Genomic DNA, 288,358 nt, shown 5'->3' on the forward strand with positions numbered 1-288,358 from the left:
TTATGCTAATATTACAACTATACTTTTATTTTTGTGGGGGTTGAAACGGAGATATAACCCCCCCCCCCAATAAACATATATATATATATATATATATATATCCCCCATCCCTGGTTTCGCCCCTGATATAATGCAGTAGGCCTATAGTATGTCAAAACGTATGGGCGGGAGGCAAAAGTAATACATTTCGTGCAATAAATCACCGCTTAAGTAGAAACATGGCTTATACGGGATATCTCTATTCCGACTTTCAAACATTTTTAGTTTATATATGTTTATCATCTGGAATGCTATTTATTCCGTCAACGAGGATTCTGCAGGCATGTCCTCATCTCCACATACCAAGTCTTTAAGCGACGTAGTGTTTTCATCTCCACATTACAGACCTATGAGCGATGGTGTCATCACTTCCACACATGCCAGGCATATTGACGATGGTGTCATCATTTCCACATTCCAGACCTATGAGCGATGGTGTCATCACTTCCACACATTCCAGGCCTATGAGCGATGGTGTCATAATCTCCACGCTACCAGGTCTTTAAGCGATGGTGTCATCTTCTCGACACTACCAGGTCTTTAAGCGATGGTGTCATCACTTACACAACAGGCCTATGAGCGATGGTGTCATCATCTCCACACTACCAGGTCCTTAAGCGATGGTGTCATCATTTCCACATTCCAGGCCTATGAGCGATGGTGTCATCATTTCAACATTCCAGGCCTAAGAGCGATGGTGTCATCATTTCCACATTCCAGGCCTATAAGCGATGGTGTCGTCAGCTCCACACTACCAGGTGTTTAATCGATGGTGTCATTTATCTCTTAATTCCAGACCAAGTAAAGGAGTTTTGTTTTTAGATCCGTCGTCAGTTTCCTGAAATTTTAGCAAACCCTCCAACTATTACGCACAATCAGCGGTACATTTATAGTGCCATAATAAGTACCGATTTTGTCCAATTACACTTTACGTAAAATTATCACTTAACCCTACAAAACAAATTATCATTCACCAAGAGTACTACGTAGTTCATGTGTACTTCGTCGCATTTTATAACTCCTTTACGTATAGATAATTAACCCCCCCCCCCAACCCACTCCCCCCCCACACCTCTCCCCGTAATACTGCCTACAGTTCATATACCAAAAATCAGTCCACTGTGTCTTTGCGTCCCGCTTTCCACACATATATGCTGAGCAATCTGTAGGATTTCATTCCAGTTATGTCTAAGTTTTAAATGAATAATTCATATTTAATATCAAATTAAATTCGCTGATGTAGTGTGACGTCATTAAAATAGCCGTTTACCTCATTAGCACATTGATCTGTATATCTGCTGCTACAAAAATAAGTTATCTGATTCCGGAGTAATGGAGATTCACACACCGCCTCCCCCTCCCCCCTCCCCAGCCCACACACGTGCACCACCACGTCCCGCACCTTTTCACCCTCTTCTCCCCCTTTTCCCTATGATCGGTATATAGAGATGCTATACTTTGTGGACCATGCATGCTTGCTTATACTTACATTTTTTTCATAGGTTTGGAGAAAAGAAAAAAAGGAAAAGTACCTAGTAAGAACAACAATATTCATGGCGCGCTTTCCGATTACTTTGCCAATCACGCTCTAATAGCTTAATCACAAATTCTTTTACACATTTCAGATTATAAAGAAATAGAGCAAGATATAAAAAAAACGATCTCGAGCCTTTGATGATTTGATCAACTATCCAGAAGGAACATAATTTATATAGCCTTGAACTTAATCATTTTCATCTGAACAACATCTCTTCGTTTGTTTTATTCTTAGAGAAATGAACGGTGCGTATGTAACAAGTTTGTAACAACATTACAGTCAGTGGTAAATAATACTCGTTATTTACCATAAAGTACGGAAGCCGATAGGTTCGATCGCTTGCCATGTCATTGTGTGCTTGCCACAAGCATCGATTGTGGCAAACTCGGTGCTTGTGGCAAACACACAGCTTACGGCACACCCATTGCGTGTGGCTAACCCATAACTGTGTGGCAAACGACTGAAACTCTCGGCTTCCGTACTAAAGGTATTCGTTTTGGACAAAAACAATTTGTTTTCGCGATAAATTGGTTCTCCGACACTACTAGTTTGACAATTTGATATGTAGTTGGCCATCATCTACGTGTTTATGCAAAAACAACTACAGTACTTGATAATAACTAAATATGCTTGTTCGTTGGCGTTTATCACTTTGGGTCGGTAAATGTGTGTTTGAGCGATATTTTAAGAACGATCACAGCGTTAGGAGAAATAAACTTTTCCGACATCAGGCTGGTTTCAGATCCCAAAAGTCAACTTTACATCCCATTTTGAAAATTACAGAAATTATCAAACTCGGCTTCCAAAACAAACATCACATGGCAGCTCTATTTCTTGATCGTGCTAAAGCTTTCGACAAACCCCGGTCACAGTGGTCTCCGTTACAAACTACTCAACTATAATCTCCCCAAACATACTGTAAGCTTCTCTCCTCCATATACATCCTCGGCCGCTCAACAATGGTCTAAGTTCCAATCCCTTTGAGCTCAAATTAGGCTGGTATTACCCAAGGCTCGGTTCTAAGTTCCCTTTCATACAGTATTGACATTAATGACCTCCCTTGCAATAACCGTACCGCATCAGCACCTAATGTAATCAGTGCATGTTAACATTAACCCCGATTAATCCAACTTTGTAATCTTTAAAGATCCTTTCGCAAAACACTTGACTGACAACTACAACATTAACATTTCTTAAAATAACATTCCCCCAGTATAATAAAGAGGCTGTTGTCCAAGGAACCACCCTAAACCATAAACTTCACATTAAAAAAAAAACTATATCAGTACGTATTACTACCGGAAGAGTGTGGAGGTTTCTAAATAGTAAATACCCTTTTAAAGCCTAAATAATCTTAAATGTCTCCCTCTTCATATCCTCATTCAATTCTATAAAACTCAAATTAAACCTATCGTCACCCTACGGCAGTATCTGTTCAAGTAATCAAATATCCAAATTAAATCTATTATTCACAATACTATACCGTTAGAATTTGTCCTAACAGGTATATTTCTACTAGAAAGCTGTTTAAAGCGGCAAACACTTTACCCCACTTTTCAAGTTGATCAACTAATTGCATCCAACGAAAAATATTGAAAAAACACCCTTCTCCTCAACCTTCTTATTAAGAACCTCCTCCTCAAGTACCTTGTTAATAATTTTTCTGCAAACGCTTCCAATTTGAAACTATTTGATTGTCTTCTTTCCCCCTTACTCTGTTTTTACATGACTATAGTCTACTTGTTCCTAATCCCCCCCCCCCCTCGACACACACAGGGGACGTACATTACTACTATTCACCTCTCATATCTCATATTTAAAAGAACTGGCAAAACTTGTGTGATTCCATGCATGTAGTAACAAACCACGCAGCTCAGTGGATAGCCTTCGTGAAAGCGTATCGGCCAATTTGTCTTTGTCGATCCACGCTATGAGCGATACGGTCCTGTGATTGCGCCGGCCTTTGAAGCGTTTGTAGAAAGGGGAAAATATGATAGCCGTAGCATTTTCCTATATTTATGTAGAGAGACTCATTCGCGTCCGCTGAGCAGACCAGTGGCGGCGGAACCGGGGGGCTTGGGGGGGGCTCAGCCCCCCAATGAAAAAGTTGAGGGGCAAATGCATGATAAGCCCCCCCCCCCCCCAATATTTACCAAGGCTCCGAAACGTGCATCTGCCCATTTTTCAATGCATACTTGTCAATCTGTCCGATGCGTCCGATGAGTACACGCAAGGCGTGGAACATGGCTCTATGTTTAAACGCAATCAATTATTAAACGAACACAAACACAATATTAGCATTTCACCTGTACTGTATAGGGTACATGCATTCGTGACAGTGCTTGGTTCATGGAAATTTGTTGGCAACTGCACATGGTTTTGGAATTACCCATTTGTTGACATTAAGAAATGCTTTCTGTTTTTTCTTATGACTTTTATTTAATTATTGCATTTAATTGCAAGTAGTAATTAACTACACTCAAAAAACGTCTTTGCGAGTACACTACGAGTAATGGCTACTCTCTTAAAACACCATCGAATATACAAATTACAATGTTTTTACAGATTTTTACGTGCAATCTGAGAAATTGCAGGCTCGAGACCCATATTTTAGGGCAAGGTATTCGCAGCATAAAACACTCGGGAAGTGCCGTTTCCGGCCATCTGGGGGTTTGAAAAACCCAAAATTTTATTGTGCGCTCCGCGCCAACCGATGATGGCGCTCCGCTTAGATAGTCTCCACACATTAGCCCCCCAATAATTTTCCCGTTCCGCCGCGCCTGGAGCAGACTCAGCAGAGTCTAGTCAGTGGATCGCGGCAGGGTGCATGAGGAGGCGGGCGGAGTAATTTGTTTTTCCCCCAGGAGAGTTCGGTGTAGGTAATATAAAGGGCATGTCTACTGCAAAACATCGTAGTACCCTAGAGTGTACTCAGTCGCGTAGCCAAGGGGGCGAAGGCCCCCCCCCCCTCCTTGAGCAGTGGCGGAGCTAGGGGTATTGGTCAGGGTGGCGAGAATGGTCTGTAGGGGCGCTTTCGACACTATCTAAGCGGAGCGCCACCACAGGTTGGCGTGGAGCGTACAGAAATTTTTTGAGTAAAGATACTCCCTAGATCGACGGAAATGTTCCTTTCCGGGCCACGAATTTTTTTTTTCCCAAACAGGTTTACCTATGAGCGTAAAATCCTGCCTCCTGATTGGTTCAGAGGTATACGCATCATGAATATTCATGAGCTGAGCTCACAGCACTGTGGCCTTGCTAATTTGCAGATAAACGAAGAATAAATAGGTATCATCGCCATTTGTGACAACTCGGAAGTTTATATGGGTGCTGAAAGTACATGCGCTTCATCACAATCCCTGTGGTAACTTTGTGAGAGTCATGTTTTCGTAGCCATGACACAATGCCTGTTGTACCTATTAGGTATTATGAACCTGTAAATGCCAAGAATACCACATCTGGGGGACGACATTTTGCCAACACCTACATTGGCAGAAATATGTCATATTATGATATTATGATACCTAAAATATATAGTTCTTAGAAATAGTTTCGTACAACGGAAGTGCCGATAAATTAAAGATTGCCGTTAGAGCATTTTGTCAGAAAATTACACCAACAAAATGTGACAAATGTCAATAGGTAGATGAGAGCGCAATAATAAAGTCAATAATCGCGAAATAAGTAAAAAGTGGTAAATAGCTGAAAAGGGCGCCAGCAGTCCATTTGAGCCCGTTACTGCCACCGCCACCGCCACTGCCTTGAGCATATTTTGTTTTTTGTGTATGTAGTGATATCGCAAGTAATTTCAAAATAGAAAATGTTTAGATGCAACTAACAAGGCCTGGGAGAGTGCCATTCCCAGCGATCTGGGAGGCATTTTCGGCCAATATTTTCTTGTACGCTTCGCGCCATTATGGTGGCGCTACGCTTAGATGCCGTATCTATGGCTCTGATAGTTTGCCTACAGGTTCGCCCCTCCCGTGGCAAATTCCTCCGCCTCGCTACGCGCCAGAGTGTACTTAACTTTTTTCGGCGGCAAGATTTGACGCAGCATGCATAAGCATTGTTTTGTAGTGTGTACACAAACATGTTTATAGTGTGTAAAACCATCGTGCGCGTATCTTTATGCATGCCATGGTAAAACACTAGGTTTAGGTACCTATATAATATTAAACAGTGTTACTGAAATGTCGGAAAGGGAGACCGAGGAAAGCCTTTTCGATGCAATACTGACTGCAACTTAAACGAGAGACGGGGTAGATGTAGCGATAAAGTGCACTACAGGGTCGTGGAAGAGTGTGTTCTCCAGTGTTGGATATACGAGCTTGGCATCTACAGTCGAGAAAACTAAACCAGGGAGAAAATGTAAGGGGTTGTTTTCTACAAATGGTAATTGTTCACGTCCAGCTGCGAAAAGCTTGGGGTGGGGCAGTCTGATGGCTTATAGCTCCCAGTAATATATTCAATCTGCCCAGGAGAAAACTAACTGGTACAAGTTGAAACTAGTCACCAATTTCCAGTTACTTGACTGGAATTTTTCCTCGGGTGTACGGACAGGTATAGCCATCATATATTGGGGTTCAAATGAATCGCAACCCCCTCCCCCTTCCTTCACCCGATATTTAAAACTAGAATTTTCAATTTGGCAATAACTGCAACATGCATAACAGCTAGCGACTTCATAGGAAAGTTATTAATCAAGTTCTTATTTTCATTCCAATACTTATTTTAATTCTGTAATATTTCAACAACATTGTCATATCAGTTCTAAGGAGTGGAGGGGGAGGGACATAGGCGTAGGAGGCAGGGGGCTGCAGCCCCCCCCCCCAACCAAAATTTTTGGTGAAAATTCGGGCAATATGCTGAGAATTTCTCGGGCACCTACTGAAAGCAGAATAATTTGCAATGTGTTTTTCAATTGTTCTTGGTGAAAATTCGGGCAATATGCTGAGAATTTTTCGAGCACCTACTGAAAAAAAAAAATCTGCAGTGTGTTTTTCAATTTTTTGGGGTGAAAGTTCGGGCAATATGCTGAGAATTTTTCGGGCACCTACTGAAAGAAGAATAATTTGCAATGTGTTTTTCAATGGTTAAGCTAATATTATTATTATCGTTATTATTGTAACGACTTCCCAATAATTATAACCAGTATGGAAGGGTAATAACACGGAAAATATAAAAAAAGAAAAGGTTCGCGCGTTCCGCGCGCGTTCCATATCGCATTGTGCATATCATATAGGCATTTATCATTGCATTTGCATGTGATGTAATAACAGATGAATGCCTATATGATATGCACATTAAGATGTTGAGCGCGCGTTATATTTGGTTATATTTTTCGGGCAAGTCGTTACAGCCCCCCCCCCCCCCCCAATCAAATTAGGCTCCTACGCCTATGAGGAGGGAAGTGAGTATGCGGATGAGCTGTACACTAAACAAAATATAATACAGCATTTGACCTTTTACCCCTTAAGCTTTGAATTCAATTGACATTGACAGTATGTAGTTTGATAATGTTTAACATGTGATGGTCACTGTTTCATCTTTTGAAGTGGTTAAGCAGACGTTTACAAATATAGTCAATATAATATAATTGATGTTTCTTTCTTATGTCAGTTACCGTGGTAACCACACTAGTACTTGACACACCAATTATACTTGTGAATGTTTCAAGTAAATTTAATGTTGGCCTTCGGAGTAACCTCCCCCCCCCCCCTTCCCCAAAGATTAAACACTATTTCCTTAATTATATCATACATACTAGTAACTACAATGGGGATGTGCTATTGTACTCCACCTACGATTTGTGCAAAGATGGTACCAAAATTGATGTCAAGCTCACAATCCCTTGGGGCAGTGAACTGAAACTTGGTGGGTTATATCATGTATATAGAAGGAATGCATGAATTTTACAACTTTTTTTTTTCATTTTACAAGAGAAACAATAGTCCGAACATTAAATCATTACGAACACATTTGGTAAAACAACTGGGTCCTACTGGGGTGGGGTGGGGTGGGGGTGCTTGATAATCTACGAGGACTGGCATACTTCACAAAATCTTCTGACATCAAGTTAAAAGTGCATTTTCCTTCACTGAGTACAATCAGCGTAGCTCATCTGCAATTACTAACACTTGCACGAAACGGTATGAGATACGCCCTCAATTATATCGTTTCTACAGTGTGTACATATACTGCTACTTCTATCAACCACAGAACAGAAAGACCACCACCATGGGTGACCGTGAAGATCCAAATGCGGCGGATACCAGGCGTTTGAATACCACTAAACAGTCCATTGAAGATGCTTATGCCGCACCAGCAAATTTTTTGGAAATAGATATTGCGAATCCAGAGACACATGGTATCGCAAAAAAGAGATATACAGACTACGAAGTCCGAATGAAGGTGATACTGTTCACGTACCACCCCTTCTGTTAGGCAGTGACAAAAATCCTTGTTGGAAGTACATATACTGTCGTAACACTAGGCTTCCTGTAAATCACATTTCACGCACTAACACTACCGTTGTAACTCAATAAGCCCACTGTTGTACACTTAACAGACTGAATCCAGTTTCTAGTCACGCCGTTAATGCCAGGCTTGTATCGGGCCCTTGATTGTAGATGTATTTTAGATTGAGGCTATAGTCTAAGGTGTAGTTTAGTGCAATAAGTTAGCCAGAGGCAGGTACCCTAGCCCAAGTACTACTAGCCTAGTAAATTATACTGTGATCTTCCTTAAATTCCCTGACAGATGCTGAAATGTTAGTGTGTACGAATACCAAAATGAACCATTTCAAACTCTATATAAGTCTACACAGCCATAACACAACAGTTAATTGTTATATTAATTAAACAAGGAAACAACAAAATGCAGTTGTCATTTGTATGTCTGCTCCCACTCCTGTGGTATGGTCAGTCACATATAACTAAGTCAATGTAGGAAATCATTGGTCACAAGAGAGACTCTGGCACCTGTCACTCGCCCATAGATGTCAGTCACTTTCTTGTCTCCTGGGTGAAGCTTCACCCAGCTATACTCATTACTGTTGGGAACGTCGTGTGCCCCAATTAATTTGGCAATGAACCCTAATAGGTTGTAGCTACAGTATGCTGTAAGTATTGCTGTTGAATTTCCCATTGAGACATTCAGCTTTCTTTTGTTTGTATGCATGGAGGTGGGTCTTATTATGCATCAATATACTGTACATGCATATTGTTGGTCAATTTCGTGTCTCACATGTGGGTCAGAATAGAAATTCTTTGACTGACATCAATGTAGGTGCAGTGACTGACCATACTGCAGGTATTGTATTGGGGTTGAGTCGTACCAAACTACCATAGTATTAGATTTGTAGGTTGAATCACATTGATGATTTATTTAGTTACTCAGTTTACTGGTATTACACAGTAACTTAATCCTATGTGTGCATGATTTTGGGGACATTTCTCTTTGCATAGTACAGTATATATTGAATAAAGTCTTTTACAAACTATTTGGGTAAATCTGAGTCCTGCTAGAATCTATCAAACCATTGATTTAATCATGTTTTTGAAGGATACAAGTAAATCAACAGAGCAATATCAAAGAGATTGTCTTTATACCCTTATTTGTAAGAGGAGAACTACACACTATCATAAGTCGGAAGAGTCAACGTCAATGTTAATTTTAGGTTGCCCGCACCTAATGGCCTGAGTATTCCACAGGTCACTTGTTTATCCTGCCAGGAACTTACAAGTGAAGTGGAACTCGGTTTCAATTCCACACATTATGAAAAGAGTTAAAGGATGAGTCAATCCGTCTAATGGAAATTAGGGCAAATCATATATGAACTGATCCAAAAGTTACAGCCTCTGTGAAGGAAGCACCAGTAAAAAAATTATGTACCAATGTTCACTCAGGTGTCAAAAAATCTTAAAGGAATCACAAAACCTACCATCTTTATTGATCTGTGTGATAGAAATAAATGTCATGAACAATTTTTCGAAGCAGCTAAGAATAAATTTATTCCATTTGGGGGATAATGCAGATTTTATGTTCCTTCAAACACAAAGAGTTCAGCAATGGGAGAAAGATTACAGTAAATATATGATTGTTTTGCAATGTAAACTGTTCCCCCACATCCATTATCATTCGAGGGGTAACATTCAGTTAAGGACTTTTTGCAAAATCCAAGAGAATCTACAGGATTAGCACAACCTTACATTTAGACCTAATTATAAACCTAAATTAGAATGCACCCTTTCACCTACAAACTGTAAAATTATATTCCCAAATGTCAACGATGAACGATCCCGCAAGAACATCCCTCATTCTTAAAAATGTGTAATCTACCTTCAGCCCATCCGTAAAGGTTCATGCCCATGCCTACTATCAGTTGGGGAAAAAAGTTAGTGTTTGCCTCCCTCCCCCCCTCACTCCCCTCACTCCCACCACCTTTGAAGTCCTGTGCACATCACTGTGTCTAGACATTGCAAACCGTTGTTGTATACAATAAGTCATTTCTAACTTGTTTTTCTTATTTTGTGCTTTTTCTTCATTTTCAGACAAATTTACCAGTTTTTAAATTAAAAGAATCATCGGTCAGGAGAAGATACAGCGACTTTGAATGGCTACGATCAGAATTAGAAAGAGACAGCAAGGTTTGTTTACTTTCATAAATTCTTATTAATATTTATCAATATTTAAAGAAAGATTCAGAGCTGGATAACTTACTTCCAATGACGTGGTGTGCTTGGTACATACCTACTGTACTGTAATGCAATTTACATTTGTAACAGACAGCATTGTAGTCCTTCAGCATATTTCAGAAAAAAATTAGAATATATATATGTTTGAATATTTAGTCACCCTATAAAACTTTACATTAAATGAATTCATTCTATAATGTGTAGTCCAAATATTTTATTTTTTCAAATTAGGGGGGGGGGGGGGGGAGATTGATAACTAATTCTACCAGGTTGTTCCTCTAACAGCCTTCACTGAGAGAGGACATGCCAAACAGTTCAGCTATGTCAAGGCTACTGTATCTTTTAAGCCTAGAAAACCATACACTTGCATATATTCCGATATGAGAATCTGAAAATTTGCTTGTAAAAAATTGTGCTGTACATTGACCAAGTGTAAATAAACATCTTTCCAAACTTCTCAAATTGGGATCCGTTGTGCTTCATACATCACATTTTTTGCAGAAATACTGTCAGAGCATAATTGCTGTTCAACACTTCTAGAGACTTGTTCTTCTGATCCCCCCAAGAAAATCTTCCATTTTCCATGTTAAAAACAAAGCATAACAATGTTTCAGGCAAAATGGCAAATTCATCATGAAATGTGGACTTGATGCTTACCATAGCAGCTCTTAGTTGGCCCTTGTGTTATCAATTGATCATTTGAGCTTCTCAGTTGAGCTTCTACTGTACGGCACGTTGACACTGGGGCATCTCTCAGTCTTCATACTAAGCCATCTGTCTGTTTATTACTGCAAAGTGCAAACACTGCAGTATTCAGCCTATGGGGCACAACACAGAGTTTATATGTTTACTCTACAGAGCACTATGGTGGCCTTTGCTGTAGCATGTCTACAGTACAGGGCTGCTGAGGTGGCCCCTTGCCTTTTTTTTCCACCAGGGCTAATTTTCAGGGAAGTTTTCAGGGAAATTTTCAGGGTAGTTTGTCAAGCCTGGATTTGCTCCTTGAAAATATTACTAGTGCTTGAAGTGTAAAGAACAACAGAACTTCTAGAACACAACAAAGACATTAAAATTGGATCAAATGTTACATTTAATATTCTAGTCTGTTCATTATAGAACCTCCCCCCCCCCCAAAAAAAAAAATACATACCATTTATATCATATACAGAAAACTGCAGAAAATACCAGATATTAATTGGCTGTGAAGCAAATGTCAAGTAACTGTTGGTTACTTCTCTCTCTCTGCTTTGCCTCAGCAAATGTTTATGCTTGAAAGTCAGGCAAATTACATCGCACCTGTGTGATACGCATTATTTTAGCATTTTTATCATAAACCACAACGTGGCCCACTCACACACTAATTAATCTCAATGGACCCATGTACTCACACATTCACATCCAAGTTAAACAAAGATACTACTACACATTTGATAACAACATCCCAACCAAATAATACCCCAAAAATAACAGACTACAATAAGTGAATAACATTTCAAGTTTTATTTTCAATAAATCACATTTCTCATTTTCTCTGACAAGTTTCTTAGCATCCATGTACTCTGAACCCCGCTGTCGAAAATTTCCCGCCAAAACTCAACTCACTGCAATGTTTGATTCTTCCCCCTGTAAAGAAAATAGACTCTTCCGGTTCACTGATATAGTTATGTGCTTCAAGTCATCACTGTGTATGTGTAGTTAAAAGATGCTAAGATGTGGCATGTTTACATGATTTATAAACACACACAATACATACATACACTGTAGCCTGTGGAAGCAAACATGTCTATAATCTCTCAGATACAGACATCGAGGGGGATTCCATATAAACCCACAGTGAAATATCGTGAATATTTTCGGTTGGAAAGTTTTGAAGTTGTCATAGTTACAATTTGGTAGTTTGTTTTCATATTTTGGTAGACTAATTTTTGGCGCGTAAAATACTCGCCCAGTCGCTTATGACATTTTACATCCGCTGGAAATTCTTGCGCCCTGGACGCAGAATACTGCTTTCATAACAATCCTGTCGACTGCAGTATTTGCTGTTTCCACATGTAGTTAGGCTGTGTCTGTCACTTCCATCTTGACAAACATTTGGCTTCACCATCGGCTACGATAATTTATCTTGATCGCTCTTGGTTAATACACACCTAATGTTATTCAAGGCAAGAATCATGAAATTCCAAATAGTTACTGTAGGACTTCTCAAATTTTATACCTTTAAAGCGTGATTCTTGAAACACGATGTAAATTCTCTCTTCACCGTGTCTTTAATTTACAGATCGTAGTTCCCCCTCTGCCGGGGAAAGCTTTTAAGCGTCAGCTTCCTTTCAGAGGAGACGACGGCATATTCGAAGACGAGTTCATTGAGGAAAGAAGGCAGGGATTGGAGGCTTTCCTTAACAGGTAACACTTTCCTTCCTTTACCTTTACAAGCATCGGTCCTGGCAAACCTATAAGTATAAGTACTAACATTTCCAAATGAATTTTCAAACTGGTGGCACTGTTTCTCTTTGGATCTGTGGGTTCTACTTTAACCATCAGCTTTAGTAGTTGCATCATTCTTGAACACATCATACTTGTGTGAATTTCATAATGAGTAGACAAGTTGTTTTGTAGTTCTAGTAAGTCAACACTCCCTCCCCCCTCCCTTCCCAACCCTTCTCCCCCTGCTGGCCAACGCTTCTTGTATGTATGTATTTTAGATCCTGCTGCAAGCAGGAACTCAAGAAGAAGCCTCATTGGCTATCAAAGCGGCAAGCTGACCGAAGTCAGTCTCTTAGATTCGTATTTAACATCCATGATTATGAATTGTCAATTTTCAACAATTCTGTAACTGGACGACATACATTACCCTTGGAGTGACTCGAACTGGGAACCTTATGATTGGATGGCACCGGCTTTAAACACTGAGCTAACACTCCTTGTGATAGCTTTACATGCTTTACGCATGCCACTAGATAATAGACTCACTCAGTCTCTTGTAGTCCACATGTTACACATTGGAGGTACTGTGCATGTGCATAGTGTTGGCCACAGGCAACATACAGAGGGCGCTGTCATATTTGGTCCTAACAGTGCCATAGGTACAGATCTGGGTAATGGTGAGTGTGATCTATCCTGTTTACAGATCACCAAAGATTTTGTGTGGTGTTGTAAATAAATCTCAATCTATGTGCAAGTCTTGGGAATATGCTTAAATAGATTTCCTTACCAGGTATAAGTGGATCACTACCATTTCAGAGGCTTTGGCACAATTTAACTGAAGCTCAAACTCAGTTTTGCTGACATAATTGAAAAAATCTCAAAAAATTGGTTGACAACCAGAAGTGTGTAAAGTTTCCAAACAAATTGTGGGCAACATGTATTTGTGTATGTATGGGTGTATGTATGTATGTATTTTAGATCCTGCAAGCAGGAACTCGCGAAGAAGCCTCATTGGCTTATCAAAGCTGCAAGCTGACCGAAGTTAGTCTCTTACATGCATATTTAATGTCCATGGTTATGAATTGTCAATTGTTGCTAAACTGTGTTAGTTAAGAGTTGAAAGCATGTGTTACAGTAGTATGAATGTGTCACACTGTGTGTGAATTAAGGAATGTGCAGGTACCCAGAAGTGTCTGTCAGAGATTCCTGAATTCCTTGTCAAGTTTTCGCAACAGAGGACCGATATGACAGTTCTCTCCGTTGATCCCCATTAGAGCTTTCTACCTTCTGTTTGCCATATAATGTAATATTTTCATTTTTGCCAAGGCAGTACAGTAGGTACGTCATCAATTCTTCTGGCTTGCAGATTGGGTTCAAATTTACACTGTGTCCCACGAAATCATTATTGCACCCACCCCACGCCTTAGAGTATGAGAAATGGATATCATAGGTCTTACCATTCTAGTGGGCACTGTTGTAGCCTGTAGGCATGATCATTTATCTGGTATTGGATATAACACAGTGCTATGCATTATGGGAAAATTACACTTAAAGGCATTGAAGACTCTGAAAAAGTTAACTTTCAGTTGCTTGCAAGGGAAGTTTTTGCTACAAAATGCAGACAGTAATGAAACTTGATACCTTGTTATCTTTAGCTGGACCTGAGATGTCCATCGCTGTATCGTTGGTACACTGTGCTGTGGGTATTAACCGCAGCTGTATGTACTGACTGTACACTAGTGTCTAATAACCGACGGTAGCAAGCTGTGTGCGTATTTTGTGGGATCGATGGTGGTGTCTAACACTTCTGTTACACCTCATTCGAAACTAGGTCAGATTACCGGTATAAGACATTTCTTTTTGCGGGAGTCTTCAATGCCTTTAAATGAAGTATAAAAACAGTAGAGTGAACACACAACCACAGTATTTCAATATCACAATAATTTTTCAATAAACCCATAAAATCAATAATACTACGCTCAAAATAAAGCATGAACGTGCTAAAAAAAAGGGGGGGGGTAATTGACACAATAGTAACCACAACTTGTCTGCGTAAAGAGTTATAAGTTCCTTCCTAAGTTTGAGACCGGAACGCTGTGATGGATGTCTCTTTCTCATTTATCTCTCCAGAATCGCTGGTCACCCTCTGGCACAGAACGAACGCTGCCTGCACATGTTCCTCCAGGAGCAGGATATAGACAAGAATTACACACCCGGCAAGATTCGGAATACATGAGAGCTCATCCACGACGACGGGTGAACTAAACAAGAAACCATCAAAAAAATGTATCATTGTCAAAAAGTATGTGTATAGTGGATATTTTTTACTTACTGCAATCAAATTACACTTACAACTTTCCTTTCTCCATGTTTTTCCATCATCCAATCCCCCCCTACCCCACCACACACCCCCTGTTTCCCCTAGTTCTAGGAAAAGCCCATCATCTGTTGGTTTCCTTCCTTGGCAACACATGGAGAGGAGTTCAGAGTTACGGTCACACGTTAGTTCTCCATTCGGGAACGAGTGGTCTATGAAAGCAAGAAGAGTTTGTCGACAGAGACAATTCTTGTACATGATCTCTGCGAATTTCAGACTCACTTAACTGCAGCTCCCATTTTATCAGATTCCATATGATATGCTCTAAAATGGATAGGAGAAAAGTTTTGCTGTGGCATATCAGAAGAGATTCGATATTGTTGACGGGTCAGAGTTGTGAACAAAACTACACGGGGCATTGCATTTACAAACTTTGAAGTGATATTGTCACATTCTGACGCTATGTCGAAACTTAGTACTTTCCTGTACATACAGCCTATCTCTCTGCAAGAGATGTTTTTTGAGCCTCCCTTCCTTCTGTGTCGTCGTTGACATCCTATTACGGCTTGGAGCGACTCGGTTCTTCCCAACTCATATTTGGATTTTTCAAAGAAAAAATGTTTGTATACTGTTTTAGATTCTATCAGCATATATATTTTTGTTTCAAAGCTCGATTAGTTTCACTGAGGGATTGAACTATCCATAAACAGATTTAATATAAATGTAACAGTGAGCAGCCACTCTGCCTGCATGACCATTTTATAATCTGTAAACAACGATGAAACACGTATACTCTTTTGCATATGAGTGCCGCCGGTCTTGTAACAATGCAGGAATGAAATAACTCTCTCTCTTTCTGTGAAATACCATAGCCTATCAAATTTACTGCCGGCTAAATAGAAAAAAGAGAGAAAAATAAACAGTCCTGCCACCAAGATTTCATTCATAACCATGATATTACATACAGTGTAACAATTTCTGTAACAAAATTCAAGTGTTGCCCTTGGAGGGGAGAGGAGGGGTGTGGAGAGGGTTGGGCAGGGGTTATGGGGGAGTGGGTTAGGATAACAGTTCAATCAGATGGGGTCAAGTGTCTTTGTAACAAAATGTGGTATTATTGTTGCTATCTTGCTGTACCTTGTTTCTTAAGGTGCAAGAAATGCCTCTTTTTTCCATTTTAATTATTGCCAGTCATTGCAGATTGCTTGTCGTCAAAATCCTGTTTTTTTCTCTCTGAAATTCACACATGTACACACTGCTGTGTAAATTGCTGTACAGTGCGTTATCAAAATCACACTTTATTCATGCATTCGGTTAAGTATGTAGGAGTACTAAGCTGGTTAATAAGTTGGTTATTAAATAAAACTTATTGTACGTAAGCAGAGGTGGTCGGGGGGGGGGGGGAAGGTGGGGGTTAAGAGGGCAGAAATCAGGAAGACAAGAAGTTTGCTTGGGAATTCCTGGTTTTCCCCTCTCCTTGTACCATTGCATTGCCCAGTTGGATTCTCTGTTTCACTACAAAACAGTTGTAATACTCTGTTTATCCCTGTTAATTCCCAGCTTTTCAGATTCTTGGGCTTGTGCTGTTTTGGCTGTTTTCCCTCCTCTGTACTGTGTAACTTGTGTTCTTGAAAGCTGACGATGTTTATAGTACGTTTGCAATTTTTGGCGGCCACCCTCACACTTGTACATACAGCACCCTTAAATCCGTGGCACAATTTGTTTCATGCCTTTGTACATAAATGTGTAACCACTGTAGGTATTAAATCGGTACTGTCGCTAGTACTGTGTGTTATAGTCATTTAAGAACCCTCAAGGCTCAATTTTGTTGTCTCTTTAATCGTGGAGGGATTTGGAGGGCTACTTTGATGACCAATTACTAAGAGTGAATTGAACTTGAAATATTTCAGTGGTTGTAGGTGAAATGAGTAATGAAGAAATGTTAAAATGTGCATAAACAGTGTTCTCACAACAAGAAGGTCATTATGGGATTAAAGAAGTGTTTCGCTATGTTTTCTACTAAGCCAAGATACATTTAAAATGAAAGAAAATCAAGCTTCATGGGGCTGAGGTATGGGCTAGGGGGGGGGGTGGTGGGAGGAATAACGTGCAACCTTGGTTCAATTCTGTACATAAATTACCTCAATTAGGAAGATGTGTAATTACCTATTGAGAAGCATTACATTACATTTGCTCATAAAATTAATCCAGATAGACCTCTAGCTGGATTTGTACTTGTACTCAAGAAACATCGTTTTTTTTTGTCTTTTCCTTTCTCTTTTTGCATTCATATCTATCATGTAATCAGTTCATAATCAGTTCTCCTGGTATCACAATTCATTTGGTGCATTGGAATCGCTAATTAATTTCACCATCAACGAGAAAGTCGTTGAACTTGGGGTTAATAAGTATCTCGGAATGAAGTCAATCATAAAACTGATCCATGTACTTGAGGGTCACTTACATTTTGATCGCTGTTAAAAGACCAGAGTACCGAAGTACAGAACCAGTCGCCATAGAGATCAGCTTGACAGTATTTGAGTTATTGGATTACCTATTACAAAATGTTTTGGAAAAGCAAAAATAGTTAAGAAATATGACTTTCACATTTGAAAAATTTATTGATTATGTCAGTTGATTAAATACACAGAGTGTTATTTATTCTTCCACCTGCAACTCCCCTATCTTTGCATATGTAATACTGCAGAGGTACAGCTGTTTAAGGACTCAATGAATGTCACTGGAGATTAATAATCAATTAGTGAGTAACCTAGAATGATGGATGGCACAATGCTTTCTATGAAAAGAAGTCATCATTTGACTAGTGTTAACAGAAAGAAATGTTGAAATATTTCCTCTGGCAAACCAAACATTAATTTTTTGTTTTTAGAGGGCATATTATCTATCTACCCTTGGTCTATAGTAGTTAGGTAGATCAGCGTAAGTGGTAGAATTGTGTTGAATTCCTCATTCACCAGTGTCATCGACTTGCTGTAACTCGATCCACACCATAATGAAAGACAGACAGTCGGACCCACACACGTCCTCAATTTTAATTACTCTACTAATTTGGTTAAAATGCAAGGAATTCTTTTTTCTATCTTTCTGGTATTTTTTTTTTTTTTTTTAACGAACGAAGGGTAGAATAGTATGTGACTGCCATAGGTTGTTTTAGAAACATAAATATCAGGGTGGATTATGTCTGTAGTAGGTCATACAATTATTGTCGGGTTAAATCGCCAAGGAAAACAAACATCTTCTTCATTGATGTAAATTAAGGACATATTTCATAATGAAAATGTTTCAATTAAATATATTGGGAAGATTAATTGTTGACGTTATTTGTTTGTCGTTTCTGTTTTCGCTACTTTGTTATTTGTAACATAAGGTGAAAAAGTCGTGAATACTGGACCCAATGATAGCAGTGACTTGGCGCACTTACTGAACCACTGCAATACTACATAATCTGCTTTATTGGCTCCAATTATAGCACGCTATAGGAAAGATTTGTGATTTAGTAATCGACCTGCCACGGTCGTAAATCAACATCAGGCTGTACAATTAGCCTGCATAGCTTCTTAACACCATTAGGCTCTTTGTTTAAACACTGTGGAAATATGGTCACATCTACAGCTTAGTTAATCATACAGCTTTCACACAAAGCCCCTCGTACAGGAAAAAATATGTGGCGGGCATTGCAGATTAATTGTAAAAAGAGGTCATTTTACGACCAAGGCAGGTCAATTATGTAATCTTGAGAAACTTTTCCATGTTAGCAAAGATAGTCGGGGTCTGTACAGCAGACCTTTTTAAGGTACCTCTGATGAATTGCTCCACCCCCCCCAAAAAAAAAAGACCACTAAGGTTCACTTTCAAGTGATTAATGTTTCTTCTTGCAAAAGGATGAAGACTTGATCAAGTCTAAATATGACATCATTGAGCAACGTGTGCTTCTATTTTGGTTTTCTTTTTATTACGATGATTTTCTGTTTGCTTTGGTTTTCTTTTATTACGATAATTATTTTCTGGGATTTTGCAAAGATTGAATCTAAAATTATTGAATGTTCTTAACATGACCCAATGATTGTGTTATTTTCAGTGTTGACACTGTTAACATTACACCTAAAAAATATGCAAAAGAAAGACAGAGAACTTAACGATCGTATCAACAAGTCCCTTTACAGACACCAATAACAAAAGACAAAATCATAAAAATATGTTTAACAACTCTGTTTATGAAATCTTTAAATATCTGTAAATTCAAGGTGACAATGTTTCAAGGCAATTGACAGTATGTACATAAAATACTGGAGTATATACATTTCTGATTAAACTTAGTACAGAGGTTTCTCTATCACAAGCTATTATTATAAATATTAGGAATAAAAGAACAATAGTCATTAAACAATAGGGATACCTGATGAAATACTCCAAGTAAAGAACAATGGTCATTTAACAATAGTAGTACCTGATGAAATACTCCCAAGTAAAGAACAATGCTCATTAAACAATAGTGGTACCTGATGAAAAACTACAAGTAAAGAACAATGGTCATTAAACCATAGGGGTACCTGTTGTCAAATACTCCAAGTAAGTACTGGAGTCATATACTCCAAGTAAAGAACAATGGTCATTAAACAATAGGGGTACCTGATGAAATACTCTGAGTAAAGAACTGGTCAATAAACAATAGGGGTACCAGATGATATACTACAAGTAAAGAACAATGGTCATTAAACAATAGGGGTACCTGTTGTCAAATACTCCAAGTAAGTACTGGAGTCATATACTCCAAGTAAAGAACAATGGTCATTAAACAATAGGTAAACCAGATGAAATACTTCAAGTAAGGAACAATGGTCATTAAACAAAGGTACTTTACTATACTGTGGAGATGGTCAAATTACCATACACAAACTATGGTAATACAACCATCTAGACAGAATAGTATAGTACATTTGATATGTTGAGTTGTACATAATACAATGTACATCTCAACATGCTATGCCTTCGGTAATTGATAAAAGTCATAATGCAAAGGTCTCTATTGCATCCACTACCATGGAATCATAAAACATCCCAATAAAATGTAATTTTCTACAACAGGCTATGGAGGAGAAACCTAACTGTTTACAATTACTATCCTTTGTTATTAAAGGGTTCTTTTAATAAATTTCATCGACATGAAAGAAATGAATAAATACAACAAACTGTGATAGCAGGTGAACACCACAAACATGGAAAATAGCCTTGAGTCCTATGCAAGGGTTTCTCACATTGACTAGCCGCATAACTCTGGAGAACATTGCCACTGATGAACAAGATGATACACCATCTTAAGGATATGCTACTGTAATACCTTAGGCTTAAAGATCTGCTTTATTGGCTCCAATTATAGCAAGCTATAGCTTGGAAAGTGTTGTGATTACGTAATCGACCTGCCGCGGTTGTAAATCGACCTCAGGCTCTACAAGTAGCCTGCATAGCTTCTTAACATCGTTAGGCTCTTTGTGTAAACACTGTGTGGAAATATGTTCATGTCTACAGTGAAGTTAATCATACAGCGTTCACACAAAGACCCTCATACAGGAAAAAATATGTGGCAGGCATTGCAGACTAATCGGTAAAAAGAGGTCATTTTACGACCAAGGCAAGTCAATTACATATTCTCAAGAAACTTTTCCATGATAGCCTGCTAGAGTTGGTGTCTGTACAGCAGAACTTTAAGTACCTTTTGGGACATTTCATCAAGCACTGTGCTATTCTATAATTCTGTACCTCACATCAGCAACAGAGATCGTCCCCCATTAATCATGTCAGTTATTCACTAGCATATTCAATCCAATCAACAAAAAGGAAAAATTTTCACCAAAACCAGAACCACTGAAATGATCAAATCTAAACTGACAACAAGAATCCAACAAAGTAGAGAGACCTGGGAAACATAAAATCCTGTTGTCGAGTAAAGAAATTGAAATGTTTGGAAATGTAGGTCTGTCTCCCAAACCCAGTTTGCCCTGATTCAGGTAATAATCCCTCAAAATGGAAGTTTGCACAAAGTGAAGTACCGCCACCAAACATGCCAAATTTTGGTGGGTGAACTATAAAAAAAAAAAGTTAAGACAGAATACATAGGCCTACTACTATATAATCATATGACTATATAATCAATCAAAATTGATTACTAAGGGACTGTCATCAACTTTAATATCTGGAGAAAAACCTTAATTACAAGAGTGCAAGATTACGTGTTCCCATGGTTACTGGTTTGTATCCAATTCGAATCAATAAATATCTTTATTGAATTTCTGCATTTTTATAATTTGGTTAAATTCCCCGATAGATTTCCAGTTATTAATTTAAGTCTAGGATAAACCTCACAAAGCACTAATAGACAATTTTTGAAGTTTCCTTCAAAAATATGCCCTGTTATATAATGGAGAGAGAAATCTAATACCTGGTCCTGTCAATCCTAAGCCATCTGTTTTTAGTACTAATAGATTAGACTAGATTACACTGTTGAATCATGATATCCGCCTGGAAGGAACTGCCAGTAATTTTACGACGCTAAGCAGTCGCATGTGCATGTAAGGCAAAACTGAATGGCTTTATTACTGACATTTATGGTTGGGTGGCTATCCAATTTACAGTGTTAGCTTTAAAAACCAAAAAAATTATGGATTTTTTTTATCACAATTTGTGTGGAACTTTTACCCACATGTTATTCTTTACTGCTCATCAACAGCCACATAAATCTGAAACAACCATGACCAACTATATGAATATTTCTTCAAAGTTAAATTTTTCAATGTCATTGTGTTTCCTTCAATGGTCTCTCGTTATGAAAATATAATATTGGAATAATTACTATGATGATATCGTTATGATATTGTAAAGCCCAATTAGTCCTTGAGATATGAACCGGGACTGCAGTCTGTTTACAAGAATGGATGGTATATACAAAGATCACCGATAGTGAGCTCAAAATGTTCTTCGAAACAAATGGATCTTCAACATGTCAGCAGATTGAAGCAATAATTTTAACCAGCCTCAAAATAGTAATCTTTTAAAGAAGTTTGAAGGGAACGATAAAAATACAAATTTAACCTGTCCAGTATATTTTCATTACCTATTTTTATCAAAGAAAAATGTGGGATTTTTCCCCCAGAATGCAACACACTAAACAAAGTGTTTATCAAATTCGTGTTTTGTTCTTTGAAGTGCTTCAATATTTAAGGAAAAAGGTCATCGGGGGTGGTAAAAGTTGGCTCATGGTGTGAAAATTCCACAGTCCACTATCTTACAGTCAGTCTTTGGTCTTTCGTTGTATGTTACCTGGCTCTCCAGAACCTTCAGTACGTTTGTGCCTTCCACGACTCTCCTGTAGTAAAAGTAAAGAAGAGATTAAAGCCGAGCAGAGTGAAGGCCTGGATGTGATAAGACAGTGAAGAGAGGGAGAATATAAACATTGGAACACAATCAGCTTCTCTGCATGATGCATTTCACTCCTATAACATCTGTGTTAAAACATTATTTTTTTTTCATACCAAAAAGCAGACTGCATCAGCATGTGGGAAGGAAACACAACATCCTAAAACCACTGAAAGGGAGGCTCGAGAAATCAGTATACTTGTTAGAAGGAAACACAGCATCCTTTAAACCACTGAAAACAGGGCTCGAGATAGTGTTAATAATTTATCATTGATTCTGAGGCCTATTGAGAAGCTTTCGGTATCTGCAATTTTTGGTTAAAAATTCTTCCTTGTAAACGGTTTGAAGTTTTAATACTCGGACAAAAAAGGCTCATAGTGAAGTCAGTTTATACTTTCAGGTTCCAGTTTCTATCGACATTTTGACAAATCACAACGGCTTACTGAACATCGATGGCTAACATAATAGAATAATTGCAAATTAATTTTTGGCTTGTGAAAATAATTAAAATGAGAAATTTTGCAACGAATGAAACATTTTTATTTGAATTGAAAAGTCTTGTTGTCAAGGTACATTTTTATATTAATTATTACTAGAAAATTCTGGACAGTTTATCCATTATTTGATTTATGACACTTGACAAGTTATGCTGTCAATAAGTTATGGTATTCTCGTATGTCACTAGTATACATTATTTTAAACCAACACTGTTGTAGGTACTTTCAATATACAATGTCTACAAGTCAATAGCACTACGATAATTAAACTTAGGAAAACAAAGAATAAGGTTTCTTCTAATACTGTGTTCCTTTAAAAAATGTATATCACTGCCAGTAATTAAAAAAGAATTGCACTGTCTATGTGAAATAGTTTGGTCTCATACCCACTGGTTACTTATCTGAGCCTCTGAAACAGAGCATTCCAACATTTCCTATAAAATTTGATCGCTTTCCATCAATGCACTTTTAAAATACACCCCATTAAGTCATAATTTCACTTCCCATTTAACACATTATCTTCATCTGCTTCTTCAATTTATGAACTCACCCAAAGGCAACGTATTGAGTGTCCATCCAGGGTGCTGGTTGGAATGTAATATAAAACTGAGAACCGTTTGTGTGTCTTCCTTTGTTCGCCATGCCAAGGATTCCTCTTCTGTCATGCTTAATGCAAAAGTTCTCATCTACATTCAGAAAAAATAAGGAACAAGTTTAAAGTTCATCAGTATCATGAAAAGAAACAATTCCCAGACACTAACAGTAGTTACATTAATAAATGATTTCAATATTTCTTCATTAAGAAAATTATTGAACATGTTTAAAGTTCATGGGTATCATTATAAAAAAAAAATTAAAAAATTAAATTACATTTGTAGGATTTTCAGATCCTCAATAACAATTCCCAGACACTGACAGTAGTTCAATTAAACGATTTTAATAATTCTACGTTAAGAAAAAAGAAACACAAGCAGACAAACGGACAGACAGACCATCACCTGCACATAGCTCCTCTTGCTGTTTGGTCGTAGAATTTGAAACAAAGAGGTAACTAAACAATTAAAATGGATATGCCTTTCTCACCTTCAAAGACTGTAGCATATATCGATTCTCCGCCGTCTCCTTTACCATACAGTATATCTGTGAGAGTAGAAAAATAATAAAAAAGTAAAGACTTTTGCAGCCATTTTTTGAACTGGATTGTTGAAATATGAACTCCTAATAGTCCTGACTTCAGCAGGTTTCCTGCAAGCAACAGCAAAAATTAACCTTGTTCATACAGGATATATCATAAAAAAAAATATGTATGAAATCACTTTAAAGGTCCGGCATACCTTTGTAAAGACTTTTACGCTCTTACTCAGCCTTATTCCTGGCCTGACAAGGTTGCAGAAACCATGTACTACTAGCTACCAAGGGCCTGCTAAATACAGTCATACAAACAAATGACGTAAATATAATACAAAATTCAATGTTATGTCATTATGCAATGTCACCTATTTTATCCTAATGTAATGTATTGACCTAGTGTATCCTAATGTAATGTCACCTATTCTATCCTAATGTAATGTATTGACCTAGTGTATCCTAATGTAATGTATTGACCTAGTGTATCCTAATGTAATGTATTGACCTAGTGTATTTAATGTAATGTATTGACCTAGTGTATCCTAATGTAATGTATTGACCTAGTGTATCCTAATGTAATGTATTGACCTAGTGTATCCTAATATAATGTATTGACCTAGTGTATCCTAATGTAATGTATTGACCTAGTGTATCCTAATGTAATGTATTGACCTAGTGTATCCTAATGTAATGTATTGACCTAGTGTATCATAATGTAATGTATTGACATAGTGTATCCTAATGTAATGTCACCTATTGTATCCTAATGTAATGTATTGACCTATAGTGTATCCTAATGTAATGTATTGACCTATAGTGTATCCTAATGTAATGTATTGACCTAGTGTATCCTAATGTAATGTCACCTATTGTATCCTAATGTAATGTATTGACCTATAGTGTATCCTAATGTAATGTATTGACCTAGTGTATCCTAATGTAATGTATTGACCTAGTGTATCCTAACATAATGCTTATGTCATATTATACGTAACCTAGTGTATATCCTAACATAATGTTACATAATGTAGCAAACTGTAATTCAAAGTACTGTACATTAATGTTATGTAACATTACATAATACAACTTAACAGTGTGCAATTATGTAACCCATTAAGTATAAACCTCATGTTATGCAATGTTCAATCTTATGTATTCCTAATGTTATATAAAGTGACTATAACCACAAAATCCTCTCTCCCTTTAAAATTTCAAACTATACTATCCAAAGGTGTTTTCTTATGTGTAATTTCTAAAAGCTCCATTTTCCTTTGTGTTATACTAAACTAAGATATGTAACACTCACACATCACTATGTATCCCCAAATCTGACTTATTAGAGATCAAAAAGTACCTGCATATGTTCAGTCAAAAATTTAAAGTCAATCTTTACATATATATATTCGCATTTGTAAATCTTATCAATCCTGGTTTGAATTTGGTGGACTTTAGTACCTTAGAAGTTGTCAGGTATCTAATTATCTTTCCTTTAACTGCTTGAGAAGCATATAAACAGATCGTGGCAAACTTTTAACTTCCAAAAATGGGCAGTTTCAATAGATTATGACGGCATTATCCTCATTTCATATCTGAATAAAAGCCCACCCCTAATTAGTCTTTTCACAGTCTAGTCGTGATGTTTTCTTGATGATATTTACCGACGTTTTTTTAAAGGATAAAAGCCCGATTCTCAAGGATCCCAAAGCTTTTAAGATCACCCACGTCCTCTAAGTACAACCATCAGGACAATAAAATCTCATAAACTTGATCAATAATTGCGATTCACGGAGAGGAAAAGATTATGAGTGACGTTACCTTGAAGCAGTCATCGAGCCATTTACTACTGGCAGATACTCAATCACTTTAATGGTCTTAATAATGTTTGATAATGTGGCTCATCATGATTCCATGAACACTGCCCTTTGGCAATTTTAATACACATTGACTTGATTTTAGTGTCATGCTGAAGGTTGTAAGGAGGAGATATATATATTAATGTGAGTTTAACTAACTTCCTCTCACACAAAGTAAAGGTTGTCTATCCAATCTGATCGGGGACACAGCCATCATGATCGATGAGATACGATGTGTGTCTATTATCAGGTAAGAAAAGCAACACAATCCACTCAGACTGAAAGCCACAAAATTCTAAGTAGATACAAATAATTGTGTCCTGTAATTGTGAAGTTATGGTACACATGAGGATGGCTTAGATGGGGGAGAGGGGCACAGTGGGCTGCACTGGTGTGGGGGAGGAGTATGTCCCACCCCCCAACCCCCCCCCAATACTCCAACCTAGTTGCAGCCAGCCCTGAATATACTTTTGAAGTCTGTCCACTCTTCTTGGGTTGTTGGAAAAGTTAACGATCAGCAAACTTATACCTCCACCAATAGAAAATCCAAGAAGTCAAAACTCTGGTACCCTTCCGGTGAGACTAAACACCACATAATTTTTTGGAGGCAAGAGCCCCAGTTACTGTGTTGAACACAGCCATACCTACTAACCCTCCTCCCACCCCCCCCCTCTTGCTTATCATTCCAGAGAATTCATACAATAACTTAACAGCCCCCTCCCATTCCCCACTCCTCCACACGCACAAGCATATCATCTCTAGAAGACTTAACAGGCTCTGGTAGTTACTACTACCGTAACACCCCTCCCCTTTTGCTATTGGGTACCACTCTGTGGGAAGAACCATTCATAAAGTAGATTTAATATAGGGATTTTCCACTTACCACCTCCCTGTATCCACCCATTGGGTACCACACTGTGGGAAGAACCGCTCATAAAGTAGATTTAATATAGGTATTTTCAAACTTACCACCTCCCTGTATCCACCCATTGGGTACCATTCTGTGGGAAGAACCGCTCATAAAGTAGATTTAATATAGGTATTTTCCACTTACCACCTCCCTGTATCCACCCATTGGGTACCACACTGTGGGAAGAACCGCTCATAAAGTAGATTTAATATAGGTATTTTCAAACTTACCACCTCCCTGTATCCACCCATTGGGTACCATTCTGTGGGAAGAACCGCTCATAAAGTAGATTTAATATAGGTATTTTCCACTTACCACCTCCCTGTATCCACCCATTGGGTACCACACTGTGGGAAGAACCGTTCATACAGTAGATTTATCATAGGTATTTTCCACTTACCACCTCCCTGTATCCACCCATTGGGTACCACACTGTGGGAAGAACCGTTCATACAGTAGATTTATCATAGGTATTTTCCACTTACCACCTCCCTGTATCCACCCATTGGGTACCACACTGTGGGAAGAACCGTTCATACAGTAGATTTATCATAGGTATTCTCCACTTACCACCTCCCTGTATCCACCCATTGGGTACCATTCTGTGGGGAGAACCGTTCATACAGTATATTTAATACAGGGATTTTCCACTTACCACCTCCCTGTATCCACCCATTGGGTACCACACTGTGGGAAGAACCGTTCATACAGTAGATTTATCATAGGTATTTTCCACTTACCACCTCCCTGTATCCACCCATTGGGTACCACACTGTGGGAAGAACCGTTCATACAGTAGATTTATCATAGGTATTTTCAAACTTACCACCTCCCTGTATCCACCCATTGGGTACCATCCTATGGGAAGTACCATTCATAAAGTAGATTTAATATAGGGATTTTCCACTTACCACCTCCCTGTATCCACCCATTGGGTACCATCCTATGGGAAGTACCATTCATACAGTATATTTAATATAGGGATTTTCCACTTACCACCTCCCTGTATCCACCCATTGGGTACCATCCTATGGGAAGTACCATTCATACAGTATATTTAATATAGGGATTTTCCACTTACCACCTCCCTGTATCCACCCATTGGGTACCACACTGTGGGAAGAACCGTTCATACAGTAGGTTTATCATAGGTATTCTCCACTTACCACCTCCCTGTATCCACCCATTGGGTACCATTCTGTGGGGAGAACCATTCATACAGTATATTTAATACAGGGATTTTCCACTTACCACCTCCCTGTATCCACCCATTGGGTACCATCCTATGGGAAGAACCGTTCATACAGTAGATTTATCATAGGTTTTTCCACTTACCACCTCCCTGTATCCACCCATTGGGTACCACACTGTGGGAAGAACCGTTCATACAGTAGATTTATCATAGGTATTTTCCACTTACCACCTCCCTGTATCCACCCATTGGGTACCACACTGTGGGAAGAACCGTTCATACAGTAGATTTATCATAGGTATTTTCAAACTTACCACCTCCCTGTATCCACCCATTGGGTACCATCCTATGGGAAGTACCATTCATAAAGTAGATTTAATATAGGGATTTTCCACTTACCACCTCCCTGTATCCACCCATTGGGTACCATCCTATGGGAAGTACCATTCATACAGTATATTTAATATAGGGATTTTCCACTTACCACCTCCCTGTATCCACCCATTGGGTACCACACTGTGGGAAGAACCGTTCATACAGTAGATTTATCATAGGGATTTTCCACTTACCACCTCCCTGTATCCACCCATTGGGTACCACACTGTGGGAAGAACCGTTCATACAGTAGATTTATCATAGGGATTTTCCACTTACCACCTCCCTGTATCCACCCATTGGGTACCATCCTATGGGAAGTACCATTCATACAGTATATTTAATATAGGGATTTTCCACTTACCACCTCCCTGTATCCACCCATTGGGTACCACACTGTGGGAAGAACCGCTCATACAGTAGATTTATCATAGGTATTTTCAAACTTACCACCTCCCTGTATCCACCCATTGGGTACCACACTGTGGGAAGAACCGTTCATACAGTAGATTTATCATAGGTATTTTCCACTTACCACCTCCCTGTATCCACCCATTGGGTACCATCCTATGGGAAGAACCGTTCATACAGTAGATTTATCATAGGTATTTTCCACTTACCACCTCCCTGTATCACCCATTGGGTACCACACTGTGGGAAGAACCGTTCATACAGTAGATTTATCATAGGTATTTTCAAACTTACCACCTCCCTGTATCCACCCATTGGGTACCAGTCTGTAGGGAGAACCGTTCATACAGTATATTTAATATAGGTATTTTCCACTTACCACCTCCCTGTATCCACCCATTGGGTACCACTCTGTGGGGAGAACCATTCATACAGTATATTTAACATAGGTATTTTCCACTTACCACCTCCCTGTATCCACCCATTGGGTACCATCCTATGGGAAGTACCATTCATACAGTAGATTTATCATAGGTATTTTCCACTTACCACCTCCCTGTATCCACCCATTGGGTACCATCCTATGGGAAGTACCATTCATACAGTAGATTTATCATAGGTATTTTCCACTTACCACCTCCCTGTATCCACCCATTGGGTACCACACTGTGGGAAGAACCGTTCATACAGTAGATTTATCATAGGTATTTTCCACTTACCACCTCCCTGTATCCACCCATTGGGTACCACACTGTGGGAAGAACCGTTCATACAGTAGATTTAATATAGGTATTTTCAAACTTACCACCTCCCTGTATCCACCCATTGGGTACCACACTGTGGGAAGAACCGCTCATACAGTAGATTTATCATAGGTATTTTCCACTTACCACCTCCCTGTATCCACCCATTGGGTACCACACTGTGGGAAGAACCGTTCATACAGTAGATTTATCATAGGTATTTTCAAACTTACCACCTCCCTGTATCCACCCATTGGGTACCATCCTATGGGAAGTACCATTCATACAGTATATTTAATATAGGTATTTTCCACTTACCACCTCCCTGTATCCACCCATTGGGTACCACACTGTGGGAAGAACCGCTCATAAAGTAGATTTATCATAGGTATTTTCAAACTTACCACCTCCCTGTATCCACCCATTGGGTACCACACTGTGGGAAGAACCGTTCATACAGTAGATTTATCATAGGTATTTTCAAACTTACCACCTCCCTGTATCCACCCATTGGGTACCACACTGTGGGAAGAACCGTTCATACAGTAGATTTATCATAGGTATTTTCAAACTTACCACCTCCCTGTATCCACCCATTGGGTACCACACTGTGGGAAGAACCGCTCATACAGTAGATTTATCATAGGTATTTTCCACTTACCACCTCCCTGTATCCACCCATTGGGTACCAGTCTGTAGGGAGAACCATTCATACAGTAGATTTAATATAGGTATTTTCCACTTACCACCTCCCTGTATCCACCCATTGGGTACCACACTGTGGGAAGAACCGCTCATACAGTAGATTTATCATAGGTATTTTCAAACTTACCACCTCCCTGTATCCACCCATTGGGTACCATTCTGTGGAAGAGAGTATCTTTGTAATGGTATGTCATAAGATGTTCGTCTTTCTTGATGCCTTTCTCTCCCGTGCAAAGTGCTCGAAAGTTTTCACAGGTCTTTGGACATTTCTTTGCAAAAAGCTAGACGAAAGAGTTATAAAAACCATAAGAATTGTTAATATTCACATTAGTTGCATTTATAAGGATGTTTTTCTTTTAATGAAACCCAAATTTACCAATTCATACTCAGAGCTAGTCATATTTAAATTGACTGTAGCTAGTGAGGATATGGTGAAAAACTAACTGTTAATCTTGCAATATTAGTTTATGAACAACTGCTGAATATGTAGCATGAAACCTACAAATAACAACATGGATTTTTTGAGATGAGATTAAAAAAATTAATATAGAAACAGCTAGTCACCATTGACAACAACATTTAACAAGTATATACTCCAGAAACTGTTAGATAAATTTGCTACTTTATTGACGCACTCAAAACACATAGCACATAGCCTGATTGCATCTGCACTTCTCACCAGCTCCAAATTACATAATAAATTTTAAGCAACATTCCGTATGATCTTTATATGATGTCCCGGAATTAATTCTTTTCATCAAACCTGTACAACTAGTGGAAGGGTTAGTGTAGTCTAAACAGTTAATGGAAATTGATATTAGAAATTGCCAGCTGTCAATTCAAATATATGCAAACTTCTGTTGTATTTGAGGGTTTTTGGAAGATCTATTTAACATGACTTCAGAATGGTAGCATCTGAGGGAAAATTTTGGGCAGTTCCCCTCGAAATGGGTCAATTGGGGAGGAGGTGGAGGGGGCACAGTGCTAAAATGTTACTTATCAATATCTGTTAGTTAGATAAATCAGAGTGCTTTGTATCTCAATGAGACAGGTAAGGAAGGATTGAAATAACCGTTTCTGTTCTGTTCAACTACATCACACGGTGGGAGAAATAAAGTTGAGAACCCGGCTGGGCACTTTTAACTAGATCTGCCGACCTTCATAGAAAATGTGTCAAAGACTACCTTAATTTGCATATTAAATATGGGCTGAAATTGTTACCAGTTGTGACTAAGTTGATAACACAATGCCTGGTGAGCAGAAATGCACCAGAGTACCAACGGTACCAACAACAGACTAGCTACATTTAAGAGATAAACAGGTGGCTCCAGTGGAAATTGCACTAAAGGTTATAAAATGAGGTACTCAATGGGTTATAAACTGAAGTACTCAATGGATTATATAATGAAGTACTCAATGGGTAATGAAATACTCAATGGGTTATATATAATGAAGGACTCAATGGGTTAATATAATGAAGTACTCAATGGGTTATATAATGAAGTACTCAATGGGATATATATAATGAAGTACTCGATGGATTATATAATGAAATACTCAATGGGTTATATATATAATGAAGTACTAAATGGGTAACATATATATAATGAAGTACTCAATGGGTTATATATAATGAAGTACTCAATGGGTTATATTATGAAGTACTCAATGGGTAATATATAATGAAGTACTCAATGGGTTATATAATGAAGTACTCAATGGGATATAATGAAGTACTCAATGGGTTATATAATGAAGTACTCACTGGGTTGTATAATGACATACTCAAGGGTTTATATAATGAAGTACTCAATGGGTTATGTAATGAAGTACTCAATGGGTTATATAATGAAGTACTCAATGGATTATATAATGAAATACTCAATGGGTTATATAATGAAGTACTCAATGGGTTATATAATGAAGTGCTCAATGGGTTATATAATGAAGTACCCAATGTGTTATATAATGAAGTACTCAATGGGTTATATAATGAAGTACTCAATGGGTGGTTATATAATGAAGTACTCAATGGGTTATATAATGAAGTTCTCAATGGGTTATATAATGAAGTACTCGGTGAGTTATATAATGAAGTACTCAATGGGTTATAATGAAGTACTCAATGGGTTATATAATGAAGTTCTCAATGGGTTATATAATGAAGTACTCAATGGGTTATATAATGAAGTTCTCAATGGGTTATATAATGGAGTACTCAAAGGGTTATATAATGAAGTGCTCAATGGGTTATATAATGAAGTACCCAATGTGTTATATAATGAAGTACTCAATGGGTTATATAATGAAGTACTCAATGGGTGGTTATATAATGAAGTACTCAATGGGTTATATAATGAAGTTCTCAATGGGTTATATAATGAAGTACTCAGTGAGTTATATAATGAAGTACTCAATGGGTTATAATGAAGTACTCAATGGGTTATATAATGAAGTACTCAATGGGTTATATAATGAAGTACTCAATGGGTTATATAATGAAGTACTCAATGGGTTATATAATGGAGTACTCAAAAGGTTATATAATGAAGTACTCAATGGGTTATATAATGAAGTACTCAATGGGTTATATAATGGACTTACTCAATGTTATATAATGGAGTACTCAAAGGGTTATATAATGAAGTACTCAATGGGTTATATATAATGAAGTACTCAATGGGTTATATAATGAAGTACTCAATGGGTTATATAATGAAGTACTCAATGGGTTATATAATGGAGTACTCAAAGGGTTATATAATGAAGTACTCAATGGGTTATATAATGAAGTACTCAATGGGTTATATAATGGACTTACTCAATGTTATATAATGGAGTACTCAAAGGGTTATATAATGAAGTACTCAATGGGTTATATATAATGAAGTACTCAATGGGTTATATAATGAAGTACTCAATGAGTTATATAATGAAGTACTCGATGGTTTATATAATGAAGTACTCAATGGGTTATATATATAATGAAGTACTCAATGGGTTATATAATGCAGTTCTCAATGGGTTATATAATGAAGTACTCAATGGGTTACATAATGAAGTTCTCAATGGGTTATATAATGAAGTATGGTTTATATAATATTATATAATGAAATATTTGGTTATATAATAAAGTTATCCATTATATAATGAATTATTTTGGTTATAGATATGAAGTAATCACACCAAAAGAGCTGCCTTTAGAGGAATATCTTCTACTAGGTCAGCTCTTTCAAATGATTGAGTCAGTCTACCAAACCTTTTCTAAAAATGACCGGTTGCACCAATTAACAAATTAGAGCCAAGCTGTATTAGTACTCAGTTGATTACAAACACTCACCTGCATGAGTAGACGTCCCACGCTCTCTGCGCCCACTGACACATCAAAGTAGACATATGTATCCTAAAGAGACAATTCAGAAATCAAAATTTGCATCTAGCTTGTCGGTTACAAGTTAGATTACATGAAAAAGAAAAGGGCCCAAGGAGCTAACTGGTTTTTTTTGATGAAAATTAAAAGATGCCAGCAATTACCGAACTGTTTCGAAACGCAAAGACTGACATGAGGGCTGTGATAGTTTTTATATATTCTGGCCAAAGTGTTCCCTTAGACTCACTCTTTGTTACAGAGCTGTATATTACCAAAATCTATGCTTGTAATGTCCTTGTAAGGCCTCATTGATTGATTAATTCATTGATCAATTGAAGGATTGATTTGTTTCTAACTTTGAGTATTGTCAGGAACTGCTTGGAAGAGTGTCTTAAAGCAAAGTATTGGTCACCGCAAGCGTCCAGGTAAAGCAAGCTGAGGAATTAATTATAATTAAAAGTGAACAAATCATGACAGATCTGTAAATGTCGCTGAATGTTTCAACGATCATTTTGGTAACATCGGACAGGATTTAGCCTGGTAGTATTTTCGACGAGTAATTCTACCTTCGGCACTTTCCTTAAAGTACCTTTTTTCAAAATCCAGGAGTTTTTTTCCTCCCAAACAGGTACTGAAATTTCTCTCATTTACTAATAACCTAAAAGCCTGTTTGACAAAGTGAACGGAATGTAATTAATTTGGTTAAACGACTTCATTCTTACGGTATTGTTTCATGTCGAATAAGAGTGGGCAGAATCACTTTAATTTTCAAAGCTGGTGATAATTCTATGTAGCTAGACCAATTTCTGTTCTTCCCACTGCTGCTAAAATTCTTGACAAAGTGATGTAATTTAAGAGACTACTAGACTTCTTAGAAGAACAACAAAAAAAAATGGGAATTTCTCTCATTGTGTCATTTTGGCTTTCACAAGAATCTGTCAACCTACACGTGACGGCTGCTGACATCATGCGTTACATTTCAAACAATTTTGAGGATTACAAAGTGACTAGGACTGCCGTTTTCCTAGACCTTTCAAAAGCTATCGACACTTTATACAATGATACCTTACTTAAGAAGCTTGATCACTACAGAATCTGTGGTATTGGTTATAATTGGTTTGAAGTTATCTTTGTGAGAGAAGTCGAGTTGTTTGCATAAAAGTATAATAGTCTGTGAAGTATCACAGGGTTCTTTTCTTGAGCCATTACTATTCCTTATATACTGTAAATCAATGACCGATGGTGTTTAACTTTGATCTTTTTTGCCTAGTGACACCAGTGTTCTCTGCAAGCATAGAAAATATCCATCCTATATCCTTCCTACATTATGCTATTAATTATTTTGCTGTGTTAAACATATCATGAGCCCAATGTACTTTTAAGTTTTGATGATTGCCTGATAAGTGTTAGAATACTTTAGGTCCCCATAATACAGGGAGTGTAAGAAATGTTATCACAGTTCGTATTATTCATTCAGAACTTGGCTTCTCTCCACTCGGTTTAAAGCCTCTGTTATCGCTAAATGCAACCAAAATTGAATTTTTTACAATTTTTCGCCCCATTCAACATTCAAAGTTCTGTAACTTTTTACATGTATGCCAAATAGTGAAATTTAAATAAATTTCTCCATATTCTACATAGTGCACATATCTGTGACATAAAGTAGGACTCGACATCCTGAGGCACCCTGAATGACTACTCCGAAATACAGATCTCTTATTCACAGGTTCAACATGCTTTTGGTTACTAAGAACGTTTTCTTACAGTGCTTTCTTCAGACTGTGTACATTTGTGCTGAATTTGGTTTAAATCAGTCTGATGACATCTGCTGCCATGTATGAAAGTTCTGTAAACATGATTAGCGAACAATCTGAGCAGATTGCTCTATTTATTCTAAAATATAATTGGTAATGACAACTTGATCAGTTAACCATGTAAGATATCTAATAGACATCTATTCTTTAATTAATAAAAGTTTCTAGTATTACAATTCACCTGTGTATTTCAGTACATGATGACATAATTTTCATTTCCATGGAGTAATGTAAAACACATCCGTATAAGTTTTCCCCGAGATTCAAAATCCCTTCTTTTTTGGGGAATTAAACGGACTATGATCCTCTGAGGTTTGTATGGAGACACTGACAGGGGAATGTGTGGGTGGGGTTGATGAAGTAATACACTTAGTCTGAGATTGTCAACACAGGGTCACGTTTGATCATAGAGTAACCTACTTTTTTTATAATTTAATTTATTACGATACATTTGGGAAAACCATGTTTTCCACTTTTCAAAAAGCCAAATGGAAAAATAATTAGTATTGGTCATGGGTAATTTCAATAAAAGCTTGTTTGTTAACAATAACAATGAATATATTCTTGCAGTGTTAATTGACAGCGTTCATAGAACATCAGTCAAAGTAGTTAAATTACATACAACAATATCAGCGTACTGTACACTAAAATATGCCGAAAGTTACTGTAGTTTATGTTGTTTGTCTCATTTACTAGCCTAATCAATCACTTGCTATTAACAGACATATTTTCAATCCAGAGCTTTTTGTAATAGAAATAAAGCTAGGCCTTAAGTTAGAATGCTTTGTATGTGTTGTAAGCATGAATGAGTTTTTGAAATATGATAAGGTTTTTTTTCAAGGTGCTATATAAACATTTGCGGTGACAAACTAACGAATAGGAGATGTGTTTATCTTGTAAATTAAGGATGAGAGAATACCTTTATGTTGCAATCAAAACCTGAGCTCTGCTTACAACTGAAACAATGTATACATGTCCCTTAAGAGACATTCCACGTAAAACAAATAAGAACAGCGAAGTTCAGAGGCAATTCATGTCCGAAACAGGTATCTGAATTTGATCAATTAAATTGTCAGGAAGTTTTCACACTTTATTATTAGGAGTCCTCAATTTCAATTTTTGTTATGAAACCAAAGAAGAGATATTTTGATAGAGCAAAGACCAGACAGTATGAAAAACTCACTATACTTAGATTACCAATTAATGAAAAGGACTTTCGTATCTTGCTGTAAAAGAGAATTGAATCAATTACCACTTAAGTATAAAAAAAAAAAATAAGTCTGTATGCTCTTATGAACATCTTATTAAAACTGCTTCTTACATGTAATTTGATATTCTATTTTTTATAGGAGTCTTAACTTAATATTAATGTTTATCTTATTGTTAAATTTGTTTGTTCATCTTGTTATTTCTCTTAATTGTTTGAAATTAAATTCTTATATTATCCTTTTGTTTTGTAAGTTTCTGTTAGAGGCCCTCTTGGGGAGATGAGCAATTTGCTATTAAACCGAGTCTTTTAACTCTCTTAAAAGATTGTTGCAATTATGATAACCATAATAATAATAGAGCAATGTGCAGGGTTGGCCGGTGTAATGTGTAAATGTGCTCACGCTTTGTGTTGTTTCAGTGTAATGTTACATAGTGTGCGTCATGTAAAGTTGTAGTGCTACTGTTAGTACTGTACATGTGCATTTTTATGAGAGTGTGTGTGCGTAGGTGAGTGTGTGTTTTAAATTTGTTGTTTTCGTTGGTTCTGTCTTTGTCACATATGAGTTTGGTCGATATGAAGAACCTGTGCAAGCAAGAAGTGTTTTCCCCTGTCAAGGCAAAGATTTTATGTAAGTTGTGTATTTATTAATATAATGTTGTATAAACATTGATTGTTAAATACATGATTAATTATTCTGTATGATTTGGATGTGTTTATTTAATAATTCACTTCATTCATTGATTTCCCTGGTTGTTTAATTATAAACTTATGTTTTGTTTTCAATAATTTGTTTAGTTACCAGATTATATCAGATCGCAGCAGAATATATGCATCGACCCATTAAATATCTGCATTGAATATTCTTTGGAATACTGAGTTTAAGAAATCTTCATAAAGATGAACATAGTGCTCAAGCCTTAGGGGTTCCACATAGCTGATTAGTGCAAGATTACAGGCCATTTTCTTGGGGAGCCAGATTGAAATCTTTTGCAGGCCCAATTTTAGCTGAGGGCCAACTGTTAAGAACTGCTGCCTCTAATGGTATGATATGATGCTTAAAGACCAATGATATTTTCCAAAATTAGTTGCAAACAGACCTGCTACAATTTGTACAAGTTCTTTCCTGAAAAAAATCCAGTTCACTGTATTTATTCGCAAAAGTTGAGCATTTATGGTTGGCATAGTTATACAGTTCAATTTGATGACAAATTTGCTGAGAGTGGTACAAAACTAACGTTGAAGCCTGTTAGAACAGTGACCATGTTTAGTGACAAACTTGTTGTCGATACAAATAAACTGCATTGATGTTCCCTGATAAAACACAATAGTAGGTTTGTATTAACTCACCCCAGTGCTCAACAAACAGTAAAACAAGTACATTAATTTTACACAATATCAGGTTTGTATTTTCTCACCCCAGTGCTCTCTAGATGTTCTTGATAGGCCTCTTCTGCCATGGCGATGTACAAGTCCTCCGGTTTATATTCAACGTAAGTGTCTGCTGCCCATTTCAATAGCTCTTTGGGGCCACCTAAATAATACAAAGGATTTGCAGAACATTGAACAATTAATATATATATCAACATGATTGAAAACAAAATTAGAAGAAAAGAATGCACAGGCAACTTCTAAAAATAGCAATATTTTAGCATGTTTCATCATATATAAACTAAGATATTATCACCGGTTACACGGTTAGCAAGGTATCAAGGCATCTGAATGGCACCCCTAGGTAGTGAATGTATGTATTTTAGATCCTCCTGCAAGCAGGAACTCGCGAAGAAGCCATCATTGGCTTATCAAATCAAGTCAGTCTCTTAGATTCATATTTTAAGGTCCATGATTCTGAATTGTCAATTGTCAACAACTCTGTAACTGGATGACGTACATTAATCTTGGAGTGACTCGAACTCGGGACCTTATGATTGAAAGGCACCGGCATTAACACTGGCTAACACTGGTTAACACTTGGCTAACTCTCCAATGGTTACATATGGCTCACCATCAACAATCGGCTAAATACAGCACTTTAATAGCTCAGTTGGTAGAGTACAGGACTTGCACACTCTGAGTTAGCTGGTTTTAATCCCATTCTAGGCAACAACAAAACAGTCTTTGTACTTCCAAAAACTCATTTAATACTGTATGATAAGGGCAGGGCTTCTACAAAACATGATTGGATATTTCCTGTCTGGTGAATCAAACCTTACCTAACAATTCCCCGTCCACAAAGACCATTGCCTGCTCAGTAAACGCCCATGTCTCTCCTCTTAACGCTTTTTTCTGTTCTTCACAAAACAGATTCCAGTCAAATTCCAGAAGACCTTGAACCTGTGGTTCGCAAAACCTCTTGGAATCCGTTTTATACAGACCCTTTCGAAGGAGAAAAGAGAAAGCGGAATGTAAACAAACTGTTTAGAACCTGAAGATCTCGACTGAAATTTTTTTCTCCAAAAATGTTCCCACTGAAGAGACAATTTCCATTGTCACTTAAATGTCATCAGTAACAGCTCCAACTTTTCACACACTAAACGTTTCTTATTCTTATCCATTTATTCCCTGGATACTCTGTACTCTGACCCGCCAAGCTAGACACAAAAGTTTTAGGAGAGTTAAGTTAGACAGATGAATCACTCGTTGAGAGGAAATGTTTTGAGGATGGCAGTAAACTGTGGTAAACATTAAGCATGAGTGACTAGGGGAGGCAGTTTTTCAGATTGCACTAAGAAAACCAAAACTTGTACGGTACTATACAAATGTCACAAAAATCAGCCAACATTTCTCCCCCCCCCCCACTCCCAAACAATTGAATTCTCAACTAAAATTCCAAACACTGCTTGTTTAAGAAAAAAACATTATTTGTTTGACCAAGAAGGACCAAATTATACGGTCTAAAACCTGCAAAAAAGGACATGCTTCGACTGTGGCAGTTTTGGCCAATTATATTACAGCTTTGTAGATTAAACTCACGATTGAAAAAGTGGTTATAGTTTGACTTGCTTAATACAAAGATGGCAACTACAGTGACTATCAGTGCCGCTACATATGAAACATGGTACACCGTGGCTATTTTTACAACCAGCCAACCAGGAGTAACAATTATTTATTAAAAATTTCCTAACTCCTTACATGTACGGATGCCTTTTAAGAACAACACACTATTGATATGGAAATGCTTCGTACATGCGGGACTTTCAGTATTTGAAATACGTGATGGTATATGGGGAAACGTTTTTAAATCGATTCCTAGTACTCCCAGGGTGGATGCGCAGACGCGGAGTCAAAATAAAATATGTGATGGTATATGGGGAAACGTTTCTAAGTCCATTCCTAGTACTCCCGGGGTGGATACGCGGATGCGGAGTCAAAATTAAATACGTGATGGAATTTTAGAGGGCGTCATGCATGTACGGACATGTACAGACACACACCGCGCATCCGGATGGTGGGAAGAGTTAATGAATGGCCCTGAATGGACCAAATTGTGGGATTCAAACGAATCAAATTCAGCTCCCTCTCAAACCTCCGACAACTTGGCCATGTCTGCACACCATTTATGTACAAGGTTGTCACTAAAGCATGTAGTCTCATAATTCATAAACACATGGAAAACACATGACACCATGGAAGTACAAAATAAAGTAAAGTAAATAAAGCAACTGCGCATGTGTAACCGGAAATTCGCCAATGTCATAAGAATAGTTTATATATAATTGTTACTCTGGTCGTAAAAATAGCCACGGTGAACATGGTAGGCTTAGGCTAAACACAATTTTGAAGTTTCAGGAAATGTTACCAGTATGGTATTTCTTGTGTCATCACAAGAATAAGAGAGCCTTTTATTCTCACCTTCTATTGTTAAGAAAGTCTGACACGACCTCTCTGAACTGTTAGTAAAATAGCCTTACATTTGCCTACTCTACTTAGGAAACAGGACAAGTCTAGGCTTGATAATCTGCCTAGGCCTAGGCCTGCCCAAGGGCCTAACGAACACAATATTTCCTGATGGGAAGGTTTTATCCATTACATGCATGCAACATAGGTTACAAGTAAAAATTTGGTTAATCGTAAGAAACTTTGAGAATTTAAAGACCCTTGAAATAAGCTAGTTTAGAATGGTTGCCATTTCTTCGCGTTTTGTTTTGACTTCGCGGAACCCATACTGTAGCCCCATTGAGTTGGACACCGCCTGACGTTGATCATAAAAGCTACTCTAACACGAGCAATGATGATACGTTTTAAGAAAATTTGTGCCACAGGCTTTGGAAAATATAGTCTAATATACATAATAATTACATGAGCACAACATTTCGCTGTATGAAAACTTGGATCACGGAGAAGTCCGACGATCGACACTTGTGTAGCTGTCGCCATGTTGTTGCTATGGTCTTGACATTAGACTCGGAACCCAGTCGTTGTATGGCGAATACAAGTATATATCGTTTGCGCTTTGATGTTTGAACTGTTTCCGTGCATCAACGCACGGAATATGGGCTTAATGTGCCAATAACCGAATCAAAGTTAACCCGCCCAGAGAAGTCCCGTGATATACTTAGTTAAGTATGGATGTCGAACAGAGGTTGGCCAGGTTTTTGGTGTTGGGGGCAAAAGTCAAATTTCTGTCCCCATTTTCAGGAACAAAGCGGTTTGCTTGCCGTCCTGGGCGAGGGGTATAACGGGGGTGTTTCTCGTAAAGGTTTAGACCCAACATGGTGCTATCATATCCATTCGTGTACTACAATTTTCCTTTTTTGGTGAAAAACCTTCACCAATCTTGTGGAAATATCACGAAAAAATAATGCGCGCCCCTGTGCGTTCGAAAGCCATCCGGTCATATCACATATTGAAAAAAGTATATGTAATACAAATATATGGCCTCTCAGAGAGACACTACAACCACGGTGACCGTTCATTACATTCTATTTCGTGGTTGACCCCTCTCCGCACGTAGCGCACATATTCTTGAGGTGACTTTTCATTACATTCAATTTAGTAGAACCCCCCCCCCCCATCGTCGGCCCCATCCCCAAGGTTCAAGTACATTTAGATTTTTTTTGCTCCCTTTGATTTTTTACCGTCGCCCATCTCGACCCCAAACATTTCTCTGCCCACACCCCCCCCCCCTCCCAGCTAGCTACGCCACTGATGTGGAAAACATTCTGACATGCTGATCACGCCGTGCTACATCAAGTAGTATGTCCAGGATCACATCACGTTTTATTTATTTTTATTTTCTGCCTTGTATTTTTACCGTTCCCGATTTGTCCCTGGAAATGCCTGTGTGTGTGTGTTGGGGGGGGGGGGGGGGTCGTCGTATCTCAAAAGCAGTAAAACTCTATATTTCTCATATGATGGTGTGAGGGATATTCTCTCCTTTTTTACAACCTCTCGCAAAAATTAAAAAGTAGTTATAAGCACGGTGTAAATCAATATAGATTTCTTTAATCCGTATTCCTGTAATCCAAAGATTATTCAACGCAGAAGAAATGTTGAGTCGATTCGTGGTTTATTAGCTTTGATATCTGGTAACTATCTGTTAATCTGTTAATCTGCTAATCTGTTAATCTGTCAGTCTGTCAATCTGGTAACTAAATAAATAAAAACGAAACATACGTTTGTAATTAAACAATCAGGAAATCGATTAATGAATAAGTCAATTATTGAAGAATAAATACATAAATCCAAATCATACAGAATAAATAATCATGTATGCAACAAATATACAACGTTATATCAATAAAAACACAACTTACATAAAATCTTTGGTTTAACACTGGAAAATAATTCTTGCTTCAATACGTTCTTGATATCGACTGAACTCAAATTACGGTAAATGAACGTAAAGACAGAACCAACGAAAACAACAAATTTCAAACATACTCACGCACGCACGCACACTCGCACAAACACGCACACACGCAGTAGCACTGCAACTTTACATGACGCACACTTCGTAACAATACACAAACAACACATCGTGTGAGCGCGTTTACACTCCCCCTGTTAAATCATATGGATTTCACACACATTTACAACCAATCAAACAATTTAGTACACTGAGACAAAGTAATATATATATTCAAAGAAAAAATCAACAATGAGACTAATCAGACATTCTCTTTACAATACACAATTTCGTAATCGGTCTTTTGAGTATTTTATTGCGAACCTTAACCTCAACGCTTCTTACTTTCCCATCGCTACTCTTGAAAACTGTAATGACTCTAGCTAAAGGCCATTTTCCGCGTGGAATTGTTTCGTCGGTGAGGAGAACTATGTCCCCAATGACAACATTTTCTTTCGGAAAATTCCACTTATGGCGTTTTTGGAGGAGAGGCAGATATTCTTTCCGCCATCTACTCCAAAACAAAGAAGCAAGGTACTGTACTTGAAGCCACCTTTTACGGCCGTAAGAGACTCCTGCGTCGACTGGGTTGTCAGGCCCATGTCTCATCAAAAGTAGGTGGTTCGGAGTAAGAGGCTCCTCATCTTTTGGATCTGAGGAGAAGTCAGTGAGAGGTCTTGAGTTGAGAATAGATTCAACCTCAGCAAGTACAGTAGTAAGAACCTCATCAGTGACCGTTTGCTGCCTCAGGACGCCTCTTAGAATCCTTCTAACCGACCTGATAAGCCTTTCCCATGCTCCTCCGAAATGGCTGGCTGTAGGAGGGTTAAAGTGCCACTCACAACCTTTACTATGAAAAAAGGCTTCTACATCATCTTTATTCATAGCTTTAAAGGCATTTCTCAACTCTTTCTCGCCAGCTTGGAAATTAGAGCCGTTGTCGCTAAAAATCTTAACTGGCTGACCTCTTCTTGCTACAAAACGTCTGAAAGCATTAAGGAAGGAATCAGCATCCAGAGATTCACAAACTTCCAAATGAACAGCTCTGGAGGAAAAGCAAGTAAAAATGCAACCGAACCTCTTTACGGTTGAGCGACCTCTTTTCGCTTCGAATGGCCCAAAATAGTCCACGCCGACAAAACTAAAAAGAGGTTTGTCAGAGGAGACTCTCTCCGAAGGCAATGCGGCCATTATCTGACAAGAAGGCCTTGCAAGGATCTTACGACAAATAACGCACTTACTTACTACACTCTTCACTGCTGTTCGACCATTCAGTAGCCAAAACTTTTGCCGAATGGCACTTAACGTCATGGCCAAACCACCATGACCTACCGACTCATGATAATATCTAATAATGAGTGTGACTACTGCTCCCCTAGGGGGCAAGATAATTGGGTGCTTAACGTCATTTCCCAAATCAGCATGGTCGAGACGACCCCCCGCTTTAAGTACATTTCCAAGAAGAATGGGTTTGAGTTTAAATAATCGCTGGTCACGCTGCCAGGATTTAAACGCCGATTTTTGGACCCATGAAATTATGGTAGTTTCACTCGCTTCGATTTCTGATACAGACAGATTTATGCCACTTGCTGCCAGTGAACCTCTACACTTATTAACAAAGCGAAAGACCCAAGCTAACACCTTGACTAACTTGGTCCACGATGAAAACCTGGAGATTAACTGCTCAGAAAAATTATCATTAACTAAAGTAGTTACATTAAGAACAACAGACTTTCCTATTTCTGTGTCTCCAGACAAATCAATATCATCATGTTTCAGTGAAGGCCATGCGCTTTCTTTCTTCGAAAGGAAACTTGGGCCGGAGAGCCACGTTTCTAAATCATACGTACCCCTCGAGCCATCATCGGCTGGGTTTTCTTTGGAGCCTACATGTCTCCATTGATTTGGAGAGGACAAATCATGAATCTTGGACACTCGGTTCGCAACGAAGGTTTTAAACCGCTTATCCTCGTTGCGAATGTACCCAAGGACAATCATTGAGTCCGTCCAAAATATAACATCATCGAGATCAAACCTAATCTCTTGTTTGATCGACGTGTACAACGTCACTGCAAGAACCGCGCCCATTAACTCGAGCCTAGGAATAGACACGGGCTTCATTGGGCTGACTTTGGCCTTTCCTTGAATGAATGAGCAGCTTGCTTCACTGTCAGCACCTATCACGCGGAGATATGCCACTGCAGCATATCCTCTCTGAGATGCGTCACAAAACACGTGAAGCTGGACGCGCTGTGCGTTATCTAACTGTAGCCAACGAGGGATCTGTATAGATGAAAGAAGAGGAACATTTTGAAGCCACTTCTTCCATGTCACAAGTTCTTCGTCCGTCAAGGGTTTGTCCCAATCAGACCCTTTGCGACAAATATCTTGTAAGAGGCACCGAGCAATGACAACAAAGGGAGCAGCAAAACCCAATGGGTCAAAGATCGAGCTTGATATTGACAATAACCCTCGTCTTGTAAAGGGTTTGTCGGGCAACGACACGTTGAATAGAAAATTGTCATTTTCGGCATTCCAACTCACTCCCAGTGTTCGCTCAGTTGGAAGAGTCTCCAGGCTATTACGTAAATTTGGAGCTCTTTCGGACTCTGGGATGCTTTGGAGAACGGCACGATCGTTACTAACCCACTTCGTGAGTCTAAAGCCGCCCTTACTTAAAATACTTCTAATGCGTTCCACAACTTCTATTGCAACAGTTGGATCATCGACTGAAGCCAGAAGATCGTCTACATAGAAGTTGTTCCTTATGAACTGAATGGCTTTCTTACCTACAATGTCCTGATTATGTAACTCGTTGTCCCTGGCCGTGCGCTGTAACGCATAGCCGGCGCAAGCTGGACTTGACGTGGCACCAAAGAGATGTACCGTCATTCTATATTCATGCGGTTCACTTTCTAGATTACCGCCAGGCCACCACAAGAACCTGAAGACATCGCGGTCTTCGCTTATCACCTGCACTTGGTGAAACATTGCCTCTACGTCAGCAACTAGTGCAATTCGCTGCTGCCTAAATCTGTGGAGAACACCCACGAGACTGTTTATCGTGTCTGGGCCTTTCAATAAACACGAGTTTAATGAAGTAACCCTCCACTTCGCTGCACAATCATAGACTACTCTGACCTTGTCTTTGTAGGGATGAACAACTGGATGGTGAGGCAGATACCAAACATTACCAGCCTTACCTTCACCTTGAACCCGTTCGGCATAACCTTTCGCAATGTAACCTTCTACGGTTTCTGTATACTTTTGACGCATTACATTGTCTCTTAATAGCTTACGTTTTATGTTTCTTAGACGTGATTCAGCTAACGGTTTATTGGAAGGCAAGAAATGGTAATCGTCCTTCCACAGAAGTCCTATCTGGTAGTGACCTTCACTAGTAAGTGAGGCAGTAGATTCTAATATACCTCTGGCTCTCTTGTCTTGGACAGAATCACCTTCACCAATACTCGCATCGTCTACAGACCAAGAACTTTTAAGTAAACTTAAGATCTCTCCATTCGAGCAACAAGATATACGATGGATGTTCTTTCTATCGCTACGACCACTGAAACCTGTAGGACCCATAACAGACCAACCAAGGGGTGTCTTTACTCCATACGGATCCCCCGTTCCACCACGCCTCTCATCCATAACCCAAAATGCTTCGGGAACATCCGCCCCTATTAGTAGCTCAAGGTTGTAACTTGAGATATCCCCCCAGGGAATAAGTTTCAAATGTTGCCACCGGTTGAGGTCACGAGCAGAGGGGACACTATCATCACTATTGGGTAGTTTTGGAACAGAAAGAGCAGTTATTGACAAATCGTTACTTTCATTCTCCCCTTTGACGCTAATATCAAATGTTGAACCGATCTTAGGTTCGACTCCGTTAACCGTCGAAGACGTGTAAGACGTCGGTTTTCCCTTTACACCCAACTTCTTCCTAAGGGATTCTGAACACAGAGTAGTGTCTGACCCACTGTCCAAAATAGCCAGGGTATGCACTCGATTACCATTGTTACCGGTCACTGTAACCGGCAGAATTCTCAAGAAAACGTTACTACCACAAACAGCAGTGTTTGACATAACAGAGATATTCTCTTGATTGGGTGGAGGATGAAGTAGATCATTGTGTTTGTTAGACTGACAAAAAGTGCAAACGGTATCCCTTCTACATTTAGCCACCGAATGACCAGGAAATAGACACCTAAAACACAACCTCTTTGTCCTAACAATGTCTAGCCTCTGGTTGTAACTCATGTTGCAGAACGACTCACAGTCAAAAATCCTATGATCATCATCACAGGCAAAACACTTAAGAGATCTACCTTTCATAAAATTAGATTTCACGCGAGGTTTCTCGTCACTCACTACGCTACTCGACTTGCCTATATTCCTACCAAACATGTTAGACGAAATTTCAGCTTGACCTGTCAGATACGATAGAAGGTCATTAAATTCTGGTTCTCTACTCTCATGTATCTTTTGGGCGACATTTGCCCACCCAGTTTGAAGATAAACAGGTAACAAACTGTGAATCTTAAGAAGGTTACTTGTTGAATTTAGGTCATTTACATACCCCATCTGAGTTAAGGTAACGTAACACCTCTGCATTTCGGATATGAGCTTCCACAAGCTTTCTCCGTCATTAGCCTTAATCGATTTGCGACTAACCAATTTACTCATCAAAGAATTCAGAATCAGATGCGGTTGACCAAATTGACGTTTCAAAATTGCCTTCGCGCTTTCGTAACCTTCGGCACCTAGAAGCGCGCAACTTTCGATGCAGAAACGCGCTTTACCTTTACATAGCTGCAGCAAATACTGCAAACGCGCGGCATCACCGCTCAATTTACTTGCCACGTTAACTTCGAAATTGGTTATGAAGTACCAATAATCTGCGGGGTCTCCATTAAACTCAAATACCTCAGCCTTCGGTAACTCTAATGCCAATTTGAGTTCGTTAAACCCGAATACATAGTTGGAATCACAACTAGAACTAAACCTACTTGAACTTAAATGTGGAAGACCTTCACCATTCTTCATGTCTACGTTACTATTACTACCATCGGTAATATCATTAACTTCCTTAGAGCTAACACAATGACTAACGTTACTATTCTTAGTAAAAATACCGTTATCATCATTGTCGGTTAACCTCTTTTCCTCGTCGCCTTCAGGAGCTTCTGAGATCCTCTCGGGCCATTTTCTGCTGAGGTCTACATACCTCTCGACTTCGATCTTTATGGCGATGAACTTGCTGACTACGTCCGCCATCCATTCTTCTTCCAAAATAAACTTATCTTCTTCCAAAAGCTTTTCAATCACAGCTTGATGGGCCTCTTCTATTGCTTCTAAAATTTTATTCGCTTTCTCTAAGAGTTCCTTCACAGAGTCTATTCCTGCGTCCTCTCTAATGAGAGTAGAAATAGAATTAATCGCTCTAGTCAAGGTCCCCTTCTTATTCCTACGCCGTATTAACAGCGTCTTCATCGTAAGGGCCTCGTCCGTTGACATCTTCAATTATAGATTTTATTTACTGTAAATCAATATAGATTTCTTTAATCCGTATTCCTGTAATCCAAAGATTATTCAACGCAGAAGAAATGTTGAGTCGATTCGTGGTTTATTAGCTTTGATATCTGGTAACTATCTGTTAATCTGCTAATCTGTTAATCTGTCAGTCTGTCAATCTGGTAACTAAATAAATAAAAACGAAACATACGTTTGTAATTAAACAATCAGGAAATCGATTAATGAATAAGTCAATTATTGAAGAATAAATACATAAATCCAAACCATACAGAATAAATAATCATGTATGCAACAAATATACAACGTTATATCAATAAAAACACAACTTACATAAAATCTTTGGTTTAACACTGGAAAATAATTCTTGCTTCAATACGTTCTTGATATCGACTGAACTCAAATTACGGTAAATGAACGTAAAGACAGAACCAACGAAAACAACAAATTTCAAACATACTCACGCACGCACGCACACTCGCACAAACACGCACACACGCAGTAGCACTGCAACTTTACATGACGCACACTTCGTAACAATACACAAACAACACATCGTGTGAGCGCGTTTACACACGGCATTGAACTTAGTTATAGTAACTTACACATGATTTCAAAGGTGGGGGACAAAATTCTTAATTTTCCCTGAATAATTAGGTAGGGTTATGAAACCATTAACTTTTGTGCCCATCGACGTGGTCTAATTCTTCCCCAATTGAATGTGAACGAAACTTCGACTAAACATTTCCCCGTCTGGAGCACGCCACTACGTTTAGTCCTAATAATGTATACCTAATTTATAGTTAAATATGCCTAAGAATGCACAATTGTTTCACATCTGAAATGGTACTTTTCTCTAAGTGAGGAGCCCCTCCCCCCCCCCTCCCCCATGAATTTCATTTTGTCATCCAGAAAATACAATTTGTGGAGGGGTATGTGAGGGGTGTGCAGGCGGAAGTCTTTGCCCATCTTTTAAGTAGGCTGCAAAGCTTCCCCTTTATATATATGCTTGAAATGTTGTAAAGTGCACATTAAATTCAGATGCAAGAACGGCAGTCATTAAAGTGACTTTACAGAATTCCGGTTGGCCCAGCAATCAACCCCTCTGGGATCTGACAGTTTGTCCTATATGTGTTATGTTAACCCTTGGTACACTAATGCAGGGCTCATTGAGTGGCGTAGGAAGTTATCAGATATGAGGGGGAGTAGAGATCCTGTGGGGTTTGTGAGGTCTTCATCAGTGTATTTGTTTTGAAGATGCTACGGTGGCCCAAAAAGGACAATGAAATTTTTACTATTTTATGGCCAAAAGTTAAACATTTGGTAAACTGTACGATACAAAATAGTCGAAAGGATCCAAGTGGATAGTTAATAAAGTGGGCTGGGGGAGGGGGGAGGGGTAGGGCAGAAACATACTCACTTTTCAAAGTGCTGGGTTGGGGTTAGGGTACCTTTAATTATTTGACCCTGAAAGGTTATATTTTCAACAGTTACCGGGGTATATGTTACATCCGTTGTCATATTAGCTCAAAACTAATGCAATCAAATGACAAGAAATGCTTCAAACTGAAAATCGTTTTCTCAAAGCAATTCCACAGTGTGCTTTGTAGAAAAATTATTGGTATACTTTTGATTGGGTCAGCTTACGCCGCTTAAAATCTTAACATAGAATTTCGTATTAGTTGGGTGATATAACTGTTTTGGCAATAACACAGTTAGACATCCCGTTGGGAGGTGAAGACTAAAAGATTTGACCCCGTCTCCCTATAACCTCCACCACACCATGGGCCCATCCTCTCCCCCCACCCCCTCCTAAATTTGCGTAGAAGACTGTTATTTGAATAAGGACATATCGGTTGGATGCCTACACTGCCTATACGCGACAGTGAATTCGAAAATGTCTAGAATGTATGAAATCCCAAGATTCACTTGTGGTTCGCACATCTCGTCACACCCCCTCCCACCCACCCCCTCCCCAAACCCTAGCGTACGCGCCTGCTCTTCCATCTCACAGTGGAATACAAAAACCACAATATTAATTACAAGTCTGATCTATATTGTAAGATGGAGTTTATGAAGGCATTCTACGTCTTCTTCTGTATTTTCTTTTAAAAATAGATGTAGCTGTAAATGACTTTTTTCTGATCGCTTCAGAGAGAATATTTTTTTTCTTAATATCCTTCACATAATATCAAAGGTACCCTTCTTGTTTTTCAACTTGAAGAATACACTATATCGTTCCTGCAGGTTTGGAGCCTGGATTGCGAACAAACAGATTGACCTACTTAAAACAGACAGCGAGCGAAGTGGGGAGTAAAACACAGAAAGAGAAAAAGAGAGGTGGAGAGAGACAGACTGAGAGCGCGAAAAAATAGAAAATAAATGAAAACTGGACCAATTATCCCATTGAAAAGGAATGAAGCCATCCCGATGGAATCACATGACAAGCCTGCTTGAGGAGCTATAGCAAAAGTAGGTTTGTAGGTAAAGTCGCCGGATCTCTTTGCAAATACTGGAGTTGGTGTATGCGTTATGTATGATATATTACAAGCTCATTCTGCACGTTTTTCGCATTCTTCATGATCAATCTCCGAGTTACATGACTCCTTTGGTGAAACGCTACACTCCAGCTAGGGCTTTACGGTCCCAAAGTCATCTTTCTCTAGTCATTCCTCGTACTAACAAAGTCACATATGGAGATAGTTCGTTCAGTGCAGCAGGTCCTAAACTCTGGAATTCTCTTCCTTATCACTTGAGAAATGTCACATCTATTGACACTTTTAAAAAGCATTTGAGAACTTGTCTTTTTGGGCTTGAGTATGGGCATTAATCTTATTCGTTGTTTTATTCACATTACTGTGCCTATTTTTATGTATATTTATATTTTTATGTTCTTTATTGGGGTTTATAACCCTGTCTTATATCATTTTTTACTTTTATTGCTGTTGTTATTACTTTTAGGTTTTCTAAAGTTTGGTAATTTTATATTTTTATACTGCAGTAAGCTATAGCCGGTATATATACAGAAGATGTATGATGTCAGTAACATAATAACCAACAGATCAAATCAATGGATTGAATATATCCATGTATAATCACATAGTACGTTAGACTCAGTGGCGTAGCTACGGGGGGGCCTGGGGGGGCCGGGGCCCCCCCATGAAATCGGCGGGCCCCCCACTGGCCCCCCCACTGGGAATGGGGTAAAAAAAATGTAAAAAAAAAAATTGTAAAAAAAAAAAAAAAAAATGTAAAAAAAAAGAAAAAAAAGTCATCAGTGGGATTCACTAATATTTTTTGTTCAATAATTTGGGAAATAGAGTTACACAATTTTCTCGTCTGCATCTGGCAGAATAAGAATAATACCATATCTGTAGTAATCATGAGAATGGTCATACAGCATGGCATGGCAATGGTCGATGCGACGGTTGCGACCATACACCACGAACCTTGTGCATGTGCTACGCGATATCGATATCTACCAATACATGTTATCGGTCATCGATTGGCACAAAAACCCAGATTCTGATGACAGCTGCCTCAAGAAACCCAATAAATGGCCTAATTAGCACCGAGCCTCCAATGTGGACCATTACCGAAACATCGATGCGTGTTAGTCTTCCATCCCCTTCCTCTAATGCTATTTAAGTCCACATGTGGGCATTTCCTGCAAACCTACCGGTAGCCCACAGGGGTTTGAGTTGGGAGAAAGGCCTTGACACCTTGAAACAACAAATGATGCCAACCATAGGCGTACGAGGCGGGGGGTGCAGGGGGGCAGACTGCCCCCTAAATTTCCAGAGGACAAGAAATTCGGGCAAAAGTCCTGAAAAATTCGGGCAGCCTAAGAGGAGAAAAATATATTTTTTTCTCCTCTTATGCTGCCCGAATTTTTCAGGACTTTTGCCCGAATTTCTTGTCCTCTGGAAATATATATATATATATATATATATGTATATATATATATATATATATATATATATATATATGCAGTAGCTTGCCCGAATCTTTTTCAAATTTTTGCCCGACAATTCCATGATTTTCTTTATTTAGCATCATGATGCCCGAATATTTCCGTGTAACACCACCGTAAGCGCAGTTCATCTGGGCTACCACGCTTTTTGCACGATCAATTTTTTTTCTTCTAACTAGTCAATTGTATACCTGGACCAAGGGCGGCGGAACCGGGGGAAAAAGGGGGGCACGTGCCCCTCCCCCACTTTTCCTCAGGTTAGAAATGTGCCTTTTTTCTACATAAAAATTGAGGTGCCTCAAGTTAGCAAGAGGCCAGGGAACCAGAATGAACACTCGGGAAGGGCCGTTTCCGGCCATCTGAGGGGTTTGTAAAACCAAAAATTTTTTAAAAGTACGCTCCGCGCCAACCGATGGTGGCGCTCCGCTCAGACAGCCGTGCATACAACTTTGCAAATCCTGGCTAAGCCCGTGACTTTTTACGAATTTCTGTGAGTCAAACTCAAAGCATTTTCGAATGGAAAAAATTTGTTAAGATATTAACAAGAAAAAAACTCTAATTCGGAAGACTCCTACATTAGCAACTAGCATGATTTCACCTCATTTTGTCTCAAAAGAAAACTTGTTCCTTGTTTCCCAATTTGCGCATTGGATATTGCAGTGCTAGTATGCATATTTTCCTTGAGGGGGGGGGGGGGACGTTGATGGAGTGATGTGTATACACAAATAAGATAATACAATAAGAGTTATAAAGGGTACTGAATATAACGCTGCATCATTCCAATCGAATTTCTGCAAAGAGCCCTTTGATGTCGGTTCCCCCCCCCCCCCAGATTAAAAGTGCTTCCGCCGCCCTTGACCTGGATATCCCCGACATGAGTGTATAAAAGAAACATTTTCTTTTTCATGGATGGTGGGGGGGGGGAGTGTCTACAAGCCTAGAAGTACATGTTTATCATATTCTTTGTTATATTTTATACTTTTTTGTGAGAAAAATTGCAGTCTCACCCGACACAGCGACATTATCCCGCCTACGTGTCGATTAACAATGTTTTTCTGGGGGTAGCTGAGTACTGTGTTAAAATAATAAATAAGGTAACTAAATATAGCAGCTTAAAAAATATACTGTCCCATTTTTCCCCTTCAAAGTGATGTTACCATTTTTTCTTCTTCTAATTTACCAAATTTTTGGGGAACTGTAAATTTCTAAAACGTGAGATTATAAAATAAAGAATGTTTAGATGCAACTTGCAAGGCCTCAGAAGTGCCGTTTCCGGCAATCTGAGAGGCATTGTGTGCCAAAAATTTTCTTGTTCGCTACGCGCCAACCGATGGTGGCGCTCCGCTTAGATAGTGTCACGGGAACTTTCGGGCACAAAAAGTTCTGCCCCCCCCCCAAACTGAAATGGTCCCGTACGCCTTTGATGTCAACTTCACTCAAGTTAAAAGTCTGGCTGAGTTGGCAAGGCCAGTCAGCATGAAAGAGAAAAAAAATTTTTTGCATTTCTGTCACCAAAGTTGCACATCTTTTTGGTTGCTATTTTGCCTCACAGGTGCCATCTCCTGCGATCTGGGGGGTGCTGAAATCTCAAATTTTCTCTGTACGCTCTGCGCCAACCAAGGTGGCGCTCCGCTCAGATAGTAACCCGGCCCCCCCACAAGAAAGAGCAGCCCCCCCATGGCCCCCCCACTCAAAAAATCCTAGCTACGCCACTGGTTAGACTCGTTCATGTGAACACCTTAACCATAACGTCACATTCGGCAACATTAAATTGAATATATGTCACACATTTCTTTTATTTCCGCGTTTTGTGTTTTGTCCTTCAGATTGTCAAATTACCATTTTCACCGGAAAACAGCCGGCAGATTTGTTTTAAGTGAATATCACTTTCAATCTAAGAGATAAATTGTTCTCATTATTGTAGATTCATGTTGTGGCAATCTTGTGCATAATGAACATATACATCTGAATGATGTGTAGCAATGATGCAACCATGTTTATTTTTGTATCATATAGTTAAATATTATCGAATATCTTTTTTAACACATATTTCGTATGTAAAGGGGAAGGGGTAGGGGAAGGTGGCTTACTGTGTATTGTGGTGAGGCCTTATGAGCCAAATTTCAAAGCGAGCGTAGTCAGTCGAACAGGAAGCGATCAACTTAAAACTCGAATATTTTGAGAGTTTTGAAGTTACTGCATAATATAAATTGTCTTTGATCCCTGCCTAATTCGTTATCGAACTGGGAATTGAAATATGAAGTCTTGCACGGTCTATCAACTTATCTAAGGTACGTCAGAATAGATGTATAAAATCACAGAAAGTGTCGCTGCTTCTCAAAACACACATCAAAGACAACACTCACATAGCCTATATATACCTGTCACACTGTCACAACCGCTTTAATTTCATTGTTACCCTCTCTGTTTATGTTAACTATCGACTTAATGTGCCTTATTCTGGATGAAAGAAAAACTGAACAGCATCCGTATACACGACATCTTTCAAATAACCCGAGTGTATCTGTCTGTTTGTATGTCTGTCTGTCTGTCTGTGTAGCCAATGGCAAGAAAGGGAAAAGTGGTGATAATGGAATGACCAACAGCAGTATATATTATTCTTCATTTAATTCGTATCCATCATTCCGAGATAGAGGGAAACCAAAATTAAATCAAAAGCATAAGAAAGAACCAATAAACAATTTGTTGAACGATTTCTGTCAAGTTTTAGTGACATCTTATATTTGACGTAATCTATCATAATAGATTTGACGTAATTTATAGCGATAGATTTGACCGATCGCCCTGATTGTCAAGATTGTATCGTTGTTAGATCATGAGAATTTAGTTATGCACACAATCAGACCGATTTGATATCATTTTGGGGTATTTTTCTTATGAAAACGTACGTGTGGTCAACGTGTTACTGGCTGCTGATGGTATTGATTTACCGGGCGGTAGGGCGGGGTCTGGGGGGTTGAGTAGGTCTGCATATCGTACTGGGCTGCACACTGTCGACAACTGGTACTTCGCGAAAACGTGTTTCTAGCTATCAGATCATTTCAACCGATTTTGAGGACATGTCGTGTCAACTCGTACACTTGCTTCACATTTCTAAAAGTACTATCATTTAAGTCAGGGTTTCCCTTACTTTATCCCCCCCCCACCCCACGATACCCCTGTGGATGTCAGAGTTGCCCACGAACCCCCAACTTTTCGAGACACGATCTGAGTCATTATTATACTATAATACGCATAACAGCCTGTGTCTTTTTCATTATTCAGTTATTTATCCCATGCACGGTACGTTACGCGTATGGAACGCGAAAACAGTTTGTCGATAGGTACGACTTTTGTACATTAATAAATTAGTTCGACAAAAAGTACTCTAGTTTTGACTTCCAGAAACGTCTCACGAACCCCCTTGGAAGGACTCACGCACCCCCTGGGGGTTCGTGCACCCCAGTTAGGGAACCCCTGATTTACGTTCTGATTCTCAAAATTTAATCCAGGATATTGGAAAAGTTCAAAGAAACAATTGGATGTCACCGTGACAGGCGAGTGGTGTTTACAGCAAATTGCTTAATTAACTTTGAGCATGGGTGACCATTAATATGACTTCCTAGCATATTGGGAAGCAATACTGATTATTTCTCATGCGTGTGTACGCCACTTTTTTTTTCGCTGCTGTGCAGAGACTGCATGTACCTGTTTTGTATAGAAAAGTCACCTAAGATCGATCTTCGGCATGAAAACTGCCCCATTCCTCTATACATCAAGACTTTAACCGTTAATGGCGATGTTACGTCAAGGGATTATCTCTGCCCCCAGTCCCTTTGACTCCCTTATAATACATCGAGACCTTAACCGTACGGTCATTAAGATGTTACGTCAAGGGATTATCTCTGACCCAGTACCCTATAATACATCGAGACTTTAACCATACGGTAATGGCGATGTAACGTCAAGGGATTATCTCGAGTCTCTTGTAGAGAGACTAGAGGTAGCCTGAGCGTCCATTATCTCACTTCAAATATAATTACAACAGAGACCTCGGTTCACAATCACTGTTTGGGACGCCAGGCTTCTAGCTTCCATCGGAGTAAGTTTAACATAATGTTGAAGTTACGAACGAAAACCCCTTTCTGACATCGGCTATCCGAAATTGCTTTGCTTGTGCATCTTGTAACGCGACTCCCTGGTTGAGCCAGACTCAAACTAACGGTGAACTGTTGATATCGACATTCAGTTTGGTATTCTCTTCCGAAAAGTCACCCAGGAAAGAAACTGGGCATGAAAAACCAAATAACGAACCGACTGATCGGCTCTCAACCCCAGTCCCCTTGCATAGGGACTGTGACCGTATTATCATCGTCAAATTTGGCATAGATATTGATACTGATTGAAGTGTAGGACAGTTTGGACGTCGAACTCTCTGCCTTAAGAGGTACAAAAGGTGTTAGGGGTGTAAGCCCAGGGTGAAAACCGACTGGTGCGCGGGCTCAATTGTGTTTCACTTATTTCAAACGAGCGTCCTCCCATTTTTAAGTTTTCGACACGGTGATAGTCCTTGACTACACTCCAATAATGACAATTCCACGAAAAGTTCCTCTTTTTTTATGATAATACGCGTCAAATCGAATTGGGTTTATCTGCCATTTCAAACTCTATAAAGAATCCTCGACGAGATATTGGATGACGTTATCTCATGCCCGGACTTCCCCTCTAAATTGTTGCAAAGCTCGGTCGCTATTAGAAAAGTTACTTGTTATTCTCTGTTCTAGCGTCTCAACATTGTCACATTTTCTGGACTTCTTAAACTGTAGTCCCAAAGCTCCTAAAATTAAAGTTACAGATTGGCCAGTATGTATTGTTACATGACTTAACATTTTAGATAGCTCAGCAACATTTAACCTGATCATGTGTAGTAAGTATATCTATTCCCTGTCCAAGGAACTCGTGATACTACCATGACCTAACATCGTCAGGATCATACGGGAAGCTTGAATGTTAGTGGATCGATTTCTTTTTGACATTGGGGGGGGGGGGGGGGTGGGGGATTCAGGGTATGCACAAACTCTGAGGTGAGGGATGGCAAACCAAGCGCAAAGTGCGTGCGCAATCGCCGTGGAAGGGGTTTGGGGGAGGGATGCTCCGTCCTCTTAAGAAATTTTGACAATCGAGTTATTTAATAATGCAAAAAAAATGCTACTTGGAGATGAGTTTTTGCCCTTTTCCTCACATGACACAAAATTTTCATATTTGAGATGTGAAAATGAAAATATCCAACTTCCATCGGAAAGAATTTGTAACAATTCAACAATTAGCCTCAACAACTTAGCCTCTTCAGTTAATGCTTCAATGAGAAAACAAAAGGTTTCTGTTATGGCCATATAATTTATCAAATTTATTGTTTCCAATCGGTATCTTGAAGTATTTCTACAGCGTTTTGATCGAACATTAATTATGAGACGGGAGAAAAATCATCTTGAAATCAACAGAACCTCTCTTCGTTTCTTTGAGTGGAGGTTCTTAAGCAATGGAGCTAAGCTTCCGTTCACATCCAAGCAAGTAATATTACCCCCAATGGCAGCGATAGTACCAACTCTACCGAGCTACAGACACAGTCATAGCGACATAGCCACGTACATTACATTATTTACGGTAATTAGCTACCTAACGAACTAAAGTTTGTTAGGTCTATATATAACATTGAGGAGATGATTACATGGGCCCTCCCCCAGTCAAATGTTGGGGAATACATCCCCATTTCCCCGATCTTGTAACTTTGTTTTACAAATTGAAAACCATTTTTGATGAACACTTTTCTATTTAATCATTTTTCATGTGAGAAAAAATATATACTTTCTGGCACGCGCATATCAATAAATGGGGTAGGATGATGACATGGCCCCTAGTCAAATGTTGGGGGATACACCCCCCCCTTCCCGATCTTCCTGAATGCTCAAAGAGGACTGGGGTTGTGCCCAGGATATATATACCTTGGGGGTCTTTCCTTTAAAAGAACATTGACCGGACTCACAGGCTTGTCAATTGAGCGACTCTGGTATAATGACCACGTGATCATGACTGTGTTACGTCATGTGAAGAGGGTTGGGAATATATACATTATTCAAATGATCTCGGTCAAAGGTTGATGAGCGATCTGCTCTGTGTATCTTGTATCTGTAAAGAACATCCACTACATTATGTTTACAGTTTTAATGTCAAGGAAAATGGGAGTTTAGCTCCAGTTGTTTAGTAGATTTCGTGTCCAGGCTCTATCTTGAGTGATTTCTTTCTTGCAATGCTAACCTTGTGCAGAATAGCGAACTATTATCATATGGCTATAGCCTATATAGAGAACCACAATAGTTGTTGTTTCGATGTAACCGCAGCATGGATTTCCTTGGCTGAACGGGGTAATATATGCCGAATAAAGGACTGACTTGTGCAGAATTAAAGAATTGAGGCATACGGCTTCTTTCTATACCTATTATAAATTACCAACTAATGATAGGCTATAACCTATATTAAATGTCTGGATTGTTCCTGTGAGGAATAATGTGATGATGACGTCATCTTCTATCTCCAGTTCTATTAGTTGTCCACTGTCAAATACGATCAAACGACCCTCTAAAATTGTTTTCTTGGCATCGTGATACAATCAGACACACAAATATGCAGCCCAACATATTTATTCTTCTAAAGGTATTGCGAATTATTGTTATGGCAACGTGTTGTATTTTGTGATGGAGATGTTTTTCTCTTGACCATGCTTGATAGAGGTGCTGACCTATTGTGCCATTCCATCGTGTCGTTATGCTATCGGGTCAGTGTGATAGGGGGAGCCGTAACATTGGACCATTCCGATAACGTAATGTATAGGATTTACAATGTAATGGAGAAGCTTGTGATAACAACTCTCTAAAACAGGTAAGAACAAAAATATAAGGCAGGGACTTGAGCATGTCTAAATGTGACGTATTTCGAGTCGCTTGTGCTGGATGTTAAATCTTCCTTCCCTTTTTTTCTTTTTTTTTTACTTGAAGCATTTTTCAATTCCCATGATCGATTATTTATTCAAGTTTTAAGTATCACCTAATATTGGCGATGTTTTCGACAACACTGGCGATGTTTACGTTCTTTTTGATAATATAAAAAAGAATCGAACACAGCCATTTCAACATAACGGCGCAGCCTCTTTTGAGGCAAAAAACTCTAAGTGGGACGCGACAAAATAGTTTTAAGTAAATGTATGAATCTCGCTATGACGAGCAAAAAGTAGCGTAGGATAACACAAGATATGAAATGTTGCCACAAGCAATGCGGCGAGCCGCTGTAGAATATATTTTCCGCTCCGTGAATCTTTGCGCATTTCTGGAACCTCATTTCGGTTTGATTATATCCTTTACAATAGAAACATCGGTGCAGAAAGATCTTATTTCATCAAAATCCGAGTTTAAAAGTCAAATCAGCCATACTTAAGACCTGAATTGAAAAGTGGAAAAAGCCGCTTTTTTTCCTGATAGCTGTCCCAGAGTACTTATTAAGATAATTCGGTTAATTGACTATATAGACCCATAATTATCATTCATCACCTTAGACGACTTCTAAAGTTACATCACATGTCGGTGAAGATTCTTTGACCAGGTTTACTACGAAGTGGGTCGAGAGGTTGTATGATCTTCAAAGTTCACGTTTCTGCTTGAATATAGGCTACTTCATTACCTTGCACATTATAATGGCTTCGGGTTTTCGTCAAAGCGTGCATAGCATATGTCTCATCGAGAAGCTTCGAGAGTTAAGTGTTGATTTCATAAAATGTTATTCACTCATTAGCTCTACTTGTCACGTTTCATCTCCAGTTTAATGACGATGACAATTTTCTATTTGACAAATGACTTACATGAATGTGCTTCGGGCGATATGAATATTTAATAGTCGAATCGTATTCACTTAAAGGTCGTTAGTCATACAAACATCTTTCAAAGTAAACCTTGCTGGTGGTTTCATCTCTCCGAATGAGTGGAATGACTGAGAGAAATCGAGGCGGATTCTTTTGGACATTTAAGGATGATAATTAGATTGGAAAACTATTTGATGTGACTGATTTGCATCCAATTCCTACATAGCTTTTATGGAAATATTGAAAATTGAGATTATCAGTTTCTCACATAAGGGCACAATCGTTTTACATGTCTCAATGAGGTAAGAATGTTTTGAGAAAGTGGCAGTTAATTCAATGCTTGTTGGAATCTGAGCATCACTGGTGACCATTGTATGGTTTACTAGTATATCTGAGGTCAATACTGATGTTCACTTACTGTCACCAATTTAGAAAGTTGACATAGTTTGAAATGATGGAAATTTTAAAATTTGCCTGACGGGATTGGGGGAGATCGCTAGAAAACAGCTTTAAAGCCATTTGTTTTCTTGGTGATTCAGAGTTTGCAAAAATTAGCATCGCTTCATCATGTCCATGTAAACTTAATACCGGTACATACCGTTCGTAGAGTGCCTTCTAGCATTCATTGAACAGGTAAATAAAACTACCTACCCACACACGGATTTGTACAAGCTGGAATGGTGGTTTTGTTCTTCTACAAACGTGCGACGACATAATAGAGCACACGAATTGGTACTTTCATGTGAGAGGGGGGGGGGGGGGGGGGGCGTGGATACAGACTGGGAGATGTGTGTTTGTGTTTTTTTTGGGGGGGGGGGTTTGTTTGGTAGGGGGGTGGGGTTGAGATGAGGAATTATGACTTCCTGTATTATTTTCTTTTGGAGAGAGGTGGCCAGCAACTGATGAGAAGAAATAGCTACACCGCTCAGTGTTACAGCTGACGCGAGCATCAACTTAAAGGAATGTTTGTCAACGAGATATGCACATTATTTTAAGACCAAACCTTACATACACTCAATATTTTGCTGCAGCTGTATTTTTAATACGTCATAGGGGACTGACCTGGGACGTGCCCCAGAGGCACCTGTATACGAAGATGGAATCAAAAGAATTGACGGAAATTGTTACCATCTGTTACGGACAGACAACAGGTGGGTGGAATGGGGATTTTATTTAATTGACAAATGTTAACAATTATATATTTGATCAAGTTTGTACGTTTAGATCTAAAATTTAATTTTGATTTTAACCAATACATTGTGCTCTCCCCCTCCTTCCTGTTGGAGTTGGGGCATGGGGAGGGGGAGAGGTAGGGATTGTTCCTCCAGATATTCCTATGGTGCAGGTGTCTTTGAGGATGTGTGTCATTCCATTAACGTTGACTACCAAGGTGCACTGCAGATATATCCCAGGTTACTTAAATTAAGGATGCACCTCCTTTGGAGGGTGTGGTCGTGGAACGGTTAACAGATGGTGATAAATATTCAATTGATTACTTTTCATTTCTGAGTTTTCTTCTTTCTTTTTTGTCGATGAAAGGGTGGACTTGGCTGCAAGTCTACTATTGGACAAGGCCCAGTGTGGAGATTGATAGGAGGCATACCAATATAGTTAGCTAACATACTCTCATTCATGTGATGTATCTGTTACTAGGGAAAGGAAGATAGGTTTGCCTATTTCTGTCCCCTGTCCTTCTTCCTTCCCCCATGCCCCTTCCTTACCCTATCCCATGTCCCCACCCCTCCCATCCCCTGATGGGTTATTGATATACTAGTGCATAACCAGTGAAAAGCAGTTAAGGAGATGAGTGGTGCTAGATGTACATATGGCCCTCAGTAGCACTGTACCAGCAAAGCATAATTAGCAATATCTCATTAATATGGTCACAAAAGATCACATTCAAATCCTGTTCAGTAAGCAGGGACAACACACCAAAAATACCACAGGTTTGTCATATTTGATGAAACTAAGTCTACCAGAGTTAAAGCTGAGCTGTTATTTCAGTAGAGTGAACAATATAAAGTAATCATAATCATAAAATTAAGTGCATTTTTTTCCCACGAAACTGCACAATGCATGTCACCAACTGTGTTATATATGCAGAAAGGATGTTATTTTAATAGCGGTACGTTTGGGTTAATTCGAGGTCGTTAAGAGATGAAATCGACAAGTTTTTTATTTCACTTTTGATATGTCAGAGATTAAAAAAAAAAAAAAAAAAGTATTAGAATGGTTAAGAGTAATGCAAAAAAAAAGAAAAAAAAGGTACAGGCCAGCAAAAAAATTAAACTGCAAAGTGTTTTGATTTTTCTTTCGGACAAACAGCATGTTTAAAATTCACAACGTCACACCTGGTTGAATTATTAATAACTACCACTTTGAGAGAGAATTAAACTGAATGGATTACATGAAGAAACAAAGATAAAGAAAAACAAAAAGGAAAAACTCCAAGATGGATGTCAATAGAAAAACATTACAAAATTATGAATTAAAACGTGATGCAAAAAAAAAGTCTGATGAAAACAAGGCTGCAACGACTGTTATCAATGCATAGTTAGATTTAGATCTCGCTGCTGTGTGTGACATGGGGGGTAAGAGTTAACGGATAAAAATACAAAAACAATGCATAGCGGTAACAAAAGATGTCGTTAGTTAGGCAGTTAAAATAATGATATCACAAATCAACAGGATATTTTCCATGTATAGCAAAATTAACATAAAAATCTACATTCTATAGCAAATACTATCTGTATTAGTATAACATTTTGATAAGAAATATTAAACAGATGATGATATTAACCAGAATTGTTAGAATTTATATTAAGTCTTGGGTTTGTGGAAAACCGAAAAAAAAAACAAAAAAAAAAACAGCAAACACAAATTTTTGCAGTCTTGTCAGAGGGAACTATTGACATTGAAAGTAAGATTCCTCACTTAAATTAGAAGACTCCCTCTCCCAAAAGTTTCATAAGTCTTTGCCAAATCCATGCCACGCCCCCTCTCACCCCTGGGGGTGGGGTGTCTTCACCACCCTTTATCCAAACAGATTCTTTCAGTCATCCTGCCTTACCACTGCTAAGAGCGACAGACTACCGTTATACAAAAAAACAAATTTTAAAAAAACTTGCCATTATGCAACATTTTAATCCCTGTCATCAAAACCTACTTCTAGTCAAATTCTTACTGTCAAAAAAAATTCTCTCAACGTCTTTTCAAACGCACCAATCAAGTCATTGAACCTATTATCTAGCTCTAGTGATTAAAATCAAATTCCTTTGAGCTAGACCTTAGGTACTACATAACAACTTCAGAGTCTTTTTTTTTTTTAAAGGAGTAGTCCCTGATGTACGAGAGTGAATAAATGTTTTGGGGGATTGGCCTACAAAAGTTCACTTTTTTTTTTCTCCAAGAGGAAGAAACATTTAGATTGGTATCGGTTGGCGGTCGAGAAAAAATGTTCGCCAAACTGAAACGACACATTTAGCTAGACAATGTGGACACCATACCACCTACACAGAAATCGGTCTTTAAAAGTTGTCATCACAATTTTGTTTTTTTTACATAGTTGAATTTTTAGGCCTTCACACCACGGAACTACTCCTTTTTAATCTAAATATAAAAGATTGCAAAGACTCGTCAAATTTTATGTAGCGACGAGCAAAAAGTGAGCTTCCATATTACATTTGCCGTTTTTTTTAATTAATTAACAATATGATCTGTTACATAAGTGGTAAAAAAAAAATGAAAAAGAAGAAAATTATTCACATCTGTGACGGAAAGATTCATAGTCGTTAGTATATAGGTATGAGCCAGGATTATAATAGTATTAATAACACTGAAGGCACTTGATGGAATACGCTAGAATATTCAGGCACATGTCGGTTTGTTAAACGAGGATGTTATCTTGCATATCGGTGAACAGAGGTTTGAAACATCATACACAGCAGTAAGAAGATATCCTTAGTGATGACGAGAATAGCCACAAATGGTTTTGTAAAACAAAATGAACTAAGATGTCTTCTCTAAAGCTCGGCATACAAAAATAAAACAAAGAAAAAAAGCAATGAAATAGAAAATACTAAAGCTACTTATCTCTATGACAAAAAGATTACCAAAAAAAAAAAAAAAATTAATGAATGAATGAAAAAATTGGAACAAGAAATTTGTTTATTTACAGGAAAAAAAAATTCCCATATCCATTTTTTTTATAATGGGAATTTAAGCTTCTCTTCTTGTTTTAAATTTTACAAGAATTTTAACATCCATCGTAAAATTTTTGTCAACAGAACCTACATTTTGATGTAATTTCATGCTATAACTGTCAACAGTGACAACTATTTTGAACAAAGCTTTTTACAGCTGAAATTTTTGATTTGTTCCAAAACATTAACAGGCAAACAAATGACAGAAATATGTTGTTTAAATAATGCCTCAAAAAGTTTTCTCAACTTGCAAAGGAGTAATAGAGTTTAAGTTTGAACTATGTTTCTTTTCTTGACACCCCCCCCCCCCCTTGTGGTTGATTCATAGCTTTCCTTTGTCTAAGAAATGTTTAGAACCACAAAAATGTTCTTTCTGTATTTCTCTCGGATCCCTCCATAGATTTCCAAGCTAAACTAAAACGTCTAATTAAAGTTCCATATGAAGTTTGATCAAATTTATTTAAATTTATTCAAATTCTATTCCTTTCCCAAGCAACAATCTCTTTAGTCCCCCCCCCCCCTCCACAAAAAAAAATATATCGATACTGGAACCAAATTACTTAATTGAAATGAAACCTTAGGGTGATGAATTATGGCAGATGATTTACGACCCCTGGTGGGTTGCCTCCGCCTCCTCCCAGTATAGGCATGCTTAACTCCCTCATGAAATCTCAGCTTAAATCAAACCATCAGCCACATTAGCCATCCAATTCAGCATGTCAACTATTGTAATTGCTTAGGACATTTAACTAGAGGCTAAATGAATATAAAACACAGGATTTAAATTGGAAATGCAATCAGTCTGGACATTAACATAATTCAAGAGGAATATTTTGGAGATCTCTACCAACCCCCGCTCTCCTCCGACCCACAATCTCTATTCCACACCCACTCTTTATCCCACTTAATAACATCTCCGTTACATCCAAACAATTATTCAGCAGAAATGTCCACAACACAGATCGGTAGTATAACCAGGGAGCTGCTACTCTAACTACGTTCCTTACGGCACTAGAATTAACTTGAGAGCCTAAAATAACTTGAAACCCGGCCCTTCTGGGGGGGATCCTTCACTGTTGGTCTTACCAGAGAGAAATGCGAGAGACCAGAGCTGAAGAGCAATCCTTGTTGTAACAGTACAGTAGTAAGATCTTTTAGGTTGGGAAGGTCAAATTTAAAACTCCCCCCAAGCTGTGGGACGATGTTATTATTTTTTAGTTCTTCCCCGTGGATTTGTACTAGGCACAGCACCTGTCTAAGCATGTCACATTTAATCCCTAAGGACAGGAGGCCATATGGATATTAACTTGAAATGCTAAACCCCATCTTGCTGACATTCATCAACCACATATTATTTATACCAGTTTATATTTGGCCCTCTGCAGGGTTAGATCCCACTGTGCATCAATTTTCAATTAGGGTCCCCTATAAATATATTATTTTAGAGGAGCCTCTACCTAAAACTGAATTTTCCAATAATTCCACCAGCTAGTTTCAGTATGCGTGAGTGAATACCAAAAAAAAAAAAAAAAAAATTGGAAAGATAAAGTTGTTGTTAGTGTGTGGAGTGAAATTTTTTTAATAAAGGTACAGTAAGATCATGGACTTAAAATAAACTTCTGTTAATATTAAGTGTGATATGGGCTTCACTGCTGATGAGAAGCTGGTTAAACTGAGAAAAATGTATGAACCAAACATTCCATAAATATTTTGTGAAACAAGTTAGTAAAAAAAAAAATTATTATTTTTCGTTGTATTAAAGAATGATAAAGAATGATACGTAGTTAGGTTAGACTATTAACATCCCTTGAATATAACTTCATTCTAAATATCTCAAAGCAGAAACGGCAACTCATTAAATGTTAAGACAAAGGCCATTGTCATTGTGACATAAGCTAGTTAACAAAAGGTTAGTTGATTAAGAATAGCATGTAAACAGTCCAGAATCTACCTACTGGGAAGGACAGTGTGTATGTGTATATGAGTTTGTGTGTCTGAGCATGCGTGGGATGTATTGATGACAACTCCCCCTCCTCCTTCATCCCCCCCCCCCCCCGGATGTAGCAATTTCCTCCAGCGGACGGAAAAAACAAATTTCAACACTGGATGGAACCATCTTCAGATCAAAGCTTATGTCATGGCTTGCAATGGTTAAATTTTGTATCAAATGTTTATTTTTGTCAACCGGATAGAAAAAAAAGAACTGAAGTCTTAATAATGTGAAATAATTACTTAATACAAATGTTTTAATCTGTTTGGATTTTGGACTCCAAAACAAAATATAGAGAGAAAAAAAAAATGCATATAAAAATACTGTTGATGACCCTGTACAAAAATAAATAAGCACTTTGGTGGTTCCAGTTAGATGTTAGTTTAACCTCTTCTATGTCCCTTAACCCCCCACCCCTTTCTTCCCCCATGGGCCATAACAAAATTGTGACCTAGAGTTTGTAAGGCACTTCATAAACAGTAGCAAATGGAAAGTTATGCACCAGTAATATGGAACAGTAGAAGAACTTGAAACCTGAGGTCAAAATACGCCTTTAATATTATTCATCTTCTCTTTGACACAATTTTAAGTACATGCCTATCTTTAACTTGTTCTCACTATTTTCCTTATTTTGAATCTTTATATGTTAGGTTCAACTATTTTGCCTGACATCCTAAATTAATATTTTATGCAAAATTTTCATGAAAAAAAATTGGAAACTTTTTCCCCCTTACTTTTCCTTGCTAGTATTACTGTTGCATTCTAGAAAAGGAAAAAAATTGATACAACTTGATATCTCGTCAGAAGAAAATTTTCTCAAGAATAACAAAAATTGACGTAAAAGTCAGTCTCAAATCTTGTCATTAAGTACATAAGCCTGATCAACTTTCAATCAACTAAGAAAAAGGAAAAAAACTCGGATAAATCACTGCTCAAAATTTGTGCGTCTAAACATGAAAAAAAAAATTTAACAAAGGAATTTTATCTTGCATATCCTGTACCAGTAAAGCCTCTGATGTAAATTTTAATTATCCCTCCCCCAACCCCTCCCCTTCGCAAATACATTTTTCAAACGTTTGAAGAATTTTAACCACACACAATGCTATCTTGGTAGTACATTAATTCTATTTTGGTTTTTCTGGTAGTATTCTAATTCAATGTTGAATTAGAGGGCGCTATCATTTCACTTCCTCTTTGTTTAATCAATCAACTAATGCGGCTCTGTATCCAACACACTTTGCCTCGGGAGTTTGTCGATCGGAGTACAAAGACGACAATTTGTCAGACAGAGACTTCTTCTTTTTTCTCACTTACTCTTCCCTAATATTAAACAATAAATTTATCTCTCTTTTTGAGTTTTTCTATATTGCTTTAAGAATCTTCTTTTTCTGGACGTATCTCGTTTTTACTTAAATCAGCTTTCGACCCTGCTTTCCTATCCCCCTCTTCCACTATGCTACAACTAGGAATTAACTACATACATTGAATCCCATTCCTCTGATAGCCCTTCACTCATGGGCCAATTTGAAACCACCTTTACCCTAACCCTAGCGATAATGGACTGTTCCTATTAAAACAAGATAATATCAGTCTAATTTCACATAACCGACTTTCCCAAAATATCAAGACCTTTCACTTTTCAAATCTAACATCTTTTGTCACTTCCACTCTCCCCACAAAGAAAAATACCCAAATCTGTTCATGTTTATTGTTCTGTTTCACCTGTAGGGCAAATTGTTTTCTAACCACAAGCCAACACCATTTTCCAAGAATCCCAGCAAATGGGGGTTGATCTTAACTTTTCCCAACATTGTTATGTATGGTACATCACATATAAATTGTTTCCTTTGCAAGAGTCTAAAACGTTCTCATCCAAAAATGCTTCCATAACACCATATTCTTTGACTATGATGTGTTTTGTTTGATAATATCCTTAGGAAGGGGATCAGTTTTCCTACATCTACCAGTAACTTGAATCCAACATTCTCCAAATTGACCATCAGAAGACATTATTCCTCCAAAGAAGTTTGCCCCCCCCCCTCACCCATCCCTGTTACCAGCCAGTCTCCAATCCCCACCCCCCACAACACTACTAGTCTCACTTTACAAGCTAATCAAATACATTAATATATTGGCATTTATAAAAGAGAGAGAAAAGAATGGCAGTTTCTGCAACAAAATTTACAAGAAAAATGATATTTACCTATAAGGATGCCACTTTAGAGATGTACCTTACTTTAAACTATTTTTAAACACACACACAAATGTTCCTTTTTTTCTTTCTTTTTGGTTGTCATCTTTTGCTCCCTAGCTATCCAAAATCTATTTTATCTTTTTAAATTTTTTTTCTTCTTTTTTGGAAGGAGCAAAACTAACTATATACACACTGATAATAGGCAACCCTTTTTTTAAATTTTGATTAATACTATTTAATAAAAAGAAATATAAGAAGAAGAAATAGAATAAGAAGAGGAAATATTCAAGAAGCAAAAATGTAACAACATAGAAAAGAAAAAAAAACGTCTCTATACTAACTTTTTGGACGTCAAATAAGGACAAGAAAAAAAAAAGACCCTAAAAATAACGGAAATTATCAAAAATCTTAAACTAGCACTTAAACGGTTCAGCCTCTTTATAATCATTTGTATCTGTTAATAAACCCTCATAACCTAAAAAACAAAGAGGAATTAATGACACCTCCTTGTAAAAGCTTCTAACACCCAAGTACACTCTTTTTCGAGCAGCGGGGAGGGTCGTAACATTTACACTGACAAATGCTCCCTGAGTTTTTTTTTTTTATTAGATAAAATGTACGACTATCAAACTCTGGACTCGAAGGAAATGTTTACCAAATGTATCAAATCTTTCCCGCATATAATTCTGACCCGACTTTGCGTATATTCTTTATACTTTTACGTGTTTATAACATGTCCGGTGTCGTCTAAACATCTCCGATCGACCTAAACTAAAGAAGAATGTGGACCTTTTTTCTTGTCACCGAATAAAGTTTTAGACTTTTGTAATAATATGAAGAAGTTTAATTCTTCTAGTAAGGAAGATCCAAAGTTGTTTACCTAACCGTGGCAAATATCTCCCCCTCCCATTATTGACAACATTATTCACCCCTCCCCTGCTTATACATATATCCTACAGTACAGGTTGCATATCAAACTTTTTGCATAACACAACTCCAGTCTTATTGCTATATTAATCTCCTGCCGGGCGATCGGCCCGATACGGCGCTGATCAAATTGTTTACGAATATATATATAAGGCAGTGTTGGTGTATGCCAATTGGAAGCCCTTCATATAGGAAGCTACACTTGGTGCATCTCATGTGCAAGAAATGGTTCCGCTTCCCAATTTGCATAGTTGAAAAAAAAAGAAGGAAATAAAAAAAACCTTAAAAATAATGAAATAATTCTATATAATCTAAAGAATTATGTAGAAATGCCTGATCCATGAAAATGTTGTACATCCTCTGCATAGAAGGAGCATGATTTAACTCTCTGTGATGAAGGATGAACATACCCTATTCATCTGCAACTCCTCCCCTACCCCTGTCCTCAAGCAAAACCCATCAACCTGTCCACATCCCCACCTGTATGCACAATACATATACATCCACACAACAGCTGTTACAACACTACTGTACAGACATATCGCCAGTGACAAACACCTACAGAAGCCTCTAATCACCATGTTAATGAATATGAGCACACCGTGTTTTCTTGGCAGTTAACATTGCCGAGTTGGAAAAAAACTGCTAGTCAATAAACCCAGCTTATCAGCCTCAGAATGAATTTTCCATTTCCCAGCTTACATCTACAAATATACAGCAACCAAAAGCATATGACTGTAAGGTTACACAGTTAACGTTACATTGAACCTAATACTAGCAATGTGAAATGAATAAGTTGTTACAGATTTTTTTTGTATCATGAGGTCAAAGGTCACAATGGCCACTGTTTAAGTATGCAACATTATACACAGGGAATATTACTCAATCAATGTGCATTGACAATGTGCCACATATCATAATTTTACGCTTTGTGGTATGTTTTTATTTTATTTTTACACTCAATCGGTGCCATTGTTTGCATGTGACCTTTGACTCTAACCATGAGACAACAACACAATTATTCAGAAAGAAAATGTTCTTTGATATGGTAAGTACAAAATGCAAGAGTTCATACTCATAATGTTCCATTCCATACATATATATATATATATATGTATATATACACATGTAAGTATGAAAAAACAGGAATATTAATTCTTTAAGAAAACATGCTGACCATTTGGGTGCAGGAGTTATTCAGCATTACAATTTTGATCTTAGTAATGTGAAGTTCACAAGACCGGTGCATCCCGTTAGATTGGCCGCAACTACAGCGTTTGAGCAAGGGACTATTTTTTTCACATGCTCCCGAGGTCAAAATATGATTGGACTGGGAAAACGTGGTTAATAGTTAAAAGTGGTTAATAGCCACTGTTCGGCGATTCAGATCAGATCGACGTAGTGGATTCGAACAGCCCATGTCAGCTGCGGATATTAATATCACCCTTAACCACCAAAGTCATTGATGCCGTTTGCGGACATATTCTTGGGCCCTAACCCCTGATGATGATGATGAGTAGCAGGGAGCCATTTCTCACTGGATGCATCCGTCTAACATTACAATATTATCAGATTAAAAGCAGTGCATGAATTCTCTAAATATGATTCTTCCTGGGGTTAGGAGTCAAACAAATGAGGTTTAAAATCAACCGGTTAGCAATTTCGATTGATTTTTTGATAGAATTGATTAACGCTGCCAACATTGAAATGTTGGCAGCTCGGCTGATATTTATATGGTCTCGGGCCTTTTGTAACCAACTTTCTATGGCTCAAAAACTGTTGCAACACAGGATATACCATACACGATGTTTGTTTGTCAGACAAAATCGGTCCATCGTATATTCCTAAAATTAATGACACCAGCCGGATAACATAATCCAAACTGAGGTCATGTTTTGTTGTTGTTGGGAGGTTCTTCAAACTCCTAACCCCAGTAGTATCTACAACATATCTCCCTTTCATGTTTAATGTGTGGTCTTGTATTAAAACACTCATGGTTAATAGCATCCACATTGCTAGTATAAAGCTATAAACAAACACTCTACAGGGTAAATCTGTTCCAGTAATATTCACCTTTTTAATTTTTTATTAGTCAAGGTTAAATTTTCCAACCAATCCCAACTTGCTTTATAGTCCATGTTCACAGGCCTGACTGAATATATCTTTTTTATATAGGGGTAAGGGATGGGGGGGGGGGGGGAGAGAAGGGCATAATAATAACTGCTTACCCTATGAAACACCCCGTAGATGTTTCACTGGGTAAGCAAAAACACTTTGGTTAGATACCACTATCTCTATTTGCCATTTCTTAGCCAATGGTCAAGTTTTCCCCCAACAAGGGATGGAGAGGGGGCGTGGGATGGTTAGTACCGTACAATGTTTACCAGTTATCAAAGAACATTCAAACCACAGAAGCAAGTTGGGAAACGTTAGTGTGATCAGGTGACTACATCTACGTAGGCCATCTGAAAAGTCATGAATATAAAAGCCATATCGAGACAAGTTATGTGATTCTTCGATAAGATATACATATAAATATATATATATTAAGGAGAACTATGGAATGAGAAATAAACAGAAGATGAGTTGGCACTCACGCCACAAGAGTGTTTGTGCGAGGGCTCGAACCGAGCAACAACTCAAGAACGCATGAAAATGCTAGCGGAAGATTCAGGCCAGGTCAAAGGTCAATGTTCGGGAGGTCACGGTGGAACAGTACTTGATGTGCAGTGGATGAGGCAGTTGGTTAGTTGGGCTACGGCTAATTGGTTGCGGCTGAGTTAATGGTTTCAAATAAAAAAAGAAAAAATCGGGGGAAGAAAACAGAAAAAGAAAACGGTGTTAGTTTTCTCACAGACTGATGGTTTTCCGAATAATTAGATTTCGAAAAGGGAAAAAAAAAATGAAAAAAAGATGAATGAAAAACTGTTTAATACAAAAAATTATTTCATCCTTTTTCCACCATGAGGGGAAAAGTGTTTTTTTTTTTTTTTTTTGGCATGCACATATGGTGAGAAGCATTTGACAAAAATGATGAGGAGAAAATTCTAGATTGAAAGAAAACAAAATACACGAGCACAGCAGTACACATATTATGAATGTGGGAGAAAAAATAAGAAAACCCAGATTATATTAAGGGCTGTTATTAGCACCTTTCTACCAGAGTTTTGAAGATTTTACTGTTTTCGAAGCATATCAATGATTTTCTATCAAAACAGTAAGCCAGGTTATGTTATTTGTATATATTCCACTTTCAAAAGAAATTTTTATTTCTCCATATTTTGAGGAGGGGGGAGGGGGGGAGGGTATTTTCTCTTCCTTCCACCAAATTCAAAGCAATCCTCTACTATAAGTATCATACAGAAAAATGAATTAAATTGAAAGATAATGGTGACAATTTTAAACAGAGAAGAATAATTATTGCTATTAAGTTGCAAAAGAAACAAATGGGAGCTCCCATTATTAATAATTAAAATGTATAATCTAAAACAAAAGGTGTATTAAGACTAGGGTGTTGCCCAATAAAAAATTCTTTTTTTTTTTTTAATTCATGAAAGTTAAAATATCAGTAGGAAAAAAAGGTATTAAAACTCCATCAACAAATGCAAAAAATCATAATAATCAGATTCAGAATAATAAAAACAAAAATGGGATTTGCAGCGTAAATTGTGCACAAGCTACAGTAAGCAATGGTGGATTAGAAAAAAAAATGGTAATTGTTAACAGAATCATTCAGGAGACGGGAGTGTCGTAAAGTTGTGACTCTTTAAACGCTAAACTACACCCTTTCCATCCCGGCGATACTCTTCTTTTAAAACCCCTCTTCACACACCCCTTCCCCACATCCCCCTCACTACTTGTGGTACCTTTCTCTTGCTCATCAGTCCCCCACTTTCCTTCTTTCAAATATGAAGATATGAGCCGGTTACCCACAAAAACGGATTAATGGTCAAAAAAAGAAAACAAAAAAAAGTTGATGTGTATGCCTCACGTATTTCCTTGTCTTCGCACTTGTGAGGTCTTTTACGGACAACGTCCTTCTACCTCTACTGGAAGTAACCCAATTGTGCGTTTTCTACTGGCAGTTAAACAGAACGGCATGGAGTAAATATAGACTGTGCATCAGGCAACATAGCTTAGGTGGGGAAGAGAGGACATAACTTCATCTAATCTAAAATGTCTGTCTTTCTGTCCATGGTGCCGTTTATCAGTCCTCATTCACCATCTCCAATAGTGAGGGATCTTACTCCAGTTGGAAATGGGATCGGGTGACCGTGACGGTATGATGTTAGTGACCAATGGCAGATCGTTGAATATTTTTTCGTACATATTAATTATTGACACCTTACTACGGCCATCACGGTTTCATACAGCTACGGAATGTCTTAATTAGTCCGCTATGTCAGAGGCGGTTTTCTACCGCGGAACGAATCATGCAAGAGGACATTGGATGATGGATATTTGTCAAGAAGCTTGGTTTCAAGTAGACGGCATGCTGTGAAGTCAAAGACTACCCTACTCATGAGAACAGACATCCACACATCCCCCAAGATTTACCCAATAAGGACAAATTCGTTATCTTCCGATCCTTGGTTCCTCTCTTTCCAGATCGAGAAGCCAAAGAGGAGATTTTAAACCAAACTGCCATGGAAGCTCCTCATCCCTCGTTTGAGGGGGAGGATGGGAGATCTGTTATGCCCCTTAGAAAACAAGGGATTAGTATCACAGAACCTCACAATCCATGTATTAGTTAACCTCATACTCAAACAAGAAAAGACACAGTCTACAAGCAACTTCCATTCTTAAAACTTCCACCACTTTAAATCAAGTCAGGCTCATCATTTGGAAGGTTCCATTTTTTCCTTTTTTTCTCTTCGGAACGGTTACAGAGATGATGGAATACATGGACGGCTTTGTACTTTTTTGTGATCCAAATTTTTTATTTGAGATGTATAAATCAAATAGACATTCCACGTACAACATACCATATATATTTACTTATGCATTTCTTACTTGTACAGTACAGTCACAGACGATGCTGTTTCTTCCACTCTCTTTTATATTCATCTTCATATTACAGTACTATTAACAGTTCACCAACAGTAATGGATTTAAGATACACCATATACGATATATAGATTCGCCCCCATAACCCGTAAACCATATTGATTATATTCATACCACTGCCCACATGCACACGACCTTTGACCGAAGGAAAAGAATTTCAAACATTTTTTTACTCGTTTCTATTCGTGGCTTCCTCGCCACTGTCAGACTCCTCTTTGGCAGCAAAGCAGAAAGAGTGAAACAAATATAAAAATTTAAACACATAAAAATTAAAATTGGAAAAAAAATATACAAATTTTTAAAGAACTATAACATTGCTAGGCACATAATACTTGTAGACTAACGAAGAAGAAGGAAAAAAAAGAAAAGAGATAAAAATTGTCGTAAAGAAAACAAAGGGGAAGAGTTTACTACATTATGTACATTGGCAAATCACCATTACACGGATCTATACAAAACTGCAAAAATATACATCTATTCTGACCAAAAAGAAAGAGTAAGCAGAAAGGTATTCACTACTACGAAAAATTAAGAAATGGCAAAAAGTAATAATAAAAAATAAAAAAAAATAAAAAAATTGCAAAGTCATAGCACAATTTGGGGGACTTTTTTTTCTCTTCAAGTTAACCCTCTTTGGTCCAAAATGTAAGGTCGTGGACGAAATTTCTCACAAAAACACACAAATGTCAAAAAATGGCTTTTATTCCCAAAATGAACTATAAGGGTTCTTAAACAGGGTATCAAAAAAAGCAATTTCCAAAATAACGGGGAACTCGCTGCATGAAAACGAAATTATATTTTCTTTCTCTGCAATGTCACAGAGTAGTCTTTTGATAACATTCATGCAGGACAAAATCAAAATCCTTTTATGTAACAAGGATTCCTTTTCTTGCAGAATGGCAGTAACAATTTTCATAACCTTACAAAAGTTTCCCATATTCCCTTTGTCTAATGAAAAGCAATGTTTCTTGAATCGTTTTCAAAATTTGACTTGGTGGCAGAAAACAATCAGACTCCATGAAAACAGTGATTTTTAAAGTACCCTTTCCTCATTTGGTAAAATTCAGGACGGCAGCATTTTTGTAGCAAAATTGCTCAAAGAAAAAGTACGAATAAAATATGCACATTGCTCACTTCCACTCTTAGCAAAACTGAAAGAACGAGGTGTAATCACAAGAGATCAAAAAAATAAAATAAGGTGAAGCGACGAAGGGCTTCACAAATTTTGACAAAACTGACATCAGAATGAAATAACTTGGGTAGCTCCAATAAGAACTAAAATAAAGAAAGTTTTAAATTTGCAGGACTAACTTATAGTCTATAGCACTTTTTGCTTAAAGCTTTGTAAACAGACACATATGGTATCTGGCAACAGTATTCTGCAGATTTATTGAATAATTGTTGTAAAAATATATTGTTCTGACTTATACTTGAAAATAGCACACATGATTGTGGTAATAGCATGTCACCTCTTCTACGATGTATACTGCTACAAACACCATATGTTACCTGCTAACATTTAAATGTCATTGTAAGAGGCCATAGCAAATCATCCACCAACTAGCACAGAAAATTCTCTGTAGCACACTGTAAAATCGTACATCTTACATACACCAATCTCTTAATACAAAACTTGCAAAAATGTGTTTGTCACCTTTAAAATGAATTTTTTTAATAAACCTTCTTGTTTAATCATTTGCTTAAATACAAAATGCCCTTCAGGGTTCTTCTATCACATTTGTGACATCAATTTCCTGGATTGTGGATATAACAACCATTTCATGTAATATTTTTTCCTTTGAGGAAAGTTTTGTATCCACATGTGACTTGAGTTTCTCTTTGATACAATACGTTTCCCTATTTTATTAACTGATCAAAACCCAAAACAAACAAAAACAACAACAAAATAAAAAGAAAAAAAAAGAAAACCCCATAACAAAAAACAAAGGTACTTCAGTCTTTATAGAAAGGGCGAGATTTGTTCCAAACTTTGTGTCAAACTAGTGTCAGAAGTGGGATGATGACCAGTTTGAAATTGCACATTGTAATTGAAGACCAATCGACTTAAAAGTCAAATTGTAGAGGTCCTAGTACTTTGCTGTCACCCAAGAAAAATTGGCAGTGACATTATTATTACCTTACCGTAGTACGGTCCCCATAGCAACCAAAATGGCAGACCAGCTGCCTGAGAGGCTAACAGCACATTGTAACCTCTAAGCAAAAGCTGAGCAAAAAATGTTGAAAACATAATTATTAAACAGGGAACAACTGATATAAATACTAACCTCTTGGGTCAAGCATCGCCCTTTGATAGGGATGCTCCCTGATCTGAGCACGACGCAATTTTGCGGCCGGACCTGGGTGTCATGTGAGAAGCAAAAAGTTGGGTTAGTGCAATGAAAAGAGAGATCTCATGTGGCCGACAACGTGACATTAAAATGAAGACGATGGTTGGTGCATGCAAATCATTATTTATCGGCATAAATTAATGATAGTAAAATTAATAACAACGATAACCAAAACTAAAAGGGGGAAGGAGATTACACATTTCATTCGGTGTTTAGAATGCTTCACAGAAATCTTAATAGGTTAGTTCACCTCATGCAAAGACATACTTTTCCCCCTCCCCCCTTTTTTTTTTTTTCTTTCTCTCTCTCTCTGGTGGTGACAAGCAATTTCATCGAAAGGTTGGTGAAGCATATATGAAAGCGGTGAACGGAAATCAGGTAAAATGGATCAGGGTGAAGAAATAAAATTTTGAAGAAGAATGTTGGACCAGTCCAATCATTGCACATATTTTGATATGAAAATGAGTACTAAATTTACTTTCGTTAAAATTATAGTTTTGAATTTCGCTTTTAAAAAAAAAAGGGGGAGAAAAAAAGGGGGCAATATTTTCTTCATAAAAAGCCAAAGCAAAAATAACCGGCATGTGATAGAAAGCATTCATGCACAATTGAAATCAAGCTCAGGTTCCTCATCTCTGCAAATTCACTCGGCGAGACATGATTTAACTGTTAAGTACTGTCTGTTCAGAAATAACAATATTGTTTGTGCTATAAATTTCAGGGTTTCAAAAAAATTCACAAGCGGTTCGTTTTTTATTCGCGGATGAAATGCCCTATGCATTTTTCCTGCTGCACCAGCTCATACTTAATAACCAACTGAAAAGTACCCATAAAAAATAATTGTCAGTAATTATTGCTTTTGATTTTAATATCAAATTATGAGTTCCAACTTTGACATTTCAAGACGCAGATACAGGGCTGTTAATTCATTAGATCTTTAAACGTTTCCACATTTCCACAGACTCCTACCAATTTAATATGACATTAATTCAATCACTCAGACTCTCTCTCTCTCTACTGTGTACACAGAAATTTATTCAGATAAGCATTCCTTGTTTTGATTTCATAAATCCGGCACCAATTTGACATGGAAAGGCTTCTTAAGGAGTTCTGCATGACTTGAGGGCCCTTAACACTAAAACGAGAACAGCGTATGAAACTTTGAAAAATTATGCAGATTTCATCTCCATTTTTACTTTGCATAATTCAAATTGATTTTAGGGAGGCATACAGACGGTCTTGTAGTTGATTTAAAAAAAAGGAAAGGCTAAATTCTGTGCATATTGTTTAGTTCCGTTGATGACAACTTCTGTTCTTAAAAACACAGAAAAAAAATCTAAAATAAAATAAAAACAGAAGACAAAGAAGGCTAGAATAAAACAGGCTCCTGGGGCATCATTTAGCTGTACCTAGGACGTATGGCTAACAAACATACTATTCCGGAATGTGACCTTCACTGCGCAAGCAGTACAATATCTACCCATATTAATTTTCATCAAAACCTGGTTGACAGGTTCATAATTCATTCCCTGCAATTTCAGAGACATCTCATAGCTATGACGCATGACCTCCTTAAAGTATCCAAATTGAATTACCTAAGATTACTAATTAGAAAACTTCTAGCTACTGCGATAGAAAAAGATATGCTCGGGGTCAAGCCTGTCAAACACCTCCCTATGTGTCCAGTGCCGGACGGACGGGGTATGGACGGCAGCCGCAGCAGAGACTTTTGTGTCCTCTCGAGAAGATGTTAATCTATTCCAGGGAGCAGCAGTTGGAAAAGATGAAGATACCAAGCAAAAACCACGGGTAAAAGAAGAAAGCTAAGGCCTGACCTACTCCCCAAATAATATCACAAATGGCGATCCGTGCTAAATAAGATGAAGAGACGACGTTATTACCCGAGTGCCAGTCGATTGACCGTGCTGATCTCGGGGGGATTCCACTCTGGCATCTCAGAAATGCACGGCCGTCATACCAAACCCCTCTAATTATCAGTTTGGGAGGCCTAGAAATTTCTTTTTGTGTCAAATAGACGAGGGCCAACGTAAACTAATTTTATGACCGATCGACGGCATGAGGTTAAAAACTCATGCTTTGGAACGTCTATCTGACACGGTTTAACGGTCATTAGCAACAACGACAAAGTTAGATCTACTTATCACTCGATCAAAATTTCGCAGTCGATACGAAAGGATTGATACTACCGTTTCATCCCAGAGAGAAGAGAAACATTTGTCAAAGGACAGGGCAACATTGTCCTTTACTTTTTTTAATTAATTTCATGGCAACAGTAATTTAATTCTACAATTTGTTTTTACATGCTATAATACATGATTTTGTTTTCTAGGTTAAGTGTTATGTACATTCCATGATATAGCTATGACTTTGCAGTTAGAATATTAAAAGCCCTATAAAATCAGACATTAAACAGTATTTGTGGGGTTTTGTTGTTTCACAATATCACAATCCATGCTCTGGAGACTATTAACTGAGAACTCTTGCCCGAAACAACCCAGTGCTTTCATAATAACCACAAACATTTGGAACTATGACAGGTCAAATCACAAATAGTTTCCCTTCAAACTATTATAAGGAAGGTTCTCTTGTCGTTGTTGTAGCCAAGAGCAATTATCCTTGGTCTCTAATTTTGGAGACGATCAACATGACTCTGATTCAGTACGTGATCTACCAAGCTACCAATCTACCTTTGATATCAAATTTTCATGATGAGTTTGTTTTTTGCCGCCATCCATTGCAATCATGAATTTTGTGTGAAAACAGAAATTGAACGAGAAATTTGGCATTAGTTTTTGTCAATACATATTGAGTTACAGTCAAAAACTGACACAGTTATTTTGTTTCCACAATTATTTTTTTCCACAATTGTACACCTATTAACGGTAAGATTCTTTCCCATGAACTACTAACACCAATGACTGCGTACAGTAAATACAGTGTCTCTTGCTTTCAGGTTTATAAAGACCAGGTACGAAGTTTTGTTTTTGTCCTTGCGCTTATAGTAACGAATGACCAAAGATCAGATCTCACCACAAGAATGGACATCTAATCGGAAGAGCTTAAATGGGGTACTTCTTTTCATTATTATTATTTTTGTTTTTAAATTTTGCAATTTTTCTTTTTAAAGTTCAATCCAAAATTGCAAAATGAAACAGGCACGAAGAGTTTAACATCACACCAACAGCTTTTCCTGCTATCAGTCAATCTTTCCCCGTCAATATGACTTTCCAAAATCCCCCCCCCCCCAACATATTAGTTAATGCCCACATGCCTGTAAAGCCACCACAAGAATGTTTTACTTTCCTATTTTCTTCATAGTTCATATTTTCATAGTGACTCACCAATTATAGGCATATACTAATATGATGATGATGATGATCACACAAAGAACTGAGTCAATGGACAGACATTGCAAACATTGTAGTTTTAGAGCTATTTGCTTTATAGACCATTTGACCTCCCTGTATTTCCTGCTATTAAACTGCATTCTAAATGTCGACATGACAACTTGTTTAACCTTGTCTTTCGGCAAGATATCAGAAATAGGTTCCTCTTTAACCGGTAAAATGCCGTCCCTGAAGAAACAGTGTCAGAGCCTGATAGACTATAAAGCAACTCAGTTTTACAACAGAAATACACAAAAAATCAAAGGCCGCCAAAAATTGTGATGTTAAAGACTAGAGACATGTACTGACATCAATTTATTTTTTCCCTTAAAATGGCATTTGGGGTGGGAGGGAGGGAGGTGTGATTATTCTAACTTTTTTTCCATTTCCTAATATCAAATTCCAATTTCATGCATTTCAAGTAACAAATAATAAATGCCTTTAAGAACAAAACCGATATAGCACATCTTATCATTTTTTCATGTAGCCCCTTTAAGTATCCAAATAACTTCAGGAGAAAATTTGACTTTAAGATAAATCGTCATCGATGCTAACTTATCGTTCCCTAGTGTAGGAAGCAGGAAATGCTTTTTCGTAACATGAGAAAATCACTAAGCAGTTGCCTTGTTGGATTGAATTACGGGTCTGAAAATGTCATACAATTGATATAAACAGAGCAAAATAGAACAAAATCCCGCATCAGCTTTCAAATGATTAGAATTTCCTGATCAGTTCCTAAGTTTATCATGGTCCCCCTGCATGGCTCTCCCCCTCCCCCTCCCATTATGGCAGATTCGTAAACACTGTCATTCAGATTTGAAAATCTCCATCAACGCCGCTAATTACTGGGGATGTGCTTTCAGCAGCATCTCCTGAATCACATGGTATGGGAATTTACAATTTATGGCAATCTCTGCAATTTATGGTAAATGCTGGTGGTGTCTGTCTCAATTTATCCCTACTGTGATTCTAACCATAAATTTAATGCCTAATGCAATTATGCCCTGATGGCTCCCCGCAAACTCCGGCTGCAGTGTTTACGTACGATGCAAAATATGTCTCTTCCCTTATGGAATGCTATTTATGCAACTATTTCGTGGAGACCTTCATCACCATGGAAACTCTGATTGCTGGAAATCTTTTGTTATTGTCTGATTGTCGCAAAAAAAGACTGAATTCGACCGATTAGCAAAGACACTGCAACTACACAGTTGTACCTAAGCATTGGTCTCTTCCTCCACCCCCTTCCCAACCCCCCTCCCCCTCCATTGTCTCCCATCTATCACATACAAGTTTTCAACCTAAGGTTACAAAAAGACTCCACATTATTTAACGATATCATGGAAATTATTCGGTCCAATTCAGGTTTTATATAAACTAAAATCGAAAGTTCTATTATAATTAGATGTCCCTGCTCTATTAAATGGACAAACACAAAATAACCTATTCCTACTAACTTTTGAACTCCTGAAAAAGTATCTGGCTGGTATTTCTCCCTGTTATCCCTTTATCATACATAGCGATGCAAATGATGATCTTGTTAATACTAATAAGCATCTAACATTAGTAGTTATGAAATAACGGTAGTTTTTAGAAATGTTAACATTGATCAATTATCCTTTGCAGATTATATCTTCCGAAAACAGGAGTGCAGATTATGATGTAAGAGGATATATTAGATTTGGAGGGGTTCCTTTAAGTCTGATTTTTTTTCCATGCGATCAAATACCATGCATCTGAAACTCTTTCAAATACCATGCATCTTCGAAACTACTTAAAGCAGCTCGCTTGTGTTATGTCTTACAAAGTCTATACAGTTTGCAATGTGAAGCTCAAATTCCCATAACCATGCAGTTGCATAGCTTCACTAGTCAAGTTTTTTTTTTCCATTTCAAATATTTCCAAAAGAGTTGACATATTTTCACACACTTAAGAATGCCGTTTTTAATTGGACAGTTTCTCTCCTCATGCCGCAGACATCAAATATGAAGCACAGAGTACCGGGGGGGGGGGGGCGGGGGGTGGATCTATTTCTGTCTCTCTATCAACAGTTTGGTTGCTAGCATGCGATACTAAAAATCAAATTTTCTGTCTTAAAGGCAAATCAACTAATGCCTTTTTTTTCTTCTTGTTTTTTGGGCAAATAAATCTGTAAAAACTCAAGAAATTCATCTACAAAATGCAAAAAGCTTGATTTCTTTTTAAGGTTCCATTTAACTGTCATCATGGACATCTGTAATAATATGTCAACCCTTTTAAAGTCTGACCCATCAGGGAATGTGCCAAGAAGGTTTTTTTTTTTTTTATTAGTTCTGGAACAGTCTATCTTCATGACCAGGAGACAATGTTTAGAGAGATATATTTTTTCCCGGAGCTTTTCATCAGACCTAATTTTGGTCACAACATCAAGACTTCAAATTGATAGTGCTGCTCCAAATACCATCAGTGATGTTGTTCCTATCCTTTTTATAATTAAACCTTACTGTGCAATGGTATTTCAATACAAAACATATGGGTCCAATAAGTTGTTGTAGTAAGTAGGCCACCTTTAATGAGGTCAAACGGCAGATTAAAGATACTTTGCAGAATCACTACTCCTGACCGTCGGTCACCTCCCTCCACGGAAGGAGACTAGATGCTAGCAGAGGTATGACCTCTGACATTACATATAGATTCAGCTAAGTTCACACTGAACACTGACCTCGCCTACTGCACTAATGGCAGGGTTATATCCGTTACACAATATCGTTATACACTGAGAGAGGGCGGTCAATGACATGTGGAATCAACAGCCACATACATAGCAACTGGCCAGGAAGCTGTTATTATTCCAGTGGAGCTCACTTGCTATCACAGGCGCTCAGATCGCATGGTCAAAGGTCGCAAGATACATTATGAGACAAGGACGCCACTTAGGTACCAGTATGTGTGAGAATCAAGTTCAATCCCCTCCCTACCTCTTTGCTGTTGGAGGTGACACACAACAACAAGAACTTCATCAGCAGATGTTTAAACATACATAAACGCCCAATTGGTCTGACCATTGAAACCATTGTATGTCCACTGCTTATCCTGAACCCAATGAATATCCATGAACCATTTTTGGTACTAGTCATCTGACATTGTTGCCATGTAAACATCCAAAACACCACCCCCTCCCCCTCCCCCTCTTCCCATCCTATTCCTCATTTTTGTAGCATGAAATTTCCAATCATTCCATCAATAATGAAATTTGATCATCACAAATATAGCTTCATTTTTTTCTTTTATTACTAGTCAATTTTTCCCCCCCTTCGTCCACTTAGCATCATCAAATTTTATGCGATCCACCTTAAATCAAGGCGAATATTAACTTTGGCTTCACTTTTCGTCACATTTTTGTCTCCATTTCTGTTTTGTCTCCCTTCAAAATTTTGCTAATGTGATACCAAAAATAGCAGTACTTAAGAGATGCTGTAAATTTTAATTGTTTGAAGCTAGGCCATAAGACGAAAAGAATCTGGCGTTGGACTGCAAGCTGTTTAAATGAAATCACTGCAAAATTCCTTAAGTGCTAAAACAGTCGTCTCGGAACTTGTTATTGCGAATGTCGATGAGCAGAATATTCTCTTGAAATGTGCCTTTCAATAATAGCCATGATATGCTGACCTATTTAAGGGTGCACATTTTTTGGTCTTTTTATCTCCCTATTCCCTTCATTAAATGTTTATGTTTGCATCATTAACAGTTTCTGTTATATCATATGGGGGATACTACTGCCAGTGAGTTTTTCCAATGTCTGGTTTTTAAATACAGGTTATATATATTTCTTGGAATATTAATCTATGCCACATCGATCTATGCCACATATCTTGTCTTGCTTTTATACCACGTAGAGGAGGTCTCTCACCAGCAATCAAAAAAAAATCTGCTTTGCCAGCAAGGTCATTACAGAGTAGTATTAGCCATTAAAATGAAATCATTGTACCTGTCTATCGAGACAATCTTTTACCACACAAGAGCTCTTCCTCTTTACCATTCACCTTATAGCAGCAGCCACAATATTAGTCCAATCATGAAGCCCAACATACCACTTTGCCAGACACAATGAATTGGCTTTCAATATCATATAGTGCCTGGCTAATATCTCGACCTTTGACCCTGACACCACCTGTTAACTGAAAAAAATGGGATTAACAGATGGTGCCCCGATTTCCTTCGGTTTCCTCCAAAACACACACACACTGTAACGTAAGGGTTGGAAAATCTAAGGCTGAGTTTGCAATATCACAGACTTTCAAGACAGTTGTTAAAGTCATCAACCAACTACTTTACTGCCTGTGTCTGTCTGAACTCTTCTTCTTCTGGTCAAGCCACCTTTTACCAAACAGGAATATCATCAGGCAGCAGAAACTAGAACTATGGGGATGGTTTAAAAACATTCTTCTCAGCAGTTTGAAATAACAAAGAGGCCCCCCCCCCCTCCTTTTACCCTCATTGTTTTCTTTATTTTCCCAGTTTCTATCTAATCAATGGTTGGGGAAGAATTAACAATGATAATCTGATTTTTTTTGCCTCATCTGGTAGATAATTGTTGTGAAATGTTTCAAATTTTGACAACAGCCTAAAACCTATTGAGGCCTCCACTAAATCAACCCATTAAATAGTTTTAATTTCGGTCCAAGGTTTCTCTGGAGCTATTTGGTTTCATCGAGATATTGAGGGATGCGCAAACATAGATGATTGCATTGATTGAAGATATCACTGACGATGATTAATCAATCCTTATTCTGTTAGAACGGTCGGCCAATATTCCAACAATAACGAGTTTCTATCTCAATTAAGTTTATCGTTAAGTACTAACGATGTCTTCGATGCTGTGGGCAATAAGTGATTTGAGTGAATTAAGAACTAAACAAGATGTTTTAAAAAAAAAAAAATCATTAAAATAGTTTGCTTTTGAGAAAACCTGGTGAAGGACTTAATTTTAATGAATGGTGCAGGTTGGTGCTAGATTATGATAAACCAATACAATTAGTGTTTAAAAAACAGCAGCTTTAATGGTGCTACTGGGTGTAAATTCATTCACAGACAATTACTTCATACAGCATGTAAAGATTATATGCTATTTGGTGCCGGAGTATGAAAACCCTGGAATATGAGTTCAAACTATTCACATAGGTACAATGAGTGAAGGAAAACAATATCCTTTGGTGGTTTTTGTTTTTTTTAAAAATCCTATTTGGTAAACAGCCTTTTACTAAAGGGCTTGCCATTAAAAAATGAAATAACTTTTGTCATTTCACGATTGAAATTTGCACACAATTTTTTTTTTTTAAATGGCTAAATTAGTTTCATCACACAAACACAGAGTGAGAGATACCATTCCATTTCTATCATTTTAGAAAATAGTTTAATAAACACTGAAAACTATTTAAAAACAAAATATATATAATTTGTTAAAGAGATGTCAAACTGCCATTATCTTTTCTTAAGTCTTTTCCCAAATTTTGTGCACTTTTCCACACAAATACAAACATCTCTAGCTGAGAGCATCAACCTACCCCAAGACTTATTAAGTGGTGACAATGCTAGCAATGTATCAATGATAATACCATGCAAAAGCCCATCACATATCAGCTGCTTTTAAAAAAAAAACAGTTATCTTACTCTGGATGATTCTCAACCATAACAATTGAGTTGCATCAAAACAGAGATGGAGTTTTTTTTTTGTTTTTTTGTTCACTAATGGACAGCCATTGACATACCAATAGCACCATCATGGGCTCCCGGTGTACCTTGGTGGTAATCCAGTAAGGCAGGTGCGAGTCCCAGCTGGTAGGGGTCGACGTGGTAGATTATGCTCCCGGAGGCATCGTGTGCAGGGAGCATGGTGGGCGCCATGGCGTGGTGGCTGAGACCGTTGAGACCGTTGAGGCCGTTAAGACCGTTGAGGCCGCTGGCAAGGATGGACTGACTGGAGACTCTTGGCAGGAAGGGTGTGGCCATGAGGTGCGCCTGGGCCGCTGGAGTGGGTGACCTCAGAGGTTGTGGTACCATGGCTGGTCCTGGTGGAGGCACTGTACGTGGTGACACTTTATAGAAGGGAAGAGACGAGCACAAACAAAAAAATACATTAAACTCACAATAAAAACATTCTTAATATTTATATTTATATTTAATATTTATATTTAATATTTCTGGTTCTTCACGGTTGAGAGTGGCATTTCAGCTGTTCGAATCACGGTCAGAAAATTAACACCTGCATCCACATCGACTAGTTTCAAAAAAAGGAAAAAGTTACTTTATACGAACTGTACAAAGTGTGGTAATATATGTGTGTATGCATGTATGTATATACAGGAAGCAAAGTAAAATACATAAAACAACTGACATTATGAAGAAAAAAAATCAAAAGAAAAATCCACGCGATACACTTCAGTACACCTGTATCATGCTTGAATAAATAGTCCAGAGTGCTTTCTTTTTTTTAGCAAGAAGAATAACATTTTGACAAGCATTGCTCCCTTCATTGATCCAGTTGAGGATATGACTTAAGCTGTATATTGTGCTGATTTTGCTATGATATAGTGTCATTAATTATTATACTCCCTCATGAAAGGAAAGAGTAAGGCCAAATAATGTTATCTTATAATTTTTTCTTTTAAAAAATCCCTCATCATGTCATCAGAACTGATAAGATTACACACACAAACATACAAATCAAAATTAAAATACCTCAATATTTGTGGAGTACGAAATTCCCCGCATTAACTTGCATTAACTTTTGGTCTGCTCTCGACAAGGGTGCATGTATTTAACTCATAACAACAAATGCAATCGTTAGTTTGAATATGCCATGTTTGGTTCAAGAAACAGTTTTGTCTATGATTAAGGATGGTAAAGTGTCTGCATGTCAGAAATGTTTACAAGATGAGACTGATCACTGTTTGCTCAACAATTAGCAAAGTAACATTTACATAGCGAACAAAATGTCAAACGATTCTTAGTTTGATAGATTGAATTAACACCTCTATGGATTTAAGACGTAAATTGGTTAGGTTTGACTGCTAAAATTGGCAACAAAAAAAACCCCTGCAAAAACCCATGAACAGATACATTACCCAAGTTACAGTTCTTGATTTTTTTTTTAAGATTTTCAGTTTGTCATCTACAGACCTTTCATAGCCTTTGACCTCCACTAGCAATAGCATCCTTGTACTCATTCAACAGATTAACATAATCCACTTGTCACATACAATGTATCTTGCAACATGACCCTTCTTGAGATATTCACAAGCTAGCTACTGCAACACACAAAAGGTACACACACACATACAGGCACGAACACATGCCCGATTTGATTGTATAGGTTTGCTTGCCTACCTGTGGCACGCAACAAATGACGACAACGAAAATAACAACAACTTTTACATGCAGTAAATATCATTTAACACCTGTTGCCATGCAAACTCAGAACCGTAGCATATATAATGTTGCTGCCTGTTCAGGATATGTTACACCAAACTCGAACAGCACTCTCAGAGCCATATATATATCACTATGTGGCAGCCCCCAAACTAAACCTATTAGCCTATACTTCAGGTGGCAGTATAAGAAGGGCAATCTGTATATAACTTACAGTAGCTACATACTGCCAAGATACAACAGCTATATATACACATTTATTATATTTAAGTTGTGTGGTATTAAGGGCCACTCAGTGGTGTCGCCAGACATTTCAATCTTGGGGGGGAAAACAGCACTTAATTAGGGAGCACAATGTTTATTTGTGTATACCATCCTGGGAGAGGGGTCTAAGGGGTGGGGAAATTTTTTATTAATAAAGGGTCCTTAGATGGAATCTGGTGCTATATTTTGCAACTTGAAGTAACTTCATGTTCAAGAATTTATGGGCTTAGTCTGACCGATATTTCTGTTTTAAATTGAGGCAGATAAAGTTTTTGATTTAGTATTTTTTTTAACACTACAAATCGAATATGGGGGGGGGTGGAAACCTGGAGGGGCACAATTTTTTGGATTGAGGCACATGTGCCCCCCCCCAGGCCACCACCTGGCGATGCCACTGGGGCCACTGTACCATTGTTGTATTCAGAGACACCTGGTGTTTGAGCAGCAAGCAGCAGTAAGGTATTAGTCATGGGAATCGGGTAATGAACCAATTGTTCTGCAATATAACTTGTAATTGGAAGTTTTTATATTCATAATTGACTACCATCTAGGGAATACTTTGTTTTCTAACTCCAAAAACTTCATCTGGGTCACATGTTGGCTATCTTTTAATTGTTTACTATCCATCTTCCACTGAAAGCTAAACTGAGAATCAATCCATCCATCAATCAATCAATCTGAAGAAGTAGCAGACACACCAGAGAACCAGACCCAATTCTGAAACACATCACTACCGAAACTTCCATGACAAGATTCCAACATACTTCTTTAATGCTAATGGTTGCCATTTACCAGAGAGTGCCCAGTTCAATTTTTTTCCCCCGAGCCTTGTTTTCGTCACTGTGACATGTCGGACAGATCCTTTCAAACAGTTTTAAAAATTATTCACAAAGCAAGTCTATTTTGGTTGCGTCCATTTGTACCATCGATAGAAAATATAAAGAAACTTGCAAGAACACTTTGGCTCTGCCTTCGATCGCTATCCTCTCTTCTAAAATATGTCAAAAGGCCATGGTGCGATATGTTAAAGCAAAAACAAAGGTTGCTAAGGGATCAAAATTAAAATTGCCAGATGCATAAAAATGCTTCACCATGTTTAATTATTCTTGGGAAGAAATAAATAAATTCATTCATTCGTTAAATTAAATTAAATCAATTCACTGGTTCCAAAGGAAATTCTGTTGATCTAATGAGCGTAATCCAATGTGTCATCCTCCAGATATTTGGTTTATTAAATGATGGCTTTGATAGAAATGATTAAATGAAAAACTGATGAGCACTTGGCGAGCCATTTGTGAACTTGCAGACGGCTTAAGATAATTGAACGAGTTCCCCGGAGATGATTGTTATCTCAGATGACTGTTGAATATTCATGTTATGTATGATAAATTCCACCTCATTATCACAATTAGGATTAATTGTTAAGGAGAGATATCCCACATAAAGCACATTTCCATGAACGCAATTACTTCGCATATATACCGTTCATCACAAAGAGAACATTTCCTATGGATATAAGCTAACTGAATAATTTGGTGGAAGAATGATGAGTTTATTGTTTATTCATAAACATTTTGTTTTGAAAATTATCTTTGAATATTCATATTAAGTGTATAACAATTGGATTTCATTGGCTCATTTTGAACAAATCAAGAAAATTTGCATATAGTTAAATTAATACCAGTTGTTGAATACTCAAGAGGTTTATTCTGGTGGCGCCAAGACATCAATTTTTGTTTAACTGTATATCCAAGTTCAAAGTGGACTTATAGTGTACAGCAATCTACAGAACTGATGCTGGAAACTACAAAATCTGAATGACGTTACTAAAAACAAGAAAAAAACATTTTCGCTGGTAAGCTAATGTACCAAGCTTATATTGTGTACTACATTGCCATGCCAACATTACTTTTAGTTGACATTCTCCATAACTTTTTAAGTGATCTCTGCCAATAAATTTGCAAGAAAATGTCTGGTATTTGTCAAGATAAATTATACATTTTGCAGGTGCCTTCCAACTGTATTCAATTTGAATACAGAAGATTTAGTCTAACCACTTGAGGAATCTATTAATGTTTCCTCCCATTTTTGTCAAACTACTTGATAACTTGAACAAGTTGGTGGTGGTGCATGGTTTCAGAACAAACATGCTCTTCCACACCATGTATACCACACAGCGGGGTTGAGTAGTGTCATTTTACTGTGTCGGATATCATTTATCCTCAAGGATCTATCCTAATCCTAATCTATTCATATCTGTAGGAGGAGCATGATGACATAGAAGATGTAGCATCTTGCAACCAAAACAACACTTGAATAGCTAATTCAGAGCGCTATTAGGAAGGAAGTCGTGAAACACTCAGGATGTAGTCCTGTCCCCATAATAATCCCAACTGGCACACCGATTACCACAACTCTTTATATTTAGGTCGCATCTACCGAAAAGGGGCTCGGTCAAAATCGTCACAGCGGATTACGTCATTTTTTTCCGCAGTTTAATGCAATTTGCAGGTGAAAACGACACGTTCGTCAATAGATTTTGTCTGGAAATTTGGTAATGGCCTCTCTTACCACCTGCCACATCTCCTCAAGTTTCCCCTTGTTTTCAGACCAGCAAACAGACAACAAAAAACCACGTCAATTTTAACAATTCTTTCAAACACTACTTGGGTTTGACTTGACCCTTGCATTCATTGCCATTCACCTGATCAAAATGAACAGATGTTAAATAATGTATATTCTGTGATCTCACAGGTTGATGACCCTCCCCTAATATCAATGTCTCCCCCCCCCCCCGCCACTCCTCCCTGACACACGTTTCACTTTTTTTCTGCAAGATCAACCAAGTGTTTCAAACCTATCACGCTGGACTTTCCTATAACAGAAACAAACGGCCATCCCTACTGGACCGTGTCGGTCTGGAATTGCTCTCAATCAAGCAAATATGCGTAAACCATTTTGACAACATTTCACACTTTTTATTTGCAACTTGTGTGATAGTATTCAAGGCTGGGTTTACATCTTTTTTTTTCTCTCTCTCTCCACCTAGCAGCAAAATGTCTGACATCACAAAGCCACTGTGAGTCATCTCTATATACTGTATATTTTAAGATCTGGGCAAATTTCATCTTCCTCAAAGTCCTTTCCTAAATAGCAAGCATACGCTCAATGTAAAATTTCAGTATATGTTATTTCCCTTCCCTCACAATTTATTCAGCCATTTTGACTTGCTCAATTTTTTTGGCAAAAAGTTGCCTACAGTAAAATGTATAATTCAAGAACATTGCTTACATTTCTTCCTGTGTATAAAGTCAACCCCATCACGCAAACCACACGTATGAGAGAACCAGGTGGCCTTTCTCGTGGATAATGAATTATGGAGGGGAATTCATCTATATTTATTGATTTTACCAATTAATTACCAGCTCAGCGACATTTTCCTTGGCAATATTTGGGGTTCCCACTTTGAAACTGAGAATTTTCAAAATATGATAAAACTGGCTCTGAAAACTTGAACATCCTCCAAACCTATACAGGCAAAGTTTATCAAAACTGTTTAGCTTCGAAGACTGGGAAACACCTCAAGTTCAATGTCTGATTACATTCTCATAGCATTATGAACCTGAATAACTTAGCAAGACTTGGATTACAGGTCGGGTGATACCCACCTCGGGTGTTCGAACACTGGAGTGTGATCTGGGCTTTTCTTAAAATGATCTGCAATTTTGGACTACAGACATTGGGAGGGGGGGGGGGGGGAAATTGGCAACAAATGTATCTGCTATTTGTTTTATTCTTTTGTTTGTTTCTTGTTGCTATCCGCACCTCAAGACCTCTACACCGTATGAAAAATCGCAAACAAGTCATGGCAAAAGAAAGGAACAAATTAGACCACCCTAAAACCCAAATCAATTTGGCTGCAGTCTCCTTGGTAAATTGACTAATTATATCTATGTCGGAAAGAAAATGATGACATAAATCACACAGTTAAACCCTCTGATATAACAACACAATTTCCAACAACTGTGATCAATGGATGGTTTGTACTTCTTTATATGCAGGGAGGCTAACACAGCAATGGATGGTTTGTACTTCTTCATATGCAAGGAGAAGGCCAACACAGCAATGGATGGTTTGTACGTCTTCATATGCAGGGAGGTGGCCAACACAGCAATGGATGGTTTGTACTCCTTCATATGCAGGAAGGCGGGCCAACACAGCAATGGATGGTTTGTACTTCTTCATATGCAGGAAGGCGGGCCAACACAGCAATGGATGGTTTGTACTTCTTTATATGCAGGAAGGCAGGCCAACACAGCAATGGATGGTTTGTACGTCTTCATATGCAGGGAGGTGGCCAACACGGCAATGGATGGTTTGTACTCCTTCATATGCAGGAAGGCGGGCCAACACAGCAATGGATGGTTTGTACTTCTTCATATGCAGGAAGGCGGGCCAACACAGCAATGGATGGTTTGTACTTCTTTACATGCAGGAAGGCAGGCCAACACAGCAATGGATGGTTTTTACTTATTTATATGCAGGAAGGCAGGCCAACACAGCAGGAAAAATTCTCCAAAGTCGACTGCCAGTTTCAACTTTCCGAAGTTATGGTAAACAAGATGGCATTCGACTGTTCATTTTTGCAATTATCAACTTGTGAAGCAAATTTCCTCCTAGTAACACAGCAAGGAGTGCCAAAGAGGGACCTTGAAGCAATTATAATTCAGGTGAGCTAAATTTTGACAATCATATCTAAGTATGTGGACTCAGTATCGTAGAATATCACATACTTGTGTTGTAAGGACTGCCATTTTTCATTGAAGTCTTGATAGAGGGGCAAATGCTGCTGGAAAGTGTACGGAAAGTAGCGGGAATGACAGAGTGGCCTGGCAGACTCATAGGCAGAGTGGTGAAAACAGTCGTGCAGTATGACCAACTGACAGCTTTATCTGTAGGACAGAATGGTGTTCCTTTGGATGGATGCCATAGACATAAATGGAGGGCCGGAGAAACCCATGGAGACACGAGGGGGGCTCAAGAGACCAGTGCAGAAATGATATTTAGCTACCCGGTCGAAGATGGTACGGATATTAATGAGGGTAAATGCAGACCAATGCTTGATGGGTACAGGAGATAGAGGGATGGCGTTCATATAATGGTAGCGTGGTGGATCAAAGGTTCTTAGAAATCATGGTGTTGTTGTAATTAGACCCATGGTATTGACATAATGAGGGTGGTTCAGTTGACGTTCAACTACAGGAAAGAAAGAACTTTCCTAGCCTGCTAGACCCATGATCACCTGGTAAAGAGATGTCGTATAAATCAAGGTAGCCATGTTTGATTTGTGTGTGGCATTATGGTTAAGTTAACTTGCTTTGGGAATTAATGATGATAAAAATACGATAAAAAGACAGGAAACTTTTCTCCAGAATGACAAATGTTACCGTAAGTTCAAATCATGTACAGAATATCATCTTCACGCAAACAAGGTGAGAGTTGAGAGCTGTCATTTATCATCTCAATTATTAGTATCTTAATGAATACCAATCTGTAAATGTTGTCTTGGATTGGCACATCCATGCATGAAACCCTCAATTAAGTAATATGGCTCGGGGGGCCTTTGTGGAGGCCACATGATCTGCTACTGCGTCAGAGATGATTTTCGTCGCTGACGTCAAATCTGTGTCATCTTGCACCGAATAAAGTCAACCACTCGGTTCATCTCCAAGCTCTTGAAAACTTCCAAAGACCGAATCGCAAACCCTCCACTCGTCTACGGCGATCCTTAAGGGACACATCTTCAACTTTCGTGATGTACTCAAGATCGTCCAATTGAATATGGTACCCCAGCAGGAAGAGGGAGTAGGGAGGGGGGGGTAGTATATGAATCGCTGAGTTAAGATATCTCATGACTCACAGCTCAGGTAAAGGTTCTGGCAAATTTATCTTGTTACTGCACGCTTTTTGGTTTGTGAGCATCTAGTACTTCTGCGTGCTGAAACTGAATTTGCGTTAGAACTTGCAGAAACCAATGGCGAGATTCCAAAAATGATAACCTCAATAATCTATACAACCTTTGGTGTACAAGACATGATTTCTCGACATCCTCTTCCAACAAAATCATGCTTTTCTTATTTTTTAATATTTTTATCAGGGCTTGTCGTCACAAGCTTTGTTGGTACTTTGAAGACTCCATCTCTTTTGTCAGCCAAAGAATGTCACTCTCGACGAATAAAGCTTTCTTATCGATGTAACCATTTCCAGCGAATCGTCTTCTCTCCTTTCCCGCCCCCCCCCCCCCAAACTGATTGAGAGCATGCTTACACAGCAGTTACTACCGCATAAATCCACATTTTAACTGCACAATGGCGAGCGGGAGAAATAAAGTACAGGCCATTCACTAGCAGGTCTCTCTCTCTCAATAGCTTTAATGCATGGCAACTTTCAACTCTTCTTTTTTTTTCTCCTCCTAATTGACATAACGTTCCTTCTCAATCACTGCCAGATGTAAGACCAAAGCATCACATGAACCGGGAAAACGAGAGAGTTTTGCCACATTTTGCATGATCACAGAGTACGAAGATTGCAGAAGAACCAACATAAAAGGTAATGTAAACATGACAAATGGCTAATCACAGGAACAAACAATTCCGAGGGCCCTGAAGATGTGTTTTACATGGGCTGATGAGTGAAAACTACACACACAACTTCAACGATGGAGTACTGATGTACAGATCATGGGGAGGTTTTCAAGCCATACTTTGTGTGTAAAGTTGTATCAAACAGTACCATACCAAAAGTACCAAGAGTAAAGATCAGCTCACTGTATGTATTAATTGATAATTTATTTGCCTTTAAAAGAATTGCGCATTAACACTGTTGTTATGGTTGCTGGTTTATATAGGAAAATCATGGACAACTGTAAAAAGAATTAACAAATACAGGAAAGGAAACATCCACTTCCTGTATTATATGTGATCAACATTTGTGACAATTTTAGTTTTCTAGGTCATTCCGTGTCAAATCACGGATGGCTGTTGCTGCACCCTCTCCAAAAATTCCCAACTTTATTTGTATGACTGGAACATCATGAAATATGTATATTCTGAAAATTTCAGTTACATTGCTTCACAATTGGCCCGATTTATCACACTTTGAAATTCTGCAATTTGTCGCCACCGTGGCATTTTCTTGACTTTTGAGGTCTCATTTCTCAGCAATTAAACATCCTACTACCTTTCTATTACAGATGCCGATAGAGTCTATCCCATAGAACAGATATATTAAAAATTAGGCTACAATAATATTGTATTGTGGAGTGAGGTCAACTTAAAAGTGTCTCTGTTTCCTGCAATACTGAAGACGTCACACCAAGAGGGGGGGGTGAAAGGAAAAGGAATTGGAGGTACACACATGTTGCACTGTCTTGCAACTAAAATGAACAAAAAACAGTTAAAAAAAAAAAAACAACAATTGCATGTATTACATAAAACACTTCAATCCAGGAAACGTTGTAGTATCCATGTTGGCTCTACATGTGGACACAGGCCTGTGTATGACACGGAGGCCTTCAGATATTGTTCCTGCACTCTATCAAATTGTTCTGTACTTGCTATAAATATTTTCCACAACATGTTAAGGAGCCCAACGTTGTTGTTCATGAAGACTATGCAAACTCAGTATGCAGAACATGTTACAAGTGTTTTTCATGATACACACAGTAACCATCATCATTTCAAACGTCACTCACAGTGTGGATACTTACCCAGCCAAATGTATCAATTAATTAGAAAGTAACAAGTCAAGGAGAGTCCTAATTACCAAAAACAAAATTCAAACCACTGCATGAAAGAAAATATCCATTTCCCCTGCCCCCCTTTGTTACTACAATCGTGTGACACCACTTACCAGTAACATCACCTTAAGGTAAGGTGTACTAACCACCACCCTCTTACCGTTTTGTAAACTATTTTTTAATTCACTTCTAAGTGACATTTGAAGTGATAGGTAAAGGATGTAATATTTGTACTTGCTCCTTTTTAAACTTGTCAGACCCTTTTAAGGTTCGACAGCAGTACAAACAAAATCTCGAACGGAAAACACCTAGCAACAATAGCTGCGAGATTGATGGAGACATATATATATTAACGTCAACAATGAAGGGGGACACACAAAAACGTGAAAGAAATTATCAAAAACATAGAGAAAGTCTTGTAACAGCTCACAAAAACGTTCAAATCTAGATATCAGAATGATGAACAAATAAAAAACCATTTACTATATGATGCAAGCAGGATACAATAATTTTTATGGCAAAGGAGTAATTTTTAGATTAAAGGTAAAGAGATACCCAACACCTGAAAGGCTAAAGTTCTAATTAAGGCACCGAAAATCCATGCAACCACAACAAGAACCACAACAAGAAAACCACATGTAAAAAAATCATATAGGAAATTATGTTGGTCATAATAACACTGCTCTTCATTTCCCCCCCCCCCCCCGCCCCCCTAGCCCTATATATTTGAAAAAATAAACCATCACACCTTCCCTAATCTTATCCTCTGAAAATTCTCCATAGCAACCTGGCAAACAAAATTCTGTCTGTATTTATAAGAAAGGTATATATTCACATTATATATGAGGGGTGGGAGGCCAACACTGTATATATCCTACAGTACTACATGAATATTATTTACTATGTGTGTCATGTAGACCTACTTAGTATGTCTCACATATATCTATGATTGACTATATGTTTATACAATCTCTTTGGTTATCAAAACAGCAAAATAACAGGCAAAGTGCTCCACTAGCTTATTGGCAACCATAGCTGTGCAGATGGAGTCCACGTAGCCAGTAAGATGGGCAGGGGGACCATGATGATGTTTGATTCTCCCAAAAGTTTTTGTTTTTCATTTTTAGAATTCATAACATGCTAGATAGATATCTACCCCTATTAATTATACATATATACATAAACATAAATGCCATATATATATCCATATGAATAATCTATATCCATATTTTATCTGTACATATCTATATACATTCAAGTTATTAATAAATCAGACAAAGATTATCACCTGAAATCTCAAGACTGCTCCGAGTAATGAACTGCGTCCGATTCGCATAGCAATTTTGATATTTTGATTTTATATATTTTTTTATATTTTTATATATTTGATATTTTATGATATTTTATGTACTTTATGTTTTAATTGCACGATGATGAAAAATAATACTTTTGGTACCGGAATGAAAAATGGCTTGATTACAACTTTGCAATCGTGTAGCAACTAGGTGACTATAATGCAAATAGTTTGATATGATATACCTGATACATTATACCCTGGCACAGGGTGGGGGGAGGGGGGGAAGAAGCAAAATGTTGTCATTCTGCAAACATCTTTAATAACCTTATTGTGCTTAAAGTAGTACTACTGTTGCCAACTGTTTTGTAGTCCCCATCCACCTGGGCTCCATCTCGCCCCCCCCCCTTCCCTGCAGTTTATTTCCCGAGTCACCCCAAACACACACTGCAAGTGGCCCACCACTAACTACATAGTGAGCATTCTTTATTGCTTGTCACCAACAAAAATTATGCTTTTCAATCAAAAACTTTCCATTCAAGAGAATTTCAGCATGAGATGGAAAAAAAAAAAGAGGTGTCTTTCGAAAGTGCAAATGTGACTCTATAATGGTAAATAACAAAGATGGATACAAAATGAATGAAAACTGTTTGATTGATAAACAGGGAAAAGGACAGATAGAGGGAAAAGTGATGTTGGCAAAGAATTCTGATGAAGGATAGATGCATACCACGTTTTCCAGAAAATGAAAAAGAAAAGGGAAGTTTAAAAAAAAAAATGAACAGGAAATGGTTGCGGAGGGGGGAAAAATGGCCCCAAAAACTTGGAATAAAAACAGAATGTGACAATGAAGATGAAGTAAAACCGATAACTGTTGCAAAAAAAAAAAAAAAAAACTACAATAATTGGCGAAAAAATGCAGGAAGCTTGCTACATCCACCACAATGCACAGCCCGACACCAGCACAGAAAAGTACAGATAGAGGGCGATTCCAACTCTACATGACTGAATAGAAAGAGCAACTTTGCGTGGTATATAAACTTGTTGTCTCTTTTTTTTTTCTGTTCTGTCATTTTTTTTTATTTTTTATCTCTTACCCAATGGTGAAGGGGTAGTACTGCATGGGGGCTGGCTGGGGGCCGCTATCTGTCTTACACCTTGTGTGTTGGCTGTGGAGTGGAAATTTAAGGGATCAAGGAGATGTTAGTTCTTGTTAATATTAGCAATTAAAATAAAAAAAATTCAAAATTCTGATTCAGTAGAGAGATTGGTTTTGATTTACTTAAAAAGAAAAAAAGAAAAATAAAGAATGTGATTAATTAACTTTGGACATGATGGAGTCTTTCTAAGTCTGTGCACACACTTTGATTATAAATGTCCAAATTTAGATCAATTGACGATCTCACCAAATTTGTAATTCAAATATGATACATACATGGCAATGGTACAATATTCGACTAATATTTATATTAATTATAACTAAGAAAGAACTTCATATCAGGAACACTCAATAGGAAGGGAAGGAGGGGGAGGGAGGGAAAGAATAAACTGAACAGAATGAGAAAAGGTCCTCTATAATACAAAATAGTGTAATAGTTTTAGGGGCGCCATGAGGAATTAGAACGGGCAATGGTCACTGTCGTGAGTTCGGACATCCCTCGATGGGGTCACCTAAATTTGGACAGTGATAACTCCACTTGTTACACACTACTCTTATATCAGTAACTATATATGATCAAAAAGGGAGAAAAATCCACAGGAAAAAAAAAAGGTCAAAATGGAAACTTGTGAAATTCTTCAGAAACATTGGTTCCAATCATGTCTTCAGTTCTCTTTTCTTGTAAAAAGCAAAGCTTTAATTCTGCAATTTTTAGTCATAATTTAGTAAATTTATGTAGATTTGTGAGCTCTGATAACAGTTAGACATATCATTGGATGATACAAGAGTCGTTCTATGTAGAAAGAAACCTTTTCCTTTGCAAATTGCTTTGCAATCTGAGACAGACGATGAAATTTGACGGAGACTGTTAAGTTGTCAAAAGAATGAGATATGTTTACAAAATCCCAAGGGGAATGAAGTAGATTATTACTAAATTATTACAATTTTTGTCTATTTCTTTCCTGCTTCTGCCGGTAATATTTCTACCTCAGGTGTAATTCAAATTTAATATGGAGCCTAGACACAATTACAAAAATCTACATTTATTCAGATTATAGCGCTGACGAAAGAGATCTCGTCTTTCTAGACTCTCCCATCAACAACTTGGATGTTTGGCGAGATTGTACGGGCTGGGAAAGAAGTTGATATGTAAGGTGTTTACATGTGCGTTTCTTCTTTAGTAACATCCGTGTTGTTTCAGTGTTTATCACATCATGTACAATGGCAAGCTATTTATATGTGACTATACACTGGGTTTACTCATATGTAAAACAACCCACTATGCAATTGCCACAACATTAATGAGTTGTTCAATTGGGTAATTCAGTAAAAAAGTCAGTTGAACATTATTGCCGATACTTATAGTATGAATATTAAAATAGCTCAGTGAATGCGGAAAAATGAATTTCTACTTAAAATCCCTTTCAACACAGGACGCCCTGTACGTAAATATAAGTACTGAGAAAACCACATTCAAAATATAACAAAATAAAAAAAATGTTAAACCTTAAAAAATATAAAAATAAAAATAAAAGGAGAAGGAGAGGGTTGAAAAGAAGGGAAACTAGGTGGAAGAGTGTTATGCAATTCACAAATTATTCTAGGTGCAATGAGATCAAACTTCAGTAGATTGTAGATTTCAATCATTTGATACATGTATCTAGATGGTATCAATCGAAATAACAGGGTTGGAAGTAAATTAGAGAGGATTTCAGTAGTTGTGAATTCTAGCAATCAAACTAGTTCCATGGGAATGCAATCAAACAAACTAGTTCAAGATAAATGCAATAAAACAAACTAGTTCCATGGGGAATGCAATCAAACAAGTTCAATGTTGATGCAATCAAGCAAACTACTGCTTCTTCATGCGATAGAGCAAACTAGCTGCATTTGAATGCGATCAAACTAGTTCCACATGAAGACAATCAAGGACGCTGGTTCCACATGGAAGCAATCAATGAAACTACTTCCATGTGAATGCAACCAAATAAATTCAGTTTCAAAATGAATGCAATCAAAGAAACTATATCCAGAACAATTTTCAATCAAGTAAACTAGATCCATATGAATGCAATCAAGAATTTCTCTTCACCCAAACTGGCACAATCAGTTGGTTATTATTGGAAGAACATATCAACTTATCATATCAACCAATCATATCAATCATATCAACCAAGACATTTCAGGGTGGCATCTTTGATCAAAGTTAGGTTTTTCTATTAAAGAGTTCATATGTTTGGAACATTGTTCTTGGACGAGAGGGTGAGGGGAAGGCAAGGAGGAAGAGATGAGTGAAGGGGGTGATAAATCCAAATTTATTATCAAAACAGTCCCACAAATTTGCAACTCAAATCTTGTCCACATTGTGAAGGAACAAAATCAAAGCTTACAGTTTCTAGGCAAACAAACTAATTTGTGAAATGCTCCCATCATCACAAATTGTCCACCATAGGGAGGACATGGTGTTTATACCAGATGGTGTTTATACCAGATGCTATTCCACACTGCTTTCAGGATTTTGATTTCCATCGCATGAAACAGATGTTCTAATTAATTGACCACATCCACTGGTTTATGGACCACATCCCACATCCCTACCTAAAGACAAACGTTTCTGTTTAGCTACTAACTTCCTCTCATTTTAACAGACCCTAAACCGAACTATTACTCAAAGTAAACACTGCAAAATTGATAAACCTTTTGACAATCCTGTAGCCTAACCTTAAACACTGTAAATTGATAAACCTTTGACAATCCTGTAGCCCCTAACCTTAAACACTGTAAAATTGATAAACCTTTTGACAATCCTGTAGCCTAGCCTTCCCTACCACACAGAGAATGCCAATAAGTGAGTACTGTTAACAGTGATCAATTATTAAAAATAGAGAAATAAACCAAGGTCATAGTCCACACTCTTTCCTCATACACGACACCTAAAGAGCCGATTAAGAGATGAGAATATGTTCTCAATATTCCTACGTTCTTTGGAAAGATTTGAAATATATCTAGTCACGCTCACTTTGCTATGGGATTATGGTTGCTCATCATTTCAAAAACTTATTCAAAACTGAGGTTAACTCCTACTGCTTTAAAATAAACACATTGGCTGTCTTTCCGCCTGTCTGTGTCACTGGAAGTTTTCGGACAAAGCTCCTCGTAAGCCTGTGTCGCGAAAGCTCGGAAATTGGAGGTTTACAGACCCGTGCACTATTTAATAAGCCTAGGACTAGAATCTTCCTTTAGCTCTCTCCATCTCTCTCTCTCTGCCTCTCACACAGCTTCTTCATAACACCTGGGAGGAGATCCTCAAAATGTGTAGGCTTATCAAAGCCAAAAGCTTATCAAAGCCAAGCGACTATCACCAGCAACACTAAGTAGCGTGATGAGATCGATACCGAATGCAATTTTTAAGAGTACATCGCGTATCATACACTCGTTCAACAGCCAAGATTAGCTTACCTCAATCCTCCTAGGATTTTCGTCGAGTATTTTTTTTTATAATTTTTTTTCTGTGCCATTTCTCGAAACCCAGGCGAAAGAATCTTTCTCTGAGTATGTAACACTATCAGTCAGAAACAGTGATATTCATATTGCTTTACGCATTTCAAGTCCAATTGTTATAATGTCTCCTGCATGCGTGGTCGATTCCAATTTCTTTCATACATGTTCAAATACTATTCCAAGAGGTGTGTGTGGGTTAAGAATACTTTTGACAAACTATAACATTTGAATCCAAAACATGTTGCTTAAAGCAACATTTTGTATAATATTATATAATTTCCTGCTAGGATCGAAACGTCAGGCCAACTTACTTTTACACATTCTATAATTTTATATAATTTATATATGTTAAAAGTTATGTGTGCTGTCTAAAATGATCTCAATTTCTCTTACAAAATTTATCATCAAGTCAAAACTGAATATGTACTGAGAGGAAATTTAGAAATTCGCTAAAATATCAATTGCTCCAAAGTTACAAACTCCCTTAAAGCAGGATTGCCATGACACACAAATTTGGAATCCAAAATATTGACAGATTTTCCCCTAAGAACTGATTTCAATTTTAAAATATATCTTGTCTGGGGGTGGTGATGGAGTGAGGTGGAGTAGGATGGGATGCCAGGGGTGGCTGGGAGAGGAGGTAGAGTAAAATTGCAACAACACATATCTGCATGGATACCCACCTAATGGTGAAGCCGTGTAAGCTGTTTGTGCTTTGGTTGCGTTAGAATTATCCCTGTAAGTTCCGTTGAGTATTGCTAACTCCATCAGTTGCTTCTTCTTCAGTTCATCTTCACCATCAGCCTGTAAATGTAAAGCAAACATGAAAAGTGCGGAATAAAACACCCGTAGTGTAAAATGTGACGGTTGCTAACTAAATAAAAGTATGCAGTTGGGAAAACGACACAGAGAAACCATTGATGACCATACTTCCAATGCAGACCAAGAAAGTGGACAGGCCAAAAGTGATCTCTTGCTACATATCACGTACATTCAATATGAGATTGAACATAATGCTGTCATGTCTCGGCAACACAGGACAAAATAGGGCTGTAAATCTCTTCACTAAACATGCAACCCTTACAGCAAGAGTGCCAATGTTCTGCAGAGAATGGTGAGGAATTAAAGAAGTAAATATCGCTCCCGCTCCCACCTTTCACTTCATGGGTTATAGATTTTTCTCCCACCAGTTTGACTCAAAAGCCCTCTAAACGGGGGTTCCTAAACAAAGTAAATTTCTCTTCCGGGGAACAGCCCAGCCACCTGATTTTTTTCTTTTTTTCTTAGCTTAGTTCTCCTCCAAGGAGGTTGTTATTGCTAGGTCTGGGGGCAGCCTCCCAGTATTGCAATGTATGTTTGAATGTGATAAAGAGAGCTCAAACCGTAAGTGTGCTAGTAGGGAAACTTCGTTTGAGTGCCTCTTAAGAACAGAAGGCATCTGCTACTGAAAGAAAACCACAATGCTACAGACCTTGAAACCATGAGTTAGGGTAGTACCCACATACATATCACTATTCACTACTGCCAGTGGACATGTGGCAAAAATAAAGGACTAAATAAGTACATCAAAATTATCTTTTTTCATTCTTTATTTTGTCTTCTTCTCCATGCTGTAAGTCTCTCTTTAATTATCTGTCTCTTGTTTTGCCTTTTTTGTCACCCTCTGTTTTTTGAGAAAGTTAATTTGCAGATGAGTACAGCAACCCCAAGGGTGAGATTGTAAAGTACAAATTATGGTCACCAGGCGGCTGACACAAAACCAACAAATGTGGAAAAAGTATTTGCACATGGTTGGTTTTTGATGGGATGTACCAAAATCAACTGGAAATCATGATGAATTGAAAGGCTGGCCACTCAAGGTGAAATGGCAAGCAACGAGACTTTAACGTGATGATGATTATTCAACCAGAGCCCTCCTCGACAAATATTATTGTTATAATTAGAACGGGCACTCTGAATTATTCGTATCCTAATCAGGCGGGAGGGAGGGATGGCTCGACCTCATACGAGCGAGCAAAAGGTGTCTCCGGGAAGGACAAAAACATGTGTTTGATTATTCCACATTTATAAAACAAAAGAAAATAGCAGGAATTGCTTTCCATTTTTCTTGTTTTCATTTTTTTATCCTGATTGAAATTGTTCAGCTTTAATATTATGTTAATGCTTGTAAGATGAAGGAAAGAAAATAAATTAACTTAATCCACGTATTGATCACCTAGTCAACGATTTATTCAACAACTAACATTCAGTTATGTACTAACTGTGCTTGGTTCACAAAATTCATGCAATATTCACAAAAATTACAACAAAATGAGACAGATTATAAGCAAGGAACTTTTTAAAACTATTTCAGACAATTCAGAAAGAGACTTTTACATTTGAAACATTCGTGAGAGATTTCAACATTTACGACAAATGAAGACATTAAAACTTTGAGTTGAAGGGAAACTGACATTTCTTGAAAGTGGTGAAATTTTCTGCTGTGTAACATGTATTGCGAAGGCAGTTTCTTGACTCAATTTTGATTTTAGTAACTTAATGCTCATTAAGAAACTAAATTCCTATCGAACTGTAGTTCATGAGATTGGCTTGTGAAGTTTATTACAAATAACGAAGCAAAAGTCAAAGGTAAAAAAAAAAAAAAATTAGAGTCTTCTAAAGTTACTTTTGAAGAACATGCATGTTACTTTTTATGGTACGAAAATGACAAAAGTGTCAAAATTAAATAAAGGAACACATTCAATAATCACTGACTTGCTGTTCACCTTTAAATTGGTAGCAAAAATCTTGCAAGAAATACCTTAAATTTGATGATCAATTGAAATATTTGTTTGAGTGATACTTGGGTAAATTTTGTAACAATTGTTGACGAAACACAATCTGCTTGCTGTGCATTCCTAGCTTTTCTCACATGTTGCACATAGTGTGCAGATTACTTAATTATTATCCTTGCCAGACATAGTGTGTAGATTACTATATATTATCCTTGCCAGACACTCCGGTATATCTTATCACCAGCTAGACTTTTCTACACAGTTGTATATTATCACAGTGCTCGGTCATCAACCATGTGTCATGTATGTAGACTGTCTATATAGCCTTGTATTCCTCAACTATGCATTTTGCGGAAGTGTATTAATTTCATGGCTTATCTTAAAGGGCTTTTTTCTTTAACACACATAGTGTATGTATCCTCTACACCAGGGACTACAGTGTGTACTGGGTGTCATGTCTGTCCCAACAATTGCTTTAGCAATTATACCACATATATATATAACAATGTTTCATACAACACACTATAATCCTGAGCACTGTAAGTTCTAAATTCCCTTCTGACTTGCACATAAATCTATGACCCACGTGGCTCTGGTAGAGTATAAGGCCCAGTCACTGGATTATCAGTTGGTTCACCATTTCTACAGTCTACTGCGAAATGGTTAGATCTAACAATACGACCCCTTTTAATATGACCCTGGATTCAAGTCACAGCCTTTGGGCAGCTTTGGCTTATAGAGAAGTACCCCCTTTCACAGCAAGGAGACACCACAGGCTTTTCCTTTCACAGAAGAACCACAAGCTAAATGCATTTACATTAGAAATTTCTTTAACTCTTTAAGAGATCTAGCCTTCTTGTTAATCCCCCAAAAGTCTACTGGCATTGATTTCTATTGGAGGGGTAGGCACCGATCAATACTAAGACCCAAGGATAGGCCTTGGTTACAATACAATAGGACAAATCTGAGCCAACGGACAAGAGGGTGGCTTATAATCTTCTTGACAGGACAATTGTCTGCCTTCAACAGAGAGTATCTATGTTCAAATCTCTCTACAATTAATACATGTGTACTATTGATCTTGTTTACAAGTTTCAACCCTCTGCATATACATGCATGTGTTTGTGCATATGTATAACTTTTAAACTAAACGGCTACATTCGCCCATCTCCATAGTCAATTTTGGCTTCTGAGATCTCTATGGAGATCTTTACCTTTTTGTTTTTGGCAATTGCCCTAGATGTAGTACAATAGATTTACAGAGATAACACTATGTTTGGTACACAAATAACACTCATTATTTACTACGGTAGTGGCCCAGCTGATAAGAATCTAGATGCTGTGCTGACTTCTGTGGGGAACATAGCAACAGTGTTACTAGGGCATTGTTTGCTATCATTCAGAACTTCACACCAACGCTTTTTTTGTAAAAAAGATCTTTTTTGGTTTTGGGGAGGGGCTGCCATGTTTCCAATGTGTCAATTCATAGGAGATGACATCTTTCACTTTTGTTTTTCTTTTCATATTTTCAAGGTGCCTGTTAACAGCACTCTTTGTTTACAAAACCAATACCCATGTACCCAAGCAGATCAAGTGTCAACCCCTCACAGCTGGCCCCTCCAAGCCGACCCCTCCAAGCCGACCCCTCCAAGCGGACCTCTCCAAGCCCACCCCTCACAGCCGACCCTTCCAAGCTGACCCTTCCAAGTGGTTACTTGACGTAAGAGGGAAATACTGTTCTGAAAGAAGGAACTAGCACAGTATATATAGTAATCCATTACAGATGGTTCTGTCACATCTACAGTATAGGCCAATGACGATAGCTGGGTTTGCAATGAGATGTACAACAACAATATAGTGTAACGAGACAGTCTGTGACTTCCCAGATGAAGGTTGTCACCACATACTTGCACATACACAGCGTACCATTTAACCTAAGTCATAAGCATCCATATACTTTATTACACTGCTGTGATTTTCCTACTAGAACTTTCCATTCTATATTGTAACAATAGTGAGCCTGAATTTATGCTATAAATAGCATGAAATGCAAGTAAACAACATTTCTAGCAAGACTGGTGAAATTGTCTAACTGTGGGTTTTAACATTGCCCAGACCCAACATAGCTAAAAGTCGATTGGATAAACTCTTGTTATTATTAGGTAACACAGTACTGTCTATGGAGTAACGGTATTTACACCTCCACAAAATTTCTGAGATTTTTTCTTTTCTGTAGCAAATCTTTCCAAGGCCTCCACAGCATGATACGGTTGATTTATTCTATCTGAAGAGGAGACAGACCGAACACTTAGACATATCTAAGGACAATGAAAAATGCATGCAAAAGAAACCCAGCAAATAACGTGATATGTAACAGGGCAAAAAAAAAGTAGTTCACAAACAAGACGCTCGGATGCAAAATTTATGTGTGTGTGTGGGTGTAATATGGGTCAAGAACTAAGAAACAACAGACAATCTGGGTCCTACACTGTAGCAACCTGAATTTTCTCTTGAACATAATGTGTAATAAAATTACTTTTAATAGCATCATTATAGTTCCACTTACTGAAAAATATATGTTGACCAATAAGAAAAAAAACCAAAAAAATTCAATTATGGACTTATTGAGGTTTATTTTTCTTGGGAGTGGGTAAAGGATATAGGTGGGCATTTAAACCTGTCATCAAATTTCTAACTGTAGCATATGAATTTCTCGAGCAATATAGAGACACCCAGGCAGTTAAAGTAAAAAGACTAAGCTTTGGTCAAATGTCCAACTATACAGTACATTTATGTCTAAAAAGGAGATCATTTGGACATACATAGTGTTAACCATCTCTGGACAGAAATTTGAATTCCTTGCCAATCATATATATATTTTTTTGTCTGTGGTAGAGTTTTTCCATAAGGACTTCTGGCTGTCATCTAAATTTTAATTTACGATTCTTTCATCTAATGGAGAAAAATGTAGCAAGAGTAATTTGGTAAAATCCTGTCGGGGAAAATCCCGATTCCGTGAAAACAGTGTGCTAATGGACATTTAATTTCCTGGCTATGCCAATTTGAATAAAAGCAATTGAAGATGACATGCAGGTGGTTTATTATTTGGGTTTTCCAGCCATTCCTCTCTCTTTCTCGCTTTTCGGCAAGATACTAATAAAACATTTAGTGTGATAGCTGGTGGGGAACCTCCAGATCCTGTAATATTGAACAATTCTTGCCGAGGGCCTAAGGATAGTCTATACTGAATAGATGATGATACCAGAGATCACCACAATATGGGAGAGGCAGGGTTTAAGGGAACCAATAAGAGAGGTGGGACGACTTAAGGGGTCCCATCTAGGGATGATTATCCTGACATGCATTAGAACGAAGACACTGAAAATTATTAATCTTATAAACTATTTAAAAGGTCCTAAAAATTAACTAGGTCTGTAGACGATAATCTTTTTTCACTTGGACATTGAACGTGTGTTGGAGTAAGGGAATAATAATTATCACGGTTGCATCTTGGGGTATCCCCCACCCGCCCCAACCCCATCCCACCTCCTGCACTCACCATCCACCACCCACCCATCTGTACCGACACACTGTATTTCTTTCGAATTATTTCCCTTTGAAGTAAAAACAGGAACAGCATAAAATCACAAATAATTGACACTTTAGCCAAATTGAAACATTGCTATATTTATAACAGATTGAAGAATCTTCAGAGTAAGGTTAATAGAAAGCCTGTAAATTCCTTGAAGCAAAAAGGGCGAAGGAAGAGAGCAACAACTGAAAACACATCAAGTGAAAACAACCTTCTTTGGGATTTGGTCCCTATTTCCAAACATCCAATGACATATAGCATTAAATACAGGTTTTTTCCCTTTCCTAGAATATCTGTAGCCTATAATATCACAATCCTCAATTTACAACAAGACTATAAAAATCTTTTGTCCTGTAGAAAGAATAAGAACAATAATTGACCTTTCAAAGTTGTACAGTAGGATTACTTTATTTTTCTTGCAACTAAATCTGAACTTTCACTTTTAGCACAACCATTCCTTAATATCACTTACAATGTTTATGTTGCATTTTACAATTTGCTTCAAACGTAACTTTGTTCCTATCAAAGAAATAAGGGACGACTTCTGGTAAAATACACACAACCATGGACAAAATTGAGGCCAGACAGACATGGATAGTGGAATTTCACTGTACCCAAACCCTATACTCTTGTGTGCTTGAGGCAGTCACAGTAACATAAAACCCCGTTCAGTGTGTACAGTACACGGATTCAAAACAAGACTCTGCAACCCTGCAAGAGACCAGAAAACAAAAAACATGCCGACTCGCTCTCTCAAGAGCACGGCGTGAAAAAAAACATTGTTTTCCCAACTTCTCAAAGCTCCTCGGGCAACTCTTGAAGCGATATGGGTAAATAAAAATAGAATTCAAGGACGGGAGCCTTCGTGAACGCTTCAAAATTGAAGAAACTGCTCTGGAGGACTGCCTCTCTGGATGTGAAGAGCGTGAAGATGAGAGGCATTGATTACGGGCAGAGCTGGAGGGCTAGGCGTGAGACGAACTGTGAAACATCCAGACACCACTTCATTTCCTACAAAACCCAGCGCACGCAAAAACAAAATTTAGGCCTGCGGCGTGAACAGAGGATATGTTTCTGATTTAATTAATGAAGGCAGAAGTATGCATAATTATCCGAGGAACAAATAAATTTTGGGGAGAGACATGTGGCATTGAGAGCCTCACCAAAAACATGAGGTTTTCAGAGAAATCAGGGTCAACATGGCAGAATGTGTTATACTTAAATTTATAACCTGGCAAGATTTTGATAAATATCGCAGGACTACTGTATCGTATATATACTGAAATAAGCTCAAGTAGATTGGACCAGCTCTATCTCCACACACACACCCTTCCCCCCCCCCCCCCCCGCCCATGACCAGAAATCAACATCTGTCTATCCACTTTGAAGATCTTTCCATCAGCATTTCATTGTCAATCAAGATATCCACTGCAAACCTATCTATCTTGTACTCTATCTTGAATTTATTTTTTCTTGAATATTTAATACACACAAATTATTCATAGTATTTTAAACTACTGGAGGGACGGGAGGGGTACAGTATGGCAAGTTTTGCAACCAGTACGAGCCAGCATAACTCAGATAATGCATTTCTTATGGATCCAATTCCCAATAGTTTTACTGTAGTCTGCCCTTACCATCCATCAACTCATCCCCTACCTGATCCCCTACCCCCCTCCCACCACCATGTACAAATTGGCATTAAAGCATACATGTATGAAGGTTTCATTTGAACTGCAGCTAGGCCATAAAACAGGCAAGCTTCCAACAGCTTCACAATCTGGCTGAATGACAATGCCATCACTATTGACCACAAACAAACTAGACAGTTCAATTATGGTCACCCATGCTCAACTTTCAACAGGCATGTTACTGCCAGTCTTGTTTATTATTATTGATGATCTAGAATGCCTGGCAATTTCTTTTCCAGAATCAGAGCCTCTTGGGAAGTGCTTTTGTAAACTTTCTAGCAATTTTCATATGCTAAAATTTGGAGATAATAAAACTGCTGACTTTTAACTTTCCGGTGTACACCCACCCGCATCATTTATGCTCTAAAATGATCTCAGTTGTTCCAATTCCACAGCAAACAATGACAATGTTTTGTAATGTGTTTTGAACATTTCTGTCATCAGGTTATGACTCACTTAATTGAAAAACTGCTCCAAAAAGGTTTTTGGTAAGAAAGTAACTGCTACAGGTATGTCGAGAAGTGTGAGTAGGATCGGAAGGGGTTGTGTGGATGGGAGGGGGGTTGTGTGGATGGGAGTGGAGGCTAGGGGACAGGAGCAAGAGAGGGCCAGAATTTTTAGTGGGAGGAGTCACTCGAACGGGGGTAATTTCATATTCCATTAGAGAGAAACTAACGGGAGATCCTAACATGCAAATTCAGCCAACCTCAAACTAGAGAAAACTTGAGATTCAGGTAACATAGCTTTTTGGCAATTAGATAATAAAAAAAATTCAGCGATTGCTCTTCTTTATAAATTAATCCAAAAACAAGTAGTCATGTCGTAACAGTGAGTCTAATTGACACTTAAACAGCTTTTTGAGCTGATTTGATAAATCTTCCAGATGTCAATCTGTTGTTACTTGTTTCAGCTCCATACAAAACTTCCCATCAAATATCCAGTTCACCAGCACGACTAGCGTAAAGAAAACGTTTCAGATAGAGACGTGAAGGTAACAAAACCTAGATTTCCTTGTGAGCGTGCAAATGACTAAATATTAACTAACCATTAAGTGTCCCGGGTGACAAATTCTTGCATAAAATACTATATTTTTTTACTCTAAATAGCACTGTAAATTTGATATTATTTTTTACGCTAAATACAACTGTAATTTTTTTTTATTTCTACTACTCTCCAGAATTAACTTTCAAGTTTGCTATGAAATCTCTGGGTGTTCTACATGTGGTCTGAAAATGGAATCCTCCTCTCCTTTTCGTAAAATACACTGGTCATAATGGGCTTGGAAGAGTTTGCTGACCAAACGGAGGAGAAAGAGTGACTCCTAATGGAAGAAGCTTTGGTACCCCACGTGGTTCCCCCTACTCTTCTCCTCTACAAGATGATAATTCTGACCATATGATTTTTAATTCTGACAAAATAACGCTCCTAGCAAACCACCTCCTGTGAAGATGTATCTAATTATGCCCGCAGAGAATATCAAAGACAGAGATCAACGGTGGTATGTATTTGCAGGACTTGTGATCTATCAATAAGCTCGCGATGAGACTACGTAAAAACAACAAAAGTTAAAAAAAGCAGCAGTAAGAACCCTGCAAAACGCCTCTAGGTAACGTAAGAGCAAGGTAGTCCCCTTGCTCCTTTTATTTATATCTTTTGTTAGCTTTCTTATTTTTTCTTCCCTTCTTCTTGTTTTTCGGTGTGTGCAAAAGTGTCCGTCCCTGGTCGTTGAACTGAAACAAAAGCCGTTTACTTGTGAGGAGGGTTTGTTATTGCATCTAGTATTTCAAAGACAAACATTCCTTGAGTGGGTCTACTTCTCGAGGGTCAAAAAGAAACTGACGGTGAGCCAGCGAGCAGCAGCGTCTGTCGACTGTGATGACCCGATATGTAAATTTACAATCACTTTTAGAGATGTCTAGAGTCTCCAAGTTACATCCATCTACACGGTCTTGTGATTGATAGCTGATACATTCCTAGATGCATACCTGGCCAGCTCACCTAACGCCATCATCCTCTGCGCTCTTCTGTAATTTTCCAAGGAGTCCTAAAAGGTGGCCGGGGTAATTTTCATTCGAGGGCAAAGAAAGAGGTTATTCCAGGAGGTATTTTTTTTTTTCTAATTCCCTTTCTTGTAAGAACTTCCCCTGAAAGCAGTTCACCTTGATAATTTCCTAAACCAAAATCCCATGACAATGCAAGACTCTTTCATTAAGCTGGACAAAATCAAAAATTTATTTTCGTATCAACCGATGGGAGCAAAAATCGAACGTTTTTTAAACTTATTAAATTTATCATTGATTATTAACTACTAGCTCATTTCCCTTCACTAGGAAAGGAGGGAAAAATTCTGGGGGGCTTCCTCTGTTTGATGAAGTCTGCAAAACATTTCCAGTCATATAGTTTAGGTGCACGGGACAACTGGTGATCGGTGACAACCAGACGAGAGACGGAAAAAGCAAAATTCAATTTCATTTTGAGTAAATACACCCCAAAAGTTACTGGTTTTATGATAATTACTGTACTTGTCTCCCCCTCACAAACACACCACGTAAAACAACTGGTAACATCTTAGCACACATTTGATCATTTATGTGCTATATTATAAGCTACAGTTTTGACCTCTGCATCGCATTTATACTGTTCTCGTTAATAGACCTTCGGAATAACGATAGCTTGCATTTGTCATCAATTTACTCAACAAAATAGAGAAATGTAGACCCTAAAGTTCCACATCTATTGGGCTTTCATAAAATACATAAAAAATACATAGAATGATCAATATTAAAGGCATTTGTCACCTCCTCACAGTCCAAGCATTTATTTGTTGGTGTTAATCCATTGTTCTGTCACTTTGTATTAGTCTGCCAAGACATTTTACTTAAGAACTCTTTTATCCTCTGAACCAAAGTACACCCACGATATGTATGAACCAAAGCATTAGTTATCCTGGACAGTACTTGTTTAACCAGATGGGGCAATTCCCTTATTCCTCTCTTAACTGTCATCCTCCCATATTATGCTGCAAAGTCACTCGTTTTGACGGTACAAACACAGTTCCTTACCTATATCTGATAGAAACATGATATTCATACTACACATACTGACACTACCAGTGCTCTGAAGCGGGAAACGACAGTACAGTATTACATATAGAAAAATTTGTCCCAACTGGTTGACTTGTCTGTTTAACATTGTCTTGTTTAACATTGTCTTGTCTGTTTAACAAATCTGTTGAACATTTTCCAATTTTATGCTTTGGCTTGCGAGTTTCTGATCCACATGTTGTGTGACAAGTCACTTTACTGAGGAGGTTCTTATTTTGAAAGGTTAATATCTGATACACTAAAAGTGATAACAAAATGTTTTTGATTATTATGTAATAAAAGACAACTATCATTTAGTTCTGACTATTTCAACTAGGTGGTAGTAGTCCCACAGTGTCTGTAGAGTGTGTACTGACTAGCAAACTTAACAGCGATATTTCCCACTTTCACAATTCTGCGTGTTTGTTACTATCTCTTTAGTTATTGTGACAGACCTGTGATTAATTTATTTGCTTATTATGTATGCAAGTATCTCTGAGCAGATGCCGACATTTTTGAGATGCTGCATCCTACGGTTTAAAATTCTACCTTGGTGAGAAAACCATAGAGACGTGATCAAAATGGCTGCTTTCTCCATGGAAACGGTTTTGAGCATACATGTACATGCAATCATACCATTATACAGCATATTCGCTGGTGTCTACTCTCCCCCCCCCCCCCCCAATAAAACAAAACAAGATATAATTACTGAACTGTTAACACCAATGATGCCTCTTACTTATATTGCTTAAAACCAGTTATTAAAGTAATAGATCAAATCCCAAAGATCTTTTTGACAATTTTTATTAACCTTTTCTATTTTGATCATAAATCTTCTACCAAATGATCAGCAATTCATGCTCCCCATCGTATCAGTCTCATCAATGTTAAATGTCAGATAATGAACGAAAAATTAAACAAGAACCGGCTTGCAAATAGCAAATTATGATGTAATATCACAGAACACATCAAAGTTACTAGTGGGGGAGGGGGGGGGGTTAGTCCAATCTATCATTGTATACAGAGGCCCCAGAGAATCAATGCAAACATCAAACTTTGGGGCATAAAAAACAAAACAGGCAAAAGACCAAGAAGGAAAATTGGTCTTCCACACAATATAAACATTTGAAATGTGTTTTACGTTCCACAGGATTAAAGTGCTGACATTTTAAGTTTTGACCTACAAGTCATCCATTTATATATATGCCATTACTACGTATTCTGCCGTTCAGGCAGCAGACTTCGCATGCCACGGTCTAAGCATAACAGATTCAGGTTTTCGTTTTTACCCAATTCTGTTTCTCTTTTCAACCTGAGGGTTGTTAGATAGGTTTCTTTTGTTTTATAGTCTTGTTTGTTTGTTTTTGTTATATTTAGTGTATATTTTTCTCACATGTATGGATATTGTTGCTGTTGATATTTTTACCTTTTCATTCAACTTCTCTGTGTTTTGTTTTCACTAATATTTAACTGTATTCTGTATGTAACTTTAAAACTTTGATTTTTTTTTGTGTTTTGCTACAGGGCGACAAATTTCCATATCTTATGGACGAAATAAATCTCTATCTATATATCTATCTATCTATCTATACTAAAATCTATGTGACAAGGGAACAACGAGTATACAAATTGGTGATGTCCACGCAAGATCTTCATCTATGTCATAATTAGAGTCGTGAATGTCTCACATATGAACCATTTTAAAACAAACTTTTGCTTTAGTATTTATGCGATAATAAGTTCAGTGACTAGTGGTGATGGTAACTGCTTATTTAATCCCTTGTTGACGCTGTCTAAAACTAAACTAGAACCAGCTTGCGAATAGCAAACATGATGTAATATCACAGAACACATCTTTACTAGTGGGGAGGGGGGGGGACCCGGGGGGTGCTAAAACCAGGTTTGGATGATCACCAATGACAAGCTTACCTGTCTCATCACAACCTCAGAATTCTCTCTCTATCCTACCTAGAGTGAATTGGTGACATTTTCAACAATATAAACCAGGTGCAACCGGTAAGTATCGGGTCAATAACCCTTGCACCGCATTCTCAACATGATCCAACTTTTGACATTTTCTTTGATACTACGGTGTTCTGTACGTGGCTGTTAAGAGAGCTCTTCAGAGCTGCCTTATAGGATAATTATTCACTTAACACCATCGGCTATATTTACATCAACAGAACAACCTTACCACCCACTCCCCCCCCCCCCCCCCTCTTGATGATTCAAACAAAACAATGATTTAAGTTTTGATCTAGCAAGGAGAAATCTCATCATCCGTGACGTTTCCATATTTACATAAATCAAAGATGTTTGACCTCGGCAATCATGCAAACCGCTTGAACAAGTCTAGAGATTCATACTTGACTGGCCAGTACATAGCTGATCGACCAAGCATCCACTTTACACACTTAAGAGGTATTCATGTATTCTAATGTAATCACTACAGTATCATTTTAGCTGTCATACTAGTCACACGGTAGCATCATTAAAACCTATCTTCTTGTCATCCAAACATCAACTTGTCATATAATTTCATGATACTTGAATCCTTAATTCAGCACATATCCACCATAAACTAACTATGCCAGGTAGATTAGATCCAATACCCATCACATAATGATACTATTCCACATGCTCAGGGCAAATTCACTCCATCACAAGTACAGTAGCTAAACATTCCAAAAAGTCTCTGAATTATGTGGAGAAAGTGAGTTAAATTTGTCCAAGAATTAAGTGAGATTTTCAGCTCTTATTTTTAGCACTTCATTGTGGGCATAAACCATGTAATTCACTGGTAAAGATTTTACAGTAAAGAATTTTTTTTGTACATGAAGTTCAACAAAGATTAACTTTTTGAGTTATCAAGTTTCAAAAGTTTTCTGACTTTGACCTCTGTTGAAACCAAACGACAACTGAACATCAGATGAAAGAATAGGGATTCTTGTACTCGATACGACGACTCCACATACCAAGTATAAAGTTAATCCACCATGAGTTACCCCATTTACAGGCAAGTGTCACATACATACAAACACACACACACAGGCAAACATACCATCACCATCGTCGCATAGATTCCTTCTGCCTCTGGCAAGGAATTCAAAAATGATTAGATAAGTTCAACGACCCTGTGCATGCACATACACCACCAGGACGGATAATAAGCAGCACATGAAGAAGAGTAACTTGTTGTAGAGAGCAGCACTTCTCAAACTACCAACAACAACAACAACACACAGTTAAACAACACCTGAGAAACACAAGGGACAAATGCACATACAGCAGCAACATGAACTTAAGTCATGTCCTTTGGCTATATGACGGCTTTGACAGTGCAGGGTATAAATAATTTAGCGTTCAAACTTTCTGTAGCAGCTGTTGAAGACTGGATAAATTTTGTCTCCTATAAAAACATACTCTTGGGGTTCTGTTGTTCGAAATTTTTGCCGTAGATCTTTGCATTTGTTTAGCAATTTTCCTAGTTTTGTTTTGCATAGCTTTCTGCAGATATATTATTCCCCGTAGAGCAAAGGGGGGAGATTACTGAATGGAAGAGGTCTTACCGTGGGGACCAATAATTTCTTGATTTCTTCAGCTGCTCTGGCTAGTTTGAGGTTGGCCCTTTCTTCTGTATCTTCCACTGATATCAGGACATGAAGCTCTTCCTTGAGATGTTCCCAACTTGAGTTGGCTTTTAATCTGTTTTGTTCTTCCTATTTAGAAAGAAAAAAAAGAAAAGGGTATATTTTAATTTTTATTTTATTTTCACTTTCTGTCCTGCAAATTGGTGGTTGTAAAGGTATATTCAGAAATCCATAAACAAGTATTACTAGGGCAGCTATATAAGGGCAGCTATATACTTGCATGGTCTCCCTTTTAACTGTGACTAATATAACCACCCCCCCCCCCCACCTCCAAAAAAAAATTGAGTATTTTGTGGAATAATAATTAGATTCTATTCCTCTCTTAAATCAAAAATGGAGTTTCTTCTGAATGATAAATTATTGCCTTTCAAATTTCCCCAGACAACAGATATCGCCTTAAAGGGAAATTCCTAAGGCAGCCTAATGTTATCTTTTTGTCAGTTCATACTTCAAATGTGATACGTTCCTATGGAAAGTTTGCTTAGCTGTCAATGTTCTAGAATGCTAAAATTGCATAAAAAAAATGCAAATTTCTTGTACTAATATTTTTCTTTGAACAAGTGAGTTATATATTATGATGAATGACCAGAACACTTTTTTGCAGACTTGCCATAATACTGTTGCCAGATGCAATTTACAATATAATTATAAAATTTGTAATGTATCATATCTCTGCCTGGATACAAAATGCTATGAGGATGTGATTGTATGACCTAAAGATACAGAAAAATTTCCAGTTTATGTTATAAAGCAGGGTTGTCCAACCTTTTGCAGAGGAGGGCCACATGGAATGATTATGATGAAGGAGGGGGCCGCATGAACCCTACGCTCGATTTGTCGATTTTTTGCCCGAAGCCCAAGGCAACGAAATGTGAGCACTGCGCGCAGAGCGCACTGATTTATTTTCCTTCCTGATAAAAAAGATGAATAAAGTCCAGCCGCCCACCCCCCCCCCCCCCTCCGCTGAGAGTGTCACACAAAATGACCTGTATGCAGTTTTTTGGACCCAGAAGGTTCGAATGATTGATTATATAGCTTCAAATTGTTATCAATAAATCTGCTCACTAAAATTTTGCACCGTACAGCATCTCTGGCGGGCCGGACGCAACCCTGCGACAGGCCGGACTGTGGCCCGCGGGCCGTAGGTTGGACAACCCTGTTATAAAGCAATCGACTCCATCAATTGGTTTATCTCCCCATAACATCATATGAGATGTCTCTGTCTCTCTTAGGACATATACAATAATAAATATTGTCCATTTATAACTGCATTTGCAAATGTTGAAGCAATCCCTACTTTCTTTTTCAAAAGTTATAAAACTGTGACTGAAACTGAAATGTATCCTTCAGTGCAACAGTCATTGTTTGTTATATAAATATTCTATCAAACTGTTCCAATTTCTAATGTTATTTCAAATTCATCGCTACAAAACCAGCTAACACGTCATCAGTCAACTGACTATCCTGTCTTTGATCAATAAAATCCTTCTACTTCTCCTTTATGAATATTCAGGATGGGTCCTGTCTTTGATCAATCAAACCCTTCTTCTTTTCCTTTATGAATATTCAGGAAGTATCCTGTATTTGATCAATCAAATCCTTCTACTACTCCTTTATGAATATTCAGGATGGGTCCTGTCTTTGATCAATCTAACCCTTCTTCTTTTCCTTTATGAATATTCAGGTCCACTATCCTGTCTTTGATCAATCAAATCCTTCTACACCTCCTTTATGAATATTCAGGTATTTACCTAAATCTTTTCCAAAAAGTCAAATTTCTGATTTCCAGAAAGGATTTAACCGTACCAGTCGATACAGTAAACAAGTTCCCTGAAATCCCCAACAAACAGAGTTTGTCTCCATTTGTTAACAGTTTCTTGACACCATATGACAAGAAACCCGGCAGGTATTCAATGCTTCACTTGGTCAAAATGTTAAAGAGAGGAGGAAGGACTTCCTTCTGGGTATCAAAGATGCTACATCATAAACAACTCTGGTATAGCGGTTTCCTATTTCCTGGTAAGTCGATCTCTCTCTGATCCCCGATCATATTAACTTAATCTTCAAACGGCAACGTATACTTAACAGGGATTACATTGTAATCCGTACCACTCGTAACTTAAATTCTGAACTGTCAACAGTAATTCTGTTTGTGATCCTTTCGAGGGGTTACCTTAAAACGAAAGCATGAATTCCGTTTGGGCACTACTGTCTGAACTAAGTCTGATGAGCAACTCTACCTGACACAACGAGGCAGGGGATTACAAGTACAAGTAGTTTCCCTACTTTCGGGAGGGAAACTGTTTGTATAACGCTAATTCTAATATCGTCTTTCTGATCACCGATAGAGCTGGTTTACAGGGAATTGCTTTATTCAATTATTTAAGGTCATCATCATCAGTGTTGTACCCAAGTGTAGCATCCAAAAATTTACCAAAATATTTTCAAAATGTTTGGTTTCCAGGTTTTCGAGTCTCCATCTTATTTCTCAGACATCGGAGATGTGTTCGGGTTTAGATGTGCCACTGAGGCAATATGCTTTACTTACAGCTGTTTAAATGATTGTTGAAAGCCGAGCAACTGAGACCATTGTACGACTTTCTAGCATATTTAGGGGTCAACACTAATGACCTGTAAGTTACAACTCCCATAAACAGTGCATATTATTAGATGCCTAAATTTGTAAACATCGTTAATGCCTATAAATTTACTATTATATAATTCACGCACATTAATGTGTTATAATTAATAAAGAACTGAAGTGACCAGGTTGCAGTGAATCAATCATTTGGCACAGAGATCTTGGGAAAGTTGGAAAATCCCTGCTCATGAAATAAACGGTGAGTGTTCAGAAACTGATGTACAAGACTAGGCTATAGAGTACTAACAGGTCTTCTATGTGTGTAAAGACTACAGTATGTTTATTACTGTAGATACTTCAATATTATAAGATATACTATGAAAGATAATGACATTTTTGTTATTAGTTTGTCAAGCCCAATAATCATAATAATCACATACACCTGAATCAACACCTAGGGAAAATTTGTAATGGTATAGTCCAGTAGTTCGAGATTACCGAATCGTTGTTCGGACTGCAACCAAAATCAGTTGTGAAGATGGTTCGGCTGACGACAAGTTAACTTCAAATTGGCATTATAACTGAATACGCCCAGATGGGTAAAAATAATCAATTGCTATCACCTCTCCTCCCCCCCCCCCTGCCCTCCAAGACCCCAAGCTAACTAGTGTTCTATTCACCAAACCTACACATGGTCTCTCCTACAATGTACATCCTACTGTGACATACAGGTTATTGCTTTTTTGCTAAAGTTTTTACTTTAACAACCAAATTTTCTGTTTGGACAACCAGGCCTCGACAGTACAAACACAAGACAAGAAGCCCAACCCCCCCCCGCCCCCTTTTCTTATTGTTGACTACATTAGACAGCTATGATGTTTGTGCAACTTCCCTTCTTCTCATCTGCTCCCAACTGTCAGATGGAATCATGTCTTGGGAATTTTTTAATCAGTCTCCTTCCATATATTTTCCTCATATATATATGAATGTTCAATATATACATGTTAGTCCGTTGCCTCGTTTGATATGTGCCGAACGTAACCCGTCGCACTTTTGGGGAGGACAATTTTTTTTTTTCCAATCGATGAGACAAAAGCGAATTGGACATGCATGTATGATACACAGCGGTATCCTAATCAACTCCAAACCTAATTTTCTCAGTCAGGTGGTTCGTCCACCAGACGAAGCCATTCAGCCAAATATAAGCTTCCTTTTAAATGCATTCTCTCAAATTAGGATTAAAAAGAGAAGAAGCTGCCCGGCTAAATGGTTTCGTCTCACCTTAAGCCACTCCCAAGGGCAACTTCGGCTGATGAATTATACATGGCCTTCCCTGCATGACAGATTACGACCCGAGATAGGGATAGGGAGAGGCAAACGATGACAGCACATCCAAAACCATGTCAACGACGGGAACCGAAGAGTAAAACGCCCGATTTACTGTATACTGAACTGAACAGAATGATGTTATGCTTTCAATATTCTTCAGGGATACAGAATGTCTCCCAAAATTTCCGCCGACGGAGAATTTTGGCATCTTGTTAAAAAAATTACCTCCGGAGAAAAAATTATCTCTACTAACATATAGGCTTTTCTACTGTCGTCCAGGGAGGATCATTTTCTTCACAGTTAATAATACGTGGAGAGCACAATGTAATCTGGTATGTGAAGTTACAGGCTTAAATATGTTTTCTCATATGTTTGAGCCGAGCATTGTTAAGTCCAACACATGTTTCAGAGTTCAACATTTACTGATATAGAATGATGAAAGTACGAGCAGCTATTGGCTCCCGATCTACGGTCAAAGCAAAAGAAAAATGCATGTTTTTGCAGTAGATGTGGTTGAACAAACTGATTTGCTTAGATTTCTTCTTGAATATGAAAGCTGCCTGAATCAGCCGTTCACCTTGCAGATATATTGTTCACAATATGAACTTATAGGCGAAATATGAGAAAAGTTCAAATTATTTCCTTCCTGTGTTCTGAAAAGTTGGCTGTAATTTCTGCAGGGAATCATAGTGTCGTATTCAAATTTTTGTGTAACATTTTTGAAAGTTCTCAACTTTGCGAGTCTCTCATAAAATACTGTACAGTCTGTACTATGGTGTCTGTGTACAAACTACATCTTTGCACCTGGTAGAGAGCAGATTTCGCCCATTTTGCATTTATACTGCATGGTTTGCGATGCGATATGAGATGAGAATATGCCCTGCACTTGTCGATCATGACGATAGAAATAAAAATTGTTTGGGAAACTCAAGATCTTCATGTATCTTCATGTATCCCAGATGATATAATATTAAGGACATATGCTGTCATTAGGGGAACTTGAACAAGTTCAGAAATTAGACAAAAAAGGTTCTTCTTTGACGGTCTAGTTTCTTGCAGCATATTTGGATGGTGATTCTCAAACGACCTTTGACATATTATTCAATATCATTTCATTAACCGAGTTCATGCGAGACAAACTTAATGATCCAAAGGAAATAAGGTAATTAAAGTAATTGTGAACGTTTCCTCTCTCATTGATGGTAGAGATCAATAAACCATGTGTGTGTGTTGAACAGCTCTATGGACTCTTATAATTGTTTATCCAGGTTAACGCATGAGAAGTGGGAAGGAACATTAACACTTCCAGTACTAGTACAGTTAACACATAACCAGGAGTATATATTACAAGATAACACACTAACTCGGCCAACAGAAGAAAATTCATAGTTTCTTTCAAACTTTGACAATTCCAGTAAAATCATTAGAGAAGGATAGGGGGGAGGCACAGAGAAAGGAAATAATAAAAAAAAAATTCTTGGTACAGGGGCAATTATGTAAACTCATGAAATTTGCGTAAAGAAATATTTCCCTAGAACAAAATTTTCCATTCAGATTTCGTCACTTGGTACAGTTATACAGATCAAGGTTATCTGGGTGATCAAGTTAACCTACTTAAATTGTGTATAAACTGTCCTGTCATCTTTTTATGGTAGCAGGTTAACATAACATCCATGTAGAACTAAACTGAACCTGGTCACATTTTCATCAACGTGCCCAGTTACAGAGAGTTTCCCCAGTACAGCCAATGTTGAAGAGTTATAGTAAGTAGAAGAGCTGTAAAGCGTGATAGACCATACTAAACCCAACTTTTACAAGAAATTCTCAATTTTTTTCCCTGATATGTTAACACTGTATTTTACAGTAGCTAATTGAGCTGCTCTCAATTTAAGTTTAGTATTGAAATTTCAGAAATGTTAGCCTTCTTGTCTTTTTTCTCTTTTTCCCATAAAAAGGTAAACTTGTGATGAAAAAGCAAAATTTATCTCTTACATAATGTACACAAACCAATAAATCGATGTAGCACTTCAAGTTGTCGATTTTCTAGACCCTTTGAGGCTTGAGAGTGAAAAAGCAGCCCTGCATAACTCCTTGAGTAGGGCAAAGTTTCGCTATTACGTGACGCAGCAGTGTCGAAATTGGTTAGTGTGAATTAATGAATTGTCTCCTTCCATACGACTACTGTGCCATCTTTAAAAACCTGTCTTCCATAGGACACAAATCTTAACACCTCTGTGCTTCATTGCACATCAGACAAGAGGCAACAAGAAGGGGAAGTGGGAAATTACTAGCCAAAAGGTCACAAGCATGCATATATATATATATATATATATATATATATATATATATTACTACAATTTCAATTAAATACATATACATATATATATATATATACATGTAAATAGACACTGTTTTTAATTAAGATTATCTAACATTATTGAATCTGCCTTGGGGGTTAACACCCTGAGTAAAGAGGGATTTCACCTGCACACTTTTCCAAAAGATGACAGAAATCATAGAATTTGGACACTATTCATTCAAACCACAACTTACACAGGCTACCCTGTTGTTTAGCGTGTATTAGTTAGGTCTAGACCCATGTCACTACTTTACACTTAAGTACAACAATGCAGATGATTTTCAGGAATTATCAACGTTTTATCAACGTGACTATTCCTTTAACCCTCACAAAACATGGTTTCCATGCTGGTAAGTGGTAAATATGTTTAGGTTTAGGTTTAGACAACAACAAACTTAGTTTAGACAGCGAAATAAGTTTGCCCTTTTCGCGTTCATAGGGGTGATCCACAATCACCATCACATGGATAGGGTTTCAAAGACACATATGTTGGCATTCTGCCCCCTTGAGAAATACTATTAAACTCAACTGGACTTGTACAATGACAAGTTAATCTGACAGTCAGACTTGGATGAATGTTAATTATACTGCATTACAGCAAGTACAACTCTCGTATTTAGACCAGAAATCCAAAAGGTTAAGTAGCTGATTCCCTTGCCCATAGGGAAACATCTTTAAAACTACTGTGGTTTCAAATTGACATGATGACATTTTCATCCTGAAGTTACTGTGTTTACACTTAGGTACAGAATGTTTTAAGATCCATGGGCATTGACTAACATTTTTGTAAAAACATGAATCACAGCATGAGTCATCAAAAGTTCTACCTCTCTGAGATATCATGTTTTGTAAGGCTTTCACAGTTTGACCTCTGATCTCCACCAGTTTTAATAGGGTTGTTGTACTCACCACAGGTCTTTATTAACACTTTAATCATAAATAGCAGATCAAACTGGATTGATGTCATAAAATCAGCTTCTTGCATTCAATTTTGGATATGACATGCCCAGATATAAGATCCAGACATGTTTCCCTGCTTGAGATATATCTGTTCACAAGGTTTCAGTTCCACCTCTGGTGATCCCACTGACATTTGACACCCATCAAAAACAATAGGGTTCTCATACTCAATACAGGGGGGGGGGGGTATCCAAATGCCAAGTATAAGATCCCTCAAGGTTACCCTTCTTGATATATCATGTTCACAAGTGGTGTCTCATACACAGGCATCCACATATCACATAGATTCAGACCACTCTTTTATTTTCTCCTGGTCATCTTCATTTAGCTGACATAAACTATTTACACAATAGGGTATGTCCTTCCTGTTTATCTGGTCTTGGGGGTAGCGTTCAGGTTCAGCTGGTGAGAATCACTACTTTAGCTTTTTCCCACTGGTGCTTCTTTTGTGTGGTCAGGGATTTATCTTAAGCTTTGTTTGCTGGAGAATAGAAATTGATGCAAGTAAGCTTTCTCCACAGAGTTACTCCAGCTTCCTCTTCATAATATACTTGCTTTACATTTTACTCTTATACTGTACTTTACTTCATTACTTTGCATTTTACATTATTACATAGTACTTTACTGTTATCCCTCTATTCAGAATACATTATACTAGTGTTGGATCTCTAAACAATATAATATTTCAGGAAATCTTACTCTACTTTGTGTTGTGTTTATTTATGCATCCCCTGTTATACGCACACCATCACAATCTTATAGATTCCATCTGCCTCCCGCAAGGTCTCCAAAAGGGAGAGGAATATCGGTAGCAATAGATGGTAAAACTTTGTACTTTTAATCCACATCCAGTAGAGTATATTTTAGGGACAGTAAAACCCCTCACCAGATCAGTCTTTCCTAATATGATTTATTCCATAAGTACATCATGCGACATGGACAGTAATAACATTATTCTAAATTACATAACAGCTGCGGAGCTTGTAGAGTTTGACAAACTTTAATTAGCTGTCCTACTGCAAGACTTCATGGTATTTATTTTTTTTCCCCCGTCTTTTTCCGTTTTAATTCCGTCAATAACCAAAAGGAATGTTTTGGACACCCTAAAAGAAAACGTGGCAAAGATTTCACTCTCTGTAGACAAACGGCTTTGCCGAGGAACAAATAACTTTATTAAAATCCATTTTCATATTCATATGCCCGTAGGGTAAAAACCTGTGCAATGATGAAACTAGTCAAAATCTTTTAAACCAGTTACATCGACCGAACAGTCTAAATGAGAAACGTTCGGTGTGAAAGCACTGTACATGTACGAGAGCGGGCTCGGGCTTATACTCCCCCATAAAGAGATCCATCACACTGGGCAGAAACAAACATCCCAGGGAGGTGTTTATCGGTGAAAACAAACATCAATAGAGCATTTTTATTTGCACATTAAGGATCAATTGATGTGGAAAAACGTCACTCTGCCGAGGATCTATAAAACTACACAAAAGACAGAGCTTGGAACTTGATTAGTTTGTGCAATTCATTTTCTAGGCACTTAGGGGGCCATTGTACTTTTTGAAGATATCAGTCTATAAATGTTTATCATTTCAAAATGCCAGAGAAAAAAAAAGAGCAAAGGAAAAGGAATAAACTCCACAATGAGATCTTAAAGACATTCTGCTATTTGGATTTTTGGGGGGGGCGATGACACAGGGGAAGGATGGAGGGGGGAATGGGGGAACTGGCTGTAAAGGGAAAAAAATCTCTTCCCAAAGATAGAGGTTCCTGAATACTACTGTAATGTGGTTTTTATTGATGACTGTATTAAATACCAATCTAAGGTTAAAAGAAAGTCCAGAGGAAAATGTATTTTTGACGAGCAATGAAAGAGGACCATAATCCAAGCATGCTAGTGAAAATTGGCAGTCAATTCCGACCTACCATTCTCGAGATGACAGCAATTGAAGTTGACAAGTTGAAGCAAACAGGTGTGATGTCATAACAGAATAACGACAAATTAGTATTTGATGTTATTCTTGAATTTCTCATTGAAAACAGCTATCACAGTTTGGTACCTTGTTAATTTCACATTCCGCCCCCCTTCTCCCCCCCATAGGTAACATTGTAACCCTATCCAATTCAAGGTCAAAACAATGAAGTGAAAAATAATAGAAAAAATTAACACTATGCTGCCAGTGTGCAACTGTGACATCACACCTGTTTGCACACAAGTTCACTCGAGTGCTAAAATCTGTGACAACTTCAATTATTTGATAAATTCCTTGATAACGTCATGTAAAAATGGAATGCAAATTTCACCACGAGGCTGAGAATGCGTTTCTCTCTCATTTAGTCATTGAAATTTACCTTTTTCTCTGGAATATACTGTTAAATACATAGCTCTCGCAAATACAAATTTTCTATTTTACATTCGAAGAAGCTAGATTAGATAATGTCAGAGAGAGAGAGAGAGAGGCCAGTATCGTGAGAATGATGTCATCGATTTTATAAAGCTCCACTTATAAGAGTCTAACCAGGTTAATCGTCCGAAGAGTCAAATTAACATAATTTGATTACCGATCAAATTTCTCAGAGCTCTGCTTGCTGACAAGTCGGTGACGATAACTGGGCTATCGGCTCGACGTAACAGAATCAAGTTCAAAAGAGATGAAAAGGTGAAAAGGCAAATTATCGGACCGTGGAGATGAAATCTAACATGACTGCCTCAGATTGAAAGTACTTTGCAGCAGGAGCTAAATTGTAGACAATGCAATGCAAAGCAATACAATACAACACAACAACAAAACATACAGTACATTTTCTTTTGTGATCTTTGATCACTTTTTTTAATTTTTAATTTTTAAAATTTTTTTTAATTTTTAAAATTTTTTTTAATTTTTAAAATTTTTTAAATTTTTGTTGTTGTAATCTTTGATCATTAACTGAGAAAAGAAATGCCTGTGCGAGAAGTGCTTACCTTTAATTTGTCCCTCATTGAGCCTTTACCTCTAACCATGATTTTGCATCCTGTTTCCTTTTCTAATTGCTTGGCTGTCATTCCCCTAGGACCAAGTATTCTTCCAACAAAGTTGAACTGTTTAAGAAAATCGTGAGAAGACGAAACATTAATATGTGTAAAATTTACATAATATCCCGCCTTGCACACTCTTTCATCATCACCAAGTAACAGTTTTGCAGGGCACGTGAAAGGTTCACTCCCCTGTATGATGTTATCTCATTAAAGCAGCTCAATAAGTTTAAAGCTCAACGTCTGCAAATGTTTTATTTTATCGTTTCCTCTTGGGTTTGCAATATTTTGCAATTAAAAGGGGCAAAAAAATACTCTAGGGGCAAAGAAAATGACGCTGTTAATTATTCACTCACTAATTAGCAATTCTTGTGCGAAAAAATGTCAACCTGATCAACTGGTATCCTATTTCGAACAATCAACCTTGGTACATTTTAGTAATATACTTCTGCTAATTATAAATGATCAGACGCAAGACGATTGAGCAATACAATTAACGCAAATGTGCGACTTTTATAACATGAGCTTACTACTGAGGAGAGTATCTAGTGATGCTTGCACATGAAATAACTAGACACTATGACCCCCTTCTCTCCCTTCCCTTCCCCTCACCATAATTCCTCCCCCCCCCTCCCACCTTCCCTACTGACCCTCAAATGCATTCCAATCAGTTCTACCAACTTATCACACCATGTAGTCTTAAAAATTGTTTATCCACATTTTCATTTTTAACTATTGTGAAATATTTATGAAAACCTTGACCATTTTTCAAACTTTACTTCAAATTTCTAATGTTTAACCATACATAATAGACCCCACCCATTCTAGGTTTTCAACATTTGCACAGACTATATTTAAAGCATAGAGAGGTACATGGGGGAAAGAGATTAATAAAGAAGAAAGAAAGAAATAAGTTCTGCACAATTCTATAAATGAAGCGTAAGAAATTTGTAGATAGAAGGAAAACTGGAAACAGTAAAAAGAAAATCAAAAGAAACATGTATGTTTTTACTAAATGTTTACTGACAGATTTTTGGACATCTCAAGGTCTATGAATTTATAAGAAATGTTGCCATTTTTTCTCTCCTTTCTTTGCTTTTGGCTGTACTCTATTTTATTAGTAAGAAGTCCTCAAGATTTTAGTCTTTGAAAGACGTCATTCAATCGGTCCTTGAGCTGTAGGCGGAGCAATTATCGTTCTACCACAATTAAATAGGGAGAAACCTATCAAAAGGACAGACTTCAAAGAAGTTCTGATATTAAAATTTTGACTTTTGAATGAGCGCATAAATAAAATATTACCATTCCGACTTGAAATTTGAACAAATGATGCAAAGAGTTCCTCGGAAGAGCTTTACTCAATCATTAGGAGGTCACGATTGTGCATACATAATGAGCGTTAATTCTTTTCTTTTCTGTTTATTTGCCATTTCCAGTCATTAACCGTTGTATTTAAGTATTGTTTTTAATAGCTATATGCCGTGCTAGGAATATATCTTCTTTTGCTCAAGGTGACAGTATCAATAACAAACCAATGCAATCTTTCCCATAACAGTTGTGTGAAATTGTTAGTTATTCAAGCAGCCAACTGATCTCTTATTGGTATCAAATTAATTCGGTGGATGAGATCTGTTTTCAAGGTTTGTATGATTTCAACCTAAAACGTGACCAAAAATTCCATAATTTGCCAGGTTTTGAATATTAACAAGCCCCCGAGCTTACCTGTCTCCTCACAACCTCCACACTCAACCGTGTCTAGAGTGGCTGTTAATCTTTTGAGCATTGTGCGCCCTCTATGACCAGACCCAGCTGGTCAATGACCTCCCTTGGCATTCTACCACCCAAAAGTGTTAAGAATGTTTCATTTTGTCTTGGATTTTCATCGATTCGATTCTTACGGAAAGTATGACCAAAACAAAGGGGGAGTACTCCAAAACAGTATCCTCACAGCAGCCAAAACAAGTCCAGGATGTGGAATTGTAATACAGTACATCAATTTTATTTTCCCTCTCTTGGGCTAAATATAATATAAAACAGAATATATTCCCAGCTTGATACTGTCACTGACTCACTACATTGTGTTCATGAATGTATACCTCTGAGCAATGTATTTTTCAGGGCCAGGGTCAAATCAGGGTCAAATCATGTTCGCGCTTTCGGTAGTACAACACACACCCGCAGTACTACAGTCAGTGTTTTAAAAGTAAAGAAGATATTCCACTGCGACAACTGTAACTAAAATTCCAAGGCAATATTCCATTTCAAGTGAGGATCCCAAATTTTTATCTTCTGGGCACATCTTGGGATCACTCAATATTATGTGACAGAGGGCAGCACTCAAGTAGCTCCTGATTAAGTGTGATCCCGTAACTACTTGAGATGTTTTTTGTCTGCCCAGGAGGATGTTATCCACAGTGGACATGGTCTGTTGCCTAAATCCTATACAAGAGGAATCTGGGACCTCTTTGAAATGTTTTACAATTCTTCCCCTCTCTTGATTTACTTGCTAACTGACCAATGACACAAAGATTTGATAAATGGTACAGAAAAGATCTCCTTAGCAGACAGGAATGTGAAGGGAAGCGTAAGAACGTGAATAGGGAACAGTGAATAAAGGAAGGGGAATATTGGGGGGGTGGTGGAGAATGTTGATGCATCGTTATATGTATGTCATTAAGTCTGACCACTACCCATACCATACAGTAAAATGCTAGATGTTAGAATAGGTTAAGTTGTGCAAAAGTGCAATGATGTTTTGACATAGCATTTTCTTTACACAAAATTATGGTATCTTTATAAGAGACCAAATTCAGAGTCTTCAAATTTGCTATGCAAAATCTGAACACTTAATAATCAGTCCCTGTGTTTACGTGCACCATCATGGGCACATTCATCAATGATGAAGTACCGGTGGGTCGGAAGTTATCAAAATAAAAAGAATGTACACATTCATAGTTTATCGCGGCGAAGTGATTACGAAGGAATGTCACATAATCTAGTACTTACGTCTGGATACGCTTTCACTGGGACGAAAATTTTCTCTTGTTTTTGAATTTTTGGACCTCTTTCTTCTGGAAGTTGTAATGGCTTTTTCTGTATGTCAAGACTATATAAAGATTTTCTTACTCTGCTTATTTCTGTAAATGAGAAAAGAGAGAGAAAAAAAAAAGATTGTTTTAATTTTTCTCATTCTTACAGGTCTGTGCATTAAAACGAAAAAAATCAGAGGAATGCTTAAAAAGTTGTATTTGAAATGAGAAACTTAGCAAGTTGACTTAAAGTTATAACTACAGTTTTCTATGATTTTAATTTTGAATAGTATCAAAATTCAAAAAAGGTCAACCAAGAAAAAAAATGCATTGAAAGTAATGGAGAAATATTGTGAGCATTCAAAATTTTGAAAACTCTTGTGGAGTTTTTCCACTTTCCAGTTGCAGTTTGTAGTATGACAAGGTACTGCCCAACCAACCCCACATCCAATGTCTGGGAAAAACAAAGCTTCAATTAAAACAATGTCACATGAGGTTATCATTCTGACTGCAATGTATCGCAACTACGCACTGCATCTGAACTGTCAAGTTGATCCGAGGAAGCCTTTAATATGCAAAAGTGAATGAGGTTCCCTAAAGCCTGCGCTCTGTATATTTCCGAGAGAAACGTAAAACAAGAAAGAAAACGAGGTAAAGTCTCAACTAGTCGTTAACCATCGCAGATATGCAAATTCAAGTTTATTCTCCCTCCATGGTACACCAGAAATGAGATACTTTGAGACCCGAGAAGTCGAAAGGAAGCTGTAGATCAGGTGACACTCTCACTGGCCAATCGCTGGGAGGAAGAAATTGGGTTATTCTTATTAAATGGGATGGTTTCAGCTTCCACTTTTTGGGAATTTGAAACGTTGACTCGCAACTTTGAGGAATCATGCAAATTCCGCAGGGGGGTCCTCTTCCGTGGGAGGGGGGATTGGTTCCAATTTACAATACTCTGGTAATAGTAGGTGGCGGTAGGCCTATAGTGATCATACAGATAGAAAATCATGGTTGCAGGGCAGGCGTGTTTAACGCTATAATTGTGCCATTGCGCCATTTAATATATAAATTGACAAAATTGGAGAATAAATATGTTAATTAGTAATGTCACTATCCAGGGTAGGTCTAACCATAGCTCCATGGTCTAACTGATATTCAGTCCGTAGACATGCCCCCAAGGTACTGTACTGAACTTTCAAGTGTCCTTCAATACTGTACATACACAAGTGTATAGTATGCACATGGAATTTCAGTCTGGTCAGTCCACTTTAAAGGGGGGGGGATAGCATTACAAATAGCACAGGGGTTAAAGACAGACGACCATTTCATAACTGCATCACGACTGACATTGAATTAACCGAGATGGTTGATAACTATAGCATACTTAAAAAGACTGATCTACCCAGCTTATATTCAGAATAAGTAGATCGGTTAAATATTCACCATGTTTACAACTTTCCAAGTCTATAACATTAATTTTGTTATTAATCGCAATGTTTATTAAATTCTGCAGTTTTAATATCCGCAGAATTATTAAAATTCTGCGATTTTAATCGCAGAATTAAATTGCAATTAAAATGGGAATTGCGAATCGCAATTAAATTGCAAATTAAATCACAGAATGTGATCCTGAATCTATGTATACAGTATAGAAGCTCTCGACGAGACAGGCCTAATTATGGAATTGGCTTCCGTGTCAACAACATTGACACACTTCACCTTGAATTTGTAAAGATTTACAAGAAATACAAAGAGAAAGTTACAGGTTTCAGAACATAAAGGGAATCCGTGGCACTATGATATCACAGATAAATAAAATGACAGCCCTTGGACATGACAATTTAACAAGGATATCTCCAAAACAGAGCAGGATTTATCTCCATTATTCAGGAGGGGGAAGAAGGGGAGGGGTAAATTGTCTTCGCAAAGATCTCTATCATAGCTAAAGATGAAGGTTTGGTTTGTCTCCTTTAAGATTATTGTGACGAGCACATGTGTTGATCATTCACACACACCCCTTTAACATTCCCAGTGCATTCCAAACAGGAAGCATGCTGTGATTTCCTTGGTGTAACCACACAAATTCCTTCGAGGAAGTAGTCAAATACCTTATCAGCTACCATACAAGCATGAGAAATGATTAATTTATCAAACCATCACCTCAGGAATCCAGAAATCGTGCTCAACAAGGCCAAGAAGCATTTACACACATCTAATACACATTTACACCGAGCTGGAAATTACCAGGCAAAAATCGGGTGGCAACTTTTTAATAGCTACTCCTAGCAGCAGCCAAGACAAATGGATCGGGGACTTGTCCCAATGCTAGGACAGTAATTGCCTTGAGTGCTCGGCATCTATCAATACAGTCCAGAGCCAATCATTGCTGTTTAATGTACCTGCAGTTAATGAAAGAAGCTTTTTGGCTCCAATTTTGGTTTCAACTTTTGAGAGAGTTTGTGACACTACTGTAAGTGTGACTGAAATCCAATAACAGATTTCTCTACTTAGCTTGATTTGTGGTGGTTTCTTTCAATAAACAACAGGGAAAGACCCAGAAATTAACCCTTGTCTTTGGAATTGTTGCAGGGCCTTGGATAGTCATAAAATATACATTTACGAAAGTTGCTGTTCGACAAAACGTTCTATGTGGATGTCTAAGCGTGATCTATTGCACACTCCCTAGGTTTGGCAAATTTTTTTGTCTACAGACACAATTTAACTTGCCATTTAACAAAGGTATATAAAATATTCTGGAGTGAATCAACAGCTTTGTTCACAACATGATTGTAGTTGACGATGTTTTACCTGTTAACTTAATCCGTCTGTTTTTATTTGAGACAACATCCTCTTAGCAAAGGACAGAAACCCGGCATCTCCTACGTTGTCGATGTTATGTTCAGCATCACACTAATTAGAATAGACACTAGGCCATTGTTCTTCATTTTCCACAAAGCAGAATTGTTCTTAGTGATAGAAATACAGTCACTGAAAGTGTTCTCACCTCCACTGGCTAGGAAATTATCCATGAGGACACCGTGGTAAACAGGTTCACTTCTGAGAAATTTATCCACTTTATACAGGAGGAACTGGAAAGGTAGAAAACTTGGATCGCACTGTTACCCTTAGTTTGTCGGAGGGAAGGGGGTTGGTGGGGGGGGTTGGTGGGAATGTGTATACATATACACTCTGAATGGAACCTTGCTCTTTGTTTGACAGCAAGACAGTCACTTTAACGAGTCATCCTTTTAACGGTCGGTAAAACATCTTCAAACGACATTTGGATGGCAATAAATGCCTCCTGATTACAACTTTCTCTCGGCACTGGAGGAGAGTGACAGTCGCCAGGCTAGAGTTTTTTGCTCGAACGAGGAAGACCATAAAAAAACGGCACATTCAGCAGGACAGCCTTTGAAGTAAATCGAGAATGGCGAGGAAACGTTCAGGATGTTAACGATTGCTATCAAAGAGTTTAAAAGAATCATATTTACCGAGCGGATCGGGCAAATAACCTAAACTGCCAAATTGACTGCAAAATTTTGCAAGTTGTAAATCGTGAAATAAGGAATTCACCGCAATAAACACTGATTTTCTTAACGCCTTTGGTTGGGAGATAACAGTATGTGTATTTTGAAATGAGAAGGCAAGGGGAGGGGGAGGAGAGGGGGAGAAAAGGAATACCATGAGATTGGTTTAGGTTGGCAGTGGCTTCAATAGTACAAGTGAAAACTGTTAGACTAGATTGTAGAGTCCAGTTACTCCTGCAGGCTTTAAAAGTTGACCAGTGCAGCTAATGTGTAACACCCACGTATAAAATTCATCTTAAAATCCTTCCAAATTCATGTTCCTTTGGCTAGACCTTAACACATGAACCAATTCTTTCTATATTTGATTTGCAGGGTTTAATTAGTATATAGAAGCATAAATGCAGAGAAATTAGATTTTAAAGTAACTAGAGTGATTCACAGCCGAACCATGCAGTCTGAAAAACAAAGCTAGATTAGATGGATTTGGCATTGTAGGTATAGTCTTCTGTGCAATTTTCCCCAGGCTTTTCGCTCATCCCATGGGTCGCATCAACTTTATTGGAGCAAGTAACTACAAAACAAACATCACCCAAGCTCTTATCCCCGTTAAATCAGCTAACAGTGGAGATTTGTATCACAGAGTAATTTAAGCCAATTTCAGTGGATGTTACCTTAAAGCAGCATGTTGTGGTTAACCCATCTTTGTTACCGCAACACCTCTTTGTTTGTGATTTTAGGGGGGTTAATTTTAATATTTATCATATTTTTCCTCCATCATATTTCTCCTCCATTCTTGTATGTCAGCACATTAATATTTGATGCAGTTTTGAGACAACAAACAAAAAACTTTAATATCCCTAACGATCTGGCACTGTTGAATCGGAAGTGAGTTTGGAATTGAACAGTACTTGAGACTTGGTCATGTTTACTACGCATTTGAGTCATATTAACACCTTGTGAATATTCATAGCATGTCCCAATATTCAGATGTATATATACACTACTTTTTGAATTTTGTTTGACAAAGTTACTTTGCCCGAGGCATTCCCTTCTCTTTTCTTTCATGCAAATGGAGCATGTTCAAGCAGTCGTGCACAGCTTTCACTGAGTGACTGGATTCTATCTCAAAATTAATGAATCTACACCTTGCCACAATTCTGTAAATTACCCATTTCCACTTAAGAAAAAAAACCTTTCAAAAAATCCTAAATTGCTATATAGATTTTGATCTTCAATGACATCACAGATAACTAGACTATTTCGAATAAATTGCGATATAATCGAGTAATGGAGCATTCATGTAGCTTTATGGTTGAACCAATTGAGTTACCCTTTCACCATCTCTACATGTTTAGCAAAGTTCTGTATTTTTTTACATTTTTTTTTCATTAAGTACATCAGAAGGGTGTTCATTAAGTACATCAGTAGGTATGAGGTTAAAGGACAGACTCAATAAGCTGGGGTACAAATGGAGTCCAAACTGTCTTGATCTTTCATCCTTCACAATTATCCCATTAAATCATCCTTAACTTAGAATCTTTTGTATTCTTCTACAATCTATCTTAAACCTCTACCCACCAATCACACATGATGATTCAGTCCCTGCCATACACCACTATACAACAATAGCAAACAACAAGCCATTGTTCACTGGTGAATTCTCTGAACTGTGTTACCACATTCCAATGCTTCATCAAAAGTGGTCAAACTAACTACTCATTAGAGTTTGACCAGACTATTCTTATCTTATCTACAAAGCTATTTAAGTGGTTTTCTGTCAATAATCACCCCATTTTGAACCGTTTCTGTTGGCTTTTTACTCATGAGTGTGTGTATGTGTGAGGGTGTGTGTGTATGTGTATATACATGCAAGGATACATATTTATTCAATTACTTCCAGGTAAATAATTCATAATTACCACAAAACAAGACCAAGGATAAATGTAAACACCACTAAGCTAACTACCGTCTGATAAAACAAACAGTGTTCTACTACTCTCATGTACAGGTTTCAGCTCTTTGAACAAAATGAAGAAGAAGAAATGTCTAAATCAGGACAGGTCTGTATAGAATACCACTTTCTCAAACTAAAGAACATCATGGAATAACTTGGGGTGTTCACATCATTTTCTGAAGCGATACAGATCTTAATGTATTTTTTAGCACTGTTAATTGGATAATTTTTGCAATCACTTTATTGCTCCTCAACACTCTTTTGCCCCTAGTTCGTAATTTAGTGCGATTCTTTCCTTCATTTTTGGGCAAAAGTTCTCCCTCGTTCACACCTGAATAACGAGGAAGCGAGGAGACGATCAAATATACGGGACAGCTTGACAGGCAGGAGGAGAGAGGAGGAAGACGACGAAGTAGGAATCTTGATCTCACACTGACTGATATATCAGACAGATGGTAGATATATCTTAAAACACACAGGCTCCTTTGAGTTACTATGCGTGCGTATCATACTGTAAATCCTAAAATATTAGCAAAATTGGATTGCAGCACATCGGAGAGATTGGCAAGAAAGAGTCAAGAGATTCAATTTAAACGACATAATTTAGTAGATAACTGCTACATGTTGATAAGTTTCCACCATTAGATGATTCAGCGACTGAGCACTCAGTGTCACACTACCTGTACCTCGGGGGAAATATCTGTGCAAATAAAATATGCAGAATCCGAGGCTCCGATGAAAATAGATGGAAGACGGGATTTTTTTTTTCTTGTTTCAAAAATATCCTGAGAGATTGTTACAACACCCAGCCCTGATTTAAATGGATAATAAATCCGGGTGACGACTCTTGTGTGGGGCTTCAGAATCGTAGATTTGGATGAGGGGTTTCATTGGGGGATGGGGGGGGGGAGGAAATGAGAGAATGATTCCAGTTTATTGGCTTATTGGTTTATTGACTGAATTGGGTATGCATGGGGGAGACAGGTAAGCGAGGAATGAAGTAACATATTATGCTTCCAATATGCTAGATCCTAAAAATGGTCACTCTTATTAAAACTTTCAATGACAAGGACTTCACAACTACAGTACTTTTCAAGTTGATATTTGTCCCGTGAAATTATACTTGATGCCTGGAAATAACTTGAAGGGTCATAAAAGATCGAGCAGACCGAGTAGACAGCATTCAACAAGTGCGGCAATACACGGTGGAAACGTCAATCTGTCCACAGACGATCAAATCTAAGATATATATTTCTTCCATCTCTCTGCCCATGTCTCCTACCATATGTTGAGACAAAACTACTTTCACAATTTGAGAAATACAGTAAAGGTAAAATTATCAACTCTTTTACACACCTACAGAGCAATCTGATAAGCTTCCCTTTATCTGTAACCCTCTCCATAAGAACTCTGGTACAGAGACAGGACTGCGCTATTAAGTTCATGGGGAAGAAATGAAAGGCAAAATCCTGAACGAATATATGCCTGGGCCCCATATAGAAATTTCAAATTTCAATCCCATTTTTATTTTTATTCCTACCTCAACCTATATTACACTTCAAGTGCACTAGAGCAGAGAGCCTTAGGAAAGCCTATTTCTTTGGCATTTATATTTTTCAATTTTCCCATTTGGTGATACTAGGGGGCCCTCCGATTTCCTCGTTAATATACGATTCATTCTGATATTCCAACAACCAACAACACAATGTAGAAATTGGAATGATTTTAACACTGTTTGTGGCATTTTCCACAAAAAAAAATTTTATTTGATATTTTTTTAATTTGATTTATTTGCACAACAAGAAAAACAATGTAAAAATATACATGATGAATGTGAACAAAAACAAAACGCAGCCCTGATGACACAGAAAAGTTTGACAAGCAGACTTATTTCTACTGTGGTCCCTAAATAATATTTCTTTTTATATGCTCTTCTTCTTTTTTTACTCTGAATTCCTTTACTTAGATACTACATGCACTTTATCTTCATCAATTAAAGAAATAATTTGACAATTTTCTACTATTCAGGAACAATAAAATTCTGAAAACTATGCAAAGGAAAAGTAAAAAGTTAGGAAAAATCGTTTGCATCGTTTCAATGTGAGTGCCTACGACTTAATTTTTTTTTTCATTCCCATACCCATAATACTGAATAAAAAACTCAATAAGACATTCCATGCAAATTATAAGTTAACAAGCTAAAAGCGGTCACACATTCTCTTAGGCAGCGAGTGAATGAGTCGACAAACGGCCCCCTAATCTTTACGTAGTTTATGGAGAAAGCTTGTTACTTTTGTTAAGGGAGAGAAAGAATAACATTGCACAGACAATGGCTGCCAGGCAGACTGCGTTTGGCAGCGCACCCATAAGGACTTGTCATTGGGCAATGGAAATCAATATGTATTGATGGCTTGAGCAGGAATTATCATCTGCTCAGCGGTAAGTTTAGAGGGGATGAGAGGCAGTTCAATAATCTCACATCTGCCTCAAGGCATCCTTGTTCATAATAAGGTTGCTGGGGGATTGCTGGGCTCTGTTTAATTAGCTGCTTCAATGTTCTCTTTTGTTTAGTCGGTGAATGTGAGAACACTGAGTCAGTTTTTGTAGCGGCTCTATTGCAGATGTACCATCACGCTATAAGGAACAGTCTTCAAGTGTTTTTTTTCTATTTTTATATATTGGGTTATTATTTGGTTAAGTCATATCACTTTCACAAATATTCAAATTCCCCTCAATCCAACTTAAAAGTTGCTGTCTGCTTGGTAAACAGCAAACTAAATACTGTTATGTCATTAACCAGCAAAGTAAAAGTTAATCCAATACACAAATATTTTACATTGCTCATATTTGATATATATAGTGTTTTAAAAACCCTTCCTCTAAGTTGGGCCTCTCTTCCTCTAAGGTTGGAGTATTGGGACCGCTAGACTGAGGACGTTTTCAACCTGATAAAAATGCAGCTTAAAATATTTTGCCCACTCAAAAGTGTACATGAATTATATTCCAAATAGCTGGCCTCTCGGTTGGAAGAGAGTCAGCCATGAATATTCTAATCAACCGCAAAACTAAAGCAGCATCAAACTGGATTTAGTGAAATAAGAATGTGAACTGTGCCACGAAATAGTAGATTAACATCTGCCTTCATACCATTAGCTAACTTACAGACCAGTGAAACGTGTGCCCAGAGGCACTCGGCTATCTTGTCTTCAAACACACTACTACTAAGTATTGCCCTTAATCAACAATCTTGATGAAGCTTGCAAAACTTGGCTTTACTTGGCTGAATGCAAAGCCCCAGTTGGGGTCGACCAATTATCTTTGTATTTTAACATGTAATCAAGTAGTTGCCAAGCTTGAGCTGATCATGACCAGATACGGATGGGAGAAATGTGCTGACAATATAGCATATATGATCTGTTTAACTTGTGTGTTAAATAAATTGTCTTAGTGTGGTAGCTGGGATACTTGACAAATACGCAAAAGGTAAAGAATGTATGAAGATTTGATCTGTTTAAAATTCACATCGGAATTGCAACAGAGTTAAGTGTACATGGTCATAAACACCACCAACCAAAAATAACATCTAATTAACTCTGTGGGCCACAAAATATTCCATTATTAGATGCAACAGATGATTACTTTCTATTTTAAGGTACAGCCAGAATGCTTTAAGGTCATGAATTATGTCAGCTTGAGGTACCAATATATGCCTTGTGCCAATTGTATTGTAATGTAATGCATACTAATGTAATGTACAGTAATACAATATACAGTAAAGTAATGTACAGTAATGTAATGGTACAGTAATGTAGTGATGTTATGTACAGTAACACAATATACAGTAAAGTAATGTACATAATAACACCATGTACAGTAATACAATGTACAGTAATATAATGTACAGTCATGTAATGTACAGTAATATAATGTACAGTCATGTAATGTACAGTCATGTAATGTACAGTAATGTACAGTAATGTACAGTGATGTTATGTACAGTAACACATACAGTAAAGTAATGTACATAATAACACCATGTACAGTAATATAATGTACAGTGATGTAATATACAGTGATGTAATGTACAGTCATGTAATGTACAGTCATGTAATGTACAGTCATGTAATGTACAGTAACATAATGTACAATAATGTACAGATAACATGTACAGTAATATAAGGTACAGTAATGTACTGTTATGTAAATTTATTTACTGTAATGTTGTAAACAAGTACCAAGAGCTACTTTAAACTGAAGACATACCTGCACTTTTTGACAAGGAATCCACAAAGGGTACAATGATGTTAACTGGAAGGGCACACATTCAGAAATTATAAACCTATGTATATTTACCGTAAATTTTATAGAAAGTGTTAAGAATGAAATCTGTGAACACTTCTTGACTTGAACTTGAAAGACAAACTAACCAGACAGCAAATTGGCTTAAGTAGTGATTCCTTGCGACATTTTGTACGGAGAACATTAAACAGTAACACTTCAAATATTCTAAGGATTAAGGAATCAATTTCTAAAATGTTGTTACTTTCAAGGACAGTATCAGTGTAAGTCACTGTTAAGTTATCATGTGTTTGGCTTTCCATTTTCTAGTCTTGAAAAGGGTTAAATTGTGTTCATGTATGACATCGTCAATGACAACACCCCAAATGAAAACCTGAATGTTACTTTAAACGATATCATTTGCATCAACATGCCATTGTCGAGTGTACGCTTTTGAATGGGATGACCTTAACTTCGATACCAAATCTGCAGTTATACAGGAAATATACTATTTGGTAAACAGGAAGTAGCAGTGTAAAACAATCTGCCCTTTTCAAACCAAAAATAACTTTACCATTTCTGTCAATGGGGTCAACATTCCTGGCTTGATTTCATCTAATAATTTTGTTTTGCTATTCCAATTATGTAGTATTCTCTCAAATTTCCTGTTTTGTTTTTGAAAAGTCACAAAGCCTCATCTGACCTTTGTTAGAGGTTGCTTGGTCTGGTAATCAAAGTTGGGTGCCAACATGTTACAGCTATATCACAGAAAGAGGGTTTGTTTCCCCCCTCTCATGTTCATTCATGGTATGTTGGCAGGGGGGGGGAGAGAAGAGGGGCCAGGCGTTGATCCAGGGCTTCGATTTCTTTCTCCCACAAGTTGCTTTTCCTTTTCCCTAAAGGTGCATATCTTGTTGTTTTAGTCACTCTTCGCCATTTGATATAGCACGATATCACCAGATAAACCTGCTCCTTTTAATGCTGCTATCCGCACCACTACCACAGCGATATTACCCTTTGCTCTGCGCCCCGCGCATATACTCTCCTTACAGATCGTTCCCTGTGCACTCACTAGAAGCCAAAATATCTACCATCCTTGACACCTACATATCCTCAAGTCATTTGAGCAAGTTTTGGAACAACAAATTAATGACCAAAATCCAAAGGAATACCCTTGAAAGATATTGTTGACAACAACCTTCCTCTTGGGCAGAAGTGAGCTTAATGAACCAGGCAAAACCGCATCAGGCGAGCAAGATCAATAACCATAACAAAGGGAAAGAGACGCATCCAGTTCTTTTTATAATTTTAATTTTCCCATTTTTTTTTAATTTTTCAGTTTCATATCGTGAGTGCCCAGCCGCATGCTTGTAAACAGACTGGTAAAAATTTCTACGCCTAACGATGCAGCAACAATGCCTTTGTTTTAGACACCGTAATTAGCTTTCAGTTGTGGCAGGTCTTCGTAAATCGACATCGAAAAATTTTCTCGAGTGGCTCTGCATGAATCCATATCCCACCATGTCTCACCATGCCGGAAAAGTCCCAATTACCAGATGGGCTGCTATTGATTTTCGACGACTCCTGCTAGCCTGTGACCAACCGTAATTTAATTTTGCTCTTTGAGATTTCAGGCTCCTATATACTAGGGGGCTGAATCAGCAGTGCTTTTTTTTTCTTTCTTTTTCCTAAGTTGGTGAATTAGAAAGAGTACTTTCCTGTACCACCACTGTACACATTGTACTCTACAGTTAAATATGTTGACAAGCAGGAATGGGAGAGGCAAACCACAGTGGGAAAAAAAATAAGAGTGTAGAGGACCTCTGCTAATTGGTCAAAATTAGATTAAGGAATAAGCCCAACCAGTATATAATTCTGTTTGAAAATAAGTGTCTTGGGAATTTCAACAAGCTCCAAGGCACTGTTTATTAATGGAAATCAATAGCAATAAAAGTCTGGGCTAACTGGAGGTGTGTAAATTCATCAGCGTGGAATCGAGTGGAAGACTTTTAATGAATCGCTTAAAAATATGTAAACCTCCCATGATTGTAACAACGTCGCAGCTGAAGTTTTCAAAATAACCTCCGCTGACCAAGGACGGAATGTTATCGAAAGAAGATGACAGAAACTGATTTATATTCACAAGAAGCTCTGTTATTGTTCAAAGGTTTTTTTTCCAGATGATAGAAAACTGCTGAAGATCAAGTCGTTAAGTCAGTACACACAGGTATTTGATACTCGAATATGATTAGTTTGAAATATTTTCTTTGAGCGACGATTAGTTTTGTCACAAGCATATATCTTTCCAAGGTCTACCAGGTTACTACACTGTTAGGGATTTTTCCCCAAAATTTTGTAGTGTGCTTTATTACCATCAAAGCTGTTCCCACATTACATGAAAACTTGGCAAATTGCCTCTTCGAAGAATAACTAGTGTCCTGGGGGGGGGGGGGGGTGGGGGCACTTGGGATCCAAACTTCAAAACTGACTGGTTTAGGGATTTATGAGCGATGATACTTACCTGTCTCCATTGCCCATTAATATATATGCACTTTCCCATCTACCTTAACTACATGACTAGAATGGTTTTTAACTTTATATTCCACTTCCAATATAAATTTAACACTTGAACTACATGTTTTTCTACAGATTTCCTCCAAGAAATATTTCACTTTCTTCTTAAAATGTGAAACTTTTTTAGTACCAAAGAGAACAAATTTACAGTCAGTTCATTATCGAGGGCATATCATGGTGAATTTGCCTTCAGTCAGTATGTCAATGTTCACATTTTATGGTCAAAATCAACTTTTCTTGAAGTTACTAACTTTTTGGAAGGCCTTCTTACATTTTTAAAAGTACTTACTACCATCACAATATCTGCAATCATCTTGTTTTAGCTGAGAGTCGCAATCAAAACGCAAAAGGCAGCTTTTCTAAATAAAGGACGTATGCTCCCCTTTAATTGCAAGTTACCATTTCCTCTGCGAATCGGTCAATGGCTGAGCTACGTATGTATAAATCGCTGCGTATCCTAAGACACTGCGTATATATACACGTGTATCCACAGGATGTCAGTACAATATCTTCAACACAGGAAGTATCTACTCATAACAGTCTTGTGTATACGGCCAATGTTATAAGTACTGTACATGCAGAGATACTAGGACGACACAGTATGTCCATGTTTAGTATACACAATCCATTGAACTGTAATACGCATGTTAGCCGCACTATATATAGATAGCATAAGCCATTGCCTTCTCTGTGTAAGCTAATTATAGTTTGAACCCGAGCCTACAACTGTTGTTGAGCTCAGCAAATGTCACATTTTTGTTTTTTTTATCTGATAAAGTCTTCTCTTAATCATCAAATCCTGACCTTGCTTCCAAACACCTCTCACACAATGATTCAATGTATGACTTCAAGTGACTATAAATGTGAACAAATACTTAAAGCGATTGAAAAAAGTGGGAACATACTACATAGTGACTGAAAAATTACTACGTTTAGATAAATCCGAAAGTTTTCACATCACTTCTTAACCTTCTTTCAACCAGACACTCTAGAGACGCAAGAAATGAATAATAAATAACTAATAAATTATGCATGTTGGTAAATTGCAACCAAATTGCCTCCAGGTCTTCTCCAAATGTTATCACGCAAAACGGGTTTCTATCTGTCTGTCTATCCTAACCGGTGTATCAGAAAATCAGATTCCTAGTCCGGACAAGAATCAGATTAGCTCGACTAATACCAGAGAATAAATTTCTAAAGTTACTGGTATATATGTATAGTACTAACTAAGTTGCCTTTCAAGTTGTTACATAATACAGACTGAAATCTGTTGATGTTGATGCTGTGAACCTAACACTTAATGACTTCACACTTCAATATCCCTTCACACACAGACAACACACCTCAATGACTTTGAAAGTTTTAATCTAAGATTAACTATCTAGAGCAGCTTCAATCAGGTGCAGTCTCTCTCTCATGAAGTCACTCTGATACCATAATTGGTAGCCAGACCCTATTCCAAGGGGTGGTCACAATTCACTTCTTCTGAAAAGGTCCTTTCAGAGACAAGCTCATCCCTCATTTCAAATCAAAGCTATTTACCCTGGGCAATTCAAAAGGCATGCAGAATAGTCTGAAATTTCATGGAATGACTTTGAAAGGGGCTGAAGTGAAAAGTTTTTTTTTTGGCCTACTCTGGTGTCTAGTTATAAGAAGAAGAAGAAGAAGAAGAAGTCTGAAGGGTTGGGGAGGAAAGAGGTAAACAACTTTAAATTCTTTTGAGATTGAAAGAACTAAACCATTTGAAAGGAGAGAGGGCGAGTAGGAGAGGGGATAATGGGCATCGTGATTAAATGGCTCAAGAGTTTTAAGGGCTAGTTGTGATTGTTAATAAGAAAGCTGAAAGAATCATGAGTTACCATTGATCAGTCTAAACAGTTGGTTGGAAAAACAGGGTGCGGCACCTAGCAAATACCCCCCACTACCCAATACCGCTCCCTTTCCCTAAGTAATAAAGATGCTAGAAAAAATGTTTGCACATACATACAAACACACCCACCACAACATCTCTCCTTAGAATGACAAAATTCTAATGCTACACATTAACAGTTTCTGATGTACACATATGTTCCCTCAATTCAGAGGATTGAAAGTGACAAAATAATTATAATTTTTTTTTTTCATACTTTAAAGAGAATTTCAAAATGTACAATTTCTAAACTGTTATATAAATAGAGAGGTACATAAACTGTTACATAAACTGTACATAAACAGTACATAAACTGTTACATAAACTGTTAACTGTACATAAACTGTACATAAACTGTTACATAAACTGTTAACTGTACATAAACTGTACATAAACTGTTATATAAATATTATTCCCTCATGTGCATATATTCACATGAGGGAATAATATTTATCCAGTAGTTCTGGCATAGCATCCTGCAAAATGCAATGCAAAATGGCAACACAAAATGCAGACATACGTACTTGTAACTTTATTTCATCTGATACACAAACAAAAAACACTTCTTTAACCTGAAATTTTGAATGTAAACACTAAATGATTTCTTATAGTACCTTTTTATTACCTTTTCTTAAAGTAGAAAAATCTTCCTCTCTATAATGAACAGTAACCATGAGGCTATACACACTAATGTTTAAATACTTGGGGTCTACAATGGGACATACATTCTACATATAAACATAAATACTGTACCTAAAACTCTACTGGGACGGTACTTTCTACAGCAGAAGAACAAGTTCCTCCCTAAATGACTGTCAACTGGGAACTCGGATGCGTACGTTTGTACATGAGTTTACACGTACTGGGACTGTTTGTACCACTGCACATACATACATGTACAAACAGGTCAACAAGTGTACAAAACATCCTACTGTTTGAGATTTAGGTTTGCACCTGTGATTAAACTATTGAGAGAGCAAAGTACAGTCGGTAACAATAATCTAACAAACAATCAAATCTCTCCTTTTATTATCATTTCAGTCTCTGAGAGCATCATTAACCCTTCAATGACCACACAGGCACACTCGTAATCTGCCATCGTCAAAATTCCACAGACAATTGTCATCCACAACACCATCGAGATGGCCTGTCTCTAAGCTATAGGCTTTCACTAGTTGATGAGACAAATGGTTCATTCTCCCAAGAGTTCCAAGTCTTTAATCATTGTACCTTGTCCAGAATCCCAATTTTACTGACATCTTCATTTCTTTTTCTTGAGTGTGGTTGTTTGCGAGGATATCTGGCACCCATTTTAAACTTTTTTCTTACAAAACACTTCCTCCCCGCTCATTTTGTACTTGCATTTCAATTTCGGGAAAGAATGTTCTCATTTTCCTTTTCCCTCGAGATGTTGGGACCGCCTTTCGCATTTAGTTCGCAATGAATTGTTCAACAAAAAAACTTCCCTCCATGAGTGAGATATGAGAGAGTTCAATAGGAACCTCTCTAGAATTTCGCTGTCCATACACTTTCTTCACGATTAGAATTAATAACACATTAATTAGACCGCACCTGGAAAACGCTGACAAGAAAATGTTAAAACTCTGTGTAGGATGAGTTCACCGCAAATATAACCCTTACACGAAAAAAATGCTTCATCTCTTCCAAGACATTAATTAGTTTGATGAGGTCAACAACTCAAAGGGGTGCCCCTAATTTTACAACCCTCATCTGATAATTTATTGAGAGGGAGCGTATTAACAACTGAACACAGCCGGGGGACTGTACTGTGTGTAATTTAGACGGATTCCGACTGCAGCCATCTGGATATAGCCGGATGATGATGATGATGCATTGCTACCAGGTGACACCGGGCGAACAAAACCCATCACTATTGACAGACATTGCAACAGCAGTGAGGCGGAGCCAAGAGTCCTAGTACTAGGGCTGATGATGTGTACAGTAGTTGTAATTGCAATAACAAGACCTATGTATATGTGTACACCAAATCACATACCTGTAAACCAAATCCTGACAGAACAATATTAACATACTGTTGAACATTGATGCTCCATATTACAGTACAGTAGGTGCTGAATACAGTACCTGTGCAATACACCAAATCCTTCAAGACTTGTTGGTGCTGTACAGTAGTATAACTATGTAAACCAAATCCTGACAGAACAATATTAACATACTGTTGAACATCGATCTCCATATTACAGTAGGTGCTGAATACAGTACCTGTGCAATACACCAAATCCTTCAATTTACATAGTAGGTGTTGTACAGCAGTATACCTATGTATACCAAATCCTGATAGAACAATAATGACATACTGTTGAACATTAATGCTCCATATTATAGTACAGTAGGTGCTGAATACAGTACCTGTGCAGTACACCAAATCCTTCAATTTACATAGACTAGTACGTACACCAAATCCTGATATAACAATAACGACATACTGTTGCCCCATTAATGCTCCATATTACAGTACAGTGGGTACAGTAGGTGCTGAATACAGTACCTGTGCAGTACACCAAATCCTTCAATCTATAGAGACTAGTAGGTGCTATACAGCAGTATACCTGTACACCAAATCCTGACAGAACAATAACGACATACTGTTGCCCCATTCATGCTCCATATTACAGTATATACAGTAGGTGCTGAACTCTGTACTGTTCTATACACCAAATCCTTTTTAAAAATTTATATCTATAGACTAGTGGTACACCTGTACACCAAAACCTCACTGAGCAATAACAACACACTGTTGCCCATTAATGCTCTATGAACTACTCCAATTTACACATAATGACTTAATGAGTACCTCCTATAGAAAACAATGGCTTGAGAGTTAGGAAATTGGAAGAAACCCAATGTCAATGTTAATTTGACAGAGTGATGTCATGTTGACATATGAACTATGTTTATAACTTGCATTTACTGTCAGCGCAGTACTACCTCAAGTTTAGTTGTAATAATACAACAGGTTAGCATATAAACATGGTTCAGGCTTACACTTCACATCCTTTGTTTAAATATTTAAATTATTTTGTAAACATCATGAAAGTTTGAGCAGGTTGATGGAGCATCCATCACTTACAATCAAGCTGACAATAAAGTTACTGAAGCAGACAAGAACGGCAGAAGAAACGTTACATGTCACTTAAATTTGTCACGTGACTGTCACTATAACTCTGTCACTCTGCAATGTAACTCTGCCATTGTACATGTCACATACTGCAGCTATGTTATGGACACAACAAGTTCAGATCAGCACCCAGGTTATTGAAACCCAAAAAATTACAATTACACGTCTTCACCAGGCATCAAACACTGGTCTGGTGCAACTACTACAGTACATGGACCTCCAGCTCAAGGGTGTGAAAATGAGGTTCACTAGAAATGTGGATATTTTAAGCAGAGACAAGTGAGAGGGCAGTCAAGTAAATCTTACTTACATCAACTACATCAACAGGAAACTAACTGCATAGACCTTAAGACCAACTTGTTTTCAAATTAGGACTCAAAGTACTTGAGAAGCCTTTATTTTTACGGTACACTGCCCACCGTTTTTGTATTATTACACACTTCCCTTCTCACAATTTAATGAGAACAGTTTCCTTCCATTTTAAATATGACCTTTCCTGAGAGATTTAGACTGTTACATATATCTGTATTGTGCACAGTAAACAGTACATAGATCTGTTTTGCTGTTGAAACATTAGATATTCTATTACTTCAGTTCACAAGACCATATATATGACGGTGGCATGAACTATGCCTGAAAACGCTAACTTATTTGACTGTCATGAAGTAAAAAACTGTATTGAAAAAATAAAAGAACAGATTACTAGATCTCTTACTTTTGTAGTTATTATTGAATATAACCTCTCAACATTAAAAGTAATACTTAATCACGTTGACAACTTTTTCTTTCTTTTTTTCAAATTGGAAGTGAAAGGTTGGGAGAAAATGGAGGGAAAGGAAGGGTGGCAAGTGTACACTTACAATCTTCAGACCAAATAGTATTCTTGGGAGCCTGGAAATGGCTAGGCTGGCTTACTAGATTTAATACACCATTCATCAAAGATCTTACATTTGTAACCGTTTGGCAACAACTGGCATCCTGACATTTGGGGCCAAGCTAGACAAAGACTGTAAACTTTAGGATGCTTACACCCACCGTTATTGCGATTTCAATGATTGATTCTTCACATTAACCGGAGACAAGTCCTTTTACCCAGGGCGGAACACAACCTTCTTTCTAGAGGCCCAATGATTGATTTCAGAATGCTTTGTAATGATTTGCTGCAAACACAGCAAGTTACCAAGCCCTTTGTAATACTTGTCAATAGTTTAGACCAAAAGAAGAAAATTTTGCAAAGTGCAGGCATCCACCTAGAAAAAGGGCGGAAAAGGCGCAATTTTTAAGCTTGTCGCATTTAGAGGTGAGTTTTTAAGCCTCTTTTTGAAGAAGACACTCCTAGCCGTCTTGATTTTTCAAGTGGTAACGTATTCCACAATCCCGGTGCAACGACTGAAAGGGATCTATCCCTCCAAAGATGGTTTGGATTTAAATTCCCTGAGAAGTAACCTATCGTTTGAATGAAGATTACCGCTCAGAATATTTATATTCTTGAAAGCATATCAGAGATACATGTATTAAGGCACCACATTGTGAAGAGACTTGTAGACAACCAGCATTAACTTGAAAACAATTCTGTAGGTAACAGGAAGCAATGCAGTTCTTCCAGGATCGCTGTAATATGACGAGTCATTTTGGACAAATTTAGAATGCGAGCTGCTGTGTCCTGAACACGAGACAGTTGCGGTTTTGGTAAACCAAAGGAAAGTGCACACTTGAGAGAAAAGTTGAGTGGAACAGATCCAGAGAGGAAACAGTTCTGCAATGTGACATCTTCCCCAATGAATCATAAATATGCTGGCTTGTAGAACAAGTTTTTCAGGTATTTTTTATATTATTATAGCTCTCCCTGTCCCAGATTTGGACACATGATCTCATTTATAACAGCAAAGTTTACACCACAGGTTTAGGGAGACATGTGAGAGATGAGGTTTACACCACAGGTTTAAAAACTTATCAAAGCAGAAATGGTCAACCCGCCCCTGCCCCCACCTCCCGCCCCCCACTTCGTGTTAGAAACAAAACCCGACGGTTGGTTTTCTTGCACACAATACCTCGTTCAAACCACAGATAGTTAAGTGCATGGTCCTAGCTAAATTCCATTCTGAAATTCATAACTTGCCCATTCGGGTCAACGACCACTTTAAAAATCGATTGAACTTTGCAAGGTCTGTTTACACATTCATGTATGTATACAGTTAAAACAATCTGTCAATTTTAACTGTCAATTACAAACACTCAAGTCTGATAGCACTATTGACAAATTCAAGATAAAACTTCTGATAGGAAATTGATTCTGAAAGATCACTGTTTTCATAGTGCTTTAGGTAAACTCTAACAGTTGTTTGACGGAAAGTCAGTGACTTACACAGGAAGGTCGAGAAAGGCGCACTTTTTATTCATAATAGCCCCGCGGGGGGGGGGGGGAGGGGCACAGAAAGGGTTCAGAACTGTAGTTCTATCATAATTGCTATGCATAGGTGGTACTGAAAATTTGGTGAACCTAGGACCTGGGTTACAAACTGTGCCACTCATTAAATTACGGTATCTTGGAATGCTAGAGATCGTTACCGAATAGGAATTTGTTCGGTTAACCTTAAGGTGAAAATTAGTATATTGGCAAAATGCAGAAATCTTTACAGAAGAAAGGATTGTCTCATTACTGTATATAAATCAGCATAATCTGCAAGTGTTTAGTTGCCAACTTCACCAAAACCTACAGCATATTGAAATTAAAAAGAAACAACAATTTAGACACCCCTTCCCAACTACATTTTATCCTTTCATGGATCCAAAATTTTCTTCCCGCTTTATCACTTAAAAGTTATCGGTTCTATGCTTGTTATTATTCCCTGTTTAACTTGTAACCAAAGAAATGTCATCAGTTCATCATGCCGGAAAATTCTTCCAAAATATTCCAACCTTTTTATTGTATCGTCCAGCATGCCACATATATCTAGGAACCAAATTCAACTGCAATATATCTGGCCCACAATAGTTCCCATGATATTATCTTGAAAGTCTTTTCCTACAGTAGTTTATCATTTGATCACTTTATTCTTTTTGAAAAATGATCCTTTACATTTTTTTCTATCTTCTTCTTTTTTTGTGTGTGTTTCCTTTCAACAGATTCCTCTTTTAGTTTTCCTTTATTATATTCAATTTCACAAAGTATCTCATATCATAACAGATCATTTATCACATCGAAAGAATCAAATAAAGAGGACAATTTTTCTGTGACATAATAGAACAAAGTCATTTCTGAGACATCCCATATATATAAGCAGTACCCTCTCAAATGATGATGCCAAAACTAGAATCAAACGACATACCAAGTATACCAAACATAACAGTGTTGACAGATACAGTTCAAAGGGGGGGGGGGTGGAAATGCTTATAACCCCATAAAACACTGCAAGGGTAACCTAACAGATCATAGGGTGAACCATTGAGGGAAGAGATATCCACATGAGGCTACAAACCTCTGGCCCTGTTTACTGAGCTGCACCTGTGAAAGCTTGTGATAGAGGTGCATGAATTATGGTAATAAGCTGATCATTGGCTCCTGCTGTTTATACATTGTATTTGGAAGGTCAACTGTGCTGGAAGAATAAGGAACAGGACCTGTTATTGTCAATATTCACTGTAGCATGCATGCCTGCTGTATGTATGAAAACAATGTTCTGTAAGTTAGCTATATCAGCCTTACAGGTGTACAGTATACATGTAGCCAAGTAACACAGACATTTCAAGGGTTTTGCAGACATTTTAAAGAGTAAGATTGCAAAACCTTTTATGTATTTAGACAGTTTGTTTAAGGGCTAATAGAGGTAATTCAGTTAATTATATTTTGAGGTCTTGTGACAATTTTTTGGGCTCATAAAGACTGAAAATGTTGCTCTTTTGTTCATATTTTGATGATGTAACCCTCCTTGTACCAAGTGCAGCAGTTCACTAATTTTATAAAGCATGTCGTCCCAATACAATACTAGACAAATTACGGCTGCATACTGCTTTGAAATCGTAACAGAACCCGCTGCTATAGAAATGGTTACCAAACACGCAATCTTTCCAGAGGCAAACACTCTTAGGCACTCAAATGTGGAGGAATGGTCTCATGAGAAGGATGGACATCCATTGACCAAAGGTGACCTGTAGTAGAGGGTGTAGAGTGTCAAAAGGTCACCAATTCACTCTAGGCACTATAGAATGAGAATGCTAGGGATGTGGGTTAGTAAGGGAACACGGTAAACAGTATTACTTCATACATTTCTCATAAATCATGTAATGGAAACTCCTGCAATGGAAAGGTGAGAAGAGTAACAGTACAAGTCAAAGCCATCTGATCGCACTGTTGAACAAACCTATCAAATACTAAGAGCAGTGACTTTCAGACCTGCTTGTGTTATTTTCTATGGAACTACTATGGAAATTATACATTCTACCAACTATACGAAACACCCCTCCCCCCTCTCCACCCCTCCCTGCCTCCTCCCACCACCTTCAACCATTCCCAGCAATATTATCTACTATTATCACATTTAAGGTTTAAATGAAAGTTTCACGATCATAGTACAATAATATTGCGCACATATAAATTGCAATTTACAATTTTTAACTAAGTACCAAATTAAGTACCATTTCAGATTTACAACACAGTATACATATATATTCACACACTGGTAGGTCTATTGTCTACATAACACCTATATACCTACAGAAGTAGCAGTAGAAGTACTTTAGCAGCTCAAAAAACCAAATCTGTTATTTTGTAAAATGTGTTGGTAGGGAAGTTCCAATCGCTCATCAAATACTCAGTCCACTGGTAGAACTGCGATAAAATTTGATGGTAGAAATCAGTAACAACGGAGACGCAATAAGATCAAACCTAAAAGAACTTCGCACGTGCATCACCACAGCGACTATATTAACACACAATGGAATCTTCTACCTATCAGTGCATGGTAAACCCATTTTAATTGGTGTACTGTGTTTTTAGCAGTATACTACACAGATCCACCTTGATGTTAACCTGATTACTACAACCAGTAATCACCATCAAGGCCACATCAAATGTCTTCACTATAAAATTACAAACCAGAGGCTCAGTGGCGGCGCCAAGGGGGGACTTGGGGGGCTTTAGCCCCCCCACTGAAGTAGTCAGCCCCCCCATTAGCCCCCCCAACTGAAATAGGCAAAAAAAAAACCTCATTGAAACAATATAGCCTACCCAAATTTTGTCAGCCATAACACAGTGCTACAATGGTCAATGGAAATTTTGATGAATTTTTCACATGATAATAGTGATAGACAAGTTTATCAGTGAGTTGAGAAGAAGGTTCCCCACCGATGCATGTCAGGTCTGTCTGCATGTGTGGTCTTCGAAACCAAGACATTGACAAATTTAGCGGTTTCAAGAACTGGTATAGCGCCACTACATAGTGTAAATGTCAATGACCGACAGGTGTTCTCATACGGCAATGTCGTGTGCGTTTCACAAACAGCGTGTATACAGACTAAAACAGGAGTTGTGTCAGAGAGCGCGATAAAATAATTGAGCAAAGGAATTGGATCTTTCACAGCAGGTAATATTTTAGTGATACGAAAACTGTGAATTGGTATCTTCCGTTCTAATTTGACTAAAGTTACTCACAAAAAAAATGCATATTTTTGGAGAAATTTTCAGGTAACAAAAGCCTCGCTAAATGCCACCATTTTGCATGTAGGCCTTTCCAGGATTGGGAAAAATTTCAAAAGGGGAGGGGGGCACCCCCTCCCCTTATACCCCTCCCCCAGGACGACGATAACTCAATCTTGTAAGCCACCCTAAAAGTTGGCTCAGCCCCCCTTAGCCTCCCCAACTAAAAATTCCTGGCGCCACCACTGCAGAGGCTAAATGCTTAAGCAATTAATGATTTTCGAGAGCAGCAAGAGCTTGAACTGAAGTAAGGATTAAGTATATGTATACATACTTGTATAATTTTCCACATTCAATCATGGGGCAGACAATTTCAAAATGTCCTAGTGTACAGTACGTTAACAAACATATCACATGTATGTGCATGACAATCGAAACAGTTCAAATTTTTTTTAATTGTTTCAAATGTTTATCAAAATTTGTCAAAGGGATGGGTCACTTCTCCCCTTAGTCCCCTCCCCTCTACCTCGTAACATCTTATCCCCCTTCCCTGCCAACCTCCATTACAAAATGATGGTTGTGTCCCTGAATACTGTGTTTTTAAAGGCCTTTATAGCATTCACCACCAAAAATCCTTAATACTTCTGTCAACTTCCAGTACTTCTGCACACACATGGTTTATTTTTTTAAAAACTCTCTCCTCACACCATTTTAGCTGGCCTTGAAATTTTGAAGAGTTATCTCAAATTAAAAGGAAGGTAATTTAAATGAGGCAACTTGAGGTATTCTGTTATATATGAATACAACACTTAATCTAGAGTACTTGCTTAACTTTTGAAACTACTTAGGAAGATCGATAGTGTATATAGCAAAATACAAACATCATTGGAAAAAGAAACTTTGCCACTCAATTATACTCTGTGGTTGGCTGGAAATCCAAAATTGAAATTCAACACATTTTTTTTTCATTATATGAATGTTTTATCTTGCTATTAGCAAAGCAAACATTGAGATAGAATGTCTCACAGTTGGAAACCACTAAAGCAGAATGAAGTGAATACAGCAAAACAAAATTGTGGCAAAAAGATTGTTGGAAATAGCTTAGATTTGAATTGTGACTTTAACTTGTTGAGGAAAAACAAGTAAGGCTTTTTCCCTAGTCATGAAATAGTTTTGTTACCCAGCATTTTTGAAAATTCATTTTCAGGTAATCTTACAAGTATCACCATTTCAATTTCATGGCAAGGATGTATTTTCTTTCTGACTTCTGAGTCACTGAAACTTTGATCAAATACAAACTTGAAGTTTAAAATTTATGTGTTCTTTGCATTTAACTGGACCATCCCACTGCTGTACTTGGACAACACTTTGAAAGTTGAACTGGGATTAAGTTTAAGCCACTGTAACTGTTAATGGCACATAATTCCAATTACTCAACTTCATTTGGACTTGTTGACCTACTTTGAAAGCGACGAATGACTTACGACTACGTGCAGGCTACAATACCTAGCATATAGTTTAATGTCATCCGATTGCAACATGGGCTATCCTAAGTAATGAAGGGTCTAACTAGTTAGACGTAGCCTAGGCTTATTCAAAACGGTACTCCAAGCATTTGGTGACTTGAAGCTAAGCCCGACTTGACACTAATAAAGTTAATATGAAATAACTTCTAGCTAATATTATGTCTTTGTGATTACGAATCATCACAAATGGCATACCGATGTTCTAGCGTCATACACTTTCCTCGTTACCTGCTCTGGTTAGTGTGCATACCAGCTAGCTTTACTAAGCTGTACTGTTACGCAGATCGATGAGAAGTCAATATGTCGACTATGTTACTCACCTTCGTCCAAAAGTCGCTCTGTGTGGATAAAAACATTTGGTACATAGTCCAACGATTTTCTGTCCTTTAAAAGTTGTGCCAAATATTCTGGTGTACTAGGCATTTTCATCTTGTCTGTGTTGTCCTCCATATTAGCAGCATTTGAGAATTTTGCGATAGTTCTAAGTTGAGGTTTAGGAGGATTAAATCCAAATGCGTTCACGTTGACTACCTCCATTGCGATTTTGGTGAACGACTAGTGTGTGTATGCAGATAGTGTAGTAATAATATACTGAGTGCACTTTACACTCTCCAACTCCACAACAACTTTGACAATTTAAGGTACTGCGGACTGCGGTAACTTTCGTCATGAATATTCATATCCAATTTCCTGGCGGGTGGCGCATGGGTGATCTTGAGGTATTTCTTAGCTTCCTAAGTGTTACGTTGGTTGTTGTTGTGAAGGTGCACAATAATGCACGTTCTTACTTCTATTCAGTCCACAAAAGAAAATACTTCAAAGATGGGAGTGGTTGTGGAGAAATTTTCATGGTGAAGACGGTTTGGGGGGCTCCTCAAACCATCACAGGCTGTTGAAAAGTTGCAAACTTGTCCAAACAGGGAGGTGTTACCACTGGTTTATAGCCATGTTAAGTGGCCCGATCAGTATATCGAATATGTATCGAGTGAGTTCAATGGTACTGGTTAATTAATTTTCATCAAGGGAAAAAGGGGGTTCTAGAGTTTGCTAATATTAACATGTCTTCACCGCAACTTGAGTTAAATCTAGATAAAAGTCCAATTCTCGTGAAAGGAAACGGCAATCAATCTTAGTCTCAGCTGCGTATATCCGAACAAAAGAACTGTGACTGTCATGAAACAGTTTATTAAATAATACTTGCTCAGTTTTCTTACACTAAGTATGAATGTAGCAAAAATGGATTAAGGCAAAACACCGAAGACAATAAGTCCCCACCAAGACCCCTAAAAGAAACTTAGCATGCCGCGTCTTATTTTAAGGTTCCAATTTGAGTATAGCACTCATAAAAAAAGTAAACCCATCAACCGTCTTTAACAGCACAACAAATTCTAGGCAAACCATTGCATGCATTGAAACTATCCTCTGAGAAGACATTACTCCGAAAATTTGCTCTATTTATACGAATTTCAAATTGAAACAATTGAAAAACATATATGTCCCTAACATTATTCAAAGCTATAAATTAGACTTAAATGAGTGAACTATTTTATTTTCATAGTTCATTTGTCTTTAACCTTTTTGTGTTATATTTGTTGCATACATGCTTCCTTGCTCATTAGAATTAATCTTTGAAAAAAGGACCCCCCCCCCAAAAAAAAAAAAAACATACGAGTGTGTATATTATGGGGATTTCACAAATTCTAGTATCAGAGATTCAACTAAATTGGTAACAGCAATTATTTATTAAATTATTGAATTTCTAGGTGTTCCAATATATCACTACATGTAGTAAAGAAATGAAATTATATAGCCTATAATGAAAGGCAAATAATAATGAAAACATCATCATCATAATCACGACGATGACGATGATGGTGACGATGATGGTGATGCTGATGATGGTGATGATGGTGATGATGGTGATGATGGTGATGATGATGATTGTGATAATGATGGTGATGATGGTGATGGTGATGATGGTGATGTTGGTGATGGTGGTGATGGTGGTGATGACGATGATGGTGATGGTGATGGTGATGATGGTGATGCTGATGATGATGTTGACGGTGGTGATGGTGGTGACGGTGATGTTGGTGATGATGGTGATGATGGTGATGATGATGGTGATGATGATGATGATGATGATGATGATGATGATGATGATGATGATGATGATGATGATGATGATGATGATGATGATGATGATGATGATGATGATGATGATGATGATGATGATGATGATGATGATGATGATGATGATGATGATGATGATGATGATGATGATGATGATGATGATGATGATGATGATGATGATGATGATGATGATGATGATGATGATGATGATGATGATGATGGTGATAATGATGGTGATGGTGATGATGATTATGATGATGATGTTGACGGTGGTGATGGTGGTGACGGTGATGATGGTGATAATGATGGTGATAATGATGATATATATATATATATATATATATAAATAAATATATATATATATATATATATATATATATATATAGTTAGTTAGTTAGTTAGTTAGTTAGTTTGTGTTTTGGGAAGTGGGGAGCGTAGCTTTACACCACTGGTATATATTTATGTCGCAGCAGACGTTTTACATTGCAAGCTACATCAGGTGGATGTTTAATAACAATTTATAATAATATTATAATTTATAATAACACCTCATATTTCTTTTCCTATAAACCTACGTTTAATTTAAAACAAACAAAAAAATGAAATACGAAGATTTGAGTGACCTGTGCATACCGATACACGCATAGTACATAAGGCTAACGCACGCATTCTGTGTGCGTACTATATAGCCGACGTTGTCACACCTTCGCTGTTTACTCTGTACAAACAACACAGGATCCTTATTTGATCAATGATTTGATTCAAGTACTGTATTCTTTTTGGTACTCGAGAGAGCAAGATTAAATATCAGGCTATGTAAACATTACACCTGCTAAGATTGACATGAATATGATTAAACATTCAGTGCTTAGGTTAGATTGACACTCAATCGATTAACGGCCATGATATGTGGATTGTTTGATCGTAAAGCCCCCGCCTGGCCCCTTCCCCCTCCCCCCAAAAAGTGTTCAATTTTTCTTTGTTTTTCCTTGAAGCTAAAATTTATTCATACATGTTAATATTTTTGATAAATAAAATGGGTTTGCGATTTCGTGCATGGTCAGTCTCATGCGCGAAGTGCATGGGATGCGTTATGGACGAGAGTCTGATACGATATGATATGAGTGTTGTGGGAGGAGGGGGGGGGGGTCAGTTTGATACCAAGGAGGGGATCATTAAAGGGAAATATGTATGGGTGAGAGTGTCGGATTGAATTAAACCATAAATATCTTCACTGGTATCAACTTGTTGATTGAATTTCTCGAACTTCTTGATATGACAGAAATCAGGAACGGTGGCGCCAGGACGCAAAGTGGGCATGCAAGCGCCCTCCCAATAATTGTAAAAACCTAAAATGTGTCCCTATTCATGAATTACAAGTGCCCCTTTTGATTATGAAAAGTATACCTTTTCAATTTTCGTAATTAAGATGTTTCCTTTTGCTGAAAAAAAAAACATTTGATTACTGGAATCTTTGGTACGCAATTGACTGATAAGTCCCTGTTGTTGAGGAGTTGTGATATGAATGTGTGGTTTGACACCCCACCCTCTTCCCCTTATATCAAAATCATACTTCCCACGGCTTCACCTTGACGTTTTTACCCCCTTCAAATTGATATCTCTCCGGCCTTCGGGAATAGCTATATACCGCGGTATATGAATGTTAGTTTCTTCCTTTTTCTTGGACTTTGACATAATTGTCAACACATGTTTACATAACATTTTGCGTAAAATCACCCTCTATGACGAAATCGGTCGTTCTGTGACTTCCGTGACTCAAGACACATTCTTTTCCTCCTCTAAATAGAAATACAAAAATTAAGAAAAAGTGTATTTGCTTGTGTTTATTCAAACGACCTAACCAGTTACTACACTTAACATCCACATTAGCAGGTGTGATAATGGAGAGATTTATTGCTAGCTATAGTGTGCTTTTAATTTACACACGTTTCAAAGGTTTCATTATCAAAAAATTGCATCCTAACATATACCTTCTTTCTTTCATTATTCTCTGGGAGTGATTTTGGGCGACTTTAAATTAAGTTTTTCAATTTGCTTTGATCTTTCGTGAAATGGTCTATTATTACACCAAATTAAGGTAAATTTAGCTTTAATTAAGACATCGAGAGATATACCAAATGATGTACCCACAGACTAAACAATTAATTGCAGCACAAAATTGATTTTACTTCTAAATATTTTAATTAATCTGTGTTATTATTTTTTATTTTTTTTATTTATTTTTTGCTACAATATCTTACTTCAATTGTAGGATTGATGAAACTGTTATATTCTTGCTTTCGAAGATATTATTTATAATGACGGGGAAGGCAGGAGATAATCGTTCCTAAGTGAGTCTGTGTATCTTATGTGTAGTGCAATATATATATTCACTTTCCAAGGGAATCGTAATATTGACTTGACGTAACACCGTCATGATCATACGGTTCGCTTCGATATAAGAGGAATGGCGTTGAGACTGGATAAAGTTGATTGGGTTTCGTGCCCAGTCTCTATCTGGTATGAATTTTGTTGAAAAGTTTCTCACGTGAGTAATCAGCAGAGTTTTTAGTCGGTTCAAAATCCCGGTCGCGAAAGTTGAAGTTTATTAGAGGGCGCACTTCACATTTCCTTATACGGCTTTCATTCACGTTAGAGCGCAGAACGAACATGACTTTCTGTGTTTCAAAGCTGTCGGAATCAAATCTCTGGTTGCAAAGCGTAGCCTAAATTAAACGTAGGAAAAGTTTACCGATTCTCTGACGTGATACTTTGTAACATGACCGACAAAGGCCGTGCCTATTCCGAATTACAAAATCTGTTAATTTGAAACTATTTTGGTCACTCACATGATCCTTTATTTCAGGTACGTAATTTTGTTTGTTTGTCAAACTGAGTAATGTTAGCTCTTTTCCTGTCAAGCGTCAGTCATGTTTGTCAGTTGAACCAGTTAAATTCAGTTCCTTCTCACCGTTCTTAATAATATTTTTTGTACACCAAAAGTGCACTTGAAAGTACTATCAGCTACGACGTAGTCACCGATGTACATTGACAAAGTTTTTTCGTTTCTCTTCAAGATTTACAACCAAACGTTCCACTTCAAAATTAGGATTGGCCACAATATGAATATATCATATTTCATTGCTATATTTTTATCGTCACAGACGCTTAAAAGTCATCTGCATCGCTCCCATCCCCCCCCCCCCGCCCCTCAAATATGCTAGACAACATGCTAGTCATCATACCCACGACCAAATTGAAACCGTATTATTTACTGCCACTTTGAATGTACTTATTCACACTGATAAATTAATCAATGTCAGGTAATAGTTATGAGGATCAGAGCCTCTAGAAGAAGTAGCTTTGAAAAACGTCGAACAATTTTTTTAACAACCTAAAAGTTTTGGCCAGTACTGATGATCTTTTAGACAAAATTGAAACCCTACCCAATCTCACAAAGCAGAGTTTGACAAGAATGCAAACCTTGAGACCGTTTTACTGTCATTGTGTGACTTTGACATCACACCTATTTTACTGCGAGTTAACTTACGTTACAAACTAAGACAATTTGAACAACCATTAGTAACTCAAAACTTTTGCGTAGGAACTGCATGCAAATTTCACTAGACTACTTCAATTAGTGTATTCTCTTTCATCGGGTAAAAGGAATTCATCCCAAACACATTGACCATGTATCTTTTTTTTTTATGAAATCACGTTTCACCGGCTCTACGTGACGTTATCACTTCAAGTGCTTCATTTTCCCCTTTTAATCTACTTGCTGTTGACTTTTTTCCTTGAAATATGATGCCTTCGAAATGTTTACTTCTAGCTGTCGGAAGCATCCAGGCTTCATTAAAAATGTGTTTTGTCAGCCTGATCTTCCTTTACGGATGAAACGATTTTACATTATTAAAAGCAGAATGCTTTCTGCCTCCAGCTCACTAGACAAAGATGACGTCATATACTAGAACACTAAGCATAGCCTTGACTTTAAGGGAGTCATGTGACATGCTAATTGAGGAGGAAGGGACTGGGAGGGTGGTGGCTGGGGTGTCAAGGATTGGTTCCAACTGAATATATATATATATATATATATATATATATATATATATATATAATATTGTGCCACACTAGTAGTTTTCAAATGGCTTATTTCTTCCAACAGTTTTACAATGGCTTATATTCAGGGAGTGTTAGCTCAGTGGTTAATGCTGGTGCCTTTCAATCAAAAGGTCCCGAGTTCGAGTCACTCCAAGATTAATGTACTTCGTCCAGTTACAGAGTTGTTGACAATTGACAATTCATAATCATGGACGTTCAAAATATGAATCTAAGGGACTGACTTCGGTCAGCTTGTGGCTTTGATAAGCCAATGATGGCTTCTTTGAGAGTTCCTGCTTGCAGGAGGATGTAAAATACAACCATACATACATTTCTACAGAATGAAACTTTAATGGTCCTGTTAGAACCACTGTTAATTACCCTGGTAGATGATTGGGGTTGGGGAGGGGGTGGGGGCAAGACAAAAAGAAAGAAACAGTGACAAAAAATCCCAGCAAAACTGAAAAGAAAGTCAATTTAAATTGAAAAAGTTTGTTTTTTTATTTTCAGCCATTTGACTGTTTTGATAAAAACTTTCTCATCTTTTTCTTTCAGATTAATACACTCAATGCTTTAAAAGCTCAAAATAATTTTTACAGCGACTTGAAGGCACCTTCGTGGTCATGAATTTAGGCATCGATGATTACATCAAAACATGAATATTGATTTATATATTGGAATGATTCATGAATAATACATACATACATGAGGTTATGAATATTCAAAAAAAAATTTACATGCCATGATGATTTTACAAAAATTTGCTTTTATAATGTAATCTGCTTTTATAATGTAACTTACCATTTAGCCTCTAAAGAAGATCCTGCTAGGATCGAAACGTCAGGCCAACTTACTTTTAGAATTAACCATAGTAGTGTATTGAAATTTGATCAAGGTAGTAGCCGGTTAGGCTTTGTGGTCCATAGCCCTACCTACCATTAATAATACAGTAACTCACCACACAACCCACACCTACCATATAGTAGGCTACATTAAACCACCACATAGCCTACACCTACCTTAGAGTACAGTAAACCACCACATAGCTTACACCTACCATTATAGCCCATTAAACCACCACATAGCCTACACCTCCCTTAGAGTACAGTAAACCAGGCATCATGGGAAACTGTTGGTGTACTTGCATAGAATATAAATAACAAATCCACCCATTTTTGATCTACTTCAAAGACAGGCCAAAGCTGATAAAAGTGGTGGCTTATTATATTTTTAACGAGACATATCTAGTTTTCTCCAACAATACAAAAAGATCTTATGCCCTTTGGCAAAGATATATACTAACTCATTCTTTCATAAAAATAATTCAACTATGTTTAAAATAAAATGAATATATTAAAAATTTGCTAATTATGGGTCCAATGTATACCTTTCTTGAATCCTGCCACCATCACCACAACCATCAATTCAACCCTACCCAATCCCCTCCTAAAAGTAAAGACCATGGCCCATCATGCCCTTCCCAACCCCCTCCTAAAAGTCAAGACCATGGCCCATCATGCCCTTCCCAACCCCCTCCTAAAAGTCAAGACCATGGCCCATCATGTCATCCCCAACCCCCTCCTAAAAGTCAAGACCATGGCCCATCATGCCCTTCCCAACCCCCTCCTAAAGTCAAGACCATGGCCCATCATGCCCTTCCCAACCCCCTCCTAAAAGTCAAGACCATGGCCCATCATGTCATCCCCAACCCCCTCCTAAAAGTCAAGACCATGGCCCATCATGCCCTTCCCAACCCCCTCCTCAAAGTCAAGACCCCGGCCCATCATGTCATCCCCACATGAACCAAACTTGACTACTATATATCTCCTGTAAGATTAATCATGATTCCTACAATTATACTCAACCATACACCCGGGCTCCTCTCTCTCTTTGTGACACCTGCACAGATATTTAGTGATGATACGAATGAGATATATCAAGATTACCACTACCATTCATGTGGATAAAAGTTAAAGGAGCACATAGCACGGAATCAAAGAATAACTTAAAATGCAAGACATTTGCATTCGATGTGAACATTTTTGCATGCTCCTATTTCATGAACTTCATTTTAATATTCATCTTTATCAAATTTCAACTTAAAAATTATCCAAAGGTGGAACCCTCCTAAGAAATATGATAAATTGGATCATTTTTCGCGAGGCTCAATTGACTGGCAATTTCTCCTCATACACCAAGATATAACTAAGCAAAACAGGTAGATCACTTTAATATATCGTGTTCGATTTACAGTGTCTTGCAAACAGTAAAGAGAGATGTCTGGTCACTTCAAATTAGAACGATACTAAAATTAATTAGATTGTTGAATTGTGGCGATCCATTCTCGATTTTGCTTAGAAATATACACCTTTCTGATTAAGATAATAGTGTAGGCTAACATAGTTTTCCTGTCTAAACCTACACCAATCAATCCACACAATACAATTTCTTCCTTCCTATCTGTAAAGTTTGATTCAAATGCAATATGACCCTTTAAACATTTTATCACAGCCATGACTGTGTGGTAGCTAGCTACAGAAATCTCTTCACCATCAGCTAAAATCATACAAGTACTTAATACTGATAAATGACGAAAAGGCAATCCTTGAAATCTAAAAAACAGCACCTAATAGGTCAAACGGTTGGAATAATCATATTACTACTGATATAAACTGGAGCAAGGCCACTTTGGTGAAGTACAAGGTCCTTTGGGTGAGGGAAGACTGTACTCTTTGAGCAATAATTTCTGCCTAATTCATACTCTACTATTCATACAGAGATATCAAATATCACATTCAATAAGCTTGTTTTGTTAATTGTAATGAACGTTTACCACGTAATGTATTAAACTGTTGCTTAGTGGCAAAGACGTAACTCCAGTCATGGCAACTTTTCTGTCGGTCAAACAAACACACACATATGCAGTAACTTCCAGTATAATTCTTTGAAATTACGTCATGTTGCTGGATTGAAAACACTGTGTAGCGAGGAGTGAATTGCAAGCTTGTGTGTGTCTACGAAATGGAGGGACGATTTGCTGCGGAAATTGTGACTTTCCTTCATTTCTGTATGAAAAGTTTTGGTCTACGGTTTTGTCTTTACTCCAGCACTTAGATTTTGCCTCAGGTAATCGTTGATTAATTTGATTGACGAGCTAAAGACAATGCATACAGATATGGACAAAGTGTACCATTAAAGCGGCAATACCTAGCCTGCCAACCCAACTGTCAATGAGCGTTCCTGCTTTTTCTGACATTTGTAGGCATAGCGGTCATTGAGCAGAGATCTATTTGACAATTTCTTTAAGCAAAATAAAAGCATATGCAATATTTATAGTTACAAGATACCACTGATTGCAATATTTTAAAGCACAATGTCGCTTAACGCCATCAATTATGTGTGCATAAGTACTACAGGTTTTCACTCAATTTTCTGCGATTTGACCTAAGGTCATTGAACCCCTCCCCCCCCCCCCCTGATATCCAACCAACAGAATACACTATTATCCACATTGACTTAGCATTATATTTTCAATACAATCTTTCTAACTACTAGACGGCCTCTAGATTTTAAATAATGGACTTGTTTTTAAATAAATTCATTTCTGTTCCTGTTCCTTTCCTTAATAAGGCACTTTAGCTATTATTGTATTAAAGTTACTTTATAGGAAAAAGTCGCCCAGTAAAGAACCTACCAAACGACTGATCCGCTATCAACCCCAGTCCTCTTGCATCGAGACTGTGACTGTGTGATCATCGTCGGGTGTGTATCACCATTCCCTTCCAAAGGGAACAGATACTACACACGATCTTAGCCAAAAGGCCAAAAGCAATTGTATTAAAGTTGTATCTCTGTTTTGATACAAATAGTAACCATCAAGTATCTCTAGGTGTGACACGAGGCACTGGTTTAATAGTTACAATGAGACCCTGACTCACGCGAAATAATTTCACGGCTCGCTGGTTTCTTTTATAATACTTTTACGAGCCGGTCCATTCATGGTTGCACCTGCTTGATCCAACTTGTGTATATTCACCTTGTTTTAACAGGCTACCACTTCCCTCTTTCATACATCATTTGTATTCACTTACAACAATTGTATAATTAGAGTCACATTGCAAACACTTCATAGTTACTACTTCTTGACAACAACTTAATATTAAACAATTCTTGGTGTAATGCTCGATAATAAGTATAAAACCAATAATTGAGACCAACATAAAGGTGACAAAATGCCTACACATGAATTTTTTTTTTTTTTTTTTTTTTTTTTTTTTTTTTTTTTCTGTTTCAAGGTGACAATGGCTGGTGACTGCAACCACTGATAATATAGAAAAAATAAAATTAACTTGTCCTTGTGAACATTGAACAGGGCTTTCATGCACATAGAAGTATTAAAGAGATAGGCTGGCCTTGATAAAGAAACCTGTGTGGGTGAATACTACATGGTTCGTGTGTCTATTAGATGGAGACATAGACTAAATTTGGAATTAAATTAAATTATTTGAAAATGACTAGAGTTAGAGATAGCAATGCTTTGAATATGAAAACTTGGTTTTAACGTGACGATTAATGTACCAAAAATACAGGTTTCCTTGGGAAGTATGGTGTGTTAGTGTTGTCTTGAAAACTTGGAAAGTAGAGAATTTATAAATCGGAACACATTTTACCAATGGGTTGGTAAATGATTACAAATGTTCACTTACAAAGTGAAGTCATGGGTGTAAAAAACACAGGAATCTGACCTATACCTTCACTACGATGATGGTCACTAAAGTCTCTTGAGAATTGGTTATTCATTAAAAATAGGTTTATTTTATCTGATTTACTTCAGATAATGGTCTGTGCTACAATTTCTCTTATTTAAATAATGCCATCCTTACAAACACCAATGATAAGGACTAAAGGAGGTAGTTTATTATCACAGGGATTGTGGTCGTTTGGAAAATACTTTTATGTAGAAACAGAATACAGACTTGATCGTTCTTATATTGTAGAAATCCATGATACAGCTTTATATATATAAATGTAACATGAGTTGCTTAATACTAGCTTTGTACTAAAAGCTAGTTTGTTGGTCCTGTTAGATGAAAGAAATATATGTCACACAAGTTGCTTAGTACTTGTGAATAGAGTATTCTTACAAAAATGAAAAGGAGAAAAAAAAAAGAGGAATTTGATCTTGACTGATACATTGAAGTATTAAATTGGAGTATGACGAAAAAAGAAGTTTGACATTTGAAGCAGACATAAAACCTTAAAGGGAGTATCCAATCCCCTTGAGATGATACAAAAAAAAAATATCCAAAAATGAATTCCGCCCCCTCCACCCTGCCTCCTTTTAGTCAATTCCAGTGTCCAGAGGATGGCACTTGGGTGCATTTATAAGTTGACTGATATGGAAATACGAGAGACTAAAGCAGGTTCATGCCACTTGAAAAATGTTATCGGAAAGACCAGGAAAATACTGGAAAGGCAAAAGAGACAAGTTTACTTTATACAAGACAACTTTCAAAGATGTCGCAAACTTGCCAAGGGAAGGCTGGAATTTTAAAAGGTCCTCTTTAGGGATAGGAATTCATTGATTGAAAGTATTTGAAGGACAGTTTTAGAAGATGTTTTCTGTTTTCCGACAACAACATCTAGCAGAAAAAGGAGTCCAAGGTTCGTTCAAGGTGAATATAATCCAGAGGGAAGTGGATAGGAATGAAATAGAGAAACCCTCTTTCCTACAATAGGAAGTAATGTCATGGAATACAGAGCTTGATGAGGATGATGATACTTAAAGCAGCTACTGGTGTGTTTAAGACTTCACACAGCTCAAATATATGTATGGGCCAATCCAAAAACATGATATGCACCATATATATAGGGAAAGGGGGAATGTTCAAAGGTGGGAAGTATTTAACTAAAATGAAGGGCTAATAGTGGAGAGGGGTGAAGAGACAAGTTTCTTATACTTGACGAAAAGAAATATTGGGTAGAACCACCGAGGGCAACCTAGAAAGAAATTAAGAGTGATCAAACAGGGGATGCTGACCTTGTTGGGGTATGGCGGGGGGGGGTGCCTCAGACTGGATACATATATTTCAGGGGTGTGCTCAAGCCGGGCAGCGGCGGGCGGGTGGCTGCGTCCGACAGTTCTGAATGCCGCCCAGCAGAAACAGTGATATGAACATCTCCGCCCGGCACTATATTTGATGATTAATTTAACAAATTTCACCATGACCAAAATATGGGTGAATAATACTTGGCACAAAAATTAGCTCCAGAATTTGAAAAAAGATCTAGATAACCTTCATTTGCACAAATATTCCAAAGGGGAGGGGAGTCCCCCACCCCTGAGACCCCTCCCCCAGGACGTAAATCACACTACCGCACAAATCCACCTGGCACTCAGATATTCCTGAGCACAGCCCTGATATTGTTAGCATCATGCACATATTGCTAGCTCATCACAATGGATATTTCAAAATAGCTTTTTTTTTGTGGAAATAATTTGACCCTAAAATCCAATAACAATGAAGTTCATTACCTTGCTTGGTTAAGTTTCATTAAAACAAGAGGGGGAGGGGAGGGGGTGGGGAGGAGATCCTTTGAAATTGTTTAAATTTCCAATTTCCAAGTGATAAATACTAGCATATGAAGATATAAAGGATTATGAAATATGGAGTTAATGAATGGCATAAGTAATGATCTGCTAATTAACCTTGGTTTGGTGGAAAACATCTAGAAAGGTGTCTTCGTCTGATTAATTTCAATGATTTCTCAATGAATACTCAGGAGGTTTGGATATGATCAACTCACTGCAAACAGTATAGGACATTAGGATGAATCTACAACAGAATGCTTTAAGACGCTGTTATCTAACACCGATCAATCCCAACAGGAAGTCAAGACACAGCTGTAGTAAAGAACCTGGATTCTCTAACTATCGACTATAAGGGGACAAAAATGAGCATTTCTCCCCAGGAATTTACCGACAACTTCCGGGATATGTCCTAATCATAAAAACTGACTGACCAATTTTTCAGTGAGAGGTTTATACAGTTTGGATGTCAAATGATTGTTGGTTGCAGCTTTGTGGTAAGACAATTATTTGACACAAAACTGAATTGTTAGCTTTAACGCTTGTACAGTGGCATCTAACATTCGATCGAGTTCCCTCTTTTTTTATCCCCGTAATCTGAACACAGACATGTCTCTCTCAGTTTAACAGACTACATGCAGATCTACAACGTTCACAATTACTTCAAATGTGAACGCTTAATTCACTCTTCTTACTATTTTATACATTTTCCATTTCAACAGAATGATACACGAAAAGGCTGATTTTTTTAATACTGACCATTTCAAACTATTCGTAAGACATTGACAATCTGGCGGAAATGTTTCAAGATTGGCTTATATAAATATTACTGTTTATATATTCTCCTAATTGCAGATTTAAGCTTTGCAGGTATCAAAGGAAAAACTACGGGAGGTATAAAAATATCTAATATCATACAATATTTTCAATGTTTAGACATAAAAACATAAACATTTGTACTACTTCCACCGAGAGCTGATGCTCAAATTTTCCGCACAATATATTTTTTTTGAGAATAACATCAATCAGTGTTGGTCTCTCTATTCTAGACAGGGATGTTGAATTTGAACTTTGTGAATCAAACAGCTAGGAAACACCCATGTTATATACGTCCCTACAGTCAAGACAGCCTACTAAAATTCAAAGAGCTACCTAAGAGACACCCATGTTATATACCCCACAGTCAAGATAGCCTACTAAATATCAAACAGCTACCTAAGCGACACCGATGTTATATACCCTACAGTCAAGATAGCCTATTAAAAATCAAACAGCTATCTAAGAGAAACCCATGTTTTATACCCTCCAGTCAAGAGAGCCTACTAAAAATCAAACAGCTACCAAAGCAACACCCATGTTGTATACCCTAATTCAGTCAAAATAACCTACTAAAAATCAAACAGCTACCTAAGAGAAACCCATGTTATATACCCTACTCAAGATAGCCTACTAAAAATCAAACAGCTACCTAGGAGACACCCATGTTATATACCTTACAGTCAAGATAGCCTACTTAAAATCAAACAGCTGCCTAAGAACAACCCATGTTATATACCTTACAGTCAAGATAGGCTACTATAAAACAAACAGCTACCTAAGAGAAACCCATGTTATATACCCTACAGTCAAGATAGCCTACTAAAAATCAAACAGCTACCTAAGAGAAACCCATGTTATATACCCTACAGTCAAGATAGGCTACTAAAAATCAAACAGCTACCTAAGAGAAACCCATGTTATATACCCTACTCAAGATAGCCTACTAAAAAACAAACAGCTACCTAAGAGAAACCCATGTTATATACCTCACAGTCAAGATAGGCTACTAAAAATCAAACAGCTACCTAAGAGAAACCCATGTTATATACCTTACAGTCAAGATAGGCTACTAAAAATCAAACAGCTACCTAGGAGACACCCATGTTATATACCTTACAGTCAAGATAGCCTACTTAAAATCAAACAGCTGCCTAAGAACAACCCATGTGTATACCTTACAGTCAAGATAGGCTACTAAAAAACAAACAGCTACCTAAGAGAAACCCATGTTATATACCCTACAGTCAAGATAGCCTACTAAAAATCAAACAGCTACCTAAGAGAAACCCATGTTATATACCTTACAGTCAAGATAGGCTACTAAAAATCAAACAGCTACCTAAGAGAAACCCATGTTATATACCCTACTCAAGATAGCCTACTAAAAAACAAACAGCTACCTAAGAGAAACCCATGTTATATACCTTACAGTCAAGATAGGCTACTAAAAATCAAACAGCTACCTAAGAGAAACCCATGTTATATACCTTACAGTCAAGATAGGCTACTAAAAATCAAACAGCTACCTAGGAGACACCCATGTTATATACCCTACTCAAGATAGCCTACTAAAAAACAAACAGCTAACATCCATATGATATTACCCTATAGTCATGATAGCCTTAGCCTACTAATATTTGAGGTTCACTATAAATCACAAACCCTTACTGACAAACTCAAATGGCCAAGGACCTGTTATGTAATATCCACTACTAAAACAATGGACTATCTTTGTAATGGCACCACCAATGTGACTGCTATCAATGTACATATTAATCCTAGCACCTGGTGAAACAATGTCCTAATGCACAGAAATACATATATAAGGGGGAACAATTTTTTGATAGCGATCACATGAACTCATTCCCGGTTAAACAGCTAAGAACTGATCAAAGATAGAAAGTCCTTACAATGTATTGAACTGTATACCAATAAAACTATATGTATATTAACTCGGCTTTACAAAATACTTTATATAGATCTAATTTCAAACAAATCAAATAAAGGGAAGGAAAAGCTCTCAACAAGGGTAGCAAAGCTTTAAGCACATGCTCATTTCAGTCTTGCTACATCAAATAGGGGCTGAATATCGACACGAAAATGAAACTGTTTATGGAGATTTAACGAGTGACGGAAATCACTTATCAAATGTTTAATAAACTGTGAATTAAGTTTATGTTTAAATGAAAAAAGTAAGTGAAACTTTTGATTTTTTTTTTAATATTATAAACACTTCTTATGCTTTTGCTGTCCTACATTGGCAGAGAAGGAAGTAGTTAACATTGTTGTTGCAATTCAAGTTGATAAAACTATGAATACTTATATTAAATGTACCTTACGACAGCTAGGCCTTCTAACTAGGGTTATGGAAAGGAAATAAGAAGCACCCACATTTCCGATTGATTTCACCAAAAGTCAGACAGAAAAGAAGAGACTATCATATTTCAGACTATTAACATTTTGCGATCCTTTGTATTACACTGTCTCAGTTTGACAATGTTATTTAATGGTCCGACAAACCCTAAATACCTCTCAGTTTCACTATTAATGAGGTATATATTGCATAATAACCATTAGGCTTCTACGTAGCGAGTAATTTGACTATTTCATCCAAAAGCTATATATTTTGTATCCCATAAATTGAAGGTCACTTTTTTCCCCGCCCATTTTACAGAGCTTTTAGTGATTTTCGTGATTCCTCATGCTAAATTGAAAAACAACCAATTTAACATATAAAATGTTTGGACATCTCCCCCCCCCACCCACCACCCCACCGCCCCTAAATGGTCAATAGGGTATCAAAGTTTGCGGACAAATTCAAAAACATTATGCAGCCCAAGTTACAGTCCCTAGCTTATGAATATGGGAGACGATAGTGAGTCGCTTGACCGACACTGGATATTATGATTGCGGATATGACAACCTATGTTTGGATAACCACAGTCAGCTGTGTAGGCTGTATGGCCTACGACTAGTTGTTTACATGTATGTATGTATGTATGTATGTATGTATTTTAGATCCTCCTGCAAGCAGGAACTCGCGAGGAAGCCATCATTGGCTTATCAAAGCCGCAAGCTGACCGAAGTCAGTCTCTTAGGTTCATATTTAACGTCCATGATTATGAATTGTCAACAACTCTGTAACTGGACGACATACATTAGTCTTGGAGCGATTCGAACTCGGGACCTTATGATTGAAAGGCACCGGAATCAACCACTGAGCTAACACATCAAATTACACTTTGCATTGTAATAAATACTCTCAAATATGTAAATCGATATCACCGCCAACACTGGTGTTCTATTCATTAAACAGACACAACTCTCCCACAGCGTTCGGACATCCTACAGTGACATACTGATCATTGTTATTTGACTACATTTTGTCGGACAACAGACTCGCTGTTCGGACGACCCAAATGCAAGCCCTGCGAGGGACGAGTAGAAGAATTCCTTCATGATTTGCCCTGAAATTTGTTCTGTCGATGGGAGCAGCTTGACTCTGTTTGTTTCCGACGTATGTGTCATGGTACATAGAAATGTACTATACTTTGAAATGCTTCATCTGACATGGAACCATAACCATGACGATGGTTTTTGGACAAATTTACCTCATAAAGTGGACACTACGAGGATGTAAATCTGTCCAGACACCATAATAAGCTACTAAGTTATGTCTTGGTGGGATGTCGGGATATGTCGAGACAGTCGGGAAGACAGACCTGACCAAAATATAAACAAACCTTGCGCTAACGCCAAAAAGGAACTATGTGATATTTCCGTACGAAAATAACCTCATGATTAATTCTCAGAAAAGATATGACAACCTCATGATCACGTTTTTATTTCCTCAAAAGATTGTTGAGACGACTTAACCTGATTTTGGGCGAGATAAATGCCTGTCCTCCCAAAGGGAAGAGGCTGGGGTGGGGATGAAAGAGAAAAAAAGAAATGTTCTGCCTCTGTGCTTCATTTGTTGATTAATGCTCCTATCATGATGGCAGTCACTGATCAATAACAGCTAAGCTTCAAGTTTCCAATATCTTATGGACATTTAGAGTTGAGTTACTGTTAGTTAAACCCGACTAATTTCCTGATAAAAGATTATTCAAGCTTCAACACACAACCATCCAAGCAATTCTTTGCATTCTTAAACTTGCAACAGACAAGGAACAAGAATAGAATACAGACATCAGACACTCCATATGTTTATAAAAACTAAGTATCGAATGTGAGTCTAAATTGCTTCCTGAAGGAAAACTTCTCCCTTAATTTATAATTTTTTTTTTTCAAGGCAAAGGTAAATATTGGTCGGGTGGCTCATTGTAGGCTCATCGGGTGGCTCAACTATGAACCAGCAGATTAGCATACCTGACTAACAATGCTATTAAATGTTATATAGAGTTATTGGCATACTACTGAATGAAGAGGAAAACTACAAGGTAAGGATCAAACAGATATCAAAATAGAATGCGTTCAAACATTACATCAAACATTTGTGATGAGTTTAAACATGAGTTCTGACCCTATTGCACAAGTGAAAAGTGCAATGGAACTTAGAGCCAAAAAAAAAAAAAAATTAATAATAATAATAAAAATACGAAAAAATATTTAAAAAATACAAAAATTGGCCATTTCCATTCTGATTTTGAGGTAAGTATGTACTTTTTGGATCTTCTGAGAATGTAAAAATTTGGCTTGTCCAATCAAAACTTAAAGAGGAATACCTGTGTGAATACATTTCCAAGTAATAAAAAAAAGAACCATATGACTAAAGTGGTGTTTTAAATACAAAATATACCGCACCTTTACAGAGGTCTATCAAACGTTCCTTATTTTTTGGAGGGACGGTTTAATAGGAAACTGTCAGAGTTGAAGTTCCCTGCCATTCTTCATCGCTAGCTTAAAGGAAGACACAGAGGATTGGCTGGAGACGTCGCTGGACCTCCACTCCCTACCTCGGTCAGTTTGCCTATTGTTACTACCTTGACCGACATTAGGGGGGACATCGGCCACTTGCCTTGGTCGATTTCTCCAATTAGCTGGCAGGTTTGGTTCTTGGTGAACCTGGACGGGGGCCGAGAATTGCCTTGGAGGAGGTGGTAACTGAGGGTGACGGTGGGCAGATGAGACGAGAGAGGCGGATTTGGCAGAGGAAATACCAGACGAAGAACAGGAAGACATGGCTGATGAGAAGGGCTTCTTGGAGGAAGCTGTAACCGCTGGGTTTTGAGGTGTAGAGACGTGCTCAAGATAATTCCTGACGGCAGGAGTCGAGGCAGCTGCAACATGGCTGGACGTCAGGGACGAAGGACGGAGTCCGGTCTCACTCCTGGCTCTACCGTTGACCAAGGAACCTTTGACGGCAGAAGAGGCCAAAGACATCGTGGCCTGCGACTTGGTCTCGGTCACTTCCATGTCCGAATCCGACTCGCTGCTGTCATCGTTGGACGACTGGTCGCTGATGTGATTGGACATCATGTATCCCTGTGGCACCGATTGCGATAACACCTGCTCCTGTTCCCTGGCCCCCGTGCTGCCGGTCCTAGCCCTCCCTGTCACTGAAAACATCCTCTCCTGGGTAGAAACCAGAGGAGGTCTGTAGGCAGCCGACACCAATGGACCGCCGTTAACGGTATCTTGGTGTTGTCTAGTATCGTTCGTGGTGGTGCCACTGGTTCGAGTCTCCTTCGGCCGTGCTCCCCTGGAAACATAATCCTCTTCTGCCATTTGATCGACGTCCCGTTCCGATAGGTGTCTCCTGAGCTGTGATATTTTGATTTCGTTTCTCCTTCGCTGAGGCGAATCAGTTTCTTCAAATCCGCCATTCTCTGCAGATGGATACCGCCCTGTACCGTTCAGGGAGACGTCTGACTGTGTCCTTGATATGCCTACCCCTGAATCCTGATATAGTGAGGTGCCATTCTTTGACCTTTGACCTCCACTCTCGTGTTCCTCCTCCTCCTCGGACGAGTCATCCACGTACATTTCCGTTAATTGTTCATGAAGCGGTTGGATTCGCTCCTTGAACCAATGTTTCATCTCGCCTCGCAAGATCTCTATCCTGGCTTCCTGTTCCTCCTGTAATAGCGCCCTCTCTTCCCCTGCTCGCCTATCGATCCTGTGCAGGCATTCGGTCCTTTCCGCAGCCACTCTCTCCCTGGAGAGCTGGTCCAGGCACTGAGCCTGGTGGGACATCCGTTTATCCAGGTTTCTCATCCTGCTGTCAAACTTTGACCTTGACATGTCGATCTCATGGAGGAGGCCCTCTTTGGTCGCTTCGATTTGGTTTTCGAGTTTGCGAATGTAAGGCGTGCACTGGCAGTTGAAAGACAATGGAATCTGACGGGAGGGGTAGAAAGTCAAATGCTACGTTTTTCATCAAAAATGAAATGTGACTGACCCTTGATAGTAACTACTTTACATTATGTCTTCATATTCCTAGTTATAGATATAGTTAAATACGATATCCTTTAAAAAATAATGCCAAAACATTTTAAAGACTTGAGTCTGCATTTAGTAGGACAAACAAAATCAAACAAGCTAACATTTCTGCACCTAATTTCTTCATTTCCTTGAAAAACACTTTGACCTTTGCTTTATGACATCCATATATAAACATCACAGGGACTTTTGAAATCCTTACGTATCAATTTTCTGGAAATGCAGCGAATTGTTCCTTTTTTAAATGTTGCTAGGGTTTGTTGATTTCTTATAGTATTACAGGAAGTGCCCAGTTAGGGTTATTAACCTCTTGTGAAAAGCTGTGGGGAATCTTTGCCACATAGTTCTTATTAAGCCTGATATGGTGCACATGCAGCAAAGAAAAACAGATTGCTTTTGATTTTTGAGAAGTAATTAGACAAGCTACATAACAGTCAATTCAATTGATGGAAAAAAACAAAAGATAAGATTACAACTAAATTGATAAACAGTTTACACTATTTGAGTTTGTCACATATTTCAGGTGAGAAACAAATCTGATAGTTTTGGGCTTAATATGTTTTGTGTCCCTACTAACTACCTTAGATAAGTTACGTACATCAGCGAGAATATAACGTGAACCCAGCATGTGTTCACCTCCAGGACACTTTGGCAATACACTTATTTCCCCTAACGAGGAGGTGCTTAGACAAGAGAAATTCCTTTTTCCTTAAGACAAGTGAAGCTAGCATCTATGTCAATGTTCTCATGGACAAAAATAAAAGGTGGTAGCCATGTTTGAGCCCTACGAGGCGAATTGCCATAAACGACAATTTTCCCTGTAATAATTGTTTACTTAATTTCAAGCCAATCAGGATACAGGTTGGTTGCATCCGCTGGCCATTTAAGCTTTTAAAAGCTCCTTCGTCCATTAACTCACCTCTATTACCTTGCCGTTCTTATCTTTAACATACTGCATCCGTCTGTGGGGATCTCCCGTGAGTCGGCCGACCTGAACGTCGTAGTGGATCTTCTTCTCCCGTTCTATCCTCCGTCGGAGTTCGTCTTTTGCAAACATCCCCTGGGCCATCTTGTTGTCCTCCTCTAAACGCTGCTTATCTCTCTCCTGGGGTGACACAATTAAGAAGAGAAGAACTGAGTGATTGTGAGACGTATTAAGATACTTATCGGTGATGAGCTGAGCTAAACACCCACACAGAATGCGCAAATAGTAATGATTGCTTTGAAATGTAAAAAGTGAAATCTCCCCCCCAAATTTGCAAAGTCATTACAATTCAATACAAAACAATACTATACTATACAGTAAAGTGCAATACAATACAGTACAACTACAATGCAATACATTACAAGACTGATACGATACAATTCAAAACAATAAAAGACGATACTGGACTATACAATACGAGGCCAAACGATACTATACAATAAAATTCAATACAATACAATACAATACAAGGAGTTATTTGAAATACATGAGTAAATCAAACATTCACCAAAACATTGAACATAACTTACTCATAATAAAATAAATGAGTAAATCAAAAGTATTAAAAATAACAGATAACTAATTAGGACACAAAGTTAAAAACAACTTGACAAAAAATTAAGGAAAAAAAAAGGAAAAAAAAGAAGCAACAAATGAAGTGTCAAACAGCCTGTAAGAATTATAAACAAAAACAAGTACAAAAAAAACTGACCCAGCAATCCTACAACAACTCCACTCTTTGTTCTTCATCCCTCACACACCCCTAACACACCTCAAATTAACATACCAACAGGCTGACTGAATCATTTCACACCTCAACTCAAGAGTGCTTTACCAGGTCCTTCCATGACCTGAATTTTAATGGAGAGGGTCCAGTATTATCCACAATTGGGTCGAGTGTATCCCTTCAGATGCAGGCTTACACACACCTTTATTAACAGTAGGTTACATCAACATTGGTCGCCTACTTTACCCTGTTTCTTACAGTGAGTCTTCGTGTAATACGTGGTACAACCTAGTCAAAATCCTGTAATTTGTTCTGAGAATCGTTCAGACAATCAAATGAATGAGGAAATTACCAAATGAAACAATTGAAAACAATAAAATACAAAAGTATACAGAGATATGTTGCACCAGCAGAAATGAAAAAACATTAGAAAATCTTGAAATCCCGCAGAAATAAAGAAAAAGAATTTTTTTGTTTTTTGGGGAAATAACAGTTCTGCTGCACTAGACATTACTGGATGGTGCTAAAGAGTTGAATTTCAGTTGGGAAATATACGAGTGAGTAATGCCAACTGGTGCAAATAGCGGGGCCATTCTCGACGAAGAAATGGCATAGTAAATCCTATAACTGAAACCGGATGACCGCTGGTTTTAATTATAGGATTTACTATGCTATTTCTTCTTCATTGTGTTAGTGTGACTTGAGTGTCAAAGCTAAGCTGACTTTTTTGTTGTGGAAACGACAGTTCTGTAGAACTATTGGATGTTGAATTTTATTTACCATAAGATATCGGTAAAGCTTTAATAACTATAACATATAACCTCTATTAAATATTACATTAATTGTTAGAAGTCCTATTCAATATCCATAAGAACTGCCACCCAAGTAAAATCCTCATGCGTTGACACAGTTGAATGCTGGCAAGCGAAAACAGTTTGTGTAACTAAAAAACTTCCCTGTTAGTTTATATTCCACCTTTTTAGTTTATCACCTTTGATTTGATTTTGACTGACCTATGTAAATTTGATACGAATAATTCCATGTCAGTTGGGACATATACGAGTGAGTAATGCCAACTGGTGCAAATAGCGGGGCCGTTCACAACGATGAAATGGCATAGTAAATCCTATGGCTGAAACCGGATGACCGTCGGTTTTAGTTATAGTGTTAGTGTGACTGGAGTGTAAAAGCTAAGGTGACTGGACTATAAAACGTGAACTATGTTTACCTCTAAAAAGAAGCTTCCACTTGATTATTTATCAGGAAGAGATCATGCAATTATCTAATGGTACGCTATCTGTAACACAATGTACTGGAGGTAACAGAAGATAGTTTAGTATCGGAATCGCTTGAAGAGGGGGAAAAGGATGTTTAACCGATCTAAATGACTCCAACATCATCATCATCATCGTTTCCAGTAACTCAAGAATAACAGGCTACAAGCATGCCTGTTATTCAACCCAAATGAATAAGATTATATTTCTTTGGTCTATCAAGCGAGAGATTACTCATACACATCCCCTTCTTTCGTTTCAACAGTCAAGTCTCAACCAAACACTGACAGTGAAACCCTACTAACTCAGAAACATTAAAAAAATGTCTTAAACAAAAACAAAGAAAAGTTCAAAAGTCTAAGATCTAGAAAACCTGAAGATTTCATCCATGGAACTTATATTTTTGTCTTGTTTCATTTTGCATTCTGGAAAAGTTGAACTGCACAACAGTAAAGACTGTTAAATCAACACTTTTCACTAAACCTTAGCATTTTTTATATATTTCCTTATGTATAAGCAATATTCCAAGAAAATTGAAATTGCACATTTGGGAAATGTCAACACTAAAGACTATATACCATTCAATTCAATTTATTTCTCATATGAACACATATTGCTTTGTTCCACTAGCAATCACTTGACAAAATGTCACTTCTTTAAAGGTATGCTGTATTGGCCTCAAATATGCTAGATATACAAATATGGTCGCCTTTGGTCACAACTGTTTTTATAGCAAACTTTGAGGAAGTTTACCTTACTGGGACATTCAGTCATATTGTGTGTTCCTTAAAAATGTCTGAAAACAATTTGGAAAGTAAAGACCTCCAGGAATGTCCTTGTTGAAAACTTCTAGCAATTATAGCTTGGTATAATTTGGGGCCTTTACTGACTACCTTTAAACTGATATTACTACAGTATGAAAGATAAAGTTTACAGTTGTTACGCTTTTCAAAATATGGTAAAAGAGCAAAGGAAATTCATGGCTAGAAACAGAATCAAACCAATGATCTCTGGGATACAAGCCAAGGGCTCTACCAACTGAGCTATCCAGCATTTAAGTTGTTGGTGATTCCTGTAATCTTTCCTAGGGAACGCTTAACCGAAGCCACAGTGCCTTGGATACCGTGTAACCATGTAACCGCATACCGTGTTACCGCATACCGTGTAACCATGGACCACGCCCCAGTTATCATTCTATTCAGCCCAGAAAGCGGCGGGGAAGGTATTTTAAGAGAAATTCAGGGTTTAGGACATTGTTTACAGCTGATGCTTCTTAGAACAAAGTGCTACGATTCGAAAAGCGGAACAGATATGCAAAATTCCGGAAAGGAAATTTGGCTGTAGGAAAAACAGGAATTGTGTTTTGACAGCATGAAACTCAATACAAGGGTATTAACCGCAAGAGTTTCCTTTGGGTTGTAATGAAATAGAGAAGAAAAGTATAAAATAACAGGAAGTAGACTCGAGGGAGCTGATTGGACGATCAGAACATAACACTGAAAATGGGTTAAAGGAGCATCAGGTCATGTGTTATCAAGTAGGGACAAGAACAGTGACAATTTTACATAACATTTCATCGTTTTAGTATATTGAATGTCAATGGCAGTTTTATCGACTAAAGCTGGTTTGTCACATTTGAGCTCGTAATAAATTCAATTCACACTTAAACGTCAATTTTTTGTAAATTTTTCCTTAAATATTATAAAGTTTAGTTTTCAGTTTAAAGGGGTAATTGGAAAGGCAAAAGAAAGCAATTATGAATTGAACTCAGTATCGCATCAGAAACTCTGATAATCATTCTTTGAAATCAAGTTGCCAAACAATATATAACCAACCAACAGTTTTATGCCCTCCTACAACTTTGAATCAATTCACCTGTTTTTATCTAGCTGAACAAAGTAACTATCTAAACTAGAAAACTTGAATAATTAAACATCAGTTCCAAATTTATGATCATAGCAATAGAGTGAATCATATTGTAACATACCCTTTCCCGCCTCTTTCTGGTTTCTTTGTTGCTACGGTAACCTCTGCTATCTTTACTGTCGCTGTCTCTCGATCTCCGTCGACTCCTCTTATCTTCAGAATCTTCTCCCACTTTAAAGCTCTGACTTCCGAGCTCTCTGCGACCTTTGACCCTCGGACTACTGGATCCCAGAGTGCTCTCATCTAATTTCTGAAAATCCGAGAACATTATAAGAGATGGTAGGGTTGATGGAGGATGTTAGGGATAAAGCCAACACAATACACAAAACGCCTGGATATGGAAACCTATGCCTTCGGAAACATTACTCAACATACAACAGCTTATGTTTAATAATCAATGCTAGCACAGTAATAGACTTGGGTTGCTCTCTGTTTCCATCTTATATGGTCCTATATTTGCTTGTATTTCAACAAAATGAAACAAAAGACGAATCTCATTGTTTTAATGTGATTGTTCACACCAATAACTTATTGGACGAGATGGATAGGTATCTGTTGCAATATATACATGCAAGGAAATACAGCGATTTGTTACGGTTAAGTCCTTTCTAATGTTCCCAAAGTACTAAACTTTGGTTTGGGACACCAAACCACCATGAATATGAAAATTGATCTTTTCAATTTTAACGATTTCCTTGTTTCCAGGGTAAGATATATATCAGTTTCATTGTGGTCTTGGTAATGTTTAAGATTCATGTAATACCTCACAATACTGTAATACTACAAATACTGTAATATGATAGACAGGGGATTGATGGACTGAATGCCAGACAACTTCAGTACTCATATAACATGATCACATGAACACATGAATCACATGAACACTCAATGGCTCACTACAAAGGTAAGGGGAAGCTCTTACATCCAATCTTGCTATAGCATTTTTGAAGAATCTCAGATATCCTTGTACAACTTTTGTCACAAAAATGTACGTAAACAAAACATTTGCAAAAAAAGAAACAAAGAGAATAGGTAAATAAGTTAAACAGAAAGCCCAAAGGTTAAGTGACTCCTTCCCAAATTTTATATCAAAAGAACTTAAAGGTAGGCCGAAAGGCTATTTCAAGTTTTGACTGTTGTTGACAGCAAAGCTATCTGCACACACGTGACCCTACATAGCAAGTATGTGATTCATCCAAGCTGTACTTTTTGAATTACTGTGCTTAGAAGACTTTCACCTCTGTTGACCTCGAAAAGGAATGCTGACCTCCACATGGACCAATAGAAGGTGTTTTGGATTCACTAGAGTGGATTTAAATTACCACATTTGAAGTTTCACCCCAAAAAAAATCTTCTTTTTGAAAATTGTTGTTTACAAGGTTTTCAGACCTTGACCTCGGTTGACCTCCAATGATCTTTGACCTCCACATAAAAGCAATAGGGTTCTCATATCCCATTCAGATAGATCTTCATTACCTTCTTATAAACCTGAGTAATCTTAGAAGGGGGAAGTATGAACAGTCCAATCACGTGGAAGATGGCAGCATAACTCAATGTTTTTGTCAGGGATATCAAGTTTTTGTCGAGGGATATCAAGCCAGCCGGCCGGCTACTGCAAGCAGCACATGTGACTTGATTGAATGTTAAAGACATTTTACCTCTTTGTGACTTCTGGCCTTGTAGCTGGTCAAATCACTGGATGAATCTCGACTTTCGTCACTGATGTGCTTCTTCTTACGAGAAAAAAATGATTTCCTCGCAGCTTTCTTGATCTATAGGCCGAAAGAAAAAGTATATATAGTAGCAATCCAGTGGAAAAATAAACCAGTTCTTGAAGAAATCACTGGGACGAATTGCTTACGACGTCTCTTAACGGGTTAACAAAATTTCACAGAGTTTTTGTTAGTGATTCAGTTACTCTGCTCGGGACTGATTGAAGTTTACAGAGTAGATTAATTAATTAACAAACAAGTAGAAGGATAATCTTCATGAACACTTAACTGATATTAACAAACTCTTTTGAAACTTCAAGTACAGAAACATATTATCCATAATGCCCCCCCCCCTCCTCTCCCTCTCAAAAATTAACTTTTGGAAGAGGTGGTATTTATATGCATGTTGCAACAAAAAGGAAAGATTAACAAGCCACCACCCTACAGAGAAGCTGTTGTTCTAAAAGAAAAGAACTTTACACAAAGTTAAATAAATGATTTGTGACATAAATACAGAATAAGTTTCTTAAACAGAATATAATTTTATATATTTCTGTGGTACAAGTTGGGCTGTAACCAGATTGTGGCTAGTGCTAATTAGGTAGGTAAGGTGAGGTGAGGATAGTAGGTAGGTAGGTAAGTAAGTAATTAAGTAACACAAGTAATGTTCAATTAAATATTCCGTTTCAATATCCAAAAAAATACATACATAAATAAATAAATTAACAAACAAACCAATAAATAAAACAATGAAAGTCTTCAAGATTATGTAGGAACTGAAATTACCAACTTAGAAATTATATGGAAATACACCACCACTGCACAGAATCTGTTATTTACGCTGACACAAAGGGTAAAGGGAAAGGGGAACAGTTAAATTCGATTTCTCAAACATAAACTGAAAGAAGGTTTTACATCAGCGAGGAAATTCTGCTCAGGTTGACACAAAGGAAGTGGCTGTGTGAGCAAAAATTAGGCACACCTGAAGCTTTGAATTTGGCTAAAGGTGTGAGGAGATAAACACAGCATGTACAATGAGATAAACAGTTGGGGGTTGTTGATAAGCAGAGATTGCAAAATTAGGATGAGTGATAGAGGGGGTCACTGAGTTAATTCATGGTCAAGTAAAAAAAGAGAGCAGGAATATCTGAAATGCCTAAAAGATGCTTTCATTTTATTCTTGATTTTTGTCTTTGTATTCTGTAACATCATCTTAAAGGTACCATGTACCACAAAGAGAGTCACGCAAAGAAGTTAATCTGAACCAAGAAGAGAGGGCGGTGTGATGCCTGGTTACACACAGTATGCAAGGAACTGTAGCTTCTGCCTGGCACCACTAGCAAAGAAATGGTTATATAGGCTGGAAATCCCTCACCAACTAAGGGCTGACTAGCTCTATTAGTAGAGGGCAGTTCAATGGTTTCAAAATCCTGTTTTACATAACAATGTCTTTGCTCCTTTCAAATTGCTTATATCTTCAGTCAATTTATTTGTTGATTTACTTGTAATTTAAACAAAACATGCTAAAATGACCTAGCAAGGTGACTTGATTTACTTGTAATTTACGAAAAAAATGTTAAAATGACCTTGCAATGTGACTTATTTTTAATGTTTGCAGTTATCGTCATCATTTTTTTTTGCTTGAATGTTCAAAGAGAGTTTAGTTAAAACTACTGTTGGCACAAAAATAGGGGTGACTATGGGTGCCTTTAAGGTATTTTAACAAGCCGCTGGTGAAACGGTGAGCTATGTGATGAGAGAAGAAGGCTGGGAAAAGTAGTTACCATGCTAAACTTTCACCTCTTTTAGTTCAAAAACTAGAAAACCATGATTTGAAAATTGGTAAAAGCCACATAGTCCAAGCCATGAGCTATCCTATGGTGGGTAGTGCTGCCTAGTTGAAAGTATCTACCTATGCTCTAACGACTCATGGAAAGTGACAAATTTTAATAGTGTGTGAGTCAATGGAACAATTAATTGCCGTAGTAACCAAAGAGGAGTATTTTCAGGGAATTTAAACAAAATTTGTGATCAGATGGTAGGATATTATTCAGCAGTTAATGGAAAGATCTTTTACTAAAGTCCATCAAAATTGTACCAGGAGTGAAATATTTTGGAATTAACATGGAACAATAAAATGTAATATTAACTCTGTGGGATGCTTATATTCTCTGTGTTAGCTGAAACCATTCATTAACTTGCTAATTAGATGTTATCATATGTTAGTCACCAATAAATAAAACAGTCCCACTTAAGCTTGATGGAAATCCACTATGTGTGGTTATATTACATGGCCTTGATTAAAATAAAATAAATAATAAAGAGCTTTGATGCAAAATACAGTTCAAAGCTGAAAACCAGCAAAAAAAATTAAAATCCTTACGGAAAGAGAACAAACCTTATGAGCTGACAGGATAAGAAGAACTATATCTGCGTGGTCGTTATTTCTGGCAAGTTCAAGGGGAAGCTGATTGTTCTGGCAAGAGAAAATGAGAAAATAATCACAAAAACATCAGTGTCAAACACAAAATATTAATGTTGACTTACACCAATACCCTTACTTCACAGAGACCCTTTAAATACTGCAGTTCACTGCTATCGAATGAGTTACATCTTTCAATAAAATCAATAATCCATATCCCCAATTTGCCTCTCAACTTAGAATTTTTCTTATGTCCTCACTGGACTTGAATCTCATTCAATCCTCTTAAATTGCCCATTTTCACTTACCTTAAAGTACGGTTTGGTGAGTGTTTCCCCATTTATTGTCTATTCAGAAACTTAACGTTGTTTGGTCTCTCAATATCTAACCCATCTTTGCTTGTATCATTAAAATATTTTAATCTTTCTTATGATCCTGCTTTCTGTTCATGAAAAAGTAGAAATATATCTTGAGACTCTCAAAGCCCACGAAATTTACTGGTGTTGATCAAGAAGGCAACAAACAAGCTAACAAGACCACAACTAAATCTTCTGAGATTTGACCAAGCAAACAGCAAACATCACTTCCAAGATACCAGCCTAGATGCATGGATTGTGACCTTTGACCTCTTCTCAACTCAAAGTATCTTGGGATTCCTCTTTGAATTCCCAAAGTCCATGATGCATGCTTTGCCATGGCAACCACTTCCCATTAAAGTGAGCTGTGATTGGGTCGTTACTCCAGGACCAGACTCCCTGTCAAACTTACTCTATTCCTGAGGTGGGTGCTACATCCAGACTCTATCAGCACTCTTGTTACTTTCTTCTTGTTGAGACCCGCAGCGATGTGAAGAGGTGTGTTTCCCACCTTTGAAACAAAGAAACCACATAATAGTAAGGAATGATCCAGATTTATATTCTAGACATAGAAGATTGATATAAATGTTATTTAGTTAATGTGTAATCCTGTTAAGTGGTAAGGGAAAATCGAGAAGCGGAAGGGAGAACATGCCGACACATTCATATAGAGATATCAGCCCTCTGGACTTAAACCCACACAGCTGATAGAACTCCCATTGAGGTTTGTTGGATATAGGAGAAGAATGGAAAGGGAATCACGACACTCTGTAAACCTGAACAGGATGAAAGAGAAGTTCTCTAGTTTTGGTTGTGACAAATGGGGAGGGGGTGGGTGAGGAGTGGGTAGTTTGAGAATAATATCTGGGAAACGGTAATGAATAAATAATCAAGGAACTGGTATTTTTCTTGTAGTTAATACAAATAATCAGTGGTGGGATTACAGGGGAGGGGAGGAGGGGGCACTTAATAATATACCATTGTCGACAGTTCGTTTTGGTATCTGGCAAATCTTTACACTAGGAAAATCATTTAAATTCACAATAGGCATATCGTGTGTTCTAAATTTCATGCAATCTTCATATGTTTCAAGTAATGCCTCTTTGTTTTTGCAGTCGGTGTGGTGTGAGTTTAAGTCAATTAAGTCAGATGCCGTGCACCTCGTATTTCCTTTGAGAGGGTAATATATGTGGCAGCTTGTCATATATGGCACCACCAAAATTGTGGCAAATCGGTCATAGATGGCACCGACAGGTTGTGGCAAGTTTCAAATGCAATTTGCAGTATTTAAACTATTAAGACACAGAGCAGTTACAGCGATTACCTTGTTCTGACTGCTGGCATTGCCCCCAGCACTAAGTAGTATTCTGGTACAGGTCACGTGACCAAACATAGCAGCCACATGTAGAGGTGTCTCACCATTCTCCTGAAGAGGAAATAACGATTAGAATATCGATCAACTATTTGAGAGGGAACTTCAAATGATGAAGAAGATTCAGTTTCACTCTTAATTCACAACCCTATGAACCACACAGAGTGGTGGTGAAGGGAGGAGGAAGAAGGGGCCTTGTGCTGAATAACGAGGGGGAGTGGGAGAGGGGGGACAGCAGATTGCATGACACAGGAACAGCAATGACCTCAAAAAGAACTTTGGTTCAAAACATCAGTACTATTGAACCACCCACCCTAGGTATCCTTTCTTACTTTTAAACCTTTTCCAACAAAAAGTCACATTTGTTGGATTACCCAGACAAAAGTTTGGTTGTTAAAGGTTGAAATCTTAAAGGAGGCTTGCATAACACTTCGGTTAGATATATATAGATATATCATGTAGGTGTAAAAGAGTCATTCTGTCTAAGAATAAACAAAGACACTGATTCTTATTTTCGTATTTGTTCTGTATAAACTTTGCTCTTACAATTTCCCAGTTTTCTAGGACAGTGGAGGAGCGACCATACAGTCAGGGGGGGGCGAATGCCCCCCCCCCCGATGGACTCAAATGGACTGCTGGCGCCCTTTTCAGCTTTTTACCACTTTTTACTTATTCGCGATTATTGACTTTTTTATTTCGCTCTCATCTACCTATTAACATTTGTCACATTTTGTTGGTGTAATTTTCTGACAAAATGGCGATGACACCTATTTATTCTTCATTTTTCTGCAAATTAGCAAGGCCCGGAAAGGGTCATTTCCGGCGATCTAGGGAGTATCTTTACTCTAAAAATACTACTTAAAATTTCTGAACGCTCCGCGCCAACCTGTGGTAGCGCTCTGCTTAGATAGTGTCGAAAGCGCCCCTACAGATCATTCTCGCCCCCTGTCCAATACCCCTAGCTTCGCCACTATTCTGTGAGCACTGACTCTTTATGAGCAGTATATTTATTCAAGACAGACACAGTGACTTATGGATCGACATTCAAAGCGCTACACAAGCATTAACTATGTACTTCAACTATATACTGCTCAACTATAAACCTACATCTTGCCAAGTCTCCAGACACTGTCTGTGCTGCCTGTGGCATTTATGCAACCATGAAATGTGTCAACATGAATGAGTTTTGCCCAAGAATGGAGACATTCTTTTACTTTCTCTATTATCAAAGCACTCTAAGAAGCACTGTAAGAATACTATGAGTTCAACACTACTTGCATTGTTTCGGACGTCTGGGTTGGTTCCTGCCTTGAGTAAGACTCTGGTAGTCTCGTTGTGACCGTTCTGGACAGCTAGATGAATCGGCTTTTGTCCGTTCTTAAAGATGAGGAAACGGAAAGATTAAGGGTGAGTAACCTCAAGGATGGGTATGAGGGACATTAAAACTATTACATCAGCTGTGCATGTTACTTCTAGTTCTAAGTCAAGACAAAAGATACAACACAAAATTACGTATCAGACTTGTATGTGACAGGATGTGTAGCTAGTACAAGAAGCAGACAGAATCATCTCAATTTACTGGCAAACCATTTGCAATAATTCACTCATTCTGAATGTCAGCTGATTTCCAATTATGCAACATTTGGCACACATTTTTCACCATTGGGAGAAATTAAAGTCAAACCTTGTAACAATGGGGGTACAGATACTGTCTCTTGTTAGACAGACTAATAAATTAACTTTACAAATGTGCGCTTGAGTCTTGAAATGGCTACATGCCAAACCATTATAGGGTTAGCTCTACTGAACAGCTGACAGACTAACATCCAAGGGGTTAAACTTTATGTGAGGTCCAGGGGCCCCAAATAAAGCCATATAACTGGGCCCAAATAAACCATATAACTGGGCCCCAAATAAAAACATAACTGGGCGTCAAATAAAACCATATAACTGGGCGCCAAATAAAAACATATAACTGGGCCCCAAACAAAGCCATATAACTGGGCCCCAAAAAAAGCCATATAACTGGGCCCCAAATAGAACCAAATTACTGGGCCCCATATAACTGGGCCCAAATAAAACCATATAACTAGGCCCCAAATAAACCATATAACTGGGCCCCAAATAAAACCATATAACTGGGCCCCCAAATAAAACCATACAACTGGGCCCCAAAACAAAACCATGTAACTTGTAATGTTGAGCTTACCTTGTTAGTGGCATGAATGTTGGCTTTCCCAATCTTGACCAAAGCGTCGACTGTTCTACTGTACCCGTTCCAACAGGCTTCATGGAGGGCAGTGTGGCCATTCTGAGAAGAACCGAAGAAGGGCAAATAAAGATTAAAGATAAAGAAAGAAAATCACACCATAGTCTCTAATACTCTGTTCTCTAAATGACATACAACTGCTGATTATATTTGATAGAAATAGTTGAATTTTCCACAAGAAGTCACTAAAAGTATTTGGGTAATGATCTGTGCAAACTATGTGACGTACTTCTTCTCATCTTAGGTAACAAATTGAAATTATCCTCAATGATAACAGCCACTTCAGCCTCGATTGTTATATGGTAAATAGTCTAGGCTGCTATGAGTGTGGTAGTTCTATTCTAACTGTTTAGGGTTCCTTTCAAAACCGAAAACAGGTTTGTCTTGTGATTTTTGTCTTTGCAATTGACCCTTATGATAAATTATAAATGAGAGATAATTAAATATTCAACAATAACTGCAACATATTGCTAAAACACATTGTTACAATTTTTTTTTTCATTTGACAGGGATTTTAAGTGCCAGATACAACAGCAGGACAAACTTTTTACAATTTCTTTCTGGTTTTTCCTCGGACAACCAGGCCTTACATTTTGGTTGACCGAACAGTAAAAGAAATGTAGCAAACTATAAACAGAGACCACTATGTACACTGTAGGAGAGATGTGTAGTTTTAGTGGATAGAACACCAACTTTTGTGATAATAATTTATCATTTAACCTGCTTGGACTATGACTACACCACCTCGAAAGCTGATTTGGGTTGTACAGAAATTTGGTCACTTTTCCGACAACCGGACAAGCATTAAACTGTGCCTGAATAGTTTTGTACAATATATGTAACAGACTCCCACAAAAGAGATGTATAAACAATTTCTTGCAGGTCTTTGTTGACTGCTCTACATTTATAATGTGCTGATTCCTTGGGACAGAATCAGTAATGGTGAAAATAGCCCAAGTTTCATGTGATTGTAGGCTCACTAGTCAGTATGAAAGTGATAACGTATTCTTGTGAGATGGGTATCAGCTTGTAAATGTCTTCACTATAAATTACATCTTATTTTACATTAGAAGTAGTCAAGGGAAGTTTTTAACTTAAATCTGCATAATGAAACTGCATTGCATTTTGGACAATCTTTGCAAGGTATGTGTTAAAAAGTGACAATTGTAGAGATCAGTAATTACATCCAAATTTTAAAGTATTTGGTAGCAGACTACATATGAATTAATTAATAAAATAATAAAAATAATTTTATTATTCCCCTCACAATTTATTGCAGAAGCTGACAAATAGATAAATATTAATATATCTGAAGGAATTGCAGTGAGAAAGATGAAGAAGATGATGAGGCAGATGATAATAATTTGTGAAGCTAGAGAGATAAATACCTCCTCCCTGGCTTCCACGTCGCACCTCTCCTCCAGTAGCACCATTGTACACTCTGTGTGACCCTCCATAACCGACTTGTGCAGAGCAGTGCAGCCAAACTGTTAGCAGATCAGGAGGACATGGGTAAAGAAAACGGAGTTAGTTTTAACCGGTTACCATGATCACCACAGGTTATGTAAATTCATGAATGAAAGAGCTTTACTTAAAATTGATACTTTTTCAACACTTAAATTAATCCCTGATTATTAGAAAAGAGTTAGCTTAAACCAGTAAACCAGGGTCACCACAGGGTATGTAAATTCATGAAGAAAAATTTTTTATTTTATTTTAATTTTTAGAATTTTTAAGTGAGCACTTAAAATTGATACTTTTTCTGTATGAACGATCGATCTTCTTTCGAATTTAATACTTCCAAACCGAGACTTTTGTTAACCACTTGTGATTGTGAGTTTGGAGTCTTTGAAACACAGGTGTCCCTTGAAACCGGATTTCTTTTACTGCTTATCTGTACTTATTACTCTAGTACAATGAGGACATGGTTACTACAGGGAATATTAATTTACCCTGTATTGTATCACAAAATGCTATGCAAAGTTGTCAAATTGCTAGATGAGTGCAATGTTAAGATACATAGCAGGTTTTGTACGCAGGAACTGTAGTATTTTATAAGAGACAAAGGTCAGAACTCTCAACATTGCTACACAAAAAGGCAAAATTTAATTATTCCCTGATTATTAGAAAAGAGTTAGCTTAAAACCAGTAACCATGGTCACTATGGGGTACACTGTTTAATATCTTCAAGAATGAAAGATCTTGCACATATAAATTTGCTTTTTCTCTTGTAAGGAATGACTATCTGCCACCTCTTTTTTTCCTTGTTAAATTTCAAAATCCTCTTACAAATCCTACCAGTTGTCACTTTCCATGTTAGTCAGACTGTGGAGTCATAAGAAATTTAGGCCTATCCCATGAAATGTTCAAAACTGAACACAGACCTGGAGACTCATTCAAAATTTCACATTTAACCGCTGGAAGCAAACTTTCCAAATGTAGATGAGCACTGTTCATGACAATACCTACTTCTTACTTTCTAATAGCTTGGGGACATCACAAATTTGACTGATTTAAGCAATACCTGTATTGTATATTTCTTGGATTGTAAGTTTAACAAAAATTGTTTCTAGAAGGATTGCCTTTAGCCTGATGTCTTAGGCTCCAAACACAACAATCCTGGGGACTTAGCCACTTCCAGAGGATGTTGCTAACATATTTCATTCGAGGATAAACTATTACAGATGATGTTCTTACCACCTCAGCACACACCTTCCTCCCTAACTGTCTCATTAACTAACTCCAAGCATACTACTTTATTATTACAATCAGACATAAACAAAACAGGATGAGAAGGACCTATTGATGGGCTGTTCTGGAAAAAGTCAGAGATTTGAGGGTAACCATAAAGTGACATATAATCTGCTAGAAATGCTGCAATGCCCACAATTTCCCTAAACATTTCAAAAAGACTCTAACACAAGCCCTCAGTAGCTCTTTTAACGATTTACAATATCTAATTTATTTTCATGGAAGGTAAAATTTTGTGACATTCTCGGCATTCACAAATGTTCATGTTGCCATAAACTGAGCAAGATAGCTCTTCACTCAATTTTGGCATCATGAAGAATTGCTTGCTTCTACTTCAGGTTTCAGACCCTTTGTTAATAAAACCAAACTTCAACTAAGGCAACCCTAACCTCAAGCAGAAGGCAACACCATCCAAACAAAGTATGTTAAGCACACAATAATGACAACCCAGGTGTCACAAAGCCCTACCTGATATTAACAAATTTGCTATGATTTGATATTCAAGATAACAGGTCTTGTTCATATTGACATACAACCAATAATGTTTATACAGTAAAACAATCCCCCGTGCGGCTTATTTGGTATGCCCCAACTATGCGATAAAATCCGGCTATTAGACGTCTATTCATTATTACTCATGACAGTTAACTGTTGTTTGGCTTGTCAGTTCAAGCCTCAGAAAAAAGAAGAATTAATTGGGGAATTTCAGTCATTAAAAGAACTGAGTCATCGCAATAAAAGAAAACATCAAAGCACATTTATGACTATAATGATAGCTGCACATGAATTATACCGGTATCGTTAAATGAGAGGGTCAATGGACGTTAAAGCAGCTGGTCGCATAAATTATTCCAATTAGAATATCAATTTATGGAGCAAACTATATCAAATCCAATTATGTTTCTTCCCTCATGTAATGGAAGTATGTACACACTGAACAGCTTGTCGTTTACATGCAAGTTGGTGCAAAACCTGGTAACTCAGCTTTAATCAGTTTATGAATAATCCAGAGTTAAAGGGATAGTCCAAACTATAAATTTTATATGAAAGAAGAACAGATGCTAAGTATCCTAGTAAAATTTGCATGCAATTCATACATCACATTTTGAAGATATTGATAGTTGAAATTGTGGCATTATGCACCACAAATGAACTTGAAGCAAACAGGTGTGATGTCATAGTTGCACGCTGACGGGGAAAATGTTTTGTTTTTCACTAATTTGTTCGCTTATTGTTTTGACCTTGGATTGGATGATCTAAGAAATCATTTATTTACTAACATTTTATCCCATTTTTAAAGAGTTTCAATGTAATCGAATAAAAATGAACTTTCTTACCAATTGCTTGGACTGTGTGATGTGGTGGGGGGGGGGGGAGGAGGAAGGGGAGGGTGTACAACCACTCTGTGTTTCACCTTTTTAAATGGCAAATTTATATGAAGATGATGGCCGAGTTCAGTTTACCGTGACGTGCCAAATGAATGCAATTTGAAGGTTTACCATGTAAAGATGTGGGTGCAGATGGTTAAATGAGAATCTATTGATAGTAAAAGACAGTTGTTAATATATATCTAGACTGTCAATGGTCTTACCGAGTCCTGAACATTTAATGCACAGCCCAAAGTCATACATTGCTTCATGGCTGCGGTATGACCAAAATGAGCTGCGTAGTGTAAGGCTGTGCGTCCGTACTGAGGAAGAGAAAGAGAAGAGAGAAATATATAATTTAGTTTGCTAATAGAGATCTGGCATTGAGTATTATTTGTGCTATTACTGTAGCTACAGTCAAAAGGCTTCTTGTGGTTTTGTTCTACTGAGATGTACCTCAATCTCCTACATGTGTTGTGCAGCCTGTTACATAATCTGCACACACTACTGTTTACAAGCTATCACTGTGATGGAAAAAAAACAAAGTCAATGTTCCAGGGTAGAAATGTCCACCGAAAAATGCCTAGCTTCACTTCAAAATGGTAGATTCTGAAGGAAGGGAGACAAGAGTGGTGGAGATCTGGATGTGGATAGAGGGCGCAGTGCTAAAATGTTACATAGTTAGTAGGTTAGGTAGAGGAGAGTGCATCAGTAGACTGGAGCCAGGTAAGTGAGAAGCCAAGTACACAGCAATACTCAATCACATGCTTTGCTAATAAATTTCTCAATGTAATATTGTATGTACATATAACAATATAACAAACTTGAAAACGACCAAACATGCACATAAACATACGACCAATACACACAAATTTTCGATGTTTTATCACTTTTCATACAAACGCAGAAGACTAGTACTCGCATCATCAAGCAGAAACTGTACTGTACGTATAGGTATGAGAAGGTACAGTACCTTTGCAGTACAGTATATTACATGTGACAAGGTTCCTAACATTTCAGCTTTATTGATATACTCATGAACCAAGTGAGATTTTAGAATCCATCACCCCACCCACTCCAGGTAAAGTAATATCAAATACATTAACATCAACAGATACCTATTATAGCTAGAAGGTATATTTCTCCAATTAATGATACACTTAACTAAATATTGAAATTTGAACATTCTTGTCATAACCACTCACAAATATTTAAGTTATCTAGTTAGTTTGCAACTCACAAAGTATCAACATTGATGTAAGTATTATACAGTATACACTCATAGGTCCTTTGGCAGTTTGCACATGTGTACATGTTTACAGCACTACTGTAGAGTACACATTCCTTTAGTTCTGCAGTGTAAAGCCTAAAATCCATCATCAACATTAATTGCCCGTAATTTGATTTATAATTGGGAAGCAGTTTCTATAATATAGAGGAATGACAAGCTTCTTAGTTTCCATCGACAGCCTTCAAAAAAGTCACTTTTTATCATCATCATCATCATGATAACGAGATCATGAAAATGTTTACTTAATTGAGAGGCCAGTGAAGTCAGAATTAATTTGATAAAAGCCATGGACTTTGAAACGAACAAACTTTATAGCCTTCAGTTTGTTTGTGTATAACTGTTTACCTCACCATTGACCAAGTTTTTTTTCTTTCTCCTGAAGTCAGAGAGGCACTCACAACCCCCCTCCCCTCCCCTCCCCCCTCCCCTCCCCTCCCCTCCCCTCCCCAAAATACATCAATAAAAATTTCAACTTGAAGCAAAAATTCATTTATATTTTCTGTCAAAAGGTATAATGGACATTTCCTCGTCTAATCGATCTTTGTCCGCAAGCTGAAAAATGTAAAAAATGTACATGGAAGTTTCCAATATCTGGAAAATACTGTGACTGAATGAAATTTTCATGACTCACATTTGGGTTGTGCCCATACCCTCAACCCCCCTCCTCCCATGCAGACCTTTAATACAAACCATCATATTAACATTAATTTTGACACCTGTACTGTAATTCAAGTACTTAGGTGTTTGCAAGTATCACATTGCATGACTCATGTATGCAAGACAGTTTACAGTACCTCCAATCTTGTTGCAATATTTCACAGGCCTGCAGACTTGAAGAAGATACTGTACAGTACAGGTAGATGTAACAAAATTGAATCTATTCCCAGACAGACAAAGGAAGACAGTTCAGGTTGCTGAAACAAACTAAATTTCCCTCAGTTTGAAAAGCCTAAGAAATGTGATCTGACTGTTCGAATTTGTAAGGTCAAAGGCTTTTAATTCAATCTTTGGAGAACAATTTTTGAGTGCACTCAGTTTGTGAAATGGCAACAATGAAACTTAATGGTGTAAAACTCAGTTACCTTGGTACCAAAGATGACAAAACACCGGCAGTTGAAGGGGGGGAGGGGGTGTTAAGTAGCTTGAATGAATGTTACACCATCTGAGAATGTATGCTGTGTCAGTACATACTTTACATTTATGGATCTGCTTATTATCTCATCCTTGTCAAACAATTTTGCCCTATCATAGATGCTCAAAACCATTTAAGAGGCCTTGGAATGCCAAAGGCATCTTTGATGACAATTTGCTGGTGAAAGGTCACAAAAGTTAGGGGTTCTCATGTAAGATGAATACCTGATTTAAAGGAGTATTACTGACATGTTGTAAAAGGTAGCATCATGGATAAATAACAGTTAAATCCAATTTTTGTATAGCAGAACTTTTTGAAGGCTCTAAACGTTGTCTGTTTATAAAATACTAACATTTCTATGACCAAAAATTGATATACATCTACATGCACTTGTGTACATACGTAGCAATGTGGCCAGTTTGCAATGCATTCTGGGATGCAATACCAGATAAATTATTCCCCAAGTGTGACGGGGGGGGGGGAGACCAAAATGTAAGAAAGCTTTCAAGTTCCATTAAGGAAGGGTGTACAGTACAACTGCACTATTTACCAGACTGACCAGTGTTAACATTTGTCATGAATCATAATGGTAACATCTTGAAAGTTAACCCCTCCCCCTCATTTTGCCATTCCAACCCAGTGGAAGATAATTTTCTTCAAACATTGGCCTCAAAAGTGAATTTTAATTTTCGCACACATACTTCACCAAAAGAGTAGCCATGCAATAATTGCAAGGCAGGTATTTCTCTGAGAACAAGTAGGTGGAACCCATCAATTCACATATTTGCAATACAGGTCCACAGGTCTAACTTCAAAGGTTGGACAACACAGACCTCATATTCAATTTTGGGATTTAATTGTCAGATTGTCATTTTCTGATAAAATTACTTCAAATTTCTGGTAGTCCATGAGCAGTGAAATAGAAAACTACCAGTAGACCTACTGTATGTATGATTCATGAGACATAGGTTTTAAAACTCCCTAGGAGGAACCCTAAGTATAAATTCAGTTGCATATGTAATCAACAGAGAAAAGACTAGCAATTGCCTAGGTCACTTTTTAGTTCATACTCAGAAATACTTGGTCAGGTTCATTTCAAAATCCATGAAACTGTTCAAAGTGTCTAGTTATATTTCATTCTTTGGATTGAAAATATAAGAAACATGTCAACTATCAGAATCTATACAGAAACACACACTGCTTTGCAGTACAGTATTACCACTGCACATGGCATACTGCGTTCAGTAAAAGTTTTAGGCTATCACGTGTTGCATGGACACAAAAGCAATATATAATTACTACAACGAGTAAACAAATTTGAGAATAGATAATTACATGTACGTGGGTCCCCCTGTTGGGTATAAAATTTTGCTTCGATGTGTTTGTCCAAGCAAATTTTATGAATAGCAACGGAACTGCAAACATGTTTATGAAGTAGACATATGCACAGTGGGCTACAATATAATCTACGTTTGACCTATTCACTTGATGGTAAACTCCTTTAACAGGGAAGGTAGACCATGTGTGGGGTCGACAGGGGTGACAGATAGGGTGAGATCGAAACCAGAGGTGTCAGTCTAGATAAATAAGCAGTCAACTATCTTGCTCTATCAACAAAATAACTGATCCAGTGGTAACGATGAGCATCAAAAGATTATTAGGTAAGGAATATGGAATTTAAGCCAACATTTCCAGTTTTATGAGATTCATGCAGCCAGTGGTAAAAATTATTCTATTAATAGTCTGATTTAAGACCCTGATATACTATAGTATACTATAAGCAACTGCTTCAATATAGGCCCAAAGCAACTTTATGTTGGCTCTTTGGTGTATGCTTATAGTGCGCCCCAATTTTCCTTGTTTTCTCTCTGATACGTTATGGACAGATCCTTGGGCATGTTTTAATCAGTGGACAGGCACAGTCAAGGCATACATCAACTCAGAGCTGTGCAGATGCACCATACAACGCATAGAGACTACAGCTGTAGCTATGTATGGAAATAAGCTGCTAAAATTAGCGAAAGAGCACCCCCAATCGTGCAAACATGTAACCAGTATCATGGGAGCTTTGTGAGGGATGAAAATACGGGAGAGAAACGAACATTACAAGTTTATGTCTTGACCAAGACTATACTATTAACAGCAAACCAGCTTTATGGTTACATCCTTCTACACTGAAGGATTTTAGTTTCACATACAGCAGATTTTGGAGAATGTTCCACCTTAGACTATCCATTACGAGAAGTTTTGGCCATATCGCTATAAAATGATTCACTAAAAATTGTTGTTCCGCTTAAATGCCAATATTACCAAACTCCAAATTGATCTCTCTACAGACACTGGCCAAGATATTTTTTTTTAAGTATGACGATTAATCAGCAGGTAATGAAATTAAACCCATTTCATTTCACTCACACGGCACAACAGTATAAATGAAATCTCCATTCAATATTTCTGAGAATGGAAAACTTGAGAATCTTAGAATGTGTAGCTCACATGTCTGAGCTATGAAGTCTGATATAATTTGTAAACTACAGATCATGTGACTTTTGCTAGAGATGTTACGGTACCTTTAAGAATTCGACAACAGTTTTTAGAGATACGCACTATCTATTTTATGGTGAACCTGTGACATTAACAACATGTCGCAATTTGCAGAACTAATTAATCTCCTAAGTTTCCTTTCAAGGTGGTCTAATACTGTACTTAGCCCTAAGTGAAGCTAGAATCAAAACAAACCTAACGATGAATTTCAACATGTTAGATCATGTACCAATGTGACTTATGACATACTTTCATGCAATATTACATTTTACCTTACGGTAGGCTTCAATGGAAAATGTTTGCACAAGGCCTGAGGACGCAAGAATGTAGGAAACAAAACGTGACTTGCACAATGGTAGATTCAGAGAGTTGCACATACACAGTACAACAGAGGACCTGTTATCGATCACTGATGTAACTGTGGGCGGTACCACAGGCTGAAGAGATTCATGTTTTGGCACATACTGTTTCATCACATGTTTATAGTGAAAAGGAACTCTGTTCCAAAAGTTTTAAAATTTCAATCCGGTGGTTGAGATGCTTGACTATATTTCACATTCATTTATAGTTCAAAAAGCTTCTTAAAACTCATCTTATGCGTCAAGCAGTCAGCAACGTTAACCAATAATTCATTTGTTCATTCAGGTTTTTTTTCCCTTTCTTTTCTCTCCTGCCCCTTGCGCACCCTTCCGGGTGGATGTGCGCACGTTAAAAATCGCCATTATTATTATTTTAATACCAACTTTTCCACCAATTGTTATGTCTCATACAGAATCTGGGAATAATTTAGTGTTGCATTTTCTACTGCAGCAACTTCTGATGCACCATCATGCTTTTAATTTTTGCTTTCCATATAAAATACTGAAATGATATCATCCTGAGCACAAACATTACTACAAATTTGTGTAGATCAATTTTCCCCATTTTTGATCAATTATTCTCAGAGACTATGGCTGTTTTACACTACAAAAGCACTGAATATCAATGATTTCTGGTTTAGTAATAAGAAAAGGTTGATAAGAAATGTTGTTCCTTTGAACGGGATTCCGATCCAGAGTAAAACAAGTGCCATTTAAACTCTCAGTGAATGTGACCTCTGAATGGCCAGACAGATGTGATCCTCATTCCCTGATGGAAATATCTCAACAAAAGTTTGAAAAAAGAAATCACTTTTTTTTGGTGAAATGAAATCATGTTCCTAAATTCATTTTGTTCCAAACTCTCCCAAACTTCCTAGTCTTTGAATATTAATGAGTGACCAGTTGAATGAGTAGGAGGGTCGTTGACTACCAGTCACTAAGTGTGTACAGTGCTCAAAGAGTTAATACCAAACTCACTTTTGACATGATAGAGGAGAGTGCTAACATAGTGAGGAGACAGGTAAGCAACACAGTGAAGTTAAACACATCTGATCAATGTATGGTACCATATAGCTCCTTCAATAAATAATCAGCTTCAGTAGAACTTTCAACTAAATTGACATGTTTTGCTGATTAACAATTGGATGGCGATCAATGTTATTATGTCTCCTGTTGATTATTAAAGGCATTGAAGACTCGCAAACAAAGAAATGTCTCATGACGATAATCTGACCAGTTTCGAATGAGGTGTAACAGAAGTGTTAGACACCACCATTGATTCCAAAAAATACACACACAGCTTGCTACCGTCGGTAATTAGACACTAGTGCACAGTCAGTACATGCAGCTATGGTCAATACACACAACACAGTGTACACAGCAGCGTGGACATCTCAGGTCTAAATAAAAGATAACAAGGTATCACTTTTCATTACTGTCTGCATTTTGTAGCGACACGAAAAAAACTTCACTTGCAAGCAACAGAAAGTTAACTTTTTCAGAGGGCGGCACGCAGTTGGGCCGAGTCCACAATGCCTTTAATGCAGATGGTGTATTCTCTCATTTCATAACATGTGCCTGAAGTGGATGACCTTACCTTGTCAACATCAAATTTAGCACCAGCGGTGCACAGATCCTTGATGGCGTCCACATCTCCCTTACCGGCAGCGACCCGCAGCTTTTCATTTGGTGGAACTTCGCCCGCCATTGTTCTGGAAATGTGGCTCACTTTATAACCATTTCAATGTACAAGAAATGACCAGCAATAAAATGCTAGGACGTTTTACTATAAAAGTCAGAATACTACCTGTTGGGGAGAAGATGGAAAATCAAAGAATTTAATACACAAAAAACAATGTAAAACTATTAATTCAATCATTGCAGACATTTTAACAGTTTTTTTTTTTAGAAATGTCAGAGGGTGAGAAGGTTTGATCCTGGTATCTTCTTGTCAGAGGCAGCTGACGAGTTTTATAAACAAACCCCTGAAGTTCTATGAATGAATAGACTTTAATCAATAAGTCATGTTAAAATTTACAAAACTCTAACATGATATAGTCCTTGTTTGAACAAAGAGGCTGTCAAACTACCATCAAATTTACAGACTACCTGTCATATTAGTCTACTGTAAGTAACTACAGTAGTTTCACGAATCATTTGCTATTAAATTGAGTACTGTCCACATAGAATCACTAGAAGTATCATGGCAGGCTGTATTTAATCATGAAGATGTCTTTTGAAACATGTGTCAGAAGTTTCTACAACAAATTTTTCATGTTTTTAAAAGCAAAGCTGCAAAGTAGAAATTTCAATCAGTCATGCATGAAAATGCACAGGGGAGGGGGTTGGGGGATTGGGAGGGGGATCTTCCATGCAATCAGGTAATACTGTGATTCAGAGATGTAAACAGAACACATATCATGCAAATCATCATTTTCCAGAGGATTTCCAAGTAAGCCACATGTGTGGAAGTTTCTTACAGTCTTGGAATGTCACATTTAACACAAGTGTATTGTACAGTATCTCTAAATGTGTTGCTCAGTTATGGTCACTGTTGGCTTTCAGGGGGAATTAACGCCAATGCATGCAGCCAACCTCTGACTACGGAAACAACAAGTGGAAATGAATTTTGTACTTCTTCCATCTTGTCGGTAACAGTTGGAATGCTGAGGAAGCTCTATTATATACAACCTGTTTCTCAAGCAGTATTAAGTAGAATTTTGTATTTAAGTTAGACGCCTGACATTTCGATCCTAGCAGGATCTTCTTCAGAGGCTAGCATGATCTTCTTCGCAGGCTAGCAGGATCTTCTCCAGAGGCTAGCAGGATCTTCTTCAGAAGCTAACAGGATCTTATTCAGTTAGCCGCCTTTAAAGAAGATCCTGCTACTATAGGATCAAACCATTTGGCCCTCTGACTTTTACATAAGTTACCTATTGTACACACAGGTTTTTTTTGCAATACTAGCTATCTTTGCAGTTTTTTTGTCTCTTTGATTTTAAGTAGAACTAGCAAGGTCGATGTAGTATAAAAGAGACCATATTTGTAAATTGCATTGTAATATGAACTTCAATTGCAAAGACAACGGACTATAGTTAATTTGCAAAACCTGGAGACAATGTAAAAGCAAACAGGTTGTACCAACAGGCGTTAAATTCAAATTAATCACATATCAATACCTTAACACCTGAGGTACTGACCAGAAATAATAGGATAAACAATGGAGAATACCTGTACACTCAGTCACAAATATTAAAATGCAAGGTTTATACCAATAATATTAAAAACCTGTTTTTCACTGGAGCTGACTTTCTTAGCAATTAAAACCAATCACCCAGGACAAATATTTGAAAGCACCTATCATAACAACTAAAAGCTACAGTAACTTTCAAGGTTTTCAAAGACAGTATATTGCCACACAAAGTCAGAAATTCACTCTCAAAGTTCAATTTATGTTCAATAACATTCTGCTAGTCATGATTGAAATGTTTGGCCCTCTAAATTTTTTCATATTTATGCACAAAGGCTTTCGCAGTAGACTTCAGTTTGCTAATGTTCCTCTTTTCTTCTCCCTTTTAGTGTAATCCCAAACAAAAGATATAGGATAAGTTTCAGAGCAATTTAGTTAACAATGAATGGACCAAAGACAATCAGAATAAATGTACATTTTTATTTCTGAAGTTGTATTTTTTTCCATTCAGATGGCTTTAATTTACTCTATTAAAGGTGTAAACAGCAGTCTGTTTTAAAGTACCTTCATTTAGATATAGCTTCCTCCAATATAGTTGCCTAGTTTTTTCCACAGACTAATTGAATGAAATGGACCAAAGACAATCAGAATAAATGTTCATTGTTATTTCTTACATTGTATTTATCTTTTTTATTCTTTCAGATGGCTATAATTTTCTCTATTAAAAGTGTAAACAGCAGTCCATTTTAAAGTACCTTTACTTATAGCTTCCTAAAATATAGTTGCCTTGTATTTTCCACAATGTAAACAGTGTACAAAGCAAAGGTCAAGAACCTACCTTGCTAGATAATGTATAATTTGTTTGAAGTTGATACCTACTGTAATCTAACAGGTGTCCTGATATATGTGCATAGAAACTTTCACTGTTAAGTCCACAAAAGCACCTTGCTTATATAGTTGGAACTTGTAAATATATTCAACACTTTGGTAAAAAAGAAATTTCTTCCAGCCATTTCTTGAATGGGATTCCAAGAATTGAATTGATGAACAACAAGGCAATGAACAGTCATGCTTTGGGAATTTGATTTCACAACTGAATAGTAAAATTGTGATTTTACTATCTTATTTTGAACGCATTTCATCTGAATTAACTTAGCAGGGCCTTTGTCCGAGGAAATCTGTGATACTAAATGTCAATTTAATATATCCACGACATCAATTGAAGAAGTCAGTTTTTGTCTGGTACCATGGATCCGTTTGAACTTTGAAGTGTGTCTGATTTCACTGAGATGCAGAAACCACTGGTGCAACGCGGGTCCATAAAACCATCCCCCCACCCTCCCCCTACCTCCCTCAACTTTCCTACTAGTAATAGAAAAGAGCAGTATGACATATTACACTGATCTTATTTGTTTGCTGTGTAGGTAAAGAGGGACAGAATTGTCGGAAGAGTCCTGCCAGAGAGATTTCAATAAAAACACATTAAACACTACTTTCCTGGAACTTTAATATAACAAAGTAAGATCTAAGTGACCAATGCAGTATTATTTGTTCTCAAATGTAACTGAAAAGAAAATGTAATCTGCAATAGTTTGATTCAAATATTTCTTTAAGACAACCCAAACCTACCAGGGTTGGCCGGTTTTTACCGGGCGGTTTTTACCGCCCCGGTAAAAACAAGTTTTTTACCGGTTTTTACCGGGAGGTTTTTCCCACCTATAAGTGGGAAAAACTGGGAAAAACCGGGAAAAACCTCAAATTATATAGAATTCCTAAAAACTCATGTGGAACTTGTGGAGGAGCATAGAATCTACAAGAAAATGGCATCTTATGGTAGGGGGTTGGGTTACATCCAAAGAACAGCTATGATCTATAACTTGTGAGTTTACCGATTAGACTATTATAAGTAATTCAAATAAATAATATATTGGATGCTCAAATCAACCAACTTTATTTTCCTATGGAGATGCATAATTCCATTATCTAGAGAATGGACTCGTATCAAACTGTTGGTGCCTCCTAGGGCTATGGTTTGTCATATTATACATGCCACATTAGTCCGCTCAGATCCAAATGATGATTCACATCCAAGAACGATCACTTCATGTCTGCGATAAATTGTACTCTGTTCACACTTCGCACTGTACTATGCTTATATTGCTTATAGGCACTGTACTAAGTGACTGTTGTGACATCAACTAATTTGAGAATAAGTAACAATTGGAACAGTTACTTGTGTTGTTGATACTCCTACCTCTTCAGTTAGCCTATACACAGGAAGTGCCCAGTATCACCTCACCTGTCCACCTCAAAGTGTTTAATCACTCATGCATGAAGTTGTATAATAATTGGACCATGTTTGCATCAAGGTAAACAGTTTGGTTGTGTGAATGGCTCCATAGGGCCATTGTGCGTTTAATACTTTAATTGGGCCCATGTGCCTTACAAAGTTTCAAAGCAGTTTCTATTGAGCCCCCTGGATTGAAGTTCACCTCAATAGACTGTTGCCTACTGTATTAATGGAATGAACTGTCTGAGCACATAATATTATATTATCATATGGTTCCTTGTCCCTTTGAGGCTTTGGATGCCATGGTTCGCCACTTCGTTCTATCCTCCGCTGTTCATGCCACATAATAGGCCTGAAGAATTTAGGAGGGGTGAATGTCCCAGTGTAGACCTATAATGGTTTGGGCAATAGGCAATGCATACTGCTAAAGAGATCGTGACAGAATAACTATATATGTGCAATATGAAAAATACTCTTTTTTCCACAAAAAGTAGAATAAGAATGTGATAAAATAGCTCAAAATGAAGCTAAGAAACTCCCATATTCAATAAAATATGCCTGTCATGAAACAATATCGTGCCTACTGATGACCCTGCATTTTACGGACAATTAATACTAGTTTTCGAGACGGAGGCGGTTTTTACCGGTATTTACCAGTTTTCCCGGTTTTTACCTGGTTTTTACCGCTTAGTGGGAAAAACAGGTTTTTTCCCGGGAAAATGCCAACCCTGAAACCTACTAATTATGAGTAACCATGTACAGTACAATGTCTGATTGAATCTTAAACTCATCAAGACTACCATGTATACTATTTATAAATATATATATTTATATATATATTACATATATTTTCTCCTCCTTTTAGTTACTTTTGCAAGACCCATATGTATTCATATTATTTTACGTTAACTTTAATATTTTGTCTTGAACTTTTTAACTGTCTTGCAAGGAAGCTATTAGGCCTCAAGAAGGTCTTACGGGGGAGCGGGTTATCTTTATTTTCTTCAATGGTTGTTAATATTATTTCACAAACAACAAGTACCAGTAATTCTGTGCTAGTTTAGTATTTAAATCGGTCTTCATTATCTAGGGAGAGTTTCTAATAGCCACTGCTTAATACACACTAATACTAGGGAATTGTCATTGGGAATAGCAACTCCCAACTACAGTACTCTATATCCCTGTTTAGTATGACAGCTGTCCCCCTTATTTTTTTGCAAATTCTCTCTTTCTCGTTTTGGTCTTTATTTGGTTAAAATCAGACAAATACACATAAAATAAAATGATCATAAATAAATTCTCCTGAGATATATGTGGAAAAAGGTAATCACAACAAAGGTTATTAAAATGCCAATTTTTTGGCCTCTTGGGGCAACCGTTGGCATAGTGACGAGTATTTCTTTGACATTTGGACCATAAAATGTTAAGAGCAGATCATATTCAAAGATTAAGGTGAATAACTCAGCAACTCTGTACAGTAAAATCATTCCCAAAATGTCTAGGTTATATGTATACTACATTGCTGAATACCAGTACTGTATGGTGGGCTTACAATGCACAGCAACAGAAATGGAAGGATGTACATAAACAACATAATACTTTGATAGACCTGTTGTAATATAGATTTTTATAGATCTCTCAGCTTGGAAGGAAAATAATGCTTCATATGTATTGCTTTAATTATAATGGGGTGGAGGAGGAGGAATTTGAACAGAAGCTTGTACAAGCCACATATATGTTATGAATCATAGCGTATTAGAGCACTACTAGTGTCTTGTGAACTAAAAAATTGATGTTTTCAAGACAGTTGATACAGTACTGTACATGTATGAGAAATGTAAACATTAGGAGGATTTGAAGCCAAGAAATAGTGAATGAGGAGACGGGGGGGGGGGGGGGTGGGAGGAGGGGAGAGAAATGGATGGGAGAGTGGGGAATAATCTTCTTTAGAACAGTATATTAAATCAATACATAATAACTAATGGAAAATACCAACATCAAGAATTAATGTTGGGTTGGTTTTAATATCTCCAGGATGAACATTTCAGTAGTAACTTAAAATTTACATTAAATGAAACATGCCTGTCATTTTATCAAGTTTCCAATATCTTTCAATCGTAGCCAAAATAACAAACAAACAACAACATGACTACAGTAGTAGCAACAAACTGAGCTTGTTTCAGCACTAACAAAGTGTTAGCAAGAAAAATTGAAACAAATACAGTAGGTTCAATTTTCAACCTGACAGCTTGATCCAAAATGCTGACATACATATTAAGGTTTTGAAAATTTAATAACTTCATTTGTAAAATTAAATTCTGCAATACTGGATAATGTCATGAGCTAAAAATAGTCCTTATTTTCCACTGATCAATGCAATTAGGACCCTCCAAAACAGAAGCAATATCTGAACTTTGTTACATTTACAGTATTGTATGACACCTATATGTAGAACAATTACTAATATCCAGGTATTATCAAAATACACTGGCTACCAGAGATAATATAATAATAATAATAAATGAGACTTATATAGCGCCAAATCAGTAAACAAAAGTTACTGCTCAAAGCGCTTTACAGAGAAAGTAAATTAATTTACAAAAGAACAAGTGAAAAAATGGGTCTTAAGTAGACTTTTGAAAGTAGAAAGTTTATAGCATGTTCGAATGTGATCTGGTAACTTGTTCCAGAGATAAGACCCAGAGTATTGGAAGCTTCTGTAACCATAGTTCTTCAATCGTGGTTTTGGAACAGTTAAAAACAGTTTGTTGGAGGAACGAAGTGTGCGAGTTGGAGTATATGGCAAGAGAAGTTGTGACAGGTACACAGGCCGTTCAAGATGATGAGCACAGAAGGTGAGAAGAAGTATTTTATACTGGATTCTGTAGCTGATAGGTAGCCAATGAAGTTCCTTCAGAAGTGGGGTGGTGCGACACTTTCTTCCTTTCCTTTTCACAATACGGGCAGCGGTGTTTTGGATCTTTTGGAGTTTCTTGATGGTCGAATCAGGAAGGCCAAATAAAAGTGAATTAAGAAAATCAAGCTTTGATGTCACAAACGCATGGACCAGTATCTCACAAGTCTTATTATCGAGGTAATTCCTCATCAAACTGATTTTCCTAAGTTGCCAATTTGCAGAACGACAGAGATTAGTAACGTGATTTTCAAGTGACATGGTCTGGTCAAAATATGCACCAAGGTTTCTAACAGTTGAGGAGATATTAATAGAGTCTTTACCAACAGTAAGTGGAGGAAAATTAGGTGTAACTTCAGAGAAATGTGATCGAAAAACAATAAACTCTGTTTTATCACAGTTTAGTTTCAACTGATTAGTTGTAAGCCAAGTGTTTACAGCACTTATACAGGTTTCCATTTTATGAAAAGCATTTGGCACATCATCCTTATCGAAAGCAAGAAGTAATTGAGTATCATCCGCATAATGATGGAAATGAACACCATGGTGCCGAATAATATCACTCAACTCCGCAAGATATAAAGAAAAAAGAACAGGTCCAAGTACAGAGCCCTGTGGAACACCAGTAAGTAATGGACGAGGAGACGAGAGAACATCTTCAATTTTCACCTGTTGATAACGCTCAGTAATATAAGAATTGAACCAGGATAGAACAGTACCACCTAATCGATACTTTGACTGCAGTCTTTCCAACAAAATGGAATGATTAACTGTATCAAAAGCTGATGATAAGTCTAAAAGAACTAAAAGGACAAAGCAGAAGCAGAAGATATCTCCTCCCCATGCCCCCCCCACCCCTCCATCCCCCACCCCATTTTTTCCTTCTCATACAAATCATCTTACATCCTACATAGCAATATGAACCCTACAAAATGGTGAGAAAATCTTCTTCTTTTTTCATTTTCATGGCCATGCATGCTGATGTCATTACTGCTAAACTACACATTCATAGCATCATATTCCACCAACAATGCACACTTCACTAATTTAGTCCACCGTACTTATCATAAGCTACATAAAGTACTCCCTAAGTATTTTGAAGTGAGAAACCACTCACACCAAAATAAACATCACATTTTCCTCTCTTGTACTGAGCCACTCCATGTAGTAGTATTCAAATCACATTTTCCATTGTTCTCCTCAAGCTGGAAGAATAGCCATCCTCTCCTTGCCATTATGGTGACTGGAGGATGAGTGGAATGACCTACTATTGATCTAAACCATTGTAACAAACTTCAAAGGGGCCCTTTCTGTCTAACAATGGGAATTAGAGAAGCTTTGAACACTCAATCCATGCCTCTTCAGGTAAAAAATAAAAAAGTTTGGGGCAGGGAGTATTGAATGAAGGTAAACAAGACCTCTTAATAGAGAGGGTTAATTACACAAAATCACATAAAAAACAACCGATTGAGTGGTAGCCTACTCATGGAGAAAATTTGGCATCCTTTCAAAATACACACATTAGGGAAGCTCATGACTTTGTAGGGTATCTGCATTGCTTTAGGTAGGGGGGGGGGGGATTTAAAAAATACATACCCATGTAGTCTTTCTTTACAATAGAAGAACTGATGACTCCTGGGATTACCATGCACAGGAACTTACAGTACTAGTGTACAAAACGGGTAGAGTAAAAGTGCAAAATAGTAAGTTCCTGGTACTAGTTGTACATTGACTGTGTTAGAATAATTTGAATTTCCATGATAGGACAAGCCTATGAGATGCATATAAAAATTGAAATTTTGACATTATAGTGAGTGACTCAGCACTTCCAATGCAACATGCCATATCTGTAGTTCTTGCACCAATTGCCGCTTTTTTTGTGTGCATGGAATGTTGTTTCCCTTATTTTGCAGATTAGCAAAATGATGTTCATTAATTTTGTTAAAAGCACCCCTCGCCCCTCACCCCCCATCCCCCAAACATGCATGATACCTGACCAGATTAAAATACCCTGAATTGCTGTTTCCGGTTTAGTTGTGGAGTGTGGTGCTGGGAAGCACTTGAAGTTTTTGCTCATTTCTATTTTGCAGACTACAAATGATGGCCATACGCTCTATACTATGTCTATAAGGAGTGTTAGCTCAGTGGTTAACGCCTGTTGCCTTCCAATCATATAAGGTCCCCTGTTCGAATCACTCCAAGATTATTGTATGTCATCCAGTAACAGAGCTGTTGACAATTGACAAGTCATAATCATGGCCGTTAAATATGAATGTAAGAGACTGACTTTCGGTCAGCTTTCGGCTTTGATAAGCCAATGAGGCTTCTTCGCGAGTTCCTGCTTGCAGGAGGATCTAAACAAATACATACATATAGGGTATCTAACTTGCAGAAGTATTGCAACTGTCTGTCCCCATCATCAAGTAGTGTCAATTATTGTTTCACACATCTTTCAATCCCCTTCTGCCATAACCTTGTAAAGGTTGTCATTACGGTAAGCCTAAACCTTTAGGTTAACATTGTAATTAAGTGTAACTTTGTTGCTACAGTATTGTAAGTAGTCCATTACCATACATAGTAAACTGTAGGTATATTACCATTACATCACCCGCCATATATATGGTAGTAGCACTCCTTGTATTTGTCTAAATAATTCTGTGAAATCAAGTTCAATTCTCTCTCCATCAAACAAGCTCCTACTGTAGTTGGTATTAAATGTACCTAAACCTGTTTTCACAGCTTTCAAATTACATTCCAAAAAGTGTCCGCCCTTATCACCCTTCCGAAACCACACACCAATAATCCTGTCATGAACTATTATAATGTGGTTAGCCTCAAGTTACTTGTATGTAATATTACTCATATTTCTGTAAAATACAGTACTTGAAGAAAGATATGGAGGGGGGGGGGGGGCAAATATAAAAGAAGAGACCATCCATCTAATAATACTCTATCAGAAACCTATTCAGTCAGCATTGAACTTCATACTGTTTTTTTAGTCAGCATATATATTTCAAAACCTTCTGGCCAAGACTCTATAACAGTTAGTTAGCAGAGAGCCCCCATAGATATTTGTTGAATGGTACATGCAAATTCTTACACAGATCTATCACTATTTATAATCTGTACATCAACTTAGTGAGAATAGAAAAGTCCTTGATTTTTCCACTCCGCTTAGCAAGCCCCATGTCAAACCCACAGGGGTATTTGGTTTCCATTCATCGGCGTTTGAATACTGAACTATTCCCCGTAATTGCACAAAACTGTTTTTTATTTCAAATGAAATTATGGTATGAAATTAAGTCGGTGTTGTGTTGAAATTTAATGGTAGTCATGTTATAGGCCTCAAATTATAGCTTGCTATAATTGCTAGAAGTTTACAAAAAGTACTTTCCTGAAGGTCTTTTACTCTCCAAATTGTTCTCAGACATTTCTAAATGAACACACAAGATGTTTCAATGTCCCAGTGAGGTCAATTTCCTCCAGGGTGATAACAAAAATAGTTTAAGAATATTGACCAAAAATCTGGTATATTTTGGGGCCAATACAGCATACCTTTAAAGGCTAAATAGAGAAAGTATAATAGAAACCTTGTACATATATGCATTTAACACATGTGTGGCTTAAGCTACATGGCAGCTACTAGGAGTCTGTAAATGGTATGAAATAAATCGTTTTGTGACTTTGTTAAAGTTGCGACCACCAGATAAACAAAATTGAGGCAAATTACAGCACTATGCTCATTTGGTCAACTTGTCTGCCAAGAGTCCACTAATTTCATAGCCCTGGCTACTCTCGATTGCGACTGCTTAACCATCTTTCTACTACGCATCACACTGCAAACTATAGATCTATTGATAGTTACCTGGACATAGCAACCAGTGTCAAACTATCAAATACAGCTTCAGGAATGCACGGCTTTTAAATGTTTGACTTAGTACAGTTCCCTAGTTGTCTAGAAACTTTTAGTTCAAACAAAAATGACCTTTAGTGATTTAAGACACTGTGTATTTTGTCTCCAGCTAGTCTTAAGTATGTCTAGATACTGTAGGTATTTAATGTATACATGTACTCTGTATCTATGAGCCATGTGTCTACTGTAGGGTATATTTTACACTCAGTATTTATGTAGCATCTTGGTTCTAGGTTACTGTTGATTAATTTTTTTATAATACTTACATAGTATGACTCATAAATATATGATTGTACTATAAAGTGACAAACTATATTGAAACAACAACTTTGCTAGATGTCAGGGGGGAGGGAGGGGGGGGAATTAATGGATACATTTTGATGTTACTATCAATATTATGTTACCCAGACAACTTTTCATATTAGTATGTTTTTTGGTCCCTTGTAGTTTCTGTTACTTGTCATTCAGCCTCTGAAGAAGATCCTGCTAGGATCGAAACATCAGGCCCTCTTATACTTTTACACATATTTATATTTAAGGATGTGGAAAAACTCTGAATTTGTACTATCAGACTCCATCATTATTTAAGAATAAACTTGACTAATCTTGACAGTGAGTGACCTTCTATACATTGTATGGGATATTTGGTACCAAAGGGCACTGCTAAAATCTATCCAAACTCAGAAAATTGCTTTGAGAGATAAAAGCAGTTATTTTATTGGCAATGATGACTGACCTTGTCTCTCTTTCTATCTCTCTGACATTCAAAGTTATTTTTATCAGATCCATCACAACCCAACATTCTTTCAGTTTCAGATCTAAACAAATTATAAATCTACTCTACATCAGTCATTTATCATATAAATTGCTTGTTCTGTACAAGTTCTGGAGGACATCACCATGTTGTACACTCTCCCACGAAGAACTTGTGTTGAAGTGTTTCGTCCTACACTAAATGTTGACTGATTCCTTCAGCCTCATTTTACTACTTGTTATTTTTTTATATACTTAGTTAACTGACAGGGCCTGTCAAAATCAGAGTATTCTTACAGCTTTAAACTACTTTGCATAAAAATGTGTTTTTTATACTGTTCAAGTACAGTACTCTACTCTGCAGTTTTTAGTTCTCAAACTTCTTGCACTACAGCAGGGGTTCCTTAACTGGGGTGCATGAACCCCCAGGGGGTGCGTGAGTCCATCCCAGGGGGTTCGTGAGACGTTTCTGAAAGTCAAAACTAGAGTCCTTTTTGTTGAACTAAAATCTGATATATCATATAATTTAGTAATGTACAAAAGTCGTACCTATTGACAAACTCTTTTCGCATTCCATACGCATATGTTGCCATAGTAGATCCGTACTGTGCATTTTTTCTTGATCTTTTACGAAGCACTGTTATGCGTATTATAGTACAATAATGACTCAGATCGTGTCTCAAAAAGTTGGGGCTTCGTGGACAACTCTGGCATCCACAGGGGGTCCGTGGGGGGATAAAGTTAGGGAAACCCTGCACTACAGTGTACAGGACAGTAGTTGTAAGTTACTACAACTTTGCTGTTTGTGTTTAAAAGGAAACACTATGAAGAAGAGAGAGAAAGTTCTCACTTTTTCACTTCAGTAGTAAAATAGATTTACTGACAAGGTCTGACAGACTTTTACTGTGCAGTTAAAAATATATAGAATTTTACCACAGGTAATCACATATTTTATCTACCGTATATATATTTTGATAGTTGTAAGTCTGTTTATAGTGAAAATGTGTTGATGAGACCCCCCCCCCAAAAAAAAATCCATTACAATAAATAATGAGGTGTCAAAAAAGTATGTCACCTTGATCCTTAAACAGCCTTTAACACATCACACCTGTGGAAAACAAAATTGGTGACAAGTTCACAGTTTATGGTATGATAGTTTTCATACTACTCGGTGTATTGTACATGCATATGATTGTGTGTTAGGTTGGTACCAAGTTAAGATGGGTGTTGTTACCCTAGGTATCGAAGAAAACATCTCCCTTAACAGTACCTGTAGTTGTATTACACACATATATGAGGAGTGTTAGCTCAGTGGTTAACGCCGGTGCCTTTCAATCATAAGGTCCCGAGTTTGATTCAGTCCAAGATTAATGTATGTCGTCCAGTTACAGAGTTGTTGACAATTGACAAATTCATAATCATGGACATTAAATATGAATCTAAGAGTCTGACTTCGGTTAGCTTGCGGCTTTGATTAGCCAATGATGGCTTCTTCGCGAGTTCCTGCTTGCAGGAGGATCTAAAGTACATGTATACATACACACGTACATACATACATCATACATGTAGGCTACTGTATTGCAGGCCTTCCCATTAGTTTCACTTTGTGTTTCAATCTGTGTATCTTGTTTTGTTGTAGAAGCTTACATTGATCTGTATGATTTTGTGACTGAAGTTTAGAGTTTTCATCACAAAGAAAGATTCAATGTTGTAATATTAATGCAAGACTATATGGAAGCTGGTTGCATGTAAATATGAAGCTTTATGGTTATTTTTGCTGGTGTTTTGCTTTGGATGAAAAGTTAGATGCATTCCTACTTGTCTAACATGGAACAATTAGTTGGCCGTGGGCAGTGCATTAAATCATACATGTGCTATATACCACAACTGATATTTGGTCTCTAGGTTCATCTGCTATGTGAAAGCGTTACAGTTAGGCCTATAAATAATATCTGTCAAGAAAGTGGCTCATGGCCCGGGTATGCTCAAGTGGCCCATGGTTCCACCTAAGGGGGGGCAGGGGAAGGGTCGCTCCACAAAAAGAGGCCCCTGGTCATTGAAACAATAATTTCACCAGGGTTGCATATGAAACATATATATACAACATATAACAAACATACAACATACTCATACATACAACATGTATACAACATATATGCAGTTTATACTGTACAAACAATATAACATTCAACTCGAGACTATATTCTAATGGCTTTTAAAGCTTCATATTTAGCATTAACAGGCTTTAAAAAAATGAAAATGAGAGCATAATACGTCTCAAGCTACAGTTACCACTGAGAGGCTTGACAGTGCATGCTGATCACCTGTACGAATGTGTTATAAATCATGCAGTCTTACAGAAATGGGGCTACTGTAGCAGCTCTCACTATATAGACCTCACAGATTTGTAAACCCTTCTGTGCTTACTTATCAGTAAACACGATGAATACATCCAAGTCCTTGCTTTACATGCATACATATACATCAAATGAATGCTAGAATACTAACAAATCATGTAGATAAAATTATAAACATGAGTGTATGATATGTTAGACCTACTGCAGAGTAGTGTCATATGTACTTAAAAATAAACCACTCACAATGATTTATCCACACAGTATCAAGTAAACAGCATGGGATCCTTGTTGGATACCACTCAATACTGACAGGGAAATACTGTGTGTATATGACATGATGACAGTCTGTATGTCATTTATTTATCCATGTCAGACTGAGAAAAATTAATATGCTCAAGCACAAGTTTACTGTGGTTACCAGTGATTCCAGTGAACTTTAAAAACTCAAACATTTCTGAAAAGGAAGATCTGCCTGTGATTATTGAGTGATGTGGCTTTTATACTGTATCCTCTAACAGAAGCTACTGTATAACATGTACAGTATGGCTTCACTAAAATTGCAGGTTGATATGAAACCTAAGTTTGTCTTTATTTTAAAACTCATGTTCATGATGAAAAACATGAGAATGTGTAAAAGTAACAGGGCCTGATGTTTTGATCCTAGCAGGATCTTCTTCAGAGGCTGAATGACAAGTAACAGTAACAGAAGGGACAAATACACACACAGAACACAGACAGGTTGTGTTCACCATGCTTATTAACCTGTCTGTATGCTGTGTGTGTATTTGTCCCTTTTGTTACTGTAACTTGTCATTCAGCCTCTCAAGAAATGTCAGGCCCTTTTACTTTTACACATACTACATGGTTCCTGTGTGGAAAAAAAAATGTGCCATACAAAAGTTGGATTTCTGTATAGCAATATGACGTCCACTTTGCTATTCAATACTGGACAAAATTATTCAATACGGTTTGCAACATTTTAGTTTGGTGGGATGTTACATTGATGTACTTAGGTCAAATACTAGCTAATTCTGTAGCCTAATATTGATTGCCCAGAAGGGACTCTTCTAGTAAACATAATAACATGAAGGACCCAGTTCTGTAAGTTATTTTAACTAGCCTACATGAAGATACAAAATATTTTTCACAAAGAACCGTAAGCCCTCAACCAAGATCCATGGCTTTTGAGTTATATAATGAGTTACATAACTGAAGCATTTAAACTAATGTAGGAAGTCCAAGTTACTGTAGCTGATTTACATAAAAAGAGGAGAATTCCTTCCAATTCTTATGAAGTAATTATGCTTTCACTGACAACAATGAGGACATTATGCTTTGCCATCAGACATTGTGCATGCACCTAATCTAGACTGTTTCAAAGGCAATCTTAATAACTCTTGTTTTGTCATCTAATAACTGTAGCGCTCGGTTGGCGTTTATGTCCTCTAGTATGATTTTTGCCGACTTAACCCATTCAGATTCAGAACATGTCCTAAAAGAAACTTTAAAATTTTTAACATTAATTGCTATAGGGCTAGTACTTCAACATCCCTGGTCTAGCCTAATGACTATAAACTGGATTAGTTCTAGGCCTAAATCATTATATACTGGCATAGGTTAGCTTTGCTGCTGTTGTGCTGGCATTACTTTGAGGGGGAGACCTAACAGTGACTTGATCTGGCTATGATCTCCATTACTTTCAACTAAGTTTATATGTGCAAGTGTAACTTAAAGACAGGCCTAACTTAAAACTTAAAAAGTGCTTCAAGTTACTTAAAGCGCTTGTTCTTCATTATGCCCATGGACTAAGTTTAAACAAAACGAAGCATTACTGGATGGAATCAAAGGCCCTAAATTTAGCATTCTTTCTCCGCTTATGTCATACTTAAGCTCAAGTTAGGCCTAAACTGAAGGCATATTACAAATATATGAATTACTGAATACCATGCAAACAGATCCCAAAACTGTACAGCCTATATTCTTGCTTCAAAGGGCATTCCAAGGCTTAGGAACTTATGGCCATCATGTTTTTTGCTATTTTGTACACTGGAACTTGGAAGGCCTTATGCTATTGGCATATTGGTGGTCTATTGAGTATTGACTAGGTTATTGTTCCTCTAATTTGTTTAAAACAAATTTAAGATTAGAAAACAATTAAAATTAGCGCAATTAGGCCTAGTGACAATTAAAAGGTCTATTGACCAACTGGCGATGATAACAATGGAATTTGACAATTGTACAGATAGAAAATGTGCAAATCGCCAAAGTTATTGTGAAATGAAGTTACCTAGCCTTTGGCCGAACAACACTTGCCTAAGTTAGGTTATCAATAGCAGAAAACTGGAGTAGGCTACTGTAGCTTATGTCCTAGATACAGCCGTATCGCTGTCACACATAAAACAAATTCTGATATTCTCAACAGATCAAAATCGTTTGTTTGCACATTTATGACAATTGTATATTCTTACCATAGTTCTTTCAAATATCCTTCCAAGTTGTTCGAGAAGAAAAGTTAATCCAAATTAAACAATTTTCAAAAAACATGAAATTATACAAGAATTCGTCTTACGTAGTTTTCGGTTACTACAGTAATTCCTGTGGTGAACCCCTAATGTTTCTATCATTAACAGCGTTATAGTGTACGCATTAGTTTTGTGGATGGATGATGACCTTCGGTTTTGTATGCGCTGCACACACCGTGGAAGAACGTGAAGAAGATGAGTAAACTTGTCACAGACAATATAATGCCAGATGCTAACATGCAGCCTTGTTGAATACAGAAAGCGGTAATTTCGATCTCTGTTTGAAAGGAATCGAAATTTGGATGATATTTAGGGTATAGTGAGACAAAATGGGGAGGGGGTGCGGGGGGGGGCAGGCGGAACGGAGTGGGGAGGGTATATAATAAGGAGAAGGTGCAGGAGAAGGAGCAGGAGCAGGAGCAGGATCAGGAGAAGATGCAGGAGAAGGAGAAGGAGCAGGAGCAGGAGAAGGAGTAGAAGTAGGAGCAGGAAAAGGAGCAGTAGAAGGAGCAGGAAGAGGAGCAGGAGAAAGAGAAAGAGCAAGAGGGGGAGCAGGAGAAGGAGCAGGAGGAGGAGCATAAGAAGGAGAAGGAGCAGGAGATGGAGCAGGAGAAGGAGCAGGAGCAGGAGAAGGAGAAGGAGAAGGAGAAGGAGAAGGAGCAGGAGCAGGAGCAGGAGCAGGAGCAGGAGCAGGAGCAGGAGCAGGAGCAGGAGAAGGAGAAGGAGCAGAAGGAGAAGGAGAAGGTGAAGGAGCAGGAAGGTAAGAAGGTAAGAAGGATAGGGACGAAATTGGGAGTACATAGAGGGAAGAATTCGGGATGAACTGACGGGAAGATACTGATGACGAGAGAAGCATGAGTTAATACAGGATAACCGTTGTATTTAGCAGATATTAATTTTCGAATCTAGGCTGAATGGATTGAAAGTTTAAGTCAAATTTTGACAGTGAGTGGGTAAGGAATGGGAAGGGGAATGGTGGGCCCGGATGAGGGGAGGGAGATGGAGGAAAGGAGTGGTAGGTGGACATTTTCACAACTTGCAGTAAGTCCTCAACCAGATTACCGTGAAGTTACACACACCACAAATTATAATAAGCCATAACAGAGAAATGGCACAAAAGTTGTAGTTTAAAACTTAAGTAAAATACGTTGTTTAAGCATATAATCTTCCATTGTGGGATGAGAAACATTTAGAATGAAAGAAATTGACTCAAGACGCGGTTTCTATTAGCTTAATAGTTATGTTGATGTCGCCCACTATTCTATTGCAGGTAATATTTAGAAAACTTCGAAACCCACTTGTTTGTGATAGCACATGATATAACGATGAATATTCTTATACTAATGGCGCAGAAAATGACAATGTTTTTAACCTGCAATCACCTTCTTAAATTATCCCCCCCCCCCGTTCTTTTTGTTTTAAAGCTTAGTGTTTTTATTTGTCTACTTTAATGAAATTAAGTTCTAATTTTAGATGGATTAAGTGTTTTCGAATTCCAAACTTACAATAACTGGGCAGTTTTGAATTGCCTTGTATTTAAGATATATATATATTTTACCATTAACAGAACCCCCCCCCCCACAGACCCGTAGCCAGGCCGGGGCTGGACTGGAAACGAGTATTGAGTATGAAATTCCTGGTAAACCTGCTTTAAATTTTGGTTCAGAATTCCTTGCTTCTAGCATATTCGCACCCTCCCCTCTCACTTACCCCTTCCGTCCACCAACATCCGTTATAATATAGTGAGATTTTAGGGCCCCTGATTATAACGACAGCTTAGCACAAAACTAAGGAAGACGATTTCTGACCTAGTTTTATGTTCTCTGTGATAAACTTTCACGCTTCGGTGTCAGTTTGTTGTTTACACACTCACGCTGGTCTCTATTAGCTCATCCAACACAAAACTTTACACCTGCTAGCGCGTACGTGGATACGAAGGGAGGGCAGCATGCTTAAATGATCTTGTGATGATTAAATCACTTAACCAAAACTATTTGTTTGATTTGACTGAGCTACAGTTTTGCATGTGGTTTGACGTTATATCTTACCAATATTTATGATCCTTATATATTCACTGTTTTACGACAGCATAGTAATGACTGTTCTTTGTTTGGAGGTACTGAAAATCTATGATAAAGGTGAAATAAAATAGAACGTATATTAAGATTAGCTTTACTGAGGTATAACAATGCCACAAGGGCGATCCGTGAAATTCCTTCTTCTTGTTGGTGAATGATCTAAAACTTTTTATAATCATCGTGCTCATAAAATAACCGAGCGATTCGTTCCTTGCATACTCGTTTCTTCCCGTAATTACTTTGTATCTCAAGAATATGAAATGTTAAGTTTAGAGTCAAGTCGAAATGAAGCTATAAAACAATATTTCATTACACTATTTTTGGTGGTTAATTTTTATATATACAAGACCGCCCTCGTGTGGGTAAAGGTATACGACAAAGTATTCGGTAAACCACTCCCCACCTCCGCTGCCAGAGACAATAAAAACAGCCCAGGACGCGATAACATCAAGTACATAATCTGCTGGCAAGACTGGTGGGGAAAGGGGAGGGGAGAGGGGAGTTGACAGGTCCCATTGTTCTTCCCTTCAACGCATCTGTTGTCGTGAACCAACAAACACTTTGATTGGCTTTTTGAAAAGCGGCTTTCAAGGAACGTATGTAGGTATTCAAATGTTATTCATGTGTTTCACAAATACGACGAACAATGTTTCGAGACCCTTTTTTTAAATGTTATTAGGTATTTATTTTTTGAAGAGCGCCATCTATTTGGCATTTGACGGCTACACTTCTTTCGATAATAGAGACAGACCTATGTAGTTCTTGGTAAGACCCTAGTTTGAACAGCCTAGTGTACCTTTCTTTTTCACAAAGCTATTTTCCAGTATTTATTTACTGTACTGCCCAGAAAACGCCCCGGCATCGCTTTCGATGTTTGTATCGGACAGATCCTCGGGCATGTAAAATACAGTGGGCAAGCACATTCGTGGTAGGCAGAAACGGACTCTGACGCATGTACAGTTGCAAGAGAGTAAAAGAGTACTAAAAACGACTCGACCAAGACTACACTTTGGGATGGTAATGGAAAATACATGGTGCTGGAGTGAAGGCAACTATTTGTCAGACTTTCCTTTGGGGAAATGTCCCTAACGTTCGGAATTTCTACCACTTGTGAAATTTTGGATATTTTAACTCAGAACTAAGCACACTATCATGCAACTCAGGTTCTGGTTTCTAAGAAGTTTCTCATAATCATGGACGTTAAATATGAATCTAAGAGACTGACTTCGGTCAGCTTGCGGCTTTGATAAACCAATGATGGCTTCTCCGCGAGTTCCTGCTTGCAGGAGGATCTAAAATAAATACATAATAAGTTGAGATTTTCATTCTCAAAGGCAGATTTACGTTAATGCTGGTGGTGCATCAGTAAATTCTGCTCCTGTAAATAGTGTCCGGTCGTATATTACCCACACGACAAAAAGATATCAAACTACATTTTTGACGCCACGTCAAATTTTGTCCGCCTGGAAGATTTTATATACACATTCCATCCGGTCGGGTTAAATAACACGAGCTCTAAACTAAACATAGTCATAATCAATTAAAATCTGTTTCGAAACTTTCTCCATGTCTCTAATTCCACAAACCATTCAGTAGCCACCACGTTAATCGAAACATTCATACAATTTCGCTTTCCTTGGAATTTTTGAACGGATCAGAGCCGAACATAAGGCCTGGAACGGATGAAAGTATTGCGCCACCACTTATTTTTATCACTTGCCATAGGCAGGCAAATTACCTATGTAGTCAACTTGGCGTGTCTGTGCGTGTACCCAGGGTGTGTGTGTATGTGACGCCCTAGCTTGTAAACACGATATCTCAAGATAGGTAACCCCTGCAGTCCTAATATTTGACATGTGGCTTCCCAATAATTAGTACAATACCCTTGTTGTTTTGGATTGAGGTCAAAGGTCATTTGGGGTCAACAGAAGGCAAAATGTAAAAACTCAAATACTCTCCAGAACTTGAACACCAAAGGAGCACATATATGCATGATAGGATAGTCTTATGTAGTGTAATGATTTACACAATTTGGTGTAGGCTAGAGTTCATTTAAGGTCACCAGGGGTCAAAGTTTGAAAAATTTGTCAAAAATCTCAAATATTCTGTCTCCAGAATTTGAACACCAAAGGAGCTTATATATGCATGATAGGATAGTCTTGGGTTGTGTAATGATTTACATTTGGTGTAGGTCAGAGTTCATTTAAGGTCACCAGAGGTCAAAATTTGAAATCCTTGTAAACACGATATCTCCAGGAAACTGTATTGGCTCTCATGTTTTGCATGTGGCTTCCCTATAATGAGTACAAGAACCTTATTGTTTTGGTTGAGGTTAAAGGTCATTTGGGGTTATCAAAGGTCACCCTCTGTAAAACCTTATAAACACAATATACCAAGCTATTTTATATCACATAGCTCATATTTGGCATATGTCTTTCTTATAGTGAGTACAAAAACCCTATTATTCTGGGTGGAGGTCAAGGTCACTTGGGGTCAGCAGATGTCCAAATGTCAAAATTGCAAATGGATCTCATCAGGTTAACTATATTACAAATGTAAATTCAGCTATTTTTGTTAGAGTGAGCATGCTAAATAAATGATTAACAACAAACAATGCCCCTCTGCCTTTCTTTCATCATTGTGGTATTATGTTACAAGATTCCCTGTCATAAAAAATGTAAGCAATGACTTTGTTCAGATTTAATTTATACTACTCTCCATCTGCAGTATGAAGTTCATCCAGGGTGGATCACCGTGACCTGACCTCTGACGTCACACTAATGAGCCCAAGCCATGAATCGATTTGATATAAATATCCGCCAACCAGTTTATACTTCTCTGATTTCTTCATTTTGCAACTTTGGCTTATTTCACAAATCTTTCTCATCCTGTTATAACTATATCTGTTGCCATCTGACATGGGTCATCAACCTAACTTGCATTTATTATATTGTATCAAAATGAATCGGTGTTTAATCCCCAATTATAGTGTGGGGTATAGGGGACAGTGATAGGTAGAGGATGATACGCTACAAGTCCTCTACCCCCTTCCCTAAACAAATCCGCACCCATATATTGTTACGTTTAAAAATGAGAAAAAAAGCAAATCTCAAGAACATCATGTAAACATCATAATTAGGTGAGACCATGTAGATTGGTGTAACGTCCCCCACCCCCTCTCCCCGTGGATGTTGTTAAATTTGCATGTGTATAAGTTTAATCATCGCACATCTAGTAATGCTTCTATAACTGTTCCAGATATTCAGCTTTAAAATATACTTAATCTCTGGAACGCTCGTTTAAATTAAGGCTAAACCAGCTCATCAGTGCAGACTCACATGTTAATGTCAATCTGATGTTTACTGAATTTTAATACCTGAATTTCATATTCTTTTATCTTTTAACTAATTTTCATTTCATTTAATCAGCGCACCCTTTGGATGACATTTAAAATTTCTTGTCCATGGAAAATTTATAATGATATTTGAGGCCTTTAATGTCTTATGTTTCCTTTGAGTTTTGTGCTGTATATATGTATATATATACACACACACACACACATGTGCTTTAATTCCGTGAAGATTGGCATATAATTGTGATAGAGCAACCAACTTGAAGTGAACAAAAACATATATCTATATATAAACGATATTTATTTCTTGATGCACACGCGGGGATATTTGTGATTGATATATGGAGGGCACACCGTAGGCTTTATTTTGGGGGTTAAGGCCCTTCAAAAAACTGACGAAAACACAAACTGAACTTTCAAGCGCTCATAAGTTACCGTAAGTCTGAATATACGAAGAAGAAAATGAAAAAAAAAAATTGCCAAGGGATAAGTTGAATGACACTCTCGACTTTCTATATAATGCGGTACAAAATGCTGCTGTGGTTAAAAACATAACGCCCATGGGGAAATGTTACCTTTGGATTGAGTTTCGCAGAACTGCATAGACCTGTCACATTTAATATTGGTAAACATAAAACACGTGGTTGTACACTACAACGATACCTTCTGTTATAATCACACTAAAAACAAAATATATCCAAGTGCTATATATTATATGATATACAGACACTGCATTCAGAGGTATGTTCCCCGTGGCAGAGACTTATACTCTTAATTCGAGGCAGCTGTATGCAGTCAACAACATTTGAACATTTTATAGTTCCTCTGTCTTTTTAGTTTCTTATAATGTCATGTTATGGTGAATTCACCCGCACAGACTCTAGTTCCACCCAGCTGCGTCGAATTCAAAGTCACACTACAATACCCACATACACGGCATCTGGATTTTCCTTCTCATTACGTTTTCAATTATATATATATATATATATATATATATATATATATATATATATATATAGGCTATATATATAGGCTATATATATATAGGCTATATATATATAGGCTATATATATATATATATGTATATATATATATGTGTATATATATATATACAAACAAAACATCTAGGCATGCAAAGAGGAGTCGACGTCATCATCCAGTTAGCCTTACAAGGAGCTTTCCATTAGACAGAAACATAATATATCTAAAGGCTTATTTTCAAATGAACCAATGGACTGAGAATGCGGCCTGTACTAAGGTTGAGTCTTTTCTTTCGCAAGTAATATCTCTCAGCTGTAAGTACATGTAAGCTGTGAAGTCTCTCGTCTGATGGTTCCTCCAACTGGCCTCCATCTTGTTATGTCTTCAGGAGTTATCGTAAAACCGGTGCATGTCTCGTTATTTCACCGTTGGGGTGTTTTTATGAGCTATTGGTTTGTCTTCTCACCTGACGTTTGGATATAAATGTCAAGTCGTAAATGATAGCATATTGAAGACTCCCCAACTTACGAGTCTCTCCTCGCAGGATCTCTAACCCTTCACATTCCTGCTTATTATGTAGTGTTTGGTATAGACACTGAAACTGTCCGATATGTAAGAATACATTATACATTTTGGGAAAGCTTTACCACATGGAACGAAGTAAGAAAAAAAACACGAGGCTAGCTTCATAGGAAAACACACACACGGTGCAGAGAAAGAGGAAGGACAACTGCAGTCAGAATGCATCGGTTATTTGTTCGGTTAACCGGCAGACATACTAAAAAGTCTAAATCGTCCAAAAGAAGAACCTTGATAATCATACACGAACTAATGTCATAAAATGCTAAATTATTTCCTAAGGGATGATGCGGTTCCAAGGATTGCCCAATGATTTGCCCCTCCCAACTCCATTCACCCTATATAATTTTCCTCTCCCATCCTCCCCTTTTCCTACTTTTCCAATCCTGCATGGTCACTTCTCTCCATGGACTTCCCCATCACCTTAATCTGTCATTTTTCTCACCCACCCTTTGCCCCGCCTTTTACCTCCTGAAGTCGTCCTATCCTTTCCTTTCATAGACCTTTTCACCTCCGTCTAATCTGTCATTTTCTCACCCTTCCTTCCCCCTGCATTTCCTCTCCTGTAGTACTCATTTCCCTGCCTGGGTTTCCTCCCTTCCTTCCTTCTTATCGGTGATCTTTTTTATCACCCTTCCTTTGCCCTGATTTTTCTCCTACACACCTCATTTCCCTCCCTCCCTCCCTCCCTCCCTCCCTGTACGCACCCCTCCATCCCCACCCCACACCATCTCTCTGCATGAACGTTGATTTTCCTAAGCTACAGCCAGACATACCGTTTATGTAAATAAACGAGTACAATTATTACAATTTCCGTGTAATTACAAAATACAAGGTTATATACGCGACTATACGTGTACTTAGTATCTCACAAGTATCTACAATACATTCCAACAATATCCAGGGTACGAGTAAGAGTACAAATACACTGGACGAGTATATATTGAGGACAAGAAACTATACTAGAATAAGAGTATGTAAGAGTATGGACTCACTTCAAAACATGGACTATACAAACCAACGGAAACACATTCTACGCATTCTATTCATGTCTATAGCTTTCATCTATAATAACCTTTATGCTAAGTTACGTTTGATGTCGTGTGCATCATGTACCGTATCATTACCGTGTCGCATAAGCCCTGTTTAGTACATTTTGGGTGCACTCGCGGCGGCCTATACTTGCACTTCCGAATGTTTCATTACTTTAATAGCAGACGAGTATACAAAAGCTCGATAAAATAAACAACCGAGATGACTGATTTTCCTTGAAACCTGACACTTTGTTTACACCAAGGTTCGGTATCATTCAATTTATTCATGTTATGCTACCCTCAGGCATTAAAGGAGTATGTTGTTGTCACATTTTTTTGCTTTGTTTTTTCGCTAAATCGATACATAGCCTACGTCACTATATAAACATGCATGTAACCAAGGAAGAGAGAATGAGAAATGAAGGGTAAGTCCGGAAAGATGTTGGCGTAAAGATTCTATACAATAAGTCTATAGAGAATTTCAAATGTTACGGTTGTTATGATTTAAGGCATACCAGCTGATATATACCTAGAACTGCATTTGCCTGCAAACACGCGTTATGGTATTGCGCGCGGAGTGCTTGCAGTATTAGGAAGGACTTTTCGGTTGTTCATGGGTTTTTTTTTTGGGGGGGGGGGCGGAAGCGGCGGACAACACCACAGGGAGCATGGTCATGTATAGGTACCTACAAAGCGAGGGCACTTGTGAGCGCTGTGACAGCCCTCAGAAGAAATTGGCTACGCAGCTAACCGCTGAAACTGCAAATGTATACAGAGACTATATGAAAACTTTAAATTTCAACGTCCAGTCATGTTGTCATCGTTCACCTGGCCAGTACTGCCAATATTGTAGCGCGCACGCGCACTACAATAAAAGACGGGGTCACAAATACTGTACAAATAACAAGCCTTTGATTCGCAGGGAGCCGTCATTTCCTAAGGTTTAGCTCCTTGCACTTATCATCGTCCTTGGATGTGCTTTTCAACCCGCCATATTGTGCTCACTCAGAGGGGGGGGGGGGGAGGGGGCGCTATGAAAGAATAATAAATCCCTGCTCACAGAAAGTGCGAAAGTGAATATGATCTATCAATGTACTTCAGATATGTTTATAAGTTGCATCAGTGTCAGTCAGTTGACCATGGACATGCAATGTTTACACATCTAGTATACTACTCATTCTATAACTATAAGAGGATTATATCGTTACACAACTGCCTAAAATTTCATGTCACTTATTAACCAGCTAATACGACATAGTAAACTTCCAAATTGCAAAACTTTAATATCGTGGTTTTTGGTGAACAAGGCTAATAGCATTTTCAGGTAAATCATGTTTCCTTTAACAATGCTCTTTCTGAAACGAATGTAACGACGTTAGCACAACATTCACATTTAAATAACGCCTATATTGATAATAAAAGTTGGTATTTTGTTTTCTTGATATTTGTATGGGAATTGGACAGTTTCTTTTTTAGAAAGAAGTCATTCGTAAGTGAAGCTATTCTAACACACCTCACAAAAGTTAGGCATATCGTAAATCTATATAAATATTATAAATCATACAGGGTAATGTTTTCAAAAAAGTGGGAATTCAAAGTGCATGTATTGTTTACCGACGTGCCAGCCATCGATTCGGGGCTGAGGCGGGAGGGGGAGGGGAGGGGGGCACATGAAGGAGTATTTATATGGCAAAACGTCTATTTGGGAACTTGGGAGATGGCGCTTGATAACATCGATTTAATATCGTGATTAACTTATATCGATTACAGATATAAAATATATTAACTTAAAAAAGAAGGAAAAGCATGAAATCAAAACAAGGTTTGAAATAACGAAATGAAAACAAGGAAATGTTCTGAATCCAACTTAAGCAGAGAAGGACATTATTTCGGTAAAAAAATATGCACTTTTCTAAAAATATATCATTTTCTATCCTATAGCATGTTGCTTTATTCATGAAGTTGATACAAGAATAGCAATTTTCTCCTTTAATTTCCAATGAACCAGATAGGTGTACTCAGCTATACATTAAGCAGTCTGTTTGTTTACTCTCGCATATAAACAATCAGTGCACCCTTCACAACATTTCTCGATCATTTTTCACTGAAGTTAAACTCGAAGCATCACACGTGATTTATTTAGAACTCTGCAAGCCTGTTCAATTGGACAAACAAATGGCTTTCTCTACATCAAATCTACCTTAATAACTTGTTTTGATTTTCTCTCTGACGTTTTTTGAAGCCGAAGGCTTAGGAACCTCACCGATAACAAATATTTCCCATCAGTCATGGTTACTCTGAACGGGTTGTGTACATGCGCAAAGTAGAAGCAACCCCTAAGGGACGCCGTCTGTTTCAGATACAGTGTTAGGAAACTTATCATTACGTCAGAAAAAAAATATCAGCATGTTACAATTTAATATCAGCATGTCAATATTAAAATCAATACGGTATGTTACGTTTCAATGTAAGTACATCGACAATAATATAAAATCAACAAATTTATTCAATCTGATGAGAAAAGCTTGAATTTTAGGTTGGGGACTATCGGCGATCATGCATGGCGCCGTTCGTATCACAATTTGAGAATTTATATCAATCAACATGTGACGAAAGAAAATCAGTATTTGATATGAATTATGTTGGTGGACGAGATTAATATAAATTATAATGGTGTCCCACAGACTGACCAGTAAGTTTAGATCGAAACTCCGTGAACTGAAGTTGTCAAACTCAGCACAAAATATTGGAATAGGCAAAATTCAGCTGCCACCCGTTTGTAATTTCCACCCTGAGAAAATTATTATTTCAATATCCATCTCCTTTGAGTATCTTGTCGTGGAAAACGAACATGAAGGGTTACAGTGAGATTCTGGCAAAATAGTAACTGTCGGAATCTCATATTTTACTTCCATTAAAACTGAGAGCAAACGGGATGATTAAATATCATATTTCAACAACGGAATAAGCTAAGCTTTGAGTTAGATCAATGTGTTTTGGTTCACAAGCTCTGCTTGATAAATTATTAAAATCTCAGACTTAAAGCAGCATTTGGCGTTTTGTCGCCGTTTTCCACTTTTTTTTGAAAAGTCCATTGAGCTTTTTACATATATATATCACAAAACAGCAAACTAAGATATTAGCCAAGTTTTTTTCCTGCCAAAAGCGTTAATTGGCGAGTAATTAAGGACATTTGCAGATAATGAGAAAAGTGTCCTCCGACAAATGACACATTTAATATTAATCGCATACAGTTCCCCCAACCCACTAGTTTGAATTTCAACCAATCAGAGATGTAGGTTTAGTTATGAGCCGTTGCTAAAAATAGATTCAAAACGTCGAGTTGGTAACTTGGTACAACCAGCAAGCTGGTACTCTAACAGCTCCCTGGTACAACTGCCATCTACACAAATCAAGCATGGTGTTGTATTACGTATTGGTCAATGACGTTCGTATAGCTTTTAAATATCCATATTATGGGCGAGGTTCATTTGGATCCCAACGGAAAATAACTTCGAGAAAAAACAAAGTTGAAATTTGTAAATTTTTCGACTTTTATGCCACCATTTGAAGTAAGATTTGAATAGATGAGATAGTTATGTATGTCGTTATGGCATCGTGGAATCAGTGAGGTTGAGAAAAACCATAGGAAAGGACGCAAAATGCTACTTTAACGAATCTCTCTGAAGAAGGTATTGGTCAGTCTGAGTCACTGTGACAAAAATACGAGCTCCGCGCCAAAAAATTTTTTCCAAAGAAATGTGAAAAGTGCATTGTAATTTGTTTAAAAAATAGTTTGCTGCGTATCGAACAGTTTCGGGGGTCACGTTAATGTAGGCCTACACACGGGACGCAACTTCTAAAAATATAAGCATAAACGGCTGTCAATATGTGTGGTACCATTCGTGGGCATCACTCTCCCTCTCCCTAAGCAAACAATCTCACCAAACCCTTAGCAGATAAACACTTTATACCAGCAGGGAACCTGTATCAGATTTAGCAGAGTTCCGAGAATTTCTGTGGTTCGATCGTGTGCTTGACAACTCTTTTAACGTCGACAGTATCCTGAGCGTGTCTTAAGCAATTAGGTAGAACCAGATATGTTCATGCCTCCCTGTTTACTTCATTTTAAAAAATGATTTTACTTGGGTACTCGCTACCATACATGAGAAAAAGGTTAATGACTCTTTTTTAAAGAAATAATAATATTAATTTGAAAAATAGTCATAAAGGGTGAAAGACTTTAAAGTGCAAAGCTGTTTTCAACTGAGTGGTTTTGACTTTAACCAGTGGGAGGTTCCCACAATCACACACTTTTTGCAAAAATTGTGACCATATGTGGATCGCTTGATCATGCATAAATTAAACGTAACAGGATTGGTCGAAAGTTCACTATACCTATAAGAAGTGATTTGGAGTGTTTAAGGTTATACTGTCCTAAATTACCCCTAATCGTCCAAAGTGCTTTAGGGTTTACGTTCTCAGCAGGCACACCGAGATTGAAATTGATGTAAACATTGTGTCGAAAATCACGAAACTTTTCCATGCACAGGTTCTAACCAAACTGCAAATTGAAAGCATTTGTTGTTGTTATGAGTTTGGTTATACAAACCTCGAATGTAATCTAACAAGCTCGCGTTACTCCACATACTTTTACAATTGATTCAACAAAGACACACCCTCCCTCCCCCTCCCCTCCCCTGCCCCCTTATATAGCTTTGATTTCATGTACCATATAAATGCACGTTTTTACGTGGCACTGATGACTCTTCTATATAGAAATCTTCTTCTCTCAAATTTTCTTTCATACTATTAATTGCATGTAAACACAGATATAGGAAATGTTCAACATTTTCGTCGTTCTCTTAATTTTTTTTGGGTAAATAAACATAACTACTACTAGCTCATGATATAATGAAACTCAATTGTTATAGTATACATGCCGATATCGAAGATTATATCAAATTTACCACAAACTCAACGCAAACTGCAGGAGGCTGTGTAATGTAAACGCCATCCCATCTGCATTGTCACCAAAAAGCCGCCTACGCTATAAAATGCTACAAGAAAATGGTCAGCTATGGTCAAACCGTTAACTCACGAGTTGGTATTTCGTAATACTCCCAGCTCATAGCATATCACCTTTACAAGATGATACTCTGCTCTTGCGAATAATTAAAAATAATAAAAAAGGTGAAAGATATTGGGGATAGTTTAGGAAGGCATTTACTATTCCTTCCGAAGTTTTTTTTTTCGGGAAAGGGGGGTAGGGGTGGGGGTAAATGTTTAATGTCGTTTCAGTCCAACCTACCAACATCAATTGGCGTGTCAGAGTGCAATCAAACAGGCGTTTGATTGAAGGGTATTGCCTAGTATAGGAACCAGGTGATGTTACTGGTGTCAGGTCATGAGTCCTTGCGAATAATAAACAAATCACGCAGGATTTTAGTATATATAGAGTACCGTAGCGTTTTGGTCCGTAGCGTTTTGGTCAGTAGCCTTTTGGCGTTCCATAGTCGATGTACAATCAACTCAACGTTCGTTGACGTCTATAAATATACTTGCCAAATAGGTATGATGTTTAGAGAAACGCAGACTGTCAGCTTTTCATCGTCATGATAGCATGCATGATTGGGAGGGCTGGAGTTGGAGATTACAAATCACCTGAGATATGGTTTAAATGCTAAGCGTGTCCTGTGGAAGTGGTGGTGAAAAAGATAAGAAAATTTGATCCAGCTGGTTGCCTTTTGCATTTTCCTTCCAAAAAAAGGTTGTTTGGATGGTCAGGGCATGCAGGATGGTGTTTCTGATGTGGTGTAACCAGGGGCGTCAATCCGATTTGAAACGTGGGGGGGACGGAATCGATTCGAGTATTCCGGCCGTAAGTACTATCTAAGCGGAGCGCCACCATCGGTTGGCGCGCAGCGTACAAGAAAATTTTTCTTCTGGCAGACCCCTCAGATTGCAGGAAACAGCACTTCCCGTGCATTATGGCAGAAAGCAACACCCCTAAAATTGATAACAATTTCCGGCAAATTTTTTATTTTGGGAAATATTCTCGAAGGAAGTGATCGCCATTTATTCCTCAGTTTACCTATTCCTCGTCTCCCAGAAGCGCCCAACATTTAAGATATCGAAACATTTTCGTGTTGGCTGATCCATGATCACCGCCCATCAAGGGCGGCGGAAGCACTTTTAATCTGGGGGGGGGGGCACCGACATCAAAGGGCACTTTGCAGCAATTCGATTGGACTGATGCAGCCTTATATTTAGTACCCTTTACAACTCTTATTGTATTATCTTATTTGTGTACACACATCACTCCATCAACGCCCTCCCCCCCCCTCTCAAGGAAAATATGCATACTAGCACTGCAATATCCAATGTGCAAATTGGGAAACAAGGAACAAGTTTTCTTTTGAGACAAAATGAGGCGAAATCATGCTAATTGCTAATGTAGGAATCTTCCGAATTAGAGTTTATTTCTTGTTAATATCTTAACAAATTTGTTTCATTCGAAATTGCTTTGAGTTTGACCCACAGAAATTCACTAAGAGTCACAGGCGTAGCCAGGAGTTGCAAAGTTGTATGCACGACTATCTGAGCGGAGCGCCACCATCGGTTGGCGCGGAGCGTAGTAGAAAATTTTTGGTTTTACAAACCCCTCAGATGGCCGGAAAAAAGCCCTTCCCGAGTGTTCATTCTGGTTCCCTGGCCTCTTGCTAACTTGAGACACCTCAATTTTTATGTAGAAAATGGGCACATTTTTAACCTGGGGAAAAGTGGGGGCACGTGCCCCCTGTGCCCCCCGGTTCCGCCGCCCTTGCCGCCCATGCCCGTGAGAAGTGGTGACTGGGTGAAGAAAAAGCCATGCCGTTTGAAAACATGGGCAGAAAAAGTGAAAGTAGCGAAACCTAAGGTAAAACGCGCGATAACGAAGTGATTATTTTCCAGGTTAATTGAGACTGTATCAAACGCGAGCTTAGGACAAACATATCCAAAGGTAATGGCATTACTAATCCCGATATGCCGTCTTTGAGGTGTGTGGAAAATCCGCAACGACCATCAAAGAGCAATTGAATATTTAGTCTACTTTTCCATTTCGAAAACACTTTTTTTTAAATTATGACAAAATTTTATGACACCTTTGATTTTTTTTTGGGGGGGGGGGCCTGTGCCCGGGCCCCAATGGGCACGACGCCACTGACCCTAGGGCCTCAGATATAGGCCCATTGCAGGGGTGGGCAACCTTTTGAATGAATGGGCCAGATTTTAGGAATGAAAGATTGACAGGGCCGCACCTAACCAACGGCCTGCTGCTGATTTCAAACCTTTGATTCCGAGGACGTTCAAGCAATAGGTGTGTGTACTTAATCTGTATTCACAAAACCATAATGTCAATACAGTCCTGTGATAATTAATGGTGATAATAGACCAACCTGACAGCATCATAAGTGCAGATAAATTCTAAGCAGCTAGCTCGTTTTTGGTGATGATGCAAAATAGATTGATTTTTTTCCTTTTCTTGAGACATCTCACGGGCCGCCAAAAAAATCACTGGCGGGCCGCATGTGGCCCGCAGATTGCCCACCCCTGGTCTATAGGAACGATGTCCCAAAATTTCCCCGGACATATAGGCGAAGGAAGCTATCCGCCGCGACTGCATGTGAGTTTCTCGACTTTCTGTCCTGGGAGTCATACCACAAAATGGTGCATTTCCTCATACGCCATTTTTAATAATTTAAATAACTAACTAATAAGGCACAGCCCATATCCGAGTTCGTATAGCGAGCTTAGCGCAATTTGGCGCCAGCATGTTAAACCAGGTTGCTAGGTCTACGAGAATACATTTACCTGAAATTTGAAAACAAGGATAGCTAGACAAACAACTTTTATTATGTTTTCAGGACCTCACACATGCGCATGTATCGTCAAACTTAAAATAGGTCCCATGTGAGTGGTGGCTAAAGTGATGAAGGCATGAAAATAAATCAGTGGTTGTTCGTTGGAGTCCTCAAGCAAGTTACCTCGGTTGCTAGGTGGATTTGCATCTGGTTATCGGGTGAATTCTGGTCGGAGCGTACTATGTAACCACCATGTACCCAGGGACGTAGCTAAGGCCTGATGATTGGGGGGGGGGGGGGGTGTAGTGGCTGAAAATCGGTTTGAAGCCAGAAAATTCCAACTGCTGCTTTGTACCCCCCACCCTCCCCCTACTCGTCAACGATACGGTCAGTGTCAGTCAGAAAACCCAATCTTTCGCGACTGCACTTCTGTTACGAACTTGTTGTGATACAATTGTACCCATTTATATATTATTATTACCCAACAATTATCACCAAGACGGAAGGGTAATAAGACGGAAAATGATTGTATGCTATTTGCATGCGATATAAAAACCGATGCATGCCTGTATGATATGCACATGATCATGTGTGATGCGCGCGTAGCGCGCGAAAAATTTTGGTTATATTTTTCGGGCAAGTCGTTACAACCCCCCCCCCCCCCCCCCCACAAAACAAATTGGGCTCCTACGCCTATGACGGTAGTTCTATTAGGCATTTTTTTGTAGTATTCAAAATCATAAGAAGTTTTGTACGGTGGAGTATAAGAATCGCGAGAAACAATTTCCCAAAGTGGCAAGGAAAACGTGGTAAATATGACAGGTTAAAGGTCAATTTTGACCGAAATTTTTAATTTTTTTTTTAGGTCATGCACAATCACAGGGATACATGAGAAGGCCTAGATAAACTAGAGTGCGACAGTCGGTTCCGACTGTCGCACTCCAATTTTCCAACTAGCGTCAGTTTTACCATGGCTTGGGGGTGAGACACACCCACACCCCCTCTAACGACGTCCCTGCGCGGTGAATATGGAACACGATCACATGGTTCAGCCTCTGTTGAGTAATGGTGCTCCGTAGCCTTGTCTTCAAACGCCTCAAAGCACTAAAAGATCTCTCGGCTTCCGTCGAACTGGCGGAGGAGACGAGGAGCAACCGCAAGAGAGCTTCGACTTCACCAAACATAGCCCGTACCACTGGATTCATCAACTTGAATATTTGTCTATACCCTTCAACCGACGACGAATGGAACTGGCCTCGAAATAAAGGCAGACTAATCTTAAGATTGTTGGAGATCTCAGGGTACCAACTCACGAGATCTGGGTGGAATTCTCCATTCAGCAACATTGAGTGATATTCGAGGATATGAATCCTAAGATGTGTAAGCCCTCACCAAATAGAGCCATGACACTACTCTTTTTCCAAATGTGTGGGGGGGACATTTGATATTGTTTCCCCCATCCATCGAAATGTGGGGGGGACGTGTCCCCCCGTCCCCCCCTGGATTGACGCCCATGGGTGTAACCATGGAAAATACCAAACTGGCAACTGCGTGGTCTAACATTTCTAAACATGCTACAAATTTTGCGAGAATTATACGATGATATGCTAGGCTCTTGACTAACCAATAACTACAGGCATATTGAACAATCATTAGTCATTCAATTGGTTTATCTGTTTTACAATTGAAACATACTAATATGAATATTTGAATTGCATGTTAATATATCAGAAAAAAAAATGGTATTTTAATTACCATTTTGAATTCATTGATTTGTGACATTTTCATATGAAATATTTGAAGTAATTGTTTCATAAACATGTGTCATTAACTTGCATGAATCTCCACAATAAAAGTATCTTCTCAAAGTCAAAGCATGCATGCAAAATCAAATAACAATACAGTCATAATATATGTCGGCCACAGTACGGTCTGTCGTTAACGAGAATGTAATAAATTAAAAGACGATCGCCCTCTATTAAACGACTGGACCGTAAGTAAGACTGTGAACAAAGTTGTTTATGCAATACTTACGGTTCGGTTGGCAATTTTAACAAACATAATGAGTTTTACTCAAAATAAGATCTTACAATTTGGTTAAACTAGGACACTATGCCATATTTTTTCACCGAATGAATTAACGTTATTGAGCTATAGTGATTATTATTTTTACGCGGTTCTTTAAATTTCGTCGCGATCTAAACGTGCTATCTTACGTGCGATCTAAAGATCACAGATTCTAGTCCTTGCCGAATCATTATTTCGTTTCCTCTGGCAAGATACTTCTTATGAATTGCCTCTCTTCACACGAGTTGTCATATATGTGTGTGTTGGGGTGGGGGGGGGGGGGTGGAGAGGCATGTGAGTAACTGTAAGGTAACGTGCAAAATATTGCAGAATATATGCGCATGAGTGTGGCTTGCACCATGTGGTGGCATGCATGGTAGGCGTAAATAAGGCGCATTATAATGGCCCGGGAAAGACTGTTTGAAATGCACGCACTTGTATTTTACACCATCATCCCCTTCCCCCACTCGGCTCCCCTCCCCTCCGATTCACACCCCTCCCCCACACACTCACACGAACACACATACATACTCCATGTAGCAGGCAGCACGACTAACAAAATTCCTCTCATGGATGGCAAGGAATCTAATGCGAGTAATAACTTATTCTCCTGGATTCTATGACGCCGAGAAAACGACCGGCGGCTTTTGCGTTAACACATTACATAAGTTTAATTTCCTTTCAGTATATACATTGTAAATCCTTACACGTATACAACGTTATTTGAACACCAAGGCGCCCCTGCCTGAGTCAGAACAGGTATATTATATACATGTATCAATGTGTGACAATATCGTATCCAAGGCGTATATCCTTTGCTTAGTAATAAAACTCTAGTTTAAAAAAAAGGGTTCCAAGCTTTTTCGTACTTTTGCTTGCACAAATTCAGGCGTTCTTTACAATGGGCACACAATAAGGAGGAATTGTGACTCATTGAGGGTTGAAATACGGGGACGCTCAATAATTTTAATTGCACATGCGCAATGTCAAATAGTAGACCAGGAATTGGTATTACCCTCAGCAGAAACTCACGAATATACGTTCATATTTACTATAACTCTCCTCATTTAGTAAATATATTAATTTAAAAGTCACCTTCATACTCCATATCCATGAAGTCATGGGTGATAGAAACAAGAAAGCAACGACAAAGACAAAAGTTGGAAACTGAAATTCCACTCTGTTATTTCGCCTATAGGTTCACAGCACGATGGGTTTGTATTATAACTGTTTGTATTTGATTGGGACATCGTATTTAAATAGTAGCGGGCGAATTTTCCTTGATTTTTTTGCTGAAGTACGTGAACAATCCCCTGTCAGCATAGGTGACGGAAAAGGGTTAACATTTCGAGAGAGAGAGGTGGTAGGGGGAGGGGGAAGAGGGGAGGGGGAAGGAGAACTTCAAAAGGCAGTGGAACATGTGACTTTGATTTGAGAAAGCAACCCGCAAAATCACCTCAAAACGTCCCGACAATATGGACCTTCCATATGGATCCTCCTCCTCCTCCTCCTCCTCCTCCTCCTCCTCCTCCTCGTCATCATCGTCATCGTCGTCATCGTCATCATCGTCGTTGTCGTCATCGTCATCGTCATAATCATCATCATCAAATACAAATTCAAAAATAAGTTTGTAAACAGCTGTTTTAATTTGAGCTCGGCGTCGTGTAACACGGTTGAGACTCATATCTCGGGTTACTTCACTATTTCTGTTGATTGGATCACGAGTGGACTCTGTAGGGTATATGTTTGACGATAATCTCTCCCCCCCCCACCCCAACCCCCCTCCCTCAAAAAGTATATCCGACGGCTGTTTGGTCGATTATTTTACTCCCTCGATGCTTGCTGAGTCCACAGAGCCAATGCCTGGTATAAGATTACCGGGGAAATCCCAGTCATTGGATTACAAAAAGTATATAAAGCCGATGGCGATTGGCTGATAAGCATTCATAAGGGTTCATACAACATTCGTGCGAGGGGCAAAGACTATACAGGGAACTCTAGAGTAGCAGCTCCCTGGAATATATGTTTTTCGCATAAACAATACTCTCCACATCTCTCACTATTAATGCACCCCTAGCCCCTGCCCTTCCCTTGTTCTCTCCTCAACAGCTCGCGGCTCCTGATTAAGGAAAAAGGAATAAAAACGAGTCACACAGTCGCCATGTTCTTCATCCTCTACCGAATAATTTCCCCGCTCTTTAGGCTTGATAAAATAAGAGAATCATAAGTCAAACCATTTGTATTCGTTTATTTATGTATAACGATCACCCAAAGTACAGTTCATTGACTTTTCAGAACGGAATTTCTTTTCTTTTTTCTTTTACCTTCAAAGAGCCTTCCGTTTGATTCCTCACTTCTGTTTATTTCACTCGGATTTTATCACTACAACAAAAATTTGCATAGTGATTGGGGCATAAAGTACATCACTGACAACGTTTATTTATTTATTTATTTATTTACTTTTTTTTTACATTTTTTTTATTCTTTAGTTGGCCATCGATCTTTTCAGCATTTCGCCTCTAACCAAAAACAATTATTTCAATATTTACTTTCTTTTTCTTTTCTATAGTCGTGAATATGACCTTTCTTTTAGTTCAAACAATGTATCTGTTTCCTTAGATGTGCCTAGAGTGCTCTCGAGTTACAGTAAAGATACAGTGTCTTGTATCAACAAACTCTCTTATTCAGTATTATACTCTATAAGATTTCACAGTCAGCTGCTTGAAAAACAGATAGAAAGTGAACAAGAAAAGAAATACGCTATGAATGGACGATTCAAATCTGAATTGGACAAAAAAAATCGAATTGGACAAAGAAAAGAGAAAAAAGCACAATGACCGCAGATTAGCAGTGACTACATCAATCGAAATCTTTTTGAATTACATGAGCTAGTTCATATCATTTCAACAAACAGTGTATATCTTTATTCTTACATATCGAATCATCGCTCTCTATCACGGAAAGACAAAAATATGAAATTTCATGAACTCCAGACTGCGCATGCTCAAACTGCACGCATCGGTGAGAATAAATCCTTACCTACGTCATGTTCAGTGTTCCGAAGGTTCACCGAATCTCTTCTAAAGGGATAACTGTATATAACTTAAAGTTCGATGTATCGTGTGACTATATCACAGCCTTCCAGCGCGAATACAACAGCAGGAGTACAAGTAGAATGACACGGGGGGGGGGGGGGGTAGAAAGCTTCCAAAAAGTGGGGGGCACAACATCAGAGGGGCACTTTCTCATTCCACAACCACCACTCGTTACGCTATAAACCGATACACACCGGCCATATCACTTAAATATATATGATGTGTTAGTATGCTATCAATACTATTATGGTGCGCGTGAATAATTAAAATAAAATATTAAACTTAACAAAGGCTTAAGATATCCAAAAGACAGTTCTTCATCAAAGGGGCACATTTTATTTGCCAGTAGGGCACATTTGCTAGTTTGGAAAAAAAGTGTGGGGGTGGCACGTGCCCCCAGTGCCCCCGGCTCCTACCCCTTGAATGACCCCCTTGGGTATGAGTAGAAGTATGAGTACAAGGCTATAAGCATGAGTACAAGTACTTAGTCTTTCCCTATAGTCTGTGTAACAGACTTCCAAATGCCCGAGTGTATACGAATACAAATCCATGTCGACACGTATGAGTACAGGTAACTGTTCTATAATATGAGTACACGATTTTACGGGCTCAGTACAAGTCTGTTACAATTTGAACAAGTCATGGTTTGTGTGGACACTATATCGGACACATGCAAACGCATACACGAACACACACACATGTATAGAACTCATGATCATTCTTTTCGTATTCGTGTATACAGTTGAAATACTATTACAAATGATCAAATTATGAATAAAGTTTATTACAGAAATGGAAACGGGAGATGAAAATTAATATTCAATTACTTTCCCCGTGGGAGCCTCTCAAATGACTGGTTTATACTTTTAATAATTTTGTCATTTTGTGGGTAATAGTCTGGTTGTTTTACAGGCCTTGTAAGGAATATAAAAAATACGAAAATGTAAAATTGTCCAAACTGATTATAATTAAAGCCTATGCATTGAATTAAACAAACTGATGGTTTGATAATATTTAATAATATGATTTTATTGAAATATATACAATTTACAGCTGTTGAGGTACAGAGGTAGATGCGTGTTACGTATAATGTCAATGACCGTGCATGGTAAGGGCAATGACCAACCTCCTATACGCGGGTAGCTTCACTTTTTGACACGGAGCTGTTGTATAGTTCGGATATTGTGTATATTTTGTCTTGTATATTTTATTGGGAAATCTTTTTAAGCTTGTGTTGGGATATTACATGCATTGGATCATATTGTCTATCCTTTATTGGCAGTTACTTGTATATCCTTTTTTGGGTGTTATCTTATATATCCTTTATTGAGCTATCGTGTATATCCTTTATTGGGAGATATCTTATATATCCTTTATTGAGATATCTTGTATATCCTTTAATGAGATATCTTGTGTATCGTTTATTTGGAGATATATTGTATATCCTTTATTGGGAGATATCTTGTATATCCATTATTGGGAGATATCTTGTATATCCTTTATTGGGATAGTTTGTATATCCTTTATTTGGGAGATATCTTGTATATTCTCTATTGGGAGATATCGCGTATATCCTTTAATAATATATCTTGTATATCCTTTATTGGGATAGTTTGTATATCCTTTATTTGGGAGATATCTTGTATATTCTCTATTGGGAGATATCGCGTATATCCTTTAATGAGATATCTTGTTTATCCTTTATTGAGATATCTTGTATATCTTTTATTGAGATATCTTATATGTCCTTTATTGGGGGATATCTTGTATATCCTTTATTGGGAGATATCTTGTGTATCCTTCATTGGGAGATATCTTGTATATCCTTTAATGAGATATCTTGTATATCCTTTATTGTGATATCTTGTATATCTTTTATTGAGATATCTTGTATGTCCTTTATTGGGAGATATCTTATATATCCTTTATTGGGAGATATCTTGTATATCCTTTATTTTGGATATCTTGTATATCCTTTATTGGGATATTTTGTATATCCTTTATTGGGAGATATCTTGTATATCCTTTATTGGGAGATATCTTGTATATCCTTCATTGGGAGATATCGCGTATATCCTTTATTGGGAGGTATCTTGAGTATCCTTTATTGGGAGATATCTTGTATATCCTTTATTGGGAGATATATTGTATATCCTTCATTGGGAGATATCGCGTATATCCTTTAATGAGATATCTTGTATATCCTTTATTGAGATATCTTGTATATCTTTTATTGAGATATCGCGTATGTCCTTTATTGGGAGATATCTTGTATATCCTTTATTGAGATATCTTGTATATCCTTCATTGGGAGATATCTTATATATCCTTCATTGGGAGATATCTTGTATATCCTTTATTTTGGATATCTTGTACATCCATCATTGGGAGATATCTTGTATATCCTTTATTGGGAGACATCTTGTATATCCTTTATTGGGAGATGTTGCGTATATCCTTTATTGGGAGATATCGCGTATATCCTTTATTGGGATATCTTGTATATCCTTTATTGGAGATATCTTGTATATCCTTTATTGGGAGATATCTTGTATATCCTCTATTGGGAGATATCTTTTAATGGGATATCGTGTATATCTTGTAGTTGGATATATTTGATTCTACTTTGCCGAGGAGAGAATAAGGTACAATAGAAAATATAAGATTTATTTCCACCATACTAACCCCACAAGGAATTATGATATTAGGCAAAGACGTTAAAGGTTTGCTAATGAGGAGATAGAACATTGCATTGACATTTGGGGACATAAAGCTTTCTTTATTGCACTAAGTGATGATATATATATATATATCAGAACATGCAAGTAGATTAATGGGTATCCGTTTATGTGTGAATATTAAAGGAGTCAGTCAGTCAAATCGACCCAACTCAACCACATGCAGCTTAACTGATCAGTTCTTGGTTTGTGTGATAGGCTAGGCAGTCCAGTCGCTTTCATGAGCCTGCTCTGTTAAAAGGATAAATTCTAAGTACTAGTATATCAAAGAAATGAAACCTGTATCGATATTTTGTTGGTGTTCTCAAAATTAAATTTGTGCATAATGCCATAATTTTCACTAGATAAAATGCCGTAATTTTGAATATGGCCCCTCCAAATTTGACATCCTGTTTACGCCACTGTTATATAACTCCATCAATCATTAATTAATTAAATTAATCAATTAAATGTTACGGGATCAAGAGAAGTTAATTTCTGTTTTTTTAATTATATATATACATACCTTACGAAAATGTTCATGTGACGAAATGGTAGTAGAAATAAAATAAATTGGTAATTTAACATAATTAAGAAAACATTTAGTGAAAATATCCTAATAAAGAATCTTAAAATTGTATTAATTGCAGTCTGGTTTTGTATAATATGTGATAGGTTGATAAAATTGACGACAAAATTTGGTATAAACTGCTTTAAGATCAATCGTTTGGCACCACCAATAACGTAATCAGAAATGATCCTTAGCCTAACGTATTACATCTATTTATCGCCAACCAGGCCTAACCAGATACACATGCATTCACGCACGCAATTGATCACTTTGCACGTACTAAAATGAGGCCAACAGAATGTCAACCGTCAAAATTAAGTTCATTACCTGAGAGAACTACTTGCTGTTGTCGTCTCAACAGGCATGTGCAAAATGTATCAAAATTTAGTCATTTTCGCGAACATCGACCTTCCGAATTCCCCGTGAGGCGTTAGTTTGGCAGTTTTCTTATTAACGTGGATATTTCTTCATTAACGATACATGCTTCGTGGCTGCCTCATGTGATGCGGTTACCTAGCAACCCAAGTATGCTGGGTTGCTCCAGAGCCCGCGGGCAAATTTCTTCTTAAGTAGTAGTCCTGGGGGGAACGTGACACCCGACAGCTGTTATAAATATTCATTTTCATAAATAATGTTTCTTTCCACGACGCGGACTGCTGAAACGAAGAAGATTCATCTGACTACAGTCTGACAGTGAAGTATATATATATATATATATATATATATACATATATATATATATATATATATATATATATATATATATTATTACGCGATACGACCTCCTGGGCAGACACCTACCGTAACAGTACACATAATCAAATGCCATGAACGCGGGCTTCTGTGTTATGGGATTTAATTTTGAACACGGCCGAACTTTTCAGCTTTACAAATGGGACTTAAGATCCGTTCGAAGGGTCTACAGTTTCTATGTTTTTTTCTTCTTTCTTCCAGTCGAGAAGGAAGTTTGGGAGAGTGGGGACTCATGCAAGTATTGTATTTCATCTGTACGAGAAAGTATTGTCTTTCATCTGTACAAGCCTGTTTCAAAATTAATGGCAGTTCAATTGTTAACTTCTTTGTGTTTTGTTGTTGTTCTTGCTGTTGATACATGTGTTTGTGTGTGGGTTTGGAGGAAGGGGTAGGGGAAGGGGATGAGTTTCTTGTGCCTGGTCCTGGCATAGGGTCCTACAGACATTTCTTGATAACGCCACTAGTACCGAACCCATAAACGTCTTGTAGAGTGAGTCGGATGTCATATGAAAATCTAATTGTATAACTCCCTGAGTATCCAATTTACCGACACGTATAAAGGTACCCCCTCCCTTCCATAATGCCTGTGCTTTCGGGTTTGGGTAGAGGATGGAGAGTGCATGGAAAGGTATTAGAAGAAGCGGCTGACAAACCTAGTTTAACACACAGGCCATAAAATCAACTGTGAAAGGGATAACAAACCTTAAATATTCTGTTGTTCAGTTAAAATGTGAATAATCTCGTGTAATCTGAACTATCTGTATCTCTTATCAACTCTCAAAAATCTGTCGAAAGTCACCTTTTTACCCTGGTTCTCGAAATAACTTTCTGACAATGATTCCTCTAAAGAGAAACGTATAAACTGTCTAAAATTGGCGTTGTATCTGTTTACGATAAAACTAGATGTTGCCAAGGCCACGTATAGTAACAGTTGGGTCTACCCACTTTGTAAACAACTGTCTTTCAAGAACTCAATCATAATTACAGAGTTGGAACTTTATTGTTATTTTATTTTGTAAGTATAGCCTATTAGGTTACTATAGATCCATGCAAATTGGGTGGAATTTTAATTATTTCTACCGTAGCAAAATCTAACCTATACAACAATTTACAAAGATTATTATCGCTTTTATGCATATACGTTGAGATTTGTATCAAACGCCGCAAACTTAGTATATATAGCTTTTGTGATTTCGAAAACAACAATTACGGAAAACTATGTCACTCCGATTGACTGCAGAATCTGAATATATTGTTGGCAATTTTTTGTTTCTTTGGCATCGGCGGTGATTCTGTTTACTTGTTATTCGATACAAATACACTTGTGCGTTTCATTATATGAAAAAGTTCAAAATTTCAGAAATTTTACCAGTTGTTCTTTTCTTTTCCCATTTTTGTTTTACTTGTAAAAAGAGTAAAATATTTTAATCTTCCTTTTGGAAATGTAATTCATACAAGCGGGTCTTGTTAATCTATGACTTAAAACCCTGTTCTTGTTTGGGCAAAAAAATTACCTTTTGGTTGACCTGCAAACTATAGTAACTTCAACTATCATAGGAGACACAAACACTAACAATCATTAATGGTTTAAGTCAGGATTTCCATAACTTTATACCCCGCGAACCCCCTGTGGATGTCAGAGTTGTCCACGAACCCCCAACTTTTCGAGACACGATCTGAGTCATTATTATACTATAATACGCATAACAGTGCTTCGTAAAAGATCAAGTTCATAGTGTAATATTGTAATAAAAAAAAACAAGAGATGAACAAACATTTATTTGGAAACTTCAAGATCAGATCAGCTCTTTATCTTCACGACGTACTGTCATGCGTACACCTACAACCAAGTCATGCGGCCTATGTCTGTTTCATAATTCAGTTATTTATCACATGCACGGTACGGTACTACTATGGCAACATAAGCTTATGGAACGCGAAATGAGTTTGTCGATAGGTACGACTTTGTACATTACTAAATTATATGATATATCAGATTTTAGTTCAACAAAATGTACTCTAGTTTTGATTTTCAGAAACGTCTCACGAACCCCATGGGATGGACTCACGCACCCCCTGGGGGTTCATGCACCCCAGTTAGGGAACCCCTAGTTTAAGTGATAGAGAATGTCATGACGTCTTATAACATTATATTCCATTTAATGTTGCTTCACATGCAATGAAGGCCTAAGTCTTGATCAAGTCTAAATATGACGTCATCGAGCCACATGTGCTTCAGTGTGCTATATGTCTCTCTTGATTTATTTCAATGTTTATTTCTTGTAATGAAGATGGGTTTTTGCAAATGAACCTTCTTAACATGAAAATAATGATAGCACTGATTTCGGTAGTCAATGTTGTAATTTTCTACCTCCAAAATATGAAGTCACAGATCTACAAAATTACACCTCCAACCGACGACTTTGAAACTAGAATATCTGCCAAACCATAGAACAAGAGTTGTCTTCACTTTTGGGGGTGGGGTGGGTGTGGGGCGGGGGTGGGGGGGGGTGATCTGCACAAAGACCTGTGTCACATAAACATGATGGTGATGGTTGGATGTGTGACCTTTTAATGTCTCGAGAACGAAAAACAGACATAAATTGAATCTGATCTTAAAATGTATAGTAATCATACAAACTAAAAATGTACCGTCTTTGGACTGCTTCTTTTATATTCACACAATTACTCTATAATATGACTTTATAGGCCTATTGTAAGTGCTAAACTTGTTATTATAGTGCGCGTGCGCGCTACAATATTGGCATTTCTGTCCAAATGAACGATACTTACATGGCTGGACGTTGAAACGCCAAGTTTCATATAGTCTCTGTATATTTGCAGTTTCAGAGGCTAGCTGCGTAGCCAACTTACTCTGAGCCCTCAAGCGCCCTCACTTTGTAGGTACCTTCAATATGACTATACTCCCTGGTGTGTTGTCCGCCTAATAATATCACCATAAACAACCGAAAAGTTCTTCCTAATACTGCAAGTACTCCATGCGCACTATACTAACTGCGTATTTGCCTGCAAATGTAATTCTAGTTATATAGCGTTTTACACCTTGTACATTTGTCTCTCCGAAAAAAAAAACCGCCGTACGTATGTGTTGAACATTTGCTTTGATGTTAATCGATATGTTGTAAACTGACATACCTTGATTAACAAATAAATATCGTTATAAAGTAATGGCATGTATATGTTTACATCATATTACACTTACATTACACTTGCTAGTAAGGCGTATTTATTGAAAAAATTGGCATATAGTAAAGAAAAATGGACAAAGTCTTCGACAACATGGACGTATCTTTCATATTTCGTATGACTAATTTCAGGTCGGCCTTTTTATGCTCCATGTTTGACCTCTTTGCTAATATCGGCATTGGTGTGTATGCAAACTGGCCAATAGACTGATCAAAAGGTCGATCAAAAGAATTCCGTACATTTTCATTTTATGGTTTTAGCCTAGAAAGTTTCTCAAATTTAACCTCGCACGGACCACAAAACAGGTGTCACCTTGAAGGAAGACAACTTCGCGGAGAGGTATTTAAATCACTTATACATAGCTTGTGAATGCAGCGTTAGTCTTCCTGATACGCAAAAGTAAAGTATAACCATAGAGCTATAAACCTAGCTCCATGGTATAACTATGGAGCTATAACCAAGAGCTCCATGGTATAACTATACAAAGATATGTTTTTCAGAGGTATTCTGTTCAGTAAATATTTTAAGTTTTCGTCGTCGCGAAACTAATGGTAATCAGTAGGTCACTGTTATGACTAAATGTTAATTTCCTTTCAGAGTTGTATATCCATAAAAGAATAGACCTGCATATCCCGCTTAGAGTCTTCTACTGCCCTGTCGTCGACCACGGAATAACCTAGAGATCAAAGCCGGGCTACGCAGACAAGTGATAGGCATTGCGTATTAGCAGTATATAAGATAGTACTGTACGTTATCTCAACCTATACGTCATGATATTTTATTTTAAAGTTATATAAACAGTTTACCTTCTGAAGGTATTAAAATTTTGGTATAACATTAAATCGACAAAAAGTAAAAAGTCCATGTAATGTTGTCTGATAGGGATACTCAGTGATAACTGTACCCATTAGTTTCACTACAGGGAGCTGGGAAGACTGTATATGTTCCCTTTTCGCGATAACCTCTACAGGAATAGTTCTGTTTAGCAACCGATAAGTTTCATGAACTCCAAAAGTGTATTGCAGCCTACTCCCCCCCCCCCCCATGCACACAGTCCAATTATTGCCCATTTTCTAACGTACTGATGTATATTGAAAACGGGTAGATCCTTGCCAAAGTCTGGTACTGACATGCTCCTCTTGTTGAGTCCACTGACACAAATATTAAATTAAAGGTGTGAAAAAGTCATTAAAATTTCACAAATCACAAGGGTTGTCATAAATACTTCTTTCACGTTCCAAAGCAGAACCTTGTGAACTTCCCCTTGGGATGACAACAAGAGAATATACGTGAGACATCTGTCATTAGCAATAGACAGTATTTTAAATTAAGCGTGGCATTTTGATTGTTTTAATATCAAGTGTGAAAAGGAGAGACAAAAGTTCAAAGACAAAGTCTCCAAAAAAGATGAGTTTTTTTTTTATTATTCAACTTTGTAAGGTCGTCGGTCGCGATAGTACGAGATAACCTCTTGTGTATTTCGTCTTAGTTTCATATCTGTATTTTTGTTATAATTTTAAACCGTATTTCGCGCCTCGTGCGAAAACTATAGCACCTTTCGTATAGTCATGGGGAAATCGGAACCCAACGGCTCACCGGTCCAGAACTAGGGGTCAACCGGTTTGGTCAATGCGCTCCGATTTGTATAAAAGTAAACACACTCAGCATCTTCATACATATGGCGTATTTTTACGCTCGTTTTGCGTGCGCATCTGGCCAATGATATTCAAATTTATTTTCTAAATGATCATGTCTATATATATCTATCTATACATATAAACATATATAATTGAAATTGTAGTGAGTTGAAAATCCAGAACAGTGAAAAAACTTCCAGCCTCCACCGGGATTCGAACCCGGGCCTCCCGCTTTATATGCGGACACCTTAACCACTAGGCTATGGACGCTGATTGTATGTCCAGAGGTTTGAAACCGGTAAGGAAGGTCGTTATTCCACTGTAGGCGTTTGTCACCTGTATCGAACAATACTAGTTCTATTTTTGGTGACATATTTTGCCTTACTCTAGAGATCAAACATGATGCTAACCAACTCGAAATCATTTGTGATTCCTAAAGCCGGATCTCGAAAGAGATACTTTGAACGTACTTTTTTTTAAATAAAATGGAGGTAAACGACAAAGGCAAATGCCGCCCCCATCCCCACCCCCCCCCCCCCCGAGAAACTAAATTACTTCAATGTATAATGCGTCTTGTTGTCTGTTGTAACCTATGATTGCCATAGACTTTCAAAAAGGATGATATAATTGGACGACAGAAGTTCTTCCATATCTCATAATTTCACCGACTTTCATAAAGCTCAAAATTTCATTTCGAAATTGTCTAGCACTGCTATTCCTTAACTTCCTTTAGCTCATTCCAATAATAATTTAACTTCGAACCAGCATCATTTCAATATTTTATTACGACAGAATTACGGTCTTTCTGCAGCCACAGACATGGCAAAGATTTAAAGGCAACTCAGTTTTAAGGGCTCTACAAACCACCCGGCCATAAATCTGACGATAAACTGTTGACACATCGGGGTAACAAATTAAAAATCAAATACGTGAGTTCTTACTTTGTTTTAATGGCTGTGTTTTCTATAACGACGACCTTTGACGCGGAAAGCCATATTCTTTTATTTTATGTTTTATTTGGTCTAGCGACAGATCGGCAAGGAACAACAGTTTTGGTGTGAAGTGTGTATATACATTCTATATAGTTAGTCGTGTAACAAGATCAAGCAGTTTACAGAAAGAGTTATCGTATATATGGTTCATGCTGCTGGTATGTAGTCTAACAGCCATCCAGCAATTGTCTTGTTGGTAGGAGTACAACAGCTTAAGTACATACAAGTAGACTTCCCCTTGGTATCAGTATACGCTGAGTAATGATATCTAGGCTTTCCAAACTTTGTACGTCAATTACCAGTACAACTCCACGAGGATCAGTTATACGAGTACAGCCATCTATACATGCACTAGAATATGAGTCCACTCAGTGACTTACGAGTACACTCATCTATACACTAGAATATCAGTATACTACGTGATTTACGAGTACATCCATCTATACACTAGAATATGAGTCCACTCAGGGACTTACGAGAACATCCATCTATACATTATGATATGAGTACACTCAGTGACTAACGAGTACATCCATCTATTCACTAGAATAAGAGTCCACTCAGTGACTTACGAGTACATCCATCTATTCACTGGAATATGATTCCACCCAGCGACTTACGAGTACATCTATCTATACATTAGAATATGAGTACACTCAGTGACTTACGAGTACATTCATCAATACCTAGAATATGAGTATACACAGTGACTTAAGAGTACATCCATCTATACATTAGGATATGAGTATACTCAGTGACTAACGAGTACATTCATCTATACACTAGAATATGAGTCCACTCAGTGACTTACGAGAACATCCATCAATACACTATCATATGAGTATACTCATTGACTTACGAGTACATCCATCTATACATTAGGATATGAGTACACTCAGTGACTTACGAGTACACCCATCTATACATTAGGACATGAGTATACTCAGTGGCTTACGAGTACATTCATCAATACACTAGAATATGAGTACACACAGTGACTTAAGAGTACACCCATCTATACATTAGGACATGAGTCCACTCAGTGACTTACGAGTACATCCATCTATACATTAGGATATGAGTCCACTCAGTGACTTACGAGAACATCCATCAATACACTATCATATGAGTATACTCATTGACTTACGAGTACATCCATCTATATATTAGGATATGAGTACACTCAGTGACTTACGAGTACATTCATCAATACCTAGAATGTCAACTCAGTGACTTACGAGTACATTCATATATACACTAGAATATGAGTATACTCAGTGGCTTACGAGTACATTCATCAATACACTAGAATATGAGTACACACAGTGACTTAAGAGTACATCCATCTATACATTAGGATATGAGTCCACTCAGTGACTTACGAGTACATCCATCTATACATTAGGATATGAGTCCACTCAGTGACTTACGAGTACATCCATCTATACATTAGGATATGAGTATACTATAATTGACTTACGAGTAGATTCATCAATACACTATAATATGAGAACACTCAGTGACTTACGAGAACATCCATCTATACATTAGGATATGAGTACAGGCTCAGTGACGTATACATGGTTTCCTCCTTTGCGCACGCTCTGTAGGTCTGAACAATATAAGTACAATCGATGAACCCTAAAAGACACACTTCGACCTTTTGAGTTATGGATGATACATTCTTTTCGCTCCTGGTCCATATTCAAATTTCCCATCATAAGCTTAGGTTCTAGTCAGCATTCATTTCAATTAACATAAAAGTCGAAAATTGTATCGAAAGGTTTCCAATTTATACCAGTTGTGTGTAATTGATTAACTTTGGTACAAAACAGACTATGTGCGACTCATTGTTGTCATAATCGAATCAAATATATAAATCTGCTGTATAAAGCAAAGAATCAGCAGCTTTACCAAACGGCTGGTCCACTAAAGCTATGACTGCGACGGCCTTTCTCCACAAACTGTGTGTTTTAAGTGTTTTGGTTCGAGAAAGTAATCCACCCCCAGGGGGTAGGAGCCGGGGCACTGGGGGCACGTGCCCCCCACCTTTCTCCAAATAGCAAATGTGCCCTACTGGCAAATAAAATGTGCCCCTTTGATGGACTGTATTTGGATATCTTAAGCATTTGTTAATTTTTAATAGAGTCACGTGCACCATAATAGTATTGATAGCATACTAAAACATCATATATATTCAAGTGATATGGCCCGTGTGTATCGGTTTATAGCATAACGAGTGGTGGTTGTAGAATGAGAAAGTGCCCCTCTGATGTTGTGCCCCCACTTTTTGGAAGCTTTCGGCCTACCCCATGTCCACCCTTACCACATCATTCCCCTTGAAACGGTTTCTGAAACATTTGAAAATGAAAGTGATAACGCAGATGAAGGTATTTGAATGACAAAGTCACGCTCTCCTGGTCACTTGGAGTTTTCCGTATTAGTCACAGATAACTCAGGTAAGTATATATATATATATATATATATATATATATATATATATATATATATATATACTTACCTGGTTTACAGGTTGCGAGGAAATGACATTTGAAACTTACCTAAAGCCTCCACAGTCTTTTACAGTGAGAGGTACGAACATGTTGTGACGTCATAGATGTATTTGTTCAGACAGCTCAAAGTATTTCAAGTCGCTAGGTCCGGTTTTGCAATAAAATACTCCCCCACCCCACCCCCTCCACACCCCCTGCCATTACAGTATTGCCATTACACATTGCAGACTATGTACTAACATTATCGTAGTATCAGGCTAAATGTATCGAGTTTTGACAGAGAGTAAAAGAAGGATAGAATGAACTATATACATGAAGACAATTATCAGTTCTAATATAGCCTAGTGAATAAGAAATTCGATTAAGAGGCTCACGTACTTACATCTACCTCAAGTCACTGAACTCCTAATCTGTAAATAATTCAACTTTCGGCATAAAGAAAGTGGTTCGAGACTATACAAGTTTTAATCAGTGTGAGGAATTTGGGAATGGATCAAATCCTTTTCATGGAGTGGTTTGTTGACGTATGTCATCACCTGAGCCTATATACGGTTGGCAAAGAGGCACAGTTTCTCTATGGGGCTTATGTGGTCCACCTTGTTTGGATATATGGATGCAGGCGGAGGATCCGTGACGTCACAACCATGTTCGCATCGCTTAAAAAATCTATTGGGCGTTGAGATTTATTTCCAAATGGCATTTTGTTATAACCTGATATTTGAGTATATGCTTTGGTGAAGCATTGTTTTACATTTTCCGGATGGATATTTGCGATAAATATGAAATTCCAACTGGAAAATATTCTTTAAAGTCTGGAGTAGTACAATGGTCATTCTGACATCGGGTGGACTGTAGTATAAGCTACTATAGACTCCGTGGTCAAAGGCTGCGGCACTGGAGCATTGAAACAAGCAGTGCATTTTGGCGCCTTGAAACTAGCATCTTTTGTTGCCAGGAGAATCACAAATTGGCCTTGTGTTCGGTACCTGCGGTGCCGCGTCGGATCCTGCGTAGCACCGGGTTCAAGGCGGTTAAACGACGGCCCAATTCGTCCCTTATTCTGACAGTACCATGCAGTGTAGGAAGGTTCATTTCTATGCACGTCTATATTATTCACAGTTTACCACTATCGGATGGGTACCGTAGTTGTTTTACGTAAAAAGAAGTAAGGAGGGGGGGGGGGGGAGGTGAAGTATGAAGCTATCACGTAACGCCCTCTATTATCATTTGTCTTCTCTTCTAATGTACAGAGACTGTGCCTTTAATCTTCTCTTCACACGATACCGCCAACAAGTGATTAATTTTCACCCAAACTTTTATTCCCCCATTACAATACGGCTGGTAATAAACTATGTAAAACTACCAAGACCTAGTTGGTTGATTCTGCCCTGAAACTGCTAAGCTAACTTTTACGACACAAACATCATTTTCATCATGCAAGTTGATTTATGTCTCGGGTTTCTTCCTTCAAACCTATAAACCGTGACGTTATTATCTGTGACTCGATTTTTTAACTATCCAGAAACTAAACAACCCGGTCATATAAAACCACCAAACATTCACAGAGCCGTACGTAGGCTATATATGTATATATATATATATGTATATATATATATATATATATATATATATATATATATATATATATATATATATATATATATATATGTATATATATATATATATTTATATATATATATATATATTTATATATATATATATATATATATATATATATATATATATATATATATATATATATATTTATATTTATAAACATATACCATCAGTACACGTTGTATATCTCTCTGCGGGCTTTGACACACCGTTACATGCATAGTTCAAACGACCTTTGCCGCTGCTTTGTGTCTTTACTATATAGTATACTTTTATGTATGCATTGTGTATAGGTTGTATGCACGATACAATATAGCTAAGTCCTTTAATCATATAGTGCCGCAGAATTTTTATGATATTTACTATTAAACTCCTACCGCGAACACAACTGCAGCTGTTTGTTCCAACAAAATAACGCAAAGAATTTCTAAAACCTGTTTCTTTTACGGGCTGCCTTTATCAAAAATTCTAAGGTCAACGTCGCAGCTATTGACTTGCTGACTTTTATGCGCCGTTTCCATTTTTTGGTTTTGTTTTGTGTGTTTGTGTTCAACGTAACCAAGTGTGGGAACAATCGAGCAATGCGATGAATAGGGGTGTTTCTATTACACCGTTGACACCCTACAGCGGCTCCTTTTCTTGTCTATTCATGAGAGATTTGTGAGTAAAGTTGGTTATGCAGGTGGTATCATTTACGCATTATGCCTAAAACATGTAACGGCTACGATAATGGTTTATGTATGTAAGTAGACAGATCTAACGACTTTAGTGCTAGTCTGGTGTCAAACGGCTCACGTCACGTCGTTATACTTCTAAGGCTATTCGTTTTAGTCGATTAGAGCTCGGTATATAAGTGGAGACTTGAAAAGAATAATAAAAATAATGAAAAAATAATATGTGTGTATATTTAAACCCGCACATCCTCCATGGCACACAACTGGCTAAAAGCTTCACACTTGTGAGTTTTAGGGGAGGGAAGGGGTAGGGTGGGGGGCGGGGTTAATTTATCAATATTAGCATGTCCAACGTAAGCTACAACTGTCGATACAAACTCTTATCGATAATGTCACTGAAGCATGTAGGTTGTGGTCATGAGTAGAAAAAAAAACGAAAACACAAACAAACCACACAAAGTACGAATTATTGACTGTAAAATAGGTTTTTATTTTGCAATAGAAATTATTATTATTCTCCGTCAAAGGAGATCTCATACCACCAGTGGGAACATTTTTCTGCATACGATATTCCCCCATTAGGACGAGTCCATCATTATCGTCCGATACTTGCTCATATGTTTTTAATAACAACAAACAAACAAACACACACACACGCATACACACGCAACGCCATTCAACAAACCTGGGGGCCCTTTGGGTCAGAAGCAAGACCCACATACATATTCATGGTTATCTTTAAATAACAAATGGTACTTATTAATAACTATCAACCAATTAACCACGTAGACTCTCTCAGCCCTATATAATCCAGTTACATCTCCGAGACTGTGACAGTGTGTGAACATGACCATGTTACGTCTAGTGTGTATCACGATTACTAACTCATGTGTAGGATGGTGGTATATTCGAGGTAGACTTGTAGTAAGTCCGCCGTACTCGGCTTCGTCGATTTGTATTCTCGGCCTCGTAGATTTGTACTCTATTCGTAGATTGTTACTATGCTCGCACTCGAGGCATTTTGAAAAGGGAGTATGGAACTAGAGAAAATTACGTACTCGTGCTTGTACATATAGGACCTTGTGCTGATAATCATGTAGCATTAACCGTAAGGGATATTCCATACTTGTACTCACATACTCGTTATGTTTGTACTCAAATTACAGGGCTGGTTCACGAACTTCACGGTATACCAATCACAAAAGCCATGTGTTATCATTCGTAAAAGTAGAACCACGCGCATGTTTAGACCTAATCATATATCGATTGTCCTTGTGACATCAGAGAAATTGACAGGCGGAAGGGGGGGGGGGGGAGGGGGAGGAGTTCATTCCATATAAGTTATTCTGAATTACGTGATGTATGCTAGTCAACCATGCACCGTGTTTAAGGAATGCTCTAGCACATGGCTACATACTGATATTACACTGTAAACGGACATATATAAATGCACTAATTAAAACATATTTCCCTCGTAACTATACATTTCTGGACGAAATGGGAAAAATTGAACACAGAAGGGAAGAAATGCTGTCGGAAGAGTTGATAGAGATATTAAACAATGACACACCAGTATGCACAAAATTGAAAGTATAATTGTTATTTGTTTGTGTACTGTTACAATAAATTCAGCCTAAGCTGTGCGAATATGTATAATGCACAGGCGGGTCATTAATAACCTTTAGGCAAATTCGACACATATCCTTTCATGCAATTAATCAATCAATCAATCAATTTCTCGATCAACATTCTCTACCATAATTTCTTTATTTTGGTTAATAGTAAAGGAATAGCTTTATTTTTCCTTGGCCCCAAAATATGACTGAACTATGGAGAACCAAAGCAGCATGTGCAATAATTATAAATTACTTAGTTACAAGTACAACACGATTTTTACCTTCAGAACGATCCCATCGGACTAAGATACCAACAAATATATGTTTTTACTGCGGTGAAGCACCCTGTTGTGCTTTCAAAAAATTCTGTAAGTATTATATAGTATTAGTCACTCTGACCACACACATGACTCATTTGGCGTTCCATAGAAGTCAGCTTCAAATTTTGAACATAGTCGATCCAAACGTGTAGAAACAACATTAAAACGACATAACGACATCTTATATATAACTTTCATTTGACGCTATGGTGAGATGGTCCGAAGTTTGTATCCTAGCATGGATCTAACACAATTAACCTTCGTTAGGTAACCTTACACAATCCTTACTTAAAGTAATTAGGCTATCTATAGGCAGATGAGCATCGACTTATCAGTAAATGCACACACAACGGGCCCTTTAAGTATTTGGCGTTTTTTTTTTAAACTTTGAATTGCTATACTCTTAAATAGTTGATAGGTTCGTCGTACCCACCGACGGCAGATGCAAGTTTCACCGGCATCCTCAGAAATATGTAAAGTAAAAAATAGATTTTGCGTAATAAATACGATATACGCATATCAATATGTATATATATATATATATAGGCTATATATATATATTTAATGTAATGTACTCTAAGTATAGAATTTGCTGCATGATCACATCTACACAACGGAAGGTGATTTCGTTTTCGTACTGGTGTATAGATATTGGTGAGTTCTTTGAGGGCAATGGACCCCTGATCCTGATAACGTTCTTCCGTTCGTCTGACACTGTTTCCGTGGCGGTCTCGTCCCAGTTAATCTCGTTAAACAACTCTGCCAAGAGTTCACTGTTTTGGTACTCCATATCCACATACCGCTCGTGATACCCACCACTAGAAACATGAATATCTTAATAAGCATAACTGCACTAGACGGTATCGATTGATCGATTCGACACGGTCCTTGGTGACCTGGAGGGCACGGTTCCGAGTTGAGGGCAGCTTCCCTCCATTCGATAATTTTTGAGCGTTGATAAAACAAACACGCTATGACTGTCGTGGCAGGGATTAAATACATTGCAGAAAACACACCGATCCTCACCATAAACTTTTCCAATTTGTCAATGTTTGTGCCGCCGTTTTTCATCACTTTCCGTATGTGGAATAAATAAATGAATCCTAAAATGATAAAAATTGTTCCAACGGTGTAATAAACAAACAATGGTGCTATCACGAACCACCCTAATGACACCGGATCTTGGTTTCCGACAAAACACATCCCGGTTAGTTCATCACCGTCCATGCGTCGCATCAAGAGTACGATGATCGTTTTTCCGGCCGGTAATGCCCAGGCAGCGAAATGATAGTAACTGCTATAGGCAGCGATAGCCTCATAACCCCACTTCATTCCGGCTGCCAGAAACCACGTGACCGTTAAAATCATCCACCAGATTGAACTAGCCATATAGAAATAGTACTGAATTAAGAAAACTATGGTGCACAAGGTACTTTCCAAGCCTCTTTGAATTAGATATAGTTCATTGTCGGCCGTAGACTCACATGCGATAGAGTATGGTCCAGCAGCGAGCCTAATGATGAATGCAATCGAGTACATATTGTAACACATTGATAAAAACACTATTGGTCGCTCGGGGTAATGGAAACGAGAACGGTCGATCAAGAAGGTAAAAATAGTCAAAGATGTAAAAACAAGGCACAAAATAGACCAGACACTAATCCACAATTCGGCGAAATCTTTATCTCCGCGCCGGTAAAGTACATCGTTGACACAACGTTGTGCGCACTCTTTCGTCTGTGGCAAGTAGATGAAACGGTCGGGGTTGCCGCACATCGAAGCACCGGTCGAAATGTTAGGTGCCTTCGTTACGTGGGGAGGATCCTTGACAGGATTTTTACCGTAACCACCGGCAGAAGAGGAACCATCCGTGTCACCATCGTCAGTTAAACCCGGAGGATTCATACACAAGATTTTGTTCTTGTGAGGAAGCTGATTGCAATCCATATTTGTCGGCCACTTAAAGGAGAACTCTTCGATGACCGGTTCGCAATTATTCCGTACCTTGACGCACATGGGACGGCAAGCTGGTATCGCGACGTCCACTTGTGGGGAACACATGGGTGCAAAGAGAGAACAGAGGAAGAAGCGAAGATGTTCGTCGCAACCGTATTCTACAAGAGGTTGAAACTCGTGGATCAACGGGGCTGCCTCGTCTTGGGTGGTGTGGCCTAACACGTTGGGCATCCGTGTGGTATTGTAACCGATCCCGACACACATAGGGATCTTGATCCTTTCGCATTTGTTCGATCCATAACGGGAGGCATCAATCCCTGCGGAGTTGGCCACCGCTATCACCATCGTTAATAATAACAGACAGACTTCCATTATGCAGTATAGTCTGCTGCTGAACTGCAATGTACAAAACCCCTATCGAACGGTTTACAATGATACAAATTTACACAGGATATACCTGGTTAGGCCACCTGACTCCGAATTACACGACAATGTTGGTTTGGGTGTATCTCTTGTATCAATTCAGATAACGTTAAATCCTCGGAAAAGGTGTTACTTGTACTAAGCCTCTGATAAACAAGTACGAAGTACATACAAGGGCAAACTATCTAACAAGGTATCCCTTTACTAATACTCGTCGTACCGATATCATCGCGAGGCTTTAACTGTTTGCTTCCATTGAAGCTTAGACAAAACTCTCTCAAACAGCGGGTACCATAAAAAAAAAATAAAAAAAACCATTCCACAGTTAGAAAGAAAGAAAAAATGAGCTCAGTTAATGATACACGCACTTTGTAAAGAGAAGGTCGTCTGTTGTCATTAAATGGAACAGGCAACGTTATTTACAATGTTTGTCCTCTTCACACAGAAATGCAAATAGTGAATATATGACTGTAAGCCGAGTTAACGGATTGGCGTTGTAAAACCCTTCTGTTTATATACATCAACGAGTTTGAATTCCCGAATGTGTATTTTAAGGAGAGAAGGTGTCGTCACGCTGTCGGGAAGTTCAAACTTTTAAACGTCCATTGGCGAAATAAAAATCAAAGTTAATTAAGACAAAACTTGATGAAAACTCTTTCGCCGAAAGCGTTGCCTATGTGTCTCCTAGGTGATTAGTAGCTCTTGTAGAAAACCCTGGAGAATGGAGTTAACAACACTTCCTCGAAGAGCGACGGCGGGTCCGAGGAATATTATTTCGAAGTCTGTAATCAAGTATTATTTTTGGCGGCGTAAAAACGAAGCCTCTAGATGCTAAGCAGAACACGTTAGGTCTTCTGATTAGGATATCGGGAAATTTCTGAAAGATAACAAAAGGGAAAAAATGTTTTTAAATATCTGTCTAAACTTATGCAAGTGAAGGTAAGTAGCTACATAGATAAATGTTCCACATAGCGGCTGCATCAAATGTACAAATTATGTGTAAGTTGAAGGTAAAACAGACTGAAAACATTAAATCAGTTTAGCTTTATTCTTTGTCTGTGTTATATTTAGAAAACTCTGTGATTACATATCTACGACAAACTAAACCAACATTACTGACAGCTTCTATCGAGCTTAGATACTACTACAATTATGGATATATTTGTCTAACAAAGGTCAGAAAATGCCAAAATTTTAACAATTATTTTACAGTCACCCTCCTCATTCAATTTTAAATCACTTAGACATTTATAATTGAATGTTGATAATATTTCCCAACATTTCTGTTCTTCGACACTGCGTGAATCTCGTTCTTCGGTGAGAAAGATTAACAACAAGAGAGAGAAGAAAAAACGAAAATAACTAAAGACAACAACATAACAGTTAATTAGAGTGATCCAACCGATTCGCAGATTATTAAGGATTTGCCAATTCAGTTTCAATCCATTCTTTAGACAATGGGTTCACCTAATATCATCGCACCGGGTTCTGTTTCATTCCTATAATTATTAATTACATGACGTTTTAAAAAAAAAATTCCCACGAGATTTATAGTTTTCAAAAGTTTTAATGTCCCCTTAACCCCCCCCCCCTCACCCCCAAATAACCCAAGAATAACAAAACAATCAAACACAGCCCCGGGGCACCTATATATATGGTATCTTAACATAAAAGTAAACTCAGTTTGTTGTTGATATACATTGTTATCCCGTGTACACAAACCACTCTCTTAATGTGTTAATCGATAAGTTGATATTGATTAATCGATTCGAAATGATCCCTGAATTACTGATCAAAGACAATAATAGTAATTCATGAAATGAAACTAATCTGAGGATAAAGTGTAAGGCCTTCAGATATGGAGATGTTGCTTTATCAGTCGTGCATCGATAAACTTGGCCTTATCAGCAGCAGCTACATGGTCTTAGAGGAAAGTTCCGTTTAAACATTGTCACAAAATCATACACCACTCATTCAAAAGTAGAGTTGGTAGGTGTACACTGATGGCAATTAATTTGGGCAAGTTGTGAATAAACCCATGAGATCGATAGATGAAACACAACAACAGTTTTTTTTTTCTTCTCTACTGATATAACTAGATAGCAATATTTATACTCGGAAAGAAATAATATTTGAAAGGAAAGTGTAACTGTGTCCAGTTCATGTTCCATTTGGGAGATATCCAATTTATAAAACTCGTGTCTGAGCCTCATTTTGGAAAATTATGATGTCACACTACCACTACGTAATCAGGATTTTGAGAAATGTCTGATACTTATTAATTGATATTTATAAAACTTCCCTAATGACGCAACAAAGTACGGTATACTATTACCTAGCCTATATAACTTTTCAAGTTTCACGTGAAAAATTAACGAGAAATTTATGTTTGGGAGTTTAAGATGTCAGGAATTATTATTAGTTGATCATATCAAAAGCGTTGAAGTGACAAAATATTGAGAATTTCATAATTAATTAATGAAATAATTAAGCCCATTAACCTCCATGTGATGGTTGAAAAAGCAACTAAAGGCTTGACCAATTATAATGCTGTTTCAATCAGTTTGAAAATCTTCAAAATGATATCTTCAAACTTAATAAAAGAGAGAGAAAGAAAGGGGATGGAGTGGGGGGGGGTGGTCACTGGTGAGGGACAGAAGTGACCAATGTATATAATAATCGAGAGTTAAAATAATCTTCTTGAATGTGTTAATATTGATGGATAGGCTACTGTCTCTTGAGTATTATCAGATACCGTACTATATATGCAAAAGAAAAAAAAACAAGGAAACACAAACAAAAACCAACAACAACAAAACTTTGTCTCTTTAAATCCCAGGTAGTTTAAAATTTGGAGTATATCATCCTATTAGAGGCAAATATCAATTATAAAGAATAAATGCAAACAATAAACATGATGCCACATGGCAATGTTAATATAAGCTGTTATAAGTCCGTTATATCACACAGCTATAACACACAACTTTTAACATTAACAAATGCCTGTCTACATTTATATATATATATATATATATATATATATATATATATATATATATATATATATATATATATAGACCTACTTAAAATATACATAATCACTCAAATGGCCTATATACAATGTGCCTCACCTGGCATGAGCTTCTCCATACCGTATGTCATATAAACAGCTGTAATTTTCAATAAAAACTCGTCAACAGGCCTTTATTACCGGGTAATAAAATTCCAAGGAATAACTCAGCGTAAAAAAAAGTATCCACTCCAAATCGAAACACAATATTTATTTGCACGTGAGAAATAAAATAAAAATATAAAAAAAATTACACAACACCAAACCTTATGAAACTCGTAGAAGGATTATATTTATCCGTTGTATACTGTACTAACTAGCTTGACTGCAGATCTTACTTTGACTGAAATACAATATGGTGTATTCCTTCTATACCAGCCTGCATGCGAGTCGCGCAGGATACCAAATGAAGAAATATCCACAGTGATTGATTGTCGTATACGTTGACTGTTTCCATTCATACAGGTCATTTGATTGCCAAACACTCCCCGAAGCTCATTTCGGGTAATAGAACGAACGTTTGAATGGCTTTCTAAAAGAGCGATTTTTCTACCCTTTTTTTTTTTCCTTTTTTCTTTTTTGGAGGGGGGATTCCTCTTTTGTGTAGACCCTGCTCTTTTTAATTAGCTTATACAGAGCCGTACCGACGACTCGGTCATGGTGAATGACCGTAGTTGAAAAGTCACAAGGCGGTTCCGACACAGAGAATAGCTAGGCCCTCAAAAAGTACAAAAGACCTATAACTGGATTCGATTTAGACTTCCTTTGGGCATTGATCTGATAACGTACCGCTCTCACTTCGGTCCTTTTAATTGGCTTATGGTTTCCTTTTGTTAAATTACTGTATATGCTTGACTAAGGATTGATATAAGCTAAAGTAAATGGCGGACACCGGGGATGACATGAAAAGATAATATTATGTAGCCTATTCAGAGACTTAGATAATGGGACTGAACTAGGTACAAGTAATTCGACAATATGTTACTGTGTATATACTTACTATATAAAACAATGTATATATGGTTTATAAGTACTCATTGAAGATTTTATATTGCTGGCGTAAGTTACTGTAAATATAGGCCTATATGTTTAAGCAGTTACTTTGTTTGAATATAGTAAGCAAACAAGATGGAATGTTTGAAGTACGTAACCTATACATGGCTTTCAACAGCGTATCCATCGATGTCGTGCGTGCCTGGGTGCGTCTACACGTGGGCTGGTGAAAATGTATACTTCCGACTCAGCAGCTAACAAAGGTTATGTACTAAACACTGCTGAAGAATACATTATGCGATCTACGGGGTGACGTTACTGGGTGGGGAGGGGTTGGTGGGGAGGGGGTGGGGTGGGTGGGGGTGGGGGAGGTACATGCAAACACCTTCCCATGCAAGTAATAGTACGTATTGACCACGTCAAAACCTTATTTTCGCCCCATCCTTCTATACACCCCCCCCCCCGCCCTCTCCCTCGAAGTATGCCCTTTCACCAGTATCCATCCGTACCCTCATTCTCTCCCCCAAAACGTCTATAATGTATTATATACTCATATTTGATCTCCTCCCACTTGTACACTGCTCTCCCACTGAATATTCTTTTTACCATTTGATATCAGTACGATCTTAAATTTGTGATATGATCTTGTTGCGTTAAAACTTGCGTATTATAATATTTCTATTACACATTTTAAAGCATGTCAGCTTTTCCTCCATTCTAGCGTACACAATTATGTATCTCTCCAGCTGATCGACGGCTCACAGTATACGTACGCTTTTACTAGTATATATCTATTCATCGAAGCTGCCGAGCCAAAGTCAACGAGGGATTTTCAATTCATTTTCTGTGAAGTCACAGATCTGTTGGTTACAAATAGCCCGAGAACATTTTAAGCGCATTTTGTTATTGTAGCGAGGTCTCTGTAAGCTTATTATATGAGCGGCAAATCAAACAACAGCTTAGTGGTTTAAGCTGGATGGAGACACCTGTCGGTAGAGGCAAATGAACTTGGCAGCCATTTTGTAATTTTAATTAACAGTTTGAACTTAACAAAAGCATACTTTAAGGATTATAGTTTGTCGGCTAAAGAAGGAAAATGGAGGATGAAATGTATGGACGCCAAGAAGTTAGTGACGTCATAACACTAGGTATATGGGAAACGCAGGGGAGTCGGAGCAAGGGTTGTGTGTGTGGTGGGGGAGGGAGGGGGGGGGGGCTCAAGAACGAAACCAGTTAGCATTCACATAACTGCAATTTGTGGCAGTTAAGTTTAAAGCCAGAATTACGAGAAACTTAATCCTATGCTTAGTGAAGGCAAGCTCTATAGATATACGCAATATCTGTTATATTGAAATTGTTGATGAAAACAACAAAAAACATCCTGAGCATTATATATTAGGTATGAAATATCTACATTTTTTAATAAGCAAAACTATTTTTAATTAACAATCTATTGGCATGTGTTGGACTCATTATAGTGTTTGCTTGTGAGTTTCCGTTACCTTACAAATGTAACCAGCTACCATAAGTCTAACATGAGAGAAAGAAAATATAGAAAATATAACAATATATACGGTATATTCTTAGATGTGTCGTGTTTTCTACTGTCTGATACCGTAAGGCATATGTTTGTTATATATGCTGGTATTGGTGTAACAGCTTGCTTTACACCGACAAACAAATAATTTCAATATGTCTGGTTATCTCAGTTTGTGTTGACATATAAACAGAACATACCGTATGGTAATCGGTAAGACAAGTTCCTATACATGTATAGGGATGGGGGGAGGGGGGGGGGTGGGGTTGGTATGAGTTGGAGAATATGTATGCTATTGTCATAGTACCTCATTGGTCCATAAGCTGGGGATCAACTAACAACATGGTCCGTTGCTTAGGCGCGTGCTACGCAGTTTCAATAAAGTTGTGTATCACAAGTTTTGTCTCTCCCTACCAGTCGGTGTATGACCTGTTTGTCAAAAGTTTAGTTGGTCTGAAATGAACTTCCTGAATTCTGGGTCAGTTTTATTGCCCATTCATCAGATTATTATTAACAACATGAATCAAAAACAAAAAACAACTGAACGGACAAAATAAGCAACGAAAATTGACAAAATTTCTACTCGTCGGTCCCTTGATACATTTAAATACGAGCATGTTATTAACACCTAAATGAATCTTATAAACAGATCAGGGTCAGGTTTAACCATTCTTTAACCGTTTACATCTGTCTTTCATTCGCTTCATATCTTTCTGATGTAAGCCGCGGAGTATAGGCCTCAGGGTCAACCCTGCAATTTTCGACCTAAATTGGTTTCCTTTTATGCGTTCCTATTAAGAATTATTATTATCATATATATACATATGTGACTTTACTATCATATAGACTGAAATAATGGCAACGAATATTGGCTCATGTCGATATGAATTTGGGAAAAGATATAGACCCGGCGTCAGGAAATTTTCTCAGCAATCTTTCGTGTATTATGAATCTCACTGATGGTTTTGATTAAGAGGTTGTATACGTGTAGGGTATATATGAATTTAATATCAGAAACAAATCTTCAATGGACATCTGAGGTCATCGCTAGCGATCATATGACAAATTGAACTTTCCAAACCAACGGACAGACTTGCAGAGTATGAACTGAGTACAAACAACAAGAGTGTACGATATGAGTACAATACGAATTCCCCTTGGTACAATTTACTAAGCGTGAGTACGGGAGGGTGTACTCCAAGTTGTCCTGGTATCTATAGGCCTACTAAATCTCATATAAATAGTACAAACATATAACATTACATACATATAACAATACATACATATAACAGTACATACATATAACAATACATAAAACAGTACATACAAACAGTACATATAACAATACATAAAACAGAACATACATACAGTACTTACATAGAACAACAGTACATACATAAAACAGTACATAAAACATTACATACATATAATAGTACATACATATTATAACAGTACATACATATAACAGTACATACATATAACAGTACATACATATAACAGTACAACGCTATAACAGTACAACGCTATACCAGTACAACGCTATAACAGATCGCTATGACAGTGCATGTTTGCGGCAACTCCCATATGTTTTGATCTTTTCACGCCTGAAGTGCTTTTCATATTTTCAAGCTATAATAGAAGTGCGTGACGGATGTGGGTGACCATTTATTTGGAGCATTCCCTGTCGTAAAAGTTTCTGCCGAGTCACATATTGTTGGTGTTATAATGAACAAGTTTAAAACGCCTTCACACCGCGCAATATGTTCTTGACCAGGACCTGGCGCCAGTAACAGCTATGTAGCATGTTTCGGCTTTTCTATATATACTATATATTCTACAACATCCACTTATACTCCACTATATCTGTCGCTAAACCAGATAATGATATCAGTAATCTACTAGCTTCCTACTTTTTTTTCTTACTTCAGATCAGCTCGGAGATGCAGATGAACTATATGTGAAATGATGCATGTAGTGTTCAACACCGATGAGGTGACGACTGTTGTTTATGGGAAACCACCACTGAGTGCGACCATGCGTTTGTAATAGATGGCTAATCTCATCCACAGAAGACAGTACTGTACAACCGTGACACACATAATATATTATAACTCCATCCCCGTATAATACTCATCTTCTATCAAGAATATATATATATATATAATTGAAATCGTAAATATATATATATATATATATATATATATATATATATATATATATATAAACGTGTCCTTTGAAACAATTTTACAATTAAATCTTACAATAGCCACCCCCCCCCCCACCTGGATCCGGGGCTTGCGTTATAATATTCGGATACTTTGTACTTCTTTCAACAGTAAGGTATCATACTAATATATTTTTGCCATTCCTGTAACTCTACAACTCAAAATTATAATCAATACAATTTATACAAATATTAACACCTGTGGTAATGTTCACACCCATGCACGGTTTGGTTTACATTTCTCAATATCATATATCTCGTCTCGAAAAAGTCCTTATTCATTTATAAATCAAGCATCAAAAATTACTTTGAAGAATTAAAAAAAGCCGACGTACAAAGAAAGAAACAATATTCTCAGGCATAGAGCAACAATTTGTGCACACAACATTAAAGTATGGCTAGACTAAAATTAACAGTAGAATGCACAAATTGCTAGGGTATACGAAATACTTTAAATAGCTTTCGTTCGGAACAATGCAGTAGTGCTAATTGAGTGGAAACTAGTGGAGCCGGCACCGTAAAGCACACTGATAGATGTACAGGGTTGTATAATTATAGTTTTACTTGAACTCCACAAAACTACACCATTTACTGGGGAAGGTCGTCCGAATTATAATATTGCAAAGACTCAGTTAAAGGTCATAAGTAGCGGCCTTACATTTGAAGCGTGCTTTAAGAATTGTAAAGTAACAGTTGTCAAAAGTATACCTTATGGAAAGGTTTCAACTCATATACTCATTATTTATATTCACATACATTTGACGAGAGCCCAATTAGACAACTCAATATCTTACTGTACCGGAGGTAAATGTTAAGGGTGGCAGTTAAGTTTATGCCATTCTGAGTTTGAGCATCAGTGACTATTATTTGACGTTCTAGCATGTGGGGGGGGGGATGGGGAGGGGACGACCGGTAGAGGGGGAGCATCCTCCCTTAAACCCCACCCTGGACTACCTAACACTTTCAACCCCCCTGCTCCCCAGTACTAAAAAAGGTGGTTTCACCCCGTGAACACAACAAACATGGAGTAAAGACAGAGAATTCGGCTACAGAACTACAATGAGGACCAATGTTGGTTACTTTTCCGCTCACCTTTGTTTCAGGCTGTTTTGATCAAAACAGTATAATTTCTCCCGTCCAGGCTGGTTTGAGATTAATCTTTTCCACTAAGCTTCAAAGTATATAACGACAGTTTCACCAATTAATAGTTCAGTATCCAACGAAACCAGTATGGATGATTCAATATACTATTGCAGTGTAGAGCCTGCATATAATACAATAGCCAATGAAGCCAGGGTCAGAAATTTCTCGCTAAAAACCTCTATGATCCTTTCAAAATATATTTGAATGGCTGCAACTTCAAGTCAGTTGAAAAATGTCTAATCCTTTCAAATCAAAAGTAATCGAAATCATTGACTAAAGTGATTTTGTGAATATCAATTGTTTATACTATGATTTCACATTAAAAATTAAAACAGAACGTTTAATTTGCTTGGAACCAACTGTATGAGATCCCGTTTCAATTTAGTGTTGGTACAGTCTTGCACTTCATGGACAGCTCACAGTAGATACAGCTTAGTAACTGTTGATTTGATCTCCTTATCCCATGGAAGTATATTAGATACACGCATGTCACTCCCTCAACCCTACGCACAAATCTACATGAAATGAGTGTGAAGTCACTAGAAATTTGCCAGGAAGAAGTCAAAAACGAAAAAGTTTGCACGACATACAGATAACGCTCGGTACTAAATAAAATTCAGTTGATGCAGTAAAAGAGGTTGCATCTCCATATAGAAGAAGAATGTGTGTAGCAGATAGCTCAAGACAAACAGCAACAAAGTTAACGCACGCAACTATAGCTATTAATCCCACCCTTATCAGTATCTTGCGGTGAAATGTCTTGTTAGCTACAGCTTTTTCCAATGCTAAACAAACGTCTTCTACCCATTTACAAGGACAGAGCAATTACTTTTTGGCCGCGGCTTGCGTTTATCACTCAATTTTTTTTTAAAGACCGCGAGAGAGACCTGAGCTTGATGATTCGCCCGAAAAGAAAGAAAAAAAATTTTTGATTGTTTTTTGACTCTCTTCAAGGATGACATTTGGTTTAAAGGAGCAAATGTGATATTAATTTTCGTCACTATTCAGTTTTAAATCTAGCGTTTCTTTTGTTCTTTTCCAATGTCATTATACTAAATTTATGGGGTAAGAAGTATCCTTATTACTTTTCAATTGGTTGATTGATTGATAATTTCTATGGAAATTTTATTCCAAACAGATGCACGAATATAAATTTGAAAAAAAAGAGGTTTTTCCACTTTTTCACTAAATAAAAACAACCATTTAGAAACAGGAAAGGGTTCCGTAAAATAGAATCTCAGGTTATTCTGTCTTCTCATTGTAAAGTCTTTGTATGTGTGTGTATGTGTGTGTATGTGTGTGTATGTGTGTGTATGTGTGTTACTTTAATTATTGGTTCCCTTCAGGGCATCCAGGATCGTCAACTGCTCCGTAATGAAATATAGACTTTATAAAGTAAATTTGAATGCCAGTAGAGACATTTTTTTTCCAAGAAATCATTCTTAATTCAGCGATTGAGAAATAACTATTTGAGAACGAGACGGTGGTGTTCAGGTTTGAGGACTCAAAGTTGGGAATTTCCACTCTTTGAAATTAAGAGTGAAAAAGCATTTTTCTAGAGATAAAACTGTAATTGTTTATTCCGGGGAGATAACAAAAGATCACGTCTCCAATAGTGATACTGATGACACGCTTTGGAATTCATAATCTTATATGACGTCACAGCGGAACCGCAATTCTAACTTGGTTTCGAACATAGCGTTGAATTTCGTACTTGTTTCTCGGACCTGGGGTGTATGATATACGGTACCCACGGTCATACTCACATCAGTTTGTTTCATTGTCTAGAATGTATATCAACAGTTTATTTATAATGTTGTTCCATATGCGACATGTCATCATTTTGTTATGTCGTTCGTTTGTGTATGGTGGGGTGGGGTGGAAGTGGGAGAGTTGTGATGGTGTGGGGGTTGGAGGTGGGAAGTAAAGAGATGAGTAAGTATATAAGCCAAAGTCATCATTCCGTTTATATATATATATATATATATATAGGCCCTGTTGAAAATGTGGAAAGGAAAACATAAATGATTTCATATCCTAATGGTAGTATAACATCACAGAGTTACAAATGTCAGTTCCCAGTCACGAAATTTAACCTGGAATATCTCCAAAACGCGGCACGAGTTTTTCTTAGCTATTTGGGGGAGTTGTTCTACATTTAAATCTATTCTCACATAAGCTAAACATGATGGTTTCGCCGTTTGTGTCTTCTTTAATACCCTAAATTATCATTTTTTTTCTGTGTGCATTTCAGTACTTGAGTGCTACCCACCGCGTCCACAAATAACTTTTACGCGTTTCGCATACAGTTCAAACACTTCTCACGTCACACGTAGTAGAAATTACATTATTCATTGAACCACTGGATACATCTATTTGCCTCGCTCTAAATTTAGGTGTTAAATATGTCGGTTTCTTAAGTGGCCAATATTTGAAAGTTCGACACATGTTAACGGTCAAATACTTCATCCTTTTGAACTTTACCGTACATCCTAAACTTGTTAGGTTATATTAATTAGGCCTATACCTAGCACATCCGACGCATGGCGGTTCAGTTCTTTCTCTCTATAACGATGCTAATATTGAGAGCTGTACTATGGGGGGGGGGGGACCCTTGTTTACAACAGTTCACGGTATATTGATATCATTCAACTTTCCAGGACACAGGGTCGGTTGGTTATTAAATACCGATCCAGTTATGAAATAGTGCCTCATCGGTAAGTGGCAATTATGGACTCCAACTGCTTTCGCGATTCCCGTAGTAAGAAAGTAATAAATAAGATATTACTTTGTTTCTGAAGATCAATGCCCAGGTGTTCACATCGAATCATTAAAGGGATTTTAGAAGCAACGGTTATACCAGGGAGTTGTTATAGAACAACTCCCTGGTTATACAATGGATTTACACGACGATTGATAGTGTCCCATGATACAGTGGGGGTATGGAACGCCAAAAGGGTATTTCAGATATGAGAATTTTGTTAGTGACATCATCCCCTGCTAAAATAAAATGCAGTTTATGCAAATGTTATGTCAATGAGTTAAAATTGCTAGTAATAGGCTATACAATATATACCTTAAATGTAACGATGTGACATATATATAAAACATCGCCGTTGTATCGTCACTAATTCACAACTTTTATTCAGTGCTTCATAGGGCAAGGACCTTGCATAAGTACCTAACCTTCTAAACTTGTTTTGAATACATTATATGATGCTGTAATATACTTAAAAATCCAATTAAAATGTGTATTCATTCGTAGCATGACTAGTCAAATTTCATTACAATTATAATAAAGTACAAGTCGAGATTTTTATTTGGAAATGTTTCAAATTTGCTCTTTACAAGAGTTTAAGACTAAGTAGAAGGGTGACGAAATGGAGAGGTAAAAAAATGAACTATTGATGACTAGTTCATTAACCTTCGCTAAAAACAAAACATAACAAAATAATGATTTGTAGTTTAATTGACTTTAAGTATAGTCTGGATATGTAGGATTGTCATTTTCATGTCAAAGTCAGTCGGTATACCAGGCTTTGTTGTACTCAGGCGCGGCGGAACGGAAAAATTATTGGGGGGGGCTAATGTGTGGAGACTATCTAAGCGGAGCGCCACCATCGGTTGGCGCGGAGCGTACAAGAAAATTTTGGGTTTCAAACCCCCAGATGACCGGAAACGGCACTTCCCGAGTGTTTTATGCTTCGAATACCTAGCCCTAAAATATGGGTCTCAAGCCTGCAATTTCTCAGATTGCACGTAAAAGTCTGTAAAAACATTGTTATTTGTATATCCGATGGTGTTTTAAGAGAGTAGCTATTACTCGTAGTGTACTCGCAAAGACGTTTTTTGAGTGTAGTAAGGGCAGTGGCGGAGCTAGGGGTATTGGTCGGGGGGGGGCAAGAATGGTCTGTAGGGGCACTTTCGACACTATCTAAGCGGAGCGCCACCACAGGTTGGCGCGGAGCGTACAGAAATTTTTTGAGTAAAGATACTTCTTAGATTGCAGGAAATGACCCTCTCCGGGCCTAGCTAATTTGCAGATAAACGGAGAATAAATAGGTGTCGTCGCCATTTTGTCGGATAATTACACCAACAGAATATGACAAATGTCAATAGATAGATGAGAGCGCAATAAAAAAGTCATTAATCGCGAATAAGTAAAAAGTAGTGAAAAGCTGAAAAGGGCACCAGCAGTCTATTTGAGTCCGTCAGGGGGGGGGGGGGCATCCGCCCCTGACTGTATGGAAGCTTCGCCACTGAGTAAGGGGATGTTGGAGAACTGGCTGAAATGAGGCAAGTCATTGGCCTAAGACGAAGTTGTGTTGAGCTTACCGGTACTCACACTCACTGCTTCCACTTTTCACGGGGCGTGAAGAAGCGGTTGGGGTGACAATGTGGTCTATAGCCAGGGGACGGACCGAGGGTCCCCCAGCATTTACTAAAATTATTACACCTGTATAGTATACGTGTGCATCGGACAGATCGACAAGTATGCATTGAAAAATGGGCAGATGCACGTTTCGGAGCCTTGGTAAATATTGGGGGGGCTTATCATGCATTTGCCCCCTCAACTTTTTTATTGGGGGGGGGGGGGGGCTGAGCCCCCCAAGCCCCCCCGGTTCCGCCGCCACTGGTTGTACTCGTACTCGAGTTAAATTATGCTCATAGTACTCATACTCGTACTCACGGCTTTGTACTCGCACTGATAATAGTACTCAGCGAAATAAAAAATCATGTACTCGTTCTCATGACTTTTTAATCGTATTATACTCGGGGCCTTGTACTCCTACTGTTACTCGGGACATTGTATTAATAGTAGTAATGATACTCGGGACCTTGTACTCATACTGGTACTCAGGACATTGCACTCATATCAGTTCTGGTACTTGGGTATTGTACTCATACTTGTTCTCGCAACATTGTACTCATCCTTTTAACTCGAGACATTGTACTCATACTTTTACTCGAGATATTGTACTTACACTAGTACTGGTACTCGGGACATTGTACTCATACTAGTACTCGGGACATTGTACTAACACTAGTACTGGTACTCGGGACATTGTACTCATGTTTGAACTCGAGCATTGTACTCATACTTGTACTCGGGACATTGTACTCATACTAGTACTCGGGACATTGTACTAACACTAGTACTAGTACTCGGGACCTTGTACTCATGTTTGTACTCGAGCATTGTACTCATACTTGTACTCGGGACATTGTACTCATACTAGTACTCGGGACATTGTACTAACACTAGTACTGGTACTCGGGACATTGAACTCATACTTTTACTCGAGACATTGTACTTACACTAGTACTGGTACTTGGGACCTTGTACTCATGTTTGTACTCGAGCATTGTACTCATACTTGTACTCGGGACATTGTACTCATACTAGTACTCGGGACATTGTACTAACACTAGTACTAGTACTCGGGACCTTGTACTCATGTTTGTACTCGAGCATTGTACTCATACTTGTACTCGGGACATTGTATTCATACTTCAAATATGCTGTAAATCGTTCCAAACAAACTTGTTAATTGACGGGAAGTACATCAGATATAAACTCATGTATAATCTCCTTGTAAACATATTCACTTGTTCAATATCCGCAGTTTAAATTAATAAGACGACAGCACAGGTATTTTAACTGATTAAAGGATGTTAATTATCTAATTATGGACAATGAAAGCATCCTATAGGCTGACCTATACCTCGATTAAAAGACACCAACTTAACCGAAGACTTCCGTATACTGATATAGTTGCAATTTCCAAAGTTCCACAATAATATTAACTTCATACCAACGATCAAACTCTTATAAACCATACAAAAATTACGAAATAAATGATATTTTTTTCGACTTCAGAAGTAGACCTATGTTACTTTATTAATAAAGACATCATTGAGCCTCTTCTGCTTCAATATTTTCTTATGTGTTTCTTTATTCATTACAATTGTTTTTTTCCCTGTAATATATATAGAGATGAAGTTTCGTAAATGTTGACAATCTAAAAGGACTGCGGCTCTAGACATAAACATGACCTAATGATGACATTAGTTTCAGTGTCAACATATGGTAAACATTCTACTGTTAAAATATTTCAGAAACGTGAAACGTTTCTGATTCTATCGCCTTCAAGCCATCACATGTTCACACAATGACGGCCCCAGACAAGTGCATAAACTAGGATATGTCCCAAAACGGCGCAAGACTTTTCTTGGCTGATTTGCCGGAGGAGAGGGGGGGGGGGGGCTTGCTCATCACAAAGTTCTCTGTCGTATGTACTAAGCTAAAGATAAGAGTTGGGCAATGTGTCTCCATCAAATTGGTTAGCATACATACATTACATGTATATATAGTCATTAAAGTTGACGTCATATATACACACCATATGGCACCATATCGCTTTAACGTGATATCAACGGCTATACGTCACTCGCACTGCGAAGACGATACTCAATTACAAGTCGAACAGAGACAAGAATTCCTTCCAGAAATATCAAACGATTATTTTGAAAACAAAGCTTGCAGCAAAACCCCGCGAGGAGTCAGTGTATCAGATAATCCTTAGTATTTGGGGATTACTTATTCTTCACTTTACATGGGGACATTGAAGATCTATCAAATGTTAATAAATGAGCCGAAAATACTAAAATGGTATAGATATTTCTTTGGTAAATCCAAGAAGGTTGATATTATTTTACCTCTTTCAATTCATTATTCTGCTCTAAATAATATACTTTCGATCTAATCGTCCAGAATTAGAGTAGTGGGACACGATATATATATATATATATATATATATATATATATATATATATATATATATATATATATATATATATATATATATATATATATATATATATATATATACATTTCAATAAATATTCATTAGATGACGCTACCTATACAGACATAAAGACAAGATTGGTGAAATTAAGAGTGACGTCACTAATCGGAAATTTTTTATGGGTTTTATATTTTGACAAGATTCTGAAGACCATTCAGTTGTGACGTCAGATACACATGATTTAGAAACTTTCAATCTAAGATAATATGGTCATTTTCAATCTAATTAACTAGAAAAAAGACTTGGAATTAGAGAGATTTACTAAGTGAACGTTGTACCTTGCTATGTTCATTTTAAGCAGACTGGCTACTCAGATATACAATAGTAGAGTGGGAAAACTGAAGGGGGAAAACATGGTAAATGTGAAGTTAGGAATAATTGCCTATTTTATTGGGGACTTTAAAATATAGATAGTTTGGCATGTGACGTTACGCCTTTCGTCTCATAATTACTAATCCTGAAAAGAAAACCGTTCTATATTTACTCAGAACTCCTATCATGTATATTAATGCTCAGGGACAACCTTTAACTGTGCGATACAATCGCACAAATAAATCCGAGGTCGTCCAAAGGACGACCAGTAAAAATTCCTGAAAAGCAGTCCTGACATGCATTTGTGCTGGTATATATGTGGGTGACTATGTTGTGGGTACTAAGAACAACAACCATGTTGCTGTTTGGTCTATCGCCATGCACTACCTCGACCCTGGAGGATAACAGCCCAGGTCCGGATTCTTCCGAATGCCCTGAAATCTTGCAACAAGTCACCCAGGGAAGTGTAGAGCATCAATGCATTTATACAATACCCGGCATTAATTCTTTTACCTTTACTTGTATTAACAAGTGTATAAATTTATTTAGTCACCACTAAAGATAAACATATTACTTACATAGAGTTATACTAAATATTATATTAAACACCAAACAACGAAACGATGCCGTGCGTGGTTTTATGGAACGCCAAACATGTCACAAGTGTAAACTACTGACAAACAAATATAAAAAAAATGCTACTGTTGTGTGTATCATACTGCAGCCTCCAAATTAAGAATACGCTACCTACCTATACAACATACCATTTACAGAGCGCAGTTACATTTTCAGTGAACTTATCTTTTCGTTCACGTTTTCGAGTATAAAGAAGAAAAAAGTTAATAATAATCGGCAAAATGAAGTTTGAAAATTATTAAATTACCCTTGACATGTTCGTTGAGCCTTGTTGGCGTTACAAAACGACAGACAACGAAATATTTTCTATATAGCGAGACATGGCAAAGTGAATGTTAATTAACCCAAGCCAGTATTCAGCTATGGCTTAAATGGGCCAATTTACAGATTTACTAGTTTTGGAGATGTTGAGATATTAATCCAACCCCTTAGAGCATAAAGGAAAGTGAAATGTAAGCAATCAAAAGTAGTAAAACTGAGTAATAAAAAGGTCTCGTTTTAATGAAAACATTGTCTAGACATGTGTGACCAATTCAAGTCACATCTTTTTGATACGTTGGTAATGATATGCCTATATACGTTATTAGCAATATTCAAATTTCTTAAATGAGAATAACATCATAATTGTAATTAGTTTTCAAGACGGTATACAATATGGCAAACCGTGCTCGTCAGTTGACCTCTGACATCATTTATAACATTGGTTCCACACATTAAAGGTACATATAACTTCCGGGAACGTATAAAATGTTGAGTTATAACGAAACACAACATTACGAGAGCGTGGTGGCCAATATGAGAGGTTGTGGCCAATTGGCTAAGGCGTTGGACTCGTGATCCAAGGATTGCTGGTTCGATTCATGCCTAGTTCATTACGTTGTGTCCTTGGGCAAGATGCTTTATCTCACTTGCCTCTCTCCACCCAGGGGTTGAATAGGTACCTGTGAGGTAACTTGTCATTGGGCGCAGTAAATAACTGCTGTCGACTGGAGGGATTGTCTCTGGGACAGGTTATCATTGACAAGGGGTAGTATAACGTCTGTAAAGCACTTTGAGACCTATCGCTGGTGTAAAGCGCTATATAAAAATCAAATCAAATCAAAATCAAATCACATCGCCACGTTTGTTCATTTGATGGTTGATCTTGCTATATCAAACTAGATATAGAGGGATACGAACATTTTATAATTGTTCTTGACAAATTTGTATACGTTTTATATACGTTTTCTTTCACGCCACGAAAGTCCTATATGCTTTGCTGACATAATGGTCTGTGTGTTAGATTTAGTAGTCCAGTCACTTCAATAGTCGGTGAGCATCAGATTTTTAAAGGCTCATATTTCAACCCCCCCCCCCAAAAAAAAAATGTGATATAGGAATAAAACCTCGAATGATATAGTGGTGTGGTTCTTAATTGTCTACAACATAAATATCAAAATAATTGTTGAGCCTATAAAGTCACCATGATAGCCAAAGAAAAAAGCTGCAAAAGGTTGCGACTGAGAGAGTAAAATATTTCCATAAATTTGTGAGACCACCCCCCCCCACCCTCTATCAGACTAAATGGTGTGTAAACTACCTGTTATAAGGAGGAGCCCTAAAACGAAATCCGAATTTTGATTGATGGGTACCCAATAGCTATCTGTAGTGAATATTACATGGTTTGATCACATATAATAGAAAATAAATGATAGAAAAATAATTTTAAAAAACGCGACAATCAAACGACAAAATACAGCTTTGATTCTAACGGAGCAGATGAGATTCGTCACTAATTCATCATCTCCGTGAATTAATTACTAAACAATGAACATCGTGTATAGTACTATAGATTGCTGTCGGTTATATATACGGTTCGTAAGCCAAGTATAACTATCACGCGTTATGCATGTAGTATCCATATGTGTATACTGAGAATTATAATATGTTGCAATAGTTATAGCAAGACCACCTATATATAACCAGTATACATATTTTACATAGGTATTATATTAGTCATTTCTTCACAAGGGCGTGCAATATTGACCACCGGGGTGGGTTCTATAGTTTAGATTGATTTCATAGGAGAGGGTGGTACCGTGGTGCAAGATCTGGGACAGTACCCCCCCCCCCATTAATGCCAATATATTACCCTAATTAGTGTCCTGTCTTTGATTTTGAGTCCTACTCATGAAAGTATTTGTCTAAATGTGCCGACTTTCTATTTTTTTTCGCCTCAGTTTATGCTACACAATCGGTTTCGGCATACTAGGATCCCTCAATCCTGAAGGTTGGAGTTTTACTCCTTGGAGCTCAAACGAATCACGTCCCTAGACACCATGTGCAATTTGGGGAACGTGAAATGATCGCGATTAGAGGAGCGGGAAAGGGGGTGGGGTGGGGAGGGGGTGGGGAGCGGGTTATCTTGGAAGAATGTCTTTCTTTGGTATTTACTATAGTCTACGTGTTCGAATGTATTTATCATTACTATTATTATTATTATACTTCTTCAATCAGTTGACTGTTTTATTTCTGTATAGTTTTGTGTATAAAATTGCACAAATTATTTTGTTTTAATATAAATTGATACATTCGATATGATATATCTGGGATATCATGATCAGCCTACTATCTTATACAACAAACTGTCTTGTTCGATCCGACCGGAATCGCTAAGCTCCTTAACTAGTTTTTATTTGAATGCAAAAATAAAACTAATTATAGGATGTCTCTTAGTTTGAATCACCTGCAATCGTATTTGGAACAGTATAAAGACTGTATTCGTGTGGTACAATTTCTGTAAATTTAGCTATATAAGTACCCCAAATACAAACTGTTGCTTTAACCAAACGTGAGTATTACTCTATGTGATCTCTGAAAATAAACAGAAGTTTAAAGGTACTTATGAAGTATTAAGTGGCCTTGCCTCAATATCACAAGGTGTAATTTACAGCTTCCTGGATTCATACAAAAGCAAGGACAACCCAAAACTGTAAACAACTCAACGACGTAAGCGTTCTATTTCGACCATGCATGCATGCGGTCATGTGCATTGTGACCAACACACACAGTGTCACACACTCACATATATTATATATACACATATATATTATATATATATATATTATATATATATATATATATTATATATATATTATATATATATATATATATATATATATATATATATAATATATTGACAAGTTTGCACGATTACATACTAGTTGGGTATAAGCAAGTGAGTCTTGACAGCTTTTTGGTGGTAAAATAAAGCGATGTTTTGTTGTTTGTTTCGTTTTGCTTTATATTTTTTGTGCCTCTATATTACCTACGACAGACCTACAAGTTATTATACAATGCTGGCAGAACAGTATTACTAGTATCACTATTTATATCCAACCTTGAACGTTTACATGTCCAATCACGTGGATTGTCATAAAATATTCAAAATATACATGGAGCCTTACAAAAAAACAAAAAATATGAAGTAAAGTAAAATTCAAACCTTGTAATTCCAAGTGATGGTGATGCATAATTTTACTCCCTCATGTTTTTGTTTTCCTCTGGCTTTACTGAGTCACACTGTATGCCTATATGACAGTCATGCTATACTCATACCGTGTGCCGACCTTGAGCCTTGAAAAATACAGAACTTGCAGAATTAAACAGTAGAGCCCCGAGTCCGCAGTATAAAGATATGTGTACACAAGTATGTTTGTGGACTCTCTCGTCTTTGATACAAGGGCGGCAAATAATAATAATGATACTGTTAAATCGCCCTTGTTTATCTCCTATTAACTATATATGCCAGAGAGTATGTTATCACCTCTTCTTCTTGTAGGCTACCAGTACAAGTTACAACTTATTTCAGTTTTGAAATCGGGCTCGGACGTCTGTATATGAACGACGTACACAAACTATATATCCTCCCGTTTAAATCGCGATAAACTCCATAGCAAGGATACATTTGTAAATGATACAGCGATATTTCTCCCTCTCTCTTCACAGATCTGAACCGGCTGTCTATCTCTGTTTGACCTAGTCACAGTTGTTAACAACCCCGCACGATTATTCCAAGGTATGCGTAACTGACGGGATAAAACTACTCTATTGGGGAATAAAAGACACGATTGTTTCACCTCCTCCTTATATATAACTTCCTTCACAGCCTTCTGATTTTTTTAGGCAGCCCCGCAACTGAACACACTGGGTTGAAAGAGAGAAAAAAAATATCACCGAGATAGAGTCCTATACTATATCGCTGGGATTTCACAACATCCACGGTATAGTACCCGTATCAACCACGGCGTTTGTAATGCATAGCCCCGCGGGGTACAATATAACACTAGGCTTCAACTTATCCATTACTTTATATTAAGAGGTTTCAAACAGAGTCGAGTCGAGAAGGTCACTGATCTAAACGCACCCTTTTTTTATTACTCCGTCTTTTTTTTTTTATAAGGCCGCCTACTTCATAAATTAAAAACTTTTTATTGCACCGGAGGCGTTTTAGTGGTGGTGAGAAAAATTCAAATGTAATAAATATATAGATATTAAGTCGCTGGGTGCATAGTGACTATATTTATATACATTCCAAGAACTTACAGTTATGATTATCAAGAAATTATTGTCCGTTTGATCATGGCAGGAGTTAGTTATAGTTATTTATGAGATGGAGGTATAACTTGTTAACGTTTCTCACTAGAAATGGAGAATAAACTCTTTGTGCCATATATTTGGATAAGATATTGTGTTTTAGGGCAGTTACAATAAAGAAGGCTATAAATCAAGTTAATGACATTATTATATATGGCGTTGACATATGTATATTATTAACAAGCCAGGATATTAAACTGTTCTTATTCAGATGTAGGTTATAATTGTTTGGCTCTGTATCAGTTATGATATTGCAATAGTCAAACTGTTGAATATATACACTGAGGAATAGTATATATCCCCATATATCGAGGAGATTAATTTTAAAGTAGATAGGCACAAACTGCGCCCAATTGGGACGGGTTTATTGATACAGTATATAGAAGCTTTACTGATGGACGACGAATAATTCTAAACAGCTGAAGATAAAAAGAACCTCATCAAAATGTTAAAGAATTATCTTCTTGTGTGATTGGTAGTATAATGCGTTGAGCTTGAAAGTTCCTACAAAGTATGCTATGAAAGAAAAACGACTTGAGTAAGTCAAACTTTGATAGCATTTTATGTCAGCAATTATACTGTTTGGGTTTTTAAAATTATTGTGTCCTTTAACTTTGATACCTCCAAATGATAAAGAACTGCTGAGTGGGGGTAAACAAAAACAGTGTCTTATATCGAGACTCTCAAAGCGCGGATCATGGGAAGGGAGGGGGGACGAGGGGTGCAGCATGCCTCCCCTGTTTTTCAACCCTACACAAGTGGTTAGCCTATAGTACCACAACCTTTTGCGTGGACCTCATGCCTCAGAATATTTGACATTTAAACATTTTATATAAATGCGGCATCAGGAACCCCCCCCCTACCAACCCCACCCCTCAGAATAGTTGCTCATGCAGTATATACACGAAAGCTAGCTAGGACAATGGACTTGATGTTAAAAAAAATAGATGGAAAATAAACCTGGAAAATTCCCACGATCCACCGAGACCCATCGGGACCCACTTTTGGGTCGCGACCCATAGTTTGCAGACCGTCGCTATATGAGGTTGATTTATGTGGTTTGGTTAGTTGATCCCGTCTGCTGCGCAGAACATTTTGTATGATATGCTCTTATTACTACGCTAGCATATGTGAGCATGTATACCGTACGCCAAACCACACCAACCTGTACAAACTGCTCAGTATATTTGGTAACAAATCTTGTAACAGTTGCATATACAGTTTCAAAACCAGCAGACGGCCGTATGGAAAGCCGTTTTAACATTTAAAAAGGAATTTCAGATATCTCGAAATAATTTCAGATATCTCAAATTAAATTACAGATATCTTCAATTTATTTAAAATATCTACAAATAATTGCAGATATCTTAAAATCAATTTCAGATATCTCGAAATACCAGAGAATTTCAGATATCTGAAATTCTATTTCAGATATCTAAAATTGAATTCGAGATATCTGCAATTGAATTCGAGATATCTGCAATTGAATTCGAGATATCTGAAATTGAATTCGAGATATCTGGAATTCAATTGCAGATATCTCGAATTCAATTTCAGATATCTCGAATTAGAATTGCAGATATCTTGAATACAATTTCAGATATCTCGAATTCAATTTCAGATATCTCGAATTCAATATCAGATATCTGAAATAGAATTTCAGATATCTCGAATTCAATTTCGGATAGCTCGAATTCAATTTCAGATATCTCGAATTCAATTTCAGATATCTGAATTAGAATTTCAGATATCTCGAAATCTATTTTAGATATCTCGAATTCAATTTCAGATATCTGAAATAAAATTTCAGATATCTCGAATTAATTTAAGATATCTCGAATTTAAGTTTAGATATCTGAAATAGAAATTTAGATATCTAAAATAAGAAACAATTTAAGATATCTAAAATTCCCGATTAAATGTTAAAATGGCTTTCCATACGGCCGCTGATATAGCATGTTCAGTAACCAGACGCATGTTATTGCAAATATATGCACGGGCACATTGCATGTGAAAGGAGCGAACGAAATGATTTCAGTTGTTATTATTATTATTATCATTATGATAATAGTAATAATAACAATTATTATTATTATTACATGTCCATGGTATATCACTTATCTGACGATAGATCAACGCGCAAAAAAACTTTAGTGGGCTCATATGCCTCACTCCTCAACAGTTTCATCCATATAGGAGTCAGTGTAAGACTATACAATGGTATAGACCAGGTATCTCAGCTTTTCTGTGACGCAAACGGCCAAATTGTCTGGTGAATAAACCCCCGCAAAATACGAATTCGTTGTTATTTGTGACAATTGAACATGTACCGTATGTATGTGGGTAGAAATTGTGTGGGTTCGCAATCATCGTTGAAACTGGGTTGGTCTCTTAGCTGAACCATTATGGAGTAAAACGTGGTGAAAAAAATGCCAATGCTTCTTACCGTATATGTGCAACCTTGCGGCTGGGCTGGACAAAATGAACTTGGTTGAAATCAACGTTCTTAGGGGGAATTTAACAATTCTCAGATATAATTTGGTTTTAAGTTGCTATAGGCCATTAAAAAACGCCAAATAAAAAACACGGCCAGAATGCCGTTTGGCCGAAAATGAGAAAACCGCCTAAACTGTCATTTATGGCGTTTAAGACGGCGTTTATATCTAAGCAAGAGACTTGTGACGATTTATAATTTTGTTTCCCGCCAATATTATAAGCGCAGACTATATCTCATTATACCTTGGCTTAACAACACTATACGTTTGAAATCATTGGGGACATTGCCCGTTACTTTCTTTTCAAAAACTAATATAAAGAATAACTTAAACATCATTAATGTGTTTTACCAGCATACCAAGAAGTCTTTTGATGGTTACCCAATTCTCCAGCGGTCCTCTGCCCCCTCCCCCCCCTCCACTCTATCTCCCATTATTCAAATCAAGATCGCTAAGTTAAATGAACGTTTCTGAGCAGGTCATTTCTGATTCCAATCGGTTTTCAACAACGTCACCCAGATCAGTTTATATATTAGTATTAATCACAAGTTAAAATGTTGAGTTAAAGTTGAAGGTTTACAGTCGTGTTTGAGGCCAAGGCCCTCTTCACACGACTTTGCAACTTAACCCCGTGTCTTTGGTAACTTGTCACATCAACACATCGAAGTTTGCCAATTTCAAACAATCCCTCCTTGGGCACTATAGTGCAACACCACTTCTACGTGTCCCCTGGGGGACTTCCCATATAGGGTGCAGCCACAAACCGGTGCACGCAACCACATTTACAAGTTACATCGCATGACCCCAGTTATATATACACCTGGGTGAAGAGAGGCAATGGAGATAAAGGTGCCGTGCACAAGGACACAACGGATTCGAACAAGTAAACTAACAATTGGAAATCTTTATTGTTATTATAAATGACTCTTACTTCATGATACACAATGTAAACTGAACTAGTCAAGCTTGAAGCCGACATCCTCCCCTAGAAAACAAAAGTGGAATTTTAGACGTGAAATGATGAATTCCGAGGCATATTAAATGCAATACATCATTAGGTCTCTATATATAAGGTCTACGGGCAAAGTTGTGCTAATGACTGCTTTAATTTTTGTGGGGTCGATAAGGGGAGTACACCCCATCCCCCCCACCCCAGCACCCATACACACACCCTAGATCCACGCCACTAACCGCCAGGTATATGTATATCTTTGAAACGTTTTTAATTTTAGTCATTTCCCTATCACTTATACTGTCTCTCTACGTCATACGTCATAATTATAAGCGATATCAATATTTTAGTCGGAAATGAACAATACAGGTCTATATAGCCTAGTTTACACGTTCAAGTGCGTGTATACTAATGTGTGTTTCATCTCAGTAATGAACCGTGTTCTATTTTACATAGATAGCAGCTGCTACACATTTTGATGACACCAATTTAAATTACTCTGATGTAGAGGTCATCCTATATCATCTGGTATATATTAGTAAACTATTATTGAATCAAATTATGTTGAGTCGGGTCATGTTTTATCTTAATTATTTTGAGAGTGCACGGACGAAGGTATACGAGACCAGAATCAAAGATTTTAAAGGCCTGTGTTCGTTGCCGAAGCTGATATCGACGCCATTATATATCCATTTATATCAGGGTTTCCCTAACTTTATCCCCCCACGAAGCCCCTGTGGATGTCAGAGTTGTCCACGAACCCCCAACTTTTCGAGACACGATCTTAGTCATTATTATATATAATACGCATAACAGTGTTTCGTAAAGATTAAGTACGTGTAATATTGTAATGAAAAAAAAACAAGAGATGAACAAATATTTATTTGGAAACTTCAAGATCAGATCAGCTCTTAATCTTCACGACGTACTGTCATGCGTACACCAACTTCCCCAAGTCATGCAGCCTGTGTCTGTTTCATAATTCAGTTATTTATCACATGCTCGGTACGGTACTACTATGGCAACATATGCGTATTGAATGCGAAAAAGTTTGTCGACTTTTGTACATTACTAAATTATATGATATATCAGATTTTAGTTCAACAAAAAGTACTCTAGTTTTGACTTTCAGAAACGTCTCGCGAAACCCCTGGGATGGACTCACGCACCCCCTGGGGGTTCATATCACCCCAGTTAGGGAACCCCGATTTATATAAACTCTGCATTGTCACCAAAAGTAATGTGTTGTATGTATGTGGAATATTTACAGAGGCCCACAGTACACAATGCCGCTACATTATCATTCACCACAATAAACTGATCAAGGCACGTCAGAACTAATCGAAGATTTCACTTGTTTACCAAATTTTATAAATTGCTTAACCTGTCAAAAGCCTCCGCGATACTATTCAAATCAGTCTAGTTAATTTCTTGCTGTTCATTCTTCTTTAATCTATCCCAAATAAACCCGCGAAAATAAACCCTTTTACACAAACAATGACCGTAGCGCATGCTTCGTTGCTTTCTGATTCAGCTCCAAAATGATCGAACGGCCTTCCTTGGAAAGAAAAAAGAGATGACACAATACATTATAAAGGCTCCCTTTAATCTCGAGTTAAGCCAAATACCTTACTTTTTGGAGGCTCGAGATAATTGGTTTGAGGTCCATATGTGTTCTTCTCTTCGGCAAGATGAGGGTGTTTACAGGGTATCGTTTTAACAGGCTCAATAGATAGTTGTTCTAACAGGGTATCTTCCAATTATCTCACTGGTGCATTGAGTAGAAAAGAAAATTATCCATGGTATTAGAGGCATTTACAAGCCGGGAAGGTGACCAATTTTCTATACTAATTGCAGTCTAGTACGTGCAGCGCGATACTGTGATTACTTCAATGTATGTATGTATGTATGTATTTAGATCATCCTGCAAGCAGGAACTCTTGAAGAAGCCATCATTGGCTCATCAAAGCCGCAAGCTGACGGAAGACAGTCTCTTAGATTCATATTTAACGCCCATGATTATGAATTGTCAACAACTCTGTAACTGGTTGACATACATTAATCTTGGAGTGACTCGAACTGGAGATCTTATGAATGAATTCACCTTGAACTGAATTGACCTTATGATTCGATATAACAAGAACTAATGTTGATTACATAATCAATGCTTTTCACACGTTCTATAATCATTAAATATTGATTAGTGTAATATTCCAATTTGTATCTATTACTCCAGCTACAAACTGTATAGTGCGGCAGTATATAGGGGTGCAAATACTTATACTACCGAGGGGCTTTAGCTTCGCCCTCCCGAATGCCCCCCACCCCCGCCCCCCTTACTGATCGACATAATATTACACAAAATATCATAGTGCACGCACAGTTCATAAATATATAGACTGTGTGTGGAAATAACATTCTGAAAATATGGAGTATATATATAATAAAAATTATATTATCATAATAAGAAAACGATACATGTATGATAATATATAGAGATATAATTTTGTCACTGAAGTAAAGGAAAACAGGGAGGAAAAGGAGAAATTCTGGTTACCTAAAATAACCTTATAATAATGGGGGGGGGGGGGAGGGGTAAGCAATAAAGGAAATTGGAGAATCCAATAAAAGAAATGACAAAAGTTAACAAAGAAGCACAGACTTATTGCTGTGATCATAGTAAGATAACATCAAAGGCTTTTTGGGGGAAGTATTTATAGTAGGAGAATTTTGAATTTTATTTGGTTAAAGAATTGCAGTAATAGCCACAAATGAGGGATCTGTGCACAGATCCCTCATTTGTGGCTATGAGCCACATGTGGCTCAATTAAGAAATATGCTAAATATATGGATTCCCCCCAATTTATAACTATACGGCCGCATTATACATGCATATCATTATTATAATTATTATATATTCAGACACCACGATGATTCTTTCATGTGGGCACTATAGCGTGAATCCAATTAAGCTGTTCAAGCGAAGATCTTTGAAATTATATATACAAATTCCTTTCCTTGTAACGGCTGTAAGAGAAACACCCCTTTCATCACACTGAGTTAATGATAAAGCAATGTTCTTTCCGCAACCGTAAAGCAATCTTTATAATTCTACATGTGAAAGCATGGCAATTTTCAAATCTTTTTCAATCGTCTGAATTAATTTCCCGAAAACAACCGGCAAAGCAAATCGAGTCAGGACAAGGCTATATTTTTTATAGCCCTTTTTTTCGATGTTTTTATTCCTGCATGTCTATTCTTATGTGTTCTACCTCTCTCTTTCCCTTAATACTGAACTTTGGGTTAAGTTTGTCCAAGACAAAGAAGGACATTTTGTTTCTGAGTTGCAAACATGGTTTGAAAAAGGCCATTAAGATACGTAAACCACGAAGATAAATATTTTCTTGTGAACTGCATAAAATATATCCCGGTTAAAACAGACAGGCCATTTGATAGTAACTTTGCCTTATCAACCAACAATGTGTCTTTGAAGTAGATTCTAACCTATTTTACGATGTTTTATCGGTCATTATACGTTTGAAAAAAAAAGACACTGTCCAGCAACGATGGTATTTTAATTAAACCTTTTGTAGTTTCAGTGGGTCTTGGCAACGTGTGTTTAATCCTAAGCCCCCCGATGAACCTTTGCAGGTTTCCAGGAAGCCTCGTAAGTGATTTTAAGGACTATAACATCCCCGACAGATAAACGAAAAGACACACACAAAAACATACGGGTATATTTATACTTGACGGAACGAACGTGTCTCGATACGGTTTTATACAATATGTATTCCGTTTTTGTTGGCTTTATTATAATATTCATAAATTCTTAATTTTACCTTAGCCTTTCGTTCTGACGTAACTGAGACTCGTTATCAACAATTGGTTTTGTTTTTTCCTTTGTTGTTTTATATTTGTTACTTGTGTAAAGTACTAATAACACCCAGCCAATTTGCCCATCTTGCCCGATCTCCAGTACATTTGTCTGTGTGAATATCTCATTTAAAACCCGTTGAAATCATTTGAAAAGCTCTTTGGTTTCCAAGATATACACATTTGAGGTTAATATAAATCTGGGAAACTCATTAAATATGTGCAAACTATGAATGTGCAGTATTGCGCTCATCAAAATGTCTTATTTTAGACCTTAAAGGAATTTTTTTTAGTGGCATTCTATTGGGTATATGACAAAAACTCCATAGTGTTATCATCGCCACAGTCTTAGGTGGGCACATTTCATCCTATGATTCAGGAGAAGTGAATTTTTGAACCTCGTCCCAAACTTAATATAATATATTTTGAACAGTGAAGAACGATGAGCGTTGGTGACGTCATCGCGGCACTTCGTTTCGGGGCCGCAAGCTGCAATTCAGCGAGGAAAGTTCAAATATCTGAAAGTAAAATAGCGATTTAGATGGAAATTTCTTAGTGAAGTTGCAAGTTAACAAGCTTTTGAAAAGTTAAAACGTTCAGAATTACCTAACTCGGTTTTCTTCATAATATGTTGTTCAGGTATTTGATATTTGAGCGACTTTTTTAATCACAGCCGTACGCGAAGTTACACCCCTAATTACAAGCCCACATATACCATTCGAATAATGTGACTTCCTATTTCCAAAGAGGACAATAAATGTTTAAAAAAAATCGCCTTAGGCCATAAACCATTTGTTCAGTGTCCTTGAAACGAAGGTTTTGAAAACAAAGGCATCACATAACAGACAATTAGGCAGTCACTACCTTAACATCATCGATGTGCATAATTAGCTAATGTTTATTCATAAAAAACTATAGAATTAAGAAAAGACTTGTAAATGGTCAGTCTTTGATGGACTTTGATGGGAGTTTCAGCTATTTTCATGATTTCTAGTGCCTATTAGAGTGATTAGGACAATCTCATATGATTACGTAGATCATTAAGTCTACACAATATGACGTGGTCATATATAGGCCTACCTGACTATTTTTGTAGGAGGTAAAATCCCTACCATCAATATTTGGATATGTGGTAGAGATAACTGTGATAAAAAACTAACAGTTGAGCTAAAATATTGGTTCTATATGTGGGATATATAGCACGTGTTATATCCCTTACAGGCAGAGATGTAGACTTGAACAAGTCTAAATATAACATCATCGAGTCGCTTTCGCTTCATTTATTTTGTATTATCTATTAAAATGTTTCTTCTTTTGTAATGTATGGCGATGGGTTTAACATGTATATATATATATATATATATATATATATATATATATATATATATATATATATATATATATATATATATATATATATATATATATATATATATATATATATATATATATATATATATAGATCCGGCTTTAGGAATCACAAATGATTTTCGAGTTGGATAGCATCATGTTTGATCTCTAGAGTAGGGCAAAAATATGTCACCAAAAACAGAACTAGTATTGTTCGATATAGGTGACAAACGCCTACAGTGGAATTACGATCTTCCTTACCGGTTTCGAACCTCTGGACATACAATCAGCGTCCATAGCCTAGTGGTTAGGGTCTCCGCGTACAGAGCGGTAGGCCCGTGGTTCGAATCCCGGTGGAGGCTGAAAGTTTTTTCACTGTTCTTGATTTTCCAACTCATTACGATTTTCATTTATATATATATATATATATATATATATATATAAGTTATAAAATGAAATATTGGGTCTCAGTGTCTCCTTTAACGTATGCTTTCCTGCATTTGTACTAAATACTGAGTTCTGAACAATTTTAGTTTTGACCGTTTAATCTTCCATGACGTCAGAGATTAGTATGCCAGGCACTTTTCCAAATAAACTATATCAATTTCGTTTTTTTTTATGACCAACGGAGAAAAGGGGGGAAACAAGTTATGTTTAGATCTATATGAACTTCCTTCTTCAGTATTTGTATTTAATATAACCTATAGGCCTCTATTTAGTTCAAGTTTTGCCTTTAAGTCCCTCTTTAACGATCTGTAAAACTAGCTACTGCTAAACTTATAAATCGCTTTAGTGGTTTGATTGGATATTCTGGTATTCTGGCATGTATCAACACATTGTCACAATTTTAACTTTCTTGTAGAGTAAGTTAAATTGAGTAATTTGTTCCTACCCCCCCCCCCCCCCTTGCGCCTAATTTATAGTCCATGAAAGCAAGGAACACTACCTCTGGTACATCTCAACGGGTATTTATTAGCCGGAAAATAAAACGTAAATAGTCTAACAGACAAAAAAAAATTCGTAAAAAGCCCGTAAAAAAAGCAATCTGCTAGCTCAAAATATAACTTGCAAAAATTGATCTTTCGCTGGGTCAGGTTGATGTGAAAAGAACAAAATACCACGAGGATGAAGTTATACTCACATATGTATCTAACCTACATTATTATTCCACTCCACACTTTCAACTATATGTATAACTATATTCATATAACTATATATTACTATATATATAACTATATATATATATATAACTATATATATATAACTATATATATATATAGTTATATATAGTTATATATAGTTATATATATATACTAAGCGATAACTTGACGAATACTCCTCGTGAGTTATACTATTAATGACGCAGTCCGCAAACCTCTAAAGAGACCGGGCAACTGAATAATTCGTTGAAGAAGCAAAACTTAATTTGTCAGTCATATATAGATATATTTTTGGACATAAATTTAACCCTCATCTGCACCTGCTCCTCACAATACTGGATTCGTTTGTCATTGCGTTAGTTGCCTAGAATAAATCAGGTCTCTCTCCCACCTCTAGACGTTCTATACCTACGTCATATCCTTGGATTATTATAGATGGCATATATATATATATATGGCATATATATATATATATATATATATGGCATATATATATATATATATATATATATATATATATATATATATATAAAGGCTGGCATTGGAAGGAAAATCAATTGAGTACACGAACCAGTTACGAATGCAGGCTACTAGGCCTTCCAAGCCACTCAAGAACATTATGAAAACTGTGCCAAATTTCACCAAAGGCGGTTAGTCAAAGGAAGTCTTAGCTACGAAGTCAGATAACAATACTTAATATAAACCTAACCAAGAGAATCTGTCCTCAAGTTAAAACGACCGTGCAAAGGTGTCAAGTAATCAAATGGATTCAATCATATTTACTACAGAAGACTACAAGTGACTTTATCGCCTATGCAAAGTGGCGAGTAGTCTCATATACGATACATGTGTATACCATTATAGTCGATTCATCTTATGTGGATGGCATTACACGACGTCCGTTATGAGATGAAGCCAAATGGGTTTTGCGGTGATTAAAACGTACGTGCCTTTTAGATTTACGGTGCTAAGGACAGCCTGAGTATAATAAACCGTACCTTACGAGTTTCAGGAAATTGCTAACATTGACGGGCATGCAACGACTTCAATATATTGAGGAAACTCGTAGAGTCGGATGAATCCAAATAAATATAAAAGATTTTAGACATTTTCTCTCCCACGAAATGCCAGACTTGAAGATTGTGATATATTTTATGGTTTTTTCGTTTTTCAGTATAGCAATTCCGCGTGTCGTTAGGTTGTCACTGTATGTAATGTTACAACCACTGTAGTATAGATGAAAGATCCATTTTATTATTAGAGCAATTTCTAGATTTTGTCTGGAGGACAAATAAAATCAATGTATGTGCTGATTTGACCGATAAACTTGAATATTATAACTTATTAAAAAGTAAACAAAGAATAATAAAATAGAACTAAGCAATCCCAAGAGTGGTAGATCTTATCCCAAAAGTTTGGTATATGACCACTATACTCTGATCACTTCTCTTTGAAGGACCATCGATCATCATTCACCCCACCATGTACATGAACCTTGAACTAACTGACCTCATGACCTTTGACATTTAACGTTACTCAATAATTTCATTCAAACAACATTCATTCAAACTCTCATTTATTCCCATATGGGTATGGCAGTTTCAGATATTTTGTCATTTGGTATGTTCATATAAAGCCAACAGGACATTTTCTTAAATTAAACCTAACTTTCTAGCAATTTTGTTAAGCAAGCAATTTCAGCCACAGGAACATCCCTTTAACATTCTAGAAAAGTTTGCGACGCATTTTCGGCCATTTTGGTAATCGCTTCAATGTGCCAAAGTTTGACCTTTGAACTCCATTGACCCTGTGACCTTAGTAGTTTAAATTGATTAAATTCAATGAAAACTTCCAGATTCTGGTATCTTACATTGGTTGGCGGGCTTTCCACCATTTTGTCATGTTGGAATGTGTATCATCGTCAAAAAAGTTGTTCTTTTGGTTATTTGACCATTGACTTCTGACCTTTGACCATATGACGTACTATTTCAGTAAGTCTCTTAAATCCCTTGCCAAGGCACCTACCTACACAGTGTTCACTCAGGAAGTTGTGACGAAGCAAATATTTAGGTTTTCAGATACGTAACGATCTGTGTTCATAGTCAAAGAGATTTACCGGCATGATATAGTAAATTTATACTGCAGATCAGAATTAAGGGCCATAAATGAAAGGTAAAAATGAACAGACAAAATTGAATTTTCAAGACTGTCTGTCTATCATCAAGACTGACCGGAGATGATGGGTGCGGCGAGGCGCGGGGGGGGGGGGGGTGGGGAGAGAATTACGTATTTTGTACGCCAGGTATAATGGTGGTGGAGAGGTTCATTTGGATAGGGAGGTAACTTGTGATTCTGTTATCCCGATGCTGGAATGTCGTTTCTGTATAGCCGACACTTTTGACGCTGGCAGTATATTGCCCTGAAAACACTTACACGTTTTGGATGTATGCTTGATACATTCAACTGTGA

The 288,358-nt window shown here is 37.6% G+C and overlaps 6 protein-coding genes, 1 long non-coding RNA gene and 1 other non-coding gene across 22 annotated transcripts; 2 read left to right on the forward strand and 6 right to left on the reverse strand.

The window, feature by feature from the left end:
- Positions 1-7,765: 7,765 nt before the first annotated feature.
- LOC139963179 (sorting nexin-12-like) lies at positions 7,766-18,347 on the forward strand. The gene is made up of 4 exons (XM_071963736.1): positions 7,766-7,987; positions 10,129-10,224; positions 12,551-12,675; positions 14,827-18,347. The coding sequence occupies exons 1-4, from the start codon at positions 7,814-7,816 to the stop codon at positions 14,930-14,932; spliced, it is 501 nt and encodes a 166-aa protein (XP_071819837.1). The 5' UTR covers positions 7,766-7,813; the 3' UTR covers positions 14,933-18,347.
- LOC139963176 (peptidyl-prolyl cis-trans isomerase slr1251-like) lies at positions 15,453-41,104 on the reverse strand. The gene is made up of 8 exons (XM_071963733.1): positions 40,949-41,104; positions 38,863-39,025; positions 38,068-38,183; positions 33,599-33,661; positions 30,386-30,539; positions 24,025-24,081; positions 23,492-23,627; positions 15,453-22,394 (listed from the first exon to the last, which is right to left on the reverse strand). Exons 1-8 carry the CDS (start codon positions 41,024-41,026, stop codon positions 22,283-22,285), a joined length of 879 nt encoding a protein of 292 aa, XP_071819834.1. The 5' UTR covers positions 41,027-41,104; the 3' UTR covers positions 15,453-22,282.
- A 1,035-nt stretch (positions 41,105-42,139) lies between these two features.
- On the reverse strand, positions 42,140-47,617 carry LOC139963002 (uncharacterized). Its single transcript, XM_071963453.1, has 2 exons — positions 42,406-47,617; positions 42,140-42,240 (listed from the first exon to the last, which is right to left on the reverse strand). Exon 1 carries the CDS (start codon positions 47,544-47,546, stop codon positions 42,756-42,758), a length of 4,791 nt encoding a protein of 1,596 aa, XP_071819554.1. The 5' UTR covers positions 47,547-47,617; the 3' UTR covers positions 42,140-42,240; positions 42,406-42,755.
- Positions 47,618-63,120: 15,503 nt separating this feature from the next.
- LOC139962807 (KH domain-containing RNA-binding protein qki.L-like) lies at positions 63,121-154,720 on the reverse strand. Of its 9 annotated transcripts, none has more exons than XR_011791366.1 (10): positions 154,420-154,720; positions 129,514-129,644; positions 126,457-126,573; positions 116,182-116,331; positions 102,156-102,276; positions 97,910-97,981; positions 85,827-86,123; positions 76,580-76,651; positions 73,219-73,302; positions 63,121-72,002 (listed from the first exon to the last, which is right to left on the reverse strand). XR_011791366.1 is itself a non-coding variant. In XM_071963152.1 (9 exons), the coding sequence occupies exons 1-9, from the start codon at positions 154,634-154,636 to the stop codon at positions 71,989-71,991; spliced, it is 1,191 nt and encodes a 396-aa protein (XP_071819253.1). In that variant the 5' UTR covers positions 154,637-154,719; the 3' UTR covers positions 63,121-71,988. The 9 variants fall into 9 exon arrangements, 4 of the variants coding, with proteins under 4 accessions (XP_071819253.1, XP_071819252.1, XP_071819254.1 ...); XR_011791365.1 differs by having other exon boundaries at positions 73,219-73,305; XR_011791364.1 differs by having other exon boundaries at positions 85,797-86,123.
- A 3,311-nt stretch (positions 154,721-158,031) lies between these two features.
- Positions 158,032-188,648, forward strand: LOC139962810 (uncharacterized). The gene is made up of 3 exons (XR_011791370.1): positions 158,032-159,098; positions 186,194-186,369; positions 188,511-188,648. It is a non-coding gene; the product is annotated as an uncharacterized lncRNA (long non-coding RNA).
- Positions 165,638-214,741, reverse strand: LOC139962808 (uncharacterized). 3 transcript variants are annotated; one of them, XR_011791369.1, is made up of 14 exons: positions 214,561-214,741; positions 198,273-198,482; positions 191,574-191,672; positions 188,620-188,718; positions 187,172-187,273; positions 186,241-186,339; positions 184,915-185,016; positions 184,003-184,101; positions 183,211-183,288; positions 180,759-180,872; positions 179,162-179,350; positions 175,108-175,293; positions 169,310-174,086; positions 165,638-169,248 (listed from the first exon to the last, which is right to left on the reverse strand). XR_011791369.1 is itself a non-coding variant. In XM_071963155.1 (13 exons), the coding sequence occupies exons 2-13, from the start codon at positions 198,381-198,383 to the stop codon at positions 172,611-172,613; spliced, it is 2,754 nt and encodes a 917-aa protein (XP_071819256.1). In that variant the 5' UTR covers positions 198,384-198,482; positions 214,561-214,741; the 3' UTR covers positions 165,638-172,610. The 3 variants fall into 3 exon arrangements, 1 of the variants encoding a protein (XP_071819256.1); XR_011791368.1 differs by having other exon boundaries at positions 165,638-168,856; positions 168,919-174,086; XM_071963155.1 differs by having other exon boundaries at positions 165,638-174,086.
- A 29,986-nt stretch (positions 214,742-244,727) lies between these two features.
- Positions 244,728-244,799, reverse strand: Trnay-aua (transfer RNA tyrosine (anticodon AUA)). Its single transcript has one exon. It is a non-coding gene; the product is annotated as a tRNA-Tyr (tRNA).
- A 5,992-nt stretch (positions 244,800-250,791) lies between these two features.
- Positions 250,792-275,730, reverse strand: LOC139962793 (frizzled-9-like). 5 transcript variants are annotated; one of them, XM_071963122.1, is made up of 2 exons: positions 274,909-275,730; positions 250,792-255,517 (listed from the first exon to the last, which is right to left on the reverse strand). In XM_071963122.1, exon 2 carries the CDS (start codon positions 254,587-254,589, stop codon positions 252,868-252,870), a length of 1,722 nt encoding a protein of 573 aa, XP_071819223.1. In that variant the 5' UTR covers positions 254,590-255,517; positions 274,909-275,730; the 3' UTR covers positions 250,792-252,867. The 5 variants fall into 5 exon arrangements, with proteins under 5 accessions (XP_071819223.1, XP_071819226.1, XP_071819227.1 ...); XM_071963125.1 differs by lacking the exon at positions 274,909-275,730 and adding an exon at positions 263,557-263,678; XM_071963126.1 differs by lacking the exon at positions 274,909-275,730 and adding an exon at positions 258,049-258,233.
- Positions 275,731-288,358: the final 12,628 nt, after the last annotated feature.

The sequence above is a fragment of the Apostichopus japonicus genome, chromosome 21 (genome assembly GCF_037975245.1).
Source record: "Apostichopus japonicus isolate 1M-3 chromosome 21, ASM3797524v1, whole genome shotgun sequence".
NCBI lineage: Eukaryota > Metazoa > Echinodermata > Holothuroidea > Aspidochirotida > Stichopodidae > Apostichopus > Apostichopus japonicus.

Coding starts and splice junctions, on each gene's coding strand:
- LOC139963179 (XM_071963736.1), top strand. CDS start 7,814: ATGGGTGACCGTGAAGATCCAAATGCGGCGGATACCAGGCGTTTGAAT. Junction 7,988..10,128: donor ACTACGAAGTCCGAATGAAG/GTGATACTGTTC, acceptor CTTCATTTTCAG/ACAAATTTACCAGTTTTTAA. Junction 12,676..14,826: donor TTGGAGGCTTTCCTTAACAG/GTAACACTTTCC, acceptor TTATCTCTCCAG/AATCGCTGGTCACCCTCTGG.
- LOC139963176 (XM_071963733.1), bottom strand. CDS start 41,026: ATGGCGACAGCTACACAAGTGTCGATCGTCGGACTTCTCCGTGATCCA. Junction 38,184..38,862: donor TGTGGACGGGGAATTGTTAG/GTAAGGTTTGAT, acceptor TGTATTATTTAG/GTGGCCCCAAAGAGCTATTG. Junction 30,540..33,598: donor TGGGACGTCTACTCATGCAG/GTGAGTGTTTGT, acceptor TCTTTCGTCTAG/CTTTTTGCAAAGAAATGTCC.
- LOC139963002 (XM_071963453.1), bottom strand. CDS start 47,546: ATGAAGAATGGTGAAGGTCTTCCACATTTAAGTTCAAGTAGGTTTAGT.
- LOC139962807 (XM_071963151.1), bottom strand. CDS start 154,636: ATGGAGGTAGTCAACGTGAACGCATTTGGATTTAATCCTCCTAAACCT. Junction 116,332..126,456: donor CAATGAGGGACAAATTAAAG/GTAAGCACTTCT, acceptor CTTTCTAAATAG/GAAGAACAAAACAGATTAAA. Junction 76,652..85,796: donor AGCCCATGATGGTGCTATTG/GTATGTCAATGG, acceptor CATGACACCCAG/GTCCGGCCGCAAAATTGCGT.
- LOC139962808 (XM_071963155.1), bottom strand. CDS start 198,383: ATGGCGGGCGAAGTTCCACCAAATGAAAAGCTGCGGGTCGCTGCCGGT. Junction 184,102..184,914: donor ATGCCAGCAGTCAGAACAAG/GTAATCGCTGTA, acceptor TTTGTTTCAAAG/GTGGGAAACACACCTCTTCA. Junction 174,087..175,107: donor AGAACGGCAAGGTAATAGAG/GTGAGTTAATGG, acceptor CCCTCCCGTCAG/ATTCCATTGTCTTTCAACTG.
- LOC139962793 (XM_071963122.1), bottom strand. CDS start 254,589: ATGGAAGTCTGTCTGTTATTATTAACGATGGTGATAGCGGTGGCCAAC.